Source organism: Falco cherrug, chromosome Z, assembly GCF_023634085.1.
Source record: "Falco cherrug isolate bFalChe1 chromosome Z, bFalChe1.pri, whole genome shotgun sequence".
NCBI lineage: Eukaryota > Metazoa > Chordata > Aves > Falconiformes > Falconidae > Falco > Falco cherrug.
This window is the reverse complement of record NC_073720.1, coordinates 61,014,764-61,303,121: the sequence shown is the minus strand read 5'-3', so window position 1 is coordinate 61,303,121 and position 288,358 is coordinate 61,014,764. Positions and strand designations below refer to the sequence as shown.

At 38.3% G+C, this 288,358-nt stretch overlaps 1 protein-coding gene across 2 annotated transcripts; it reads right to left on the bottom strand.

The window, feature by feature from the left end:
* Positions 1-159,126: 159,126 nt before the first annotated feature.
* Positions 159,127-286,964, bottom strand: MAN2A1 (mannosidase alpha class 2A member 1). Of its 2 annotated transcripts, none has more exons than XM_055698392.1 (22): positions 286,679-286,964; positions 273,688-273,948; positions 262,658-262,802; positions 250,900-251,071; positions 249,093-249,220; positions 247,531-247,704; positions 244,767-244,953; positions 239,941-240,118; positions 235,667-235,869; positions 230,166-230,351; positions 228,672-228,786; positions 225,704-225,771; positions 206,431-206,596; positions 204,329-204,559; positions 204,096-204,218; positions 195,873-195,987; positions 189,953-190,086; positions 188,738-188,879; positions 184,760-184,893; positions 169,121-169,315; positions 163,022-163,132; positions 159,127-162,082 (listed from the first exon to the last, which is right to left on the bottom strand). In XM_055698392.1, exons 1-22 carry the CDS (start codon positions 286,811-286,813, stop codon positions 161,930-161,932), a joined length of 3,456 nt encoding a protein of 1,151 aa, XP_055554367.1. In that variant the 5' UTR covers positions 286,814-286,964; the 3' UTR covers positions 159,127-161,929. The 2 variants fall into 2 exon arrangements, with proteins under 2 accessions (XP_055554367.1, XP_055554368.1); XM_055698393.1 differs by lacking the exon at positions 286,679-286,964 and adding an exon at positions 286,235-286,253.
* Positions 286,965-288,358: the final 1,394 nt, after the last annotated feature.

The window sequence follows — 288,358 nt, the reverse complement described above, 5'->3', positions numbered from 1 at the left end:
AAAATGTAAATATTCACATGGACTGTATTGGTTTTTCAGATGTGAAGTACTTAGGCATTCCTTCCCCCTGTTAGTTAACACTAGAGCTGTATCGTATTTGGATGCTTTCATAATTTGCCAGACCAAAGCAGCACATAACAAGTCATCTGTGGGGCAAAATAACTGTCTACAAAGTTTACACTGAGCAGATATTTTAGTTTCTGTAGCCGACAGGCACATGTTGTCTAATCAGCTGGAATGTGATTCAGTATGTGGCCAACAAATGAAGTCACAGTGGAATCACCCCATCGTACAGGCTGTGATTAATCTTGAACTCTGATAGTTTCCATGAAAGCAGGCTAAGGTTGCTCACCATTTGTAGAAAGAACGTGTATTTTTTATTGATTAAAGCCAGATGAAGAAACTTTATTGATCTCAGAGAGTTTGCCTTCCAGCACAGTGACCCTCATTACCTTTGACTTCAGCTCTACAACTGAGCTAACTGCTCAGGAAACTATTTCCATGTTCATCTTCCAGCTGAATAAAGCTGCACTGTTAAAGGAAGGCTTTCTGACTTTCCTGGAGAAAACAGTTTCCTTTGGGAATTATCTGCCTGCAAATTCCGTAACAGCAAACATTGAAGTTGGCTAATCCTTGTGCTTAGCCTTGCTATTCAGGATCATGCTACTGTAGCCATATTCAATAAAGTCCAGATACCCTGTAAATAATACAAAGGCATTATTGTTGCTCCACTCCAACTGATCACTGTAGATAAGTAAAAATTATCTGAATAAAAATGGTGGACATACAAAGATGGATGGTAGCTTTCATTCCACGATAAACACTGAAAAGTGGATTTGGTATGCTAAACAGAATATGATCTTGACATTTAAAGACAATTGCCCATTAAAATCTCCTCTCAGAAAATTCTGATTCCTAGCCATTTATGTGTTTGAATTTCAATGTGGAGTATTCAGCATGGTAAAACTGACAAAGTTATGCAGGTTTCTTAGAAGAGAGTTATAATATACATGGGGAAAAGAATCTGAATAGTCTCCAGCATGATGCACAAGTTATGCATTTAAGTAAAAAGAAAGAACTGATATCTTAATACAAATTACTCTCTACTGTGTTGTCCTTGCTGATCACTAGAAGATATGACCAGCTGCCAGGATTGTCTTCAGAAAGATGTTACACACAAAGTGAAAAATGGCTTGCAAGGAATATGGACTGAAATTGTCTTAGTAGTGACTCTGCCACTAATATAGTCATGACTCAGCCTTTATGAAATGTTAAGTCTACATTCAACTCATAGAATTAGTTTAGCTGAACAATATGGTTTCTATCACAGACAAAATAGTTTATGTTCTTCACTAAGACTGTTGTCTGCCCAACCCTCATAACAGCAGAAAATAATTGGAAGTATAGTTCTGTATCCAAGTTGCTAGGTATGAAATATTGCTTTGCAATTGGAAAAACATTCTAATACACTGTTAGCCAGACATACCCCCTAATCTGAGTCCAAAGAGTTCAAAGGTGCAGGTTTAGAAGAAACCAGGAGACAGCATTAAGAGAATCACCTGGGACAACATCAGAATGCTCCCTATGAGGAACCACAGACCAGTTTCTGTCTTAGATGATTTGCAGCAGTTAAGAACACACACTTAAAGTCGTCAGCGGTGGGTAAAATAATCCCCTTCTATATGGAGGACCAGCATGAGAGCTATTTATAATGTCAGGCTTCTTTTGGTGAAAATGTAGACATTTTGCTGTGCTTTGGAGTGAGTTGCAACGTTAAGCTGGCTTGCCAATATAAAGACATATACTAGTTTATTTAAAAATATTAATAATAAAAGGACTCTGCTTATAGGCCCTCAGGCTTGTGTTTTTCTTAGTGGTTTTTTAAAAACATACAGAAGGTATTAGCAACCAATTTCTACTTGCTTGGGCATACCGTCATTGTATGTCTGGAGCCACCTTACAAATAGTAGATAATAAGCATGCTGAAACACATCAAGTATTTTAAAACTAATATGTTTACTAAATAAATTATGTAGCTGAAGGGACATTACATGATGTTATCTCCTTTAGAAGGTCCTGGTAGAAAGATCACAAACCTCAGAATAGAAAAAATCAACACAGCTTACCTGATACTTGGAAAAAACTCAGTACTAGATTATATTCTGCAAAATCATGTTTTGGTTCTAAGTAAGTTTCCTGCACTTAGCAGCCACATTCTCACCCTGTGTTTGCCTCCCTTGTTTGTGTGGTGCAATTATTGGTTCTACAGTTATCATCTTCTATTTAATACAGTAAACTAGACTCCTGATTTATTTTTTCAATAAAAAGCAAAAATTTCAAATGGTGATTGAGCCATGACCTGCTACAAAAAGATTCCTTACTCAATGTTCAAGCATTAAAAGCAGGTGCAAGCACAGGCAATGGAACATTTTATTCCCCTCACCTGGGATACCACTCTGTAGCTAGTGATTTGCGAACCTTCTTTGCCTTCTGGACCTGATATTTACCTCCACTGAAAAACTATTACTCTTCACTTGCTTTCTGTCATATTTACGCAAGACAGCGAAATTAAATATGATTATTGTAACCTGCACATATAGTTCAGATTTTATCATTACATTTAGGTTTTACTTCAATGTTGTTAGATACATCTTAACTAGCTTGGAAACAAATAAATTTTCCTTTTTACTTTAGAACAACTGTTCTTTTATGTCTTACAGTGCCTGGTATCTTATTTATACCTTGCAGACAACTTATGTTTCTAAACAGGTGGACACATTTCTTGTAACAAAACCACTTCTAACGCTGGCTGGACTTGTGATATTTTGAGCTCCAGTGTCAGACTATTTACCCACTCCTTAACCACATTCTTCTTTTGTCCTACTAATCAAATTTCATCAGATAGACATTACACCATGCTCCATTTCCAGGGTTTTTTTCTTTTCCTGTGTACACAGGCCTGCTCATGGCATTTGCAGTATTATCATAGAACCATAAATTCATAGAACAGTCCTGGTCAGAAGGCACCTCAAAAGATCATCTGGTGAAAGCTTTCATGGGAATGAGAGCCTAGCACCCTGTCCAATTGCATGTTGAAAACCTCCAGCAATGGGGACTCTACCACATCCCTGGGGAGTTTGTTCCCATGAATAATTGTTCCTACGGTAAGAAATGTCTTTCTTATATCAAGTTGAAACCACTCCCAGTGCAACTTGTACCATTGCCCCTTGTCTTCTGTGTGTGTCTCCTTGTGAAAGGTCTCTGTCCTTTTTGTAGCGGCCCCTTAACTACTCAAATACTGTGATGAGATCCCCTCTGTGATGTCTCTCCTCTGTACAGAAAAGACCTAACTCCTTCAGTCTTTCCTTGCAGAGCAAATTATCCAGCCCTTAATCATGTTTGTGGCCTTCCTTTGGAACCTCTCTAGGCTATCTGCACTTAAATATTGAAAGAGTATTCTTGAATATTTATTTTCTATGGCATCTGATGTGCTTGCTGATACATATAATTTGCTATTATTTAACGTATAGATTGAGTCTGATCTTTAAACTATCATTTTTAATTCTCAGAGGCTTAGTTTGTTAGTTGTTACAGGCTTCGTGACCAGCAGGCTAAGGGAGGTGACTCTCCCCCTCTACTTTGTTCTTGTGAGACCCCACCTGGTGTATTGCATTCAGCTCTGGGGCCCCAATGTAGTAAGGACATGGACCTGCTGAAGTAAGTCCAGAGGAGGGCCACTGAGGTGATCAGGGGGCTGGAGCACCTCTCCCATGAAGACAGGCTGAGAGAGTTGGGGTTGTTCAGCCTGGAGAAGAGAAGTCTTCAGGGAGACCTTATAGCAGCCTGCCAGTAGCTAAAGGGGGCCTCCAAGAAAGCTGGAGGACTTTTTACAGGGGCATGTAGTGATAAGATGAGGGATAATGGCCTTCAGCTGAAAGACCGTAGATTTGCACCATGAGAGTAGTGAAGCACTGGGACAGGTTTCCCAGAGAAGCTGTGGATCCCCCATCCCTGGAAGTGTTGAAGGCCAGGTTGGATGGGGCTTTGAGCAACCTGATCTAGTGGAAGGTGTCCCTGCCTATGCTAGGGGGGTTGGAACCAGGCAATCTTTAAGGCCTCTTCAAACTCAAATCATTCTGTGGTTCTGTGATTAATGAATTTAGTTTTAAGACCAATGAGGCTATGAGTGAAACATACCATCATTTCTGTCTTAGTGCTTCCATGTTCTTACTCCGGATGGTCATCAGTCAGACATCTAAACCATGTTACTACTTTTAACATTTTTAATAATGTTATCAACCATCAACATCTTGCAAAACGGATACTATGTAGCATCTTCAGCCATCCCTGTACCCACCCTGGTGACCAAATGCGTGAAGTAGTGGTTTCCTTACAAAGTAGAAACTGACAGTATCTTCCCTTGAAAGCCATATGGACAACAAGAAGCTCTTAAACTTCAAGCATCTGGCAGTCAGTTGGCTTTGGTGCTTGATTAAGATGCATTCCAAGTTTGTTTGTTTGACATTTAAATGGTCACCAAGTTACTGAACCAACTTTGGTTGTTTGGTTAGTACATGGGTACATCAGAGGAAGAAGCTTGTACTGAAATGAGTGAGTTTGTCTACTTCCATATGCAACCAATTTGAAAGACATTCTACTTCTTAAAAAAGAAATTTTAATAATACGTTGCCATAAGAACTGCAAAACATATTGCTGATATTTTTGGCTTTGTTGTGCTTATATGCAGGGAAGTTTGCAGATGATAAAAAACTGGGAGGAGGAGATGATATGCCAGACAGTTGTGCTGCCATCCAGAGGGACCTGGACTGTCTGGAGAAATGGGTTGACAGGAACCTGACAAAGTTCATGAATGGGAAGTGCAAAGTCCTGCACCTGGGCAGGAACAACCCCAGCCATCCGTACTAGGGACCAACCAGTGAAAAACAGCTTTGCAGAAAAGAACAACCAACTTGAACACGAGCCAGCAACATGTCCTTGTAGCAAAGAAGGTTAATGGTGTCCTGGGCTGCATCAGGGTGAGTGTAGCCAGCAGGTTAAGGTAGGTGATTCTTCCCCTCTACTCAGCACTGGTGAAGCCATACTTGGAGCACTGATGACTAAGCACTGGCACAGAGTGCCAAAAGAGGTTGTGGGGTCTCCACCCCTGGAGATACTCAAAAGTCATCTGAACGTAGTCTTGGGCAACCTGCTGTAGGTGACCTTGCCCATTGCAGAGGAGTTGGGCAAGATAACCTCCAGAGGTCCCTTCCAATCATTCTGTGATTCTTTGATACCATGCATTTTGCCCTATGATTAATGTTACTAGGTTATTGAATCCACATGGTTTAGCTGAAAGTAGTGAAATTTATGTTTCCAGTGCTAATCTAAAATTTTTCCACATATTTTTCTACATTACTGTATAAAAATTACACAATGGCTGTCACACCATGTCATTATAAAGATCTAAGATGGCTCTGCTCGTACAAAAAGAAACTGAAGTTGCAAAGGTCAGATAAAATGTATGTAGCTGATGATAATCTTACACCCTTAGTAGCTACTTACCATTCACATTCTTAAATTCTGTCTATGGATCTAGTCCTCACCTGAGTTTTACAAATCATTTACTTCCACATTTCTGTACTATATTTATGCCACAGACATCCAAATTCTTTTCTTCTGAGTTACTGATTTGATTTCCTTTTTGTTTTAGTATCTTCTCTTTATTTTTCTTGGGATAATTATTGAATACAATGTCATTTGTAGGATTTTTCCAATTACATTTTTCTCCATAGCAGACAAAGGTCATGACCTACTTTACGTTTCAGAGGCAGTTTAGAATGAATATTAGGAAAAATTTCTTCACCCTCAAGGTTGTCAAGCATTGGAACAGGTTGCCCAGGGAAGCGGTTGAGTCACCATCCCTGGAAGTATTTAAAAGATGTGCAGATATGGTGCTTATGTAGGGACATGGCTTATGGGTGGACTTGTCAGTGCTAGGTTAATGTTGGAGTCACTGTTCTTAAGGGTCTTTTCCGATCTAAATAGTTCTGTGATTCTGTGATTGTATTTGCCTCTTTTGTCCTCTGTTTGCACAGTTGCTTTTCCACAGATTTTTGTATGTTTTTTCCCTTTTCCCTTTCACGCTTTTTCTGTTCTATTTGGAAAGTTACTTGTGCCAGCTCTGTACTAACCACTAGTTTTAAAAGCTCTTTAGGTTTTGACAAAGCTACTGTGGGCTAAATGTTCCCAGCCAAGCTTCTACACTCAGTTTCCCAGTCATTTACATACCATATATTAGTTTGCTGCTAAGACTGGAAAACTTCAGGTCAATTACTCTGTATAGTTTGGGCATGTATACCAGTTGATTATTTCACTAGACTCTTCATTACACTGTGGTTTTGAAGCTTTCAAAGTGGCATGCAGATTGTAAAAATCTGCATGTTAAAATACTGCTGGATTCTGTAGTAACCATCATCCATTTTCACTAATAATAAAGTTGTGCATTTTGTCTAACCCTTCTACTATTTCTTTAGTTTACCACGAAAAAACTACAAATGTTTGATTTCTAATTTGTGTCTTAAATTCATATATATCTGCTCAGAGGCAGGAATCTGGCAAACTGTCTATACGTTATTACTTGGGTTTTAAGTGAGGTTTTTTGTTCAGATTTCACAAACTGGCAGAAGGCAACTCATGTCTGACTCCTTGTTCAGCGTTAAAGCATAAAAAGAGTGAGTCCAAAAATTTACGATGCTCCTCTTTGGTCCCTCTGCCGTACAAACTAATTTCTGACCATTAATAAGATCTTCTCCCTTCCTCCTAGGTAAGTTATTCATAGCATGGACAATGTCTGAGAGAATGAGTTTGTTTATTGACATATTTCCTCTGAAGACCCTTCTAATTTTGTCTCTTTACATTTTCTTTCTTCCTTTTGCTTTTCTGCTAGGAAACAAGGCTGGGAGTTGAAGCAGCAACATCCAGCAAGCACATGCTTGAGTTACAAGACAGTTCAGTGTATGAGGAACACTGCATGCTCTAGAAGGCTGTGTGATATGGAGAATCTGGACCTACACCTGCACAGGCAGGCAGCTGCGATCACAGTCCCCAGCTTATTCACAGTACGCCTGCCAGCACACCAACTGCGCTCTTGCACCTGAGGTGCGAGCATCTGTTAAAACCAATTCACACTGCTGCAGCCAGGCACCAGAGTCGGGATGCAGGCAGCAGCTATCTGCAGCTGAGGGCTGGTAGTTTCTTAAATTGCCTCTCAACTGATTCCCCCTGTGAGTGCTGCTCCTTCCCTTTCAGTGCAAATTCAGACGTGTTAACTTCAAATGAGCGGTATTTTGTGCTACAAGTGCACACATCTTTGCCTCAGTTAATCACCACCCCTTAGCAGAGTACAGGACTGAGTACTTCCCCCGTCTCAGTCCAAAACACTGTGACTTTAAGCTGAATTGTTCATCTCTTCACAGAGACCAAGGGGAGAAGGAGCACTTACGTATCATCGTATCATTGGGTCTGAGGGATGCCAGCTTCTCTGCATCTTCTGCAGCAGGAGAGATGTGGAGGTACTGGTCTCACCTGGGATGTGACCCATGCGAAACCGAGGTTACCAGCTTCAGCCAAGACCAGTGCTTGACTGGATGACTAAAATACTTTTCTCCAACACTACTGTAAAGGGGAATAGAGGAGGAGCGCACATGCAGTCAGGTCACTAGTCTTAGGTGGGAGCTGGCTGATCTTGCTGCTCACATTGAAGATACCAGTGTTATCTGCTTAATCTGAAAGAGAGAAATATTCACGCAATCTGTTATTAACCCATTTGGAGATCTACATCTACAAGATAAGAGTCCCTGAATCATTCCCTTTACTTTGAAATGGAAAGAATGAGAAAATCAGTCTTGGGACGTATGCACAGCACTGATTCCTACAGCAGCCTGTGTAACACACTCCATACAGCATCACCCTGTTCTTGAGTATTTCCAGTGCTGGGGTGTTGAACTTCAAATGTGATCTGATGTGGTTAGGCAGACATGCCATGGATACTTGAAAATGTTTGTTTTGGAATATTTTCCAGTATTTCAGTCAAAATGATATTTAGATCACAGTGTAACATCAAAATATTTTCTTGCCCTACCTGCTCTGATCTTGAGAGATAAGTTTCCTCCTAAATTCTGCCCTCCTGTGGTCAAATGAAGATTCTAGTAACTGACTTAAATCTTTCTGCTTTTTCACCTTTGCTCAGTTTTGATATATGTCTTTTTTATCTTCGTGCATGATGCGTTCCCAGGGCTGAAGAGGCATGAACTATGTTTGCAAGCTGAATTAAATAGAAGTAGACATTGATCACACAGAACCAGAAAAAGCACTACAGGGAAAGGGCAAAAATTTGGAAAGAACATTAGTTTCACTTCCCCTTCCATAACTGTCATGGAGATACTATCTTCAAATTCTTACAGTCTGCCCCTCCTAGAACATAAAGGTATTTGGATTCAAGGCTTATTGCTACCAGAAATACTTAAGAACGATATTTGCAACTGTATGGAGCCAAACAACAGCAATTTTTGTAATCATAATTTTCTTGTGGGTGAAAATACTGTGATGGTAAACTCCAATCATGGGTGGTAGGGCCTTCTGCACATATGAATTCATAAAATCCTGATGACTAAGCAAATAAAAGATTAATATATTTCTTTGTGCTGCTACTTAAACGTTAGGCTAATAATGTCTGCTGACAAGAGAATAGACACTCTAGGCTGACTTAACCAATTACTGCAGTCTCACATTCTGTGGCTGAACTTGCTGCCGAGTGTGACAATCACAGCTTCAGAGAAGAAACACAAATTGGTGTCCCTACTGGCTGCAAGAGGCCACAAGGTACATGGAGTAAAAGTGAAATGTCTGACAGCACGGCAGAACTATTAGGAACTATGCTAGGTTTTTCTCAGCAAGAACTCAGTCTCACACAGCAGAAAGAAGCTTTTCATACCCGAAGCTTTTAATAAGCCTTTTATCCTGAGCTGGCTCTGGCTGAATGATTATTATGGCTTTAGAATGAAAAAAAAAATAATATTGTCATTCATATGTTTTCTTCCTTTATGTCAAAGCATAAAAACTGCATTTATGGAAAGTGGGGGAAAATAATAGACCTAATGGAATCATAAAGTCCATCTACTGGACCTTTCCCTTTCTTTGCACCTTGAACATGTGAAAAGCAAACCTTTGAAATGTGCCTGGCAAGAGCCATGGAGCACTTAAAAAATTTTTTTAAAGCATTTTGCAGAATGCATAATCAGTTTCTAATACTCCTTCCCTTAATTAGAGTGTAGGTTATAGAACTCATTTCCAAGCGAAAATATTCATATACACAGAATTAGCTGAATTCTGAAACCCCTTTGTAGGCAAATTTTAAACCACTCTTACAATTGGCTAATCACTTTCAACGAGCTGATAAATGTGCAATTTCTAGCTCAAATCACGTGATGAAATACCACAAACTCAGTCTAGTGCTTCTTAATTAAGGGTGTTAAATTACTGACATGCTTTCTTCATCTGGTCTAATCATTTGAACACGATGGAGGAATTAGCTTACCGAAGCACCAAAAAAGCAAGTAATATAATATGTGAATTCCTAAAAATATATGAGTAGAGCATTCATATTTTTCTTTTGGCTGAATTGTTAGAGATTTATTTTCAAGAACAGACGGCACCCCATACTAATAGATTTTCAGATTTCACTACATAACAAAACTGTCTTCACTCACACATAAATGGCTAATTACCTAATGACTTCTATGGATAACAGCTAGTTAGATGGTTTCCCAACAGACCTAAATGAGGTGCTTAAAGCCAAGAGATTATCTCTTATAGCAGTACACAAAACAAAGGGAAAACCCAGCAACAGGATGTGTGCACGGGCCAAGCTATAAGGGAGCTGCATGATGTAAAAAAGGATTATCATTAAGGAGGAGGAGATACTGAAATTCAAAGGGTATCCCAATCTGGATAAAGAGATATTAAAAGTGGTAGTCAGGGATATTGTGAAAGAACTGTAGTCTATCACTGTTCTAATTATTTTTTCATATCTAGAGACAACAGGGTGTCTGAGTACGTCTGAAACACAAAAATACAAGTCTTAAGGTTTGCTTGCACATTTCCTTGGATTTTAGTGATAACATCAGACAGCATGACTACAGCATGTCTCAGAGATGACACAGTTTCAGATGGGTGCTCAGGTTATTGCCATAAATCACCTGTCTCAGCCTCCATACACAGACTGCTGAGCCACTAATGACTCAGCCAAGGACCTAGGGAGAGTTGCACCTCATCTTTTTAGGATGAAACATGGCTTCAATTTATGTTAAAATACTATCCTGTTAACTATAGTTTTACAGGAACGTATGCACAAGCATCTCAGATGTTTATCACTGTCACCTGCAGGTGGAAAGAACAGGCGGAGGCAATAGTTTCTGAGCTCTACCAGGCTATGCTGTTCTTCCTTGAGTCACAACCAGGGGCGAGATGGTTTTCTCCATTTCTAATATCACACCATGATACCATTCAGTCTGCACATGTGAATACAATGCATATTCACTATTAAAGAAGAGTCATTAAATTATTATGTTGACAATTTACATCTATTTACCTATATCACTAAGTTTTACTTTATTAAAAAATGAAGTTTTTTATCACTGAGCTAGTCAGTATATATGATCACATAAATGATTACAGGGGGCACTGCCATTCCTTTATATAATATTAATTATAACTAGCATATTGCAGAAATGCAAAACTGATAGTTCACAGTACAGATTAAGCAGGAGATGACATCCCACTCTACAGCAAGATACCATTTTTAAAAACCCACCAAAAACTATCAAAAATTCTGAAGGGTTCATTGATGTTTCAGAATGAAGCACAGAAAATGCAGCAGTTAGACATCTTTAGTGCCAGTCAGTTATTAATCAAGATTACCTATCTCTGGCCCAAAAGAAAAAGCAGGAATATTTGTACTTCCACAAAGCTGAAGGAGTCATAAAGCTGTAAAGGCTTCTCCACATTTAATGTAGGGGAATTAGCAAGTGCTGCTTCTGGCCTTTTCAAATCCCCCACTTCATTTGATTATCTCCCCTTCATACCTTGAGGACATTCTCTGCTGTTAAAATTAGAAACTGAAGTGTTCTTGAGAAGAGGAGCCAATGTCTTGCAATTGCATCTTGAAGGGATTGTGTGTTTGCTTATTCTGTGAAATACAATTTAGTTATAAGCAATGCTTCATGCACTTTAGTTAATGGTTTCTATGAGTCCTAAATGACCTTTCTAAGTCTTCCCCTGCTTGTCCTTGTAGCCTCTAGGGGACACTGCTACACATCAGGGAAAAAACATTTCAGAAAATTGTGCTGTTTCAGCTGATCTGTATTAAGTTTCTGATCACATAAGAGAAAAGCAGAGTATTTTCCCCTCAGATCCCGTTGACCTTTGTGTTGTCTAGGTAGACTAATACAGATTCTGTAAAGGAGGACATGGCTTACATAAGCAGCATGAACAGACCAGGCTGAGCGACTGCAACGACAAAGCAATGAACTGCATATATCACGGGCTCTGATGCCAATTTCTTCTATTTCCATGAAGCTGCCTAATGAGATTTTTCATGCATAAAATTAATTTTTGCCCTATTCTATCAGCTTCCAGCACTAAAGGATTTACTTACAATTTTGTCACATTTTATTTATATTTGCAATAAAGGAGATCAGAATCATAATTAATGTTTTCATTGATGATGATGGGAAACACAACAGAACTAAGACAGATGCTGAGCCCAGTTTTAGTTGTGTTTAGAAAGTATGCATGAAATACTACTCAAATAAACACATGGAAGTCCAGCCAGCCGAAGAAGTAATATTTCTAAGATACGGATGTTGAATGCGATCTAGTCAGCCACAGCAACATGAAAACAAAGCTATTAACAACCAGCTTCATTCATGGTGCTGAAATATCACCTTTCTCATCCTCTTTGAAATTTGCACTATTGTCCTTGACATGGCAATGGCAGGTGGCTGCTTTGAGTGTTTAAGCCTTGTCTCCTTTCAGTCTGAAAGAGACCTTTAGGGAACCACTGGTGCTGCAAGCAACTCGCTGTGAGTGGTATCTATCACCTCTCACACTGTAGCTGGCCAGGTCTTTCCTATTTCCAGCCCAAAAGAATCTACAATTGCAGACCATGACTTTTTTTTTTTTCAGGCAAACAATAGATACTGAAAGGGTTGAGGGGCAGGGTAGTATGTGCTTGTCATCATAATGAATGTTTTTGAGTCCTGATAATTGGTGTATAGTTAGAAAAATATTTTTTTCCTTCTCAGTCAAAAAATCCATGAAAAATTAGCACTGAGATATAAGAGTCTGCAAAACCTGAAGCAAGGAAGATAACCTGATGTTTCATAATACTTAGCAGCCTACAAGTCAAGTACTTCCTTGAGATTACAAAACCCAATGGCACTGGAGAGACTGCACACCAGAACAACCTTACCAGAGCATGCAGCAGCAGAAGAGTGCTGTGCTCCCTAACATGTTTTCCTAATATAGCAAACATACCCAGGCTACCTTTGTCAAAACAGCACAATTAGCAATATGAGGGAGCGGGAGGCAGCACAGGCTTCAGGCTGTTTTGTGAAAGGAAATTACTGCATGGCATGAAATATAACTGTACCTTGAGACCCTTCCCAGGTTTCATGGCCTTTAGCCAGGGAGGGACTCTCAGATCATCTTCTGTGTGCAGCCATATAATTTGTTAGTTTGCCTTCTTACCCTCAAAAATCTCCTGCATTGTGGAAGTAATTGGCAGGAAAAAAAATCCCAAACACATTTGGTATTCTTTCAGACAAGGGCACCAAAGGGCTTTGATCAAATAAATTAATCTTTGTTTATTTCAGGCAAAGGAAAACCACACACTTTGGTTGAAATCCAGATGTCATAACTAGAAAGTTTAATTTAGGATCAGTGCATATAATCTGAGGTACTTAAAATTAAGTACAGGCACATGATAAGTTTAGGTTTTTTCCCTCCTCCCTCCCAGTTGCCATTTTAGTATAATTATTCCCATATTGGAGGCAATATGGGAAAAAGTGAAAATGTTAAATGGTCTAAACTTTGAATTAGACTTAGGGAACAGTGGAAGGGCAAGATCAAATTCCACCTTACTTCCTTACAAGTACAGGCAGTGGAATGGCACCTGCACAGCACTGATGCTTCTGCTGCCCTCTCCTTTTTGTGGTGGTGATGGAAGTTGTCCACGTCAAAGAATGCATTATGTCAAATAACAGGGTACACTGCGTACCGCTTCTCATCCTCTTCCTCTCACTCAGAACCCATTGAAAGCCTGAAGCTTTATTCCTGCTGCTCTCACTGGAAGTAGGCAAATATATTTATGAATAAATTTCCTCAGAACTGAGAGACACTAGTACCCAAAAGCATGAACAACACCTGCTTTAAAAGGCTCATTTAGAGAAAATTACAGCACATTATTTCAAAAAGCAGTGGATGATTTAAATAGGATTTTTTGTGCTTATCTTTGTAGTTAGAATAGAAACAATAAAAAAGATCAGTCTCCAAAGAATCTTATTTCTGTGCAAATATGTTCAACAGCCAATCCCCATGAAACAAAATTACTTGATAAACACATCTCCTGATTCACATGGAATGGTAATGATTATAAAATACATCATTAGACTCTTGAAGAATCCTAAAGGGCTACCTGCCCATCTTTATGGTTATACTGTCCCATGGTGCAAGCCAGTTCAAATTACACTGAATCAGGTCAGTGATGGTGGAAGGATCTAATAGCTGTATGAACAAAGTGATGGTTTTTTTAAATATCAAATAAAACAGTTAGCACTTTCTTGACAATCAAAATTCAGAATGAAAAAAAGTATTCTAAACATCTGCTGGACAGAATCATGTGGTTCTTATAAAGATGTTTCCTAAGAAAACCTGAAAAATTAAGACTGAAATAGGTTGTGTTTTTCAAGAGGGAAAAAATTCTTACCCTGAAGCACTGCTTCAACTGCATGTAACTTTCCATGGGGACAGGCAGGTAATAAGCATTAACCTGCTGTACATTCAGAATAAAACAGGCTCGTCTGGAAGTCCAGAACTGTTCATCGCATTGTGCAAGAAGTAACACACTCACACCACAGTATGATGTAAAGTTTATTCTTTTACATATTTCAGCTACTCCCCCTAAAACAGTAAACCAGATTTTGGTCACCAGAGTTCTGATCTGTATAAAACCATTAGTCACAGTTGCCTTACAAAACCATCTCTTAATGACAGATACACCATCAAATATATTGCATTCTACAATATGACTTCAGTGCTATGAGGAGGCTGATGTGCTTTGCAGACAGCATAAATAAGAACCATGAATACAGATAACATCATGATAAAAATGTTTCCAGCTTCACACTGAACATTTCTTTTCTGATTGTAAAACTGTTTGATAAAATTTCATTAAATAAGATCATCAAAACAGAAATTTGATGTGTCTGAATGATATTGTGAATATTTTACGAAGATGGTGATATCCCTTCAGCATGAAAAGCATGAGACATAGGTCAGACACAGGTTGTAAATACAGTAAAGAAGAATGATTTAGAGATGACATAATTGTGTCTTCCTTTAATAGCAAAATGGGTAAGCTGGCATGACATTACCTCCTAGAGAACCATACTATTCTGAAATGCCCAAGATTTTCCATGACTGCTGTGCTGCAGTTGTTCCTCCATTGTTCTTCCTCAAGAAAGTCTCCTTTGCAGGGCATCTTGGTGGGCAAAGAAAAGTTTCCAGTGGATTTCATTCTTATTGGAATTCTCATTCCTAGCAGAGATGATGAAACCTGGAGCAATCTTCCACTTTTGCTTAACATACGTGTATGGAAATGCTGTGATTTACATGAACGTTAAATGTCTTCCCTTTCCTATGTTGACAATGCCTATGGCAGCAGCTTGTATATATCTGTCTCTTACTGATGTTTTACACCCCAAAAGTAAAATGCTTCAGTGTCAAAATCACAGCAGACATCAGTGGTGGCTTCTGCAAAGAGATGTAGTTATTCAGCATGAAGGCATCATAACTACACTGGTGCTTATGAGCTGGAGGGACAAGTCACTAAGGCTAAGGATTTTGGACATACAGCAATGAAACTTAATGGAATGTCATTTTGTTTGGACTAGGACCAAGATAAACACAGTACCCCTCGCTTGAGGGATCGAGACACATGGAAATATACTCTGCATATGAGATTGTTAATATAAGATGGTAAATATCTTGGTAAATATCTGGGAATACCTTTCAGACACAAGGCCAGCTGTATAACCTGGGTCCCTCACTTGCATGAAGGAAATGCTATGTTCTAAATACTAGATCACCAGAGAAGTAAGGAAATTGCTTTCTGAAAAGGTCAATAAAATATATAAATAGATTTCTCCACAATACTGGAGAGTTGATGCTGCTCAGCACCAAAGTCAGCTGAAATGTAGAAAGAGATAAAAAACTGGGAGTTTGGGGCATTTTTCTGTGTTTGTGTGCTTAAGCACATATAGAAGATACATACCAGGTATCCTGGAATCAGATTTAAAGCAGATCAGGTGTAAACCACCCCTTGACATGAACCCACAATAAAACAAGTTTGCTAGTTACACATACAGAGCAGTGTCACCCAAAATCATAGAATTATACACATTTAATAACTTTTTCTAGCCAAAAAGGATTCATACTAAAAAGTTACTCCAAATTTTACATGCTTTAAAAATTAAGCTATTAAATGTAAACCAAGTTAAATACATTTTTCTGTGTCATGCTATTCTATCTAAAATGGACATTTTTTTGGTATTAAGAGTTTGTAACTTAAAAAGACAGTTCTGAACATACACAGTGAAAGGGAATATATTTTCCTGAAAAAACATCTCAAAGTCATGGTACTCAGTACAGTGAATAATATTTCCTTTCAGTTTAGCAAGTTGCAGTCATACAGCTAAAGCTTTTAGATAGATGTACTGGAGCAGAAGGGAAAAGGTAAACATCATCATCTTAATGAATCACACTGAGCATACCTAGCTGCCTGCCTAAACAGATGTTTTTCAAGAAATGGTCAGTCAAGGTTTAAATAAAAATGGAGAGGTGTTAAAAAATATAACTTTAATTTACTTTTAGCTAGGTAGTGAGTACTTTACCTAAAAAAAAGCAAGGCAAAAGAACGAGGTGATCTGAAACAAATAGTCAAAACATGCATTTTTAAATTTTTTTTTCTATTAAGGAAGTTCTACTATGAAGAGAAAGCAATACATCTGATTTTTTAATGCAGTCAAATAATGGAATTTCATTACCCCACTGGCAGCAGAATGCAAGTGAAGTGCAAGAAAATTTGACCAGAATGGAAGTTCTGCCTTTACGTACCTCTTGTGAGTGCTGCAGTGGCTATAGGTAATGTGTGCAGCAAGGGAGAAGTGGAAGGTTTCTGAGAATATGAAACCTTGTAGTAGGAAATACGTAGTACCTGGTTGCAGCAGCCATGAACTGCAGTCCAGGGAACTGGGGGTCCATGTCATAGCAGCTATCAGGATAGTACAGTATGTATTGATATAACACTGCTGGAAGACAGAGATCCTCCTATTAGGAATTTCTACACTGGATGCATGTTGCCCCTCCACAGGGACTGCTAAATATCATGGGCTTTCTGGCCTTTTTCCTTCACACTATCCTAGTAAGTTTGAAAAGCTTATCTTGCTCAAATTCTCAAATTTTAGTTTTTCAAATCTTTTTGCCTTTTTTTTTTTCTTTTCCAGTAGGAGCACAGCCTTTCCAAAATGAAACTACAAAAATTCTCTCTTCCCCCTCTCTATATACAGTTAGTTTTCTGCAGCTTGCTTTCTCATGAGGCAAAAGTCTGGCAAAAACCTGGTAGCTGGTTCTTTGTGATTCTATTTTTAAGGAGTATTATTCTTGAACACAGGATGAAAACTATCTATCTCACACTAATTTTAGCCTTTTTTCAAATACCATAAAACCAAGAAAGGATATTAACTCTGTCCTGTCACCAATGACACAAACACTGCTTATTCTCAGAGCAACACTTTTGCTGTGTAACTCTAGTCCTTAGTACTCAGATCAGCAACACAAAACAACAGCAGTGCCTTTGCTAGAATTGAACAGAATATCTCCCAGCCTTTCTGCCTGTGTCTTATGACAGTGACCCTTTCTCTTTCTTCAACAGTCTATTTCCTTACATGGATATTTATAGATAATATTGCATAACGCCAGCAAATAACTGCACTAGATAAAGCAACTGAAAAACTCACCGAAATGCAAAAATGGAGTCACACAAAATAGCAAGACTGAGTTCAGTTTTACGTTAGTTTCCGTCAGTACAAAAAATGCTTGCAGCCTAGAAATGACAAATTACCTAAGAGGATGTGGAAACTTAAAGGCACAAACACATTCCAGCAAATGGCCTCTGCTCACCAGTAAAACAAGAGGATGCAGTCACACAATATATTTCCCAGAGAATTACAGATTTTAAAAAGTGCCTCTGGTGAGTGCTGCCCAGGTCAAGGTAGCTGGCAATACATTTTTCTAAGATTGGTTCCTCCAGATGGGAAAGCATTATCTGAGGCACTAAACTGAAACTCACTATTTTCACACAAACTTGAGATGAATTTGAATAAAGGGTTGCTGGTTTTGTCTCAGTATCAAAGAACATAATTTCAGTTCTTCCTTGGGGAAATACAGAAAAAGATACCAGCACTGAATTTCTCTCTCCTTACACAGATCAGTCCACCGGATTGCTTAAAGAAAGAAAACAGAGATAGCAGAGTCAACCTCTGGGATTGTCATTCTACATCCTGTTCAAATTTCTCCTGCTTAGATTTTCTTACTTAAATAACAACACATTAGCCAATAGCCAAGGTTCCTATCTCAGATTATACACTTAATTTCTTCCCCATGAAGTGGGGCTTGAAATAGCCACCATGATTCATTAATTTCCAGGCCAGAGCTAGCAGGAATAGACAAGATCCCTCTGAAGAATTCCAGGGACCTGTAGCACAGAGGACAAGCAGAAAAACCTTGGCATCCTATTGCTGATCCTTTCTGAAAGAATATAAAAGAAAACAATGTTATGTGAAATTTAAAAAACAACAGATTATCAGTGGCTGAAGGATGGATGTTGCATGGAAAACAACAGTAATACAGCAGTGAAAGCTTTAACTTTTCAAACTTCTCATTGAATATAGTAGGGTTTCCTAAATCCACTGAATGAGTTCTATTTTTGCCAAAGAACATCTTATTTTTATACTGTTGCCCTTACTGTCAAAACTTCATGAAAACTTACCAATTGATATGAGAAACTGTATTTCCATATCCAAGGTTATTTTTCTGCTGCCACATTTATATAATAAACGGCTTGCAGAAGCAAAACAGCTTTCTCATGCACTCATGGCTACATATCAGGGTCATAACTGACCCTGCGGGCAGCTACTTGGCTTTCACTGCGATGTCTGTCTTAGCTTAGCTCAACTGAATCTCAGTTGCAGAAGGAGACATCAATCCCATCCTGAAGCAGCAGCAGCAATTGCAGACAGCAACAGAGCCTTCCACATTTCATCCTTCTCTACCTCAGCCACCAAGAAATATTTGTGAGGAATGCATCTACAAAGATTTGGATGCTTGGCTTTACAGTTAAAATTTATTTTCACAACCCTTACTTACATCAGAGGCTCAGCCTTGGGGAAAAAAACACCTGTACAGCAGTTAGGCAGGCAAAAAGGCCTGAAGAAAATAGAGAAATGCAGGGGATGGCCACATAGGTTTTTAGAGATGAAAGCTATGTTGTCAGTGAAAAACAGATGATGGAACAGAGCATTAATCAGGTATTAGCAATGAAGCTTCTGTGCTGCTTTTGAGAAAAAATGGAATTCTGCTGACAGTGCAGCAGAAAGGGCCTATGCAGAACTTTCAGTGTGTTCTTCATCATTGTTATCACGGTCCTGTAAAGGTTCACACCCTTCAAAACAACATCAGTGCTACTTCCTCCTCTCACATAAATGTGTGCTTACAACCTACCTTAGCAAATCAGTCTGGATGTTTCAATTACACCCAGCATCACTATATCTCAAAATGCTTTCTAATTTTTAATCCACTAGAGGACTTTGGGGACGGTTGTAACAATATCTGATATTATAACTATATTTGCAAACACAGTACATATCATTGTGCTTAGCAAAAGATAAGAAGTAAGTATGAAGTGTACCAAAAGACTTTAAATATTTATTTATTTATAATTAAATATTACTTTAAAGAAAAATAAAATTTTTGCCTGATTTTGGTCTGGCTGTGCAAATTTTATGACAAGGAAAAATATCCTACTCTACATCCATTTTCCTAAAAACTATGAACAGCCAAGGAATCTGACAAAAAACACAGTTAAGCTTTGATGAGTTCAGACTACAGAAGAGCTCATAGTATCTTCTTTCCAACATGGAAGACATTTACACTGCAGGCAACAGTGGTGATAAGGTGCTTGTAGCTGGCTTTTTTGTTTGTTTGTTTTTGTTGTGTTTATCTTTTTTCTGGCTTTGATCACAGAAATAGAATTTTAAAATCCACTATAGACTTTGGACAGCAATGGTTTAATACAACAGTTAAATGAGCTGGCATATTTATGAGACATTCAGTGCTATTATTGTTGTATGTAAGTTAACATTAGCATTCATACATATACAAAACCTAGAGAGGTTAACATTAGCCTTTCAAATGATGCAGTGATTTTTATATGTAACATCAAGCTTGAATGGGTATTTCTTTTAACTCTCCCAATTGCATTAATAATGTAAATTGTAATCTAACTGTATTTTTGTTTAGAACAGGACTATCTTGTTTATATCAAAATAAAGTATTCCAAACCTCCACATCCAAAATGTCAATGACCATCCACATATACTTAGTATGGTGTAAATGTTCTCAGTTATTTAAAAATATTTGATTGCATACTTTTGTAATGTCCTTATAGCTTAAGGGAATCAGTTATACTGTATTTAAACTACACTTAGTAACTATTTAAACCACTTATTTTTTCCAAACCTGGGTTCATTTCTCATTCTGCTGCCACAAAAATGAAAAGCCTATGAGAGAATGACATTTGCCTGCTTCACTTAAAAATTGAATGTCTATTAAATTAATCTAAATGGAAAACAAAAAATCCAGGCTGTAATACACAATTCAATTTTACATAACTAAAACTGAGTTAAATAATCTCAACTGCATCCTCTGATGTTCTGATGCAATTCTCTACCCCTACTTACTTAATATTTTCAGTGTTCCTAACCACAGGGCTGCAAACATTGCAAGATTTTTCATATTTTACTTCAGACTTCACCAAATCAGCTTGCCTCACATAGTCACTCTCTGGAATTTTCTTCCTGAGGCTACTCAAAGTAGTAACAGCACATTTGCACCCAGTTTAAGCATAAAAGGCATATTCTCAGAGTGCAATGGAGCCTAATCTAGAGAAGCCTGAGTAATTCACTAGGAAAAACAGAGCAATCAGTCATAAAGCAAGCCTGCTTAGGCCAACCTGGGGATCCTAGCAATGCATGTCATTGGTCACAGCTAGCACATCATGAGACCACCAGTTTATTTCATACGACTGTTGGCCATCAGATGATGGCAGTGATTCTGAGTCACCTGTTCATTAAATCTTAATTAAAATTCTGGAAAAGGTGGGTTTTGCAATTGAAATTGATGTTTTAGCATGTTTCTGATATTTATCCAGCAAATATATCCCATATTTACTTCCTGCTGGTGGCCAGTCACAAGTGGTGTTCCCCAGGGCTCAGCATTGGGGCCAGTCCTGTTCCATATCTTTATCAATGATCTGGATGAGGGGATCGAGTGCACCCTCATTGAATTTGCAGATGACACCAAGTTGGGAGTCATGTTGATCTGCTTGAGGGCATCTCAGGCTCTGCAGAGGGATCTGGGTAGGCTGGACCGATGGGCCCAGGTCAGTTGTATGAGGTTCAGCAGGGCTCAGTGCCGGGTCCTGCCCTTGGGTCACACCAGCCCCACGCAGCGCTACAGGCTGGGGCAGAGCGGCTGGAAAGGGCCTGGTGGGAAAGGGCCTGGGGGTGCTGGGTGACGGCCGGCTGGGCAGGAGCCAGCAGTGTGCCCAGGGGGCCCAGGCGGCCAGCAGCACCCTGGCCTGTGTCCCCAGCAGTGTGGCCAGCAGGACCAGGGCAGTGACCGTCCCCCTGCACTGGGCACTGGTGAGGCCGCCCCTCGAACCCTGTGTTCAGGTCTGGGCCCCTCACTGCAAGGGGGACATCGAGGGGCTGGAGCGTGTCCAGAGACGGGCAGCGGGGCTGGGGAAGGGTCTGGAGCACAGGTCTGATGAGGAGCCGCTGAGGGAACTCAGAGTGTTTAGTCTGGGGAAAAGACTCGGGGGGGATCTTACTGCTCTCTCCATCTACCTGAAAGAAGGTTGTAGCGAGGTGGGGATTGGTCTCTTCTGCCAGATAACAAGTGACAGGACAAGAGGTAATGGCTCAAGCTACACCAGGGGAGGTTTAGATTGGATATTAGGGAAAACTTAATCGCTGAAAGGTGGTCAAACATTTGAACAGGCTGCCCAGAGAGGCTATGGAACCACCATCCCTGGTAGTGTTTAAAAAAACCCACATAGATGAAGTCCTTAGGAACATGGCTTACTGATGGACTTGGCAGTCCTGGGTTAACAGTTGGACTTGATCTTGAAAAGGTCTTTTCCAACCTAAATGATTCTATCATTCTATGATCCTGTGCAGAACTGGAGAGAGGCTCAACCCCTTCTAAAAGGTCAGACACAGAATCCAGTTATCGGTGTGTTTGAGCGAGATCAGGAGCAGACTGGAAAACCAATCAACAAAAGAAAGTCTTTAACATTATATGTATTTTTTGCATTGAAACTATGGCATGAAAAACCGCAGATCAGAAACACGTGCTTGCAATTACCTATTACAGAAAAGAGCATACAGTATCATAAACTGAAGGCTTACTGCTCTTCTCTCTGCAGTCATCATGCAGCAGCTATAACAGTTCTGAAACTTTGCCAAGAGTTCTCTCTAATATAACACAATTCACCATTGGCATTGAATTAAATTTTAAAAAAAGATCAGAGGCAAAAAAAATCTTTCGTCTTGAGGACCACACTTTACACTACAAGCTCTCATGTCAAACATCCTAGCATAAAAGTGAGCTGCCTATAGGGATCTTAATTATTTTTTCGTTCTTGTTGTTGTTGAAGCCCCTAAAACCAACATTAACATAACACAGTAACACAGCAATACTAAGTATCATCAGATAAAAATAGACGTCTTTCATTAGCAAATGAAACATACAATGAATGTAATAGTATTCATTTTATTAGATGTTCCATGGAAAACTCCTGTCACAATCTACACTGCCATTAGTTGCGGACTCATGTACCACACCCAGGTATGCTTGCACACTTTTAAAATATCTGCATGCATCAAACCTACAAGCAGTGAACAACAACAAACGGGGACTTCTGGCTAAGGAACTGGATGGAGTTTACATTGAAATGACTTCAATTCCTTTCCTTGCCATAGATTCAGACGTTTAAACTCATTTAATATGCATGTATCTCACTTTGTTGTTTCCCTCTCATATATCCTTGAATCAGTATGCATGTTCCCTCTGTTCTTCTCACAGCAGGGCAGCCTCTGTCTCTACTAGGATCCAACAGCATAGAGAAAGTGAGTCAAAGACCACAGATCCACCAGCCAGCTCAGTTGGTACACATGGACCCAGGACAGGAGGGAAGCTGTGGTACTATGCTGCATCCAGCTGTGTGCATTTTTCACTGGGGCCAGTGCACGTGCAGTAAATATGAGGCCACATCTTTGATGACACAGCTCACACATGTGCCTGCCATACCACTTAACACACCAGAAATTCATTGCCATTACAGAATCCAGCACATGGGGCAAACCTCAAGATACTGACCAATTTACAGATTTTATCTCTGTCTAACAAGGTAGCAATCTCAGATTAAAAAATGGTACTCATAAGGCTTCTTTACAACTCTCATTTTTCAGTATTCTCTGTATTTGCAGCTTTCGGTGAAAGGTAATAACCCCTGGAATCCGTATAGTGCTTGAACCCTATTATTAAAAAAAGGAATGGACTATACTATAATACAAGTAAACAAGAACTGAGATTAGCTCCTATGACGCTTTCTCAGCAAGAAATGTAATTTCTTTCTGTAGATACACTTACTTTGATTTTAAAACATAGTAACAGAATTTTACTTTTTAAAGTAACCCTTCTCGCTTAGTATTTCAACAGCAGAGCAATTATAACAAAACAGCATAACATCACACTACTGATAATAAAATTTTATTCATTACCTCTATTGTCATATGTAGGAGGAATAACTAAATGCATAATGTACAAAAAAGATTTTAAAAATGCAAATCTAGGCAATTCAAAGCTGCTACTAATGGCAACTCTAATTTTACCCACATATAAATACATTAACATAATAAGATGTCATGTGGTACAAGACAGGATGACACCTTGGCATTGTGCTAACAGCCCAGCACAATCATGCTGATCCACACCTGCTTAAAGCTGACATTAGGCAGACAGATGCAATTCTTCTCTCAACCACATTGCTTCAACACCATTCCTCTCTTCTATCTCCACCACTACTTTATGCATACCTAGAAACCTATACGACTGGGAAAATGAAACGTGCTGTTCGGACACCTGCTCAAATAACATTGCCAATCAGCAGAAAAGCATGCCAAAATGTACCCTGGGAAAAAAATGGTAACACACTCAAAGTGCAAGAGAGACACTTTACCATGTCCTAGCACTGTGAGGTACAAATTGCACAGGCAGCTCAAAGAGCTAGCATATGGTATTTAGGGGGTGCCCCCACACTTCCTCAGGACAGCAATATAGCACAAGTAACCCCTTTGGCTCCCAGCACCAGTGACAGCAGCACGAATGATGTGCATTTGAATCACCTGCATGACAGGGGAGGTTTAGTGTGGATATTGGGAAAAATTTCTTCACCTAAAGGGTTGGCAAGCATTCGAACAGGGTGCCCAGGGGTCACCACTCCCTGGACATATTTAAAAGACGTGTAGATGTGGTGCTTACTTAGGGATATGGTTTAATGATGGACTTGGCAGTGTTAGGTTTACAGTTGGACTTGATGATCTTAAGGGTCTTTTCCAACCTAGATGATTCTATGGTTCTACGGCAGCTGTACACAGCAGCTTTCCCCAGCATGACTTAACATAACGTGTTACCACTTCCAAGTCCTTTGAAGGGGAAGATAAGTTTGTGTGATACAGCATCTGAGATTGAATTTTTAATCAGTTAGACAAAAGTAGTGAGAAATAGTCAGATAATACTTACATGAGGCCCGAAACACATTGCTTAGATCATGGGAACACCTCTTAAAGCAAAAATTCAAAGCCAGGTAAACGTGGTAGCACATGTTAGCCCACAGGAAATTTCACTCATTGTTCAAGAATCTTCTAAATAATAATAATAACAACAATGATAAGGAGCATAATAAAAATTAAGGTTTGGTAATTAAATACCTTGTACTTTCTGATTATGAAAAAGAAAAAATAGAAACATCCTGATTTAGAAAACTCTGCCTCAGTCCTCATTTGGCAATTAAAACTTAGGTGACAGCCTCAAGCTATTGTTCATTGTGCAGTTTTCCGTTTCAGTTAATTATAAACAAATCAAGTTACTGTATGAGTCTTTAGAGTCTCAAAGACAAAGATACACTGAAACTGGACTTAAATCCCCTGCAATACAGCTAGTGATAGTTACTATGACTATAGTTATCGAGATGTCAATCTAATTCTGTCCAGGTAACTGCTGTACATTTTAGTGATAAAATGCTTTGTGTTACATGTACAGCACAGGGTGGTATTAAATCACTTGCAACAAAAATAATGAGGAAACCATTTTAAAGAAGGTGGGGAGCATTGCCTCCTGGTGAAAGCTGATAAAGGATGTCCTCCTGATGGAACAAGGAAAACGGTGTTACCAGGCATATTGTGGAGAGGGAGATACAGTACTCTGAAACACATTATTATTAAAGTTATAATATACACAAATATTCCAGTGGTATAAGGTCTGCTGCATGCATCAGTGTTAAATGTTGTAGCAAGTTCATATTAATAACATTTTTGCAAAGGCCAGGGAACTGAGAAGCAGGCTTGTGTTGAACAACTTCCAACATAAGCAGTAATTGAAACATTTGGTATTAAAATTAAATTCAATGTATTCAAATAGACTGAAATTAAATGTTATTCAAATAAAACTGATTACATATATTAAAAACATGAAATGGAATTGTGAAATATTGGAATAAAAATACCACCAACAATGTATAAAACAAAAGCCTCATTAACTGTTAACTGTGAACATTTGTATAGTACTAGTGAAATGGTAACACACTATTAACTTAAGAGAAATTTCAAAAGGTCACATTTCAGATCTTTGGACTTAAGAAATTTTCTAAAGACTTTCTATTCTAAAGTGTTCAGAGAATTATATCTATAGTTTTTACAAAAGGAAACTCCATTGATAACAGAATAAATGTGATGATTTTGAGGTTGTACTTCTTACATGAAAGAGGAGAAGAAGAGCAAGAGCATCCCAGACATGATTTGCTATTTCACCTCTCTCTGTTCTATACACTCCAGTCCAATTCTAATGCCATTTTGAGATGACTTAGGGATTCCAAATACACTATTTGATGCTTTCCTTCAAGTGTCTGTTATCTGCAACACTCTGGGAACTCCCAAAATGCCCCTGAAACACCATGCTAAGCATTTGTTTAGGAGGAGCCTTTCTTCTTAAGAACTGAGACATGACTTTCTATTCAAGGAAGTGCACATTGCTGTGAATAAGTCTCTGAGAAATCAAAAGTCATGGTCTGAAGCAGTATGCTTTTAAATGCTGCTGTCTTTCTTCATACTGTGCAAATTTCTCTGTCATGGTTGTGTATCTTCTTCAGTAGAGCCTATAGAGCCTGCAGTAACCATAAAATGCTACTGACATTTATTGCCTAATGTCATTGAAAAGCACACAGTTTTGGTACTGGCAACCATGCTTCCTTCTATTGAATAATGAAAATGCACCTGAAGCCACTAAAAGCAAGAAACTTACAGTAGGAGAACAAGTAAATACAAAATAAATATTTTTATTTGAACTAGAAAAGGCTGCAGTTTCTATTCCTTTAGTTTTCTCTGTATTTGACATTTTTGCTCTTTCTCTTTTTTCTTCCCTCTTCCTAGGAAATTTAAGCAACTGTTGTGACGCATAAGCAAAGAGAGCAAACAAGATTCCAAAGACTGGTGACAAAGCCTTGCAAATGATCTTTTATCCTGCAAAATTTCATTTGTAGCTTATAAAAGGACTCAGAACTTGAGATGGATGAGACATTTCACCATGGCAGGGAATAACTATATCCTCAGAACTTACTGATATATTAAAACAAGCACTAGCTGTTTAAAATAATTTAACCAGTGCATCTGATTTTGTTTTCTGCCTACTACAAAATTAACAAAATTGCTAGCATACCCTTAAACTATTATTTGCAAAGAGATTTAAGCTCAGTTTTCGAGATGATAAGCAATTGAGAAGCAATAACCAATCCTTGGCATCTTTTGCCTCCCATCTTCATTCTCCAATAGAGAAAAGATGCTCTTTGTAATGAGTTTTTTCCCTCCTACCAGCCCTCAGTGGTATCCAGGGAAAACAGTAAATTAAAGGTTGTTCCTGTGAATTACTGAGCACTTCCAACCTGGCTGAGGCAACAAAGATTTATGCTATGAAACCATGGCTCTTTGCAGCTTGTCTTTACTGTATATATTGTCTGGCACAATAAGATATGTCTCTTAAGCTTTCTCTCTCTGTTAGATAGCCTATAAAGGTCAGAAAACTAAATCCAAACATAATGGCATGGAGAAATGTCTCTATTGCTGAGTGACTACTAGCTGACTATAATAACATCAGTTTAATAATGCAAAATAAAATTGCTCAGACCATAAAGCTGAGCTACTATGTTCAAACATGAAGCAGAGAAATAAGCTTCAAATTAGATTCTGTTTACCCTATGAGATAAACTAGTTTCATTTTGGATTGAGGTAAAGCAGCCAACCTTTGTCTAACTCCTGCCTTTTAATGCAGAAGGAAAATGTCTGACTCCGATGTAATTCCAATAACAAAATCTCCTGTATCAAGCCAAGTGTTTAATTCTGATATGGATTGTATCACTGTGCTGTATCACATGGCATAAGCAGAAACATTAAATGATGAGATTACTTGGGCCTTTGTTTATAGTAATTATAAACTCCCTTGAAATGCATTTTGATAAGGACTTTTGTCTTTTCATAAGACTGAGGCACTATTCATGCTTTTTAATTTTATAAATTTAGAATAATATCGCTCAAGTCCAAAGAGGTAATGCAAGTTGATGTGTGTCAGGACAGGGCCTTGGGTCTGGCTCCCCACTGCTGTATGTCTTACACAGCCAGTCATAACTGGTGCAATTGCACATCATTACATTTGAATGTCAATATGTACTTTCCTCAGATGTGAATGATGACGCAAGGTTCGAGGACATCAGAATTAGATCTTTGCTTTATCACAGAATATGTCACAGAAACTGGTATCTTTTTAAGGAAAAGATTTAAGATTTAAATAAAAAAACTGATTTTCTGTTTAAAGAACCTGAAGTCTCTGAGTTGAAATATACTACCAGTGTGCATAAATTGTGTGCTGAGGCTGTTGGAGATCTCTTACTAAATTTTGGATGTACCACTTGAAATAGAAGAGGCACGAAAGTTGTTGCAAAAGGACATGGTGCGTTTTGAACGACACAGTCGTAACTGGGATGTAATCCTTCTGGCATACAAACTAGTATATTAGGGTTGAACTAGATCATGTTTGTAGGCAGACTAGCACTCACAAGCAGCACAGGTGTCTCCTTGTAACCAAAACTCTGAAGTTCAACTGTGTTGGGATGCATGGAGGGAAAATCTACCAAATTTTTCTTTCTCTTCTCCTAGAAACAGTTTTCATCATCAACACTAAAACTGAGGGTGGGGCATTAAACTCACAAAGATGTTTTAATAGCAAACAAAAGCCCTTTTCTTCTTTTTTTGCTTGCTACTGTTCATAGCCCACAAGCACACCTGATTTAATGGTACTGTAAAGGTTGAATAGTTACATGCTTTACAAATAACACATTAAACTATGGTTCTGGGGGAGAAATAACCTGCCACAAACTTCTCAGCAAAAGCAAGAACATAACCCCTCTTACAATAAATCATTAAACCCTATAGCAAAACAGATATAAAATGGAGACAGAGACAGATTTTGTGTCCTAAAAATCTATACACTATCTTAAATACTTAAATTAGGAATTGTATCACATACTCAACCCAAATTATGACACCTACTCTACTTTTGCTGAATGTCATTAACTCTGTTGTACTCCAGTTCCCAAAGAAGAAATAACAACATCACACTGTGCTGAGGATGTCACAAGTGGAAAGAGAAAACCCTTCAGACTCAAATGACATATTACACAACTTTAAATTTGCTTCATAAATTGAATGTGGAGTGTTTTGTTTTGTGGTTTTTGGTTTGTTGTTTGTTTTGGTTTTTTTATGATGCCCTTATAACAAGGTGTCAGTTGATGTCTCTTCTTTTATTAACAATTTGTGAAGGTTATCCGGGGTGGTATGGTGGGGGTGGTGTTTTTGTATTGTACAGTGATCTAGCTACTTGCCCAGCATGGCTGCCTGCAGAATGAGGGCAAGTGATGAGCACCATTATAGAAACATTCTTACAGGAGAGGGGAAATGCAAAACACTGGGAATGCAGTTTCCTGAAAATGCCATACTCTCAGGCATGAACACAGAGAACTGCAGACATCTGACAAGATTTAACTTGTTGCTTTATTGCATATATTGATATTTGTGGGACTTCTGAAGGGTTTTCAGAGACCTGTATGAGCTATTCAGTCTCTTGTTTACTGTTGAAGATCACAAGCCTGATTTTGAATGAGCAGAGAGAAAAGAAGCCAGAAAAAACTAGACAACAGTTGTTATTATCCATACCTTAATTAACCACTGCTTGCAATATCAGTTCTGATTCCATTTGGTTTGACTTATACTGTGTGGGATCCAATGACTTTACACGGAGTCATGTCTGACACTGGCAACAATGAGAGCAATGATAGGAACAATGTTTTCCTGTATCATTTATAATTATACTGTGAGTGTCCAAACAATTTTTTCAGAATACTGCACAGATACCACAGGATTGTTCTGCTTCTAGATATATGTTTTGGTATATTTTAGCAGAAAATAAGATTCACAGAAATCAAGACCAGAAAGGACACTGGACTGTACTTCCAGACTGACCTTCCAAACACATGTACCTGCAGCATGCCCAAAAACCTTATAAACATTTTATTCCCCAGTAAAAATAAATCCAAAGTGTGTTTCAAGATGAGAACAGGAGAAACCAAGATGTCATTTATCCCCCAGGTACCTCTGCAAAAGTCAAGACTTGATTAGGTGACACAAGCTGACAGGACCTCAGGAGGAAACCCAAAATTTTTTTTATTGTGGAGGCAAAAAGAAACTTTCAAGTGCCTACAACTCATCAAGCAGAAAACTTCAGACTATCCTCTACACTGTGTCAGCAGCCTCCCTGGTTCAGTATCCTATTTCCAGATGCAATGATTTTCAACGCTTTGTAACATTCAAATTTCCTAATGACATAGCACTAGAGAAGACAGATTCTTGCCGCTTGAAAAGTACATCATGGATATGCAATACAAAAGAGGCAATGAACAGAAATATTTTCAAACTGTTCGCATTGTTCCAAACTGGCTTCCTGACTGGAATGAAACTTTTCATCTGCTCACTTTCAAGTAGGTAATAACTGTAGAGTCTGTTTGGTGCTCAGTCACAAAGGCCAACAAGACCAATGGAAGTCATACCATTTTCTGGCTAATAAAAGCCTACTCCAAAATCATCCCAGGGCAGAAACATCACCTCTGCCATAGCCAAGGCAGATTTCTGTACTGTACTGTGATTGAAATTATCTGAAAAAACAACATGGTTAAGTACCCACCAGATTTCCAGCAGGTCATGCTGCTCCCTGAAGCAGAAAGTGCACCCCGTCAGTGCTTGTGATAGAGGTTTGCCTGCTCAGTTCTGTACCCAACCCAAGGCCCAAACTCCATTTGTATGCCTACATAGTTATAAGAATTTCTAAAATTTGTCTTTAGCAAATTGTGAATGGTTGGAGGACTGGACACTTTACCAATAACTTGCTATTTCCTAGCTGCATCTAGAAAGGCAAGTGTTCTCAGATGACTCACTGTATAAGGACATAAATATAAAAAGCAAGTATATATACACGTCAGAAAACTCTGTAGCTATGGCTTCTTCCTGAAGCTAAAAGGTTTAATCTTTCCTATCCCACATTTATATATTTTAGCATTTTCAAGGCAAGGTATAACATATATCTCACAGTAAAACATTTTCTTAGCAAGAGTTGGGGTCTCTGGACTCCACTTAATAGTCAGCATTTTTATTAAAAGACTCTGATATACAGAACAGGTTATAGAACTCTCATGTCATTTTAAGATAAATCCTATATTGGGTAAGTTTGTATATGAAGACATTAGTGATGGTTGCTTTAGAAATGTGTGCTAATAAAACAATAAAAACAAAGCAATTCTGGCAGTGCCTTTTTGGGGAAATTTAATATCAAAACTTGTGTGATAATATAAGGCACGAAGTTGAAAGGCTAGTGATTGTAATCACCTAAGAAGATTAAAAAAACTTACTATTTCACAGAAACGCATTGCTGCTTAGATTGCTATTGCTAATACAAAATTGAATTTTTGAGGAAAACCACTATTGACATGGGTATGAAATTGCTGACAGACATTCAGAAAGCTCAAACAGTATACAGCTTTCTAAAATTATTTCATCGGAAGGGGACAAAAAAAATGATCTAATGAGGTCTTTTTCACCTCTAACTTCTATTATCTTGTATAAAATATATTTGCCTATCTAAGGAAAGCAATTGTTTTCCACACAGAGAAGTCATTTTGCAGTGTAAACATATATTAAATGCTTCCCTGAGCACAGTCCCCATTTCCCACAAGATATTTTCAACTGGAAACCTTCAGAATTTTTAATTCTTCTACCTCTGCCAGGGTTCTAAGTAGCCTCATCAAGGGCAACTTTTTTTCCCAGATTCAGAAACCCTTTGTGGGGTCATTTTTTGTGTTTGACTTTGCCTTCAGAATTGCTCACCAAGACAGGTTTTCAAAATCTTTCCAAGGGAGTTTTCCCCTAGATCCCATCATAAGGCTTCCATTGTCTTTCAATCTCTAAGCCACAAATATTGCTCTAGACTGTCTTTTCAAGCAATATAGATCACAAAAGCAAGGCACTAACATCCTGGATGAGCACAGGTAAATAAAAGTATTGCATGACATTACCTATTCTGTTTATGCTTTTAAAAACAAAATAAAGTTTTTGTTTAAATAAAATACATGAATTCAAAAAATCTTTACATTTTAATGAAGCAGTGGCAAGATTTTGCACCTATATCTGTTTAAATCCTGGAGGTGTCTGCTATTAAAACGCTGGAATAATGAGCATATTTCATATAAAAGCAGTATTAATTTTTACTGCAAATGTCACTGTGAGTAGACCATGCATCAACTACAAAATAAAGACATTCCCATTAATTGACAGATGTGAGCCAAAAATGAAATGGACCATGGGAGGTGGAGACGTTGCTATATATATTTTGATCTGCAGCTGGATTGCTCACTTGGGGTTAATACTAAAAGAAATCTGCAGGTGAAAGCAGCAAAACCTGAAGCGCAATGAATGGAAGGCCCTGACTGCAACGTTTGTAGCGTCACACTGCAATTTTGATAAGCCATTCTTTTCTCCCAGTATACAACCTTTATCAGAGTTCAGACCTTTTGAACAGCAGAGGCCTTAAGGTACATTTCTCTAGTATTGATTTGACTGTACTAATTGTGCTTATGGCAATGCTGTGTACATCAGCTTGCAGTTTTCCTTTTCTTTCATTTGGGATGCTTGAAAATGCCTCCTGGCATCACTGCCTGACATACCTTTAGCGAAGCTGAGTTCTCCTTTTCTCTTCTCAAATGGACTACTGCTGGGCAAACAGTCAGCGCTTTCTCTCTCGCTTTCATGCGGTGATACGCAGTCGTACAAGATGACAGATTTAGTTTTTATGTTCTGCTGAGTGACAATATCAGATTTATAATTAACTTTATTTTTTCCACAGGGAAAAAAATCATCTGATGTCATCTTTTCTTTATAGGGCAAATACAATTAACTTTAATCTAAAATTACAACAGGAAAAGAAAATGGTTTCCCCTTCAATAACGATGAGCTTGAAACAAGTTTGCACTGGGTAATGCAACATGAGTGGCTGTGCATTTTGCTGAATATTCCCAGAACCTCTTCAGTATAGCAGGGAAAACTGAATGAAATGGTAACTTTCCACACTAGGGTGCTTTAAAGGGGAAAAAGATAGAGATACAACTACACACATATTTGTAAAAACATCCACACCTTCTGTCTACAAGGGAGGCTCCTCTAAACTGGCTTCCTTTTATATCTGTATCTGCGTTTCGAGTTCTTTCTATTTCTGCTCTGCATCTGTTCATTTTAATCTTTCTACCCTTTATTTAAATAACAAGAATATGAAGGGCTGTGCATTGCTGGATAACTGAATACCTATTGAAACATTTCAAAGCACAGTATTCAGTAGAAGGACATAGCTTTCTTGAAATAATTTATGATCAACATATCTTACTAGCCAGAAAAGAGGAAAATGCCTGTGAGTTAAAACAGAAAGCAAAGGATATAAGAACACTGCAATAGATGAGATACAGGGTAGGAGAGTTAAATATCTTTCCATACTAATACCACACTCTTCTAAGATGATGTGGTAAGGTAAGAGGTAATAATGGTAAGGCATTTGTCCTAAGTGTCAGCATCAGCTCAGGTCCATTTTAAGAAGCTGTACAAGCAAGGATAATCACCTTCAATATGACACTGTGTTCATATTCTTACTGTGCATCATGCTAAGACTAAGATGGTCAAGCACAGAAAGGAGAGGTATTTTTCACAGGTATTCTATGCGATACTAACCCCAATTTATGTGGGAAAATGCAGTATGGTCTCAAAAAACCCCCCTGGAAATCTCCTGAGAAGCCTCTGGTGAACTTAAGAATCACACTGTGATTACCTTGATTTATTACATCAATTAGATTACCTGTAGAGTAGGATACTACCCACACTCCATATAAAAACATCATGATCTTGCCCTTATAGTCCAAAAGAGTTTGAATATATTTGAAGAGGCTTCAGACAAGTATTTAAGTGTTTCACTAAATTCACAGGAAGCTATGAGCCGTTTGCATATCACTGGTAACTAGTTTTTGTTTTATAACCCACACATCCATCCCTTGTTTCAGACCTGCAGATGCTTCTCATTTTAGCTTAAAACATTTTGTGCAGCATTTTCTAGATGATATGCCAGAGAATCAAGGCCTACAAAAGGTACTCATAACAGCATATTTGTGTCTGAGATTGAACGAAGCAATTTGCACTCAGCATAAAGTGAAAGCATCTCCAAGGTCAAAAGGGACTTCTTACCTTAAACACTTCAGGTAACCTGAAGTAAAGAATGTTGGAGTTTATGCAAAGTTACTGTTTTCCCTAAAAATAGCAGTGTACCTGGGACTGTTTGAAGACAAGACTGGTAAAATTTGGCATTAGTTCTTAACTAGCACTTTTTCATTATAGAAGCATCTATTTCATTACAAATGAAAAAGTGCTTACTATTAAAGAAAGGATTATTCATGAAAAAGCCTTATTTGTACTGTTGATAATACATATCACCTGTGTATCACAATTGTCAAAGTGCTTTTAAGAGGAGGCAAGATCCATTATTCTTGCTTTACACCTGGAAAAAGAATGTGGAGACAAATCTTGGCTTACATTTTCAAAATTTAATGCTAATCCTGGGTTCCTGCAGAGACTTGCTCAGCCAGAAGTCCTGGACCTCTTGATCAGTATTCTCTTACTTGCTCTACCTTTACTTCTGGGTTTGCTGACTGCAGGCTGACAATTACCACACTCTTTAACAGTTTTTCTAATCCATCTGTTTACGTTTGGTCTCAGTGCAGAAAGATGTTGCAACTGCTTCTGTAGTCCTTGGAAGACAAGGGCATTGTTCCTGATTCCACTGATTTCATGCCTCAGGAACCCACTCAAGATGTGTAGGGGCAGACAGCAGTGAAGCTGTGTTATGGCATTATGCCCTAGCTCAGATTTGAGGTTTAATTTCACCGTAACACACAAAAACACTGTTCGTTCAGACTGGATATCTGTCCCTGTGGATTTGAAAAGAAAAAAAAATAAATAAAAGGGCTTACAGTCAAAAGTCACTGTCATATGGTCAGTTGAGTCACAGAGCTCTTATATTTTTTCCTGCCCTGAAAGAAAGAAATGTTCCTCAGGAGTTCATAGAACACTAATGAAACTGCCAGTGGCCACTATGGTGGTATTCACAGCTTTTAAAAATTGCTTTCCTTACAACTGATTCTGTCAAATGCAAGGGGAATAACCAGTGACACAATTGACTGCTATTCCCTATTTTTAATCCCCAATTTTTCCTCCAAACCCAAATACATTTTCTCAAGATTGCATAGCATGAGTGGGTATACTCATTACATGTTCTTGTGTTATCAATGTGAGCAAGTTCTTCCTTGCTTAGGAAGGAAGGCACAATTATTTTAATCAGAAAAATTTTGAAGTCACACAAGGCTGTATAAAACCAGTATACCCTGACTTCTTCAGGCAGCTTCTTGAAAACTGTTGGCCTTGAGGACGTTAAAAAAACCAACAAAACAACAACCACAAAGCAGTGAAAAAATATAGTACAAAATCCTTCGAAGTCAGGTACTAGCTTCCCTCTTACTACACTTGACCCTTGAAATAGACATGACATATGTCCAGTGGTGATTTTTGAGCCTCCTAAAGATGTGACTGTCACAAAGCCATAAAATACACAGAACAGTTTTGTAGCAGAGAAAACAATGCTTGGCTCATGAAGATGCTAAGCATTACCATTGCTCCTATCAAACCCTAGAACACATTTGAACATTTTAAATTATATCATCAGAAACAATACTCTAATGATGAGACGAGTGTCCTCTGATTTTCACTGGTATAAACACAGCTTCACAGAAGATTGGCAGCCAACTTCTTTGGTGGTTTAAACTATCATGACTGCACTAGAGGCCAGAAGGCTAACAGAATTATACAAGCTGACAGTCTGGCCTGAGACATAATTTAACTTTAAAAGGAGAATTGGACATAAAGCTTAGTGAGCTTACAGAAAAGGAACATTCCCAAGAGACATTTAAGGACTTTTGCTCTCCCTGAAAGAAGGAAATGATATTTCTTTTTATAGTGCCAGTCCCTCTCTTGTTCTTTTTTTTTTTTTTTAACAGGCAGATGAATACCAGCAACCATTAATATAATTCAGTAAGAAGCGTGGTGATCTTTTGTACCTCTAGAATAGCTAAAACAAGGGATATAAATACATATATCTATGGATTACCTAAGAACTTAGGTATTGGAAGTGGGATTTTGGATGCTAGGTAGGCCAGAAAAATCTGACTTTCTTGTTAGTTCAAATAATTCAAAACATACTTCTTTCTACTTACCTGGCCAAAAAGACAAATTATAGCAAAACTAACACTTTTTTGATTACTTGTTTGAACAAGGGAACATGTTTATTCTCCTTGGTTTACCCCCAAGCTACCAGTTTTCCTGATATTTACTACAGAGAAAACATAACACTGGCCCTCACAGGCAAAACTGAGCTACACGTTGCAGATTTTCTGTCTCACTTTGTTTGTAAACCTCCATAGATTTATCTTGGACTGACTAGTTCCAGACTTCTTTGTCCCCAAGTGGACTCTTTCCTAACAGTTCTGTGAACTGGGACAAGAAATCTAAGAGTTGCTCAAAAAGGTGTTCCCAAATTCATTTAAAGCCCCTGAAGTCAACAAGCTGGGAACAAGCATATGGTTTTCAAAGCTTCTGGGCTGTAAGAGGGGGTGTTACCCTGACTAGCCTGGATAAAAATGAGTCCTGCTTGTTTCTAGGTTGTAATTTTTTGCCATACAGTCACTGTCTTTCAGCTTCCCAGGTCTTCTTTTGGAGGGATCAGATACGAGATCAGTTTCAAATCAAAACAGAAAAAAATCCAACTCAGTAACACAACGGGTTTTATATCACCAACTTCATGTACATACTTTTCCTTGAGATCACCCTCCTTCAAATGTGGCTGTTAAAAGAGAGCTCACATGGTCAAGGAAAATCTTTGCCTGAGCTCTGCAAAACTGCTTTGACCTGCCTGCCGGGTTAGGCAGGTTCATTCAGACAAACAGGCTCTGCCGGAATCCACCTTTTCCTTGCTCTCTGTGTTTCAAAGCAACTCTCAGCTCCTACATCTGACAGTTTCGTTCTGCTTTCCATCTTCTAACCCATGACAGCTCAACTTTCTGTTTATTGCTTCTCTTTGTTATCATTCATTTTATCACACGCCCATCTCAAATTTACCTCCCCTGTAAAAACATGATCTCCAGCGACACTTTCATACACTTTTCTTTAAAATCTGGGGGGTTCTGAACCCAGAAATGCATTTGGTAGATAACACTCAGGAAACTGGCCTGTAGCTGACGTTTCATGGAGGGTTGTTTGAGTTGTCATAGGAAATTATCCAAAAAGTGAACACTTGCTACAGTTGGAAGAAACACTTGGAAAAAAACTTCCATGAAAAAAGTAATTAAAAAATATTTTCCTTTTGGAAACATCTAAAAGTTTTGACTTGGAATCTTCAAACTAATATAACTTTTAGGTGCCTTGTAACCATTTAATTTTTTTTTCCCTTTCCTTTCTGATTTTTCATCTCAGAAGATTTACATAAGTTTTGAAAGACCAGTATCTGGATCATATCCAGACATCTGGAAATCTTAGAATGTTTCTACCAGTGTTTGTCCCAGTGCCTCTAAGACATATTTTTCTTCTGTGATCTTATTTACAGCAAATTAAATGTTCTATGCAACTTCTCAGTTAAAATGCAAAGCTTCCTTGTTTAAATAAGTATGAGACACCTTTCAAGACAGGTCTGTGTATCAGATCAGCTAGTGAATATAGGTGAACCAGTTTCTTTTTTAATAAGAGAGAAAAACTTTGGCTATTTACCTTATATTTAGGTAGACATGTGGCTATATTCTCAGAATTCCTATGTATCCTACATTCACGAGGAAGATGATGGTAAGAAACAGGACATTTTATACTCCTCTTCTAAAAATCTTGTATTTTTAAAATTGAAACGTTCACTTCTAAAAATTTCACAATTAAGTATGACCCAGAGAAGAGTAAGCAAGCTGTCCGATTACAGTCAGGGAAGGGAGATCTACGGTAAGGATAATCAAAGTCTTTAATTTAACAAGCAGGTCATCATCTTAAAAATGCTGGAAATCTGTATCCCAGCTGTACATCCACTGCTAGGTTATAGTTAGTCTGGCTGAGTACATGGCACAGCGTGGAGATTACCAGGTTAGGTCAGAACAAGCTGCTCTGCATACCAGAGGCATTAAGGTCCCACTAGTTCAGCACTGCACTGTGGTTTCAGAAAAGTTAGTTAGATGCAGGAGAACATTTCACTAATGGGACTATTAATCTTCTGAGATCTCTTTGTTTAGAGCAAAGCTGGGTGTCTCTACAAGGAACCAAATACAGCTGTATGAGTATACTTCTGTGTAAACTTCTACAATGAGCAAAGAATTCCAGTCTCCGGCCTCTACAAAGAATTTAAGGTATGAGGTGAAGCAAGTGACAACAAACTGTCAATTAGATGTAAATTCTTGTGTCTCTGGGCTAGTCTTGCTGAACAACAGAAAATGGTAACTACTTTTTTTTTTTTTTTTCAGAAAATCAGTAGAAACTAAGAGAGAAAAGCAAGCATTATATCAAGGTTAAAACTGAAGGAGAAACAGGAAACAGGCACATACATACATGCATACACACGCTCTGTGAAGCACTTAAGTTGAAAAGTTCCGTGTTTCTCTTTAACAGTGCTAGTACAAATTTGAGACAAGAGATGGTGCATGAACTGCAACACTAGGTGGGCTTGTGTTGCAGTTTTTCTTTTGATATTAATATTTTGAATATGTTTTTTACAGTCCACTTGGTAGGAGGCAGCACAACTTCCCCAGTCACTACTATGAAGGACAGGTGATGTTTGTGATGCACTTCCACTTGTGCAGCACCAGCACCATGACTTGTTTCTGAATAAAGATTTAAAGCAAAATCCAGTTCCTGTGAAAGGCACCAGACTGGCAGCACTGTAGATAAGAGTGCCTAAGTTCTGCTTGGATTGCACACAGACCAGTTACGCCACACTGCCTGTCCTCAATGTGACTCAAATGTCAGGACCACCTCAGTGGAAGCAGAGGAAGCATTGTTCTCAAAGCTATAGCAAAAGCTAGTGGCTACGAGCTACAATCAGAAAAATATGTCTGAAGTAAGACTTAGCTTCAAATACCAGTTAGTGTCATTTACCTCTAGGAGAAATCACTTCCTTGTATTTAAACTTTTAGAGCCAGATAGAATGCTTTCATGGACATGTCTAACATATATTAGCTGATGACAAAATTATTAAAATTGTGCTGTACACTAACTCATACACACACAGGCAGCACATTATAGGGAAAGAAAAGCACAGGCCTCACTGTTTTCTGTATCCATTGTTGTTGCCTTTATTACAATATAGTGACAATGAGGATGACTACCGTATATGTAATATTTTTGTGGCACTATTAGGCAACTAGTAATACTTTCATATATTTTTATTTGGTGTACATTTGAGCTAACAATTTTTAAAACTATGTTTGGAAAAATATCAGTTAGAGAAACAGTTATGTAGTTATGAATTTTCAGATAACCCCATCACTGCACAAAAGATGCTGCCAACTACAAGCCCTTTATAATGGTGCAGAATGCAAATAATGCAGTACAGTAAACCCTTCCAGTATCTGGGGGTAATCCTGACACATAAAAAGTGCTGCATTTTGGGTTTTTGTTTTTCTTGTTGTTTAAAGTCACCCCCCTAAAGAATCATCTACTGAAGAAAAGGCGTTGTTGCTGTCCTCCTTTCCTGAAGGCTCTGCTGGAAAAAAAGCAGGTACAAAGTAAATTGAGCTCTTGCAGGAGCCCTGCCACCAGAGGCTACTGAAGACAGCACTGGTCAGCTTGGGTTATACTTCACTACCAAGGTGAACACCCGATTTAGCACACTGGGCTTTGCAGCCACCATATTTCCATCCACTTTTCTGCTGTAGCTTGAATTCAATGCATATTATACATGTGAATTATGTTGTGCGCAAGAGCTGAACTCAGGGTACATACTAGCCAGCTGGGCTTTTTCTTCCTAGTCTCACCTATACTACAGCTGTCTGGATCATGAGAATTGGAGACCAAGTCTGCATGACAGCTCAATGTCTGCTGCCATTCAGTTTCTTCAGGGTGCTCTGGAGGCTGGGGTAAGCTTACCCTTGCCTGCATACAGACTGTGAAAGTGCCTAGAGCTGTGTATTGCTGAGAAGAGAGGCAGACTCCTCACCTCTCCTCCTTAGGTTGCTCTGCTGATATCCAGGTGTGCCTGCCCCACAGCTGATTAAGCATAGCTGGGAGTCTGTGTCACCGTGGCCATGCCACTGTATCATGGACGAGCAGTAGAACTGGGGCTGATCATACTGCCAGCCATTAACACCTTTAGCAGTCAGCTTTTTTTCCTTTCAGCCCTGAAATCTTTAAAATACATAGGTCAAATGACACCTAGAGATGAAATCATACAGTTCTTTTTTTTAAGCTCAGATAACACTTGGCATGCATGTTATTTGATGGAACTTATCCCTGTTTTATAACTGTGCAGACTGTATTGCAGAAGATTTTATAAACACAGCTAACATGGAAGATTTTGGGGTGAGGGGTGTGGGGTGTGGAATCTAAACCTCTCCTTACTGAAGCAGCCAATCTATATTTCCTATTGCACAGGTGGCATATATATACCGCATAGGTGTCACACAATCCAGAGGAACCCCTGCATGCACTAACGTGTATTCAATCCTTTTGTTTAACAACTCAGCTATTGCTGTATATCATACAGGCTATTTTATAGCCTTTGAGGCATGAAGCACAAAATTACTGAGTGACTGCAGTGCTACTTGCTGAGACACTAGACTGCTGGCTGACTGTAACTGTGTCAGACAGACAGCACCATTTCCTCTGAATTCCTTAAGGGGGTTCTCCCAACAAACGAAAATGGTTTTGAAGTTTTGCTTTTACCTGCTTGCTGCCAAAGAAGCTCAAAACAAAACCCATGCTGTTAACTCACGTTGGAGCTGCAGCCTGCAAGCTGTGAGCCGACAGTGCTTAAAAGCTAGATGAACTCTATGGAGTAAATTAAATATGCCTGAGTATATGCACACCTGCAATAGATTAACCATTTAAAGGTAATTACTCTATCAAATACTCCAAATCTTCTTCAAGTAAGACAGCTTAAAGTTATTTCTCCCTCAAAATTGTTGTAATTAATGTACATGCATTCAGAGACTGAGCTTTTCAGAAGACAACTTACCTAACATCACTAATATTCAAACAGAGGTGTCAAACTAGGCGCGCAGATTCCTCTTTTTTTCCAAGTGTCTGCAATGCCTACCGCAATGTTACAGAAAGCATTCAGGCCAGCTAGTACCAAAACATGCAGGCCCATGTTTTCAGGGGGAATTCTGCCACAAACCTCCACAGGACTTACATGGCCAGTTCTCTAAATAGTCTTCTAAAAATGTTTTCCATGATGTTTTTCGTACTTATGTTTCTACATTTATATAGCAACACCTGATTTCAATTTGGTATTATTTTAGAAATAAGATTTTCTTTAATGAACTTTTTAAAAAACATAAACTGCCAGTAGTCTCCTATAAATATATACTATCCAACCCCAACTCTTGCCTGACTAAAAATAAACCCCTAAATGAGCTGTGATCTATAATATAATTCATGTTGCTTGTCTGCTTTGCAGTACTGATCTATGATTTAGAGCTGCATGCCTGAAAATACAGAAGAGAACATAAACTACAACATCAAAAAACCAAAACACGTAAAACATTATCTGAATTTCTTGTTACAGCTGTTCTCTCAACAGCACTTCTCCCTTCCTCCTTTCACCCCTATGATCTGTTGCAATTTCTCGCAGTACACGTCTAATTCACTCAAATTACAGCCTCCAGAAAAAGCTGGTCAAGAAATTTCCAAGTGAACAGTTTTTCACTGAAAAACGTAGAAACACTGAACCCAGAACACTTCACAGAGACATTTCATTTCCAATAAATTTCCACAAGATGCCTGGCTGTTTTCTGCCAGCTCAGCTGTTGGGCTGCAGGGATGTCTGGGCCCTTAGGGCTGTAAGGAAACCCGACCACGCAGACAAGACCCCGTTGAGATCTCCAGGGAATCCAGCCCTCCAAAGTAAAGAGACCCAGGAGCATTCATCTCTATCTGAAGTGTTTAGTTCAGATGACTAGTTTTGCAGAAGGGCGAAAGGAGTCTGCAGTCCTGAAAGCTCCCATTTAAGATGTCCTCTCAGGGCTTTCTACCATGCCCCACCACATGCTCTGATGGCAATTTTATACTTGTAGAGTCCCTTGGAGCCATGTTCAGTCAAGGGTCTGCCAGTTCCTGAGACTGCTTTTCAGTGCAGGGGCTTCCATGAGCAGTTTTTGTATGTGTTGCTCAGTCTTTGTTTTCTGAAAAATCAAGCCAGAATAGTTACTTTCTGCAGAAAATTTCAAATTGTCTATTGTTTTTCTGAGTCGATATTACAGCTTTCTTATGGAATTAGAATTTCCTTGGAAAGAAAAATGCCAAGGTCTGAAATGTCATCCTCCAGAGTTATTGGGAAGAGCTCTTCCAGAAATCCAGCCTTCATGGAATGAGACATTACATCATGACAGGCACAGGGAGATCTCCTCATCTGAGTTGCAGCAGGAGTAATCTAAGTCACAACAGTCCCCATACCTCTGAAAAAAGATGAATATATCCCTCTAAACAGTCTTTCTCTGTTGGTACTGTCCCTAGGCAGACACACTGCAGCGTTGATAGTGTGACCCCCTTAATCATTCAACAGGCATATCAGAGTAGATGTAATCATAAGGCTTTCTCTTGTACAGCAAAGCTGCATGCAAATGCATTAAATCCATGAATGTGGCAGAGGAGATATTTGTGTCTGCAGCCAAATGTCTGTACCTTCAGATTAGAAACCTGGATGTACAAAGAGATCAGATAACACATAATTCTTCAATTTGTTCATACAAATGCCATTTCCATAAAACAAATATAGGGAGCTTAATCACATTACAGGATTTACTATATCCCAGTAAAATGGTCCTGTAATACCCATAAGCCATAAATCTTGCTCTTAATGTTGTTCAGAATTTGGGAAGCATAAGTTTCCTTTTGATTTTCTTGAAAGTGCGTGCATGCACGTGTGTGCACACACACACATATACATGTTTGATAGGTATGCTAATTTTAGGAAAACTGGGGCATGTCCTTCCCATCTGGTTCACATTTTTCTGCACTGTGAATTCTTACTTTGCTGTTACAGAGGAGTTGACACTGACTGAATCAATGCTTGCTCACAGGAAATAAGCAGTAAGCAGTGATGTTCAAAAACACAACACTGAAAGTATTTCGAGCTAAAAAAGTCAACCAGCCCAGTTTCATTTTAAATTTTCTAGCATTTTAATTAAAATAACATCCCAAAGTCTTTTTCTCATATTTTGAGGAAAATCCCCAAATACTTGTGTCAATAAATAGTAAATATCAGAAAGCTTTCCTTTCAAGAAAGTGCATAGGAATTATACACTATTTTCCAGTCAGCTCTAACTATAAACTCACATGTGGTAGCTGAGTAATCCAAATCTCAATGCCTATTGAAAAGTTATTTTTCCATGTGACTAACAGCACGTGATTTTAAATGTAAAACTGTATTTAATTTTTGTAAAACAGGTAATTATGTGATAATGATTCTACTCATTCTTATTTCTTATACAAGACATAGTGTGCTTCCAGTATTTATGCATTGGTAAGCAGTGCTCTGGGTAAGACATGAATAATGGAGCTGTAGCCAGATAGTAATTCATCAGATCCTTCTGGCAGGTAATCTGGTCATGTATGACAGCTATCGTTTGCACGGATAACTATGATGACTGGGGCATACTCCTTTCTCAACAGCCCCAGTGGATGTCTAATGTGCTCCATTTACTGCTTTAGATAGATAACTGCAGAGTGCATACCACCATGCCTTTAGAAAATTAAAGGGACAGCACGCAAGCAAGCTGCACTGCTACAGCTGCCCTTCCCTGGCTTTCTGGCAACTGGGAAGTTTCTGTTCCTTGCGTAGAAGCTCCCATGAATGCTGTCTGTTTTGTCTTAACATGACATACTCTACAAAGGCCTTTTAAAGGCTTCACCTAGGTCTTGTGCTACTTCTTTTCCCAAGCTTCAAAGGGAATTTCATCTTAAAGGTCTAAAGTTTTACTGGGAGATTATCTGAACAAAAAGACTAATTAACACAGCAGAATGTCATCTACTGGGTGCTCTATTTTTAAATGGCAAGACAAGCAAAACGGGAAAAATTCCTCCAGTAAGTCTTTCTTGATTAAGTTCAATGTCCTGCCACAAAATATTTCCAAAATAAGGTGATTCAGTTCCCCTTCCTATTGTATTTGGGACTGTATTGTTCTGTTACCCTCCAGAACCAAGGAACCCAACAAATCTGAAAATAACATATACTAATCTAATTCAGGATGTTGTCTCCAACAATAGCCAACACATGTCTACAGAAGAGAACAATCACAAATCAGTGTTCCTAGCACCCTAGAAAATCACAGTTAGGACCTTTGTGAATCAGAAGTATGTCCCTCCATTAATAATGAATTATTAATTTATCTTTAACAAACTTGTCCAGTTTTCCCTTGAGCCTACATATACTTTCAACATCTAAAATATTCTGTGGAAATGCTTTCCATTGATTAACTACATAGCCTGTGGAGAACCACCTCTTTCTGTCTAGTTTGAATCTGGTGCATGATAAACTCACCTGATTTTGGCATGTTCTTGTACTAGAGGGGAAAAAAGAATAAAAAAAGAAACTTCCTGAATCATAATGCGTCTCTGTTTATCTCCATTCCACCTATGATTTGATAGGCTTCTTTTAAGACATCTTCAGTTACCCTTTTTCCACAGGGCAAAGGAAGATCCTTACTCAATTTATACCACTTTTTATAGAGAAGCAATTCCTTTGGGAAGGAATTAAGACCTTTGGGTATCTTGTAGTCTGTCTGTGTATCTCTTCTAATTTATTTTACCACTTCTTAGTAGAGTGAACAAATACTGAAGAGGGTTTGTAAGGCACAGATGTGCTACAACTTTATAAAATGATGTGACAATGATCTGCCTATTTTTTTCCAAATAATTCCCTACATAGTGTTTGCCCTCCTCTGTCTTTCACTTGAGAATGTAATCTGCCATTTTATTACCCATTCACTGCACAGATCTTCACGGTCAGCCTTTGCATTTACCCCACTGAATCATTTACCGTTGTCAGTAAACTTTGTCCTCCTCCTGTTCATCCTTTTCCCCTGATCATTTATGGGCAAAGTAGCCCCAATGCATATACTGTGGGGCTTTACTGCCAGCCTTCCCCCTTTGAGAATACTGACCATTTATTACAACTCTCTTCGTTCCATCTTCTAAGTCAGTTATTTAAAAATGTGATGGCCTTTCCCTTTTTGCCACAACAGCTGAATTGTTCAAAGACCCTTTGAGAAGGGACCTTGTCAAATATGTTTTAGAATTCCAAGCAGAACATATCAACTGCATGCCCCCTGTGGATATGTTTACAATCTTCTTCAAAGAACTACAACAGTTTTTCAAAGCAAAATCTGCTTAACTCTTCCTTAGTGTCTACTATTTATTCACATGAGCAATAGCTTATCTTTCAGAAGAGTGCCCAGCAATATTTTTCATACAAGTATTATGTCATTACCATGATGTCTTTGGGAACCTACCTCAAAAACCAGCATTGCATTAACCATTTTCTAATTCTGTGACAGTAAGGCAGCTTTAATCATGACGTTACATATTACAGCTTACTAGCCCAGCTGTTAGGTTCTGAGCTGCCTTAAACTCTTAACAAATCTTCATGATGTTTTGCTATTTATCTTGGTGATTTATTCTATGTTGTCTTTTATATCAATTCAAGCTGAAACATTTTGATCCTCTACTACTATTCTAAAAAAAGTGTTCTGGTGCAGAAACGAAGCTCTTTCAAGATAAGCAGGGGTGTAAAACATTAATTTCACTTTTTTTGCTCTGGCTTGGTCTTTTCCTCTCATATTTTATCTGCCTTTGGCCATACAGAGTGTCTGGCTTGTTTCCCGTTCCTAATGTGTTAAAAAAGAAGGATTTATTAATAGGTTTTGTGATATCTTTTTTTCTTTCCATTTGTCCCCCCAAACCTGTTTTGTTTTGTTGTCTTTTCTTTTTTTTTTCAAGAAGGAGGCAGGCTTTATTGAGACTGCTTCACTGCTTGAGTACAGCTTCCTGATAAAATCCTCTTGAATCCAAGCATTTTCAAGGCTGTGCTTCTAACAAAATCTTTTTGCCATTGGAAACACATAGAAACACAAAAACAAGTTACATGAACTTATCTTGATCAAAGTGTAATTCTGGAATACATTTTGAAAGGTTTTCAAACCAGTCGCACTTTGTCAACACATAAGATGGCACATGCACTTTTCTGGCAGTATCATTTGCATGTGATAGATTTTGTGTGGGCAAAGTCAAACTGCATTGGCCTATCAGCAGCACTGCTCCAGAAATGTGAATGCAAGCAAGGTTTCTAAACACCAGGGAATTACTTTTCAAAACTTTAGCCTACAATGTCCTTTACTATTATATGTCAGATCAAAGACATAAGCAAGGGGTTAGGTATTTCATTCCTTTCACAGTTTGAAATGTCCTAAACAACGGTGTGAGTAAAGCCTTGCCAACTTTCTGGTCATATGGCTTCTTCCATGGGGATATGCCAGTTAATCAACACGAAGAGATATGTAACTGCAGTAGGACATGTATGTTTAGTCAGTGGTCTATAGCTAGCTAATATGTTTGCAACCAGCCAGAAACTACATCAGCCACTTGAACCTTTCAGCCTTCTCTCAACTGTATTGCAAGCTGCACGCACTTTTGAAAACCCCTAACAGTCATTTGTAGTGGGCAGAACACAGATGGTCTGCTTCACCAACTTTCCTTATACAACTTCACACTTCACCTGCTTTACAACACATGGTCTGGATCCCCAAGGTATGATAGCAATTTTCAAATGAAAATAAAAGAACAAGAAAACCTCTCCAATGCTGTAGGTTTGTCAAGCTGCTCAGACAAAACATAAAAGGCAACTTAGGGGTCAGGAACATCAGCTGCAATCAGTACAGGGCACTCACCCAATCTATCAAAATCTTGTGTTTCCCCTTCTTGGCAGCCCGTGTGAATGCATATAACTACCTGTCTGTCAAATCCCTCAGTCCTCACTGGCTTCTATGAAGACCACAGTTATTAGCAGTCCTCACATGCAGAACGTTGATCGCTGTTTGGTATTCAAATAAGTCTCAGAAAGCATGGTTTGTCTCTCCCGACTCGTGTTCCTGCGTATGTTTTCAATAGTCACAACAGTAATCTACATGATCCAGCCATAGCCTGTGAGTCTGCTGAAAATAATATTTCACTCTTATCAGTTATGCCGTCAAGTTGCAGATGTGATGAAAAAATTCTTAAATCATTCATTTCTAATTGTTTTCCATCACTACTTCTGTAGTTCAAATGCTGCCACTGGGAGAAGAACTCAGATGTTCTCATTCCTGCAACACAGCCTTGCTCTGAAATCCTTCCAGCTTTGGCTGGTCACTATAGAGAATAAAGGTGGAGCTAAATTTTCAGAAACTGTTCTTTAATTTGCTGAGAGAGAGGAAGAGAAAGGACAGGAAATAATTTCTAAGCAGAGGTCCATTATATCAGAATTTGCGCAGGAGCTGAGGTTCACATTTGGTCTGCCCACCAGCAGAAATAAGAGTAATTCAGCTTCTTTTGGTAACACTGCAAGTTTTAATAGCTCAGTATTGCTCCTTTCACTTATTATCTACTGACTGTTTAAACCAGGGGTCCTCACACTTTTTAACCAGGGGGGCGGCGTGCGGATGCAGTGGCAGGCAGCCATCTGTGGCTGCTTGGTTTCCCCCCCCAACCCCTGGCGGGGGGACGGGGGGTCTGTAAATACCGGGGGCCGGATTGAGGACCCTGGGGGACCGTATCTGGCCCACGAGCTGTAGTTTGAGGACCCCTGGCTGAAAGCAACAGAAGGAACTACCGAGTGCAATGCATAACAGGTAAATGAAGAAGAATTTTATGCCAAAACAAAAGATGACAAAGCAGTCTATTAGCACTGAGGCCCTGATATTGCAAACCCTCCATGTACAGAAGTTGTCATAGATATTGCACATTTGTGTGGGCAACTTGCAGAACTCATCAGGTAAAAAGCATCAGGGCAACGATACAGCTTCATCTCACTGTTCTAGTAGAGTGGTTACATGGTAGAAATCCCCGGTCAGTATTGAGATGGAAAAATTCTTATGTCCCAGCTCAGAATTATCCTCTATACCTACCACCTCCTTACAGCACCTTCATTTCTTCTAGCTGGAGAAAATTAAAGATAAATCTAGATAATTTAGGACTCATTCAATCTACACACAACCAACCATTAAAATACCACTTCTAGCTAGATTGCAGACTGTCCTCATCTAACACAACCTGTGACATGTAAGTACATTGTCAGTTTTCTCAGGAAACTGTATCACGTTTGTTCTTCTCTGTTAGCAGGGTGACAAGGAAAACACAGTATTGAGAAGGAAGATTTTTTAATACTATTTCCAAACCAAAAATTCCCCTTGAATCTGTAATGTACAATGAAAATTTTTAATGAGGATGTATTTTAAAATTATGAGGTATAATGTTATACAACAGTCCCCCTAATAAAACATTTATGAAATTATAATACAGGAACAACAATGTGAAGTCATCAACAGCTAGGCTTACCTAAAACAGGCTTCTCCAAAACAGCCAAAGAAACATCTCAACTTAATATCATGTAAGGAACAAAAAATTCAAACAATCTTTCTCAGAGGTGAGAAATTTACTGGGACCACAGGATGCAGACTGACAGAAAGAGGTAGTCATGTGAAATAAAAACATCATTGCTTTTCAAGAAGATGAATGTCTGTAACTTGCAAAGCCTTTACTCTTGGAAGTATTGCATATCTTTTTGAATAATCCTATTACAGTCAGCAGCCTGTTCATGTCAGCATTTGGAGGAGCAGGCCGTAAATTAATTTTAAAATAAAACTACTTAGCTCATAGCATGTTGTATGGAAAACTGCTTTTAAAATAGCTCAATCCCCCCAAACATTTTATTTGTAGTGAATTTCCAGTTCACTGTGGTCATCACAGTAGCCCCAAGATTTCTACTCAATTAGTGACTGCTCCATCAATCATTAATTGATATTTGACATTTAATAACTGTTTAATTTCATTTAAATTACATGCTTGTATGAGATGTTTAAGTATTTGACATTAATAGGCTTGCAAATTGTTGATTTTTGCAAATTGTTTGCTATTAAGCCCTTCATCAAACAAATCACCCATAGCAAAATAAGGGGAATTAGCCAACTTCCTAGCACTGCTTCACCCTATTACTCTACCCGAAGCAGACCATGTACATTTGTAAGGCAACTGTGTGCTTGAAAGAAATCCATTTACCCATTCTACCATTGCATTCAGAAACAAAAACACTAAGGAATGTTTAACCACAGGGGCCTCTCACTTTTCACAGTGACAGCTCTGTGGCCCTTACTGAAGCAGTCTCTGCAGAGGTACAGAGGAAATTTCTAAAGGTTCAGTTACTGTGCTGGACCATTAAGCCTCTGAGGCACCAAGGAAAACACAAAAGGATTGTCAGTGTCAGGTCTGAGGCAGAAAAAAGCTTTTAAATATAAGAAGGGATAAAAAGAAAAGCCCGTACAGGTATGTCATCCCTGATCAGATAAAAATACCAGCAGAATGGATGATAAAGCTAGATTTGAAAAGCTGCTATCTCTGGGAGAAACCCAACTAGTTTATTTTTACTGGAAACCTGACACATTAGTTTGTTGCAACTTAAATTCTTAAGTGCCCACTATGGCTACAAGCTCAGCAACAAGGATAAGAAAAAATCCAGAGAAACAGTAGGCTAAATAAGCATGCTGGTTGCTGGTCTTATGCACATTTCACCTACTATATATAAAAGAGTAGGTGATGTTTCATCCAAGTTGTTTTTCAAAAGACAGCAAATTTTAATTTGTCCTAAAGGTGCCACAGAGAATATATAGCCACAAATAAAGTCAATGATGAAGTGGTTTGATGTTTACTAGATACTTAAAGTTGTTTCTGGGGAATATTTGTAATAGAAATGTATTTTTTAAATGACAAAATGTGACACCTTTATGAAAGGAAAACAGTCTATCCAGGCAGACTCTGAATTCAGCTTCATTCCCCCCCAAAAAATTCACCAGTTCCAGCCTTGCTCTGAAAGATGTGAAGATTTAATGCTTTTAGTTTTGTGACCTTTTGATTTATCTGGGGCAATTATATATACATATCCAGAGTTCCACATCTTCTATAAGCATCAGTTTTTCCAAATTATAAACTGGCATGTTTTGGGCTGTCTGTCTCTGTACAGTTAAGATTTATGTTGTAAGTAAGAAAGAGAGCAAAGAAAAATGAAATTATGGTGAAAGGCTTCCTCTTACTTAGCAGTCCTAAGTCTAACCAAACTAATTTTTGATAACAGTCCTTAGGAGGGGTACCAAACTTTGCGTATTTGAGAGACATGACAAACCCAATCGAAAGTTATAGATTGAATGTTGCCCTGCTTGAAGAATTGTCAATGGGGTTTAGTGGTAATTTAAATGTGTTGAAAGGATTATCTACACTGAAGGCAGACTAAGACCAGAAGATGATGTTTTTAAGGTGCACTGCATTATGATAATATGTACCCCACATAAATGTCATTACAGCAAATATGATTAAAAGTAATTCTGAAGTTTCTGTGAGAGCATGGAACATGAACTTTCCCCAAGGTCAAGATAGGCAAAGGAAGAGAAAGAACAGGATAAAATCCCCTTTTATATGGAACTGTAGTAGCTCTTGGCTTAATGGAGATTCACACACAGGGAGAAAGAGATGCGCCTATTGACTAGCTTACTCCATCCTTGTAACTTTCCTCCTACCTTCTATTTACTTCACCACCTCCCCAAACCAGGTCTTTGAAAGCAAGTCCGTATATATCTCCACTGATCTACTGCATGCCCCACTGATACAAAGACCCCAATCTATATTCCAACCTCCTGTACCCTCTTACTTCCCATTTGGAGCCCTGATACCATGCCCTCATAGAACTTTACACATCAAGTCATTGCCACCTAAGGCATATTTTATCTTATAACTCCCATGCTAGCTGCCACGGCTCTCTTTGTGTAGAGTTGAACTAGAAGCATGGGCTGGGAACTGGTTTTGCTTCTGTAGATGCTTCAAGGCATCGCAGAACAACCCAAGGAGCTGAGGACACAAACACTGAGAAAGGGACCTCTAATCTGCTCATTGGTGTCTGTGTCTAGTGAGCCAGGGATGTAACTCCCTGTAGGCAGAGCTAGGAGCTGCTGCCAGGATGTATCCTTGTGAACTTTTTCATTTACAATAAATTTCATCTTCTGTGAATTCAGCCTCTGATTCAACTTGGATTTTATTATGGTGAAGAACTTTTGAAGAATATTTTTTTCTGGAATATTAAATAGGGGAGGACAATTTTTTACTTAATATAACTCTTGATTACTTAGACATCTGTACAGACAAAATTAATCAAACCATGGTATTCTTGCATATGTTATGTGATTCTTACCTGATGTTCAACTACTTTTTTTCATTAGTGAATTTATATGTGTACACTACTGATGCATAGTACCATGAGAGGATTAATAAAGCACCTGTGTAAATCCAAGGTGTTGGTTGCAGGAATATGACAAAACCAACACACAGGATCCATGGACACAATGGATTGCCATCCAAAGCATAAAATATTATCCACAAAAAGAGACTGTTATCTAAAAAAACAGAATAAAGCAAGAGGTTTATAAAGTAGAGACACTCTGGAGTCCTTACTGGCAAAGTGTAGACACGATAAATATGCTGTTAAGATGCACAGAATGGCTGTAGAACACTGTTGCTGAGCTACAATAGGAAAAAAAAAAAAAAGATAAAACCAAACCAAACCCAAAACCAACGACAATGCTCTATTAAATTGGCTTTCTGTAACTGGGCCAAAAAATATCCTCATTGAAAAAAACCCCCTTGTTTTGACAAAAGAGAGCAGGAGTAGGGGAGGAAGAAGGGGAGAGAGAGGAGAGGAGAGGAGAGGAGAGGAGAGGAGAGGAGAGGAGAGGAGAGGAGAGGAGAGGAGAGGAGAGGAGAGGAGAGGAGAGGAGAGGAGAGGAGAGGAGAGGAGAGGAGAGGAGAGGAGAGGAGAGGAGAGGAGAGGAGAGGAGAGGAGAGGAGAGGAGAGGAGAGGAGAGGAGAGGAGAGGAGAGGAGAGGAGAGGAGAGGAGAGGAGAGGAGAGGAGAGGAGAGGAGAGGAGAGGATGGAAGGGGAGGGGAAATTTTCAGTTGGACGGGACCTAAAACAATCAACTAGTTCAACTGCCTGACCACTTCACAGCTGATCAAAAGTTAAAGCATGTTACTCAGGGTATTGTCCAAACACCTCTCAAACACTGACAGGCATGGGGGGCATCCACCACCTCTCCAGGAAACCTCTTCCAGTGCTTGACCACCCTCTTTTCCTCATGTCCAGTCTGAACCTCCCCTGGCACAGCTTTGAGCCCTTCCCAGGTGACCTGTCACTGGGTCCCGGGGGGAAGAGCTCGGCACCTCCCTCTCCCCTTCCCCTCCCCAGGCAGCTGCAGAGAGCAACGGGGTGGCCCCTCGGCCTCCTGGTCTCCAAACCAGACCACCCCAAAGCCCTCAGCCGCTCCTCACAGGACATGCCTTCCAGCCCTCCCACCAGCGATGTCGCTCCCCTCTGGGCACATTCAAGGACCCTCACGCCCTTCTTACATGGTGGGGCCCAGCCCTGCACACAGTGCTCCAGGTGAGGCCGCAGCAGCGCCGGACACAGCGGGACAATCCCCTCTCCTGCCCGGCTGGCCGTGCTGTGCTGGGGGCACCCCAGGGTGCGGGCTGCCCTCCTGGCTGCCAGGGCTCACTGCTGACCCACGCTGAGCCTGCTGCCCACCAGCACCGCCAGCGCCCTCCCTGCAGGGATGCTCTCCAGGCACCCCTCTCCCGGTTTACACTTGTGCCGGTGTTGCTCCATCCCAGGTGCAGAGTCCAGCATTTGTTCTTGTGAAATTTCATGGCACTGATGATTGCCCAGTGCTCCAATCTATCTAGATCCCTCTGCAGGGCCTCTTGTCCCTTGAGAAAGCCAACAGCATCTCCCAGTTTGGTACCATCAGCAAACTTACTAACAGTACATTCAACTTCTGCATCCAGATCATTGATACAAATTATTGAACAGAACTGGCCCTAGGACTGAGCTCTGAGGAGCATTGCTGGTGACTGGTTGCCAGCCAAGAGTCCAAGAGCCAGATGTAGCCCCACTGAGCTCTGCCCTTCAGCCAATTCTTCACCCAGTGCACGGTGTACCTGTTCATCTCACAGTTGGACAACTTGTCCAGAAGGATGCTGTGAAGGACAGTATCAAAAGCCTTACTATAATCCAAAAAGTAATCCACCAAATTTCCTTCCTCCACTAGGCTGGTGACCTTATCATAGAAGAATATCAAATCAGTTAAATAGGGCTTTGTCTTTGTGAACCCATGTTACCTTTGCCTAATGATTGCATCATTCCTTAAATGCCTTTCAATAGCACCTAATATTGTTTCCTCCATATTTTTTCTAGGAACTGAGTTTAGACTAACAAGTGTGTAGTTTCCTGGGTCTTCCCTCTTGTCCTTCTTGTAAACTGGAATAAACACAGGTTAGCTTCCGGAGAGCTTTCTAATAGCAGTTGTGAGGGTCTAACAACACCTTCCTTACCCTTGCTTTCCTTATTTATTTTATTTTGAGAATATTTGACATTTAGCTCTTTTTTCAAGCTGAGTTCTAGTAAGGTAGTGAGAAGATGACTGGAATAATAATCTAATACAATATTTTGCTGAGGATTGAAAGTAAAGAAAATATAAACAATCAGCACTTCTTCCAAAAACTATCTGATATATCTAAATTGTATTACTCCTGTGTCACTAATGGAAGGATTGGGTAATCTGGACGCTAAGCACTTTGGTTAGTGTTTCTGAGTGTCTGACTGTCATTCTGACTTACACAGCTAAAATCTTTCTTAGCAGTAGGTCCACTGTATGTATATCACTGAATGTGTGCATGACTTGAAGCCTCTTCCCTAAACAGCTGTTGCTAATCTGGGATAGTTCTCTCATTCTCTCTCTGTCTTTTCATTCCATTGCTCTCAGCTGACCACTGCAATATAAATTCCTGTATCCTACAGGGAACAGTAGAAGAAAAATATATTGTTATAAAAAAAGTATGTGTACTTACTAACAATGGCTATCATGTAATAAAAGCTAGTGTCTCTGACACTACTCACCTACTGAAACTTTCTCTTCTGTGCTAGTGTATTGAAGCTTGTTGTGTAAAAGATTTTAGGATACCCTTTTCAAGAAAATATTAGTAATTAATAATTTGGCAACCTCTTAACACTGCTGCAGGTATTAATCATGTAATTCTATATGACTTAAAGGTTTCATTAGACCACAGTGGAGTTCTTTTGTCTGTGTGAAGAAATGACTCAGATTTGCACTTAATCTCCTTTATTCTGGTTGACACCCTTGCAAACATCATTTGGAAAGGGTATGGTGTCTTGAAAGATACAGAGAATTATGTTTGAAAGTAACAGAACTTTCCTTTTCTTCCCTAGAAGATTTGTAATAAAAAATCTGTTATGGCAGTTAGAATGTGTGATAAAACTAGCATACTGTCTTCTAAGAAAACAGCTTCTTTTCATACATCATACAACAGGAAATTCCCATGGGGAAACTACTGAACCTCTTGTGGGAGATTTTCGGTATCCACTTCATGGACATGGACCGTGTGAAAAATGAATTTCTGCTTTTGAAAAATGCTAGATCTATAACCCTGGTGACTGACATTTACTTGTGACAAAGCAGGCTGTGTCCTGCTGCATACTGCTTTTTAACACCACCCTGGCAAAACACCTGAGCAGTTACTGGGAAAGCCGGTGTGTGGAGTCAGCAAGTGCTGGTGTTTCCTTACTTTGTCTGCTTACTAGGGATGGTCAAATAGTGTTTGTATCAGTGGTCATTCTGTCAAACAACATCAACCACATCAAAGACTAGATTAAAAGAGTTTCAGTTTTCTTTAAAAACAAATTCCATGGCCAGGGATTTTCGCCCAGATCCATCTGCAGTAACATTAGGTTATAACACTTACTTCTTAATGGTTCCTTTCTTCTGAAGGTTACTGCCCAAAAGGCTTTGTCAACAGGGCAGTTCATGTGAGTTTTTGTCTGATTCAGGTCATATCAATCAAGCCAGGTCAAACCTGTTAGCTCTGCTGATATTGCAGGGCATAGACTAAGAAACAGTGACACAGCCATGCGAGCTAGAGCCGATAGCAGAGAGGTAGTAAAGACAGTAGTAGCTTAAACTGCTACAGATGTTTACAAAATGTTCATCTGTTCACAGTCCAGCAAATAACAAGACTGAGTTCCCAACCACGGTTTCAACCATCAAGATTTTTTCAAATCTTTTGCACTTACCTACACCAAGTCAGAGACCTAGAGAAAATTTCAGTGGCAAAAAGACAGAGAAACTCCTGCTTGGTAAATGTGGCAAGAATTAAACAGTAAATGACAAATAAAACAATCTTCCACAATAACTTTGTTCTCTCTTGATTAACTCTGTTCACAATGTGTCAGTGCAAACAAGTAGCACAGAAATGGTTTTTGCTATGGCTTCAACACCCTCCCCCTCTTTTGTTTCTGTAGACAACAAAATCTCAAGTGTCCCAGGACCAGGCCTCTCTCCAATTCACTCAAAAATCCTAAACAATTTTTTTCTAGGCTGTATTAATTGATCCAAATGTAGTAAATTCATTTTAGAAGGTGTCTGAACACAGTGACCGTTGCCTGAATTCATTTAGCTTTGTTATAGTTATTTACTTCTTCAGTATGGAGCATCCCATGGATCATCTCCTGTTAGAGAATCCCCTATTACAAAGTTGTTTGACAGAGGTAAAGCAGGCATAGGAAAGTCTCTTGAACAGAGTTCTTACAGTGAGGCTATATTCTTGGCTCAAGTCTAAAAATCCTTACCTTCTCGCAGGCAGCTAGGATTTTGTATTTAGTTATGGACTTCCAAAATTAGGCTGGAGGAAGAAAAGTAAAGTCATTTTCCTTTGCTGACCATGCTGATGGCCAAACAGAAGCCATATAAGAGGCAAATGTACCTTCCACACTAGATCTTCTACCTGTGTACTCTAAAGAGAATTTAAGCAGATAAACTTCCTCTGTTCAAACTGCAGGGCATGGTACTGAAGAGTTTTGAGCATGCATCCCAGGGTGGTGAGCTTGCCAAGCCACACTAGAGTTCCTTTTTAACCTCCAAATCCTAATTTCTTTTGCACAGAACTGGGGCATGGAAAGAGGAATTGTAAGACAGGATCAAAGCACAGCATGCACGCACAGGTCAGTTTAGAAGCTGAGGTGACCTTGTCTCCCCATTTCAAATGCAGTGTTAGTGGCCGTTCTTTTCTCTGCTCTCAAACATAATAATACAGATCTCCTTATTTTCTATACCTTCAGTTACATGTATTAAAAATAAACCTGTCAAGATTGCTCTGAATAATAGCAGATCTTAGAGTAAAATGATTTGGTTTTTTGGATGATGTTACTCTTCACATATGAAAGCGCAGGCAGCAGTGGAAGTATCTGAATCCCAGCACAATAAGCATTCATCTGTCTGTTGTGGTCTTATCTCTAAGAATGGAGTAATTTTAAATGAGTATTATTCCAAATAAGATTTTAACTACTTTATTTTTCCTAGTCAGTCAACAAGACACCAGTTCATGACAACGGTCCCATCACAACAGCATTGTTTTGATTACAGTTTTATCCCAGTCAGAAACTCATTTCAGAAATGGAACTTTTGATAATTAAATTAAGGTAAGAACCTGTTCTTCAGGTAGAGTGCAAAACACGTCTTCGTTAGCCAAAGACATATTTCAGCAGAAAAGGGAGATGAGCCCATATTGGCCAGGTACAAATCTGATTTCCTTTATCATATGCATTCCTTTATCATTTATATATAACCTTAAGCAAGCAGCAAAAACATTAGTATGTAATTCTTCTCACTGAATGTCTACTTGGAAGGCATACTGAAAACAAGGTTTATAGTAAAGGGAAAAAATGAAGCCAGGTTTAAAGTTGGCATCAATATGAAAACATAGTAAGAAAGCTTTCATGTAGCCCCAAATTTTTGAGTATTTGTTTATTCAGCTTTTCTTTGCAAACACTTTTGAAAAGCTGCTATAATGTCAGCCTTTTAGCAGACCCAAAAAAAGCCCTCAAAAATATCTTTAAGTTCAGGACACTGACCCAGCATTGCTAAAGTACATGGAGTTGTTCAAAGTAGTGGCTCAAATGGGCCAAAGCTTCCACTTCAAGTTCTGTGTTTCCATAGACTAGGGACCCCTGATGCAATCTGACGTCTATGAACGTATCTGTGACTTTTGCCACATGCTGTTGTTACAAGTGCTTTTTTTGATCACTATGAGTTAAGGCAACTAGGTGTGTTAAGCAGCGTACATTACAGCTGAAGTAAAGTCGGAATGTGATTACTGAATAGTCATAGCTATATCTTAATATCTTGAAACCTCTAGAAAAATGTCAGAGTTCTGCCATTTTAAGTGAGCTCAAGGCATATGAAAAGCACTCACCTGCTTAAAGCAGAGGTACTAGTCTTAAGGTTTTGCCTCTACTGGGGAGGACTGCTCATTTTCTCTAGCCCCACCCCCATCCCAGCTTTGACAATGTTTTTGTTAACTTTTGATGCTGGGGGAGGAACTGTGGTATGTAAAAGTGCCAGAGTGCCCTCCTAACAGACCCTGTGCTCTCCCCAGTGAACTCATTATGCTAAATGAGCATTTAGTTTGGCTTCTCCAGCATTCTTTAGTGACTAAAATGTAGCTTTGACCAGGAAGTTTTCAGGCTGTAACTCCTTTAGACCCTTTTTATTCTTACTTTGCACCAGAAAAAATTCAATGCTCATTTTACTTGCAAAAATTACTACTGCTTGGCCCACGTCTAATAAGGAAATATCTTTGTAGGAATGGTTTTTCTTTTACTCTTAGTAAGACTTTAAAATTAAAACCACTTTATAGAAGGCCTGAAAGAAGACTCCTTTGTGTTCTGCAGTAGGACAATTATATTTCAATAGCAGTCTGAGTAACTATTCATAGAACAAAAAGATTTTGGAAAACATGACTAACACCAAAATGGTTGAGGAAGGTTTCCATGATTGTATTTGGAACAGGGGACAGGAATAAACAAATCAAAAAGGTGTTTGGAACTGGTATTTCATTCCTTAGGATTTACAGAAAAAGGACTAGGTTATAAAAAAAGCTGGGTTGAAATCTGAAATTTGAATTGGAATGTGAAGGAAGCTTGATACCACAGTTTTGTACCACAGAGGCACACACATACACACACACACACACACAAAAAACCAAAACAAAAAAAAACAACAACAAAAAACAAAACAAAACAAAACAAAACAATCAGACTATAGGACTAAAAATATATCGGCTTTGAATATTTTTTCCCCATTCTTATTAGAGTTGAAAGCATACCCATTGATCTAGCAAAAGCAGTTTGCTAATAATTAGACCAGCAAAGGAAGACCTGGGATTTTAACTGGAGCTGGAGGTGGGGAAGCGTTCAAACTTCACAAGTCCCAGTGTAATACAGCTGAAGAAGGAACAATTCATACCCTTCCTTACCTCAAAACACACACAATTATGCTAGTCTCTATATCAAATACCATAAAAAGCCACAAGACCAAGGGTTTATAAATTCATACAGAGATTCAGATAGGAGCTTATAGACAGCAATACTATTTGAGATAACTAAAATATTGAGATAATTAAAATATTTTAATGCTTACTGATATAACATAGAAGATGTCTGGTTATCCCCTCCATCTGCAAGCAAGTTTTTTTGCATTTACCTTAGTGCGCATTACCAATGCTTGTAGCTGGATTGCCCTAAAGTGGTGGGTTTCATTACATAAAGCAGAGAATAAGTCAGAAATACATAATTTTAAATAGTAATTACCTCTGAAAGTTGTTACACTGATGTTTGTGTATTCTAGCTTGATAAAACTTCTTAAAGAAATAAAAATAAGTGTGAAAGAATGTAGCGTGTTATGAATAGTTGAGAAGGTAACTCTTCCTCTCATCGTCCTAGCTGTGAGTGCCTATCAATGAATTTTAAAAAAATGTCAAAGGTATTAGTTTTCTCATAATATATGATTTTTTAAATTTTTTTTTTAAAGAGATAGGAATCAATTTTAGTTTGAAAAGTGCATGCAAAACATAAGCTCGAGAGTATGGGATACAGTTCACAGAAGATTGCAACTCCTAACATTTTTTTTCTCATCTACCAGAAGAAATCAAATGAAACCAGTTTGCCTCTAGGGTTTTAAACATCATTATAATTCATCTTAATAATGAAGTTAAAATGAAATAAAGGAAGAAAAAAAAAATCTCTTCAACAAAAACATTTTCCCCTGCCAACATATGGGTTTATTCAAGAAAAACGTATAAAAGTAATGCCTGCTGTATATATTTGAAGTGAACAGTGAGATATCAAGAGCATAGGTGTATTTGGATCCAGGAAGTACAAGACTGCATATACATTGTACAGAGATATTTTGAAAAGCAGTGTGTTTTCCAAACAAAACATAAAGCATACAAAATACAAGAATAAACGTATGAAGGTCTAGTATAATTATAGTGATAACAACACTCACCCTGAAAATATATGCTTCCAGTACAGCCTTTTCTGTATTTATCTGCAGAAGAATGATAGCATGGTGCAGAGGTGAGTAAGGGCATCTAATCTACCCAGGCCCCCCATAAATGCTTTAATTTAATGAGTCTGGTTGCATTCACTCACCTTCATCTCAAACTGTGCTGAAAGCTTTTCCTTCCAGTGTGTGGAAAGCATCTTATAGTGTTAAGCTTGCTGTCTCCCATCCCCTTGGAGTGTGCAGCAAGCTTATTAGGAATGTTTTATATCACAAATTAAGTCAGTTAGGAAAAAAAAAACCATTGTCACATCCCAGCAATGATGCTGACAATAACAGATAGTGCCGTAAAGCTGAACAAAAGAACACTGGTGGCTTCTACAGCTGTCAGGAAAGATCCCCATCTTACTAGCTTTCTGCCCTGTCTGACTGTCAATTTTAGTAGCATTAAATCACTGTGCAGCCATTTTAAACATTCTGCATGCTTTCAACAGACCTGCAGAAAACCCAAACACATATTCACTCCAGCCTGATGAAGAGTATAAGCAGAAAGTGGTCTGACCCTAGGAGGTATTTCCACTTGCCCTTTTGCCCTTGATGCCTAGAAGACATTCTTTCAATGACAGCAGAAGCAGCATGGATGAAGGAAGGAGGAGGCTGAATTCACCACAGGAAAATCGCCCTCTGTCTGACAAGTGTCTTCACAGATTCTTTCAGCCTTTCAACCGTTCAGCAAAGAGTTGCAGGGTTGGAAACAGCTGAGTCAGCCACAGCTAAATCTGAAATTACAAACTCCAGAGACGCAGGCTTTATAGCCAAGATAACACCAGGGGCAGTCACTTGAACTGCAGTACTCTTCCTACACCTCCTCCTTGGTTTGTAACACTGACATGTACGTACAGAAGCAACAGAAGAAGTTTTTTAACCCCACTGGCAGAACATAGAGATCTAAAAAGCCTTGTGGTCAGTCAGTAAAAGCGTTTGTTTTATTACCACCTTGTCACAGTCTGACTGATCCTGTAAGCTGCTGTTCCCATTAAAGACTGTGGCCAGTCTTCAGCTCTCATCTGCCTGTTCCACACCTCTCTCCAAAACCTCACCCTTCTTCAAGCCTCTGTGAAATACCAGTTCACTATGCAGGATAGTAATGCCTGTGGGGAACTCCTTGCTTCAGAATGGTTTGGACGCTACAAACTGACATGACCCCAGAAAGCAACCTGTCAACTTTATGGAAGAGAAATCCACAACAGACTGTTCTTCAGAACTTCAGAAACCCTCTGAGTTGCTGAAGGCTAGGAGAGTATTCTGGGAAAGTATTTCTACATCTGTCCCTTTGTATTCTTCCCCATTCATAAGTGACCAGCTACTCCAAAACCATGCTACATGGACCCTTGCTTTGATGGGGGCCAGATGATTTTAATTTCACCTGCGATTTTTCAAATGGTTACTTACTACTACTGATAAAGACAGAATTAAGTGAAGCAAAAACTTTAGGTGTAAACTGTGCCCATGACTAATTATTGTTCCATTTGTCTTCTCTGGCTAGCAATTTATTCATAACACTGTCCTGACTTTTGCTAAGACATGGTCCTTCACAACTTTAGGGTTTGCTTTAGTAATACATATGCCCAGGTTTTTTGGGGTTTTTTGTTTGTTTGTTTGTTTGTTTTTTAAATACAACTTTGTTTGGTATTTTGCACTTTACAAAAGTAAACTGGAAATACTTTGTTCTAATTAACTTTTTCAAATTCTTTTTTTCCAACTCACATTGCCTACAGCAAAATATTACCTTGAAGATCTGAAGAGGCATATCAGAGAAGATATTGACTGAGTTGTTAGCCAGAAGAGAAGATCTCAGTGGGCTGAGAGACTGGGCTTTGATGGAGCTAGCATAATTAATGTGGATATTTCCCTACAGCCCAGGTACTCATTCTTCAGTAAACATCCAGTATGCTGGTAAGGTCTTCACAAATGTTTGGCAGTACTGCAAAAGCAGGGTGTCCCATTAAGTAGAGAAAAGAACGGCACATCTGGAATGCAGTGTCAGTAGTGTTCAGGCTAACAGCAGAAAAATGCCACTTCATTTTTGCTAATCCTTGCTAAATGGATCAGCATGATTCTGTCATAAATTCCCACTAATGTCATACTTTTATGTTAAGTACTCTGAAATGAGTAAGAGTGGGAACACCCCATGACTGAAGAGAATTGTCATTTTAAACAAAAGGAGCACTTGCTGATATCATTCAGCTTTTCCCAGGCAGCTGTGTGACAAACATCACGACAGCAGTGCATGGACCTCTTATATGATAAAAATGGTGGAATGGAGCTTCTAAAATTATTATAGGAATTATTAATGACCCTAATGAGAAGTTATGCTGTTGTAGACTTTTCAAAGACTGGTAATGATCTGTTTATTTGCAGCCTATACAGTTCAATAAATAGAAAAGAATGAAACCAAGTAATCAGCTAACCAATACTTTAACTGCTGTGGGGTCTGGGTTTTGTCCCAGGTTCCTAGAAGCGACAAAGATGCTGGTACAGGAAGGAAGCTATTCCCATATCATTACTGAAACCCAAACTCAGTATGAGCCAAGGTTGTTTCAGGATATCTAGTTATGGCTACACTTCTAGGATCAGCTGAGCAAGGTGTTCTGTTTGACTGGTATCTGGCTCAGCATGACCACTTCAGACTTCAGCATGTAATTGCTATCATAATATAATTATCCAATAAAAATAACATTAAAAATAGTTTAGCTTAGATTGTTTACTATGCTACAATATGTAAAATGACCGGTGCTCTCTCTTCACCTTGTCAGAAAAAATCTGTGAATTCATAACAGTAACTGAAGGTCTGCTGAATGAAGCAGTGCTGATTATTCAGTGAAAATTGATTTTGCTTATTAACAAATCCAAAGAAAATACAAGCTCTGCTTTATAAAACAACTATGATCTCAGAAGTTATACATTAAAACATTAGATTTTGTGCAATTTGCCATCTACCAAGAGAAATAGTAATCTTTTAGGTAACAGTAACAGCAAACACTGTAGCAGCAATGATTTCAATTTTTCTGTTTCAAACTTGAAAACGGCTTGTGCACCTGAAATCCTGAACTTTTTCTGGATATATTGTGGATATATTGTATTTTCAAGTAAAAGATTTTTCCCTGTAAATCTTGCCTTCCTTATAAGCCTTTATGACACTAACATAACACTGTTCTTGTGGGTTTTAATCTACTTTTCCAGTGCAAAATATCAGGTCAATCACTATATAGTAAATTGGAAAAAGGAAGGCAAAGAAAGGTAGCAAGAATGGGTTATATGTTATCTGGAGTCCCAAAGATAGCATAGATAGATGTCTACATATTCACGTACATGTACACGAAATAGATGTGATTTAACTCCTGAAATCCGGATCCTATGGTCATGAATGGGAAAACAGAAGCCTTAACAGCTAATGGGATCAAACAATTGAATCCAATGAAGTACGAGATTTCAAAACAGAGGCTTTCCTCTGCTCACGTATATATTTCTGTTATTACAAACTGCTAGCAATTATGAAAAACCTTTAGAGGACAATGTAATGATCATACAGAGGGAATTCTCTTTATTTTCTATTCTGCAGAGGGTAAAGCCGACATCAAAACTGACATCTCGGTCTTCAGTTGTTCAATCCTTTGACTTACATTTAGAAAATATAATAACCTATCAGTACCAAAGAGGAGTAATAATGGTGTTTATTTTGCTATTCACAGATGATTTTTGCATGTGCACAAGTGTCTGATGTGCTTTTTATTTTTCATTCCTTGGTAGGAATTTTAGAGCATTTCATCACACCACTGGTTTCAATCTCAGCAGAAATACACCAATAAATTACCTGCCTTTAAAGTCTGAGGTATTTGCAGGTGGAACACTACTTATGATTAACTTGCATCAACTGAAAACTTAGGGATTTCTTCCCTGAATAAATTAAGGTATGTGATTGCTAGGGAAGTGAGAGAAACACATTCAAATAAGCACAGGAATAGGAAGGAATGTTCCAAAAGTCCCCAGAGTCCCTTCTCAGTCTACTACAAGCATAAATTTTGAAAAAGAAGAAGAAAACTGCATCAATGTACCTAAAAATACCAATTTGAGTGTAATATGGAAAATATTAATTTGAGTGATAATCATATTGCTCTCTGAATTATTTATGCCTTTCAAATAACATTCTTAAAAAAATGAGCAAAGTTACTTTCAGTAAAGGCCCATATTACTTGCTAAACTGGTAATAGTAGTTTGTGACATAATTGAGTTATTTTTCCTACAGGGAAATAAATATGTATCGCTTTATGTACTTTATATGGTTGAAAATAGATAATGTAACTTCAAGTGTGGGTGTTATTTACTGATTCAAATTCAAATTACCTTGTAAGTGAATTCCTTGTCTTTTTAAGTTAGTTAGCAGTTTACTTAATAACTCACCTAAAGGGACCACAATTTTGAAAAATAAACTTGTATGTATATATGTTTTGGACAATTATACAAACTATTTTATGCTGTAAACCAAATTTGTGTGTGGAAAATACCTTGTTTTCATTGATCTAAATAGAGCTTTTTAACCACATTTATTACGTATGATTCTTCCGTTTAACATACATTTTAGAGTTGCATTCATTATTTACTTTGGCTAGTGTTTTCCATTACCCAAAGTAGAAATTTGTGGTATTATATTTAGTAAAAGATGGGATTTTAAAGATTTTATACTGATCTTCAAACTGGCTTGAAACAGGTCTTTTCAGTATAGGCATATTCTTAAACTTCTGTTTGAATTTGCTTACCATCAGCAGGAGGAATATACATGCAGAATATATTCCTGGATGAAATCTGAAGTATTATTCTTTTGGCTTTTATTTTGCTTTGTTTTAAGCTTATAGCAATAAAATCAGTTCATTACCTGAAGCTATTCTTTACAGCTCATTCTTCTGAAACTAAGTAACATGAATAATAAGTATATTCTATATAGAACTTTAAGCAGGTGAGGAGGGGTTTGCTTTGTGACTATTCTATTGGATTATGTCCTCAGGTACGTTGTTGAAAATTAAATAATACATTGAAAGATGGAGAGTACTAAATAATGCAGGTTTGCAGGGTGTAGCTTTTCTTATGTTAAGTGAGGGAACATTCTTTGAGCAGAAAATTTTAACTAGAAGAAAACCATGTTCATGTGATAGATAATTTTTCCATTTTAATTTTAGTCAATAAAAACAATTAATTGTTTCCAAATGAGTTATAAAACATGTATTCTAGATCACAAATTCAGGCAGCTGTTTGAAAACCTGTTCATTATGTGTTATATATCAACATGTGACCAAACCGGAAAAGAGAATATATTCTGTTGTGCCAGAGTCAAGTTAAAAAACACTTCTGGGACAATTTAGCTTCTCTACATTTTCATCAGATGGCATCTGATTGCTTAAACATCATTTGTTTAAGATATTTACATTTGCCTGCACTTTCCTGTGAATGTGCCATAGCTCAGGCCTAGTTTGTAACTCAGGTAAAATACAACATCTAGAGACTTAACTCCAGTAATCATTTCTATATTCTTTATTTTCAGATAAACAAAAATGTTCAGTATGGTACCTAAAATACTTTTCTTTTTTTTCTTCTTTTTTTTTTTCTTTTAGAGACATAGAACCTAGCAGTGGTGGTTTGCTGAACCATTATTATATTATTTCTTTGAAGATAACACCTAGAAACTCATCAGAGTGGACTCTCTGTACCTGAAACTAGAGACTCTGCCCCTGTTTTGGGAGATGCACCCCACAGTCCCAGCCTTTGTGCCTGTAAACTGGCTAGCTCATGTCTGCAGGGCAAGTGTGCTCCATGGGGACCTCTTGGAGATCCCTGTGGCCAAGAAATGGGGAGCAGCACTCACCCAGCTGTTGTCCTGATAGTCACCAAGGATGTGTCCTAGGACCACACAGACAGATTAAGGCTGGTGACCACACCTGCTTCAAAGAGCTACATCAGCTATTTCAATAAGAGCAGCAGCAGCAAACATAAAAGGTGAATTGTGAGACACTAGCCAGCACTGTAAGCAGAATCTCGGAGAAACCATTTCTCTTCTTCTAAGCAGGATTCAGAATAGCCATTTTGATTTTATGCAGGCTTTCATAAAATTGTGATACCTTTTAATACAGATGAAATTAAAACCCAGGAACTAGAGCTGAAACCCAAGAGGTGCTCTGCAGGGTTTGTGACACCCATACCAGTAAATTAAAACAGGGCCAGGGCCTCAAGTGTCGAGCCATGAGTTTTGATGTGTATCCACTACCATGCAATCAGACAGCTCCTGGGCATAGTCAAGGGACTAAAACATGCCAGGGATCCTTTCAACACTGGCATAAGGCTCTGAAGAGGAGGGGGTTGGCTTTTTTTTTTTTTTTTTTGGTGTGAGTAGTGGTTTGCAGACTGATTTTGCTATCATGATTTAGCAGTCCTTGAGCCCTAATGCATGCATTCAGTGATGAGCTCCAGCTGCCTGAAGACCAGAACCAGATTCCTGCAGTACTCTGCTCAATTGCCAGTGTCACACATTAAGCCATTTAACTCTTTAGTCCATGTTACTATGTCCCAGCTAACTACCAATATAATCTGAAGTTCAACATTACTGAAATATTGATTACATTTTCTGCAAATGTTTGACTAACCTGTAAGATGCCTCACTGAAATTCACAGCTGGGCCTCAAATTTTATGTTTAAGCTTCTGATGACATTGACACTTCAGCTAGCCAAGACATCTCTTCCAAGTTCTATCTCCTGTTTATGTTTCACAGTTCACCACTTAATTGTTTTAGGGTAACATCTGATTTTCTGTTATTTTTCTCCTATATTTTCCCATTCATCTGGCACAAACTAATACTAAAGATTTCATTCCCATATGCTTTGCTTTATTACTAGGAGGCAAAGATGTTTTGAAATATGTTTACCCAAATCAAGTGTCATAACTTCTAGTCCAATACATAAAAGTCTTCCCACTAGTAATTCAGCAAGTACACATTGCTAGACTATATGGTGTTGTTTGATAAGACAGCAGGAAATAAGCTATTTCCTGATTTAAAGATAGTTTATCTTCTTTGACAGTTTTCACGCCAGTTAAAAATAATATCTTGGAAGATACTGTATTCTCAAATAGAGTACAGATTGTGGTAGGTAGATAAAGTATCTAAATATTATTGATCTCATAACTTTTTCTATGTTCATCAGGGTCAATTTGCAGAAATTAATTCACATGGTAACACACATCCCAAAGTTAAGCCTTAAAATTAAAAACATTGCTTGTATGGCACTGACATGCTATAGATAATGCCTGCATATGCTGATGATGAATTTTCAAAGTGTCAGAAAACTTTCACCAAAGAAAGGATGGACAAAAATCAGTACAATCTACTGGTCATGGTCATGATCATTATTCCAGGGAATGTCCAGGTGCACAAATGAGCTCATTTATGCAAACTTCCTTTTCAGTCTTCTGTTTCCTACACTCCTCTAAGCACAGTCAAATTAAAAATGACACAGAACTCAAGTATAATGCATTTCTTAGAGCACTAAAAAAGTCCAGTGACTGTTAATACAGTTGAATAAATAGGCCCAAATGAATGATTTTCCCCCTCATAAATGTTGCTCCATTTTTTATTCATTAATTACTCTAGATCAGATTAAAACAGCCAATACCAGCAATGTAACCATGTTTTTTTCAGTTTTTTTCAGATCATGAAGCTTCTGAGAGGTTTGCATTAATATGTGGAACATATATTTTCTGGTTTTCTTATGCTGACTTGTATGTACTTACTTGCATTTCAGATGAATCTCTGAATTATTCTGTGCGTGTCTGGTCACAAAGTAGCCATACCTGGCATTCAGTTACTTCATATTTTAAGATAGGTGGAACCTCTACTGCAAGTGGCTAATATCTCTGAATTTTTTATAAAACTTCTGGCACTGCCTGTTCTGCTGTCTTACACAGCTAGAAGCTGCTGGAGTTCGTTAAAGCTGCACTGCAAGATAAATGCAGCTATGCCTTGCATGCTGGAGCACGCAGTTACTTGGTTTCCAGTACATCTGCATGTGTCTTTCTTACTAATGGTGTTGAGACCAAAAGGCACACCAGGTCCCTGGCTTTGAACAGGATTTCATGGACTGCTTTAACATCACTGATGATGCTGAAAAGCTTCCATGTTTTCTGTTGTGAAGACAGCAAAATGTTTCTAGGGAGAAACACTGCGGTAATGCTGCTATTGTCTCTGGCTAAGCAGGTTAAGCATTCACAAGTAACAGAAAATGCATCTTTGTTATGGAACAACTGATTAATGAAAAGTCACAGTGTTTTTTTAACATTATTAGGTATACCTATTCATTTATTTATTTATTTATTTATTTATTTATTTATTTATTTATTTATTTATTTATTTATTAGGTGTACCTAATTATTTATATATTTATTTATTATCATTAGGTAAACCTAAACAGTTCTTACAGTTTTTTAGGGCTCAGGATTCATAACTTTCATTGCCATTTCAGATCATAGTACATGAAACTTTTTTGCAGGAGTGTCTTCCACGCTGGGACGCATGAGCAAACAAAATGGGTATGAACTGCATGTCATCCTACTGAGCAAGGAGGACTTTCAGATCTGTTTACAGCCAGTACAGCTAGTAACAGACCCCAACCCTGACCGCCTCAACTACAGTACTGTGGTTCTGAACAAACATGAACACAAGGGACCCAGGTGATCAAGCATTAAGTGCATGAGAAACCTCTATGAGGCTGAGTACAGTTTTCAGAGAGCGTAACAGCTAACGGCTCACAGTTTGGTTCTGAGATAAGGAGATTCATAGCAGTTCCCATACTGCACACAGCTGGGAGATCAGTTTTGTTGTGGTTTCATAGAGATGGCAAAACACAGTCAGACTAGATGCATCAGGAGTCCCCTTGCTCCCTGCTCTGATAGCAGTGAAGGACACACAGGTAGCTGTTTTCCCTAAAAAGCTGTTATTCCTGGAGGCAGGCTACAAAGAGCAGAGCAGCTGTTAGGTCACCCTGCCTCACTGCTGCATGGCTTCAGGGCAGGGGCTATAAAATCAGCTCTTCATCCTGCCTATCTACTTCTTCCCTGAGGTAAGCTGATTCCTCTTAGTCACGTATGTAATATAGGCATGTCTTACCCTGCTGTAAAGCAGTTCCTGATAAAGTCCTATGAAAATCCACACAACAGGTACAATTTTTTTTTTTTTTTTTTTTTTTTTTTTTTTTTGTAAATAAGGTATTACACAACAGAGTATGTTATTTATAGGCTTTTACCTGTCTTCAAAATCACACTGAGAACATGCTGTGAATCAGGCCACAAATTTAAAGGAAGATCATAAGCAAATGGTACAAAGCACAGAGATGTTGAGTAGATGTTCAAAGTTAGTGTAGCATTTTTGGCCACTGAGTGATGCTGAACCCAACAGTTATTTTTAAAATAGCAAGTTAATTGCTACAAAATACCCACATTCTCCCATTATTCTTAGCACAAGCCATGTACAGTATCACCCAGAGAGGCATTCAGTTAAAGCAGCTTGAGTTTGTCCTCTAGACTTCACCTGGCATTAAGTATTTTTAATGACACATGTTACCACTTGTTTCACTTATTGTTGGTTTTTGACCTGGAATGTTTCTGGCCTACTCTTTGGTGAATTCCTGCAGTTCTTCAAACCTTCTCAGTTTGTTTTTTTTTCAGTCATTGAGGAGCTGACATACCAGATCACTGACTACACAAAGTGGTTCCCTATTTCCACTTCATAGTAATTTTTGGATACTGTTTTGACATTGGAGCTTTATGGACATGTTTCAAATTAATTTCCATGGCAGTTTTTCTTCAGTCTCATTAGTATTCATTACTGTTTCTATATTGGTTACTTTTGTTGGTTTTCTCATTATTTTTTGTATTGCTCTTTTCCTAAGTGTATTTTGCTTAGATAGATAGATGGGTTTTGGCTGTTCATATTGTATGTCAAGTTATTATGGACAAAACTTTGGTATTTATGACACCTGGCTTTATATAAACGTAAACGTGAATCAACTGGTTTTATTTAATGTGAGGAAAGCCTTCTAGTGCTTTCAGTTTCTTTTCTGAAGTTACACATCCTCAATTTGTCTATTTGTTTCTTTGTAATCTCATGGTTTCTCCTAAATGTTTTTGCATGGACTTGTATCACATTCTTTCTTTCTCAGGCAGGTACAAGTTTGACTAGTAAAGCTGATTCTGAAAATTGCCCAAACTGATATGTTCTTTTCACTATAAACTCTTCCTCAGGTCAATTTTTTTTTTTTCTCTTCATATGAAACTATAATAAAAATTCTGTAGTTAGTCTGTGAAAGAACTTCCCATTAGGAGTAATGAAAATAAAATCTGTCTGGTTTTAAGATGGGTCTTGATTCAACTGCTCTGGGACATATGCACCACTGTTGCCTACACCAGCAGTGGATTCAACTTTATGTCCCATTCTAACCCCCAGCAAGCATTTGATAGCACCTGAATTTTAAATAGTTATTAATTAATTGGTCATGTCCCAGATGTTTGACTCTCTAGTGAAATACATAATCCAAATGCACTGGCAAGCTCTTTGTCTGGGACAATTTCTTACACCACTTTAAGCTAGAAATTTTTTTGGATACTAACCAAGCTATTGGGTTTCTCCACTTACACTCCTAAAGAACTGCCTTTTCTACTTTTTTGTTCCCCTCTTTTTTCCTCTCTCATAGTCAGTTTCAAAATCTGTCCTGACCTCTGTATAGCTTAATTTTATCTATCTAATCTATTTTTCTTATGTATTTTTATTCACATTAAAAAAACCAACCCAGCAACAAAAAACCAAAACCAACACCCAAGCAATCCTACATTCTTAAAAAGAGCACTGGAATCAGATACACTCATCTGTATTTCCTTAATTTCCCTGCTCTTCATCACCCACATGCATTATGACCTTGCTGGTATTTGGTCTGTCAGCTCATTTGGAGAGATGAACTTTTCTGTCTTCTATACAGCAGCTGCTACTTTTTGGCATACTTTTAAATGAGACCCATCAACTGGTGACTATGTAGTTCATAGTTTTCTGAGTTCTCTGCTTTGTGACATCACAGTAATTCTTCGAAAGGTGGGTGGTACTGTTGACTTTTTCTTGAGAAAGGCACAAAGATCTAGAGGTGATCTGTGTAAACTACGGTCGTAACTATTTTTTTCTGTCCAGTTAAGAGTCTTTGATTGTATTATCATCCCTGGCTGTATCTTAATGATAGCCTTTGTCTCCCATGACAAAGCTGGTCCAGGAGACAAGGTGTGTACATTTTATCTGTGTTAGGGCCAAAGAAAAACCCAAACAAACACAAAACCAAACAGCAGGGTAATCAAATCCTTAAACTTCAATCTGTGAAAGGCAGTGCAGAAATACAAATGCTTGAATTTCATTGCTTTTTAGTTAAGCATATGCTTAAATATGTCTGGAACATACTACTGATACATTAGGAAGAATAATAAAAAGAAGGTAAATACTTCCAATATTTTATTGAAGAAGCTAGAGATTTTTCTTAGAAAAAACCTGCAAAGTTTATTTTAAGAAATGATACAACAAGGTATTTTTAAATTGTTACGAGGTTTTCTGGTTTGTTCCATATTCACCATTTCTTTCTAACTTAGTTAAACTTCAGGGCCAATGAAGATATTAATTTCATATGCAGTGATTGTCTTGGCACTGAGTTTATAGATCGTCTTCCTCAAAGGGTCCTCTTCCAAATCAGAATTTCAGATGGTTTCACATTAAAGACAGAATTCAAACTGGTGAGTTTTCCCATAATTAACTGTGATAACACAGGGGATTTGGAATGCCCTTTAAAACATAGCTGTAGGCTTGCAGCTGCCTTTCTGGGATGTATTACAGTTTAGTCATTTTAGTGTCTATTATGACTTGACAGACCAAGAAGCACTTTCAGAACATTGACATGTGATATGGCAAAATTCAGTCAACTGAGCAAACATACAATACAACCAGCTCTTCTCAAGCTTTTTAAAAGCCCCAGAAGTCACATTGCTGTTACTAAAGTTTAGCTAAAAGGTTAAGTATTTGAATTTTTCTAGTCATGAATGAGAATTACAAAGATGTAGAAACAGCCAGTCAGCTTCCACTTAGTATTCACAAACTGATGCGCTAAGGTACAGAACAAAGCAGTCTAATTAGTGATTACAGGAAAATGGTTCCTTTGCCTCCCAGCTTCCACCTCCACTGCTTACAACAGATTGTCCTGAGCTTGTGCTTCGGTCTTATCAAATCCAAAAGCACTACCTTCCTCTCTGACTTGTGTTTCCCAATTCAGAATTAATAATATCGTGCAGGATGAACTTGCAATTAAAATGATAGTTGAACTTGTTTATTCCGTCAAAGAAGCACACAGCTGTAACAGTAAAATCTGCAAATACCATCCACAGGGAGAGCTAGAGTGTAAGTTGAGAATTCATAAGATAACATAAGGAGTTCACACAATGCATTTGGTGCTATTGAAACCAAAGACATCCTGAGCATGAACCTTTCAGAGAATAAAGTGTGTATACTTCCCTGAACTTTGAAGAAGGAACCTCACAAGGTGGTAGCAGGCTGGTAGCAAAACAAAAAACATCAACAATAGAGGGATTAATTGGCCATAACTCACTGCTCCATGAATAGCAGGGGACAGCAACAATGTAGGAATTGCCTTGAGGTTCTTGCTCTAATGATGAACTGTGGAGTAAGTTTCTCTCCTGCATCTTCCTCCCAGGAGTGCTTCATCCTCTCATGCCTCAGGAGGCTGAAAATTCAATGAGTGATAATGCCTGAGTACAGTTTAGAATCACAGGTAACAAAGAGACACATAAACCAAAGCTAACCCTATTTTTTCCGCCTGGTTTTGGTTGCAGTCTTGATCACATGTATTTGGAATTTCTAGGCACAAAACTCTAGGGAGGTCTATGTTTTGTTGCATACACATGTATAGGAATATCAATATTGAGGCAATAATGCCTTCCAGAGTGAGAGGTCAGTCAAACGCATAGAAAAAAGATTCACGAGAATCGGCTGCCTGGGACCTCTAAGGCAGTTTTTCTGACCTGATGTCAGGAGAGGCACTTTCCTCAGTCACTGGGTTAGTGGCTTAAAAGAAGCAATGTCAAGGACTGCTCTGTCCACCTGTCAGTATGACTGTTTTTTTCAAAATCAGGAGGATGTCCTGCATCCTTAAGACCGAAATAGTCTCTGATCTGGAATTAATATTGCTATGTGAAGTGAAAGAAAATAAAATACAGCTAGATACTGTCTCATTCAGGCATTCAATTCTAAACAACATGTAAAATTAATTTTCCTCTTTATTTTATCTATTTTATTCACTTCAGGCCAACAGTCACAAAAATACTTGTAGGTAGGGTTTCTTTTCTCTTTGTTTGTTGGGGTTTTTTTTGTCTTTTGACTCCCATATACCCTTTTTATTCATTGACATATCATCATAGTCATGATTACTTGCAACCATATACATTTTTTTCTCTGTTGCACATTTTTGTTTCATATTAAAAGTAAGGCTCTCAGCAGAAAAAATAAAAAAGTGATTAAATATTTCCAATATTTATTTGAATAGAGTTACACCTTTTAATGAAAATTTTTATAAAAATTGGACATATGTATGAACAAAAATAGTACTTACAGAATAATGTAGTGGAATGAAGCAGTATTCTGCCTTACAATGTTTGGCAAGTTTATTATTCAAAAAATACCGAAGGAAAATTTACATGAAATAAGCTTTCCAAAACATCATAAGTTGTACTTGCGACAGCTTAAACAAACATTTTTAAGGGATCCATAAAAATAGATTTCTGCCTCCTTCCACTTACAAACCTGGCAAAAATAGCAATCCACATTTCTGTAAACCTTTCTTTAGCTTCAATTTATTATGTGACAAGTTTTGCTTTTTTTTTTTTTTTTTTTTTTTTAAAGGAAAAGAAGAGAAATTGACAAAGCAAAGCATAAACAATAGAAAATGTTGTAATTCTGGATGAATAAGCAGACCAGTTTTTCAAAGGGTCAGACAATTCTGAAACACATTATCCTTTATCGTTCTAATATTCCTTATAATCTATCATCATGACAAACACACAAGCTGTCTTCATTTTTCTGAACTGTGGACATTTTCTGCACCTGGTGAATTCTGGGTCACATCTGAGTCTGTGGAAACCGCAAGCACTACAGAACATGAAATAGGATGGTGGTGTCACAGAGAAGACCAGTAAGAACTTACACAAGATTCAATTATATTTAACATCTGAAAAGTGAAAACATCAGTGGCAAAGATTTTAAATGCAGATAAATGGAACCTATACATTTATACAGAGGAGACTTCTTGGCACAGAGGAGCACAGCCGCACATCTGAAAAAAGCCCCGTGACCTTCTTTGGAGGGACAGTGGGAGTCCCTGTGCCATCTCCAGGTGCACCACTGCTTTTGCCTATAAGTACAGCTGCAATATGCACTGACCACTCTTTGGCTTGACTAAAATGTCAGGCACTCTTTCTCCCTTCACTGTTTTTACCCCTTCCAATCTTATTGATCTTCATATTGTCAAGACACTGTAGGAGAGACGGTGAAAAAGCACTGGTGGAAGAAACAGGGAGTCAGCATGATGGACGGGGACTAGAGAAAGGATTTGAGAAAACATGACAATGGGATTTGAGATGGAAAGATTAAAAGGACAGAGAAGGAAAAAAAAGAATCTTTTATCCTTCAGCGTGCCAGACCTTTCATTCAATTCCCCACTCACCCAGACTTCTTAACAGGATGCTAAAATTCATCTTGCATGACACACCCAATTCATCACAATTTCTCCACAAGCAATTTATTGTCTACTTCACACAATCCACATGCACAGTGAAGATAATTTCACCTAATGGTGGGATTGAATATGATATACGTGCATGCACACGTTCACAAAAATCTGTGCATATGCATGCATGCGCACACACACACATTTGCTCCCTACATTGGCAAACGTATCTCCATTATTATTACTACATATCCCAATGTCAATTTGCATTACAAAAACTTTTATAATTTCATAAAATTAAGCCAGTGCTTTTCATAAATTGGTATCTCAAGTTTCAGCCAAGAATTACTGTTAATTAAAAAGGCATTAATGTGCTAAATATTTTGTCATAGTTCATAAATAGAGTTCTAATTTTCCTTGATGATCTATTTTAATGTCTAAGGAGTTATTTGTTCTCCTATTGTTTCATTTTTTAAAATCTTAAATAAAGATTTTCTAAAGCCATAAAAGCCTTATTCATATAAAGTCTGAAATTTCAGCTTGTTGCTTTGAAGTGTCTATGATCCAGGTATTCAGAACTATTTGAATGTCTTAAAGATGTATCACAGTTTTCAAAAGTATCTGGATAAGTAAGTTTCAACTGAAGCATAAGCTGTCAAGTAGGCAGCTAACACGCTTATGCATTTCTGTCAATCTTATTATCATGATGCTACATGGTTTTGAAATCTAGTCTTCTAATGCTAAATTTATTTTTTAGGGAGAAATCTTCTGAAGGGCAAGCACAACTATAGTACCTGTCTAGAAACCATGAAGATATAATTAATGATTGTGTGATACTCATTCCTTGTCTAAAATAGTTCTTTTAAAATTTATTGCTTTTATTGTTTTTAGAAGCAGCAACTTTACAGATTAGGTTGCATTTTCTTTATTTATTACAAAAACACCCATCACCATGGTGTCAGCCTGCTATGCAGTAAATGATTTAGAAGCTACTAGCAGAGCATTGGTATAAACAAGATTATAGGCGTTTGTCCTCTAAGGTAAATTTTTACAGTATTGATCTATTCTGAATAAAATCAGAATACTTTAATTAAACTGTATGACAATAATATCAATGGCTAATTTGCAGCTGTGGTTTACAAAGTTAAAACAAGATTGATACTCTCAAAGCAAGTCTATTTTACACAGACAGAGGGGTAAGATTTGTCTGGGTTTGGCCATTTATTTCAAAGAAAGGGTTTATGGAATAATCTTGTCGTCTCTCTTAATATTTTAAGGTGTCTTACAGTTCTTTCACCAAGAATGTTGGAAGAGAAGATCTGAAATACAGCAGGGCTATCCTTTTGCTTTAATATTGTTTTTGCTTCCCCCTTTCCCTTTCTCTGACAGAGGAAAAAAATCCATGTTAGTGATGTTTAAGAAATCTAGGGTGACAGACCATGGAGACTACTGAGTTTTTTTCAAAGGCTCTGTCAACAAACAGGTGTTCAAGGCCCCTATTTGAGCAGAAGATCTCCTGCTCTCCTCTGCTAAGTCTACTGTGGTCCTGAGAGACTACCTCTTAAAAGCTTTCTATGCCTCCCTATCAACATGCAAGAAGAAAAAAATACATTTAAAATCAGAGAAAATGGGAAGTTTCTGCAGAGAGAAACTGACTTGGGAAGCCAGAGACTGACTCCAGAGTAAGGAGATAAGGATTAAGACCAATAATATTTGGGAACAATAGCATTTTGGGAGCTGGTGAAGGAAAATATCTAAGATGAAAGCAGCAAGCAATGGTAGAAATGGGAGAAAACAGGAAAAGCAGTGAGTTAAAAGGCTTGACTGGCAGGGAAAGAAATTAGTAAAAGAAGTCTCAAAACAAAGAAATGGGATGAGAAGCTGGAAAGGACATGAAAACTAGTGTAGGGAAGAAGCAGATGGAGCAGGAAAGCAGGCTCAGCTGGGATGAGTAATAAGGTCTTGGGCTCGCTGAAGTACACATACCAGCATATGATGTGTATCCTGGAACACACATCCAGATTCCTACAGTTTACTATTGCCATGCTGTCAGTGATACCTGACAAAAACATGGGCAAATTATGAATGAAGACTCAAGTTGTGTTTCCCATAACTCAGCTGCATAATATGACCAAGTTCTCTATGGCCTGCAAGGATGGCTGAACATGCATGCTGCACTCAGTATCCCCCAGCCCTACTGACATGTCCTTTTGGAGACTAAACAAATCCTTATCCTGCTGATGACTTATTTCTGTGTCACTACAAACCCAAGGAATATGTTTCTAGAGGTTTTGTTTCCATTTTAAGGTTCATAAAAAAACCCAAAAGAGAGGTAAAAATATATTTTAAAAAAGACTAGTAAAGAAGTGCCTATCAAGAAATGGAAGTCAGAGGCAGTGTGGTCTGTGCAAACTTAATACATTTTTTTGTACTCTTGCACTACATACCAGTATCCTGCACCGGCACACAGATGGACCAGACCTGTTGCTGAACAGAACTGTATAATGAACAAAACTGACCTGTAGACCACCACTTTCATCTATTACAGAATTCAGATTGTGCTGTAGTGAACGGAAAAGACTGGTCTTACAAAAACAGTGATAAGAAGCACAAAGATTAAAAAAGTGGAAACAAAACCAAAAGATAGTAAATAGAAAATGTATTTATATGAGAAGATAAAGCCATGGGGGTAAAGCAGTGGCTGACATAACTCAATAAAAGAGCAATGAGCTTTTAAAGTATTCAAGAAATAAAGAAATACCATGAATATTTTAACAGAGGACATCATAAAATTGTAAATAATGATGCAGAAAAAAATAGAGCCAATACTTCTGCTCAGAATTTCAAAAGAAGCACAATGCTTTACTAACATCACTTTACAAGGATGCAAATAAATCTATTAATATCTAAGGGGAATGTTAAAGAGAATCTATTAGTATTATGTAGTTTTGCATCAACAGGCCTGTGTAACTTTCACCCACACATTATTAGTAAGTTGGCTGAAGAATTTTCTGGATTTTTCTTAGTATTACATTTAACATATCAAAGACACTCTAGAGGATTCAGAAAACATTAAGAAAGCTCCAATGGAAAATTGAAGGTAATTATGTCATACTAGGAAAAAACAGAAAAACTAGTACAAAATTAATATTAAGTAAACATTACATGAAAATGATATAATCAATTTCAACTGATACCATCTAAGAGAAATAAAAAATGCTCTTGTAAATTAAATCAGAGTCAGTCTTTTGTGAGATTACAATTTTGGTTGGTGAATTTACTGCACAAATATAAATTTTATGAGGCTTTTGACTCAGCATCTATTATCCCTTAATTAACAAATGAATGATAAGCACTACAACAAAGCATATATTAAAAACCCTAATAATTAGATAAGTGACTAGTTGCAAAAACAACTGGCAATAAAGGATTAATATTAAACAGAGGCTGTTTTTAGAGGAGAGTATGATTTAGAAGTATGTATTATATCAACACAGAAGAAGCCGATGATGGTTACACAGAACTAGTAGACAAGGCTAAGGCCAAGGAAACCAGCTCTGGAACTGAAATACAATGCTTTTTGTACAGAGAAACAAAAAATCCCTTCCTTCTTCACTCCCCACACCCAAAATGCAGCATATATCTACACAGTGAGAAACTATTTGCTGATAGCAGAAAGTCTGAAAAAGAAATTCAGGGTCATTACAGGAAAATAAATAAAAATTAGTTCCTAGCAAAATTTAGAGACAATGTGGGTTAATATAAATCTCGAAGGAACAAGCAAGGAGGAAGAATAATGAAAAGCAGTGGTGATGTTAGGCCTCTAGATAGCACTGGTGAGATTTATACTGGCAAACTGCCTGCTGCTCTGCATACTGCACAAGTTCACTTCTAAAATGTCACTGAAAAAACTGGAGACGATATAGAAAAAAAGCTGCAAAATTATTCCAGGCTGAGGAAAATTCAGGTGAGTGAGGACTTAAAAATATCAGTCCGTTGATGTTATCAGAAAAAAAGACTGGCAGGTAGTTTGATTGCAGTGTATAAGCACTCTCACAAGGAACTAGAGAACTCTTTAATCTAGCAGGGAAGGATGGAAACCAACAGATAGAAAAGGAAGCCAGGCAAATTCAAAATAGGAATAAGATAAAAAAATTAATAGGGTAGGTGATTAACAGCTGGAACTAACTCCCAGAAGGAACGTAGATTGTCTGTTATTTGGTGGTCTTAAATTAAAGCCAGGCACCTTTCCAGAATACGTACCTAGTCTGGAGTCACTGGAAGAAATGTAATGCCCTGCAATATATAGGACATGTGTGACTAGATGATCTAATGGCTTCTTCTGGCCTCAAAACCTGTCAATCAAAGGTAAGGCTGTAAAATATTGCCATACAAAACTGGATCTTAACAAGCCTTCTACCACACGGTATGTATAGATAGTGTTTGGCAAATCAAAAAAAAAAAAAAGACATTTGATTCAAAATGTCTATACGCAGTTCCTGGCAGCACGTTACTCCTTGGTCCTTGGATCCTGGTCTTGCAGTCTTTCATACTGACACTTCCCAGCACAACCAGAGTCAGTGAGAACAATGCAGAGAACTTACCAGCATGCCACAGATCACTATCTGAATATCAGCACCTGGGGATTTCAAAGTAATAGATCTTAACTTTTCGTGCCTTTGCTCCTACATGTTAATGTCATGAAGAACATTTTCTCCCATCTAAATACAATGAAAATAAACCAGTCTTCACAAACATTATCGCACTGAATGCCAAAGAAAACCCTTTGAGAAAACTAGTGATTTTTGTACTCACAGAAAAGTTTAGATAGATTTCAGTAAGATATGAACGTGTATGTTAGAGAAAAACAGTTTAATGACTGAAAAGTCTTTCAGTTTGTTTATAGATGACTTCATTCAATGAACAAGGCAAAGAATCTATGGATATCGTACAGTTACAAAAGACTGTATTAAATATATGCCCAAATGCACCCAAAAAAATGATGTTGCATAACTTCACAGTATTTTTTTTATTTGTTAGTAACACAGCCCCGTCTTTGGTAGATTTCACACTGCCCTGGTCATAACTGATGAAGCGGTCTCTTCTCCAATTCTTCACAAGTGATAAGAAAGTCAGAAAGACAGAAATATTAAATGGAACCAATTATGCTGTCTGGGACAAAATGTGGTCTAACTACTCCCAATACAGCAGCATAACTAGATAAAAATTACAGAACTTGGAGTACCAGATGGAACAATAACATAGTACCTAATGACCTATCCAACTGACAGTGTAGTTTGAGAAACCTCTGAGCCTCCCTGCTCTGGGATACACAGCAGTAGATAAGGACAAGGCTCAAGGAGGCACCAGCTAACTCTTATAGTGCTGTAAGCTTCAAAGCAGGGAATAGAAATGCAAGCCCACCATCACTGCTCTGTCTGAACAGTCAGTAAAGTGGCAAGTTACCAGCTGCCTGTCTTTTGGAGTTACTTCCCCTGCAAAACCTCAGTTGATGGGTAAAACATCTATTTCTTGTGCTTCAGTTCTGGCCAGAATATTCTAGCTCAGCCACAGGGAGGTTAATCACCTGGTCTGATATGAAGGTTTAGGGGCAGACACAGGAATACATTTACCGATTGTGCAAGTTTTCATCAGGCAGTAAAGGCAGTTTGACTTTTACAGAATTTTGGGACAAAAAGCAAACTTAATTATTTGCATTTAAGTATTGTGTTTACAGTTAAACCTAACTGTGCAAGGAGTTGCCCATGAAAATTTAGCTTGTATCCTATGTACATGTATCCTACCTGTCATGTCCACTGATATAGATAATTTAAAGTTCATTTGTTTAACTCAGCTCTTACATAAGTGTAAGTAATATAGTACAATTGCATTATTTTCAGTCAGCTATGTTTTCTAAGTCTGCAGGTGGGCAGAGCCTTTATAGCTTTACATGAAGACAGATATTAAAGCTTCCAGCAATGTTCTCTAAAATCAGTTTTGAAGTCCTGATAGTGTACCTTTGTCCATCCTCTTGCAAATGAGTTTCATTACTCTCACCTTGTTTAGAAATCAGGTTATTAAGTACCACCCGGGGGGGGGGGGGTGGGGGGGGTGGGGGTGGGGAATAACTGGTACTTTATCATGCAAAGTTATCCTATTTTTAATGCATATACTTGAACATTTTTGCTGAAATAACAAATCACATTTATGCAGTATTATGACAAAGACTGAGTTTGGTATTCAAATTCAGGTCTTCTAACAATCTTCTCTTAGAAAGGCAATGGTAGACCTGGACAAAGAGCCCAAGGATAGGTAGGAATTGTCCTGTATCCACTTTTCAGAACTATCAGTCAAATTGTGGTGAGTACCCATGTACAAACAACACAGGCTGTTAGCACACGCAGCAGAATTTGAGGGGTGGCACCTACGTGAGTGAGTTAAAGGTGAGAGGGCTGCATCTGTTCTCATGACTAGAGTGGCAAAACCTTTTCACTAGTCCTGAGTCAGGTGCAATCTCAGTGTTCAAACATCATTAGTTGTATCACTAAACTTATTCTAAAGTATAGGGGATTTTTTATTGTTGGGATTTTTTTGTTGTTGTGTTTGGGGTTTTTTTTCATGAACATGCATTACTGTTTTTTATAGCTTGACAGTTTTATCTGTGCTTTGATTGTAAAGTAATGTTTCTGTGAAATGGGCCTGATTGGCTGTAAATATATCTTGACAAATTTTCTACAATCAACAGCATAATATCTTAAAACTTTCTCACATCTTGGTAGGATTTGAGAAAACTGTGCCCACACTGGAGCTGACAACCCACCAGTTGTTTTCCTTGTTAATTTAGGTCTCTTCTAAAAGGTATTTTAACCTCATTTGTTGCAACCAATTAACCCTATTTGTTCATAATGATCATCCCAAGACTCCTGATGACAATCCAGGGGAAAACGTAGTATGAGTGAGGAATTCAGGCACCATGTGAGAGCTTAGAATAATAATCTCTTACACCTTCAGTCTCTAGGAAAAGAAACTCTTGAGACGATTATATGCATGTGTTTGGCTACACATTTCTACTAGCTTTGAAAACATCTAAAATGCCTAAACAATTGTGTGTTTGTAAAGATAAAACTATAAAAAATAAAGATATGTAAAGATAAAATTAGTTTAATTTGTCATTTGGGTACCAGAGAAACTTCCCCTCCACTTCCTTTTACTGATCCCCTCCTCCCACGTTTTATGCCAAATGGATACACATTCTGGTTCATCAATAAAAACTGCCTCAATTTAATAGTTCAGTCTCCTTTCATCTTTCCAGATTCCAACAAGCCAAGGAAGTATCGGCTAATTTCAATCACACTGCAACCTGCTCTCTTCTGTTGTAGCTTTTTCATTATTCCTTCTAAACTGACATTGTTTCCTTTCACACCAGGTGCCTTATGTAAAGGGCTTTAGCTATTGGAGACATAAGCTGCAAGATGACAAGAATGTGATGTTTCAAAACAAAATATTAATGACATTATGTAAGAGACTCACCTAACTATTTTTCCCTAGCAACAGCATGCACACCCTTGAAGTATGCCTTTAACAGCTAAGCCTGGCAAGGAACACTGGTACATACTGTGTTTCCCACCTTTTTTCTAGTGCTTAAGCACTGAGCAATCTAGTTCCCATTTGATATTATTCTTCTGCCTTGTTCATCTATAAAATGACATCATGCAGCAGAGCAAGACAAATGAACCAAAACAGAAGTCCTAATAAAATATGTGTCCCCAGTTTCTGGTATTCGTAACTTTTGTTCTCACAACAGATGCAGTTCAACAGTAAAAGGTGAAATCTCATACAAATAAGTCTTTAATTAAGAACAATGGTCATATTTTATGTTAGACAGCCACCACACACAAAGTGTACTTGCTCAATATAAGTAACAGGTAGCACAAACCTCAAAGGAAATAATGAGCCCTAGTATCCCTTTTGACTTTTTAGGTTCTTACAGTCAAGATGTGGTAAAACATACCCATGTGGGAATTAAACACATAATCTTGTTATAAGACATAACATCTGGTTTGCCTTGTTCGCAGGTCCCAGAGGGATAATTTATTTGCTTTTGTTCAGAAATGGAAGAAAGACTTGCATTTGAAAGGGCAGCTGGAAAATTGTATCCTGGATAGTCACAAAAGTAAGAGCAGTGAGTAATCACTCAAAAATCTGTGTTTCTGAGACCTCACTGTGCCCAGCTATCTTTATCTGCCAACAAGCGCTGACATGCTGCAAATGCACTTGGCTTGAGACCTCCCTCTAGAGAGCACAAGTCATTGTACAGTTCCTTCATATATATCAATCTTCCTTCCTGAGTCCTTGGCATGTTACACTGCATCCCCAGCCCCATAGTAGTAAAGACATGCCCCAGGGAACAGACTGTTCAGTGAAGGATATTGAAAAATCCCCAGCTATTTTGGAGATGCAAATTCTGTGTGTATTACTAAAGCAAAGAAATTCAGTCAAAACAGAAATTTGAGTTCCAAAGACATGCCTGCAAGCACTGCAATGCCAAAACTGATATTGCAGACCTACATATAGGGAGTTGTGAGGAGCAAAAGCAAGGAGAGCTGTCAAATCACTTCCTGTTTTAAAAATAGCACTTTTTGCTATTGTACTATCCAAAGATGCATGAAAATTAACATTAAAAGTCCACCTACTGTTCTGACAATCAGAATCTTAATACAGAGATTAAAAAAACTCAAAATCTAAAGAAACCATTCAGAGAAAGAAATACATTCAGCTATGTTTCAATAAGCTGAAGTTGTAGAACTATTGCAATACTGACTTAACTATGTAGTTTCAAATGGTGCAGCAGCTCTGCCAGTCATATGTGTAAATGTTGACCTGCTCATCATCCACTTACAGAATACTGCAGAATGCAGATTTCTCCTTCCTCTTCTTTACTATGCTTATGAAGCCATTAGTAAGTGAAATGAAGGCTCACAGGTTTTTTGCTGTGTTGGTGGGGTGCACCCATGCATTTCTACCTGCCTGCTCTGTCTGAGGCAACACAAAAAATTACCTGATTGTGAGTGTGACTGGGGATTTTTAAGTTATCTTGCTTAGAGTCAGTGAAGTAATGAAGTAACACTGCAGGAAAAAAACCTGCAGATTTTGGTGATGATAACAACCCTTCAAAATGAAACAATTTAGCTGCTGTTTAGTATTCAGGCTAGTAATTTTTAGAGTCCCAAACTGAAACTCTTCATACCTTTCAGATACCCTAAATAATGCATCTGCTAAAAATGCCACGCTGCACACTGTCAGAACTAAACATCTGACAATTCTGAACTTTGAGATTTGTACCTTCAAGAATTGTTGCATTACCTCTGCACTTTCATGCTCTGAACTTAACAGCTTAAGTGCTGTTTCTCAGTCTATAGCTTGAGACAAAGCTTCAAACCAAAAAAAATGTGGGGGAAAAAAAAAAAAAGGAAAACAACTCCCCCAGAAGCCAAAATACCTTGCTGATCCTTAACAATAAATAACATTGTCTTTGTCCACTGCAATATACATGCTAGGCAGGAACCTACATCTAAGAGCTGCCATGGATGACGCCTTGGAAGGCACTTTATGCTGTCTAGACTATCTTTTGCAGCTAAGTAGTTAATCAGTTGTTGAAGGGCAAAGAGGAAAAAATAGGCAAAGCTAAGCGTAGAAATTGTGAACTATGTGGAGCCAGAGCATAGCCTGGTATGCAATCAGGCTGAACAGGACAGCAGCAGCTCATAGGCTGGGACAATCCTAGCCATTAACACTGTCCTGATCTTCTTTACAGTCACATACGGCACTGGGCTGAAAAATGAAAGCACAGTCACTGCGCCCGGTGTCTTAGTATGGATGATTGCAAGGTGACCGACACCTGTCTATTTAGTCATGGCAGCAGAAGCAAGGAGCATGGCCCCCTACCAAGTTTTTTAAGTGGTGAAAACCAAAAAGCTACAGATGTTATATATTAGCCTGCACCTAATAAAAAACGTAATGAGGCAGCCTTAGGGTGTGCATGACACATGTCTTTCAGGATACCATGAGTTCTTAGAAAGGTGAGAAGCAAGGGCAATTTGTGCACATGGACACCACCTGGCCACAGTGCCATACTGATGTGGCCAGGGCGACAGGCTGAGCTCTCTGTAGTAGAAGCATGTTGCAGACCTAAAGACTACTAGTGTACTGCTAACAAAGACAGAACTGTAAGTGCATTTGTCTAAATTCAACTATGTCAATACAGTTCTATATTGATTTTGCTGTAACATGAGCAAAAACCACAAGCATGAAGTTACACTGACTGGTTTTGTAATAATAGCAGATTAAATGAAGGCTATTCCTGGAATTGTCTGGATGTTGTCTGTGTTGTCTAGTTGTTGTAAAGTAAACAACCACATCATTTGCAAGCAATGCAAGAAAGAGAAAGATGTGTGTAGTGGGGGATGATTGTTTAAGGAAAAGCAGTATTTGCCAAATGGAGAATTGAAGAAGTTGAAAAAGTACATTCTGACTTTTTATTCTGAATAGTAAAAACCCAGGACTTTTAATATTTTGACAAAACTTCCTTTAAACAAAAAAAAGAATAGAAAAAAAAAAGAAGAAAGAAAAAAAAAAGAAAAAAGTAAGCTTGTTCCTGGCATGCATACTCACTTTTTCTGCAGCATTTATTAAAGGATCACTTCTAAAGATACTTTCCCACTTGGATGTCTGCCCCTTCTTTTTCTAGCCCCTTGAACCATTTCCACTTGCAGTTCAGGTTGAATAAACTGCACACATAGGGTCTGACTTTTAGATAAGAACAAAAGCTATCCCCAGGACTATGGAGGAAAGAAAATCACAGCTCTAGATTAATGCAGTGAAATTTCAGATCTTTTAGCATTTCTTTATCAGGAAATAAAAAGCTTGCAAACAAACAGGAAAACTAGTTATCATATCTCTAAAGTATTCTACAGAAAAAATGAAGTGTTCCTGATCTTTTGTGACTCATCTTTATTATGACATTATTCCTGTTTTATTTCAGCTGGACTTGATGCAATATCATATTGCCTGACATATTAGCAATCTCCTTTAGTGCTGTACATGGATTTTTCTCCCCTCCATACAGGGACTAAAACAATGTCATTATGGCTACAATTTTGGGAGCAAGCTAATTAAATAAAAGCATTGTATTTTCAGATACCTATCCATTAAAGGAAAAGAAGAAGACTACTGGTTTTTCTGCTGTGAAAATGTCCCTATAAATGCACATTTCTACAGAAATATGCAGCCCATATTAGGAAAATCATATAAAGGATCAGAAGACCGAAATAAGGTTAACTTCCATAGATGGGAATCAGCACGAAGCGCTATGTCCTGAGTGAGGCCCATCCCATACCTTGTGTGTGGGGTTCCCAGCATCTGAAGGGGGTGTAAGGTTATCTTTACTATACCTTCTTATGTTGTTAACTGCAAAAACTGGCATTCTAAGTAATATTTCACAGAGTCTGAATGCCTTTCTCACTGGGATCACAAAAATCCAGTGTAAAATTGACGCCAAACACCTTCCTCCAAGTTTCCTGGGGAAGTTGCTTTTTCAAAATCTTAACCTTTAAGGAACCAGCTATGAATTGAAGATGCCATTGACTCCAGATGCCACATCTCCAAGGCTGTCTTCCAGCCATGGAAACTACCCCAGCACCAGAAACTTAGGACTTTCATGGATTTCACCAAAAATACTTTTTCCACAGAATTTTTAACCCAAACACACACCCCTCTTACATTTAATACTATTTTTGTTCTTGAAAGCAGCTCAGTAAATTTATTCCATATACCAGCTCAGTAAATTTATTCCAAGGCCATATGTTATGCCTTATAAGAACAGTAGCATCTTTCTCATATAAGCCTTCTAGCTTCCCCTTTACCAAGGTCTCGATAAAACACAAAATTATCAAGATATGAATCTTTTCTCAAACACTGACAATCAAGACACAAATAAAGCTTTGAGGAAATCTTCTTTGTTTTGTTCTTCCCATTTCATGTGCTTAGTTTTTTAACTCATCAGTTTTATCATCTGCAAATATTCTCCAATTCAGAGATTCCTTTGGTTATCTTCTTTTGCATGTTTCTCCAGCTATATGTTCCATGATACATATTTCTAATTCTTTTAAAATTCAAACTGTAGCTAGTGCTACCGGGTGGATAATTTAGAAATTCAGAAACAGTTGAACTCTGACAATTTTTGATATTGTTATAAATGCATTCCTCATGAAAAGCAATACTTTTCTGGGATATTTGCAGTTTCTGAGTTACTCAAAGATACTTAGATGCATATGTATATTGGATGGATTTGAGGCTTTCAGGTCCATATGCTTTGAAGCTTTCAGGTCCATATGCTCAAAGACAAACAGCATATGAGTTGAAGATTCATAGGCAGGTCTTCAAGTTGCTGATTACTTTCCTAAGCCTTTAGAAAAAGTACAGGAAGAGAAGCTTCTGACAGTTTCAGACACTATGTCCTGCTAGATACCTACACTGGCTCACTTTATGGATAGACTTGTGTCTATTTTTCATTGCCATCTTTTATGGTTTCGTGGATAGTTGAGCAAACATTGCATATGTACATAAAACCAGAAAATATGTAATATATGTAAAAATTCCTATTGGAAGAGCTTACTTAGTTCTTTCTTGTTTTGCTCTTCCTCATAGCCCAAAAGTAACATCACAGAATTTTTTAAGTGCACTTATCTGCTGTGTGTGAAAAGAAACATCAGAGGTATTAACAAAACACACAGTTTTATGAAGAAGACATGCTTGCTTGAAAATTTATAAAGACCTTCACACTTCCTGACCAGTAACAATCAAGCATTTGGTTGCAGGAAAGGAAATAAATCAAGTTACCATCCAAAGAACTCAGTCTACCAAAGATGAGGGAAACAGATCAGCAGAATCGTGGTCATCAGCAGCTGTGTAGTGAAATTGTGACATGGAGGGAATGAATAGGTATGCTGCTCAGAAATCCTTCAGACAGTTGCAGTGAACTTGGCCAAATTTTTTGGTTTTGAGAGTCTGGTTTCATTATGTAACTTTTAGGAAAGTTGCTTGCCACTTGTTGAATTATCTGGGTAAATTCAAGTCTTTTTCATGGTGGTGAGATACAGTATTTTATACCAAGTATGATTGTTTCTATGGGTACCTACTCTGTGGTGATAAATTATTCTCAACATTACAGAGATTGTTGGAAAAATACTTCAGGACGTTCTTTTTGGACATCACCTACATTTACCAAGTTGAACAACACTGTAAAGATCTAGCACACTGCATACTCTCATCTAACTTCAGAGAACCAAAGTTAGGAAAGCAAATGCTGTATGTCATTAGTGGAGAAATACAGCACCCTCCAAAAAGACAATTCAATTCAACCAGGTTATAATCTTGAAAGTAGTCAACAATGACTCTCCCGTGTATTCACAGACACAATGCCATTCATAATGCATATTTTGTATGATGAATAAGACAGCCCCACCCCCCCATCCCCAGGCCCCCAATAAAAGTGCCCTCCTACTTGGTGCTTTCTTTAGGGTGCATGTGACAACATGAAATGCATTTATGTATGGAATTCAGTCATCCATTTACAGCAGAGGACAACTGCAGTTTAAGTCTTAATATATATACCTAATATTGCTGTCAAATATCTATGGCTAGCAAGGACCTCCCTCTTTAAGACAATTTACTAGCTTGAAAGCAGCAGGTGGGTAATTGATATGTAAGCACTCTCCAGCTCTCCAGACTCTTCAGTGGAGTAATAATGTTATGAACTAGCCATGCTGATGTTCTGTTAAAGGTGGGTTCTCTGTGGCAAAGATCTAAAGATAATCTGTGTCCACAGTCCTCAAAAAAGGAGTCAGAGCCATAGGTAACTTCTGTATGATGCGTGCAAAGAATTTATTTAAAACTGAAGGGAGGGTTGATCCATACAATAACAGAGGCAACAGGATTAGCTTTGACCCTTTTCCAGAGTCCTCCCCTAACATAAACATACTGTGGTCTTTGATCAGAGAACTGAACTGATCTGTGTGTTGAATTTCTGAAGGAAGGAAAAGGAGATGGATTTTCTAAGAAAGGAAAAACACTTCAGACTTGATGATGAATTTGGTTTTTTGTTGATCAAATGCTGTTTCATAGATATTAATTATTCTCACTCATTAGATAAGTAATTGTTATTTGTTATACAATGTTACAGGTAACAATTGGAAACAAGATAATGCAAGCACAATAGGACTGATTGAGTGCTTAATCATATGCAATTTGTTTCAGTATATTTGTATTGTACTCACATTCATATCAGGCCTAGAGGAAGAAAAATTAAGCCTGAGCAAATTCAAAACAAGATTTCTGCGGGTCATCTCACTTAGTGGCACTGAATAAAGAGAATGAATTTAATCCTTTAATTATAGTTTGAATTCAAATTACCTATTTTGCAATGTTCTGGTATCAACTATTTGTATTTAACATTTCGGCAATAATACAGTGACTGTATTTTTTAAGTCACTCAAAGAATATAGTCTTTTAAAACAATATGAACCTGAGGAAAAGAAACTGTAAGTCTACCTTGTATTGAGTGCAGGTTTGTGTTCTACTTACCTTTGGATTAGCTGGAAAGTTTTAAATCAGTGAGAATTGAGTAGCTTAAGCTTGAAGTCCTTCCTCAAGTGAAATTAGTAACAAAGCAGGTGAAGATGTTCAATTCCTAAACAAAGAAAGTTACAGTATATTACAAATATAACAGAAGCTTGCAGTGCAGCTATGCTCAGTTTTGCCTGGAAGGCAAAGTTTTGATAATTTTGAGAATTAAAAGAATGAAGTATTTAATTCCCTGTATTTAGACTATGTAATGGATGAGTAAACCCAGAATTCTCTGAGAATTGTTATGCATTTTCACTTTTATAATTTGTTATCCAATGTTATTTGAAATAGGCCATTTTCATATTGATTTCTTTAAAAACCAATTTGTTAAAATTTATACTTTCATACAGAATTTGAAATTCACTATAATAAATTCTGTGGAAAAAAGGTGATTTATGTAGAAGTACTTTGTGTTGAAGTTCAATCCAATTTGGATATCTATTTGTTACCTGAATGCAGCAAAATGCCCAGTTCTAAGATAATGACAATCATGTATAACGAGCAACTATTTTACTGGCATGAGAATTCACTCTAGCGATGGCACATTACTGATAAAAAATATCTTTTGGTACAGATTTTCTGTAGAATTTAGACCAAAAATATGCAAAATTAATTATAAATATTTCTTTAGTTCTGATTTTCCTGTTTTCAAAATTATGACCATATCCAGACTTTATAAAACTTTCAAACAATCGATGAATTTATCTTTAATAACAAAGAGGTCCATAGCAGCAAGCAAACAGTTAAATGATGCCATCTCAGTCAAAGCAACTGTCATGGCAAAAGGGGATTATCACAACAGTTTGAACAAGCACATTCTGTATAGTCTGCCAAATGACAAAATACTAGTCTTGTGTGCTGTAAATAATGTAGGTGAGTCTGGCAGATTCAAAAGAGAATTTTAATTAAGCTGTTTAGGAAGTATAATTCCTATCTTACTATTGTAAAAAAAACTGGTTTAGGGATTTAATGATAGGTAGGGTGGACAGCTGTGGTGCCTTCCAAATGTGTTTTCCCTTCTGTGATATGGAGTTGTTCATTATAGACTAGCAGAGCCAAACAATATCTAAATAATGAGTATCTTCACAAACTACTCTAAATCTGGATTTGCATAGAATATATGCTGTACCTTTCATACTGTGATCATGTTTATTTATTTAAATTTTAACATATGGCGGCAGCTGACATATTACAGAAATCCAGCGACTAGAACACAGCTGTTTCTTCCCATCCTTTAAGCTCAATATAAATTATATTTGTAAAAGCCTAGCAATTACATTCATGCTAAAATGTACTAAATTATGTATGGCAAAGAATAAAGACATGCTATAAATAACAAACCACTTTTATTACAACAATTCAGTTAATATTTATAAGGTACCAAATACTTTCTGCTAGTAGGAGCTCAGCAAAAACAAGGGCAGTTCCTTTATGACAGCTGCTTTGCTGCATCCTCACAGAATTAGTCAGTCTGAGCCAGGTATTCAGACAACTAAACCTAAGAGGATCAGCTACAAACAGCCTTAGCAATCTTGTATCCTGTCAAAGGCAAGGGCCCAAAAATTTTAATTGCTTCTTTAAAAAATAAAAGCTGAATATCACCACAATGATGAAATACACTGTATATAAAAGACTGGATTAGTTCAGTCCCTATCTATAAAAAACTGATAAGCTTCAATTATCAAACTTTACATTATAAAATGTCAGAATCCTTTGTATCAGTAATTGCATACTCCATAGAGAAGGAAAACCTCTGGCAATACAATTTCCAATTTTTCATCAAAGTGCTCTTTGTCCTGTTTTACACAATTACAGTCCCAAAGAGCACCACTGAATGAATGTTATTGAAAAGACTTACATTTTTTATAGGTGTGTTGACTGCCCAGAAGATCTACAAAACACAGTTGCCAAGGCTGGACAAAAACTAGCTAAAAACATGGGAAAAGCAATGGCAAGATGCAGCCTTATCAGAGATTCACATCAGAGAGACTTAGAAGAGCTACCACAGTCATTGTGCTAACCTAAGTCTACCAGTCAAGATTCACAGCTCTTGGCAAACTAAGATAGGACAAGAAAACAAGTAGAAATACAGTCATCTGTACATACCTTAGATAAAACAAATTCATTCAAATTATTTCATTTGATAATAAAAAACAAAATTACAGTTAATAGTCTTTGTGAATATGTGTGTCACAGAAAGATACCTGAAAGTCTTCACTGTACATTAGGAATGAATGACTGGAATACACCTCCTGAATCATCCAGTGCAGTCCCCCGCTGTCACAAATATTTAATTTGTCTTCTCCATTTTGTAAAAAAGGGTTTTTTTTTGTCCACAGTAAGGGTGCTCTAGAAATGGAGGCATCTAATTACTGAGCAGCTTCATATAATATCTAAAATGAATTCATGGCTTGCTTGCCCCCTTTTCCTTTTAATAGAAACAATTATTTTTCTGTCTAGGAATACATCTTTGATGTTCTTAGATCCATGCTCAGATATCAGTAGGCTAAACAAAGTGAGGTCTTCTAAACTCAAGAGAAAGGATTCCTACCACTCCAAACATCCAAGGAAGCCTGATCTACACCAGCCTAACTCTTATATCTTTGGGTTTTTTAATAGAAGAAAAAAGAACCGAGCATGAAATCAAGAAAAACCTCTCACCCAAGCCCTGAACAATGTTATTATGCTAATGCAGGGGTCCTCAAACTACGGCCCGCGGGCTGGATACGGCCCCCCAGGGTCCTCAATCCGGCCCCCGGTATTTACAGACACCCCCCCCCCCGCCAACCCCGCCCCCACCGGGGGTTGGGGGGGGAAACCAAGCAGCCGCAGATGGCTGCCTGCCACTGCATCCGCGCCGGCCCCTGGTTAAAAAGTGTGAGGACCCCTGTGCTAACGCTTTCCTGTTTCCTAAGAATTCCTTTCCCCTCATCTTATGATCATACTTGCCTTTTTCAAGGCTACTTCTGCAGATAGTTCACAGTTATTCTGTGGTCAGTCAGAATATCCAGTTGCTTATTCACATCTTTCTCTTTTTTTCCCCCTCAGCTGATTAAACCCTATCATATGGGAAAAGCTTCTGTTATGAACTCCCAACACAGGCATCAATAAAGGGTTTTAGGCACTGTGATGTTCAGCATTGAAAAATCTAATAGATACTTAGATCAGGGATTGGAATATATGAAACTGATGTTGGTAAACAAGAATTATACATGGCACAGGGGTGAATGAGGAGGCTGGTTCAGGAATGCAAACAGCCAGCATGCTGAGCACTGGGACCACAAAGAAATCCAAGAGGAAACGTTTCAGACTGATACACATGTGAAATCTTGTTTCCTGCACGGGCTTATGTACCTGTCTTGAGGCTGCAGTTGAGAGTCCTGGGAAATAGAGATGAAGCCTAAATTCACTCACCTCACTTTGCCAAGGGCATCCACACAGAATTTGAGACCAAAGGAATTCTTCACATTTGCCTTCAAAGGAGAAGAATCTGTGAAGATTCCCATGGTAGGACCTTCTGTTGTGGAGGACTCATCACAATACCTGACACTTTAGCAAAGTAAGAAGCCATGGTACAAAAGAGAAGGTCCTTGCATAGACAAATAAAAACATTTCAAAAGGCAAGCAACAGAAAAACAATAAAAATAGGTTAATTCTGGAAATGGAGGGAGATTACCAGTTCCACAGAAGTATAAGTAGTTGTTCAACATTTTTGTATTTGTCCTGAAAAAGGAGGTGAGCAATGGGGTGGCAACATTTGCTATCAGCCCTGTTATTCAGTGTCATAAGGATGAGGACTGGTTGAAGTAAACTGTGTTTCACATGACCAAGGAATGTAAAATAGTAAATGACATTTAATGTGACTAAATGTAAAATTGGATAGGGAGTGGTGTGGGGGAAGGCTTCCACATGTGGATTGTTCTGAATTGTCCATTCACCCAAAAACCTTGCTCCTGAGTAGTATGATAAGCACTTTGGTTGTCAGTGGAGACAAAATAAGAGAACAAGTAAGCAAATCAAATGTCAAGAAAGGATTAGCAAATAAAGAAGATAATAATTGCTCTGCTACAGAAATCCATGCTGCATATGAACTGTGAATACTATCTGCAGTTCTGGTATCTGTCTCAGAAAGGATATGGCAGAACTGGAAGGTGCTCAAAATTCCTTGTTGCTTTAGCTAGAAGTATAGAACAGTTTCTTTTTAAGCAACACTTAAGCAGTCTAGGCCTTTCTAGAAAAACAGAGGACCTGTGCTGGTTTTGGCTGGCATGGAGTTAATTATCTTTTTAGGAGCTAGCACCTGCTGTATTTTGGCTTGGATGTGAGAAGAACGTTGATTGATTACCCACTGATGTTTTTAGTTGTTGCTGGGTAATATTTATGCTAAGTCAAGGATTTTTCAGTTTCTTGGGCCTTGACAGCAAGAGGGCTGGAGGGACACAGGAGACTGGGAAGGGACACAGCCAGGACAGCTGACCTGAACCAGTTGAATAGATATTCTATAGCATGGGATATCATGCTCGCTATATAAACTTGGGGGCGGGGCATTGCTGCTCGGTGACTGGCTGATCATCTGTCAGCAGGTGGTGAGCAGTTGTACTGTGCATCACTTGTTTTCTCTCTTTCCCTTTGGATTTTATCCTTTTCTCCACCTTTTCATTATAAATGTTGATACTAATTATTATTGTTGGTTTTTTTATTGTTCTTACCTTTTTTTATTCTATTTAAATAATTAGATTTTTCTTATCTCAACCCTTGAGTTTTACAATCCTTTCCGATTGTCGTCCCCATCCCTCCGGGTGGGGGGGCAAGTGAGCAAGCAGCTGCGTGGGGCTTGGTGACCAGCTGGGGTTAAACCACGACAGTACCTTGACAGAATATGACCAAAACCTACAAAATCCTGAGTGGTACAGAGAAGATGCATAGATACTGACAGTAACCCAGTCTGAGGTATCTGAATTTTAATGTGAGAAGGCGGCAGCTGAGGGTTGTGGGTTTTTGTTTGTTTGGTTTTTTTTTCTGTTTATGGTACTTCATTCCTGAAGCAGGCAAGAGCTTGAACAGGTTAGAAGTCTGTTTCCACCAGACGGCTGGCACCATCATGTCACAGGTATCTTCAGCCACAGCAAGTAAAACCCTGTATCTTTCACTTTTTAAAAGTGGTGAAGGGCACAGCACAATGCAATGGTACAGATACTGTGGGGCACAGCGGTAATTCAAAGGGTTTCAGGTTCATTTATATGGATAATAGCCTCTTGCCTTCAAAATATCCCCTTTGTCACCATTCAACTAAGGCATAATCAAGGTATTTTGGTGGGATGCGCTACAGCAGTCACAGTACTTGCAGGTGAATGGAGGCAGGGGGTAACTGATACTACAGCACATTTAAGGTAACAACATCAAGAACCAAGGATTGCAACAGGCCAATCAATAATCAAAGGTGAAAAGAAAGGTGACTACTAGGAGTATAGTCTGTATGCAAACACAGTACATATAGTGTCAGGCTGACAAAACAAATGACAAATGAAATGTGTTATGGATTGTTTTTCCAGGTAACAATGCCTCTATCTCCACAAAACAGCTTGCACAGTTCAGCTCCATAGAAAACTAAAATGCACCCCTGAATTCCATCACCAAAAAAACCCCCCAAAAACCCAAAAAACCAAACAAAATTCAACCAACCTCCCCCCCAAAAAAACAAACCCAAAACTACAGAGATTCTGGGGGTTCTTTGAGCACAAACTACAATACAGTATTTTTCTATGGGGGATAGAGGCCCTGAACTATATATCTAGCAGTGACTGAGCTCTGTGTTCTAAGGCACGATCCAGCAAAGGCCCATTTACATGCTGACATAAAAGGTGCATATTGAAGAGATATATCCTGTAGTGTCTCCATCAGCAAGGAAGGAACGAGTTAGACACAGCCACATCCTGCTTCACAAAAGGCTTTTAAAACCCGCAAAGGCAGTTCAAAGGCAGTTCAAAGCCAGTCTGCCACTCCATTGTCAGCCAAAATAAAACAGGCCAAGCATTATGTGTTCACAGTTGCACAAACCAAGAAGAAAGGTGCTACTGCATTCTGAACGAGCTGTAAGTAGTGTAGACATTGTGCTTGCAAGAAGGAATTACAGAAATGAGTCTCCTAGTCGAGCAACTAGATATTGCTTCACATCTTTTTCATGATATCATTAGGCTAACTGCTTGTACCTATTGAACCAGTGGGAAACTTGCACATGATAAAAGCAAGTCAGAAGGAATACAAATTCTGAATGAGCCTGTAAATCTAAAATCATCTTGAGAGAAAAATAAGACCTTTTCCTGGCTTGCCAAGTTTTCTTATCCCAAAAACAGTCTCCTTGGACTGACTGATGAGGGATAGAAACATGCAAACCAGGTGAAGTGAATCACAAAAGTAAGTAAATTTAAATTAATCCAATAGGATAAGTACTATCTTGGAATGAGTGAGTAGCATTTTGAACTCATTTGTCTGCTACACCACAGATTAATACTTTATAGAAGTCCACAAAAAAAAAAAAAAGAAGCTATAACATGCTTCTCAATAAAAGCACTGTTGAGTGTCCTGAGATGTTCAGGAGAAACACAACTTTTCTCTTTCTGGAAAGTGAGGGTGATATCCACTCTTTTTCTGGAGAGTGGATATCAATGATGCTTTGCACATGAGAAGAGTAGCCATCAAAACATTTGAGAATTAAAATCAGCTTTCCTTTCAGCTTGTTCCCTGGTAATGTGGGAACATGAGAAAATACATTAGGACAAGTACTTGTGTTGTCTTTTCAATTGCACAAGGTATGAGTACACACTGGGAAAAAGAAGGGATATATATACAAAATAAATTATAAGAACAGTAGATGATATGCTGAGGAAAAGCAAGACAAGAAAAAAAGGTACTTGGGATTTTTTAATGCCATAGAATATTACAGCTTTAAAAGGAGAAAAAGAGAAGAGAAAAAAGAAGAAAAGGAAAATTAGAAACATGACCTAGGGCAAAATACTACAAAAATGAAAACAAGGGAGGCATTTGTAATAGAAATGGGTGTGTGTGTGTGTGTGTGTGTGAAATGACTGAAAAGAAAGAAAGAAAAAGAAAAGCAAACTAAAAGGACAAGGACAATGAAGCTACTTTTAAAAGAAGTATTATGGCTAAAGTGCTACAATAAGCAAAAATAGGTATCTCCATTAGCTCAGGCAATTGAGGTTTATACTTTTATTGCTGAACATTCCAGCTTTCATCTCTGTAGACAACTCTGTTATCTGGATTTGTGGCATGACTATATTTGCACCTAATTTGGTCAGAAAATATGCATCCCTGTAGGAAAAAAAAAACAAAGCAAGAATAAAAGACCAACTTAAATGAATAACGCCCCCCCAGACTGGGAAATGTCTGCAATCGAAAAAACCAACCCAAAACAGAGAAAGAGAAAAACAGAGAGAAAAACTAGTGAAAATGTGTAAGAAAGTCATCCCTGGAGTCTACAAAGGTAAGCTGTTTTAAATGGCATATGCTTTGAGTTTTGTATTATAAAAATACATACCAAACATCAAACATTCCCCTGCTACTGCTGTACATGCATATTTATTTTAAAGTATCTCTGCACTCTGAATAGCTATTTTATCTTTTGCTTCCTCTCCTGCAGCAGGAGCATCACCTCTTATTTCCTAATGGACAAAAATACCAGAGGTCAGAAGCAACATGCAGACATATAGACGATCTGACAATTTGTTTAATTAAGGCTTTAAAAATTTCAGATCTTTCTAAGTTGTTTGGCTGCCAGTTTGGACAATGCTAGTAATCTGAGGGTTAAGCAATGCATTTAAAAGTGGCGAGTGCTCAAACACTACTAAATTATAAGAAAAAATATTCTGGACAGCATTGACATGACACAAACACAAGCACTGTCAAACATGACAATAAATCACTTGTCACAGGAAAAGAGCAAAAAATGTTTAATGTAAGTAGATGCTTCTGTGATTGATATGCAGCCCTGATCTTCGTCAAGAAATACTGTGAATAGGAAAAAACCCATGAAGTTTACTGTCACCAAGGAAGAGAATGTATATCCTGCAACTATGAATGAAGCAATTAGGCTATCTATTGCACACACATTTATGGATAGCAGCTTTTTACAAATACTGGCAGGATTAATGCTGTCTTCAGAATGACAGATCTGCTTCTTTTTTTTGCACAGCATGTGCAAACAAGATTTCATTTAAAATGTGAACATTGATTTTTGCCTTTTTTCCTTCATTTTTAAAATGGCACATTAAAAAACACAGACAATAAATAAGATAATTTAAAATTACATTCACATTAGGGAACAAGAGAAAATTCTTTTAAATGATTCAATGCTATCCTCTTTGATGTACATATAGCTTCTTTAGCTGTGGAAATATTTCAGTTATTTCTCTCTTACCCCATCACTTTATCTCATAGTCATTTACAATGTTGCTGGACAGTAGCTTAAGAAATTATTCAAACCAGAAAGCAAGCCTGCAATTTTCAGGCTAAATCTGCAAAGCCATTTGTCTACAGTACAACAACAAAAAAAGTTAAGTGCTGAGATACTGAGTAAAATCCAGGTACCTCAAATCTTTCTTGGCTTTGTCCTTAAATGATTAGTACATTTGGTCAATCTGGAGCACAAAGAGGCTGAAGAAGCCAGGTTTGTTGTCCTAGAGAAGAATAACCTGAAATCGATCTTATCAGCTACCTAGTGGGGTATTACAGATGTAGACTTTCCTCAGAGGTGCACAGACAGGAGGCAAAAGTTGCAAGAATGCAAATAGCAACCAAGGGAAAAATCTTCTGCAGAGGGAACCGGTCAGTGCAGGGACATGTTGCTTAGAGAGGTTGTGGAACCTCAATTCTTGTAAGCTTTTAAAAATTCAATTGGATAAGGCCTTGAACAACACACTCTAATGGGAAGGTCTCCATGTTTTGCATTGGCTAGATGGGACCTACAGATGCTCCTTTTGAACTAAAATGTTTTACAATCCTAAACGAGTTTTGAAAACAGAGCAGATTACTAAATCACATGAGGGCTTTGGGGGTTTTCCACATGTTTGTACGTTGTATGTACGTGAAGGCTCCTGGATCTTTGAATTTAAACAGAAAAGCATTACTAAAATATTGAGAAGCATTTACTTGTAATTCCACTTTCTGACAATCCTAGATTATCAGCATCCAGACTCTAATGAATAGAAAATGAATGAGCCAGAAGACTGGATGTTCTTCATCATCACTTAATTCCACAAATTCAGTTCAACTCAGTAGTAATTCATAGAGTCTTTCTATGAGAAGGCAGCTTAGCAGCCTCGATAGAAATAGCCATGCAGTTGCCACACACCCATGCTACATAAATATACTTCCTTTGGTAGATTCCACAGTCACTTCTAAATCTCAATGAACATAAAATACTCTTACTTAGAGATTGTTATTTCAGCCTTTTGTTTAGTTGTACAAGGAAACCAGCCAAAATTTTAAACTCTTCCTATGTTTTGTTGTGTGTTTTCAGTGAATAAAGAGAACATTCCAGCCTCTGGGGATACTGATCTATTCACAGGCGCTAAATACATATTTTAAAAGACAGTATAAGAGCTTTTCCAAGCTGGATATCTATGCAAAGCTATAGAAGTCAAAGAAAATGAAATTTGAAGAGTAAATTCTCTCTTGATACATGCATGGTGAACTACCAACACGGTCTCATTTATTCAGCAAGAGGTAAATAGGTTATATAATGGGAAAAAATCTGTTATAGAAAAGGTAGAGAAGGCAAGAAAGTAATTGATGTTTATTGATACTAATGACTGAAGGCATGTGTTTTTTGGCAGAAGTCTAAAACATAAAACTATAGCACTAAATCATCACGTCTTCATAAAAAATAAGGTATAAGTGGTCTTCTCAGTTAAACAAATATAAATTCAGAACAATACTACTCAGTGATTTGCTCCACTCTGCCAAATGATTTAACTTAGTGTAACCTTGATGTAAGATCAAAATCTACCCCTTTGTTAAAATCAGATATTCATAAACCCAGATACAATAACTATCTTTCTAAATCTGCTAGAAATGTAAGTGACACCAAGAAATACTGGATTTAAGGTTAAGGCATATAAGAATATTTTAAAGAAAACATGTGAAAATGTGGTAGACAAACTAAGAGTTGTGAGCAATAAAAATACAAGGTATTTAACTTGGGGGTGGGTGTGTGTGTATATGGTTATAGCATAAGCACAACTTCATGAAAAAATCCCAAATGTTTACATTTCATAAATTGTGTGAAAAAAACAACAAAACATCCTTTGATAAATTCTGTGGATTTGCTATGACTGTAATAGAGAACAGGAGTCTACAGGCCAGCACAGGTTCAAATGGAGGTTTATTCATCTTCCTCTTACTAGCAAAGATGTTCAAGATGGAAAACAGCCAATGTGATACAGCATTCACAAACCTGACTGAACCTGCAGTGCTAGCAGTCTGGAAATCAACATCATTTAGTATATAACATAAGCGTTTTCACTACAGAAACTACGAACAAAATAAAACCCCAGATTGCCAATTTCACAGTGCTTTTAGAGTAGAAATTTACAGTATTGTATTACTGCTGAAGCTGAAACAGTAAAATTCTATGACGCACTTCAAGTTTCAATTACTGTCTGGGTTCAGCCAGTATAAAATACCAAGCAACTCTAGGAAAATATTCTAAGGTGCATCTCCTATCAGAACAGGGACATATTTATCAAAGCAAACATTATTTACAGAGGTCACACTTTGAAAATTCATTCCACCTTTGAAGAAGTCATCAGTTCCAGTGTTATCCACATTTTAACTATGTGGATTCTCTCTCAGACCTAGGGAAGAAACTGAAAGAGAATTAACTTTTTAAGTGCAACCACTGTACATCAAATCAGTCACCTTTTAGTAAATTACAATGAGTGTACCAGCTATTGAATCAAAGTTATCACCTCATAAATCATACCAGGATCAAGTCAATGTCAGATACACTGCATGGTTGAGTAGTTACTTCCCTTGGTAAATTAAAATCCCGATATCCTACAGCTGCTAACATTTTCAAAAGCAATTATATTCAGAACTGACCTGGTATAACTTGCTGGGGAAAATACTGCTTTGGTAGTTTTTTATGTAGTTATTATATTTCCTTTAGAGGAAAGACAGCAAAAGCACGGGATTTTTCATATGTCCAGTCTAATACTAATTCTAACATGGTCATCATGCTTTATAGACCAAAGTACTAAGTAACAAATACTGCACTTATATCTGGAAAGTCCTTTTCCTTTATAAGGTCTACTGTAAAATAAGCAGATTAGCAGAAATACTTTTACTGAGTCTTAGAAAAGTGTATTTGAGGTTAGAAATACTAATTTAATATGATATAATGAAGTTGTTCGATCACACACAAGTAATCTCATACAACCATATTGCCATAATAGTTTTTGTAACAACTCCATAACACTTCAAGTTTTATCCCTATGTTTTCCAGATGGACAATTTAAAATATATAATTTGATTTCTAATTGTATAATTAATAATATATATTCATTTAAAGTTGAGGTAATATGAATTTTCAATTAATTGAAAGAATTTGAAAAGATCAAAATATTCCAGTATCAACCTTACTGAGACAGTGTTATACTTCTTTGCTTAGAAATTTTATATTTGTTGCTTTTTTACTGTACACTGTGATTTACCACACAAAAGTTAACTGGCTCATGCCAATCTGTTTTACAAAAACCTGATTCAAAATCAAATGTCTTGTTCCAATTCACAATGAAAACCAGTGATCAAAATTTACTGTATTTTGAGAAGTAAAACCTCTTCTTCCTAATCAACTATTCAAGACAAATCAGTCTGAAATAGTTTTCTCAGTACCTTCATCATCATTGCTTTTGGAATAAATAACTTACACTCATTTATGTTTTATTTACCACAAAGCTTTTTTCTGTAATACTTAGGTTGAATGTTATAAGATACTGCCCTCAGAAACTACAGTTACTATATTATTTCATTCCCCTAAATGCCGGAAACAACAGAATAGGAATCAGTTATTTCCTGCAGCACTATTAAAATGTACTTTCAAAGAAAAGAAAGTGAAATTTCAAAACAAAATTCAATTGACAAAGAAGTGAGATGATTAAAAATCTGCAAGCCTGACCCACAGATTTATTATTCTTTTTTCCTTTTTCTAGACAAAGAAATTTAATGAATGAATGATTCATTATTCATTATTATAAGAATGAAAAATATTGATGTATGTCTTTTGGAGGGAGACATGGGGGAAGGGTTTAATTTCAGGTATAATAAACCAGTATTTTAACCATTGTTTAGAATAAACTGAATCATGAAGTTTCTGGGAACTCTTTAGTCAACTGTCTCCCCTAACATGTATGTGATGTCCATAACAGTGAGAAAGGAACAATACTTCATGTGGATAACTTCCACCAGTACCTTTCATTTATTCATACAGATAGTTTTGAAAGTGAAAGTACACAGTAAGGGGACATTAAGAAAATTACTTCACAAACCATAGTGATGTAATCCCATATCTTTCCAGATCACTAACCTTACAGATTGGGAATAGTTCCTTAAGTGACAAATTTTACATCCTGAGTTGAATTAACAGCATATGTTTCTGTTTAAATCCCATATAAATGCAGCAGAAAAGGTATTCAGGCTTACAGGTAGAAAAAACCACTGAGCCAGCACATGTGATTTCCAGGACATAGACCAAGCTGAAGCCTATATTGCTAGGCATGTCTGCTCAGATGTTAAAACAATCACCTTTCAAACCCTTGCTGGAGGTTTTTCTGGTATGAGCAGTATAGGCCATGGGAAAAACACTCTGACAAAGTTCTAAGCTAACCCTGAAGAGGAAAATAGTGTATGTATATAGAATCATAATATGCAATATATATTTATGTATTAAAGTAATTTTACATATGTTATAATATAAAATTATTATATTTAATTATGTATTATATACTTTGGTAGAACATTTCAACACAGAAGAGTATCAGCTCAAATGAGTGCTTTATGTAAGCCATGAAAAAACATGATTCTATTAAATGTTTTGTAATGTCTAACATCAGAAGAGAAATACTGCTTCTTAGAAAATACCTAAATAATGATTCCACAACATCTGTATACTTACTTTTGTTAGGAGGTGAAACATCCTTCAGTTTTTATAAAACCAGTGCTGAGGAAATGTTAAGCCTGAAGTCTCTGAAGCAATAGTAGACTGTTAGTCTGAAAGAGCTCAGGGATTTTCGAAGGACAGATTTATTGAAGCCAACCTCATATCCAAGGAAAACAGACTATATGATTCATAATGTAGAACGTATTTAACAAATTTTCCTGTTTCTTTGCAAATTGGCCACTAACAAATGGCAATGTTCTTAGCCATTTTTTATTCAAAATTATTGGTGAATACCATGAACTAATAATTTCTGGTTAACACATTGTGTAGAACACTTAATTTGTATTGTTTCCCTCATGAGTATAGCAGATGTTATATTGTCTGTTTCCTAACAGAAATCAATAATCATTACCCGTGTGAACATTTAGTTAAGCATCTGAATGTTATACTCAACATAAACATAAAAGCACTAATTGTATAGACTGAAATTAATTTCATTGTAATATTCAGGCTCATGTTTTAAAGCTTTCCTTGAATATTTGTGCTAGCGAAGCTGTAGTTCTTTAGGAAAAATACAGAAAAGAGCAACAACAAAAAAGTTCTTATACATGCAGGATGACAACTAACATTTAATATTCATCAAATATTGATCAGCAGTTTTGCAGCATGCACCACATTCCATATGCAAGGCTAGAAACAGAAAGACTATTCTTCTCAAATTGGGAATTATTGTCTGAGAAAATGCAGCTTATGTCTCAATTAATACATATGTACACAAAGATATATATTTTCCTCCAAAGGGGCAAACAGACTAACATAAATTATTCCAGAGGTATACTCATGTATTAAAAATTAAAGTTTAATGAACACAAAAAAATTACATCAATATTTCTTTCAAGCATCTGAAGAGAAAATGAAAATATTTTCATTTATTAAGAAAGGAGCATAAGAAAGAACCTTCATTTACCACTGATGTATTTTTTCCTCTTATAAAATAATTTTAGGATTAAAAAAAAAAAAAATCTTAACTTTTTGGGAGATAATCCACTTTTTCTGAAGACTAGTTTCTCAGTAAAGTCCTTTGCATTTTATTTTTCTGAAATTTCTATCCTAAGGACTGCAACACTTTAATCTAGACAAGTGGTTTTATTTACAAATAATTGGGGTTTTTGTTAAAGTACTTCATAGAAGGCTGGTAGGCTGGTATCTCTCATTGTTTCTTAAAAATGGGTGCAGAAACAAATAGAACATGTGCAGATTTGTCTGTTAAAACATGTATTTTTTCCCTTGCAGCTTTTCAAAGACAATTGATATTACAATATTATTACTTCTTTTTAAAATCTTAAAATTAAAACTTCATCAAACATTTAATACCATTTCAATAAGGAAACAAATGTTGACAAACAAGCATCAAACATTCAAATTTTCAGTCAGCTCATACTGAAAAGACCCACATTAGATGGACAGACACTGTGTTATTAAAATGGGCATAGATACAGCAAACTTAAGGTTAAAGTGATTACATAACCCTATTTAAGTGATATACTAAGTAACTCTAAGCAAACCTAATAATGAGGAGACACAGTGCAAAGTGTCTTGAGATCAGTCCAAATGCCTGTTTTGTGTCCAGCTTTTGCATTCATGTATTTTTTACATTCATATATATCATAAACAGAGAAGGATCACTGCCTTCGTGTTTCCCATCATAAACAATTTAAACTAACCTTGTTAGGGTTTTGTATACTTTTGGATAATTTAGAAGAGTGTTTCTGTTCATAACTCAGAATTTCTGAGTGCCTTATAATAAATAATTAATTATAACTGCTATTGAATTTCATTATTTGTATTTTTTCATGCTGAAATAAAGACTGCATCTTCTGTACCCAAGAACCGCATTTCAATTTTCATATTTTCGTACAAATATTACTGGATTCTAGGGACACAGCCAATAAACCCGATTTATAATTACTTTAGTTTTGACAAGATTAACCGCTGAAATCAAAAGTTTTAAAACTGATTGTCTGCCTTCTATCAGTCTGAAAAATTTCAGGTTCCACTCTTGCCCAGAATAAGGTTACCAACTACAGTAGAGAGGACAGCAGAGGGAAAGATGTGCCAGAAAAATGTGGTGCTGGAACTAACTAAACAGAAACACAACCAAAAACAGCAGAAAAGGAGGGGTCAGCACGGGATGAGAAGGTGTGGGTGGACGTGGTAGGGAGCTTGGAGAAAGCTATTGAGGCTGGAAGAGCTACTAGCCAAGTCTTGTCATGTGAAGACCCATGTGGAGAAGCATAAAGGAGATAGGGTCTAGCAGAAAGGAAATTGCTGACTGGAAAAACAGGACATAAGTTGGCCTGAAGAGACAGAAAGGAGTCAAACTGAAGCAGAAACAGGGTTTGTGAGTGTTAGAGAGCCCTCTCCTCCTTTATCAGAGCTTCAGATGCTTGCTGCTCATCACTCTGTAGCTGTCAGCACATACCTGTGACTTCTACTAGAAACAACAAATTTTATCACTCTTCAGCGCCATTCTGCCTGTGGAACAACCACCATTTCCATCACTTACTTGCTTGACAACTGGCAGTAGTACACAACAGCAAATGTGTACGCTCATCTTTGTGCTGCACACGGGCACTTTCATCTCCAGCACATAAGAAAAGTCACAGAGATAAACTCCTCCTTCCCCAGCCAAAAAACCCCATTAAATTAGTTCTCCTCTCCTTATCTCTTCTGCTTCATACAAAAGTGAATTTTTAAAATACATTCAAAATAAAAATTACCTCAAACAAAAGTTGCAGAGGATTATTCCATGTATAGTAGCTGTATATATGTGATATATTTGCTCTCTATCTCGTGCTTTTCTTGCCTACTTTAGAGAGCTGGAACAGGAATTGTCTATCATTTTGCAGAAGAAGGGTTTGGTCTTGGTTAAAGTGTAACAGTAGCAAATAGTTGGCCCTCTACCCATCTACATGCTCGTGTACACACACACACACAAATATTTTGTGTGCATAGTTGTGGCAAACTTCTATGCAGTTGAACCATGTAATTGCATGCATTGTGTGCAAAGCCAGCCCTTATTTTTAAAAGTAGACAGAGTTTCTGGATGTGTGCACATCTGGAGGTGTTCAACATTTACTCTGCCAGAAATAAGTGCACACAGACTGCACTCAGGACCTTTGTGAAGGATCTTCATTTAAAATTAACTGTTCTTGACTGCGCAACTCAGCCACGTTTTCATGTACCATGTGGATGACAGAATCATGTGCTTTAAAAGTTTTGTCATTCTGTGGAACAGCAGGCTCTGCGTGAACGTTTTTGTGGTAGTAAATAACCAGTATTTATGCCTGGCCAAGTCACATGCAGAAGTTTGTTGACAAAAGATTTGTATGAGATAGGATGATATCCCTTCTCCTTCTTCAACACCTGTTAAATCACCAGCACTACCTGAGCCCTCAAATCTTTGATGCTTTTGATCTTTAAGCACAACAGGATAAATACAGCCTAAGATTACTGGTATTTGCTCTATCAATTATGTGCCTTTCCTAAAACTGGCAAAATGGGCTTCACATTCAGCCATTCTCCTATGGTGTTCCTACAGGGTCCTCTAATCTGCCTTCTCACAAAATGGGAAATGCAACCTTTAAACAAAGATTAGATTGGCACTGGATTCATGTCTTAATTGATCTGCATAAGGCAGTATGGGAAAGAACATATTGCCAATAGCTATGTGTTATTTGTATTATTATAATATGTAAGTATGCTATATGTTAAGTGACAATATTGTAAAGTCTAGCAATGCCAATGATCTGTGACTCCCCAGAAAAGCAGAAAAATAATGCATTACTCTTTCATGCTGGTTTTATTCTTCTAACATACTGATAAGGTATGTTTTAATGAGTTAACTAACCTAACCACAAACTAAGCAGGCCCTCCAGGCTGAGCTAGTTCAAGTGCAATGCCCTGTCATTGTGAAAGCCAACTGAGATGCTCTGTGATCTGTATATCCTCTGACTTTCAGCTGCTTAAACCAATCTTCCAGCACTCATCACTTCTCTATGAGTAGCCAAACCACAAAGACAATTTATATCTTTTCCAAACAAGCATCTCACCTTAGCTACCAGTTTAGTCACAATTAGATCTCAGCGGAGATAATCAGGCTTCTTGCTTTCCAAATGAATACATAGCGTGCCATGTGAAGTCCAAGCCTTCCTAACAGCACTTGGCTTCAGTCTATACCGCATTGTTTTGTTCTGTCATTCTTGAAAATTGGGCATTCAGCCCCACAACAAGCCCAGCTGGCCACTATTTGGTAGCAGTTAAACGAGTAAGAAAATGACGCTGTTAACTTGAGTGCAGGCTTTTGTTTGAACAATTATTAATTGAACAGGCTGGTACAATTTTAATAAATACTGAAGTAATTAAACTGTAAGAAAATTGGTATTTATAATGACAAGATCAAATGGCTTAATATGGGTTGCAATAATAAATAAACAAAATTAGCAACTAACCTTATCAAATGGCAGTTTCTCAACTAACTGTAAGAATATTGGCATTTTTCCAGACTGACCTCAAACTGATGTTTAAAGGAATGCATTTGCATAATACCTTACATAGCAGATACACAGAGTTACTAACAGTCTGTTGAAACAATCCTGTTTTCTCTCAGGCAGAATGGCAGCTGCTTACACACTAAAGTCCCTGCTTGGTATTCCCTTATCACAGCTGGGTCCATGTAGGGAACTAATTCGTCTTTCTCTAAAATGCAGAGGTAGGGGTGACCTGTTGATTAATTCAGTTCATTTCCAGGTATATTTGTTTCAGTGAATGTATATAAGCAATGTTGGTTGTCCACTTGATCTATTAAGAGATAATGGTATTGTAACATGCATCTCACTTTATCTTGATTTTTACTGTGATGCAATAGACTGTATTCTGCAACATGAAGTACAAAAATGTTCCTTGCTGGTGCAAAATGTGTAATTTATTGGTTTTTATACCTCCCTGTTTTACCACCGTGTTTTCTTCATATTCCTCAAATATTCTTTCCTTGCTCCTGAAATTTGTCCTTCATGAGTACATTTGACACACCGCTCACTATCGCTGACCTGGGCTGGGCTCAATACTGCAGGCAAGGCTACGCTGGATCTGGGCCATGGCTGTAAGGGTGCTACCCACAGCTCCTCAGGTGCCCATGACCTAGGGACCCAGCACTTCAGAGCCACACTAAGAACAAAAGAAATGTAAAAGGCAAGCTCAGTAGAAACATATTTCTTCTTGAAATGTCAGCGACAAACTCTGTGCCTGTGGTATGAGTGAATGAGGGGTACACACGTGTTTGGAGAAGAGAACAGGTCTTGCCCCACACTGATCTTGGGCTGATGGGTGGGTGGCATGGTGCCTTCCCAGGTTGTCCTCCAAACCATGCACACCTGCTGAGGAAGGATTTCACCCCATTCTGCAGGGAGAGCAGCATCCCAAAATCCCAGGGTTTATCAAAGCTCCAGAGCAGTGCAGCATGCTCAGGGTGGGATGTTCACAGTCTAATGAGCCAAGAGGTGTTGAAAGAAGGACCCCACAACATGGTGGCAGCTCCTTCTAACAACCAAAGCAGGGGCAACTTATTAAAGGAAAAAATGTGTGTGAAAACCAGCAATCACAATTCACACACACATTTCCATTAAGTCACACAACCAAGTACACAAAATATGTTAGATTACAAGTGAAGTTTCTACACAGGGGTAATGCAATGGTACAATGAATATAAAGTAAGACAGAGTTTAAACATACGATCACACACTATTCTTTTCCCAGGGATCCCTGATTTATTCACTGCACAGGATGCATGGTACTTATTTCAAAATCAGTTGTTCAGTATTTTATTTTTCTCCTCATTGTTCTTGTGTACTTACAATGTTATTGAAGCCCTGCCCTGAAGACAGGATTTCCAATTTCCCTTTGGGATCCTTTAGGGAAATCAGCATTAAATACCTAATTTTATAAGTAAATGCATTTATTTATTTATTTTCATGAGACACTTTATAGTGAGAGCCTGGTTATAGCTCTGTTTAGCAGATAAACCAATACCTCAGCTCCACAGGTATTTAACTAGCCCAAGCTGGTGCTGTCATCCCACACTCCCCGTCCCATTCCTGCCGTGTAGCTACCCTGTCCTTCTGCTCCACATGTCCATGCAGAGGTTCTCTTTGATGACATGCAGCTGGCTGCGAAGAATCTGAGTGTAGCAGATCTACAGACTTTCCCAGCAAGCAGCAGAAAACAAATTACCTTAACCTGCTCAAAATCTCCCTTCTTCTGGCAGGAAACCTACACATCTAGGATGCAGTACCAGAACCAGGCTTCTTGTGGGTATGAAAGGCTTCTTGTGGGTATGACAAAGCAGCTTCCCAGTGCTGGAACATTAAACAAAGCTGCTTTGTGGCTAGAAGCACTTAAATGGACTTTCTAATAACCTGGAAGGTATAAACTTATCTATGAAGCAGCTTTTAAAATATAGCAAAATGTCAAAAGGAATGGTCATTTCCAGGCAGACCTGACAGATGCTGGTGCTCTGGCATACTGCAGAAGGTTCAGACCCCTTGTAACAGCTTTGTGGGTTTTCCTGTTCAAGACAGGAAAAGATCTAGATAGGAAATCTGAGAATGCGGTAAGAATTTATTCCTTGTTTGTGAGAAAGTGCCTGTTGTTTCTTACCATTAAGCCACAACTAGATCCTTATTAGTATTTATTGAGAAAAGGTCAGCTTTTGGTTGTCTTTAGTGCATTAAAGTTGTCTCATCCTAGTACTGCTTTAATTTCTGTCTAAGGAGCGCAGAGAGCTGGAATATTCTCGTAGGTATAACCTAGTCAACATTTCTCTCTGGCTTTCTGCAAATATCTCACAGGGCCACAGCACAGATACAGTTTAAACGATGCTCCAGGTCCCATCAGCACACCCCTCTGTAACTATAGGCTTACTGTGATGACTGCTTTTTTTCCTATGAGACATCTGTAAAACCCTTGTTAAGATTCATGTTGAATTTCCCTGTAAGTATTAAATCACAGTGCCTTAAAAACCTCTGTGACTTGAACTTTACACATGGGAAGTCCTCATTAAGTAACTAAGGCCAAGACAGTAATTTTAACTTAAAACTGTACTGGGCAGTTAGGGAGTGTCCATATCCTGTGGCTTTTGAAATTGAGGGGTGCTGTGCCTCCATTTTGATAGATTATTTTAAATTCTTAATTGTTCTTGCTGTCCCTCCTGGCTTGGCACTGCTCACAAGTGTAGTAACTATGCTTTTGCTTCCATCATCTAGATCATCATGAAAATACCAACTAGTACATCACTCAGGACAGTCCCCAGCAGAATCCTACTCAATACATCCTTTCATTTAGGCAACAAAACACTGATAATTCTGGTGAGCTTCTGATCAGACAGGAATCTTTCAAACAAAGAACTATAAACCATTTGAACATATATTCAATGCTTACTACAGTCATTGCTTACTTTGCAGCGTTCTTCACACAACTCACAGTACAAAATAATTTCCATCATTCTAGCAGCTGAAAAGGAGGCTGCAGGTGTGAGGAATCAGTGAAGTAACATTTGACTGGTGCACAGACACTACCAGCCAAAAGTGGTAGTAGTGTTCTACCTTGAGCTAGGCTGTTCCCCAGAGCAGATTTCAATACTGCAGAGTGGGATTCCCCTGTTGCAAAATGTTGACTAATCTGTCACCATAATGTCATCATAATAATGGTACCAGCCTGTCTGGAAAGGTGGACAACACTGATCTGCAACAAAAGTGCTGAACAGCGTGTGGCTTTTCCTGCGATGCTGCTCAGAAGCTGGTGCATAGTGGTTTCATCTACCTTAAATTCTTACTTCCCTGAAACCACAGCTGCCAGAATACTTTAAGTAGCTTATGCTGATGTTTTTGTTGTTTGTTTTTTTTTTAAAACAGCAATTCCCAAACCTAATTTTCAAGATAACAGCATCAGTCCTGGTGAACTAAAGCCACAGGGCCTGGGTATGCTCAGGGCCAGCCAGGAAGAATGAATGTATGTCCATCCAGTTCTCCCTGCTATGTTTCCCCTTTTTTCCCCAGATTCACAATACTGCCTTTCCCCTAACCATCTCCTACACCTACAACAAACTGATGCTAGTCCTATCTCCTTGCTTTCCCACCCCTGCATAAGCTGTTCTGAGCTCTTTGTCTCCTCCTGCTTTGCCAGCCCACCTCTGATGCATATCCTGGAGACCTGAGGGCAGGGGAGCTGACTGCTGCAGGGCTCAGATGAGCACTTACACTCAGGGAAGCAGACAGAAGCTGGTGCAAGGAGCTCCTCAATGCCTCTTTTGAGCTGTTTATCTGTGAGTCATGATTAAGTCAGCAAGGAGTCCATAACCTCATGATTGCTAAACACATGTATAACTGATGATGTACTAGACTGTGGATCCAGGAAACACCTCTGTGCAAATAATTGGGAGCTATTGCCACAAACCAACAAGACCATGGCTTGAGTACATCTGCTGTCCTGTGGTTGTGTTGCATGTGCAGCAGAATGCCACCGGCCCAGCAAGTACAAGGCTGTGCAGATGCTTCCCATTTTTTGCGCTGGTTTGGTTCTGTAAAATCCAATGTAACTTCTCCCAGTGCCTATACTGACCCTCAAACCTGATTTCTCTTGCCTGTTTTGTCTGAAATACCTTTGTGATAAGGACAGGTCCTTCAACATGCTGCTGTGGTGCCTTGCAAAATAGAACCCATGTATTGTTGTGTCCTCAGCAGTTAAATGGAGTAAGTCCAGAACATTTATGCCTGTGGTTTTAATTCACGTTGAGGTTTTCATCAGGAAAAGCAAACAAAAACTGACTTCAAAAGAGCTCTAGGCAATCTGCCAAAACAACAGAGATGAGAATGTGTTTACTCTGGTTTAGCTTTTGGTCCTTTCCTACATATTCCTGGATTGAGTCAAGCAATGCATCTAAAAAGGTGCATGAAAGACTACACTCAAATGTAGTTGCCTTTTTGCAAAACAAAGGCAAAAGATATGATTGAAAGTTTGCCTTCTGGAAAACAATGTTATAACAAACATTATCTCTACATCTTTGCTATAACATCTTTAATGAGAATTGTTCAAATTAATAGTGTTTTGTTTGAGAAACCACCACTGAAATATGTTGTTAAGTGTAATGTTTTTTTATGGCATGTTTTCCACTCTTTTTTTCCTCCACATGAAGAAAATCAAGTTGTCTTGAAATCCTTAGGTTCAAATACCTTAATCTGTAGCGGTTATTCAGTTGCTTTTCCATACTTTTTTACATTTGTGTATGGTTAATCTCTAAACAAAACCCCACAATTCTGTCTTGTTAGTAGTAATAATGATAATGAATCTGTATCAGTAAGCATATTTCCATAAAGATTTGCTACCATGGGGGAGGACAATGGTACTTAGGTCTTGGGGTTTTTTTTTAATTATATCACAAGATACTGAACAGTTGTTCAAGTAAAGGAAGGAGATTACATAGATAGTAAATTGAGTTAAACTTAGCAAAGGACATTAAAATAGAGATTCCTCTCCCATGCCTATAAGTAAAAAGAAGAAAAACAAAAGCAGGGAAGAGAATGCACAGACAGGTATAAAGTTTTTAAGATTTGAGACTGTGAAGGGTCAGTGGCTTCAGAGTAGTCTGTATAGTGTGACTGTCTAAAAGTGATGCTGTAAGCCTTGGAAGCCAGCCAATCAAATTGATATTCTTTCTGGTTTTGTTACTATTAGCAAAAAGACTAAAGTCCAGGTACTTTCCATTCATAGGAAAATACAAGAGAAATTTAGGGGTATAAAGTAGGTATGACTCCAAAGATGAAAATTTCATCTGAAATTTCAAGATACATAATAACTTCTAATGCATAAACAAAACCAAAAAGAAATTATTTGGTTTTCTGCTAGGGAATGGGATATTTTTTATTCCAGAATTCTGAAAGAGTTGGGAAATGAAACCATGTATCCAGCAGTGAGAATTTACAATGAATCTTTGATCCCAAATGCAGGTACCATTAAACTGGAAATCAGAACATGGTTTAATAGGATATTAACAAAGGTTCAAAAAGGAAGAGTTATAAAGGAAACGAGCTGGGAAACCACATGGCCTCTGCAATAATAACGGCTCAAAATAGTTTTAATTTGAAAAATTGCAGGTAAGTTGAAAACGGACTAAATATGTAACAGTGTTAGAAAAGCAGTTTGTGTCACCAAGGATTTTTCACAGATAAAAATAATTAGTATTCTGGACAAAGAAAAAACTCTGGGTCTCTTCTCTTTGGAATTCAGTGTAGGAATTTGACACAATGTTATGTAGGAAATTATTAGTTCAAGTGGAAAAGGTAGGAATTGGTGGACTTGGCAGTGCCTGGTTAATGGTTGGATTTGATGGTTTCAAAGGTCTTTTCCAACCTAAACAATTCCATAAATTATTACAGGAATAAAGGGATGAGAGTTTGCCTGCAGGGAGGGTAACAATACCAAAAAGCATCCTGTAGGGATGTGACTGCTGGATTCCCAAGAAATTTTAGAAGCCACCCTCGAGTGAATGTTTTTCCTCATGATCTTGGTGTAATACGCTGTTATGTACTTCTGAAACAAAGTTCAGAGACTTTGTTAGTACAGAAGGGGAATCAAACGTATCTCAGAAATCAAGGTAAAATACAAATGTCTTTTGTTGTTACACAACTGCCCATAGAATTCCAGACAATATATTCATTACTCTCCACTTCTGAAAACAAAGATCAGCCATGTGATTTTTCTACAGGTTTTAGTGCACATTTAAGATTAGTCCTTGAGGAATAAGAAATGGGCATACCAGAAACATGAACCAATTTAAATTTCTTCACATCTACCACTGGAGATATTTATATACCTCAGGCTAGAACGACAGAATGATCAGCAACATGCCTCTGCAACTGTGATCTGGGAAGGTATTTGGAGTCATGTAAAATTAGGAGCATTACTGTTTACTTCCCTCCTTGTCACTGCAAATGCACTGGTTTAGGTTTTAAATGCACTCTTAATTACTTCTATACACGAAGAAGCAGGGCAGAGATGCCTCTCCTGGTTCTAAAAAAGGTATAAAGACGGGAAGCTATGATTAGATGATCTTTCCTTATACAAATTCCTTTCTAAGTGTTGTCTTGTGCAATTCAACTAGAAATTATGTGTATCATAGTATTATGTGTACATACACACACACATTTGCAGGGTGAAATGGTTCAGAAGAGATTTGGAACTCTTTGATGTGGTCATGTCTTAAAATAGTAGGTTGCATTCAGGAATTGCCTGGCACCTCATTGCAGAGGTAGGATGTATTTCAGTATTTGTACCGATTTGTGATAGCACATTCTGTTAGTAAAGCTGGATCATAGAAACAGCAGTGAAATCTGCAGCTGAAAGTTTTGCCATATGAAACTGACCATATTATAGCTTAGGCTACAGGAATATTGTAGCAAAGATGAAATCAAATTCAGAAGAAAAATAATGACTTACTATCATTGGCCCAGCATGCAATATTACATGAAATTAATTAAAACAGATGCTCAGAATTCTGTTGTTTCTTCTCTCATGCTGAGTATTTGTTGTGAATTATGTTGGATTAAAACTAAAATTTTTCAAGTTACCTAAGACCAAAGATACAAGGGAACATACATTGGTTACTGCAGAAGTTAATAATGCTCCGCTAAACTGATTTCTTTGGAAAATGCTTGTTGAGCCTTAATTGTTTCACATGAAGCATCATAATTTCCATTACTTTTCACCAAGTCCAAGGAGTCTTCTAAGGAAATCTATAGCACCTCCTTTTGGGCTACCTAAATTGGAGATGCCAGGCTCTGACCTTTGGCTGGCAGGTAGCAACAGTGGCAGGTTTGTTCTGAAGCTGAGTGTCTGGTTAGCTCTGATTCACAGGTGGTGGAGAAACCCCTGCCCCACAGGACTCCATCAGGCCTCCAAGCAGACTCCAGCAGCTTAATAGGTGGATTTGTCTTGTAGGTGGCTGCAGGTCAAAGGCTGTGCTGCAAACACGTGAGGGTAACCAAATAACAAAAGCAGCAGGATATTAAGAACCCCAAACAGAGCCAAGGCACTCAAACTCCTATCTGCAAGATAGAAACTCTCAGGCAGAAACAGGAAAAAAGGTAGAAATACTCGAGGAGTTTGTAAGGGACCTTGGCAGAAGCACAGTCTGCACAGAGTGGATGGCTGCAAGCAAAGCTGAGAACTCTGAAAGCTGGCCAGTGAAGCTGATACTCCTTGTGGTGAGGGTGGGCAGGGTGGGAGGGTGTTGCTGCTAGTAAGCAGAGAAAAGTTCAGGGTACTTCTAGTTCACTGGAAATTAAAGGAAAATATTCTACCTTCATTTTATATAGGAACACACAAGGAATAACCACCACACAACCTGGAAGTCTTACTGCCGTGCTTGCTAGCTTTGGTTCAGCTTGCTGCTGTTACAGGTTCAAAGAGACGGATCTGAATTTAACCTGGAACCTTAAAAAAGTACCGTGCCACACTGTGTGCATCTGGACTAATACTCTCAGGACCGTGGCACTAACAACATGCAAAGATCAAGAGAAACTGCGGGTGTCACGTGCCACTATAGTCAGTTACCCAGTATAAAAGTGCAGACTGTACATGAAGAGTTACAGGAATAATTAGGTACCTAACATATTATATAAAGCTTTTAAAAGATGTAAAAATCTTCCGATTTTCTGATATTTGATCCTTATCCACTGCCAAATGATCATTGATCAATAAAGACAAGACTGATTTTTTTAGCAGAATCCAAACACTGAAATGGTTCTATCTTTGGTACAAAATACTTTCATCAAGAAAGAAGCAAGGCAGTTATTGGTGTAGTTCCTTCCTCAACATCACAACTCAAACTTACAGGAAATCAGCAGTGAGAAACACAGGTCACAGTGTTTCTTATGTATCTCTTTAGTTACAGTGAGCAGAAATTTTCCATCCAGTGTACCTAGAGCAGTCTAAGCCCTCACAGTAAGAGAAACCAGTTTATTTGGGTCTTATATTCTCAAAGTATTGGCCTCTGTCAGCAATACAGGAGTTGTATAGTGCTTTTCTGCTGTGGTCTCTGTCACAGAAGGTCTGCTTCATCTCGCTACTTTTTTCCTGTGCATTTCCTTCCTCTATTTTTTAACTCATCACTTCTGCTCCCTGCAGCTTGTACACTCAGATACTCTTTAACTGGAATTTCAACTTTCTTCCAACGCTTACAGAAGAATTTGTGTTGTACAGACAATTGCTTTCAAACTCATGACAAGGAGTTTTGGTCCTCTGGGCCTCTCTTCACACAATTGTGTTTCTGATCCTGCCGTGCTACATTTTTCTTCCTTTGATAAGCCCTTATAACAACATATATCTATATTTTTTAGTATGTCAGCTGCATTTAAAACACAAATCAATAAACACTGCTGTCAAACTACCAAGCAGACCATACTATATAACCTGTATCTTAACAATGCAACAGTCTCTGCCATGATAGCTTGAAAGTTTAACATAATATAACTCTGAAAGCTGGAAGGCATAAACGTGAAATGGTTGCACTATTGCGTCCTAAGCAGTAACGAAACATTGCCATTAACAGGCAGTCAGAAACATGCTTAAACAAGGTGAGGAAAGTAGCCGCGACTTAGCTTGCATTCGCAGTATTACACAGTTTGCATTTGAATTAGTACAAAGAAAAAAGGTCTCCTGGAATTTCTGAGCATACCTGAAAGTTCGCCTGTGAGAGAACACTGGATAAAAAGTCAAACATAAAGAAAAGAGATATTCTTCTCCCTCTCACTTTGTTCTCTGCCACAACAAACATCCTGTATTTGATCTGCAATTTGTAAAGCTCTTTTGACATCTTGTTTGTGAATACTTGCTGTGAGTGTCACAGCTGCACTCAAGATACAAATTAACACCCACAAGGTCAGGCAGCTGTGGGGACAACTCCTATACTATCATTACTTACTTACCTGCAGAGTAGCCCTCTTAAAAATCATTATTCTGCAGATAATGTGTGTAAGCAAGTTGTTTTAATTCCTTTTTCATTCCAACATTTCTAATGCTACTTGCTATGTTACACTGCAGCCTAAAACTGCCTTGATCAGTAAAGGATTTTTCAGTCACTGGCCATGCTTTGAACCAGGTCCCCAGGCTGAACAGCTGCAGAACTTAATCTAGCTTCTCAGTAATGAATTCATTCACCTTATTCATATGCAAGTCATGCATAAGTACCACAACTTTAAAGTAAGACCAAAACCAATCTTTTTAAATGGAGTGAATGTACAGTAGACTTAAACTGAAGAAGCTTGCACAGAATTCACAAAGGATCTGCTGTGTTAGTGAATAAGCTGCACACACTGCAGTCAGAAAAATTCCTTTCAGTGTTGCCATCTAATTCTCTTTCTTGCTTACAAAAGGCTGTCAGTCGCTGCTGGCCCTTGCGCAGAGGGATGAACAGCTGGCTTCCAACAGCGCCCCTTCAGCTGGGGCCCCTTGAGGAGGCCTGTAGTGCTGCCATAGGTATCAGGACATCTTGCTTCTTGCTTGCACACTGCACTCTAACCTGGATGCTAAAGTGGTAAATGAGCCATTTATTGGGAGTCTCCAAAGCAGTTGCCCATGCACCCCAGCAACACCTGTCCAGCACAGCACATTTCCCGTGAGCAACCTGCCTTGTGGGGAACCTGGGTCCAGTGTAGCTCTGCAAGTATTACAGGGAGGATCATTCCAACAAGCCCACATGTCAGCATGCTCCCAAGTATACCTGGAGTGCCTTCAAGTCTAGAGTTTTCCAATTTTTTACTTGTGGGGAAGACAAAGTTGAAGGAATAATGGTTGGAAATAGGTAGGAAAATGATGTTGCTATGGGCATCCCAATGCTGGCGTTATGCATTTTATGTCTGGCCTTTCTGGTGGGGGTTATTTTGCTATATTTGAGTGCTTTGTAAGGGACAGATCCATCGGAGTGTGTTACCAAAGAGTGTGGTAAATATAGTCCTCAAATGGCATTCAGCTCAGTGCTAGAGATGTGGCTATCAGTCTGAAATGTCTCTTTCCTCTTTTTATTGCTGCCAGTGGTTTAGATTCAAAATAAATTAAGTTGGAAAGTTAATTACATAAGTCCCAGATCATTCCTTTAGATCTCTCATAGATCGATATCATGCTGAGTGGTATAGGACACTTCCCTGTTTTGCTTTGCCTTTATATTAGACTACATATGACTATTCTGAAAAGGTTGTACAAAAGTTTTGTGAAGGAAGTTCTGATATCTGTATGCCGTTGTCACTGTAAATGCTAATGCATTAGGTGAGAGCAGTGTTTTTCTTTAAATGTCATTTTTTGCAGAGCAGTAACTTCTTGACCTTGCAAGAATTTCATTCAGCAAATTGGGTTTTGTGCTTTCTGGAAAACTTTTCTCCAGTTTTTATTTCACAGCCAAAGCTACCCACTTGAGCAAACCCTGAATTAAGGTCACCAGCAAGCCATTTTAAAAATTATACTTGTTTAGTTCATTCCACGTGCGTAACTGTTGCTCTGCTGCATGTTCCAAAAAAGTTCTAACATAATACTACCCAGTGGCATTTTTTTTTTTTTTTTTTTTTTTTTGTCTCCACTGTAGTGCTTCACATATTTGAACAACCATTTTAACGAATACTGAAATGGAAAGTCATTGTCATTCTGATGGGATGCAGCAGTGTCTGTGTGGCTTTTGTTTGTCAGAAGTGCCACTGTTGCCAGGATACTCTGAGGGAAGATGTCAAAAGACAACAAACTGAAAGGACAGACTATCTGGACTATCCTGAAACCTGCCCCTTGCATACTAACAAATTTAGGGAGTGCTCTGTTTCTCACTAGCTTCAATGAGAACAAACATGGACTGCTAGTTTCACTTAGAGACAAGCTGGAAATGATCCCATGAGGCATTTTAAAATTTCTGACACCAAAGAGACAGCTAAGATAATATCTCTGCTTCCAATAGGTTTTAGACTTTCTCTGGCTGCAGCTAAATCATCCCCGCAAGAGGCTTATAAAAGTTGTTTGCCTTTTGAATAGATTCTGCAGTATGGTGTTTTTGTGAAGCGAGATCTTTAGAAAGTGTAGTTTTAAAACCTTCTTAATTTGCGCAGATACCCACCAGTTTTGGTTGTTAGTACGGGGCACAGCTCAGGCCCTGATGCTGTACCCTGATGCAATGGGCAGGTACACAAGTGTCAATGGCCCAGTGGCTTAAAAGGGAAATGATCCCAATTTAGATTAGAAAGATGATAGAATTTAAATGACAGCAGCGTAACTCTTACTACAACTTCCATAAGGGTTTTTGTAACCACCTTTGCCTGAAAGAAGACAACTGGATTTCTTTATCAAGGTGATACGCAGAGCTCAGAGGCAGCCAGCTGTTTTTGTCATTAATGTTGGTGAACCATGGTATAAATCAGTGCTCCAGATGGCCTTTCTTGCAGCTGGCACCCAGCCAGGACACAGAGAGGACATGCTCAGCTGTGCTGCCATACCTAGTGATCTATACTCAACCGTCCATACTGCAGATCTTCTTTCATTTTCTCTTTACCTACGACTCATTTCCCCCTTGACGCTAAACCTCTCTGTCTTCATCTGTTGCTCACTCCGCAGATAACCCCTTGCAAGCCACACAACAAACTTCTCCCCGCCCAGGTCTTGACTGCAGACCCCAAACCTGGACCTGCCCCAGTTTCATACGCAGCCCCCCAGCCCAGTCCTCGTGGGGTCCACAGCCACTGCGCTTCCCTTCTCTGCTGGCACAGGCACGTTTCATACTTGCTAAATAAGAAATGTTCACAGTTGCTTCTTCCCCGCCTCAGAAAAGGAGACCCTAACAGCATGCACTGCTTTGTGCACTCTCCCTGCTTGCTGATGAAGGCAGCTGTTAGCAAAGGCAATGAAGAGCTATGTGTGCAGCAGGCTGTTTCTTGACAGGTTGGCTGCCCCTGCAGTCACCAGTGGTTACAGACCTGGTTCGCCATATCACTCCTATGTGCCTGCATTATAAGGCAGTTAGCAGAATAACTTTGACATTTGTGCACCTCAGGATCGGGCTGCAGGCTGAGAGAGCGCGTGGTGAGCATACTGTGCCAGTCCTAGGCTTCCCAAGTGCTCAAGTGTTCTTCTGCAGCTTATTTATGAGTAGTGAGGGGTGGACACCATGCAGTGTTAGTGTTACCAAAACAGATTTTAGAAATAGAATACAGATGTTACTAGATGATGCCCTTGAGAGTGCAGGGTTTGCTTGGTGGGAAAGCACCTTTCCTTTTTTTGATCATAAGAAAGTATTTTTGTTTCAGATGGAATCCATGGGTTTCTTCATCTTCTGTGGGGAAAATACAATCTGAGGTGTAAAAGCTTATCATGGGCTGAGTAAAAACATTTAAGCACACATGAAGTAAGGCAAAATACTGAAACCAGGATAATACCAGGAATACCATGCTTTTATCCTGTGTTTCCCATGGCTGGTATAATAATAAACCCAATTTAACTGAATTCTCTTGAGAGAGACAGAATCCGTTTTAGAGGTGGCAATGATCACCTTTTATTTAAATATAGCACTAGCATTCAAGAGGGGGATTCATTAGTACATATCTCTGATTCATCATAAAGCATAAACAATCACGCCACCAAAACATAATGTCATAAAGCTTCACCTAAACCTCACTGAAAACAGTAGAAAGATCCATGCTGCCCAGTGAACTTTGTGTCAGACTCTTTATAATATAAAACTCAGGCTTTTTAGACTTCCTATTATGTGTTACTCAAACCTTTTTTTACAATTTATTCAATATGAAAACATGACATTCACAATGTAAGAAAATAATGCCATGTTCACACTCAGGCCATCTATTAACATTTTTAATAACTCATTTCCTATATAAACAGGAAAGATTTGGTGTTGCTTAATATATGATTTTGAGACATTCAGAACAGATATGAAAACTTGTAAAGCAAATTTTAAAAGCCCCCTTTTTCTCAGTCTTCAGTAAAATAGTCCAGAGAAATGCAGAAGTGTGTGTGTAAAATACAGACTGGAAGCTGTATAGCAGTGTTTTTAAAGCCAAAATTGGACCATCCTCTCATAAAGATCTCTGGGCTACCATAACACTGGATCACCATACTACCCAGAGTCTTCAGTCAGTATTTGAAATGTGTACTCTGTATGCTCTTCTTGTTCGTGTGTAATGGCTGTACAAAACAAAGGACTTTGACTACTGTGTCAATGAATTCAGTTTCTTCATACAAAACTCCAGTGCTCCAGAGTCCTTATGACTTGCAATTCTTTTCAGTAAGGTACTTCAGTATTAGTGTATGACATGACCAAAATTACATAAGATGCTTTGGAGAGCTGCTGCACTAACCAAAAACTATCTGAAGCCAAAATGTATGTGAAATTTGGCTTACAAAATGTTAGTGTAACTTCCTATAAAAGATGGAGCAGAACTATCCCTTGAGCATCTGGAGTTTAAGGTCCTGTCTTTTACAGGCTTAGCTATTATGATTGCTAGATGATTATTAGCCACTCATAAATGTGAGCATCTTCAGAAACCGTGATTGCAGGAGGCAAGATCTATTATTATCAGAGGCCAAATTACAAAGAAAACTGAGGAAAGAAGAACTTTGACATTAAGAAGTTCAGATTGCTCCAAGGTTGCAAAAACAAATAACTCATAGCCCAGCCACCACCCTGGGGAGTTTTTGTGCTTCATTTCTTGAAGCCCCAGCTATTTTTAGAAATGAAAAATGGAAGGAAAACATTTTGTCTTGATTAACCTAAGGGTATGTCTGTAACATGAAAAGCAGCATGTCACAGAAACTCCTGGGCAAATGTGGCATAAGATAGCTTCAGAAACAACTTGTGTAGTCCCTTCAGATCAAGACTGCGCCAAAGCTCATGAGCACTGTGCTATGCTATGTCAGCAGTCCATCAAGCACTAAGCTGGCAGCTGGAACCCTGTGCTCTGCACTGTCCTTCACAGACACACCCAAAAGGCATCCATTGCCTTGCAGCACCTGAAGTTGGAGATATAAAATCTGACTTTTATCCAAGCATCATTCTGCCAATGCTTTCAAGCCAGTGTTAGTACCATGCTCAACTTGTAGTACATTTATTATACAGTCAATTGATTACAATGACTCATGGCAAATAGTAAATAGGATATTATTGTAAAAGTAGAGTGCAAGGGAAAATGGGCACAATTAACAGAAAACATATTTTATGTAGGTTCATATCTTCATTATTTTATTTTACCTTATCAATTTACAGTATAATGTCACTGTGTCAATCTGAATGTGATGTACAGAACAGACAACTGCAATTTCTTACATGCTCAGGAATGCTGAAACCTATGCAATGGGGGGGGGGGGGGGGGCGGGGGCGGGGGGGGGCAGGGGAAGGCAAAGTAACTCACAAGAAAGGAAAACAGAACTCCTTAATTTAAATACACGTTTTGAAAGTGAAGCTTGGAAGCTTATACTGGGTTCTAGGAAAATGCATTGTATATAAAAAAAAAACAACAGAATTTGCTGACTAAACATGCAAGTTAGTGTCAGATACCATACTATAATGATCAGCTTTCCCTGAATCCCCAAGGATACACATCAGTCTTCTAAATTATCTATTAAAAATACCCCACAAAACCTTAAGCAACAGCTTCTGGAAACAAGAATTAAGCAGAACATGAGAACTTTAGTTTTTTAGTTGTTTATGGTGTGTGACAGATTTTTGCATCCTTAAAATCCAGACCAGGAAGAAACTTTACATTGCATAAATGCATGTCATTGTGCTAGCGTTGTGCTCCAAACTAAACCTGAGAAAGTTTAAAAAGCAATTGCAGAGTACATACTGTCACATTGGAAGAAGAGAGATGACTTCAGCAGCGTGGAACAAGGCATAAGCTGCCTGGATGAGGATAAGGAAAGAGTGTTAAACTTCCACAGATGTTGACTTTATAGCATTTTTTAAACACTACTCAGTGTTTAAAAAATTTAAATACTCTCTGCCATTCACCCTTGCTTCTCACCAGTGTCTCACCATTTGTTCTGTTTTTTCTTTCATTTTTGGTCCTTGCTGTTCTCAAAGCCCACAGTTCCAGACAGCATCTGCACAATCCTTTGCCCCTTCCTCATCACCTGGGGTGGCACTGTCCCCAGACTGCCTTTATTCCATTTGTACTTGCTGCCACCATACTCCTCCTCCATGCAGTCCCCTTCTTCATTTCCTTTCTCCCTTTTACATGCTGCCCTGTGCCCTTCTCTCTGAGGTTCTGGAGTGCATGACCTACTTTTAACATGATTCCTAATTGACATTTCTGAGAAACTGAGACATTCATGACCTTGCAAGTCGCTTCTCTATGCTACTGTCATTCCTAGATCCCTGTGTCACATAAAGTGATATGGAGATGACTTCAATTTTCCTCACACAAAGAATAATTTAGGCACTGATTTCTTTACCTCCTTCCACACCCTGTGACCTCTGGCTTCCTAGCTTCTCTCCTGTTTGTTTTTTTTTTGAGCAGCAACCACAAATGCCATCTCCTCCATTTGTTCTCATACCAAATGTAACTAGCCACCAACCTGTTTTCTGGAGTTAAGCTTTTCTGTTATTTTTGTCTTTTGTAATAGTCTGTTAAACTCATCTATGATGATTTCAGCCTTCATGTCAACGATCAGTCCACCCCCTGCTCTGCACATTACCTCACCAACATATTTTAATATAAGCAGGAGTCTTGGTTCCACATTCACCCAAAAAGCTACTATTCGATTACAGTCTTCACCAGGTGCTACTTTAACTTAGCTGTCTTTTGCTGCAGTTCTTCTTTCTAATCATCCTTCAGTCTTTCCACAGTACCTACCAGTACCAAATTTGTGCCCTGGCCTTTAACATTTCTATGACTTCCTGTCATTCACCATCCATGACTTTTCTGTTCTCAGACCACTCTTCCTTTTTTCTTTTCTTCAATGTGATGACCGAGTCTCTCAGTGCTTCACATTTCCCTGTCTGTAATTCCTATTCATCTCTTGTCCATTGGAAGACCCATGGTACTAGTTACTACCTAAGTGTCTCTTCTTGTGCTCTGTTGTTGCCCTTGCTGTTGCCCCTGCCTCTGCTCTTTCTGTAGAAATCCTTCAGCCAATGTAGCTTCCTCTATGTCACCTTCATTTTCTCCCTAGTTTCTCCTTAGCACTTCTCTTTCTGGATGATGGGCAAGCTTCCTGAACAAGACGGTAATGCATATGGTGACTATAAAATAGTATTTTTGAAAATTATCTTAAGACATAAGGAAATAAGTCAATATAACATAACGTTCTTAAAATTAGTATCTCTCAGTAATATTATTTGCTTTTCAAGGCACATCTTATAATGGTTTTCAACTTCATTATTTAAAAAAAAATGTTTTTTTCCTGTGCAGGACATAGAAACAAGGTTACAGGCAGTTAATAAGCCTGTTGGATATGGGTGAAGGCTTACTAATAGTTGTTGGGTGATTTCTTGCTATTTGCAATAGCATCTAAATCTTGAAATAAATCTGTTGTGAGATTTAGTTATCCCTGAAGAGAACATGGATCATTTTTCTTTTATTAACAACGGAGCTGGAACAGCACTGGTTTTATTTATATGCACATTTCCAGGCCTAAAAGCGTATCCCTTTAAAATTGCAAGTATTAAATTCTGATCAGCCCTTGATGAAGAAAGAATTGTGGGTCAACAGGAACCCTGTTAACATCTGTGTGCAATGCATGTTCAAAAGAAACCTAAAAGTCTAAGAAAGTTTTTCAAAGTTTATCAATCCTTTTTAACTGTACGCTCTAATTATGTTTTGCAATATTGCAGTCTTCATATATATTGTAATGTGCAACTAACCTTCCTAGAATGCTGAATGTGCTTTTGCAACAGATTGCATGATAGTAACCTCTGCTTTGTAAACTGGTAACACTGGATGTGGATTTTATGGGTCTTTTTACATACCTACTTGAATATGTAGTGCACACTGCTTGACCAAGCATTTTTTGTACAGTTAATACGGTCTAAATCTCAAAAGCTGAGACTCTAAAGCATCACAGGAACAGATGATGGTCACTAGATATATTTCTACAACTTCATGAGAGCACAACATTTTGTGTGAGCTTACCTAATCATAGGACTTTAACATGGAATTGTAGCCATATTACTGTATCATTTAACAGGTACCTTGGAATAAACAGGACACAAAACAAGGGTGTTTTGACATGTTTTCAAAACCCTTGACCATGAATTCTGGATTTTACAAACAGAAAATTGTCTCGGTATTTTTACTGGAGAAAATCTAAAGCAACTTAGGTACAGGAGGACCTCCACTCTCTCAATTCTGCATTATCACTGGCTGATGAATCTTCCAAAAAGCTTTGCCAGAATGACCAATGGTTCATTCATTGGTAGACAAGGCAAATGGTTGCAATTCTGTATGAAAGAGCAAAGTAAACCAAAATGCTGCATTTTGCTTGCTTCTGTTTCTCAATTACTGGTATAATAGAAATAGTGGCTGAATCTAGTGTTCAGTCTCCATACATGAGAATGCAAGTGTGTCAATGACTTTTGAAGGAGAATTCTTATAACCCCTACATGTATAAACAGGAGCAAAGTAAGTAAACCAGATGAAAAACATGGAAATGTTGAGTGATCTGGCAAGTCTGCAGAATGTCTGACCGGGTAGAAGAACTAAGTTCAAAACAATAAAGAGAGTCTGTTGTTCTTCTAGAGACAAGTATAAAGGATGTTGTTTCTGCCTTTTTCAAAAGTGTGATGTTGTGAATCTGCTCAGTTTTTTAGAGGAGGTGGATATTCCTATGCACCTAAAACAGTATGTCTTTTTCAGACATAAGGGTCTCGTTGATTCCAATGACTGTCTAGACTCCAGTCATTGCTCGCAAGAACAGATGCTTCAAACACCAGCCAGGTGACAATCTTCAGGTATCTTATTTGGACATTGTTAGCAAAGGCACACGAATTCTCCATGTGTATCTTCTGATATTTATCCTTGCAACTTCAAATGAGTCCTAATGAGTTGTGTTTTGAGATTATTCAAGGATCAGTTTCGCTGACAAACTCACTCTAGGTTCCCATTCAAGTTGCACACTGGCCACGCAGCCCTGTATCTGCTTTAGGTCCTGTCTGTCACTGAGTCTTATGTCACTGGAGGTAAGGCTGTGCCTCATCATTCTTTGCTGAACTTTTTTAACCCTTTGTTAGGACTGCGTTTTACAGCTTGCCAAAACAATTGGAATTAAAGCTCAATTAAAAACTACAAATGCATTAAGGTTTTTGGCACCATATAGTGACTTTTGACAGACAGAATCTTAGAAATTGTTTTTAAACAGGAAGAATGCTGAATCTTACTGAGTGCCTTTTTTTGAAAGTTGTAATTATAACCATATTGCCTGCTGGGTAACTTGCAGTAGTCAAGTTTGTTAATTCCTGCTACTTCTCCTGGAAGCCGAGTCCTTCTGTCATCTCAGAGGGGCACAACATTTTGTATTTTATTACAAATTTAATATGCATTTTGAAATCTCTTCTGAAGACCTTTTATAACAATATGCATTTTTTTGCATACAGAACATTTCCAGTTGGTGTACCTCAAAACACTGATAAACACTAATCATTGGAAACACAAAACTTCATAACTACAAACTTTTTGGTTTTCATTAGGGGACATTGTATAAAAAGAAGTTTAGTGACTTTTATAAGATTTCACAAAAATCCCAAACTTCAGTTCTCAGTCCCATTATTGCCCCTTTAACCGTTCCCCCCAGCTGTGAGCACTATGTCATTTCACATGCTATTCATCTCTTTGATGACATTTCATTTTCATCCTTTTGAAATATTATATTACTAACAGAAAACAAGATACACTTGAGTATGTTGTTTAATACTGGTTGGTTCCTAGGAAGTCAATCCCTTAAAAATTAATATATCAGAGAACAGAAAAGAACACAGAGAAAGAGCAAGATACTAGAAAACCTCCTGAGGCAACTGAAAGGTCACCATTATCATCATCATTTTGGAGACATAAGCCACTCTTTTGGTTTCCTCATGCTCTTCTGCAAGAAATAGCCTCTTTACAGAATACACTGGTTCTCACAGTTCTGCATTCACTCTGCAAAGGTCTCTTCCTCAGTCAAAACATGATCCAGCTGCTCAGTTTTTTTACATCCAAAAAGACTAAGTACCTTATTCGATCTCTGTAAAAGTGTGGAACTTTGCAAACTTATGCTGTCAAGGGTACAGTCAGTCAGTCTATTCCGCAGAAAAGTGTTGTCTTACACGGACAAATTCCCTTCCAGTTCAGTATGGAAAACCATTAATTTCCACATTCATAAGAGATTTAAATTTGATAAGGCATCAGTTAAATTGTGTTAAGAGGTTTAAACAAGACTAGACCATTAGACTTGTTCAGTTTATCAGCTTGCTTTCCCTCATGAATTAGAATAAAAGACCCAAGCTCTACGGATGATGGTAGTGTTTCATTTATTCAGCAATAGAATAGATCACGCTTCCATGTAATTTACATGCAATAAAGCTTTTTCCACACAAGTGAAGTCAGTTTCAGGTCCAATTAGTGATTAACACTGTCTCTGAAAAGAAAAGGAAGACTTTATATACACTTTACAAATCTGCACTGCTGCCCATGAGATGCAGATATCCCTTGTGGTAATTAGTTTACACCCTGAAGAAAGAAGCTTGGTTACCCCTACATAATTAAGTTAACTATGGATACAAATGTAATTAATAGCCTGAATGTTATCCAACCTTAAAAAAAAAAAAAAAAGAAAAAAAAAAAAAAAGAAAAGAAAAAAGACAATATTATAAGCCAGTGGTCTCCCCAGGCTGATTACAGTGTACATAGCATAGAATCACAGAATCATAAAGTCATTTAGGTTGGAAAAGACCCTTCATGTTATCAAGTCCAACTGTTAACCTAGCGATACCAGGTTTACCATTACTATGTCCCTAAGTGCCACATCTACGTGTCTTTTAAATACCTCCAGGGATGCTGACTCAAACACTTCCCTGGTCAGCCTGTTCCAATGCTTGATAACTCTTTGCCTGAAGAAATTTTTCCTGATATCCAGTCAAATCCTCCCCTGGTACAACCTGAGGCTGTTTCTTCTTATCCTATCAATTGTTACTTGGGAGAAGACACTGACACCCACTTTGCTACATCATCCTTTCAGGAAGCTGTAGAGAGTCTCCTCTCAGCCTTCTTTCCTCCAGGCTAAACAGCCTTAGTTGCCTCAGTCACTCCTCATTAAGAATTGTACTCCAGACCCTTCACCAGCTTCATCGCAACTATTTGGAAGCAGAGCATTTTGTTCAAAATCGACTGCCATTTGACATCAGCGAGAGCATCTTTTTACTTAGCATAAACCACCTTTATCACTGTAGGTATATCAATTCCTAACTTAGTGCATAAGAAAAGACAGATTGCACTCTGCTCTCACTGATATTAATGCCTTGTAAACAGAAAGGATTCCTCTGAGTGCTGCTCTTCACATAAAGCTTATTTCAGACCCAGTTTTCAAGTGGTCATTAGAAAAATTTGGATATGTGACAACAGCTAGATAACGAGAATGCTTAGACTATATCTAGATGGGTCTGAAGAAATCCTTTGTCACCTAGTATGTTTAAGTCCAATATGTAGGCACCTGCATGAGATCCAGGCTCTACACATGTAGCAGCTACCAGAACTAGTAGATACCTGAAGTTCTCAGAAGGCTGTTTTATGCCAGTAGGCATCATCTAGATGCTTGTACTAGTAACACAACCAAAATCAAACCTTATCAAACTTGTCAACCAAGACAGGGGTTGTTGATGTATTAGGAACCAACAGGGAAAAACATCTGTGAAATTCTTCAAATTAATTAGCCTGTGCTCCTCTAGAAAGGTGGTATAGACAATACCCAGCTGAAGTGCCTCTGTACCACTGCACGCAGCGTGGGTAACAAGCAGGAGGATCTGGAAGTCACTGTGCAGCTAGAAAGCTATGATCTAATTGCTGTCACTGAAACATGGTGGGATGAATGACAAACTGGAGTGCTGCAGTTGATAGTTTAAAACTCTTCAGAAGGGATAGGCAAGGAAAGAGGGGCAGGGGGTTTTTGCTCTGTGTCAAAAAATGGATTAACTACACAGAGGTATCTTTGAAAAACATCAGTAAATAGGCTGAGAGCCCTGGTGGAATTCACAGTCTTGAGGGTTATGGGCCAAGTGAAGAGTAGAGTCAGGACCCTGAATTTTAGGCAACTAAACTTACCATTATTTAAGGAAGTAGTGGTCAGGACCCTCTGGGAAACTGCCCTCAGACAGAACAGAGCTGGCAGCTCTGTAAGAATATTTTTCTTAGAGAGCAATAGCTCTACTTTCCTATATAGATGAAACCAGGAAAGGAAGGCACGAGACTAACATGGCTGAATAAGAGCAACCAAGCCAAACTAAAGTGTAAAAATGAAATGTGCAAGCAGTGGAACCAGGGATGTGTATGCTGGGAAGAATATAGGGACACTGTCCACATGTGTAGGGATCAGATCAGGAAAGGTAAGGCACAGTTTGAGCTAAATTTGGCTAGGGATACAAAGATTCAAAAGGTCTTCTACAGGTCTGTTGGTCAGAAAAAGAAGATTAAAGAAAATGTACACACACACCCTGATAAATAAGACAGGAGAATGAGTGACAACTGACATGAAGAAGGCTGAGACCCTCAACAATTTTTTTGCCTCAGTTTTCAGTGGTAATCTCTCTTCCCACATCTCTCAGTTCCCTGAAACGCAAGACAGGGAGTAGTCCAGGGGTCCTCACACTTTTTAACCAGGGGCCGGCGCGGATGCAGTGGCAGGCGGCCATCTGCGGCTGCTTGGTTTCCCCCCCAGCCCCCGGCGGGGGGACGGGGGTCTGTAAATACCGGGGGCCAGATTGAGGACCCTGGGGGGGTGTATCCGGCCCGCGGGCCATAGTTTGAGGACCCCTGGAGTAGGGGAATGAAGTCACTCCCATCATAAGAGGAGATCAGGTTCAAGACCATCTGAGGAACCTCAGTGTAACTAAGTTCTTGCGTCCTGATGAAATGCACTCCAGGGTCCTGAGATAATTGGCTGATGTAGTTGCCAAGTCACTCTTCATCATTTTTTAAAAGTGTTGTGGTTTATCCCCAGCCAGCAACTAAGCACCACACAGCTGCTCACTCACTCCCCACCCCCAGCAGGACTGAGGGAAGAGAACTGGAAAGACAAAAGTGAGAAAACTCATGATCTGAGAGGACAGTTACGTAATTGAAATATTAGAGGAGGAGGAAGAAGAAGATAAAAAAAAAAAACTGTAACAAAAAGGAAAAAAAGCAAAGAGTGAGAAATAAAGCTGAAGAAAAACAAGTGATGCAAATGAAAACAATTGCTCACCACCAGCTGAATGATGCCCAGTCAGTTCTCAGGCAGTGGACCCCCTGCCAACTCTCCCCCTTAGTTTTATTGCTGAGCATGATGTCATATGGTATAGAATACTCCTTTGGTCAGCTGGGGTTAACTGTCTTAGCTGTTTCTCCTCCTAACTTCTTGTGCACCCCTAGTGTACCAGCTGGTGGTGTGAGGAGCAGAAAGGGCCTTGATGCTGTGTAAGCACTGCTCAACAGTAATGAAAACTCTGTATTATCAACACTGTTTCCAGCACAAACCCAAAACATAGTCCCATACTAGCTAAAGTGAAGAATATTAACTCTAACCCAGCCAAAACCAGTACAAAAAGTCATGGCAGTCAGACAAAGCCCCTAGGGACTGAAAAAAGGGAAACATCACACCCATATTTAGAAAGGGTAAAAAATAGAACCCTGGGAACTACCAGCCAGTCAGCCTCACTCTGCGCCTGGTAAGAACACAGAACGGATCCACCTGGAAGATGTACCAAAACATGTGGAAGACATGGAGGTGATTAGAGATAGACAGCATGGCATCACCAAGGGCGAATCACGCCTAACTATTCTAGCATCTTTCTATGATGGAGTGACTGCATCAGTGGGCAAGGGAAGAGCTAAGGATGTTGTCTACCTAGACTTCTATAAAGCTTTTGATATGGTTACCCATCACATTCTTGCTGGAAAATTGGAGAGAAATGGGTTTGATAGGTAGACTCCTAGATGGGTAAAGCTGTGTGGCCACATCCAAAAAGTTACAGTCAGTGGCTTGAAGTCTGCATGGAAACCAGTGACGTATGGTATCTCTCTGGTAGCTGATTCTTGCAATTCATGTGTTTGAGGCAAGGAGTGCCATCCAGAGAGATCTTGACAGGTTTGAAGAGTGGACCCATGTGAACCTCCTGAAGTTCAGCAAGATTAAGTGCAAGGTCCTGCACCTGGGTTGGCACAATCTCCAGTATCAATACAGACAGAGGGATGAATGGATTCAGAGCAGCTCTGCAGAGGAGGACTTGGGGATAGTGATGAATTAAAAACGGGATGCAAGATGGCAATGTGCACTTGCAGTACAGAAAGCCAATTGTATCCTGGGCTGCACAAAAAGAAGTATGGCCAGCAGGTTGAGGGAGGTAATTCTCCCCCTCTACCCTGCTCTTAGGAGACCCCACCTGCATCCAGCTCTGGAATTGTCAGCACAGGAAAGACACAGACAGACATGTTGGAATGAGTCCAGAGGAGGGCCACAAATATGACCAGAGAGCTGGAGCACCTCTCCCATGAAGACAGGCTGAGAGAGTTGAAGTTGTTGAGCCTGAAGAAGAGAAGGCTTTGGGAAGACCTTATTAAGGCCTTTCAATACTTAAAGGAGGATCATAACAAAGATGGAGAGAAGCTTTTTACCATGGCCTGTAGTGACAGGACAAGTGGTAACAGTTTTAAACTAAAAGGGATAGATTTGTGTTAGTTATAAGGAAGAAATTTTTTATGTTGAGGGTGGTGAGACATTGGGACAGGTTGCCCAGAGAGGGTTGGATGCCCAGTTGTTGAAATGTTCAAAGTCGGGTTGGACTGATCTTTAAGCACTGATCCATGAAAAATGAGTCTGCCCATGGCAGGGTGTGTGTGATTAGATAATCTTTAAAGGTGCCTTCCAATCAAACTGCTCCGTGATTCTGTGATTTATTACTTTTTTTCTCTTGTGGACCTCAGTTCAAGACATAGCTTCAAAACAAACACTGTGAATTGGTTAAGAAAATTAAACAGCAAGAGATAAAACTTTTCTGGCTGCCTATACTGTATCAAGTACTTCAGTGGCTGGGGCAAGCAAATTAATATGATCATAATAATGACTTGGGTAATGTATATTCACTGGGGAGAAGGCTTAATTTTAAACCAGCAAATCTTCACCAGAACCCTATTAGAGAAATAGCAACTCATTTAATAAGAGCAACTTTAGCCGTGTAAATGCCATGTTGCTTCTGAGGTCACATATACTGATCAAAAATAGTTTAGCAAAACTGTTTTAACTTATCTAACCTTGGATACTGATCAGCCACAGGAGTCTTTTCATAGACTGCTGAAAATGTATGGCATTGCCCTAAGTAGGTCTGACAGCAATAAAATAAGGTAGTGTATGGCTATTTTAACCGGGAAGGAAATGTTGGTTATTTGGCATCAGAAAAATAGTCCTCTGGTGACTCAGTATTTGAAATAGATTTGCTTCTTCTTGTTCTAAAGTTTTTTGCTATATACATTCATTAGTGATAATTCAGTGTAATACAGTATTTTCATAGAAGGACATAAAGTAGCCAAACTTTCCAAGTCTTCATAAAAATAGGATCCAATCAGGATTGTTCTATAATCATGTGGGAAATGGTTGAATCTTGAAGCTTTCTTTCAGGTAGGAACAGTATACTGACTGTAGGTGCAGCTACTTGGTTTGTATTTTCTAACCTGATTTTAGTTTTCAAAGAAGGCAAAAAAAGCCAGAGTAGGAAAGCTGCCTGTTTTAGTTTAGCAAGGCTTCTTCTCTTCATCAGTTTGGTTTAATTCATCAGTCTTGATACTGCACATAAAGGTAATTGATGTCATTAAAGATGTCACATCCCATTGCCCCATCTCCCACTCCCTGCTCCCCCCACCTCCTGCAAAAAAGACACCTCCCCTTGCCTCCAGGGAGGGGGAGTGACTCTACCCCTTCAAAAAGAAATTATTTGTTAATTTTTGATTATAAATTACTGGAAAAAGTCCTCTGACTAAGCACCTTTAAGACAACATTCATCATGAAATGTCATAAAACAACCAAAGCACACTCCTGCAATACAAATAGAAGGTTATTTTACCCTAATATTGATGACAATTCACTTCAATGAGCCACTGTGTAGCATGGAATTTAATGCTTTTTTACACAAATACCTCAAGTAAATACCATTAGATCTAGGATAAACAACGTTGAATTTTAGTCTGCCTATAGCTCCCCAGTATTTAATAGTTTTTGCTTCACTACCCTGAAGTAATTTCCAAAAAATTCAGAGCTTTACAGATATGGTTAACTGCTTATCCTGGGCAAATTAAATTAGCCTCTGGCATATGATGAAAAGTTTGTTTCACCTAATTGAGCATCTAATGAGTATGGATGAATTTAAGCTACTCACAGAAATTTTGTTTTTCAAAGCTTTTCTGATTAACATTCATTCAAATGGAGAAAGAAACACATTGTATTTATATATACATAAGCTTTTGAAAAAAAAACCAAGATTTTGATCCCTCCAGCAGCCTTCACCTCAAATTGTTATGTCCTGTATTGATAACTGTAATTATTACTGAATTACCTTGGTCCGCTTTTCCTCTTGATTCATACAATTACCTCTTCTTATTTCCCTGGGCTTTTCTGTACAATATTGTGTACATTCACTAAGAAGCTGCTCTTTAGAAGCTTTATTATTACTCTGATCAAACTAGCATGTCAGAATTTTTCCCTCTAGAATATACACTTGAAAACTAGACAGAGCTTTTTTACCATCAAAATGTCAAGCAACCAGGGAAAGGGGTGGATAAAATTTTGGTCTTTTTTGAGATTACTGAAGGCTTTATACCTTTGACCTTGCTCCATTTGATAGCATTCCTCTATGAATTCTTCATCTTAACAGTATTGCAAAAGCCCTAGATGGGCACTTTATTCTTTTTTACTCATTATTACACATCAATAAAGCTCTGGACTCTATCTTGTCTTTTGGGTTAGGATATAGGAAGAAATTCTTGTAAAGTAAAAAGTAAAAAAAAATTATCCTAGAAACCTTATCATTTTGAGGTAACCCACAGGCTTTTAGACAAAGGCTTTTAAATGAAGAGATTGTGTCCAAAGAAAGTTCACAGCCAGTTTTTCACACCACACAGCTTGGTCACAGTCCCATTACTAAGAGCTCATGTGGTTATCTACACTTGTTTCCTTCAATTCCACATTTAAAAAAAAAAATAATCTCTTGTACAGCAAAAACCCGATTTGACCATGACTTTTTGAAGCTTGCACTAGCTTTTTTCCTTCAAAACATTTTGTTCTGCCTTCCCCTTCCTTTTAAATCACTACACCTTGTCATCCTGCCTACATCCAGACCCTGATCCATTCTTGCAATCACCCTACTGCTTTTGTTTGTTCAGGCTTTTCTTGCCATTTCCTTTGTCTTGAACTAGGTGCTTTCATTTAATGCCTTTTACCACTATCAATTTATGTTATGTGTAGACTGAACTTGAAGATATGATTGAAGCACGTGGAGTCATGCCCATGCTAACCTTAATCTACCTGGTTCTGTTATGAGGTTACTGCCTTCAGTGCAAACCTGTCAGAAATCTGAGCGACCTACTCATGATGTGATTCTTCACCTTGAAATCTATGTCTCTACTTCCCTATATTGCTTCCAAAACTGCTGGGTTTAGACGTAGCATGGATATTTATCCCAAAGTGTGCCAGTCACCTTAATTCTGGTTGCATAGATTCATGTATGGTATATTTTTAACCCAGAGCAGTGTGTGGCTTATTTTGTTGTGATGGTTGTGTTCCTCACACAGAGAAGGATTTGTCTCTGTGTCCTGCTTCCACATGCTTCCATATTATGGTTTCACTGGTTAAGGTTTCTTCCAGTTCCTACAGACACTTCTGAAAGAGCCCTATGCCATTTGCTGACAAAATAAGCTTTTTTGTATTCTCAGAAGAAAGCAGACATTACACACCAATCACTGATGCCCTATGGTTCTCCGTTTTAAAGCATTTGTCAGCTGAAGCAAGAGAAAGACATAGGTAGGAGCTTAACCACCACTGGGGTGACAGACTGGCTCTTTGTTTTGATGAACTTTATAGACAGTGAGTTGTTTTTCACCTTCTCCCAGTTACTGGTATGGTCTTGGGCATGTGAATATTTTCACACAGAAGTGACAATAATACCCTAGGTGACATATTCTTTTAAACAATCTAAATGAAATTGTATTTGCTTTACTACAGAGAAGTATATCTTTTCCTGGGGTCCTACTGTGGGCTTTCATTTGATCTGGCCTGTTTAGTTATAGCAAAATTCAAAAAATTCAACATTGTTCATCTAAGGCTAGAATAAAACTTTCTCAGACTTTCTCAGGACTTCCTTCCCCTAAAGACCTTAATTTATGCTTTTACACAAAATATTCTATAACACTTTGTGAATCTTTGTCCTTGTATTAAGCAAATAATACGAAAGAATGAAAACACACCTTCTTCTCCTCTTCAGCTTGCAACATAGCCCAGGAATATTCTTTCACAGCTCTCCATGCTAAAAGGTGTAATATTTTTTCGGTGGTCTCTCCCAGAACATTATGTTAGTCTGTGATAATTCAAGCTTATGATTTTGTTTTATTTTACTAAACAAGCTAACCAATGTTGTATTATGCTTTTCTCCACTGTATTGCTTTTAATTACCAGGACTGCAGCTATTCCCAAGTTCCTTGTACCTTTCTGATGTTTTCAGTTAAAATATTTACAATAATGATATACCATGGACTGGGAAGAATTTTCAGAGATGAAAATGGAATCCAAACAGAGTAGCTGGGAACCACTTATGTAAAGAATGTTTTTGCTGTCATTGATTTTAAGAACCCTTGTCAGCCTGCCTGTATAGATGGGGAAAAAATAATTCTCTTCCTTTTCTCTCATGGGAAGGAATAGGGAAGGGTAAGAGTGCCAGTCTCCAAGTCCCCTGCTGGCAATAATAACTTGAAATTTTTGTTCCATTTCAAGTAATGCTTGCCTCCCATAAAGACTTAAAGCCTTTTGTATTCAGAGAGTTCCTCTGCATTTATGATGCCTGATTTCTGTTCGTTTGCCTCACACACAGACCTGTGGTCTTCAGTTTTGAACAGCAATTTTCACACTGCTGAAAAGAGGATTATGCTAATACCCCCTTTGGAGTCATCTGTAGACAACTGAAATTGTTCTTCCTGGTGTTGTTCCTGACCACTGCTGCTTCCTCAATTAACTCCTTCAGCTTCTTTTGCTTTGTGTTCAGGTTTTCATTTATGTCCCCAGGGCATCAGCCCAGAGTAGCATTCTGAGATTACTGTGTTAAGCAGTTAGATTAGGTGCACTTCTTATGAAGCATATTGTTCCAAGAAACCTTTGATGGAGCAACAGTATTATTGATGGCAACAACTGTACTCTGTGCTTCTCCTAGGCTTTCTTCTTTTGGGGGTGATTTTTGCCTTAGGTATACTATTTTATAGAATTACCTCTGTAATACCTAGGATTGTTTTCATTGTTAATATTAATAACCACCACTTCTGGCAACACACTCTTTTGTACATCAGTGTCCAGCTTAAAATAATTTAATAACTCATTTCCTTTCAGACTTTTATTGAGAATCTGACTGTAGTGTCATTGGCACCTTTGCATGTTATGCAAGCTCTTATGAATTCTTGTAAAATTGTATAATTATGTTTCTTGCAACATTTATATGGGTGCTGACCATTGTCTTGGCTTGAATATACTCCTGAGCTGTCTCTAGAGCTCTCAGCTCCTGAATTCTGTCATTCTAATTTAGGTGTATTTGCATGAGATATTTCAGATATATATATATATATATATATATATATATGTATTTAACCATGCTGTTTGCTTTGGAGTGGTCCCCACATTTTATAAACTTCATCTTGGTCTAGAGTATTTCTGATGCCCGCCCAGTTGCTTTGCCTTGCTCGGTCAGACTGAGGTTTTTGGTTGTTCTTTCACTCCCTTTCTCCTACTCCAGTTATTTTGTTCCAGACCTAAACAAAGTCTAGTCCTCTTTCTAAGGTACTGTTCATCTTTTCATTCTTAAAATAAGTCACTGGCTTTTTCTAGCTTCATTCAAAGAGAACACCCTCAAAGATTTTATTTTAACATGAAATGAAAAAATTCTCCTCAAACTTCTTAAGTGATTTCAGCTAGCTTCCTGTTCAATTTAACTTCTGTACCCATCAAGTGTGTCAGAATTAGCCATCTGGTAGAAATATAGGAAGGTTTTTTTCTGTCTTTTCATTCCTGTAGATACAAGGTGCAACACTGTTAAAATTTCTCCACCCTCTCTCCCTCCATCCATACATTTTTTGGTCATTGGCCACTTCAGCCTTTCATTCAGGCAGTTTTCTTAGTTCCTTTTTAATTCATTAGCCTGTGGGATTCAGCAGCTACCCAGTGCTTCTAGTGCTTTATCTTCTGTTGACTAAGCTTCATGTCTGTCCTGGCTTCAGCTGGGACAGAGTTAATTTTCTTCTTAGTAGTTAGTGCAGTGCTGTGTTTTGGCTTTGATGTGAGAGCAATGTTGGCAGGACACTGATGTTTTAGTTGTTGCTGGGTGATGTTTATACTAAATCAAGGACTTTTCAGTTCCTTGGGCCCTGCCAGCCAGAGGGCTGAGGGGGGCAGAAGAAACTGGGAGGGGACACAGCCAGGACAGGTGACCCAAGCTAGCCAAAAGGACATTCCATACCACATGATGTCATGCTGAGTATATAAAGTGGGGGAAGAAGAAGGAAGGGGGGACCAATTGTTGCAGCACTCTCCAAACTAGCCAGCTGCAACAAGGTCTTTTTACCATCTCATACCGGCACACTCTTCATGCCAGTCCCTCTGCTGCCTTCTCCTCATCTCGCCTCATCCACAGCCTGCTCTCTCTTTTCTTGCTTCTTCCTCGGCTGCACTCTCTTCATCGCCTCTCAACCACTTAACTTAACCAGCCACAGCTGCGCATTATCTACATCGGCCAACCCACCACCTCTGAGGCTAACCCACAGCTGTATATTATCAATGATAATTAACCCAGCTTCATTCCTCTACAGGGGACATGTGACATTATGGCATTTGTCTTACCAAGTAACTGTTACACGTGATGGAGCCCGGCTTCCCTGGGGATGGCTGAGCACCTGCCTGCCCATGGGGAGTGGTGAATGAATTCCTTGTTCTGCTTTGCTTGTGTCCGTGGCTTTTGCTTTACCAATTAAATTGTTCTTATCTCAACCCTGGAGTTTTACATTCCCTACCGATCCTCTTTCCCATCCCTCTGAGCTGGGGGGAGGGAGCAAGCGGCTGTGTGGTGCTTGGTTGCTGGCTGGGGCTAAACCACAACGCGTCTGAAGCCAGGATGAAAAATTCTGCACTCAAACTGCACTGAATTACGGATACAGCCAGTTCCCTTGTGTGGTAGAAACTCTGTAACTTTGAAATGGGTGAAGGACAAGCTACCATCTTCAGGCTGTGATTCCTGCCAGGGCTACATCTATCTCAGTGCTGTGCACTGAAAGTTTCAGGAATTTCCCAGGCTTCTGCCCTGCTCGCTGCAGCATAAAAACATCTCTCTTGCAACATCAGCAATGCACATAAGCCCATTCATGTGGAGAAAATATGTCAGGGGAAGGGCCCTGGCAGCACTCTGGAGTTGCCTTTGATGGCTGGCGGTTGTCCCCATAGCTCCTTCACTGTGTCTGATGCTGTCCCAGGATGATTTATGCTTGTAGTCACTAGGATGCCATTGAAGACCCAGAGGGATCTTGGTTTATGGAGTGCTCTCAGAGTAGCAAGTAACTACAGCAGTGCCAGCTTTCTTCCTTGCAGCTGAGTGAGTGCAAGCTTAGGAGGGAGGGGTGAAATACTTGTAAGAGTGGAAGAGTCTTAAAAGAACCAAAACTTCAGACCAAACCCACAAGGTATGTTGCATTGCTTACTGACTCCCTGCATTGGTATACCTTCATCTCTGTCTCCTCTTTCCATCTCCTTCAGCATTACCAGTTATTACATTAACCTCCCCTCAGCCACCAGCACTGCTTTGCAAGCCACATGCAGCCTGCAAATGTCCTAATGAGCCACAACATTTCTAAGATTTCCCTCAGGTGAAGTGGTGAATGCTTGCGCAGCTTCACTGTGCTCAGTAGGTGTAGTCTCTCCAGATGGCTAATTCCCTCCCCCAGGGCAATGCATATGTGACACTGGCATTAGTCTCCTTCTCCTTTGTCAGAAAGACTTAACAGTAAGAAGATTTGATCACTTCAGGATTCTGGATTGCATGGGGCTAGTGCTTTATCATCTGTATTGGTAAATCGTCTTGTATCTCTTCATGTCTTCCAACATGTTTCTCTGTGGATCACAGTTTCTTGTTCTTTGGGTTTGGATACATAATAAAAACAAATAACTTTTTAGAAACAAGCATGCGGTTGTATAAAAATAAAAACAACTTATCCGCTTCACTCCAGACTGGAAGCTGGTAGGTAGGAAAACAATTATATTTTATCTAGATTGCTGAATCTGGGTGAAGAAATATTCTTCCTCAAGAATTCTTGTTAATTCTATTTGTCTCATCATTTCAAATGCTTATGGAAATAAGAAGATAGCTAACATTTCTTCTCTAGAATGAGTCATTGTATTCATATACTAACAGAGATCCAGGGAAGATTATCTCCCTTAAAAGCTATGAGATATGTTCGTCTGTAACTTCCAAGATATTGTTTAAATAGTGTCAAGCTAAAATCAGTGAAATGTGATTAAGTCTACCACAATATCTTTTTAAATCACACTTATTTTTGGAATTAGAAAACTTCTGAAGTTTCTCTGCTAGGGGAACTCCTTTACACAAAACAGCTAAAATTAGATTTAGATGTCCTTAGTGGTCAATATGTCTGGTCTTATAAAATAGTTTAGTCTGTGAAAAGTACTTAGATTTTTCAGCAAATTTGTCTGTAAGAACTTAATAAAGCTTTCTTTGTACAAGCACAGTATTTAATATAAAACATCTCTGCTTTAAAAATAAATTTTCTACCTTCTTGCACAAAATACAAGCAAATTCTTAAGCATTAGGATTCTAATTTTAAAATTAAATTTTATGAATTGAAGCAGAACCTAAACTGCTTTTCAGTTGGAAATGTAGAAGAAATTTTTGAATATGTGAACACGTGGATTATAAATCTTAAAAAAAATAATAATCTTAGATGATTGACTGTTATAATAGTAAGAGCATCTGATATAGCATTTTGATGATCTCTGTATGAAATACAGTTTTGCTAACCCTTTAGTCAAAACTGATCATTCTCTCTGTAAACTAAGACACAATCCATATAGCCTGAAAACCCTCCTACACATTCCTCCTACAAAATGTTCAGTTTAGATTTTGCCTATGACTTGCATTTTAATTTGAAGACCTCCATCTATGCACAGAAGAATCCCCCAGCTTTCAAGGCACTATTTTCAGTGCAAACCACACAACTACCAGCCAAAGCTGAGAAGGCTCTGGCATGGCATTGCTTATAACTACATCTCTATGTATTTATATATATGTGCACACAGAGACAGATTTTTTGTGTTTCATTTCTAACAGAAAGCCATTCATTATTCCATGAATTTCAGACTGGGACTTGCAGTTCTTTATTAAATAAATGACAAAAATGTGAATGATACTGAACAGAAACATCAATATAAAGACTAATCAGTTTCCTTTTTTGTATGACTTCAATTTACAAGGTCTTCCCTTCTTCAGTTAGGCTTCATGAATTGATCGTTTAATGCATAACTAATTTGAACTTGTTCTTCTCTTGCTGATGGGAAAATTGAAGTTAATTTTGTTGAAGTCATGGTGCTTATGTTGCACATTTATCAAATGGTGATATTTTCCAAATTTGTATGGCAGTTGTTCTGTTTCTCCTCAGCAGTACATTGAAGTCAATTTTATTTATAAACATATAGACCTCTACCCTGTTTCCTGCAACTAAAAAAGCCCAAACAAACATTTTATCTATCGATACAGAATTTTTCCCCCATGGTGGTAGGAATCATGTTCCCATATACTGCATTACAATAAGTTAAAACAGTATTGCTTATGTTGGAAGGTCTAAGGTGCTGGCAAAAAGAGATAGAAAACCAGCAGCAAAAGGATTATTTCTCTACAGACAGCACACAAAAAGAATAGATGTGAAGATTTGTGATATGTTTGTTTACTAAAGCAGTTTAAATTTTAACCAAATAAAACAATACCTGTGCCATACAACTAACTTGAAATGAATCTGAACCTCACCTCTGGGCCTCTTGGAAATACATGACCAAATTCAGCCTTTGTTAGACCCCTGTTTCAAGCTTTACATATTTCCAACTGAACTCTGCTTTATAAAGCACTGGTGAGAGCTATATTTTCATTCAGAATATAGTTCTGGCTTTTGCATTTACCTTCCACTGATTTTCAACAGATCTTTTGAAAAAGGGTTATCCAACACAAAACTGCTATAAGTCCCCTGGAGTAGTAAAGAAAAATGAAAGGATAAAGGTGAAAGTAATGATATAAAAAGTATCACATCCTCATTACAAAACCAGCTAAAGAGAAGGTTGCAGATCCTCACCTACGGCACAGATGCAGAATGTTGGCTATTTGTAGAACTGTAACATAGCTGTTAAGACAGCAACTAAGAAACAGCATAAATTCAGACCTATTGCACTAATTTTGAAGTGTTTTGTTGTTTTTTTTTCCCCCAGCAGTGCACTATCCAAATCCTTTCAAGCCTGTTAGAGTCACTTCAGTCATTCGTAACATATTTTTTGCTTGCACAGATGCCATGGGTTTGTTCCACTGGATGAAGTGGAGATGGAGTCCGCCTTTCTCTTCTGTGCCAGCCCTTTTTTGTGCCCGAAGACATAGCAGAGCATCATGTGCCAGCAGGAGGATGGAAGAGATTCAATTCTGTTCACTCAAGTTTACCCACAAAATTATTCAAATTCTGAGCTGTGAGATTTTGAATTCCTAGTTCCTAATCTTGACTATGTTGTGGCAAGCAGATCATTCCATTAACTATAATAAACTATGTTAAGTGAACTTTACTTTTCATAGTTCACTTTTAAGTGAACTATTCATTTAAATAATAGGGGCGTGATATTTTTACTTTCCTGGTTTTTGCTTTACTAGCTAGTTTTTTTTCTTTGCAATTACTATCAGGTCTAGTTTAGCTAACTTTAGCTAAATAAATAAAATAAATAAAGGTTTAGCTAAATCCCCTGACATACATGCTCATGCATCTTAGGGGGTCTTGTGACAGCGTACCACAAAGAGTCATTAATCATCATTTGAAGTCAGAAAAACAAATGTAGGTATCTAAACATATAGAACTGATGAAATTAAACAACCTGAAAGGACAAAACATTAGTGAGCACTGGGAATTAATATATGAACTTAAAACATGGTTGAGGAACTGCCTGAAAGGGAGATGGCATGAAGCTCTGATGAAAGAACTACTGGGCTGGAGAAAAGCAGCTAGGGAGTTTTTCAAGTATTGGTTTTAGAACTCATGGTATTTAAATATTTTCATCAATGTCCTTGGCAAATAGAATAGGAGTATGCTAACACAATGTGCCAGTGCCATGTTTTCCTGTTTTATTGGGTCATGGCTACATTCCAGCTACAATACAAAGAAGGCCATATGGATTTCTTTTCATTACATGATAAGCTGCTGCTGCCAAAGGAGTTTGGCTTTTGGCCCACTCTATGCCACTGTTCTTCCCAAGCCCTCACATATGGAAAGGGAGCAAGACACAAACCTCATGACTTTTGGGCAAGCTGGTGAATATTCTGGGAAGGCTACAGCCTCTTCCCCATCATTTGCTTTCCCAAGGGCATCTTGGTGTCCTCACCTTGCCATGACCTGATACGTGTATTGCATGAACAAGTTCATTTTCTTAGTTATCCCTGGCTACATACTAGACATGCACTGAGTTGGGGTATGTGAGCATGCATGCATTTCAGACCACATGGGAAGGGAGAGCACAGGTGTCTTATCTTATGACCTACAGATAGGTTAGGGTAAGACATTCATGCCAAGGTGAAGAATAGCGAATAAATCCTGTGTTACAGTCTTAACTGCCTCTGTTGCCAAAAGTTACATAAATTAAGCTACCTAATAAGGCTTTTGGGGAAGCAAGACGTGAATTACTCAGATATCCTACTTAGGAATGTTATTGATGTATGAATAATGCCATTGGATCAATATAACTTCTACACTATCTTTTTTGTTGAATATTATTTTACCACAAAGTAAATGTGTAGGATACAGCTGAAGTTTCCATTGGAACAGCTTTTCTTTTGAGTCAGCTTTCTATGTACATCATTTAATAAGGTTTTCTTTTTATTATATGAGTCTGACAATGAGCAAGAACAATGGGTGGGTCTATCTTCAGTGACATGTTCTAAGGCAATGGCACCTTCCCTGAGCATTTAAAGTATTCCAGTCTTACAGAAAATGCAGCTTTCTTTTTTCTGTTTTTAAACTCACAGGAGTTCAGACTTGGATGATCTCTGAAGACCCAAGAGAATTATATTTGCTAGTGTTTCAGATTATTGTTTTCAACAAGCATAAAATTATGAATAGTCAAAAACAGGGTGGAAAAAAAGAGTTACTGTTTTTCCTTTCCCAACACAGTTCTAGAGGAAAGCAAACCTTTCCTTTCAGGCTTTAAAGAATAACAATAAACTTGTTTCTCTGCATTTTGAAGGCATTTCATTTTCTTTATACCAAAAATTCTAAAGTATCTGGAGTTACACATCTGTTCTGGAAACTACTGTCTATACTTATGGCAATAACAGTGGGCAGTTGCATGAGCCTGACAGACATGATATACTCCTAATAAAAAGTCAGTTACCTTATGCAACTTCTCTTAAGCTTTCACCAACACAATCAGACTATGATATCATGCTAGATCATGTATGTAAAAAAGTCTATAACCCTTCATTTCTAAGAAACAGCAGTTTTGTTAATTATTCACCTACTGAGTCATTAAAATGGTGAAAAGGCTACACATACTTCTAATTTTAGTCTGTGCATCTGAATGGCACCTATTTTCCTGCAATCACCATTTCAGTATAATCTTGCCTGAGAATGATCTCACAATTCTGCATAAACAGATGCCATTGATAAGAATAGCCATAAAGCAGTCTAGGGAGAGGAATACATGATTTGTATCTTGCATAAGCCATTTTGCATAATAATTGCTAGTTTGGTCAGATTTGGGGTGTATGTAGCATAACAATGTCAAAGCACAGCAGTGGTCAATACAATATTTTTAAGAAGAGAAGAACATTACTACAGGACCACCATAAAATAATCCTTACCCTGCTTTACTCTCCTGACTTGCAGTAATTAATTGTTTAGGGATTTTCAGAACTTCAGGTTTTACTAGGGCTGCTGTTTTTAGCAGTCACCAGAAGGCCTATCTTTTCTGAATTTGTCTAACCTCTTTTTGAATCTATTTACCCGTTAGGTTTCTAGAAGTTATACTACTTCATTTATTTGGTTAAAATTTGTTACTTAATACCTTCATTCTGTCTTAACTAGTTCTTATGAGGTACTGTATCCACATACATCCATAGTTTCATAATTATATATATGTCTTTTTGTTTTGCTGTGTTAAGTCCTAACTTTTTACTCTTTTGTCATATGGGAGCCACTCTAATCAGCCTTGTCTGGCACCTATTACTTTTTCTAGTTCTACTATATCCTTTAAAAGATGAAATAATTAGAACTGCAGGCAATATTAAAGACAGGAGCATACTGTTGATTTGTGCAAATTAACAACAATATTTTCTGCTGGGGTGGGGTTTTTCCCCCTGTGACTCTCCTTCTAACAATAAATCCTAATATTCTGGTTTTCTCCTTGCCTGCCAATATTTTCAAATAAGTGTACACAGTGCCTCCTGGATCTCTTTCCTCAGTAACAGCTGATTTAGAGTGCACTATTTTGTATATATAGTTTCCCTTATGTACTTACCCGTTCTGCAATTCATGTCCCAGTCCATTTGTCCTGCCTCAGGTATATATATTGCAGTGTCTAATCCTGAATGGTAGGTGTGGTGCCACAAGAATGCAAAACCATAAGAATGATGGAAAAAACTTCAATAGATATGTATGTCCAAGTTGAAAGATATGTTTCTGATTACAGGTATGTACATGCCAATAGAGAATCCATGTTTAAGGGAAGATACGGAAGTCTGCTAACATAGTTGTGAGGTATAGTTAAAAGTCTGGACAAAGTGTTATAAATAATGCAAGAATTATTTCACAGGAAAGACTCTAGTTTCAAAGACATCCAAAGACTATGAAAATATTAAGAGGAATTCAATTTTCATGCAGGCCTGAAGCTACTGAAAGCAGAAAACATTTGAGTCAGAAGGATTTGATAGCAAAGAAGTATCAGCAAATCAGAAAAATGAGGGGTGTTTTCCACTATCCTTCACAACATGTGTTTCCTCTGATAATTTTTTTTCTTCTAGCATCTAGAATGAAAAGAACTGTGAGAAGACATTTTTCTTTCTCTAGTAGATAACACATGCCTATTATACCACATTCATCTCACTATAAATAGGTGCAGAGATCTGGAAGGCCTGAAATAAAATCTATAATTTACAAAACTCCCCCTGTCTTTATGGATAGAAATTTGAGACAACTCAGAGAACTCCTTATATGAGAAAAGCTAGTTGAAATGAAAATTAAAATTTTTCAAACTGATTAGAATTAGAAGAGATCAGTTAAATCAAACTTTTAATTTGCATACACAGAAGTAAGTGTACCATCATAGCAACCAGTATCTTTAAATGTATTCTCTCTGTTGGTCATATCATGCAAATGTTGACATGAATTATGTAGTTAGTAAGCCTTTGGGAAAACTATGTTTTGTACAGTAAATAAGGTATTGCCCTATCTTTCCTTTCAAATCTTTTCCTAAGACTCATTACTATCTGGATGCCTACAAATGCATTAGCAGATATATTTTGCTAGGTTAGGGATCAATCATAGATAAGTACTATTGCTTATTTATGAGTTTAAAAAGATGAACTCAGAAATAACCAGTCACGAATCTAATAAATAAACCTACTCTCCAATAATTTATGAATAGGATTAATCTGGTACTGTGGTGTTTTGTTTTTAACATACAGGTTTAGTCTAATGGCAAATAGGACAGAGACACAGAGATTGGAATAAGGGGGGGAAAAGGAAGAAGAAATAAAACTAACTTCTTCACATATCATTAGCAATAAAGAGTTAAAAGAAAATGCTATGAAAGGACAAAGCTGATCCTATAACAGATCAGAATGAATAAATACTGCAATTCCTTTTTTTTTTTTTTTTTTTTTTTAAAGGAGAAGATGTTAGCCTGTGGTAGCTTTTATAACAGACTAGACAACTGCGCAGGCACCTATTCAAACATCTGAAGGTGACAAGCCTTACAGGAAACAGAAGGATAGATGTATAAACAACAGTCCCTCTTTTAAAGTCTTGATGCTTCACTCTTACCGCTAAAATAAACCATGCATTGTATTTGTATCCATTTATATACATTCATGCTATGGGTACAAGCGTACTGACTTTGTTAAGCAGACTGTTACACTCTTTACATCCTGGAGCAGTCCAAGCCTCCTGCTCTTATTTTCAATTTGTACAGGAGTATAAATGGGTAGATATCTCCCAGTCACTTCCTCTCAGTCCAAGAATTTGGAGTCAGAACTGTGAGGTAGAAAGACAGAAAGGTAGGTTACGAATGTACATATTGGAAACATCTCTAAAGAACAGTTACTCTTAAGTAACCTTTTTTTTTTTTTTTTTTCTCGCTGCGGGGGGCGGGGTTGTGGGGGGACAACGTGTTTTGTTTTGCTTTGTTTTTACTTTGAGTGATTGTTTCTGGATGTACTCACATTAGAGAAGATTCCCAAAATCTCCTGGGTAGCCTAGCAATGACTTACTCTTTTAAACCCATTTGTTAGGAATTATGGGTTGCTCTCAGTCTCCCCCCAAAAAATGTTATGCAGAGTTTTTGTCACAAAAAATAGGGACTTGTTCATGCTATCTAGCACCTCTTTGAAAGCTTGACCTTATTGTTGAGCTTGTCTATTATAAATGGCTGGTGCCAAACATAAAACTGTGGGAAAAAAAAAAAACCAAAACCAAACATATAAAAAAAATAAATGTCAAGAAACAGCATTCAAGAATTAGGAAAACCTGGAAAACCTGAAGAAAGAAAAGAAAGTGTGGCATCAATTTCAATACTGATGACAGGCAGTTTCAAGAAAGCAAGCAGTTACGAAGAACTGAAGGATGTCACAGTGCAAAAGGACATCTTTAAACTATGCAGACCCTGTAGAACGAAGCAGGGTCAGCCATCTAGGCAGGTGATACCAGGCTGATAGATACCAGCTCGCTTTTGGGTGTTGGTCATGCACCAGCAAGTCAGGATCTAATGTGTTCTCTAGCAATGTTAGAGAATGCTACCGGAAGGGGTCATCTGCTTTTAAGTGAGTTAAAAAATTAACTTTTTCACCACAACTTAAGCAGACCATCAAATCAGACAAGAAGAGTAAGTGATAAGCCCTGGTTATTTCTAGGTGAAACCCCTTTGGCACCAAAGATTAGCCATATTCTGTAAATTTTACTGATGGGGGGAAAAAAACAAATCACCAGTCTAGTAGAAGGTAATTCTTGGGTAACTAAGAATTGTCTGTTATATATCTTAATATCACATTATCAGTTTCTGTCATTATCCCAGATGCAAACATTCAAGGAACCTATAACACAAAGGTTTTTTACTCCACTGATTGGCTATTCTATAGCCTTTTGGAACTGGGTAGCTTCCAAATTGTATGATTGGTAAACAAATGCAGAACACAGCATTTCATGACACACCAGCTAAATTTACAGTACATACAAATGATAGCTGAGGGATGCTTGGGCTGCTGAAGAGCAGAATCTCAAGGTAAATGATGTACAATACTTGCATACATTACCATTTTAGCTTCCATTCATTTTCTAATATATATGATATTAACTATACTCTTCCACCACCATCCTGCTGGCCAGCGCAAATTGCCATCCATTGCTGACTTTGTTGCATGCAATTTAAAATTGCTCATGTGCTGACTTTGGCAGCTGTGCTGGAGGTTGCACTGTGGGTTAGGTTGTCATGCAAGTGGCCGGAGGTGAGTATGTCCTTACCCTGAAGATAAGGATAAACCTGTGAGAAGCCTCAGGTCACCTTCCAGAGGGCTCTGCCAGTTTGCTCTTCACATCAGACAGTAATGAGTGTAAATTATAAATGCTCAACTATTTCAACCAGTCCTTTGTGATTCTGGGATTCTCTAGCTGCAGACTGACAAGACTATCTGAACTGGTCTTAAAATACATACGTGGTCTTGAATTTCCTCTCTGGATGCCTGCTGGAATTTCTAGGTATTCTGATGAAGATGTGCCATTCTTAAGTTTAAGGGCTGGAGGGGTAAGAAAGCTGTAAGCGCCCACATATTTTTAATCATATTTCCACATTGAATAAAAACCTTCCTGGAAGTCACATAGCAGGCTCATATTTCCAGTCCAGCTCACATAATTTTTCTTATTTCACCTTTTTTCAACAGCCACAAGAGAGAATGAAGTGAGGGCAACCAGGTATTTGTATATATTTTAAATTTTATATATTTTGAAACTTTGATCCCAGGAAAATATTCATAGACAAATATCTCCTTTGAATATTCATCTAGATGTAGGAAAATTTGGACCTCTGACTTAACCATTTAAACAAAAATGCCTCCCACAGTTGTGCTGCATATGCACATTTGTTCGCAATATTATCCCCATTCCCTTGCAACTCTAGAGCAGCTCTGTGTATTCCCAGCTATGGAACAGATGTGGTTTGTCATCTACAACAGGCAATATTCTGGCCTGCACTGATAAAAAATTACAGCTCCACTGTCTAACAGCTTGATATTAACAGATACTATTCACAAAGGCAATAAGAAAAAATACCAAGGTTCACGATAGGTGTCAATATACTTTTAGTTCTGGAGAGTCTTAAGTTATTCTACTCTTTAAAAGTGGAATATTCTAATAAAGGGAAGAGTAAAATGAGTCATCAAAAGCATCAGTGCTTTTCAAGTTCTGTATAGCTGGCCTTCTGGTACAGACAGGATGACAGAGATGGAAGAGCTTTGTATACTGGAATAGGGGCAGTATTTGTTTGACACATAGAGGAGGAACATTTCTTAAAATTCAAAGTCTTATGTCCTTTTTCCTAACACCACTGTCTGACTGGAAACAAACGTCCTGAAAGTTACCTCTAAGTGTGGCATTCCTGTTACCTTGTTTATCTTACTAGAAATTAACATCCACATAAGAATGTTTATTAGATAACTATTGCTGATTTTATCTAAAATTACTTCTTTGTAACCTCTAAGGTATGTTCTGGATCAACAGAATGATTTGCAAGAAATATATTCTTTTTTGCTAGAAAGTATTCTGTGGGAAAGCCCTACATCACTTTTACAGTGTGATTTCCTCTAGTGTTCATAAGGGAGATTAGCAGAATTAGACTCCCTGAAAAGCACACATTAGAAAAGCTGAATGAATAATGAGAATTAAGTTGATGAGACAGCTAGACTGAATTGTGGGCGCTTACAGCTTTCTTACCCCTCCAGCCCTTAAACTTAAGAATGGCACATCTTCATCAGAATACCTAGAAATTCCAGCAGGCATCCAGAGAGGAAATTCAAGACCACGTATGTATTTTAAGACCAGTTCAGATAGTCTTGTCAGTCTGCAGCTAGAGAATCCCAGAATCACAAAGGACTGGTTGAAATAGTTGAGCATTTATAATTTACACTCATTACTGTCTGATGTGAAGAGCAAACTGGCAGAGCCCTCTGGAAGGTGACCTGAGGCTTCTCACAGGTTTATCCTTATCTTCAGGGTAAGGACATACTCACCTCCGGCCACTTGCATGACAACCTAACCCACAGTGCAACCTCCAGCACAGCTGCCAAAGTCAGCACATGAGCAATTTTAAATTGCATGCAACAAAGTCAGCAATGGATGGCTATGTCATCTTGAAAGAATGGGATCTTTCCATAAAGGGATAACAATATGGTCTGAACCCAGAAAAAGCCAAGAACACCTTCATGCTAAAAGGGCAATACTGTCAGCACCTCGTTTCTTTGAGGGGCCGCGCATTCCCATTCTGCAATTTGTAACATCTCACATCAGACTTAATTTTGGAAAAAAATACAACTAGCCATCCCGACATACCACTTCTCCAACACAGCAAATGACAGAAACGTTTGCAGCACACTGAATGGATGGGCAAAATGTTCCCAACTTTCTTTGAACCAGAACTGACTTTTTATAATGGAAGTGGCTATGATGACAACACGTAAGGTCTTTCTGGCTTTATTACTGCAAACTATGTTTTTCAGCTCTATTTCTACAGCTAGGAAGTCAGATACAGCAATATTAAAGTGGTTTGGAAGCTAGATTGTTCTGTTTTTATCGGATGTGAACAGAAGGTTAATGGTGTTGCATTTATATTATGCATCATCTCTGTGAATCCAGCAACTAACATCCCACTGTGATAGCTGCAAGCACTGATTATTATTCTTAAACTCTGGAACACTTCCCATGATGTTTTATACCTAAATTAGGTGAGAAGTTTTTACATACGTGGTTTACTTTGTGCAACATTCTCAGAAAAGGTGTGCCAAGCGATAATAAAAAGTTGGAAAACCAGGCATACAGCTTCTAGTAGAATGACTGATGAAAAGCAAGATGTTCATGTGGTCCAAGTCTATGAGAATTACTGGTATTTGCTACTGAAAGGACTGTAACAGTGTTACATCTACTGAATGGCGCTATGTAGAAGACTATTTGCCAGAGGAGTGTTACACTACCTGCTAAGAGGTACAGGACACTGAAACAGAAACTTTTAAGCCTGTGACGAAGAAGTGGTGACACTTTCCATCCTAAACTCACAACTGTATTTACAGCCTTGGAGTAACTAGCAGGGGAATGATTGGAGACATGTTTTTTTCAGATTAAGTGAAGATGCTGCCACCCTAGCTGATTGCTTGTGCAGTTGAACACAAATGTTTAAATAGTGAGAGAAAGTGAGCTGGAACACCAAAGTTCTCTGTTGTCTCAAGTGTCAAAACCAGGACACTGACTCATAGGGCTTCAGGAATGTAAATGACATTTTATTTTGTCCTGCTGGCTTCAGACACAAACGTCATTGTGTCCTAAATTACAGTGAAAACAGTATCAAAATTCTTGTATCCTCCACTGAACTGTATTACCCTTGTTAGAAAAGCAGAGATGTATAGTCAGACAAGCTGGGCTGTATGTAGCCTACATTTTAAGAAATTCTGCATTCACAACTTTCCCTCAATTGTATTTGAAGGCATACTTAAAATCAAACATGTTTTCTTATCCTGTTTGTTGTTACTCTTCTATTAACCTTATCTTACCTTCCTTCATGTAAGGAATATGGAGCAGGAAGAGCAAGCTGAGCGTCAGGCTTGGAAAAGAATACAAGCTCTTCCAAGCACAAAAGAGAGACCAAAGCCATTGTCATGGCAACAAGATTCCAATGTGAATGCTCCTGTTGCCTATATTCTAGGAGATAGGTGATAACAATCTGTGTCTAAGCCAGAGGTGCAATATTCCTTGTTAATGATTGCATCTCTAAATTATTGATTCATTCATACGAATTGCTAGGAAAAATATTCAGATAAATGGATTTGTGCATTAATTAATTTAAAGGTATTCTAATTTTTAACAATGTGAAGCACTGTACAAATATTATATAAAAATAAAACCTTTCTTTATTTTCTTTATTAAAAAAATCATCCATTCCAAACAGTTGTCTCTCAGTGTTTATGTTGAGTAACTATTTTGTTTTCCAAATAGTATGTCCTATATAAAACTATTTCTTGAAACTCAAAACACAAACAAAATACATGTATCTGTGGACTATAGTATACAGAACTGTAAATTGAAAAAAGATCATTGTAATCACCTCACTAAATAATCTAACAGCTACATGGTTTTTAACCGTGTATTCATTTCCTTTCTTATTTTAGTAGATTACATGCATTTGAAAAGGCTTCTGGGAGACCGTAGATGCAACAATCCTGTACTATAATCTACCAACATTTGTAGAATACAAAACCTCAGGAAGTATTAAGAAGACTGAAAGTGTTTAATTTAAAAGATGGGACTCTTGAGTCATTTGTTCCTTTCTCATGGGAGTTATACACAGTACCATGTTAGGTTTAAAGGAAAGTACCTTTTCTCCCACTTTTAGTATGACAGAGTCCTACCAGCCTTCCAACCCAACGATGCTAATTCTAACTGCTGGCTAGCACCGAACCTTGGTTCCTTAACAAGTCAGTGGGAAGTAGCTGCCAGCTGAGCTTCCAACTCAGCAATCTCTGCTTTCCAGATCCTGAGTGGCACCTGCCTGTGTGGCACCACTGCTTTGCCCTCTGTGGTGTGCCAAGGGTAGGGGTGCTGGCATCCTCTTCGCTTCCTCTGTAGTGCTGGTCACTGTCGGCCCTGCACCTGTGTGTCACCTGGGTAAACCTTGTGTGTAAGCAGATGTGTTGGGATTCTCTCCTGGAGAAAGAAACCCCACAAAGAGTGATGTGAACCTACACCATGACCTCCTGGCTTTTCAGCCACCAAATCTCAGAGGAGCATTTTACTTGCAGTACCAGCCAACATGGCACCTATAGGGAATCTGGTGTTTTGGTGTAAATCAAAGATCTAGCATTATGCAGGTCATAGTCACTCTACTTACTGCCCTTGGGTGATATTAAATGAAATGCTCCCGTGCTTTAATTAAAACAAGTTCTGAATGAAAAACTATGATTTTTTTCATCTGCAACAGGGAGACTGAGCTCACAGACAAAAAAAAAAAAGCCATTGCAGCAACTTTCAGCCACAACACAACCTGGTGAGATAGAAGGTACATGCATATATTTAGTTAATACAGCCTATATTCTAGCATTGATCTTGGAGTCTTCACTGACACTAAATTGTTATATCATAGCCTTCAAAAAAATCTCTTTTTGCTTTTTGACTTTAAACCCTTTTTTAAATCTTTTTTTTTTATATATATCCTTTTGATTCAAAGACTTCTATGTCCAATCTATTTGATGTCTTGATATGAGATGATACTCCAAAAGATAAAGTTGAGCCCCAGAGGATTAATCTCCCTATAACCACCTGTATACAAGCATGAGAATGAGAGGGGGCTGTGCAGGGAATGCTTCAGTGCACCTAAGAGCAGACTTCTTCTCTGAGTCACTCTGCAGAAGACCTATGTACTGCCTGGAAGCAAAGAACCAAGACAGAAACTGGCTTACTGTGGCTAAAGTTTGCCTTTCCACACTAGTCAGTATGGAATATCCTCCTGCGTGAAACTACTGAACACTTTTCATGCTTCTGCTTTATGACAAAGTCTACCACAAACACATCAAACATGTCCTCTGCCTTATGCACTGGTCCCTTATATCATAGATAGACACGTCCCACGTCTCAGTCCTTATTTTCAATATTCCTTTCTGCCTCCAGCCACTAGTGTAAGACATCTTTCAAAGTAAATCTGAGGAATGCTGTGTTTTTCAAATATCTGCTTTTTCTGTCTTTTCTGTTTTAATTCACAGGCACAAGGCTTTTACAGCATTTCCTTAGCTAAAACATCAAAACTGAGGATTTTAGTAGTGTTGCCTTTATGATAGAAAACTCATTAATCAGACTTTAATGAAGAAATTTAGGTAAACCCTTGAGACCTACATTCAATTTACACTTTAATTTGCTACACCAGTCAGAATAGTCATAGGATCTCTTCCTTTGTCAGATAAGGGCTTGTATTTTTTTTTTCTTCTCATAATGAAACAAATCAAATATCCACTTTTTCTAAAGAGCTTCTTCATTTGGCTTGTCAGAAGTTATCAGATTTTCTCTGCTCAAAGTGAAACTATTATCAGTTTGAGTTGGCAGGATCCGTACACCATCCACATGACAGAATCTATTTGTGCTTTCCAAGACCTCCAAACAAGAGTTTTGTAGGGTTGTCTGTTGATGCCCAGCTATGAGAAATGTTGCTGTGTGCCAGCCAGGTTGCTACTGACTGTTGCTGAGCAACCAGATGCTGTAGACTGATTTCATCTTTATAGCATTAGCTTACAAAAGTTATCGTTGATTGCCACTGTCCCACCCAAATCCAGTAGAAGACTGCAAGTTTACTAAGATAATATGAATTTTTAGACTCCAAATATCTCTACTTGCCAAAACACTATAGGTTCATGTTTCTCTCTTGGTCTGTCATAGATGCAAAGATGTACAGTAACTATAAACTTTTCCTTCTACTTGTTAAGTCTCATACCTCTTATGCAATTCAGAAATATTAACAGCAATGTACTTAGTTGCTCCTCCACTGAGCTAGTCTTGGCTAGAGACTCACTTGGTCCCATTTTCTGTGTGTTTTACACTGCCGAATTTCCTTTTTCCCCAGATAAATTCTCTCTTACTTTAACTGAAGTTTTTAGAACTGCAGACTGCCCAACAATTTAAAATAATGACATAATCTTAAAAGCTTCCTCTTCCCAGCATAAGCACTGGAGTCATGCTCTGATCATCAGTTGGCTTTCCTCTCTCCTGTGGAATTGTTAACATTTGAAATCCAAGCATACTTTCTGCAATCAGGAACAATTTATTGTGGACTTGAAGGTGAACTGTGTTTCTAGGATGGGTGCTTGCCTGTTGATTTGCCAGTTCTATAACTGTGCTTAATTGCCTCTTTACTTTAAAAACCCCCTGCTGTCTTTGAGTGCAATCCTGCTCTCCTATACTCCTTTCCCAACAGTGGAAATGGGAATATTTATTTTTCTTCTAATCATTAGAACATAGACACAAATCTCATTTTCCAGAGCAAACCAAATCTTTTCCACAGTAAACTTATTCCTATTTTCCTGAAGGGCAGTGATTCAACAAAGTCTGAATTCAAAATTTATATAATAGAATTTCAGATATGCTGATTAGCAAGTAGGTACTTGTCCATTCAATTAGACCAAAGATCTCTACAGTAAATACACTTTCTCCCATAGTAATAATGATACAAACAGTAAGGAAAATATCTATATACTCAGTTCTCTCAATGAATTCCTAAAGTAGATTTTAGATTTTTTTGTAATATGGAAATCAGATTTGCAAAACTTCTATGTTCCCAAACTTTTGTCCAGTGTAAAAACAGTAATAGGTAGCTGAGGGCATCAACAGCCACCACAACTTTCCAAACTTTGACCACTAGAACATAAACTGGTGTTTCTCACCTAATCCATAAAAGAGTTCTGAAAAACTGGCAAATCCTCAAGCAGATGATGTATAATAGGATCAAAGTCCAACAAAACTACTTCCATCTATGTCTGCCTGAGAAATTATGCAGTTCTGAGCGTTTTCAGTTCTGATTTTGCCCTTGGAAATTCATTTTTGTTGATTGTGTGGCTAAAATAAAATCTTTTTTGAAATTATGTACATTTCTGCACATTTGTTCATACCGACAGTCTTGTGTTTTCACAGTCCACAAATCCCTTAAACCATATCTTTAAAGATGAACCTCCACAAACTCAATTTGTAAGGCACCTTTCCTAGAAGTGATTAGACATTTATTAGCTATATTAAAACCCAACTCAACCCAACTACTAGCAACTTGCCTCATATTCTGAAGTCCAAGTTTCTGATGAATGAGAATTCACAGCTCATTTTGTCTATTTGGAGAACAATTAGGTCACTAGATTGTGTATTTCTGTGCCAAAACCATTGAATAAGTTTGCCTTGGAGTTATATTTGAGCTTTCACAGTTTCTTCCTCATGCCTACTAGCCAAGCCAGTAGAGTTCATTTACCAAGATATAAGCAAAAGCAATGGGACTTATTTTGGCACTGTCAAAATAGACAATTGCCTTTTGGCGTGCAAACCATAATTCTTTATCTGGGTGAAGGACTTTTATTAGCCTGCTCCATTCAGAATTGACACATTTGTAACAGCTGTATTCAATCTTTTGACACAATTGTTATCTGAATTGCTTCTGTTAAACTCGTATTGTTTAATTTATTTTAGTTTGGAATGGGTTACTGTTATAAATAATTCAAAACATATGGGACAAAATGATACTTTTCACTGTCAGAGGTATTAAACAAAGAGTTTTGTGAACAAAAGTAATTTGTTTGCAAAGCTGTTTCTCAGTACACTGAATTCAGTGATTCAGACAGCATGGCTTACTTAGGATGTATTTTGTCTCCATTAGACATTGTAAACTGCAAGTCCAAATTCACCAAATTTGCCAACTTCTCTTTTTTTTCCTGGAAACGTTCAGTACTGCACAGTGAACCAGGAAAAACATTTCTGATAAAGATTATGCCTTCTCTCAATTTTCAACTATCATCTTTGGCCTCACATCTTCAAACACGCATCTCATGCAAGTTCTGGTTATCTAATGAGGCCTTCCTTCCCCTGCACAGGAATAGGCCACAAAGCAGCACAGAATGACTGAACGGCTGAGGCTGGGTGGGACCTCTGGAGGCCATCTAGTCAAAACCTTTGCTCAGGCAGGGCCATTCTACAGCCAGGTGCCTAGGACCCGTCCAGATGGCTTTTGTGTATTGCCAAAGACAGAGATAACACAATCTCTCTGGGCAGCCTGTTCCAGTGCTTTGTCACCCTCACAGTGAAAAAGTGTTTCCTGATGTATATGAAGAACCTGTGTTTTAGTCTGTGCCCAATGTCTCCTGTGCTGTCAATGGGCACCATGACAAGAGCCTGGCTCTATCCTCTTTGCACCCTGCCTTCACATATTTATATTACATCGATAAGATTCCCCCCTGCTCCGTGAGCCTTCTCTTCTCCAGACTGAACACTGCCAGCTCTTTCAGATCCTCCTCATACGAGAAGCTCCAGTCCCTAGCAGAACTACACAATGTCATTACCAGGCCTATTTTTTTTTCTTCCTTTTCACATCTGTTCCTCTCGCCACCACACTGAATTAAGCCAAGTCAGTCACCAAGGAATTTTCTCAAGGATATAGAACTTTTGCATGAATTGGACTGGGACAATTTGCCTTCTCCTCCTCAAGCTTTTGTGGACCTCGAGAAGAACTGCTATAAATGTACAGTATTGCTGATAGTATTTAACTGGCATCATCAAAAAACTCACCTTCACTGTCATCTAGAACTGCTCATTTTCTTTCATCAGCACATCTTACTGCTGAAGTCTTTGAAGCTCTTTTCTGTTATTAAATTCAAAGTTGGCCAAATCTTTAGTATCTGCCGTTTTCCAGGCAACTTTATGATCTAGCACAATCAGGTTGCTGATTCTCTCTTCAATGTGACTTGACTGTCTGGTTGTTTTATGGCTAGATTTCTCAATATCCCTAAAACTTGTGTTCTAACAAGAGACTTCCTCTGTGATTCCAGGTAATTTTGCTCTCTTTCCTGGAAATCCTCCAGCTGTCCACATTCCGAAACAGCTTTGCTACTCTCACTGTCTTAAAGGATGGCAGAACCTAGCAGTTTCAGGTATTTTGCCTAGAACAATGTAATAGATATAATTGCTCATTTTTTGCAATACTACAAAAGAGTTACTATGCAGAAATCTTTAGTATTGAGTTCAAGTCAGTATTCACTGAAAAATTGCAAACAATTTTGTTTCACTGTTTGCAAGAAATTCTTCCAGTACAAAGCCTATGGTTTAAAGGGATTTCAGTTCTCAAAAGCAAGCTGTAAAAAGGCTAATTTCTTCAGAACGAGTTGGGTTGCATCCCATTCTTGCTGAGATTTGTACGCACAAGTTACACGAACTAGAGATACCTTTTTTCAAACTGGTTACATCTATAGGATTCATGCATACCTGCTTCTGGAAAATAGTTAGGAAACATCTAACAGAACTCAAGAGAAAGCAGCCCAAACCACATAAGAAATTATAGACTTCGTTTCTCATTGATGCAAACAGGTTGATGTGAATAGCTGTAACAGTGGGCATTAACAAAAAGTCTGATTTATTATTGCCCGATGAAGACAGATCAATTAATTCTGAGTATATTCAGGACTTCTAAAAAGGTACGTTACAGATAAGCAGGTAAATTACAGAAATGTTTGGAGACAGAGAAAATTTGTATCAGTAAGAACACTACCTGAAAATCCCAACAGTAGGGGCGGGTGGATATGTGGTGGGGGGATGGGTTTTGGTAGGTAGGGGCGGGCAGTTCGCCAATGAACTGAGCTTATTCTAAATAATGTATTAATTTTTTTCATACATTCCCTCTTTTAGAAGACAATACCTTTGGGCGATTTTTGCTGTTGCAAATTCTTAACATTATGACACAGTAGTTATCCTAAACCAAATAGGACCACTTCTGAATTTTGCAATTTTGAAAAACAGAATCCTTTTTGTATGTTATCATGTATACAACTCAGCACAAGTCAGATAACCTGTTAAATCTGAGCAATGTATTTCAGTGTCAGTATTAGTAAAGATGTGTAGAGAGATCTAGCACCTGTTATTTTACAACATGATGGACAGCTGGTACATCACATAGAGTTAGTTTAATCTCAAAAAGTAAAAGATTACTTTATTGGTAACCAAAATTAGTGGAACATGTTCTGTCCAGATGATTATACGGATTCCAAAGTAGGATGATCTTAAAAAGATGAAGGGGTGCTTTAAACTGGACCCATACCCCTTGGTGCCTGCTGCAGTTAGATGTTACATACTTCTAATCTTGAAACATCAGCTTTAAAATTACAGAGATTTACATAGGATGTGTATATATATTTATGCTTACAGCTAAGACTATTGAGTCCAACATCAAATAGCTTCAGGCACTGAGTGAAATTTATACAATCTTTGCAACTGATTAGGCTCAAGCTCCATCAGCATTTTGGGAAGCAAACCTGTAAAGCCTCTATTTCTGTTCAACATGTCATATGTAATTACAGCACATTATATGAGCATTATATTATTTTCTTAAAAGTGTTCATTCTAATTGCAGTTGAACTGTTATTTTGACTTTATTTTCTAAGGGTGTGTTTGTTAATTTAATTTACAAGAACAGCTTCCATTCCATTACTCTCAAATGCTTAAAAGAGAAATGAGATTAGTTCAAGTCAAAAAAGAATTCTAGAATTTCACAGCTGTTTTCTGCTAAGTCAGGGCAAGGTTCCTTACCTGAGAGAAGTGTTACTCATTCCCTTCCCACACCGTGCAATCACATGTTTATGTCTCTGAAGTTAGCATCTATCATCTTCTGTTTGGTGACTGTGAAATAGATTGCATCTTTCATCTGGAGTTCATCTCACTGCAAGTAATTGTAATTCCCAAAAGCTATTGATCTATCAACCTTCTCAAAGAAGGCATGCTTGTTTCTCTCTGTCTCTCTCTTAAATTTAAATTAGCTGGCTAAGACATTAATGACACTGACCACATTTCACAATAACATTATCTTTTATTAGAGATCTTATTTTACATATCCCCATAAGATATAAAACCTTCCAAGAGAAAGTATCAAAAAACCTTCAGTTGAAATCAGTTTGTTTCAGACAATATGAGGAAGTAAACCAAAGACATTTAAGATAAAGGAATGTAACAACAAATTCAGCACAACTCTGGTATGGAAAATAATCACAAGTTTTTAAAACTATTTCTTACCCAGCATTGCCTTTGAAACCATAGCAGAAGGTAAGAACGATTGGTTCTCTTAACCAGTAGTTACAAACCCAGCGGATACAAAAAAAGAAAATAATATGATTAAATTATAGATGGCCAATGCACAGAACTTAATTGAAATATCCATGTAAGAACTCATTAAAGAGCTCTTGGGGAAAAAAGCAAAAGCAAAAAAATCCAAATCCATTGACAGCCACATTCTGAACCAATTAAAGTAGAATTTATTATTAAAATTTGAGTGGAGTTTTGAAGTAAAGGATCCCAAATTGAAGGCTCTTCTGTTACACAAAAAATGTAAATTAAAGGAACAAAGATTAAATCTGCTGGTTAAAGAAGATTCAGGCATCATGACTGTACAGCTGATGATAAAAGAAAAGATCAAATGCTGTATGAAACATCTTTTGGAAGCAATTCCAACAGGCAAGATACTTTAAAACTTTATTGCATCAAAATTTTACTTTTCTGCCTAACAAAACTGAAATAAGATTTTGAACACTCTTATACAGTCACATAAAAGTCTCTGAAGCATTTTAACGCTGAAGATGCAACAAAATAATGTTGTAAGAAATTTCTGCTGGCAAGTCTACCAAGATTTGAGTTCCAGCAAAAAGTAGTATTTTCAAATACTACAGCTAAGGAAAGTTACAGTACATGTTTATTGCATGAAAACATCCATTTACTGGATCCAACTGATTCTTCCCTTTGTGGTTAGTGGTTCTTACATTCTTGATGTAACTTGCACGAGATCCTACTAAGTATTCCATTAATTACAAAACACACAGTAGATTGAATTAAGTAGCAAAATCTACACAATCTCAACAGAGATCCAACCTGTGACAACGCATGAAATCAAAGTTCCACTTTCATTTTGTTTTAAGATAGCCTGTAGCTACATGATACATAATTTGATACACTGTGGAACAACAACAATGAAATTAAATACGGTAGGCAATATTAGAGTTAGAAAATAGCACATTTTTTTACCAGTTATGATGCCTTTTCATGCATTAGTATTAGAGATAAGCAATGATGTATGGAAAAGTAAAATATAAGCAAGAGATAGAAGAAAGTTATGAAGATAAATGAAGACTAGGAAATGGGACCATATTCAAGTGCATGTTTATATATATTAACTGTAAACAGCAGCTCTACTCAGGGAAGTATTTTTCACACTTGAATGGCTTCAGCACTAAATATGAATTACTTAATATGTGAAAACAAAGCAAAAAGTAAGACTCCATTCTTCAGTCTGTAAAGACTGTAATATGAACACTGGCAATGTAAGTGAGGTTGCAAGTTTGAAAAATGTTTAAAATATAGGCACATGATTCTGAATTAACAGGTCACCACAGTCTGTGACATGCAAGCACATGTTTTGATGGGTTTGCAGACTACGTCTTGCTTACTATCAACTCTCTGCATCAAGTTGCAATTTCCTTGAAAGCAGGTGAATTTAGATTGTACAGTAATTCTTTTTTTGTCTATGTTTCATGTTATGACATCATTTTAATACATTCAAATAGTCAAAATGTTCAGAATAAGATAGCACAAACTTGGTGCAGGAGGAAACAGATCAGAGTGTGGCCAGCATTGTCAAATAGGAGATACACAGCTTAAGTATTATATAAACTACCTTTCCCCCAAAAACATTAACATAGACACCAAAATTGTAACAAGACTTATCAAAAAAATAAGGCACATTAATCTTGATATGGTAATCTTGAAATAGAAAACTCATTTCAGAGAACATCGGTATCTAAATGAGTTTTATAAAAAATCTTGTGTTCATGATGATTATGGACACTTCTCATCAGACATGATAATGGAATAATTGCACATATCCCAGTGTGTCAAGTAACAAAATGGGCGTTTTATTAAACATTTCCATTGCAAAATTATTTTGTAGGTTCATGTTTTCCTATGTACATAACTCAGGTGAATGGTAGAAGTATTAAAATCTACCATCACTTATCACAAGTACTGCAGGCTTTCATTTTACCACAATTAATAATCCCCTTTGTGTTGAATAAATTGAAATTAATTGTGGAATAAATTGAGATTATTGTCATTTATATAAATGATTGTAAATATTTGGACATTAGCTACTTACACAAGAACATTTCATTCCATTTTATTTCCAAGCTGCATCAGGACTTTCTATACTGAATAATTTGTAAATAAATTCATCAAGGATCAGCAAAGAAGGCTGTTTAAAATCCAATCCCCTCTTTATGAAAATTAAAACACCAGAAACGTCATTAGTTAGCATTTAACCTGAGATTTAAGCTGTTGAGAGGTTAACATCCTTAGAAATTTCTTAACTTGTTGCATTAACTTATATTGATGTTGCTACTTTATGGAAAGAAAAAAACCCCAACCAAAACCAAAAAAAAGTTGCTTGCAACATGGCTTTTCACTGTGTTGTCAAAAAATTATAGAATGCGTGTTTTTCTCACAGTATCCAGAAGCTGGAATAATAATAATGTGCTTCTTATTGCACGTGAAACTTAAGAGGACATATAATTGCAGATTCCTCTTCTATCTGAGTATTAAAGCCAGATTTCATCTTAGCCGAATCCGGAACGTATTAATCTCCATAGAACTCATATTTATTTCACTTGTATTTCTGGCATCTGGAGGTGAATGCATCAAAGATAAAGATGCAGGTGTAAGACTTTCCACTCTGAATTTGTTGAAGAGTTTATGCACCTTTATCTAGGGGAAAAAAAAAATAAATTAGAAAATACAGTATATACCTTTTAACATTGACTTCAACCTGATCTCTAACAATGATCCAAACGATACATCTCCTTATAGGTCATTGGCGCAGCCATTCTTACATCAAAGATCACAAATATTTCTAAGTACCACATCTCAGATGCTATATACTAAATTAGATCTTTTTGGGCTGTGTTCACTTGCCATGTTTCAAAGCAAATAAATTAAATAGACATACTAAAAACCTGATCAGAAATATTTGGACTAAAACTCTTCCTGTTTCTAAACAAAACCATACTTACTCTTCTGCTTAAGAAAAATCCCATCCCAAAACTATTTCAAAATTTGATGACAAAATTTCTACAGATTCATAACAATCTACTCCATCTGTACTCCTCAGAATGAAGTGATATAATTTGTATTTGAACATTTTATGTATCACATTAATTCTATAGCAATTGCAGAATGCTCAGGTATTTGCAACGGTGCAGGTCATGTAAGTGATCATGGGGAGACAAAGGACATACTCTAATAAGCAACAGTTTTCAAATAACAGTCACATAATTTGTGAATATGTTAATAATATTCAATACATTTCAGAGTATGTAATTTGACTCTTTTTACTTAGTAAAGTTCTAAAACGCTATTAAAAAATTGAGAAATAGTGATCCATGTTATATGAAAACAACATTTACAGGAAGTTAATGAGATTAAAACTGACCTAGAAGTTTACTTGTTGATGCTTACACGGTCATTCCCACACACCAGCAGATCCATATCTTTATCAAATGGAAAGCAGCTTTCAAGGTAAACTTAACTATTATCCTGAAAGTGTAACTCTTGATAAATAACTACCTAGACTTCACCTATAATTTGACTTAAATATGAGTTTCTGTGATACTTGTCAGGTAAGCTACCCATAAAATGTCAGTATACCTTTCCCTGAGTAGTGGAACAGAGCAGACCCATGTCTCTGTTTGAAAATCTACAGTCAAATCCCTTTCTGTGAAGAATCAGAGCAGCTTCATCAGATGGCTCATTATCTACCTAAAAATAAACAAAATAAAAGATTACTCAGAAAGTAGTGAAGCTAGAAAGATATTTTAGGATCTCATAAAATTACCATTACCATTGCCAGTGAATGGAGCCACTTATGCCTTAAATAATGTTCAGCCTATATTGAACAGTCATGTTTCTTTCAATGTTTGTAACACCAAACAAAGAACTAAAGAGCAGAGAGTTCAAATATAAAATACTACAGAATGTAAATGTAAGTTGTTAAGCAAGGAGTTCAAGGCTCAATAGATGCACCTGTGCACACTCAAAGTGTAGCTATCATAGTTGTATTAATTGGCTTCCCAGAAAAATTACAGGGCAAAAGCAAGATAAAACTAGAAATCATATGCTAATTAAAATAGCTAGTTTTAAATAGTCATTGTTACTCTGTTCTTTCAAGCTTCTACTTTGCAGAGCTGCCCTCTACAATCTAACTCAGCTTAAGGTGTACACAAAACCATACACTAGAACACAAATATCAAATAAGGTTTTTTTACATTTATAGATAAGACTTACAGTGCTTTTGAGCCTCGACAGGCATCAAAGAGTAACCCACAAACTCAGCTTCATAGTTTGGACCAAATCATGGAAATCACTTAGGATGAATGTCACAAGGATAGCATACAAATGCAAATCAGGAACTTCTTTTGATATATACTTCAGAAAACAAAGTCTTAGCTTAGAACTGGCTGGGAAACTTCGATTTACACACAAAATATTTTTTTGTTTGTTTTACGGCAAGCTGTAGAAAACCACTCTTGTACACCAAGAGTAACACAGCAAGCAAGCTACCTTCATACCACAGGAGTGGTACGTGACAAGATACCCTTCATGCTGCAAGCTGCTGTTACCACTACACTCACATTAGTCACTTATTTTCTGTGATGCATTACTTTATGTATTTATTGTCTGCTGTTTTACATTCTTCAGCTCTTCACTTTATTACATATATTATAAAGGCATAAAAAAGCCCGTTCTATAAACAATCATGCCAGCTCCTTGGCCTATTTTTCTCTAATTTATTTCTGTTTGCTTGTTTTTGTACTGGTGCTTTCTCCCAAAATTCTCAGCCATGAGCAGGTTCATTTCTGGCCCAAAGAGTGCTGGTGAATGCAGTTATACCCAATTGGCAGCCAGTCACAAGTGGTGTTCCCCAGGGCTCAGTACTGGGGCCAGGCCTGTTTAGCATCTTTACTGATGATCTGGACAAGGGCATCAAGTGCACCCTCAGTAAGTTTGCAGATGACACCAAGTTGGGTGGGAGTGCTGACCTGCCTGAGGGCAGGAGGCTCTGCAGAGGGACCTGGGCAGGCTGGAGCGATGGGCCCAGGCCAGTTGTATGAGGTTCAGCAGGGCTCAGTGCCGGGTCCTGCCCTTGGGTCACACCAGCCCCACGCAGCGCTACAGGCTGGGGCAGAGCGGCTGGAAAGGGCCTGGTGGGAAAGGGCCTGGGGGTGCTGGGTGACGGCCGGCTGGGCAGGAGCCAGCAGTGTGCCCAGGGGGCCCAGGCGGCCAGCAGCACCCTGGCCTGTGTGCCCAGCAGTGTGGCCAGCAGGACCAGGGCAGTGACCGTCCCCCTGCCCTGGGCACTGGTGAGGCCGCCCCTCGAACCCTGTGTTCAGGTCTGGGCCCCTCACTGCAAGGGGGACATTGAGGGGCTGGAGCGTGTCCAGAGACGGGCAGCGGGGCTGGGGAAGGGGCTGGGGCACAGGTCTGATGAGGAGTGGCTGAGGGGACTGGGGGTGTTTAGCCTGGAGAAAAGGAGGCTGAGGGGAGACCTTACCACTCTCTACAACTCCCTGACAGGAGGCTGTAGTGAGGTAGGGGTTGGTCTCTTCTCCCAGATAACAAGCAATAGGATAAAAGGCCTCAAGTTACACAAGGGGAAGTTTAGATTCGATATTACGAAAAAATTTCATTGCTGAAAGGATGGTCAAGCATTGGAACAGGCTGCCTAGACAGGTGGTGGAATCATCATCCCTGGAGGTATTTAAAAAATATGTAGATGTGGTCCATAGAGGCATGGTTTAGTGGTGAACTTGGCAGTCCTAGGTTAATGGTTGGACTTAATGATCTTAAAGGTCTTTTCCAACCTAAATGATTGTATGATTCTATGATTCACTAATTATCTATTGCCTTGGAGAAACCTATGCCAACAAACATTAAGCTCTTTATGATGTTAAAGCTTTAAGCTGTTGAAGGTGTAACAAACAAGAGAGACCTCAATCTAACAGGCTTCAGACCCAAACCAATTTTCTCCCAATAAAGATGATCTTGGAACAGCTTGAACCAGCTTCTTTGAAACCCAGCATGACACAGCTTCATAGTGCAACAAATTCATAGTATTAAATACTTGCTGAGAAAATAAAAAATGGTGAACTGATAATATTAGTGTTTCTTAACTAAATTTCTAGTTTAAAGTAATAAAAATTTACCAATGGTATTTGCAATTGAAATTAGATACTTTGTAGTAAAATACTGACAGGCAAACACTGCATAGTTTACAAATCATGAATAAAACAGTTTGAGAAGAGTTTAATGAACATTTGCTTATAACCACCTAATATCAGGTTTTTCAAACGAATGGTGTCAACAGTCAGCATATTCAAGTATGCAGTACTTAATATCATTGATGGCTTTTTATCCTGTTTATTGGAACAGTAGCACCTCTTTCTACATTAAGTAAGGTAATAATGATTATGTGATAAAATTACTTTCTGTCTCCAACTATGAAATACCTGACTTGGTTTTCACTTTCACTGATTGATGTGACAGTGTTGCACTTAAAAGCAGACATTTTTATGCACACAAAATAATACTCTGCCTAAACACCAGATTAGTGAAATACTAAAATTCATACTGCAAAAGCCTGACTTCCTATGGGGTAAACTGATGTTAAAAATTACAAGCCAGTAATGGGTATCAACACTTTCTCTATTACACTGGAATTACCTTGTTATAATCTGCATAATGCATCTATGCATTTCAAATGATGACATAAATATTTAGTTTCTTAAGTTTTTAAAATTAAATATTATCTTTGTTAAGAATCAAAAGATTTAACAAAGCAAGGTAATAAGCAATTAATGACATCTTCAGGAAAAGAGCTTTGATAAGTATAAACATCTCCGATACAGCAGTCAAACTTTTAGAATTCCCAGGGCTTTAACATGCATATAGCATCCATGTGTAATAAATTAAGCTATTCTAACCTATTATCAAAGCAGGTGTAAGAATGAGTAAAGTTGCCACAGTCTCCAAATCTACTTTAACTTACCTATTCTTACATCATCTCTAAGTAAACTAGATTAAGTGTATGCAAGCCTAAGGAATGCCTGAGCAAGGAAGAGCCCAATTTACATCAAATACACCTTCTGTAAGTGACCATGATAACTGCATGAAAACCTGTGACAGATTTCTCTATTTTCAACAAACAACAACATCCTTAATCCTGTAACACTTCACAGCATTGTTGTATGACAAAAATTCCCTTACTACTAACAAATCTCTGACTGCCTTTCTTGGAAGGGCTACAAAGTCTAATTTGATTTTTATCTCAGAGAGATAAAATGAGGTTCTTGCATGAGGCTTTGAGATGGAAAAAAATTTTTGCTAGGCATTCACATAGTTGTATCCCAGGGCAACATTGCTAAAATTTAAATGAGAAAGAAAAACCATTTAAACACTTTTTAATCCGATTACTATAATCTAACAAACATGCATTGAAAAGTTCAAGCAACATGACAGAAATATGTATTTACATTTAGTACAAAGGGACAAATATACTCAGTTTTAAAATCTTGAGGTCCAGTCTATTTACAGTAGATAAAATCTGTGTCAATGTAAAAACTGGACCTTTATTAAAAATGTCTTTAGTTTCATATTCCTAAGGCAGTGGACTCTTCCATGACAAGATCACATATCTTACAACACTAGCAATATTCTTCCCACCAAGAGGAGCAGAGTTTAAAGTGAAACTAGGAATTCCCTTAAGTTTTTTCTCATTTATACTTTAATCCATCTTCATGCATTCTGATTTCTACTTTAAATCTTAATAATACTTTATTTTAAATTGGTACCCTTTTATGTGAAATTGTAATGATATAATTTCTTGAAAATCAACTTCAACAGCTAAAGCAATGGAGTAGTAGTCTACGTTTCTGCGAAAATTTGCATTGTGTCAGCCCGAAATATGACACTTGTCATTCACATTCATGGAAGACAGAGAAAGGAAGCAGAAACCGAGGGGAGATTTTTAAAAGGCCATTTTGGCATGCAAGCAATTATTTGCAAGGCATAGCACTGCTTCTGCTGTAGGGAAGAAATGTTCTGTATCTATAACAATGGTGCTCCTATCCTACGACTATTGATAACTTTCACTTTGAAGCATAAAGTAATGCTGCAAGCTCAAGAGCTGTCAATCAAGTAATTATTGAAATACACAGTTGGGGATGGGGAAGAGATCATAGCCTCAAACAATCTTATATCAACTGAGCCAGCAGGACTGGTATAGCCCAAATAAAATCATACAATTCACCTATGAGTAGTAATGTTGAACTCAAAAAAGCAGACACAGAGCCAGCCTTTCATTTCACAGGTGTCATGGGCATATTATACAAAGGGACATTTAGGCCTTGAAAAGGGAGAGGGGACATGTTCATGAAGGTCTGCCACTAAACCTGACATGCTGAAGCAAACAAGTGCTGCTGAGCTGCCTGAGGCAAATGAAAAGATTTTACAGTGATGCGTGGAACATACAATGCTCATGAAGACTTACTTAATTCAGTACAAAGCTTACTCCTAACTCTTCAAAGGCACAAGACCCACAAAAATCAAGAGTTATTACATTTTGAAATTCAAAGTAAGAAATAGTCATGGCTGAAGGAATATATGTGCCATTGAACTACTAACAGAAAATAAAAGTAAACTAATTCTTCTAAGTTTTAAAATAATGATGAAGACTAAAAATGAATAACTATGATAAACTGAATATAATCTGAGGTTATCATAGATGTGCAGTTCTACTTCAGCCACCACAGAGACTAAGGGAGAAGAGACAACTGTAGTTTTTAAGTATGTAAGCATGGCAGAATTAAAAAGGGATTTAATCTATGGTAACAGCACTGATGAGTGATACTGCAATGGAGCATAAAGTAAATATACCCGCATTTTAAAAGGTGTTGAAAACCTGAAAAGAATTTGCACAAGAACTGGTGGAAGAAGGATGCACAAACAGTTCTACTTCTATAGTTTATTAAAAAGAAATTTGAAATATGATGGTTACAGTTGTGTAAGTTATTGAGTACAGAACAGATTTTTTGTTTGAGGTGGGGTTTTTTGGTTGTTTTGTGGGTTTTTTTGTTTGGTTTTTTTTTTTTGTAAACCTACCAGAGAACAATTTCCCAGGAACCAAGAATTGTAAATTGATGTTAGAATAATTACAATAGGTCTTGTATTTAAGCCTTAAAATATTTTAACAATTTATTCCTATGGATGTTAAGATGTGGTAGTTTTTCTTTAAATCTTCCAAATAGAATCAGATGGATTTAAAACTATAGACTTTATTAAAAACACAAGTTACTGTACTCAGAACAAAGCCTAATGACCTTAAATTTCATTCTTAATAAAAAAGAGGCCAAAGTATATGAACCTTTCTGCTCTTAAACTTTGGGAAAACGTTGAAATATGCCCCCTCCAGAGACAGAATATGCACTATGCATATTAGTATTTTGTGAAAAAGCAATTCCCATACTTCACATTTTTCAGACACAAATTTCTAGCGCTTACAGAATTAACAAGAACTAGTCATCACACCGCAATTTATGGTATCATATTAAAAAACCCCCGCAAATTACTTTCTTAGAATAAAATACTTGTTTAGACTATAATAATAAGCTATATCATAATTTATATCATATATATAATAATTCATATATATATAATATAAGCTATATCATAAAAGCAGTGGTTTGGCCTTACCTTTGATTGGATTGTCCTCAGGTTGACTATATGCATGTCACAAGGCATGGATGACGTGAGTGGAGAAAAAGTATTTAGCATTTCTGGGACACCTGAATCTGCATATGTTGTCATTGGAATTACAGGATGATTTAAGAAAGAAGAAGTCATATGGCTAAGAAGCGAAGGGAAACTGACTGATGCCTTCTCTTCGTTCTGCAAAATGCAAAAAACATTTGTAAAATCAAGTTAATACACCATGATGTCTAAATTTTGAAACCCACTTTATATATGATTCCATTAATTTAATAGAAAATTATAATTTACAGAATGTCCATTTAATTACTTTTGGAAACCTCTGATCATCCACTAATTCTCTTCTATTACTAGGTATACTACCTATTTTTATGAATCATTAGTACATCTTCCAAAATTATCATTAGATGACACCTCATTTTACAACATCCCTCAGTTTTCTGTGTTGGCCCTTGACATGTAAACAATGCAGTTTAGAGAAACTAGCTACTACTTTAGCAAGTTACTCCTACATTCAGTACCTACTTGAATACTGACAGCCAGCTAGTCTTTTGCAGTCTTCCTTTTCTGCATAATTTTTCTGTCCTGTATTTTTTTTCTATTTTCTTCAGATTCATTTAACTTCGATTCTACAACCCTCTTTCTCTTAATATCTAGTTTCTTAAAACTGTTAGCTGGAAGAATCTGCAACAAGCATCTTTGGCTTGGTCCGCAATGCAAACAATTTCTTTCAGCAGTTTTATTTCAACATCATGCCAGCAAGAACTGAATGGACTCTCTCCCAAGATTCTGCAAATTTTGTACCTTTCCAGGTTTTCATTTGCAGCTTTTACATGGCTGCAGAAGCTGCATTACAAACCCAAGATGACCAAGTCCTACATATTTACAACAGCTAGTTAAAGCTCTATAGAAGCCAGAAAAGAAAATAAAGGAACTTTATCAAAAGGCAATTTCTGTTTTATAACATCAGCTTGTTTATAGTTAAATAAGTGACTTTCAGTGAAAACTTTGCAGAAAGTTTACCGAAAACATAGTATCTTAAGCACCAATATCTTAAATTTGCATTTTACAATAGGCTTAAAATATGGAACTAAAAAATAAATGGGAGACACTTAAAGCAAAGGGGAGGATTATTTATCAGCTTATAATGGACAACCACAACAGTAATTCCTGTTTTGGGGTGTGTATCTCATGTATGCATAGTTATTTATACCTATGCAGTAGTATTAAATACATCTGACAGTGTAGCAATTGAAAATATGCCAGAGTTGAATTGATGCAAGATGATAATTTCTGGTTTATTCTTGGTGCTTTTCTTAGTAATGACTGTTTGCCTCTTTGGTAGCTACTAAGCACTGAGGCTAGTTTTTTTTATAGATTATTATGACTCCCAGTTTACTTTCCAAAAATGGTAGTTGTTGATAGTTGTAGAGGATTGCTCCTCCATGCGCCCCACTACGCTTCTTTAGATTGAATTCCATCTGCCACTTCACTGCATGCTTAATCTGTCTTAAGTCCTCCAGTTCCTAAGTTTGCCTTCATTTATTTTTAATTATTATTATTGTTATCTTGAATAGTTCAGCATCACCGGCAATCTTCCTTGTCAGGATTTTCTTCTTTTCCAGTTAAAGTATGAGCAAGCTTTCTCTTACAATTAAAGCTAAAAGTCTTCAGTTCAAGTGACTGTACGCACACTCTGCCCACAAGGAAAATGTGCATATACATGTTCTTTCAAAGAAGAATTCACTGTTTCACCTTAAAAAGGAACACCATTAACTCCATTGCCACAGATGTGCTAAAGTCAGTCAAAATGTTTTATTATCAATTCTCTTCTTATTCAGTCATTTTTCTTTTTAAAGTTCACTGCTTGCATCTGAGAACTTAAAAAAGGTGTCCTAGAATATCTTACAAACTACACATGAATCTCTCAAATAATTTATTCATCCTATTATATATTTAAAAGGTATCAAAAAACCCTTGCAACTGCTTCATAGTTCTAGGCATGTTACCTGAGAAGTAACAGAAGACAGAACTACAGTCCAGCAACAACAGTTACTTGAGATCAGTTTTTCACATGCACTTTTAAATAACAGGCATTCACACTCAAAGCATCTGAGATTAGCAATTTTGACTAGCGCATTCACGTTCATCCATTTTCTTCTCTACTTTCAACCACTGCCTAACATGCACCATAAACATGTGCAGAAAGAAGTGCACGCCTCATAGCCAACACAGTTCCCCTCAACTCCAGATTACTCAGATTTAAGGAACTCCAAGGAGCTGGAAAGAGGAAGAAAGGTGAGCCTTCAGAAACAACTATTTTTTTAAAAAAACTTTCCTCTACATGGTAATTCTCACCGTAGGACATCCCAACCCATTACTTGGAGAAGGGATGCAGTTTGCTACGAGATGAGTGACTGAAAAATAACATTTGGAAGAACAGTTACTCTATATGCACAATCACTGTGTGGGTGGTTTTCAGCAGTACCCTGCTGCTGGTAAGTCAGAAGATGCAGTCCCACAGTCTCCATCTAATTAAAGTACTACTCTCTCAAAAGTGGCATTATATCCTCAACTTCAGTGACAGTGTTTAGGACTCAGTGTGAATGGAGCTCCACTGGCAGCCTCACAAACACGATGTACTGGCAAGATTCTGATGAATGCCACTGATAAAGCTGAGCGCCGGCTTAATAAGCTTCAATCAGAGCAAATACTGACTTTTTAAACTACCTTACAGAACATTCGTATACAGTTATCCAATTGGAAACTATGTTGAAATACCACCCTAGTGACTGTGCAATAGATGTAAACAAATCCTCATATAGGATCTTTCCTTGTCACCAAAAGTAAGGTGCATAATTCTAAACTAATTTTGAGGAAAAACAAACCGATCAGCCGCACTCCAGTAGGACCTTAGGTTACCATTTGCAACAAGCTGCAAGAATGGCCTCATCTATAAAAAGTGCTCTTAAATCAGAAATTAGCTATTTTATCAATAGAAGATGGAAAAGATGAAGAAAAGACTCAAGGGGTTTTCTTTTAAGAGTTTAAATTGAGGAACCAAGCTCCCTAATTAGAGGCAAAAAATAGTCATTAGACTCTTCAGAAATCATTCAGTAATTGAATGGACGAAAGAAATGGAAAATACTGTACAGAAGAAAGTACAGCTGAAGCAGTTGATAATTGGACTTCAACTGAGCTAACAGAAACTAGCTTTTCAACACAGGCAAGTAGTCTAAAATCTCCCATGTGAAACTAAGAAAACTGTGGCAGACAGAATATCAAACCATAAATCTTCACTATTTACTCTTCTTCTAGACTGTTATCTGCTATGAAAAACTCTAATTGGGAAAGAACTCTAATTGTAACTCCAGAACCCCACTAGCACACAACTATCTGATCTAACATGTTGAAACATGGATGCTGACTTCAGATGTCAGTACACTGCAACAGAATCTGGAAACAGAATTCTAGCCCTGCTAAATGAAGGGATGCAGATCAAAACAGTCTGATACCAAACCATCTGGATTATTCCTGGAAAGAAAAATTCTGTCACTTTCACATAATCACAGAATGGTTGGGGCTGGAAGGGACCTCTGGAGACCATCTAGCCCAAGCCCCTGCTAAAAGAGGTTCACCCAGAGCAGGATGCAAAGGACCATGTCCAGGCAGATTTACAATGTCTCCAGAGATGGAGATTCCACAACCTCTCTGGGCAGCCTGTTCCAGGGCTCTGGCACCCTCAAGATAAAGTTTTTCCTCACATTCAGAAGGAACTTCTTGTGTTGCAGTTTGTGCCCGTTGCCCCTTGTCCTGTCGCTGGGCTCCACTGAAAAGAGCCTGGCCCCGTCCCCCTGACGCCCACCCTTAAGGTGTTTGTGTGCATTGGTAAGATCCCCTCTCAGTCTGCTCTGCTCCAGGCCAAACAGCCCCAGCTCCCTCAGCCTCTCCTCATCAGGGAGATGCTCCAGTCCCCTCATCACCTTCGTAGCCCTCCGCTGGGCCCTCTCCAGTAGTTCCCTGTCTCTCCTGAACTGGGGAGCCCAGCACTGGGCACAGCACTCCAGATGTGCCCCACCAGGGCAGAGCAGAGGGGGAGGATCACCTCCCTCGGCCTGCTGGCCACGCTTCTCCTGATGCCCCCCAGGATCCCACCGGCCTTCGTGGCCACCAGGGCACACTGCTGGCCCACGGGCACCTTGCTGCCCACCAGCACTCCCAGGTCCTTCTCCGCAGAGCTGCCTTCCAGCAGGTCACCCCAGCCTGTGCTGGTGCCTGGGGCTGTCCCTCCCCAGGGGCAGGACCCTGCACTTGCCTTTGTTGAGCTCCGTGAGGTCCCTCTGCCCCAGCTCTCCTGACCAGGTCTCCCTGAATGGCAGCGCAGCCTCTGGTGCATCAGCCGCTCCTCCCGGTTCTGCACCATCAGCAACGTGCTGAGGGGACACCCTGCCCCTTCACCCAGGTCACTGGTGAACAAGCTGAACAGGACTGGGCCCAGCACTGACCCCTGGGGAGCACCGTGAGCCACAGGCCTCCAGCCAGGCTCTGCAGCGCTGATCACAACCCTCTGAGCTCTGCCACCAGCCAGTTCTCAGTCCACCCCCCATCCACTCACCTGACCCACACTGCCTGAGCTCACCTGTGAGGGAGTCACGGGAGACGGTGTCAAAAGCCTTGCTGAGGTCACGGTAAACAATATATACTTCTCTCCCCTCATCTAGGGGACAGCCAGTCATTCCATCACTCAAGGCTGTTAGGTTGGTCAGCCATGGTTTTCTTTTGGTGAATCCATGTTGACTGCTCCTAATAACCTTCTTTTCCTCCACTGGCCTGTGGTTTCCTGGGTGCTCCCTCTTGCCCTTTGTGAAGAATGGAGTGACATTGGCTTTCCTCTCATCCTTGGGCACCTCTCCTGTCCTGCGGGACCTTTCAAAGATGAGGGAGAGCGGCTCAGCAATAACACCTGCCAGCTCCCTCGGCACTTGGGGGTGCATCCCACCAAGGCCCCTCGATTTGTGGGTATCAGGTTTGCTTAAGTGACCTCTAACATGATCCTCAACCAAGGGAAAATCTTCCTTTCTCCAGACTTCCTTTCTTGCCTCCAGGGCCTGGGAAACCAGAGGGCTGGCCTGGGCAATGAAGGCTGAAGGAAAGAAGGCACTCAGTAACTCCACCTTCTGTGTGTCCTTCCTCACCAGGGCACCCACCCCATTCAGCAGCAGGCCCACATTTTCCCCAGTCATCCTTTTCCTACTGATGTACTTGAAGAAGCCCTTCTTGTCCTTGACATCCCTCACCAGATTTAATTCTGAATAGACCTTAGCCTTCCTCGTTGCCTCCCTACATGTTCTGACAACATCCTTGTATTCCTCCTAAGTGGCCTGTCCCTATTTCCACAATTCATAAACTCCTTTCTTCTGTTTTTTTTTTTTTTTTTTTTTTTTTGTTTTTTTTTTTTTTTTTTTTGCCAGAAGCAAATTGCTCATCCATGCAGGCCTCCTGCCCACCTTGCTTGATTTCATACTCATAGGGATGCACAAATCTTGAGCCTGGAGGAAGAGATGCTTGAATATTAGCCAGTTTTCTTGGACCACCCTACTTTCTAGACCCCTGACCCAAGCAGGTCCTGGAAGAGACCAAAGTTGGCTCTCCTGAAGTCCACAGCTGCAGTCCTACTTATTGCCCTGCTTCCTTCACGCAGGATCCTGAACTCCACCCACTCATGGTCACTGCAGCCAAGGCTGCCCCCAACCTTCACATCCCCAATCAGTCCTTCTGTGTTTGTGAGTACAAGGTCCAGGAGCACACCTTGCCTTCTTGGTTTCTCCACCATCTGCACCACAAAGTTATCATCAATGCCCTGCTGGAACCTCCTGGGCTGTGTGTTCCCAGCTCTGCTGTCTTTCCAGCAGGTATCGGGTGGCTGAAGTCCCCCATGAGAACCAGGGCCTGCGACTGTGAGGCTGCCTGCAACTGTCTGTTGAAGGGCTCATCAAGCTCCTCTCCCTGATCAGGTGGCTTGCAGCAAACACCCACAACGGTGTCCCCCGTGCTGGCCTGCCCCTTAATGCTTTACCCATAAGCTCTCGACTCGCTCTGCATCCACCCCCAGGCAGAGCTCGATACATTCCAGCTGCTCCCTCACATGAGGAGCAATTCCACCACCTCGCCCCGCTGGCCTGTCTTTCCTAAAAGGTACATAGCCACCCATGGCAGAGTTCCAGTCGTGCGAGCTGTCCCAGCGTGTCCCTGTAATTGCAACGAGATCATGGCCCTGCGACCACACACAGATCTCTGATTGTCTCTCATGTGGTGTGATGAAACAGTTTTTATCGGCTTTCTCTGTCAAGACATTCGGAAAACCAACTGGCAATGCTCTTCAAACAAGAATATTTCTGGATTGGAAAATCTAATCTGTGGAGTAAAAAGACTCTTCAGAGCATCTCCAGTCCCAAAGCATCGGCAGACAATATTATTAAATATCTCAGTCATAATCTAGTTACTGATAATAACCGAGATGTGTCAGTCAAAGAATCTAAAGCTTCCGAAAGACAAACAAAAAAACTTGTTTCCTTCTGTACAAAGATTGACAATCCCCTTGCATGTTTGATGAGATGCTGCTTCTACAGGAGAAACTGGCTTGGTAATACTGTACCAGCCTGCTTATAGATGAGAACCAAATGGCAGACAACATATTGACCATGTGAATATTCAGTTTTAAAATGCATGACAAAAATAAGTGACAGGTAGAACAAATGCATTAGCTTTAAAAGTACACATTCTTCCCTGAATGCAAACATTCTGAATACTTAATATGCTTCCCACTTGGGGAAGAAGGTGTCTGTAAACAGGAAGAGAGTGAGAAAATTGCACAACATTATTGTACACACATTGCCCTAAAGTTCCCAACTTGGAAGAGAAATTCAGTTTTTATTTGAGACTGATACTAGTCAAATTCATGAAACTGACATCAAGCAGTAAATGGTTTTAACTTATTTGGAGGCTTTACGCACAAGACAGCCTGGCTGTTACCTCACCAAGTGAAAATCAGATGCACTTATTTCAAATCCATCCGAAGTAGTGCACTGTAAAGAATAATCGAAGTCTGACAAGTTCTGAAAGTCCTCCAGGTATGGATGTATGATCTGCCTGTGGATTCTCACCTGGCACTGAGACTGCAGGTGAGGAAACCTGGGACTGCTACAGGTAACCAAACTGAGGGAAATCTGGATGCACAGGATTAGTTCTTCCCAATCTGCTACAGGCAAATTTGGTAGTCTGTAAGATGACAGGACTCCTCTCATCATAGGTCAAATAGATGGAAGCCTGCTGTGGTTCTGCTCCTCTAAGACCAGGCAAAAGAAAGGCAGTGCATGCCTTCCCCATAAGCATGCACACACACAACCAGCCGTGTAGGTGAGCAGAGAGAAACATCGGCATAAAACAGAGCATTTGTGTAACATGAGAAGAACAGCCAATCTGTGTGTGATTGTGCCCTCCAGCTGATGAGGTCTGAAGTTCACTAGGCAAAGACGCTCAATTTCTTGATTCACAAGTACACTTAACAACCACTGATCCCTCAAAAATCAGTGTGGACTTTAAGTCTGTCTGACAACGAGGCCTGGACTGCAGGCTTTTTAACCATTCACCCATTCAGACCTCACACCCTTCCAGGTGCCAACTTGAAGTTTGCTAGCAGTTTACATGCACACACAGAAAACGTAGGTCTTGCCAGCAACTGGCACCAGTTGCACTGGTCCCTCAGTCCCATGATCTCTCTCTCTCCTCCCCTCCATCCCGCCAACAGCTGACACACAGGCCTCTTATTCTACTTGGTTCCTGCTCTTACCTGAAGTTGGCTAATGACTCACACAGATTCAGAAAAGTTTGTGTGCTCAGACAGAAAACATTTAATAAGAATACAAGATAGCCTGTGGTGATCAAGCACTGGACTTGATCAAACCCTGTATCACATAATCATGGAATCATAGAATGGTTTGGGTTGGAAAGGCCTAGTTCCAACGCCCCTGCCATGGGTAGGGAACACCTTGCACCAGACCAGGTTGCTCAAAGCTCCATCCAACCTGGCCTTCAACATTTCCAGGGATGGGACATCCACAACTTCTCTGGGCAACCTATTCCAGTGTCTCACCACCCTCACCATAAAAAATTTCCTCCTAATATCTAATCCAAATCTGCCCTCTTTTACTTTAAAACCATTCCCCCTTGTCCTATCACTACAGGCCCTTGTGAAACTCTGTCTCAGTATTTCTTACAAGCCCTCTTTAGGTACTGGCAGGCTGCTGTAAGGTCTCCTCGGAACCTTCTCTTCTTCAGGCTAAACAACCCACACTCTCTCAGCCTGTCTTCATAGGACAGGTACTCCAGCCCTCTGATCACCTTAGTGGCCCTCCTCTGGACTCAGCCCAACAGGTTCATGTTCTTCTTACATTGGGGGTCCCAGAGTGGAACACAGTACTCCAGGTGGGGTCTCAGAGAGCAGAGTAAAGGGGCAGAACCACCTCCCTCAACCGGCTGGCCATGCTTCTTTTGATGCAGCTCAGGATTTGGCTGGCTTTCTGGGCTGCCAGTGCACATCGCTGGGCCATGTTGAGCTCTTCATCCACCAACATCCCCAAGTCCTTCTCCTCAGGGCTGCTCTCAATCCATTCTGTGCCCAGCCTGTATTGATACTGAGGGTTGCCCCTACCCAGGTGCAGGACCTTCTACTTGGCCTTGTTGAACTTCACGTGATTCACACAGGCTCACTTCTCCAGCCTTTTAAGGTCTCTCTGGACAGTATCCCTTCCCTCCAGTGTACTGACCACAGCACTCAGCTTAGTGTCGTCGGCAAACTCGCTGAGGGTACACTTGATCCCACTGTCCGTGTGGCCTACAAAGATGTTCAACAGCACTGGTCCAAGCGTGGACCCCTGAGGAACAGCACTCATCACCAGTCTCCAGTCGGATCCTGAGCCGTTCACCTCTCTGACTGCAACCATCCAGCCAATTCCATATCCACTGAGCAGTCCACCTGTCAAAACCATGTCTCTCCAGTTTAGAGACAAGGATGTTGTGTGGGACAGTGTCATAGTGTTAGAAGCTTTACATAAGTCCAGGCAGATGACATCAGTCACTCTTCTCTCATCTATCAATGCTGCCATGAGGCAGCCACCAAATCTGTCAGGCATGATTAGACCTTAGTGAAGCCATGTTGGCTGTCACCAATCACCTGCTTATTTTCTGTTTGCCTTGGTGTAGTTTCCAGGCGGATCTGCTCCACGATCTTGCCAGACACTGAAGTCAGACTGACTGATCTGTGGTTTCCCAGGTCTTCCTTATTTCCCTTTTTAAAAATGGGGGTTATGTTTCCCCATTTCCAGTCCGTGGGACATTTTATGCCCCTGTTACCCCATTCTTCCCACTTGTTCCTCTTCGATCCTTCCTCCCTGTCCTATGTGCCTTCCACTGAGCATCTCATAACAAGCTTCTGGAGAAAAAAAAAAAAAAAAAAAAAAAAAAGGTTCCAAAATTTTCTCCTTCCTCCAAATCCTCTAAGTCCTGAACCCCTTTAGGCACTAAAGCTCTTATAGTCTGCAGAAAGTGATTTCTGGTGAGTTATCTTGTTGAGTTTCACACCAGGAACAATCTAACCTTCTTCGTTTCATGGTCTCAGGAGCAGCCAGTTTGGCATGCTCCACTCCTCCCTAGTTACGTTCTTTAGCTTCCTCCACCTATCACTGTTCCTTCCATGACTGTCAGGTCATCATGTTTAATTTAGTTAGTCTTTAATCAGATGCCATAATAGCAATCGTGTTTTGTAAACCGATCATTTGGAGCACAGTTGCTCGCTGGTCTACAGAAGAGTGCAGATGGCAAAGAAAGTATAGTCACCGTAACCATAAGCACACCACCATAAAGCACAACACTGAGGTTGACAAATATGCAGTCATCAGTATAGCTGGATGAAAGGGATCACAAAAGCAGATAGACAGCATGATATGCTTTTCTCAACAATATAAGTATTTTATACTTCAGTTATAGCCCCTCCTTACATATTGTTCAATAATGGTGCAGAAGGAAGGAGGAAGGACTTAACGCCTAAATAAATAACCCATGCCAAAACTGTGGAAGATACACAGTGCTAGGTTTTTCCTGTTGACTGGGAAGAGCCTATCCTGTTCCCAATGATGGCAGAACACAGTGATAAGAAATTTTCTGGAATGCTGCTCTGATGAGGAAGTCAGTCACCAAACTGATGATAAAGACAGAAACTACATAACTGTATCTTCTAAGTTTTGTCCTCCAGAGAGGCTATCTTCATTGGAAGTCTGCTGCTCAACGTACAAGGAGATTATCCCCTGTGAGTACTTAACTTCCAGAAGAAGCTGGACTTGCAGACCTCCCTTCTTAAGGATTCTGCCCTACCACCAGAGCTTGCAGGAGGAATCAGTAGGCCTTCCTAGAAGTGGTGATACAGAAAGGTTTAAATTTAAGACCTCAAACTTCACTAGCCCAGAGAAGCTGAGAAAAGACTTTGAAGAGGTCTACCCGTCTGCTTTGGTGAATTACATTGGCTAAAAGTTGAGACACCGAGCTTGAATACCATTGAAATAAAATACCTTCTTTCTAAACAGAACTGGCAGACAGGTACGCACAAATGAAGACAAATAAAAACAACCAAAGGAAAGTAATTCACTGTAGGGATTACCTACATAGATGAAAAAAACCCACAAGAGACATAGCTGTAAGACCAGAAATCAGAGAAAGGCAGTCCTCTGTACTGCCTACTTCACCACAAGCCAGCTACACATGGCTGCTGCCCTGCTGTAGGGTGAGAACATTCAGTCGCTACAGCTTTAGGCAGTATCACATGAATGGAGGTTAGAGATAAATCCATCTTTATTTAGAAACTTTCTGCAACATACCTTTGTCAGTGTCAAGGAAAAACAGTATTTCAAAGAAATTAAGCTGTAAGGTGCCCTAGCATAAAAACAAGGACAGTGCTGACCTGAAAAGAGATAGTATTTGTAGGTAAATAAGACATGGAAATGCTGTTCTTGAGCAGCAGACAAAACTTCCAGCAAAAGAAATACAGTATCATCTATATAGTAGTAGCAGTAATAATAATTTAAACGTAGCATTTTAAGCAAAGCTGTAAAGAGCTAACACATACCTGAATCTCTCTCCAAATGAAACGACAAATAAGTGTACCTCCCTTACTAAATATATGTGGCAAGGCTCTGAAGAAAATGCATTGTGTTCTGTGTGAAAGGAAGAGCGGGAAATGTATTTATGTTTTCTTCTGTGGCCACCATAAACCCCCCAAACTTTAAAGTTCAAGAATTTGTATAGATTTGGCAAGTTCACTATGGTAGTCATAACTAGAAATGCTATCAGAATATCTAAGGTTGCCACACTCTGGCTTGAAAATGATTCTGAACGGTAATAGTTAAACCAATGGTGAGTTTTTGCTCTTTTGAAACAGAGTTAATTATGCCTGTTAAGGTGTGGTTACACATAGCAGAGCAATGCACAGTGTAGAATACAGCTACTGTGTGAAATGTACATGTGCATTATAAATACACACACCAAGTAAGTGGCAAATGCAACTCAATAATCAGACATAGCTGTATCACCAAGCTTATATTTTCAGAGAAAGTGAATACTGAGAGATATTTAATAAGAAAAAAAAAGAATAGTTGTATATGGTGGAAGAAGAGGAGTTTGATTACCTGACTGCCACATATTTGTGATTTTATTAACTGCCTGTATCATTGTTTTTCTAAACAAACCTCCACCAAACCATAGCAGCTATTTGAGCCAATGAATCCTTGCTCTCTGCTTGAGACTAGGCTATAAATCCAGTTATATAAATTAAGCAAGCCAAGGCAAGTTATGAAATAGGAATCTCAAGAACAAAGTGTGTGCCTGGCATGGCATCTTTTCTCCAGCTATGTCATTGATGAAATAGTTGTTACCATCTCCTACAAATCTTATTTCATTCATATTCTTGTACTAATATAGCACACTAAGGCCTGGGCATTAAAAAAGCATCAATGCTTATTTTTAACACAACTTATAATAAATGTAAAATAAAGAGCCTGTATTTTCAAAAAGGAAAAAACATTTACTCTTTTGACAAGCAAGTACGTATAACTATACTCAGCTTCATTCTCAGCTAAATAATAATCCCTTCAATTTAAAAAGGCAATGCCTTCAGTTCTTGCTTGATCTCAGAAAAAAGAATAGGTATTAGGGTAGAAGTCAAAAAGATACGCAGACCCCCAAAAATGCTTGCAAGACAGAATGAACATATAAGCAGAATTAGTTACATCTACTAGGAGGGGAAGTAGTTGTATAAAGAAATTGTATCAAAACACAGTAACAACATCAATAGAAGTAGGTCTGCAGAATGTAAGTTGTCAAGAAATCAGGTGAGTATAATGTAAAGTAAAATGAGATTTGCCCAGCTCTTACCATATACATAGCTTACTTAATGAACAATATCATCACTCTGAACATACCTTTTATAGTATCCAGCTTAGGGGGGAAATAAAATACATTTAAAAACTTCAGCAAAACAAAACAAACTGAAGTCTTTTGTACAGAGGCAGTATCAGCATGAGTATTTATTACTGGCTAGATGAGCTAAATTAATGAGCCAAAACCCAGGTAACATCAGGATTAAGGACTTAGTAGAATACAGGCTACCTGAGTATGCTACCAGTTATTAAGAATTCTATCTACCCACTGAACAGGTCAATTTTACACTTCAGGACATTCATGTGGTTTGAGTCTGCCATTAAAATATACTGTTAAGTGTGTGGTTGGGGAAGAAAAAAGTATTTCAGCGATGTAAAATAAAAGAAACTTTTGGTTGATATTGTCACAACCAAATTAACTCCACAAAAGTGATTAACATTTATTTTAATTTTAAAGAATTGCACATCCTACACTTCGTATGCTCGCCTTGTATGGGAAAGTTTCCCAAAGAGCAGAAAAAATCCTGTTCCCCGATCCTCAGAACTGTTTTTGAAAAAACACAGAATGAAATATTTTGGAATACACTTTAGAAAAAGCTTGTACTGGCAATGATGCCAAGTGATCAAAACTCTCTCTCCTCTTGTAGGTTCGATGGTTCCTCAAGTCAATAACAAAATAGGGCTTGACAACAACAAAATTAGGATCACTGTATGAGTCACCCTGCAGCCAATTACATTTATAAACTGCATATAATTTTTTCATAATTTTTCTGACAGAGCTATTTTTAAACTATTATAACAACTACCTTCTAAGTAACAATGCACTAAAAAATGTTTGTACATTTAAAAAAAACAGAAAGAAAGGGGACTACTACCCTTCCTTACTTTAACACATCCGAAAGTTACATGAATCCAAAAATGTTAGCAATGTTCATATAAATTTTGAAAAACAAAATGCTCGAACACTCTTGAAACAGCAAAAGGGAATTCCAGATGTAACACCAGAAAGAGAACGTTTCCTTAAAAGATCTTGCTTGGCTCCTGCGGGTTGTGCACCCTGTATCAGTTGGTATCAGCACCTCTTTGGCTGTTCCCACTCTCCCATAGCTTTGATCCCCCCTCTTTTCAAGTACGTGCAAGAGGGACAGTCCTTGGTCTAAGAACCAATGGCTCTTAAAGGCTTACTCTCCAGCTGTTTAGAATTATTATAAGCTCAGCGGGAAAGGTCAGCCGGAAGGCAGGCAGATGCTGGAACACAAGTACCCCAGAACACCTTAAATGTTTTTGATTTAGCAGGTAACTGTCCATGCTCTTTTGAAAGATTCTCAGTAACTTGCACAGAATCTTTCAAATATGTCAGAAAAATTTCAGTAAGAAAAATGAAATACATTGTTATTCTACTAAGCTGATATCTGACTAGTATCCCAAATAAACTGATGAATGTATGCAAAGACACATGTAAATGTTTCACTAACCAGATAATCTCAGAGCTGTTTAGGCTGCCTTTGTTCTAAGGTAAACTCAAAACTATTTTCCAAAGGAGTGTTTTGGTTTGAAGCAGCAGCGCCATTCTGAAATGAAACTTACAGCTAACTCAACCAGGCACTGAGTGAGTTTGCAGATGAGTCTCAGTGTGCATAGAATAGTTTTCTTTTAGAAGGAAGTAACGAAGAAGCTTCCCTGGACATATGTACCAAATGTGCTCTAACCCTTCACATCTCCATTAACAGTCAATGGATGACTGATCCTTTGGGCAGTTTTTAAAGTCTGTTCTGATCCAAAAATAGACCTGCTTTGAGCAGGGACTGGACTAGAAGTCTTCCAGAGATACCTCTTTGTGAGTTATTTTATGGTTCTATGGAACACGGCAAAATGGCACAGAGCATCAATGCAAGCACCGTGGCACTAACTGATTTGATCTGCTCCTGTTCTTTCAAATTATTTGCTAATGTAAATACAGATTTCCATGTCCAATAATTCTGACTTACCAGCTTCACATTCTAATTTAATAACACACAAATTACCCTGGGTACTAAAGTAGTTTTCTATGACAGTATAGATCTCTGCAGGTTTCTTCTTACAAAGGCAGATTAAGCTGGGTGATGCTCAATGTTATCAAAGCTAGACTGCTACAAAACTCAAGTTGGCTTCTTCTAAGTTAGCTCTGGTATTTGCACACCACAGTGATAAATGTAGTTAATATTCTGCCTGTGTTATACATGATGAACTAGAAAATCATAATAACATGTACAACCTGAAAAAACCACTGTCAATCATTAAGTGGTGGAAATTAGCTTTAAGCCTGATATTATCATCCTCTCGCAGTGGTTAATGATATCCATTACAAACCAGAGTTAATTCCAATTTATCTGCATATTCATTAGCAGCTCAGTATACAACCTCTCATCTTTATCTATGTGATGATTTTAAAATATACTCAGTGCTGTAATCATGATTCTACTGCCTCAGTATGAAGATATACTACTTATTTTGTCCCCCCAAACGGCAGGGAAAAAAATCAAAGAGAGCAAATGCAAAGAACTGAAAGAAAACTGAAGAGTTATTAAAAAGACTAAAGAAAAAGGCAAACTGAGCTGATCTGTGCAAGTAAAAAACCCACCCTTACAAAAAAAATGGGTCTCAACTTTCCCAGAACCATAATGAAGCGATAAGGTTTACATGTCTGGCATCTAAATATTTCCACTTAAATCTTATTTCCTAAGAAAATGAAATTTATGTTTTCTCTTTCCATCTATTCATCCAAAATAATTTGTGAACCTTTTTCCAGATTCAGCTAATTGTGTTAAGAAGCAGAAGACTTGCTAATTAGCATTTTTCAAAGCTTCCTCCATAAAAAAAGAAAAATAAAATTAAAAGAAAAAAGACAACTGCCACAACAGTACATGTGTTGAAGTGTGAGTGAGAAAGCAGACACTGCAGGTGTTTGTGTGAGGAACAGTGAAAGATTAAGTCTTTCCAGTAAGAATATGCAAGCAAGTTGACAAAACTCCCTTGGAAACTATTGTTTCCTTAGTTCTACTGCTCATGGAATAATTTCTTTACTGAGTTCACTGCTGCTGCAACAGAAATAAATATTTGTATCTTGATTAGCCAGAAAAATCCAGACATTGAATCCTACCACATCTGTTCCATGTCTTCTTTCTAGCAGAAGTCGGAAGACATTAGCTGTAATCTTGTTATCTTGGACACCTTGTCCAAGGCCACGGTTGTCATCCTGCATAAGACGACGATCCATGATCACTTCCAACTGACCTGAAAGATCAGTAGAAGAATTACAGTAGTAACAAAAATATGTAAAGCTTCTATTAAGCTTAAGAAAAATACTCTGAAATATAACTATAAAGAATCATCATTTTTCTCTTGAGTATGGAGGAGTATTAGCAGATCAATACTGTTAGGACTGAATATGAAAACAGTTGGGCTTCATCTGTTTAAAACCTTTCAAAAATTTTTCACAAGTCTTTCAGCAGAAGGTCCTACAAATTTTTGACATAGGAGTCTAAATAGAAGTTTAACATGAAGTTGTTACTGTTAACTATTATTTTTAACAAGGAATTTAATAGAAGTTTAACATGAAAAGTTATTACTGTTAACTATTATTTTTAACAAGGATGCTGGGCACATCAAGTGATCAAAGAGAAGAATCACCCTGAGTAGTTGCAGCTGTATAGAGAGACCTTCCATAAAGGAAATTTTCTTCATCTTACACTCCATAAAAGAGGCACCTCTCTTTTTCCTTTTTCTGTTTCACAGTTGGAGGCAGAAGGAGAAACAGGTAGGCAATATGAGTATATAAAACCTCACAATCACTCCTCCCTGTAACGATATTTTCACTTGTGGGAGTAGGAAAGAACTTTGCATTAGATGAATACTGAGTAGAAAGTTGTGAGTTTATACTGAACTGTAGCACTGCCATTCAGAATAGCTCTTTTAGCATGATGTTTAAATCATAAATAGCCTTACGGAAGATGAAATGTGTATCTTTTCAGGATTATACCTCCAGAGGGAAACCAGTTCAGATATGTAATTAAGGCTGTTATGGTTTTTGCACACGGAATCTTCAAACAAGCATACTTGCTTCCTAAATAAAACTGAAGACTGAAGTACTTGTTTCCTAAGTAAGAAATGCACAATTTAAACTAGTAGGAATGGCTGCATAGTGAGACAGTCTCTTTTATACTTCTTCATTCTTCTACAAATACACATCCGATTTTCCTGAATACTTTTTCTTTCCTTCTCTCAAGTAAAAACAGATGTTTTGTATCCAGGACAAAAGTCAGTTGGCAATGAGTAAGAAACAAATTACCATTTTGAAGTAAGGTATAAGGCCAGGACTGTGCCTCAAACTGATGGTCTTTGTACGAACAGTGCACGAACACTGTACGAACCTGGCCTGACAGACAGATACGATGTCTCTGAAAAAAGCTAGAACCACCACAAACCTATAATAAAATTTTGTCATAGTTTTCAAAAAAAAGTTAGAAGCTCTAGATCTAAAACTACCTAACTATCTTTCCAACTTTCTTCAAGAAACTATGATAATGAAGGCCAACAAAGCAAAGCTTTACGATTCTTAAGGTGATTGCGAACAGCAAATACAACAAAAATAATCAGTGCTGCTAAAGTCAGTGATAAAAACCATTTCAAAAGCGCGTCAAAGATTTAAAAGTTTTAGGGAAATTTCTGGGTTACAAATGGTAAAAGTGTATTGCATGAGGCTTCAGGACATAAGTGATCCCCATCTACCCCACTAATGACACATTAGACTGCAGGGAAATCCACCTCTAAATGACAGTGGTGCATCCCATCTATCTGGAGGTCTTCCCTGAGGCATGGAGGATAATCCACTAAGTCATAAACTGGAGCAGAACTAGATGGAATTTACCAGGTGGAAGATGTTCAGCATCTAACATTAAAAAATGATTATGCATCCAAACCCACAAATGGGAAGAGATGGGAAGTAGGAATACAGTTGCGGCATATGTACTTCACAGATTTTAATCAAGTCTCTTAGAAGCTGATGTTGAAGGCTGATGACAATACAGCAAGAAATACTCTCCATACTGCTGAGATCATCTCACAGCATGAGAGTTAACTGCTCCATAGTAAGGAACCAGTCTCTAATCCAAGAATGGGAAGTGAGAAACAATCGGCTGTTCATACAAATCTCAGATGGTGGCTTATGCCTTTAGACACACAGATACACAGCTACTGAAGGCACTTGCCTAATCTGTAATGTTTTGGATTTTCTTACAGGATCTCTTTGAGAACCTGAAGAGCCTTCAAAAGAAGTGTCATGAAGCATATGACTTTCAGCAGCCACAGAACCTTCAGCTTCATATATGTTCTCTCTTAAGGAGTCCAACATAGCCTTAGGACAAAGGTAGTAAACACAGTTGCTTTGTGAAGTACTATCTAATGGTAACAAGTCAGATGAATTCATTCTCCTTTTGTTTAATGGGCATACAGAATAAATATTTGATGTTTCTATCGCTTAACCTTGTGTGACATAATAGAGCTTGCCAAAGAATGATATAGTTAAGAAATTATTGCTATGACCAGATATGGGATACATCTTTTGCTCTTTTATTTAACTGGAGTAGGGGAAAAGCCTCTAATGTCCTCTGACTGGTATGAAACCAATGCTCACAAAAAGCCAGTTTCTCCCTGATACTGAACTGCAATATGGCAAACAGTGCTAGCCTTAACTTTCCGAACTTGAAGACAGACAGTGCAGGTCTCTCTGGACTTACATGTTGCATTCCTCTGTGATGCAGAGACTAGGATTGTTAAAGAGTGAAAACAGACACTATTACAAGGAACGGAGCCTCTGCACACTAATTTAGTCTCCACTACCTATGTTATGAGTGCCTACAAACATTTGATGGTACAACATCATCAGGCCAAAGGTAATTTAGTTTCTAGCAATGGAAGGCATGAAAAAAAGTGTTTTGGATCTTGTATCAGGTGGTCTTGGAACAAAAGGCTGTATTTTCTACTATCGTTTTATTAAAGCATTGGCCTACAGATCAGTGTTAACTCTTCACCCTAAAATTAATTAGGTTTGCTAATACTTCCATCGATCTAGTACTGTATTCACCTTTTGTCAGAATAGACATTAATACGACATTTTTCTGAAAAGAAACTGGGAAGTAGGTTTTGGCGTAATTTCTGATGGGCTTTTTCTCTTCTAAGTATTCACTCCATTGTTTTTTGAAACAGTGTAAATTAACTCACAATATATTACAGCAAGGAATTATATATCTTAAATTATGGATTATATACCTTATTTTGCCCACCACTTGCTAGCTTTATTTGAATGCCTCCTCTGGCATTCTGGTATATACTGGTAGCAGTATAGACTGAATACCTGACCTGCTTTCAGCCTTCCAGGCCGTTCATCATAGCCTTCCCTGCTGTGAGGGCAATACTGCACCTCTCTTCCAGTTCTTAATATGAATTGATTTTTCTTGGCATCTTATTCATAAGCTCTTTGAAAGTACTCCCATTAAATCTGTGAGGTATGATTTTCCTTCAGAAGAAGTATGTTGATTTATACCCAGGGTTATTTTTATCCTTTATTTCACTAATTCTAGTCTTCAAAAAAGCTTCTACTGTTTTCCTTGACAGGGATTTAGGCTATACTGTGTATACCTTAAGACTAGTGCTTTCAACCCTAAAGCAAACAAATGAATAAAAACCCAAACAGATCAGCATCACATTATGCATCTTAAGCTCTCTGCTACCAGAACAGTACAAAAGAGAAAAAAAGCTTAGTTTTGCTGTTTCATCCTTCAGTTCCATCAGAGTTGTTGGGTGAAAAGTACCTGGTTCTGACAATTTATTGCTCCTTTTGTCTTTTTTGTAATCTCCTTCTTCTGGCTTTAGTTTGAGACAGATCTTCCATTGAAGATGACAGGATCTCATGTGGGAACAACCCCTACATCCTCCCTTATGGATATATTCTAAAATTTGTCAGAGCTGGAGAAACCTGTTTCCTTTCTTCAAACGCTAGTAAGTATGGTAATCTCTGAATGAACTATTTCAGACAGCAGTGAAAGGTAGGCCATTATAATATCTAACAACTTATGCTTACCATTTTTCAAGCTTGCAACACCTAGAGACTGAGCTGAATGAAGTGTCAAACGAACGCCAACATCTTGGATATAAGCCATTGTAGTCATTGGATAGATATTTGCTTGAAGAGGCAATTTGCTCATCGTCAGTCTGGGCTGGATCTGCAGTATGAACACAAACTTCAATAAAATACATTCGTTCTATACATTTAAATTTCAAAGACCTTTTCAGACATTTATCCCATGTGCTTTAGAAGCACAAGCGGCACCAAAGCATTCAATCGACTGTATTATTTAGCTTTTTGGAGATCTGTGGCTAAAATTACCACTTTGGAAATGATAACTTCAATGTACTTTTAGATCAAAGGATATTTTAAAAAAACCTGAAAGATTCATCAAGGGAACCTACAAAAAAAAGAATAATCACAGTTATAGAATGACAAATTTTTTTTCTCCCCTAGAAAGCAAGCCGTGAAGTAGCAGAAAGTTGTTGATTTATAAAGGAAGCTTATTAAAGTGCTAGTGGAATTCTTGAATTTTACCTGAAAAATTAGTAGTAGCATTAAAATTATTTTCATGTTTAAGTAATCACTTTACTGTCTCCAGCAAAATGCCGTACAACACACTAACTGGAAAAGCATTTTTTTAGTCAGCAGGTATGGTTTTCAATGTATTTGCAAAACTATTTCTAGCAAGGAAGGAATGCAAAGAAGAGAAAAATCTTCTTTCTTTCATATGTGCTGCAGAGTCCAAGTAAAGAAAATAGTTGGACTATTTTTCAGCAGATGCATTACCAAGAGACCAAGTTATTACACTTGAAAAATACATCACTTATTTCTACCACAGCAGCAAGCAGTTGTTCTCTAGGTCTGAGTTGCTGGACCTTATGGACATCAAGTGTTGTGCTGCCCAAAGGGCTCTAACTAGACAAACCAGAGGGGAAAGAAGGCATGCAAATATACAAGCAACTACACAGTGGCTTGTCATAACTTGCTGTATTACACTTACGTTAAAAAGGATATAAAGGAATATTTAAACTCCTTGAAAGGAAACAGTTGCTACTTCATCTGGTCTAAATCAAATTTTGTAATAGGTACATTTATAAAGCTTTTCTCCTTTTAAATAATTAGTGGAGTTTAACATGAGTTTGATTAGTATGATGCAAACTCCTTACAGTTGGAAGTATTAAGATAGTAAAAAACTGAGACCCTATGTAATTAATGGACAATAATTACCTGATATCCATTAAGATCAGTATAGAATCTATTTTGACTGTTTATGTCAGATGAAATTCTCATTGCAAGCTCGCGATTATATTCTCCTCTAATATCCACAATATTGGAAACTTCAACAGACTGGCCTTCCAAACCTACATGAAAAAGATGCATTTAAATTTTCTCAATTTTTAAAAGTGATTGCCACATATATAAGAATGACTATGGTCCCAGAACACCATGATCTATTTTTCCCCTGCTAGTTTTCCTTTTCTGTTATATCTAACCAGGTATCTGAAGCCAGTTCCGTTACGTACCATATGATATAGCTCATTGAATAGACAGTCTGAAACCTTCCAGTGACGCAGAACACAATCTATTCATGGTAACAAATGTGGGTTCTGGTAAATCAGCAGGAAACAGTACACAACTGTTACGTGTTGTCTTTAGCAGCAGCTAATACGCTGGGAGCAAGACCCAGGCATTTACTTCTCCCACTGACTCTTAATGCAGCTGTTGCCATTCACAGACAAGACGGAAATTACCAGCTTCTTGACAACAATTGTTCCACTAAGCAGGAGACCAGTCAGCTTTTTTAACCAAAACAGGGAGTATCTACCTTAAGGACAGTGAATTAAGAAACTGCACACTGACATGACCACAAACAGGACAGAAGTTTTTGTTGAAAGGAAAAAAGATGCCTATTTATTAAAAGAATGATTAAGTACCTGAAAATGCAGACAGATATTCAGTGTAATTCTTTCTACAGTGTGTTGCATTGAAAATTAAATACCTTTAATAACATGACCTTTTCAAACAGCTCTAGACACAGTTTGGACTGGAATCACACCATCACTCAGCATCACCACTTCTACTCTTTCTGTAGTCTAATGGGATTAACAATTGTGAAAATAATTCCACCAAGCAGAACAGAGATAGGAAATATCTCTTTGTAGTGAGACAAAATTACATTGTGCTTGTCTGACAGACTATGAACAGAAGACAGTAGAAAGCCAAGAACTGATTAAACTACTCAGTCCTTTAAAACTTGAAGACAGTAGTCAAGAATCTTAGATACTAAGTATTATTTATTTTTGTCCCCAACAGTTCACTGTATGTCAACTAGTAAGACCCAGAGGCATGCTCATTGGTTTGGGCTCCTGAACTGCAGAATCTTTTGCAGTAGGACAAAACACCTTCAAATAAAATTCTTAGATTCCTAAGCACATGGATTGAGGTTAGCGGAACTGTTTTTCATTTTACACGTGTAGTATTCAAATATTTTTAGCAGTTCTGTTTTGAGAGTATGTTGGAATAGTTCCCTTAAGAAGGTCTTAGTCAAATTCTAAAACAAATACTCTAAACATTTACACAATGGAATGCTGAAAGTGTCCACCTGCTTCAATGTTTATGCTATTGTTTAGTATGTAAAATGCAGTCAGGCTGTGACTTTGCCACCTGAATGAGGACGATGTCAGGCTCTGTATTTGTTTCCTCATCTTTTTTAAAATCTGAACGCCACCTGCAGCAGTACCCGCAACTGTTAAAACTTTAAATTTACCAACAGCTACTATATAACAGTGCTAAACAACAACAACAACAAAATGTTCAGGTAATTACTTCTATGTTTCCAGACTTAGTCCTAAAAAAGTGGATGGCTCCACTTTTGACACTTCTAGTCATAGATTTTCCAACTCTTTTAAAGTAGGACTAGTAAAGTATGAGGTCACTGAACAATACAATATTTTAGTCTTCAATTTTAAAATGACCAGACCATGCAAGACCCTCAGCTATTTTCTACTACATAATGTGAGTTAATACAAAAATACCATGAAACATAAGAAGCTTCTGATAAAAAAAGTAACAAAATCATGCTGATACCAAAATCACATGATAAAGGAAGCAGAAAAAGTTAAAAATCACTCATTTGTCTGTTACTGAACAGAGCTGTCAAGCCAGAGTATTATCTGCTCAAAATCAACAGAATTCTGAAGTCAAAAGTGGAAAAAGCAGTGTTTTACCAAAACTGCTGAAAATGCTGTAGGCCTCAGAAGCATTGTCCAACAGCTGGATTGGCCACATGATCAGGCTTTCCACCCCCTGGCAAGCAGGCAGGTTACAACAGGAGTATCAGGTCTTTAGTCAAAAATGAAATATATGTATATATATAGACATATTTATTTCTCTCCACACTCTTTGTTACTGTACGTATGTTGTACGAATTCAAGATACCTTCTTTTAAATGAAGTAATGCTATATAAATAACTTCCCTTACAACACCCAGGATGAAGACCTAGCAAAACGACGATGCAAAGCCATCAATTTTTAAACTTTGAAAAAGGCCATTTCATATGAAAAAAATAAAATAAAAAACACACCATAAAAGTGAACAGAAAATATATTACATAATTGCATATTTTTTCCTTGTAAAAGCTGGGAGCATGGTACAGGACTTCACCATGATGACTGGATAGGTAATGGTCTAAGTACTGAAACAGTGTGATGAAATAAAAGTTAGCAAAAAAGAAAAAAAAAAAAAAGAGAAAAAACTAGATAGTTGTGGCAGTGTGTTCCCCCTGGCCCCATCCTGACTGAATAATGAACAACTGTATTCAGCTCTAAGCGGAGCAGGGAGCTTGCCTTGAGTGGTGTGTCTACCTCACAAAATAGGTAAGGGATGCAGTCCAACACACAAACCAACTGACTGATGCTCAGAGTGAGGCGGGGATCTCACAGCCTGCTGTTGCTCCAGCGAAGGCCAAGACATCTCTGGTACATGTAACCATAAATCCGTATCTGTACTGAATCCTCCCTGCTCCATGCTGAACCACTGGGTCCAACTAACCTTCCTAACTGACACCCTGTTAAGAGCCAACTGGCACACAATAATTTACTATAGTGCCACTTTACCACAAGCATAAAATCTGGCATTTTACAATCTTCCCCAACACCTTCCCCAAGGATGAGAACTCTAAGTACTGGGACAGGTCAATGGGGCCGGACTTCTCTCCTTCCCAAGCAGGGACGCCTCTTTGGTAAGATTTGCACCTCCGACTATGTGGGATATTACCCAGGTCAACATCCTCTTAACTTGAGCTTGATTTTTGCAGTAAGTTGTTTTTTTTTTTTTTTTTACCAATGCCAATTCCAAACTCATTATATCTGCCACCTTAATAAATCATTTATTTTTTTCAACTTTGTGAAACTGTTTCAGTGGAAGCCCTTGACTGGACTGGCAGGCAAATGTTAATTCTGATAAGTGGCTGTACATACAATCCTTTAGACAAATCTGTTGACGAAGTCTGAGACCAGGACTGGATCCAGCTGCACCTAGACTCCTCTCCGAGAAGGAGTTTAGAAAGCAAGGGGGTCTTTTCTGAACCTCATGACTCAGCCCAAGGGGTGCAGTCTCCATCCCTGTTCTGGCCACTTGTCAGACTCTTAACACAACAATAGCGTACTGTAAAAGAAAGATAAATGTATGTGCTAGAAACTGGCAAGCAAGTGATTTTCACTGACAACCCATTTTCTGAGAACTGTGAAATGGAAGTATAATACTTCTGGTAACTAATTAAAGAAAAGGAAGTATTACAAAGAAATGTATTTTAAAGAAAAAAAACCAACCCCACCCTAACCAAAAGACACTCTTCAGGCTTTTTCCCTCCCTTTCAATACAATACACAGTCTTCATATGTAAGCTCCCTCCTTGCTACGAAGATCAATTTACTGAAACCCATGCAGAAAAGTAACTTTCTTTTCACATTTTTGACAATCTAGTACATCTTGACCTCAAGATAACTTTTTTCATCTAAGCACATTTTACTGATTGATCACATAAACCCCCCAAAAATTAATATTGAAATAAACATGTTTCCTCAGGATCGTCACAAAAAATTACTACATAACATTTTGGTTTGTACTTAAAAGGAATGTGGTCTAGAGTTTGATCTACAATTACTGCATGAGACAAGCTGGCAACTGAACTCTGATCTGTATATGTCATATGGGTAAACTCAATCAAGTTCAAAGTAAGTATGTCATAAAAAATGAGGCATCTGAATTTTAGTTCTAAAGAGAAATACATTACAACTAAAAAAAATTTTAAAAAAAGATCAGTTCTGTGCAACTGATGTACATATTGCTCACAATACTATTTTTGAAACCTAAAAGGAATAAGGGCAAGAGCAAGGGAGACTTTGAAAGTACTTATAGCTCCATTATTTGATTTTTAAGGTGTTTAGAAAGAAAATTATAATATTTTAAAAACCACGCAGACAATTTTGACACCTATAGTAAAAGTAATGCTAATACAAAACATGTTTAAGTTCCTTCAAGTGTTGAATGTATTAGGCAATGCTTCTGTATTTCAAAAAAATCTCACAAGAGTATCCTGGTTCCAGCTGGGACAGAGCTAATTTTCTTCTTAGTAGCTAGTGCAGTACTATGTTTTGGATTTGGTGTGTGAACAATGTTGACAGCACACTGATGTTGTTAGCTGTTGCTATTTGTTGCATGTTGTTGTTGTTTAACAATTATACTCAGTCAAGGACTTTTTGGTTTCCTGGGCCCTGCTAGCGAGAGCGCTGTAGGGGCAGATGAAATGGGGAGGGGACACAGCCGGGACGGCTGGCCTGGGCTGCCCAAAGGGATATTCCACACCATGGGGTGTCGTGCTGAGTATATAACCTGGGGGAAGAAGGAGGTAGGGGGGGACATGTGGCACTATGGCGTTTGTCTTCCCAAGTAACCGTTACGCGTGATGGAGCCCGGCTGTCCTGGGGATGGCTGAGCACCTGCCTGCCCGTGGGAAGTGGTGAATTAACTCCCTGTTCTGCTTTGCTTGTGTGCGCGGCTTTTGCTTTGCTTGCATGTGCGGCTTTTGCTTTACCTATTACTGTCTTAGTTTCAACCCATGAGTTCTCTCACTTCTATCCTTCCAATCCCCTCCCCCATCTCAATACAGGGGGAGGGAGGGAGGGAGGGAGTGGCTGTGTAGGGCTTACCTGCTGGCTGGGGTTAAACCACAACAGAGTAAATACAAAAAGAACAACTGAAAAATGTATGTTTCCTACTTCAACTACAAAGAAATACACTTACGTATTTTAAGTCAAGTTTCTAGAAGAAAGTAAGTTTATACAATTGCACCACCATTTCCTCCCTCTTTTACATTTTTTACTGGCCAATTTAATCATCAAGTTTGGAAGGGCAAAGAGTTTCCAAAGTTACTGTTTTCCAAGAATTTTCTTGCAAATTGGGAGTTGAACAGTAGAGAAACAAAAAATAGAAGCTTTACTGAAGGAAAAGCAAGCAAAACTGTTGTTATGTCCTAAGAGACAATAAAGACTGTATTCAGTGCTGGTGCCTCTCAACAGCCAGCCAATTCTGTCAAAAGCTCTTCCAAGCAAATAAAGAACATAAAGACAAAGCTCACAGATAACTAAAGCATGCCCACAGTTGTGGAGTAAACTAGACCTCACTATTAATGCCACTAACAAAGAACTTTACATTCTTGGCGACTTTAAAGAAGTTACTGTACCTCCATCAGTAAGTTTAAAGCTATGAAAGAAACTATGTTTTTACATAATCTCCAATACATTTCTAAATTTTTTCCCCCTCATTTTCACCATTTACAGCTACCTACAACATTGAGATGACCCAGTAAAGTTTGGGACTTCCTTGTAGGTAATTTATACCATAAAATTTCCTAATACTGAGATGTATCTCCAACAAACCTGTTGAATTTAAGCATGCCTGCTTAATGACTAGCATGATGCTCAGAAAGGGAGCATGGTGCTCTGGACCCATGGCTTCATAAAGGCTTCAGTCTAACAAATCCTGCACTGGTTCAGATGTGCATTTAAACATTAGAAAGACAGATAGGATCCAAGACTCTAGTAACAAAAAATAACTGCTGAGAGAGACAGAATTTCCTAACTCTTACCCTGCACTTTATAGAGTCGCATGGTATGTGTCACATGGTGGAAAAAACATACAACTTCTGAGAAAATCCTTCCATAAGCAACTCTTACGGTAGGTGGATCTGTAAAAATATAAGGCTAAAAAAGGAAAATAGAAAGTCAGAATAATTATTTTGAAGGTTTTGCATAAAAGTAGTGTCAATAAATCAAAGTATTTAATAAAGTCTTTGATTTTTTTAAACTGTTCTATATCTGAGTCTAGTCTAAAAGCTGGGAATTAAAAAATTACTCCTAATCTGAAATTCAGCAGTTTCTCTTCCCAGCACCACTTTTCCTTTAGCTAAAATTAACAAAAACCTCATTACATATCTCACAGGTATTTTATGAGGATTAATGGACACAAGGCCTACAGACAAACACAGCAATGTATTAAATATTGCAAACATCTGGACTGAGCTTTTTTGCATGTGAAATTACACTTGCTAACCTGTAATCATTCTGTAGTTTCATAATCTGTGGCAGACTGTTTGCTCAGTTTACTGTATCAGTGGTACATACTGCATGAGGAAAGCTGCCCCTACACTGTCTTCTGGACCAGTCTAGCATATCCTTCTGAAGCTAAAGAGGAAGTTTTTCTTCATCAAAAGCAGCTACAGTTGCCAGGGGAGCCCCTGGAATGCAGAGTAGAATTGGCAACCATTACGAAATCTCCAGAGGCACATTGGGTTCTTAATGATACTTATCAAAGACTAGCAGAAATTTTCTCATATCCAAAAAGACGAAAAAAAAAATATTTTTCCATGTAGTCACAGTCCTTCCAGGTTTTGGCTAAGCAAATGATTGATGCCTTCTTTTTTACAAGAGTTGATGCCAAACTGACCTGTATACACTATATAGAAATACATGGATGGTTGCAAGGGTAAAAACGGGTTAAATATTAAGCATGCAACTACTACTATAGGACAACAGCAATAAATAAAGACTTCATTTAACCCCCCCCCCCCCCCCCCCCAACAAAATGCTTGAAAAACATGCTATTCAGAGCGATCTAAGCAGAAAGCTCTTAGAGGGTGGCTGTCCTCCTGTATGTACCAATGTCATAAGGAGAGAGAGCATGCTCTTTTCTCAAGGAAGAAAACCAAAGATCAAATTTATCTTGTGGAAGACATGAAATCAAGATTAGATACATAAAGACAAAACATGGCAGAAAGGAACAAGTACAGGCATGTATCATCCAACCTTCTTTGAACATATAACTATACATACATTCACAAAGAAGATTTCAAGAAGTATTGCATAAAAGAAGAAACTGAAGGAGACTTTTAAACACTAAAAGCCTGCCTTTCTATTCACATATTTACTCTTAAAGCTTCAGGCACAATGCTGTTTAATAAAAGCTTTGCCAGAGCTCCAAGAGGCAACTCTGTAGCTATCAACTGCAGGAATACTTTGTACAGGACGAGGAACCATAGTTGCTTACACTTTGTAAGATGGGTTGTTTTAGGGAAAGGGGGATTTTTCTACTGATCATCTTACAGCAATGTTGAATTCAGTTAACTAGTACAAAAACCCAAATGAGGAAAGAGTCTTTTGGACTTCCTGACTTGTTGACATGAAAAAATGATGGGATACTGGGGTACTTCCAAGATGTCTCATCTTGTCAGTAAGAGAAACACGTATTACCTATTATGCAAAATCCATTTGCTAACAGAAATATAGCAGTAGTATTGTATTAGGAGGACATGAAGCCAGGTGAATTAATATCATGGGATAAAGGAAATTTGAAGGCCAGATCTTAGGTTAGAATTTGAGCAGACTTTTGGGTTCTCTTATTTCCATGAAAAACGTCAAAGATGCATAAATGTAGACTGAATCTTACCCTTTCTTCTGACAGAAGAGATTGCTATCTATCTGCTTATCTATTGGACATAGGCAGCGAAGACAAACTCATTCAACTAGACTACATGCTCCTAGAAGTATATGTTTAGATTAAAATCCCATGGAGGAACTGGATTACTGACAGGAAGGTAGAATAATTCATTCTTCTTCAAAATCATACCTACAAGATAGCACAATGTGAAGATCCTCAGGTTAGCAATGAAGGACTGAAACAGCAGCTAAAGGAACTCTCAGAAAATGATCTGAGAAATCTGAAGCCAACAGGCCTCAAAAGATTATCAGAGCAAATACCCTCACCAATTATTACCTGGAAGAATACTACTTACATGAACAGCAGCCTGCCAAATACATTCTGTTAGCAAAGTAACACCTATTTCATGACCTTATCTCTGTTGTTTTTTAAGGACATTCTTCATTAGGGCTCTCACTGGAGCTATCCAGGACCAAACTACCAAAACAGAGATACTAGATGAGGGACAAAGCAATGCAAAAGGCTGTGCAATTACTAAAAAAAATTACCTGAACTTTTTATTTGATTTTTTTTTTAGAACAAAAAGTAAAAAAAAAAATAAATACTTGAAGGAACTTTGTTACATTGAGCTTGTTAGTATAAAACATGATGGTGACGTTGACAACAGCTACCAAAATACATTATTCCCATAATGGTAGAAAGCCAAAATGAGATGCATTTAACAGCTCCCTGATTCTGGGATATTGTCACAAACACCAAATTCACACACCAGATTCTCCAAGGTGGACATGTTGCCACATCAGCTCCCCAGCTGAAGATAAGAAGCAACCATACTCATTGCTCTGAACTGTATGGAAAGACGAGGTGATACTGAAGAAAAGGAATTACACATTATTTTGCAGATATTGTCTGAAACAACAGAATTTTTTAAAATCACAATTTGTGATTCCATTAGCACATGCATTGAGAGAAATGCATCAAAACCAGTTTGCAAGCCTCTAATTCAGACACAGCACAGGGAGAATATACAAATGGGGAAGGGGAGTTACAAAGGCACATGGTATCATGTGATTTTGGGGGTTAGACAAGTTTTCTGACACAAAGAGTGGAGATATGATGTACACTCAAGTTCACACGGATGCCTATTGCTTCCTGACTGTTGGGCGAACAGGAAAAATGAAGAAAAAATATGGTACTATAAGAACAGGGAAGTCTCCTAATTAATTTTTCATGTCTAGAAAAGAACTGATGCTAGAATGTGATTTCTTAATAGTTAGCTGGAGACATATGGAGTTCAGAACCTATAAAGAGATAACTGACCAGGTCTGCCACACTGAAAACAATTTGGTGAATCAGGCTTTTAAGCAGGAAAACATCTTCACACACTGAATATGCAGTTATTCTAGCATCTTTGTAAAGATCCTTGGTGAGATGCACAGAGGCCTGTGAAATAATCTTGGTCCTGGATCTGAAATATAAAGATACTTTCGATGTGGAAGTCTGACCAAGGGGCAGAAATAGGCCTCTTACTACTGAGACACAAACCACTTTCTAGTTGGAAGGAACAATGATAGAGATATATTTGCAAAACTGACTGTACAAAGCCCCAGTCTGAGTTCAGTATTTACTCTGGTTTGAGTGGGAGCCTAGACTAAACGACCTTCTAGCATGAAGGATTCTGTGATTACTCAGACCTTAAAATAGGAATAAAAATACTTGGGTCTCATATCCAGTGGTCGTCTCAAGACTCCACTTCCTAAATAGCTACAATGGATAGTGACTGTAAAATCTGTTCCCCTCTGCTCCACTGGAAAGGGGTTCCATTTTACAAGGTTCAGCAGCCTGCTGTGGCAGGTTTTTTTGAGCTTGGAAAGCAGTATTTTCAAAAACAGGATAACAGAACTATGGGTCAAAGGGTCCAGAAACCATTTTTCAGTACTCATATTCAAGAGAAATATGACAACTTCCCCTTGAAGGAAATAAAAAAAAAATAACCAAAAAAAAAAAGTAAGCTAGACATTTAAGGGAGAACATGTGGAGCAAAATAATATCCCATAACTCCCCACGATATCTTAAAATACTTGTCATCGAATCAGGTGCCAAAGTACCAAGAGGCAGAGTTAACAGGAGAGATACCTTCACTTAAAGGTTTGCTGGCTGGCATAGAAGCTGGCATGGCATATTGCAGCCTGAAGGCATGAAGCATGGGCAATAAGCCTTTCCTGTTTAGTCAAGTGAAGCACTACTAACCATCTTACTGTGGCCTAGAAATTTCTGGCAGTGCAGCACACTGTTGGTGTGGAAGTCAAATAAGCTGTGCTCAGAAACAAGTTTTACAATGCTGAATTGCTCTTGATATGCCTGAGATTTTAAAAAAGAATTCAAGACAAAAGTCTTCAAGAACAGTTGCTTCTCAATAGCAGATTTCCCTTCATTTGACACAGTTTGAGATCAGACTGGGCTGGGGCAGGGGGGTGTGATTTCAAAAAACCCAAAAAACAAATACTATGAGTTCTTGAGAACTGTTTGAAGAATTATGTGGCAGAAAAGAGATGGCTGTCATTTGAACACTTCTGTCTCCAAAACCAACCCCACCAATATGTGGGACAGAGTTTTAGATGATGGATACGATACTTGAGGAAAATGCATAGCACCGAGGAAAGAACAGACATTTCAAAGACAGCCGATTTCTGAATATTGTGAGCACCCTCCAGGTAGTGGTGCCTACATATTTGTCTCTCCCCGTTATCAGGCATACAAAACCAGGGGAAGTATTAAAAGTAAGGACACTTATGCTTGAATGAGGATCCTCTGCCCTTTTGAGAGGGAATATTTGAAGATGTATAGATACTGCAGGATACTCTACATGGCTAGTCTCTCTCCTTTTGGGCAGTGGAACACCCTAACCTCGTCCACAAAAATGTGGAAAGATATCAGTATCTTTTCCTTAGGCTTGAAGGCCAAGCATTTAGGTAACTCAGATGTGTGTTCTTCTCTGAGAAGTAGAGGTAACGGGTAACCCTGACAGATTAAAAAAGGACCTGTCAAAGTTTCTTGAAGCTAGTAGCAGCAGCTACAGCTATACAAGTCAGAGACCATCACCAGTAAAGGAAGTCTAACCATGGACACAAAGTGTGAAGGGGAAAAAACCAGGAGAAAAGCTCTAACAGTAGAAATGCTGCAGGATACTTTTTTAAAAAAATAATGTATCTTTTCTTATATATTCTGTTAGCACATAAGTACCTACAGCAACTAGTATATACATGTGTGCACAGACACAGCTGCCTGAAGGAGAATCACAACTTCCCAATCTGAGTCTACCAAAAAAGTCCTCTTAGATTCTGAAAAACTCATTTGTAAAACAAGAAAATGAACCGCTCACATTGATCCCACAAACACTTAGCATCTGACTCTTTGGAAAAAAAGGGCTTTGTTCTATTCCCTATTGATACTGAACATGGCTAGTAAGTAGGTCATCACGTATTGACTTCGTCTTGAATATACAGAAGAAAAACAGACATTTAACTATTTCAAAGTTTACTGAATACTGGGGTTTTTTTCCTCCACATCTAAGAGATTTATGGAGTCAGCCACCCTTCACAAAATCACAAGAGATAAAAACATGTTTTCCCTCCACAGGCAGGATGCTTTTGTTTGTATTTATTGTAAGGTTCAAAGACGTCCCTTCGTTCCAAACCATGATAACACTGGTATGTAGTTAAGCAGCACTAACGCTTAAAAAAATTAAAATACTGTCTGTCTTTTTCCCTGGTACCTTGCTTTTTTTCTGTTTTGCACAAAATACAAAGACATGGTAGGAGCACTGTCTTATCTCTAGGCAGCATGGAGCCTCTGTTCTGTGTCACTGTCCTGGACTTCACACTGGTGTCCTGACCTGAGACTGCCACTGAACTACTTTCACACTTCAGAGACAGCAGAAATAGAATCATCCACGGTCAAGACCTTATGCCACAACCCAGAGAGAGTTTTATGGGGAGCTGTCTAGCTGCATCATGGCAACATTTGCCATGGTGTCGTACAGCCTTAAGTCCAGCTATTCCTTCCAGAGCAGTGACAAAGAGTTACTGGTGTACCTTCTATTTGATGCTATGTAAATTGCTGCCATTAACCCAGGTCTCTGCTGATGGCCAGTTTAGTGCTGGCACTAGAGGCTTACCACTTCTTAGCAAGAATGCACTCTGCAGTGCTCTAGACTGATTTTAGGTCAGCCATAAAGACGATTAATTCAAGGGACCTTTTGAAAGATGCAGATCTGTGTACACTCTAGTAGACAGATTACCATTTGCAAAATACATAACATCTACTCGTGACAGCCTACTGATGACCAGAGCTACATGGTATGTGTCAAGTGTTCTTACGTGGTTTTAAGCCACAGTCTGCAAAGGTAGCATGTTACAGCGCCAAGTTTCCAAAAATAAACTGGCAGAAGAATCCAAGACCAAAAAGGTTGTGTAAGTACTACAGTAAGACAGAAAATTAAACTAGATGAAGAAAACATTTTCTGAATATTGCAGAACTGAAAAGAAAGGAATCAAAACACTTACCAGATGATAAAACAACCAGTTAATAAAGGCAAAGAAAACATAACTGTACTCATACCAGAGGAAAATGACCCAACATCAAATGCAATTATTCTCTGCAAAGTTTGCAGTAACAGGGGGACAGGAAAAAAAAAAAACACCTAGCCAAAAATCAAGAAAACTGCCAGTAATCTATCCTATTGCGACTCTGCACAATGACTTAGAAAATGTCAATCCACCTCACACTGAGAACCCTGAACAGATGGCATTTCTTCTGACAGAAATCTTCAGTTCAAAATGTCTTAGAAACTACTAAAGGATTACACAGTTTTTCCCAATGGGAAAATCTAATTAATGTTATTAAAATGCAAGTCAAATGAGCCTTAATATTAATGAAGCAGAATTTTTAGAAATATAATTATTTCATTTTTCTTGTATAAAAAGTTACAAAAGCTGAACACACCACCCTTTTTAATGTTAACTAAAAATGCACTTTAATTTCATTTTTCATAAAAGTTCAATATGTACCCTATTTTCTAACTGTGCTTGAGGACAGGGGAAAGACTTTTTCTGATTAAACCACAGCATTTCGCTACGTAGCTTTGTCAATATTTTTATTAAGCAAATTCAGATGTGTATTTAGAATTAGATGTTAATTAGCAATTATTGTTTACATAAGCAAAAGACTAAGTAGCATCCAAAATAAAATTAGCTAAAGTGTGACCATGCAGCTGATGAAAGGTAAAAATAATAAAAAAATGCCCTAAGTGATATTGTTCAGGTAGTCACAGATTAAAACACTGACAGGTAAAAATTAACAGTAAGTGAAGCCTATTGAACATTACTAATGGAAACAACTATGGGACTAAATAATACTAAATAGTTTAAAACTGCCAACTCACACTCAAACCATGTGCTTCTAAAAGAAAGGAAACTGTTCTGTCCACTTGCAGACTGATTTACACATGTAACAAACAAACAAAAAAAGATTACCCCTCCTTTTTTCCAGATGTGGTAAACATAGAACTCCTAGTTTGTTTTATACATGCAACTTAAGTTTCCCCAGGAGAAACTGGGCAGAAGAAAAATGCTGTAAAGTAGCTAGCTTCTTAAAAGTGTTCATTATTTCATCGTTTGCTTTCTGAATTACCACCTTCCCAGTTCCACCAGTGGTAGAGTCTGCACGGTAATTAAGTCAGTGTAAGAACATTGTCACTTCTGAATTTCCAATTTGAAAACTAACAGGAGTATGCTATTACCCTCCAATAATTATGCAGCTAAAAATATTGATAACCTTAGATAAGTAAATCAGAACAGTTGCTTGTTACAGCGTCTTTACATTCATCAGTTTGACTCAGTATCTTATTTACCACATTAAACTAAATATGCCAGTATCAGCTAAAAAGGTACTACACTCTGAACTGAAAGTTCCTAATTCCCAATCAAGAAATCTTAAAGATCAGAAAAGTGAAGAAATGAAGAAATTAAACAGTATGTCCTACACCTTTTCAGCATAAGTGAGTGAAATTATTTTATTGATAATGAATGGTCACATCTCACCTGATTTCTTGCAAGGGTAGCAGCTTGGTCCTAGAAAGTTTTTTGGTGAATCATAAATATTCTGAAAATTTTTACACTTTCAAATTAATGCTATGTTTTTACCCAAATGTACAGTTAAGTAATAAGTTCTGCCAATAATTTCAAAAACTGATGCCATTATTTCTAGTCACACAGTTGTATTTCAGGGTTGGAGAAAACTAGCTCTTCCAATCAGTATTTCCAGAACACTTCAAGTTACTTAGAGATTAGAATCTCTTTGCAAACGGAAGATTTACCTTGGCATCTCCATCTGGTAAGAAGAGATAAGCTCCACTTTTATCACGGTTACTTGTAGTTCCATACCAAGCAAACTCCACTTTCATTTGATGATTTTTACCGTCTTCTTTGGTATTTATTTTCTAAGGACAGAGAATTATGTTTAAAATGGTTAACACATTTGAACTTCCACAAATAAGAACAGAAGTTCTTAAAAAGGTAAAACAGTGCTTCAAAATATAATGCAACACACCTCCAGTAATCCAGACATTCCAGAAAACCACAGTTTCATGTAAGAATTTTCTAAGATTATATTATCCACAGAATTCTGCATCTCTTTTATCTTGAAAAGTCTGTCTGGCTTCTCCTGCCTATTATTTCTCATGTATATATTATAGTCTGCTAAAACTGCTTCTGAACTCTGAACCTCCAAAAGCTGATAAACTCCAATCCCCAGAGGCGGTAGATGTGCCACAAAAGAGATCTGTTGGGAGCAAAGAAGAAACTGTTATTAAAAACACTAAAGTATCAACTTTTCATACTGAATATGCGCTCAGACTAACTCCTTTTGCTTCAGTAATTTTAGAATGGCTTAATTTTCCCCACATTCCATAAATGAGTATAATACTGCAAATGACATTCCAAAATTAATAGCTGAAGCACATTAAGAAGACTTAGCAAAGAAAAATGTCTGCATTGCTAATTTGTATAGCATCAAGATCACTGTTACATTAGTGCAATAATGATTTTGAATCTTGTTAAAAAAAAGAATGGTAGCTGCGATGTGCAGTTCTGAGCATCTTTCCTGTGTATTAAAGATGCGTGTTGAGCACATCAAGTGCACACAGATCCTATTTATCACTTAAGTTGCATTTAAAAATCCACCAATTTAAATAGCAAAATAAGGCAACTGTCTCATTGTTAGTCTCTGGTTATTTAGGAGCTACAAAGTAACCTGCACAGAAGAACAATATACAAGGTAGATTTCCAAAGCAATATGCTCAGAATTTGAGGTACTAATACGTGATTTTAGTTCTTCTTCCTCAGGCAATTAACAGTGTATTATTTAGTATAATTATTGTACTGGTTTTGGCTGTGATAGAGTTACACATTTATTCACAGTAGCTCATATGGTGCTAGGTGTTGGCATCAGCAGTGTTGGTCACATAGGGATGCTTTACCCATGGCTGAGCACTGCCTCTTCTGCTTTTCACGCTGCCCTGCCAGCGCGCAGGAAGCTGGGAGCTGACCAAAGGGATGGATCATAGTTGGAACTGACCAAAGAGATACCCCAGGCCACACAGCATTGTGCTCAGCAATAAAAACCGGGTGAAGAAGAGGGGCACGTTGGGAGTTACAGCCTTTGTCTTCCCAAGCAACAGTTACAGCTAAGCCCCACCTTCCTACGGATGGCTGAACACCTGCCTGCCAGTGGAAAGCAGCGAATGCATTCTTTATCTCACTTTGCTCACATGCAGTTTTTGCGCTACCTATTAAACTGTCGCCTCAGTCCACAAGTTTTCTCACTGTTACCCTTCCAGTTCTTTCCATCTCACTGCGGGCAGTAAGTGAGCAGCTGTGTGGGACTGCGCTGCTGGCTGGAGTTAACCCACAACAGTTATCAATAATTATCCATTTGGAGGACAACTGAGACACACTTAACTGAATTTTCTTCACAGAAACACTATCCTGAAACAAGTCCAACTTGGCTCCCAAGTCAAAAGGAATCAGACTAAGAATGTAAGCCTGAAAGTAACACAGTACTATTATATTACTACAAATACAACAAAATACAGTTTCTGATGGGTGATCATTGAGGACAATCTTCTATAACGATGTATGACTCGGACATTCTAGGAAACTTTGTTTAAAACCAAAACCAACAGGTGGACTCGAAGTCCTCTGACTAGCTTGAGTACAAGAGTACAGCCTCTATATCTGGAAGATAAAAATCAGATTCTAACTGCCTAAGCCATTGTACTTAAAAAAACTTCCACCTGGAGTACTTGAGCACATACAGACTGTCTGACTGTGTGTATAGACCACCACTTGAAGGAAAGACAGCTTTGGAAAGTTGGAGTAAAATACACACATCCAGTATTTTCTGTTCATGCAGCTGAAACAGACCTTTTAAATGTAATATACTATCACAAAAGTTTAATAATTTATCAGATTAAGAAACATTAATGCTAAATACATATGTGTGGGGGTTTTCCCCTTAAAATGACTTAATGAATTAATGGCATTATCTGCAGAAGACAGAACTGCGAGTATTTACAGTACGCCTTCTGTTTCTTCAACTGTGAAGGTACAATACCTATCAAAAGTACTTTAACGCTTTTTAAAGCGGCATACCTGATATGCTTCATGTGATACTGTAGTTGCTCCATCCCAAACAGCATTAACCTGGACAGTAACAGGTTTTCCCAAAGGAGATAATATTTTAACCCTAGGTGAATTCACATTGACTGAAACCACTGAAAATCGCTCTTGTTCTGTAGGATTATATATCAAAAGGTACCTGCAAAAAACATATTTGCCAAATTATCTTTTGGCAAAAAACCTTCCTCCTTCAGGTTTAATATTATTGCACATAAATTTTATGTACAGAGCGTTAAAACAGTGTTAGAACAACAGGTACATACCACAACAAATAAATATGCAAAACATAACCAGGAAACAATGGATATTTAACATCAACTCTGGCAGACCTCATCTTCTTAATGCTATTATTTTTCCAAGAAATTTTAAAAATAACTTAGAATAGAAATACTTCAATTTCCCATCTTAACTACTAAATTATTGATAATAACAGTTGCAAGCACAATCAAGACATTTAAGGGCATTTAAAATTTATTTTTCAGACTGAACTATTAAATTCTTATCCACAGTTGCTCTCCGTTTAACATAACTTAGAAACAATGAAGCAATGAATAAAACCTGCTGTACATACATATATATCTGATACATTTTCTTTAAAGCAACTAGTTTCTCTCTGCTATAAGGGAAATTTTTAAGTAATTATAATTTACCAAATTCCCTATGGCAATTGTCTGTGTATACATTGAAATCTTTCTATTAGGTACATATGGAATAACTATTTTTTATGTAACCTTATGCCTGTTCTTCCATTTGAACACAGATTATGTTACTACCAAAAGAATCGGCTCTGAGACTGAATACAGCAACTTCGTTAGCCTATACATTTTTTATTACAGGTTTCTATGTTTTAAGATATAGAAAAATAAATATACTAGAACATTTGTGACTCGTGCATCTGTAGGACTATCATTATACTTGTCTTTTCATTGTCAAGCTCAAAGAATGCACTATTTACAACTGTCCCCTGAAGTTTCCCTCTGCTCATTTCATCCTTCAAAAAAATTTATATTTCACAGTGAGAAATGTTCTCGCCGAAATTTCTAATAACTTCTTAGATACACAGTAGAACCAATATTCTATCTTCAACCTCTTTGACCCTTCCTGATGTAAAACAGTTTACTTCATTAAATCTTATGTTTCACCAGTTTTCAAGATATCCACTTCTTACTCATCAAATCACTCCAACATTTCTTCTAAGTAGATTCTCCTTATTGTCTGCTCTGTTTTCTACACAGATTGCTCAGCATTTTGTGCATGATTTTACTTCTCCTCCTTTCATATCTTCACCTTCAAATGCAATTACCACCTTCACAAATGAAACTGCTTCATCTAGAATTGTCTCCTTCCACCCAAACTAGTAATCTCATTGTCACTTAGATCTTTCAAGTTAGACATCACCTGTAGCTTGAACCTCCTTCCATAATCTCACCTTCTGCTTCTAAGTCTTCCAAATTCCTTACTCACACATGTAGACGCTCTGTGCTCCATTATTTGCTAGCCTGGCACTACAGTACAGCTAAGGTCCTGCTAATAAGTCACATAGCTAAACCCTTTATTCTCTTCTCTTTTCCAACATTAGCTCTAAACAGGGTAGCCCTCATATATAGACCTGCCAGAGGAGAGTGAGGTCCCATAAAGTCTGACAGGCAGTGGACAACACTACTGAGATGATACTTTGGAAATAGTGTAACAGCAAAATTCAGGGCTGAGAGGCAGCGGCAAACTGCTCAGAGTTAATTAGGAGGTACAAATTTAACTCTTCCTTCTTCTGGGACAGAGGACTTTACACAATTACAGTGTAAAGTCAGAGACACAAAGTTAATCCACTACTAAACTATCAATGCAATACAGACGCGCAAGGAAAATCTCCATGATGCTGGAAAACCTCACCTACTCTCTTCCAACCTGCTCTTTGGTTGTGGTTTGGTTTTGTGTTTGGGTTTTTTTTGTTTGTTTTTGGTTTTTTTTTTCAACACTACTACTAATTTTAACAAAAGCCATTTTGCACCATGGATACTCAAATTCTTATAAACACCAGCCAGTCTACCATTTCCCCCTTATCTTTTCACTGGCTCCCTCTTTTTCCCTGCACTGAACTTAGGCTGTTTATCTTCAATTTCATAGCTTTTCACCGCTACTCTGTTACCTCACAATCATTAGGAATGGTCAACTCCAACTTCTCATTAGCTGAATAAACTAAAATCGGAGCGATGTTAGCTTTTTCTATCAAGAACCTTTGGATCACCTGCCATGCATAGAATGAACTTCCCATAAAAAATTATTTTCCTTTTAAATCCTTAGATGAAGATTCCTGTATGTTGTTACATCACAACTTCTGTGCATAACAACTGTTATCCTTGCATATTTCCACATCTAACTGTGGTCAGCTGCCTTCTAGCACAACCAAAAGCACTCTGGGATGCCCTTTTTTAAAGCCCTGTTTCATGTTGAGGACTTACAGATCACTAGGCAACACAATAGTTAACCATATTCTTGGTCAGCTTTCGGAGTCTTTAAGAACTTACGCAAGGCTTTGTGAAAGCTTCCTCTAGACATGGGTAGGTCATTTTACACACCTGCTTAAGTGAAGATGTCTTCTTTTTTGGATAAGATTTTAATTTAAATGTTAATGTAATTTTTTATAACAGCTGTGGAATCAAAACCAAACTAAACCAACGTTCTCAGTCTAGACCCCTTAGATAGTAGGAAGACAAAAAAAAAGTTAAATACTTTAAGAAGTCATATACTGTGAAAGAAGAGTGTAAGAACTATGTCAGAAACAATACACACCTATGAGATGATCCTACACCAAAGATCAGAACAGATTATCATTCCCATCCCTCAACAGAACATTACAAAAATCTTTTACTTATTCTTTCTGTACTGTATAATTCCTCAATTCTTATGCCTTCAAGTAAAATGCTAGCTTATGTATACAATTTCTACTAATGCTACACATACTCATTGAATTTATCTGCCAAACAAAGAACATAAATATGTAACAATGCTTCGAGAAACTTTATTCACCTTCCCATTGTTATAAATGTGTTACACAACTTTAATTAGTCACATGAAAAATTTACCCTTGACAAAAGACCCTAGGAACTGCCACATTATCATGACATTTCACCACACTTTTTTTTTTAATATATATATATATAGATACAATAAAGCCCTTGTTGTACCAAGGTACGTATGTTTTATACCTTCTTGATTCTATGTATTGTAAGTGCATTATGTGTATTGTTAAGTAATAAGGCAGATGAAGCTAGTAACAACAGGGCAGATTTTCAGCAGTCAAAATGCAGGAATTTTGCCTAGATGGCAGTATTTTGTTTTCAAATTTTATTTCAACAGGACTTAAGCATTTATACTAAGATCTAATTCTGGTGCATATACAAAAGCACTGACTAATTAATTAAATCACAGTACTTCTGAAGTACCATTCAACTCCCATCCTTAAATAACAACCCACCATAACTATTTTAAATTCTATATGAAACAAAAGAGCCATATTTCACTTAACCTTTATCACTGCAAAGAATGTCAACCACAAATGCAGAGTACAACTGCGTAATGTATTGTGGTTTCATTACACAGAGAAGCAACTTGCTAATATTAAAAGGTTTTTCTATTTCAGATTTTAAGGCAAAAACATGACTATTACTGTCTTTCAGAAGCAGCAAGATATTATTCTGCTTTCATTATTCATATTACCAGTTTTTGGCAACAGCATTAAGCAAACTACAAAAGCTCACATCTTTTGTCCAAATAAAGGGGGAGGAGTTTTAATGCCTACTGGTAAAATTCAAATTAAGACTTTTATTCAAAATATTTTACTTAATAAACACCGTTATGGCCAAGTGTCATCCATAATTTCTTTCATTTATGCAAGAAATTAAAGAAATCTGAAGCTATTTCAAAGAAACCTGAACCTATTTTAATATAAAGTGTATTGAAACAAAAGGAAATCATATAACTTTCTACAGATAAAGCAACCGCCAATTTACTCATATTTACGCGTATTCTATCTGTGCACTGGGAGCAGGAGTAAACTATTCTCAGCCTCTCAAAAAACGAGAAACAGGTGCAGATTTGAGCTCTTAATCCTAAATTGAATGTACCTCTGATAAGCAAATACTTGCAATTTCACAAAAGCAAACCCTGACACCTGTTTTTCAGTCATTTTTTAAAGATATACCTTGAATTTTTTTTACCCCATACTTTTCTGGGTCTCTGAAACCCAGAATGAGTATCTGTTTTTCATACAAGCATGCTATTTCCCCTATATAACCTACCATATGCCATTAATAAACCCTTCCATTAAACATGTACATTCAAGCATCAAAGAATGTTTTGACTAGTCTTTCCTGTAGTAAAGATTTAACTTGCTGTGAAACATCTTCAGTCAGAGCTGAAAAAAGCCAGCCCCCACTCTCATTTCGAATACTTTCTTTATTAAATCACCAAGAAAACTACATTAGCTACATTCACAGGCAAAATGTGAATAAAGCTAATTCAGATCTCTAACAACTTTAATCTTGGTCTCCTAGAGGAATGCTATTGCAAGTTTTGTACTTGAAACCCAACAGTTAATCGTATTTTAGACCACTATTCTTTTTTTTTCACTGATATGCACCAATATATGGGCATACATATATGTTGATACATACACACATTTACTGATAAGATCTACAATACAATTAACACTTCCTTACAAAGTTCAGTCTATGCTTCCTTCACAAGCCATGAATTCAACTAATGTGAGAAGCCAGAAATCATATACTAGTAGCATACGTCAGCAGATCATCAGTTAACAAAGGATTATTCAGAAGACCACCTCTTCAAGACACTTGGACTCACGACAGCTAAGGACTACAGCTTTTATTGCTTGGTGGAGAATCTTTATTCAAGTTCCCTTTGACAACTAATTCCTTGAGGCACTTGTAAGCTCAGACTGATGAATTTTAGAAGAATCTCTCTGACAAACCTTCACAGACAGATTAAAGCATTTCCCATTGTAACTCACTGGAATTGGTTCTCTGAGCACATATACACAATTTCAATGCAAAGTTACACAAACAGCACCTTTGACGCTGGTTAGTTTCTTTTCCTTAGAGGCTAAACGAGGAAACATGGAAGTGGTTAAAAAGAAAAACTGTTACAAGCACAACCAAAACTACGAAAAAGACACAAGCCATGAAGCCAATACACTATAGCAATGGTCTTCCCTGAAGAATGAAAAACAACAAACACAAGCACATAAGTTCTCCTGAATCATCAAAGTGTGGGGGTGGGGAAGAGGAGTGAAAGGGAGGGAAAAAACATCACTACATATTAAAATGCTTTAAGTCCTAAAGAAAATGAACTGGAGTAACTACATATATGTAAAATCACCAGAAGGACTAGTGGGTTAGAAAACCATGGTTCAACAGGAGAGGTGTTCTGAGATCTTGGCAGCCAACAGACTAAGATTTTAAGAGTTCTAACAAAACTGATATTATCTAAACGAAGTCATCTCACTGGGATGATAAACAATAAAAACTCTCCTGACATCAAATGATGGGGAGGGGGGGGGGGGAGAGAAATCTGAACATTTCCAGATCTGAAAACATGCAAAAAAAAATTACTTTGAAAGATGTGAGTCAGTATAGTAACACTGTTTAATTAGTAAACGCTAATGTGTATGAGGTGTAAATGAACTGGGGATTAGTACTGAAACTGTGTAAATCACTGCTTGCTACAGTAGTTGCCAAAAGTACCATAAAAAACAAATAAATCTGAATTGTGTGACTTCTGCCATATGTTGGAAACCTAAAAACAAACAAACAAAAAAACCCACACCACCACCACCAAGAAAGCTAGAATCCTAAAAAATTCCGTGAATTGATATTACACCAGCCTAGGGTTGTCCATGTCTTTGAGGATGGTGGCAAAGGGAACAAAGAGAACCACAACCATCTCCTTAAAACAGATTTATCAGTACGTCGCAAATGTATACAACCTCCCCTGAAGAAAAGACTTCCATAATTCTTGCATTGAAGCCCAAGAAAACATGTAATAGATACACATTTTCCTCAGTTTTTAAATACAGAATAAAAGTAAAAAGAACTGGACCACAAAAATTACTCTTGTGTTATTGAAAAAGCTCTCTCCTTGCTTTAGAGGTTTGTGGTAAATAACTTGAAACAGAACCTGACAATAACAACTCCTTTTTCTTAACAAGAAAAACTTTACTGAATATTTACTCACAATGATAGGCAGAAAAAAAGTTGTATCACATTACTTAGTTCTGCTCAACACTCTTATGGTCTTTCATAAAAAAGCTAAGGCCTCCTTAATCAAAAGTATGATTAAAGTGACATTTTAAGTACAGGTCCCATCACACATTTTTTTCTGTATTTGGCCATGTTTCCATGCATTTCTGCTACTGATTAGTAAAGATGGAAAGAGTCTGCAAAACAACTGTTCTGAAAATAAATGCCATGTAAATTTCATACATACAACTTGAAGTGTCCTTTAATCAACTCCATTTTTTTTTAAAAAAAAAGTTATTCAGGGTATTATCTGAGATCATCTGGTCACGCTGTTCCTCTGGTTCTACAAAAATTAGACATGTTTTAGTATCTCAAGCCATGTTCTTAATAATCCTTTAGGAACAAAAGCCAGCTGTGCAGGCTCATGATCGTGACACTCTCCTTGACAGCAGATTAATGCTTTTTTCTACAACTCTTCTACCAGTTACTAAATTGAGCTTTAGAAATTACATGTTTCACAGCATTTCAAGACACCTTTCAGCCCTATTCAAAATTCATTTATCAAGAAAGTTAGGTAACAGAGAAAGTTTTGGACAAAGTCATTCAAAATCTCATGTATAAAAGTCATGTGACCAATCCAGTTTCTGAAGATATTAAAGTCTGATTCATGCTCGTTTTAAAGAAAATTTAACTCTGCATGTATTTTTTTCAAAACCATCCTCATCTCCCCCCTCTTTATTTAGTTATTTCTGAAGTGTAAAAAGTTATCCTGATTTCTTTCAAATTATACTTTTTCTAATACATGCTATTAAAACACCGAACTTGGCCTCTGTGTGTCTTGAACTATTATCAATGAGATTTGGTTTACAACTTCCTTTTAACCACAGCAAACCACACCAAAACATAAGGAAACAAAGAATGTGGAAATAATTTGTAACTTCATTTTCAGACAAAAAGTTAATAAGCCCCTGAGGAATTATTTAATATGTATTTGAAAACATATGCATTAGTAGTTGTCCAAGAATCTAGTAATAATTTTCTTTGTAGTTCATTTCCAGAAAGGAAGCAAAACCAGTAATGACCATAAGATGGGTTTCCAGAAGGGAAAATACACTTCCATGTCAAACCATACCAACTAGTTTACAGACTAGTTAGTAAGTCTAAGTTAGGGATTTAGGATATTTCTTGCATAAATGTAACTTCATACATACACATAAAGAGGGGTAGGGGGCAAGGAAGAGGCAGAGGGAAAATCTAAGATTTTCCAGTATTAGGAAAAAGCTTGACCTTTGTATTCCTATAGAGAACTACCTGCTGCTACTAATGTAAGTAGTTATTAATCTACTCAACACTTCTCACCCCATCAGAAACCTACCCAGATTTAAAAAAAATAAATAAATTCATTACTCAGCAAACATTTAATGTGTAAAAAAGTTAAAATACCCAGTAGTCAGGCAGATCTTTCACAAAAACAATACATAAACACACTTCCTTTTGCAGCACATCTGCCAAGTGCCAGAATGACATTTGTCAGAGGGGAAAAAAAACAACCAGAACTTTCTGTCCTAATTAGGGAATTCATTTTGCCTGTATGACTGAGCATAAATTGATGTGCTCGTGCATTAGGGACAGTTGTAAGTGTTGTAATCTGCAGTTGTAAGCAGAGCTGTTCTCTCATTACCCAACTAGTTCTCTTACAAACATCAGGTGACATTTCAGGTTGCTGGAAGGTGTTACATGCTTTAAACCAGTCTACTTTTATTCCATCCAATTGGTCAACTGAAAGACAGCAGGTACAAAACAGACTAGCCCATAACCTTAGGCCATGATGAGTACTGCAAAATATGCTGGTTTGCTATGGCTCCTCAATACTAAATTCAAGAAACAAAAGGCAAATTGAGATTAATAAAAAAAAAACCAAAACAACAGTGGGCTAGAAGGTTGCTGTAGTTGGGCCTCTTAATCAGAATAAGAATTCAGTAGGACAGCTTTTGACAAAGGCTGCAATCACTGTTCTTGAAAACATCCATATCTGTCTATACTGTTCTGCAGCTCAAGCACCTATTCTGCTAATATACAACTAAATTTTGTATTACTTCATATTAAACGTTTCTTCCAATTTTGTCTTCCTCTTTTCCACTGCAAGTATAATGCAACTTACTCTCTTTGTAACAAACTTGTATGAATTTATACATTTATGTTCCTTGTTATCAGTCTTTTCAAACTAAATAGATGATACTCTTTCAACACCTCTGGTAACTTTCTTCACCTTAGTACTCATTTTCCTGTTAAGCCTTCTGAAAGTCTCACCTCTCAAAGTATGCTTTCTAAAACTAGATACCGTATTTTTTATAAGGCCTACACCACTCCAAGTATAGCACACTATTTCAGCTGTATCTTACACAGAACATTTACATCATCCAAAAGCAAAATTCCCTCTAACACCGTACAAGTAACTCTCTCAATCTGATCTTCTGTAATGCTCAGTCTTTTTCTGCTTCACTAAAATCTGTAGTCCCCAGATTATTTTTCCATGTGGTGTGCAATACTTCCACTTGCCTGCTTTATTCCAACCTTTGACTATAAAATACTGGCTCCATTTTACCATGATAGTTTAAAATATGACTTCCAATTTTATAATCTATTCACATTCTACTTTATTAGCATGATCAATACAAACAGAAAATAATTTGTGGTTTTAAAATCTGGACTAAAGAAATTCTTACTTGGTTTTGGCCTCATTTTGCACAGAAAATTCCATCCTGCTCAGATGTATACCCAAGGATGTAAGTTGAATAATATGTGCTACCCAACATTTATTTAGCAAACATTTAAGTAATAGCTAGGCAACCAGCATGTCTATTAGCAGAGTGAAGGTAGCAATGGGCAAAATGCATTCACAGCAGACTAGAAATTAAATGAAAGTGTGGAACTGAAACATGATGCCAAGTCTGCTTTTTTGCTTTTCAAAGAAAGGGAAACAGATCTACTTCAATATTCCTGTTTGAGTTAGTGTTTGGTTTTTGAAAATTTAGTCTGCACATTATGAGAATGAACTTTCACAAAAAGCTATACAGTTAAGCTCAGAGCACCAAATGAAACTACACCGAATGTGTGCTTTAAACTGCATCAACACATCTAATTGTATTACACCACTTAGTTTCAATAATCACTACAGCTTTAATGTACACCCCCTCTGAGGTACAGTTGATGCTGAAACCATTAGCATTCGTAACTATACAAGCCTAGACACTTAATTAAAATAGAGAAGTCCTTTGTGAGGAAAACCTTATGATTAAATAGCTGCACTCTCAAATACACTGTCATGGAAAAATGAAATCTGGGGCAGTGGGAATATGGGTGGTTTAATAAAAATTCGAGTTAGGCAAATAGTTCTCCTCTATACAGTCAGAGAAAAGCAAGTTCTCCCAAAAGGAGATTCCAATAGGGGCTTTTCACTGACTGGATAAAATCTAATGAAGACTTTTTAGCTCACTTAACTGAACATGATAAATAATGCTAGTATGATCTTCTGTACGACATGCAGCTAAGCTTCTCGTAAATTTACCAATACTGCCACAGATGTAAAAACCAATAAAATCAATTTACTTCTAAAAATCAATTTACATCTGAGCAGCAACTCATAATCCAATTAAAGTGTTTATTATAGAGTAGAATATTAATCTTGAATATACAGAATCAAATATTATCATATAGGAACAAATATTAAGATTTTTGCCTCTTCCTGTCTTTGCAAAAGACATTTTTTCCAGATTATGAAAAAAATCCTGCAGAAGAATTAGTAGGAATTTGATCTTAACTCGAAACTACAAGCACACAACATAAATTTGTGTGTGTTGCTTCGTAAGGTGTAAAACCAAAGGTGGAAACAGCATTTATTATCCATAGATCAGCTTTTAGTTATAAAAATCAAACTGATGACATCAGGAAATAAAAAAGAGTTGCTATCAATAAATAAGTAAATTGACAAGAATTCAGTAGAGTTTAAACCAACACAGAACAGAATTATGCTACAATTTCAACAGCATTTGAAAATTAAGTTAAATGTGCAGTTTAGAAATAGAGCTATAATGTTAAAATTACACATTATTTCTAAAAGCAGCAACGGCTAACAGTTCTGATTAATGTGCAGATAATTAAAACCAATTATACTTTCCTTAAAAAAAAGTTCCATTATCTTAGCTTGACATTTCCAAATTCTGAATCCCTCTAGGAATGCCCTTCCTAATGACAGACCCAAAGTGAAACTTCAGATTCGCTAATAAAGGTGAGAGAACTCACACACATGCATTCCTATCAATTTTGTAACTCTGCAGATATATCTTTATAATACTCATTGCTCGTGCAAAAGGCAGATAATGAGGCAGATGATAGGCATGTATTCCATCCCTCTGCTCTCACAAGAAACAGGACCTTTGTGTGGCTTTCTCAAAACAAACCATGGAACACCCTCAAGAAAAAATTCACAACAAACACAGACAACAGCACAGCAAGAACTATAAATTTTGAGAACACAAAAAACCAACATCAACCTAAGACAACACTTTTAAATGTTATGTACCTACTACATATGCCAGATACACATACTTCCTATGATTTGGATGGACTGTAGTGGAACGCATATCCTAATCTGGAGCACATAACTACTCTCCAATTAAGGATAAAAGGATTAAGTCCAACGGCGCTATTTTAAATTTTTCTTTTACCACAAAGTTGTGAGGTGTTCTGAAGTCCAAGATGGGCTTGAAGCCCCCTGACTTTTTCAGGATCAGGAAGTACCTTCACTAAAATCCTTTCCTTGTTCCTCTTGTAGTGCAGGCTTTAAAAATCTGCATTTAGAAGGGAAAAAAAATCTGGTTCAGAAGAGCAGAAAGACTTTAAGTATGCCATATCACTTCAGTCTGTGCCTTGAGAGCCTTGGACTAATTACAGTATTGGCTCAAAGCAAATCCAGTAAAAAAGGGGCCAGTGCCTGGAAAAAAGAAGAAATAATACACAAATACACTAGTATACTGAAAATGTGTATCTTCTACTTCCAAAACTGCTTCAACAAGTACATGCATATAATGCCGATCTTTCAGTTGCATTCATTTCTTTACTAGCGTATTTCTTCATAATGATCACTTTCTGTTTTTTGAAAAACAAACCAGGTTGTTTTTCCTCCCCGCAAAGTATGTTTAGTTATTCTATTCTTTCTGCATTTCATAAGATCATACAACACTTCCATTACAAACAGTGTTTTTAGAGGAACCCATACATTTCTTGTAACAACTAATTGTGGGATTTTTCATTTTAGTGTTATCATTCTTTTATAGCAACTGAAGCATCAAACACCTTCACAACTTCATTGCACTGGTACTGCAAACCCCAAGAAAAATTTGAAATTCTCTTCATTAACTAAAAATCCTAAATTTTTGCAATTTGAGAATCTGCAAAGATTCTACAAACACTACAAACATTATCAATTTATTTACTAGTTTAATTTTGTAACAGCAATTTCAAAGACAGTCAGTAAACAAAAATGTTTAGAACAGACCGTCACTGGCTTATCAACAATAGGACAGACCAAAAATTGAAAACAGTTTAATTTATAAGATTTTTTTATGCAATAAAAAAGTTTCAAATTCAATGGATTTTAGAACAACTTGAATTCAGAAGCATGATAGTGAAAACTTGAGTTTTGAAATAAAAAAAAGATTAATTCCACAGAAAGTTTTGGAGTGCAAGTAATTGCAAATCAAAGCTGCTTTTTTCTTCTTAATAATGAAAATTTACAATAACTCAAAACAACCACTGTTCAGTTTTAAAGAGCTCTCTCTTACATCAGAAAATACATTCATCCCTTAGCTTATCTGTTGTTTTGTTTTCAGAGTTCCCAGATAAACTTTTAGCAAAACGTCAACTGTCAGTGCAGGGAGCCAGTTCCAAGATGTAATTAGTGTAATTAACACAAGAAGTAGAAAACTCGCACAGTAAAAACAGAAATCTCTGAAAAACTGCTGTGACCTTACAGAAAGAGTATTAAGAGATCAAGGTGCTGTGAACTCTTCCATGCCCCTCACTCCATTTCCCATTAGACATTGTCAATGCAAAATTTGATGGTTTTGGTAATAAAAGACAGTTACACAGCCACCCTCCACCTATAAAGAATAAAGAATGTATCCTGCTTTTGCTTCTGTTCATTTTGAATTCACCACTTTTGGCAGAATGACTTTACTGAAATATTTATTTCAAATTCACATTAACTGATGTTTCAGGATTCAGATGCCTGAGTTGCCCTGTGTCAGCCAAGCATTTAATTGCCTTTGCACAGTTCTTCAATGAAAATCAAGAGGGAGAATGCTTTTTAAATATCCATTCAATTCAGTCAAAATGACCTGGAGTTTACAACAAACTGAACATGTTCATGGCAGTTACAGGTCATCTGAAATCTAGTAAATTGACCAGGCAGCTGGTCACTAAGATTAACACTTTAAAGTAATTTGTTTTAAAAATCATTAGGCTGTATTCAGCCTAAGCAGCCAGGGTACTGGAAACTATAAGTGCAGTTCTTCACATATAATTTCAAATGTTTTTCTATTTTTTTAAATATTTGCACAACTGTGCTGAGAATACAAATGCTTAATTAAGTCTTGTTTCTTAATAGAAGAAGAGAGACTTAAGGCTTGACTGAATGACCTCTAGTCCTGCTCACCTCCCTTAAAAGTTACTAATACAGAGGTTTCACTTTAACAGAAACATAACAAGGTTGTGCATATTGCTAGCTCTATTTCATCCAATAAAAAACTAAAACTGTTGTTTTGGGGCTTTTGTTGTTGGTTGGTTGGTTTTTTTCCCTGGGGAACATGGCTTATTAACAATGTATGAACTGCCACAAATACTTCTGGTTTCATTTTAAGTGTTTCTGTATTCTTTCCTGTTTTCTTTAAATATTTTTCCCCTCACTGACATTTTAAATACTCATTTCAACTGTCTTTTTTAACACTATTTCAGTATATAACTAGGAATGCATATGCCTCAGAACTCATGAAAGCACAAAAGGTAATTAAATTGTGTATTACTAAAATGTCAAACGCTGTCAGAACATCCTCTCCTTTTAACTACACTGGACAACTGTTTAGATTAATTATACAACATGGGTGACACAGGTCAAAAAAAACAACAAAAAAACCACCACCAAAGTTCAAGTTGCTAAATGAGAATATTAAAACATTACCCCAATCCAGTTACCTTCTAAGCTCAGAAAGACACACTTTCCTTTGGTGTGAAGCTTTAATCAATTGCTTCACATCATCGGGACAGCTCTCAGTTCTGGCATATCACACCAACAAATGTCCTTCTCAGGCAAGTTATCATTGCTGTCATCTTCCAACCAAATAAGTAACGTTGCTCTGCCAAGAGTTTTTGACCACTGTACATTATTCTTTATCATATATTAAATTCAGTATAAATAAAATAAAATAGTATTAAATTTTGCATTACAGTGCTGTGTTGAGGAAGCAGTGGGTACACCGGCCAAGTGATTTCTTGCAAAGGTAACCAACCTGCAAAATCTTAAAGGTAAATCAGAATTTTCTTTCTAAAAAAAACCCCAAACTAAACCAAAAAAACCCAATAAAAAACATCCCACAAATTTTGGACCTAACAGAATAAACAGAACTTATGTCAAAATTTTGTTAATTACAACCTTATGCCAAAACTTGTTCATAGATATTGAAATAAGAATAATAGTCCAGATTATTTTGTATCCCCTATCTGGAAAAATGAAACTTTCTTTTATAAGGTGGATGTCACTAAACTGCTTAGTGCTTTGACAGCTCTTTGAAGACATCATTGATTATAGCATATACTACTCGGAATTTATCTCCTAGGCAACCTGAATATTTCAACCAGCGCAAAACATATCTGCTAAGTTATTAAACTAGCCTGATAAGAAGGGTATCATACCATTGCTCTGTGATTAGCTGACAAAAATAATTTCTGGGCATATTATAAGTACTGCTGGTCTACCACTAAAAATAATGCTAAATCAACGATTTGTAAAAAATCTTTCAGTATCACAGTATCTTCAGTTCATATGGGATGTCTTACACCACACTTGTAGAGTGCAATGGAGCTCAGTGCTTGTCCTGGTTTCAGCTGGGATGGAGTTAATTATCTTCTTAGGAACTAGTACCTGCTGTGTTTTGGCTCTGATGCGAGAACAATGTTGATAACACAATGATGTTTTTAGTTGCTGCTAGATAATGCTTATACTAAGTCAAGGACTTTTCAGTTTCTCTGGCCTTGCTAGCAAAAAGGCTGGGGGGGCACAAGGAACTGGGAGTGGACACAGCCAGGACAGCTGACCTGAACCAGCCAAAAGATATTCTATAGCATGGGATGTCATGCTGAGTATTTATTCCTGGGGGGTGTCCTGGTTTCAGCTGAGACAGGGTTAACTTCCTTCTCGGCAGCGGGTGCAGCTGTGCTGTTCGAGCAATGCTGACAGCACACGGGTGGGTTTGGCTGCGCCCGGGTGGTGTCTATCCTCAGTCAGGGACTTCTCAGTGTCTCAGGCCCGGCCAGCGAGAGGGCTGGGGGGGCACGGGGAGCTGGGAGGGGACACAGCCGGGACACCTGGCCTGGGCTGCCCAAAGGGATATTCCACACCATGGGGCGTCACGGTGAGTATATAAACTGGGGGAAGAAGGAGGAAGGGGGGGACATGTGGCACTATGGCGTTTGTCTTCCCAAGTAACCGTTACACGTGATGGAGCCCTGTTCCCTGGGGATGGCTGAGCACCTGCCTGCCCGTGGGAAGCGGTGAATTAATTCCCCATTCTGCTTTGCTTGCATGTGTGGCTTTTGCTTTACTTACTAAATTGTTCTTATCTCAGCCCTCGAGTTTTACACTTCTATCTGATTCTCCTCCCCAGCCCTCTGGGTGAGGGGGAGGGACTGAGCAGCTGCCTGGGGCTTGGTTGCTGGCCGGGGTTAAACCACCACAGGGGCTGGCCAGGGCAGGCAGGTCATTGCTCGGGGACTGGCTGGGCAGTGAGCAGTTGCATTGTGCACCCTGTGTTTTCTTTCTTCCTTTCCCTCTGGATTTCATTCTTTCCCCCTCCTCCCTTTTCATTATAACTGTTATTGTCATCACTGTTATTATTGTTCTTTCATTTTTATCCTGTTTCAATTATTAGATTGTTCTTATCCCAACTCTTGAGTTTTGCATTCCTTTCTGATTCTCCTCCCACCCCTGTGTGAGGGGGGAGTGAGTGGCTGTGTGGCACTTAATTACCAGCTGGGGTTAAACCACAACAACTCCCCAGTCAGGTACATGAAGGCTCAGAAGTAATTAAAAAAAAACAAACGGGGGGTGGGGGGAGTTGGGGGGGGGGGAGAGCAGAGCATGACTGATACTGGATACTGTTAGATCTCATTCACTCCTAGGTTCAACATGTTGTGTCAAACAATACTACAACATCCAAGCCCGTACGGACAGCCAATTCAGTTATTCCATCATGTATCACATTCCCCTGCAATGCTGTCTCCAGGAAACACCACACATTAAAAAAAGCTAAGAAATCTTGCCACGCACACTGTCGACATACCCTGTATCAACAGGTCACAGCTTAAACTGGATGGCAAGATGTTCAAACCCACCCAACACCACTGTCCAAGTCCAGTGAGTGCAAGCCTTTTGACATTCAGGAAGAATGACCTCTGTCAGACTACTCCCAAGTAGCAACGACACTATCAAAGGACAGGGCTGTCATGAAAGTATGATGCAGCATCCAATTTATCAGTATACTCGTGGGCTTTGTCTTCAAGACAAGCTGTATTATTTGTTAATTTCAGAACAAGACAAAAGCAGTTCCATTTCTAGTTGGATATTTTCTTGCAAAAGCTTTGTTTTCAGATGAAAGTAACAATTTTGTAAAAAGCATGCTACTTTATTAATTAAAGGGGTTTACTATAATTAAATACACCATATTTTCAGTACTCAAAAGCCTAATCATAAGACCACTTAGTTGTTCTAAGGTGGCAGAGTCACAGTAAGATTTAAAGTACTCTATTTCATTGAAATTAACACCTCACTTTTTTTATATAATTACAGATTCATAAAAATACGGCAACAGAGCCCTACAGAGATGAGATGCACAGGTCGAGAGGAAACAATACCAAATATATTAAAAGTGGTACCTGCTTAGAAGCAGCTTGAAAGGCATTTCTTAAACACACAACAATCTGGACCTACTTCATAGTAGAACACTGACTGCTGAAACAGCAGGTTTTTTCCTCTTTTTTTGCATGTAATCAAGCTGTACTAGCTCTCCTGTACAGTCTGTCTGATCAGTTTTTACTACTGACTACAAACTTTCATAAGCAGTGAAGAGAACACAACTCAAAATCATCAAAAGGAAGGGTGGATGAGAGAGACAAAAGCATACCATCAACTACTCTCCCATTGAAAAGCAGGTTAGATTTGAAATTGACAGCATCAACTCAGTAAAATAAGAAAAAACAATAGGAAAATTACTAACTAATCACATTAAAAATCTTATGAGCTTCCTGTCAGTAGTTTTCCTCTAAATTTATAGGTGATATGAACAAAACTTTTATAAGAATAATCAATTTACAATATAGCTATTTTTCAAAATCTTGAAATGGAAAGCTACAAAAAGGTAAATATTCAGCCAATTAAAGAAAAGTAACACCTTGCCAATTACATTGACTTAATTCTATCCCACATAATGGTATATTAAAACACATTATCAGAAATAAATCTAGAGATTTCACGCTACAAACAAAGGACTTATGCACAGAGGATAACCAAATAATTAAGTTTTGGCGAGAATCAGTATTTTCAATCTGCTGATGCCTCAAAATTCGAAAGGAAAAATCAGTTTCTGTTTTAGAAGCTTCTTACTGAAGTTTAAGCACAGTAATCTTTAATGGTAAATTTATCAAGGCAAGTTTAAGATTCAGCTGAAATTAACATTTCACATCTTTACTGGTAACCTAGAAAAATCAGACACACAGTCATAATATTCACGTACTAGACTTAAGCAGAAGTTACTGTCTGAGCTTACATACCACTTTTCACAACGGTAATAATGTTAGTGGAAATTCAGATTACAACCAGGGATAAAGTCAGAAGCCTAGAAAGACTAAATCCGTTTTTATAAGACAAAATAATTGAACATATTCAAATTAAAGTTTTAACAATAAAGGAAGTATGTAGTGTGTACTTCAACATTACTTTGAAAATGTTTCCAAACAGGAAGTCATTACAAAACAACAGGTTTTCAGGCAGCAGTATCAACATTCCTTTGTAATTCTTCTCCTCCCCTTCTACCTCACACTTTTTTCATCTTTATTCTATCTCCCATAACTCTGATTACACAGCCTTTGGAACATGAATTGCATCTCAAAATGACTGTATAATATCTTCACACAGGCAAATTAAAATAAGCAATTATCTACCAATGTTACCGTCTTAGTAACTTCACACAACTTTAGAGAACAGCAGCAAAAGACTGCTAGGATAATATTAATTTTAAAATAAAAAGGCTTGGCATGTGTATCTACTTCATATGCATAAATGCACAAACACCAAAAAGGGAAAAAACTTACTTAGCATACTATGCAGAGAGATAAGCGGGATGCAAACAAAAGGAGTATCACAGGGGATGGAAAGGGCATGGAAATGCTATGGGGGAAATTTCAGCAACTAACCTAGGCAAGGAAAGCAAAAGAATTAAAAGCTATCCTGAAATGGCAAAAAGTCTACTTTATAACTTGCCTCCATCCAACTGTTTATATACAATATATACAGTCTCTCCCATTGAAGATATCTGAGAGCACATTTTTAAAAAGTTAAAACCTTTTTAGTTACATATCTAGGCACCTGATCATTTTGGACAAGTTTAATATAATTTATTAGCACCTATCTAGAACTGCAATAAGAGAACAGAAGTTCTATTTTAAAAAAAGAACAGTATGTATGTCAACATGACCACTAGAAACAAGCTTCTATTAAAACTATATATACACATATATTATACATATTTAACTTTAGAAGACTCAAGACCGCTTCCCCCAGAAGCTCACAAGGACCAAACTGCTTGTTTTCTTGAAGAATCTGATTAGAATTTTTAACAGTAGCCGTTAGTCTGCTGAATAGTGTGATACCTTTGTGAATTAGTCAAGTAGGTTTTATTAGCTTGCCACTTGCTAGAACTAGAAAAAATAAATACTAACATCAGCAAAAATAGTACACTACTTTTAAAATTAATCTTAAATCATCTGTTCTGTTAGCAAAAACATTGTATAATTTGATTTACACCCATAGCAGCTCTCATATTCATAAGTCTTATTATTCACTTTATTTGGATTAGTAGACTTTTATGAATGTTTAAGTTATTTCAGGTTGGATACTGAATGTTCGTGGGCATAGCAGGATGTCAGTTTCAACTGAATACTCTAAACCTAAATATAATTAAAATAGTAAGCTCTCTTAATACAATGGAAAGTTGCAATTAAGAGAAAACAGTGTCCTAATTTATCTTCTACTTGAATTGTAAAGAAAATCCAGCTTTTATATATTGTGATTTTTAGGCCTTATAAAAACTAAGATTTTGCTCACACTGCTAATTATGTTTTAATTATGTCTAATTAGAATTTTCTACTGCTCCTTTCAAGTATAATTTATTAAGGATTTCAATGCTATAAAAGCACATAGTAAACCTACTACCTGCTGCAGCTGAATTAGTGCCACGTGAGAAACTTCTATAGTTTTAAAACTGCTGTGTTGTTTTTCAACTACACATAATATTAGCATAATATGCCAGACTACATTTTATTTATTTTTTTTTTATGAGTGAAAGTTAAAAAAATGAAATGGCATAAAAACCTACTAGGTAGTGAAAACACAAACATTGGTAGAAGAATCTCATACACTAATTAATACATAAATTATTTACCTTGGTTGCAATGTCAGCTTTATAACTGTCTTGTGTGGCAAAGAATCTTGGGAAGACTGAACATCATCCTACAAGAGAACATCTTTGAATTTGCTTTTGAATACAATTAAATGTATGATATATGAGCTTTGTCTGTGATATGAACCTTATGAATTACAAAACCACGCTAGCCGTATCATAAACAGAAGCCTATTTTAGCATGCTACATAGGACGATGAACAACAAAAGTTTATAAACTAAGTACTTGAGACTGACAAAAGAAAAAGGCTTACTTTCACCAATTCATTGGGGAACATTTGCTTTCACTAGATGTCTCTTATTAGATACCATTATCAGATTGCCACCCCCGTGTTTTCCTTTCTGCATACATCATAATTGCCATCTTCCTTCAAATTTCACAAATACTTACCATATATTTTTATTCACTTTCTTTCGATTTAAATTTATTCTGAAACCCTACAACTCGTGTGTATTTATCAGACAGATTTTGAGTTTAGTTGTCTGGATTTTCAAAAAACATAATTTGGGGTGTTGGTATGATTTTTATGTGATATAAACTACTTGAAGTATTGTTTCACAATATTGAATTCTTATTTTTCATGAGTTTCTCTCTTTTCTTAAATAAAATACAAACCAGGGCTCACTACCAGTGACAAAAGGTAGTGACAAGCCATTGCTGTCACTATGGCATTAGCCTTTTAAGACAACAGCCAAGCTGTTGATGTACTGTTATATACCTTTGATAGTTCCTATAATGCTGACAATTACAGACTTTGCAACTGAAGCGCAAAGCCCTCAGTTACTCAAAATATTCCAAAACATCCTAAAAATTATGTTTTTGAAATCCAACTATTGACATTTACATGAAAGTTTTCTTCCTGCACTCAAAGAAACAAGCCTAATATACAGGAATGCTGCAATGGCTGCATTGTTTTATAGGTTGAATCTCATCCTATTGGTTGGACCATGCAGGGATCTCCAAGTTTCTTCTGATTTTCAGTGTATTGTCTTCCAAGCTATCTAGTGTTTGTTTGTTTACTGATGCAGAGTCCATAAAACTTAAGACATGATATGCAAGGTATTCAGTTACCAGCTGAGAAAACCATGATGATTTTGCATGTAACTAATAATTAAGAATAGCAGAAACACAGTACTAGTAGTGTCATTATGAAATCCTTCCACCATGTCTCATTTCCAACTGCCTTTTTCCTGGCCTCAAGAAGGGCCAGTTTATTCTGGTTGTAACCTACTATCTACTGGAATGCTGCTACAGTCTCTTGCTCTGTTCCTTTGACCACGTGTTTTTTCCTTCTTCACCCTTCAAAGACAAAGCCATTTTCAATCTTAAGGTCTTCATCATTTGTCTTTCTCAAGTCTCAGCATTCATTCTGAATGCCCATATCTGAGCAATTCTTGATGTCAGCTTCCATCAGCCACCAAAATACCATGATGGTATTTGAAAGCAAGTGCCTTTGAACTTTCTACTTACTCAAGTTTTGCAAAAGAATTTTTGTAAATAACCTGAAGTTCTTGCATTATCCCATTTTACAAATCCCAAATTATACACTTTTTGTTGTGGCAAAGTACTGTGTGAATATTAGATTTATGGTATGCTGCAGTTACTGTATATCATACAGATAAATCATAATCTACTTCTGCAATCACTTTTTTCTGGTTTATATAGCTATAATAAATTTATTGAAATAAGAACTTTCTTTTTGTTTCTGCTTTCACAGTGGGGAGGGAGAGTTTGACTTAGTATGCTTCTAGGCAATATGCAGTTTAAACAGCAGTTAGCACTTCTACAATCCAGTGGTATTAATCCAGACTTATAAAGAACAGGAACAATGCAAGTTTTGCAAAAAGTAGTAACACATCATCTTCCAATATAATTCAGAGCACAAGTGAAAATTTCATTCCACAAATTACTTTGAAACATTCTTACTTTATGAAGGTGCACATTCATTTTGTTACCTTTTCCAACCAGGAGAAAAATGACATATTCATGGCACACACGCATGTAGCACACACCCACAGGCACATATGCTTCATGGACGTATATATTAATATCAAAGTAATAAACCGTAAAAAAAAAAACAACAATTTTAACTATTTATTTATTTAATTAATGTATGTGACTGGAAGGGTAATTCAAAGTATGACACATTTGGCACACCTAAGCCAGCAGAATATGTGTCATATTAGTTATGTTAGTGTAAGGTAACCATATAATAAAGACTGTCTTAATCCTGCTATGTTTATGCACAAAGAAATTAAAGCATCTTGTTTCCTCTTTATACCAGGTATATGGACTTCCAAAGACTACCTATCACAGCAAAGAGCTTCTGCTCAAATAGAAAAGAAACCAAGAAATCTGAAAGGAAACAATATTAGTAAGTGTAATCCTTCAAGGTACTCTTCACTGTAAAATGGGTCTCAAGATGTGTGTGGATCTGTTGTTTATTTTATCATTGGTAGATTCTCGTTTCAAGTGATTTCGGCTAAGGAGAAAAGCAGGCCTTGCCTAGACTTGCTCTTGCAAATTCAACTTAGGCTTACGTTCAGGACGGAACATTTCCTGTTCCTACATTTGTTAAGTATTAAGTAAAGCCAAATTACAGGACTGCAGATCATCATATACATTTACTTATCATATGCATGTCACTAAAGTCAACAAATTATGCCCACAAAAGTACCGTAACACCTCAGTTTACTATGTGATTCACCAGTGGAACAAAATAAGCCCATTTACTTTAGATGTGTGTAGGGGGTTCAGCATTAACTGCTGAAGTTTTCCCTTTTTACTTCCCAATATCTTCATTTAATAGGAAGAGTGGTAAGCAGCAGATTTTTGAGCAGGTATTAAGCAGCAAATTTCATTCTAACTTTCTTTCCAGACCACTCAAACTGTATTGAAAAGACATAGTTCACATTTCATTTTTGGAAAAAATCAAGAAAGATAGCTCACCATCTTCAGAAATGGAGTTGATGTGTCATAATTGTAAGTACCTTTGTCCTTCAGGATAAGAATATGAGCAGAGTCAATTATCACTTTCTTCAAGTTCATTATTGAATGGAAAAGCCTGTTCAAAATTTTAATGTCTTAGTTAGTTTTCAGTTGTTTTTATTCAATGTGATAGCATGAACATTTTAAAAGATCAAAGAACTCAAAAGTATGTTACAGAAAAACAAATGTAATTTGTAATATCAATATAACATGACAGTAAGAACAGCTAATTGCAGCAGGTGACCAGAGTGCAAAATGCAAAAGAATTCTGAATTTCATTATGTTTCTACCTTGCATACTGAAAATGAGGTACATCTCTACCCCACTGCTATGCTACAAAATGTATATCCTCAAAATACCAAGGACTTTTTCAAAATGCTTATCTTAGGAAAGTCTGTGGTTTGTATGTTTTATTTCCAGTATCTACAGCAAAGACAAGCCTGAAATGCTCGTCACAAAGTCAGGGTTATGTTTAAACAGGATTAGAAAAAGAATCAGAAACACAAAAATTTAAATTACCACTATTTCCACTGCTTCCACTGACACAAGATTTACAAATTCTCAAATACTGAGTGCTGTGTAACTTTTTTGTAAAGTGAAAAAAAGCCTTTTACTGCCTCATATCCAAGTGCACTGCATGTGTTTATAACTTGATCGCACCTATGTTTTTAATAGATAAGCATTTAACAGATTTATGGAATTTAAAAATCCTTGTCATGAATGCAGTAGTTTAAACTGAGAGAGACTATTTTAGGGGCATTTAAAACCATAACTTATTTAATGGACATGCTCTACTATGAACCATCTACTATCATCTACCTCAATTAATCACATTTACTAGCGCCTAACATTAAAAATTTTCTGAAAAAAACACTTAAAGCATATGTTGACATACATAACAATATAAAATACACTATTCAAAAAAGAGTCCACAAAGTAGTTAGCAGAATAATTTGTAAATACTGAGAAAGCAACTAACCACCAGATCTAACAGAACAAACAGACAAAATAAGTAGAAGATTGGAAACATAAAAAAAATTTCCCACACTGAAGGTACATTACAGAGGGTGTGGATTTTCCAAGGAATATATGCTTAAATTAGCATGTGTCTTGATGATTATTTAGCACAGGCAGATTTAAAATGTTCACCTATACACTAGTTAACTGCAGAAAATAACAGCCCTGTTATTAAGGAACTCTTGGTATCATGCCTACCTAGCTTCTTTAGAAATCTTGGAAATTTTGTTTTGACATCAAATTCTTACTTCAGAGGATTAAAAAATATTTCATAAATTAAGAGCATGTGTAACCAAGTTAACTTCTTTTGTAAAGCACCAGTAGACTTTCAGTACTATTTTGCGAGCTACAGCAAATCTGTATCTCTGAAATAAATACTTCTGTTTTCAAAAAGCAAAGGAAATCAAGATTTAAGTTTACATATTTACAATAACCTACCTAGTGCCATAATCCACAACTACCCAATCTTTAGCTGTTCCTGTAATAGCATCATGGTGCTGAAAGAGTCCAAGGTTCCTCCTAGCTTCTGTCAGCAATTTATAGTTATTCACTGAAGGAAATACACTCATCTTCTCAGATTTACTGGACTGTACCAAAGCCAAGGAGTAGAGGATTTCAGCTGACCTGGAATTGCAGAGAAGAATCAAATATTTATATATGTTTAAAAAGCAAAATGCAACACACATTTTACTTGAAAAATAAACAGATATTTTTGTATTTTTCCACACGCCTAGTTCCACATGTTCTTTAAACATTAATCTTGTACTTTTTAGCCTATCTCTAGATTCAAACAGTTGAAAACCACTGCGGCACTTCACCATCAGCTAATTTCACACCTTGTAAGCTTCTTACAAGCCTTCAGTGATGAAAATAGAGCTTATAAAATAAAAATACAACATTACAAAGATACAGTTTTCACAAACGTGTGAGGTATATAGATCTGATCTTAAAGTGATACAGTAAGGATAGACTGCCTTACAGGAGATATACAATTCCTATTTCAAAAAGCGATTTATTAACCAAAAAAAACTGTTTTAAAGAAATACATTGACCTGTACATGCCATATAGTATCTATTCTGCCATTTGTACTTTAAGCAAACTAAATTCTCTTGAAGATAGGCAGTTCATGCACCTGCTCACTATATATTCACTTAACACTGAGAATGGTGCACTCAAAAACCCTCAGACTAAAGACAATGCAGAGTCCTTCTCCTTAAGCAAAAGCCTAGCACTAAGATACTACCACTGGGTTGTCACTTGCTTTATGAGAATCTATATTTATTTTACAAAAAGTAAAAACCTGTAATTGCCAGTTATTATGAGTACTTGACTAACAAAGATGCCTGTAGAAATTCTGAAAAACCATCTGTTAATGTTCTTCCCCTACCTCCATTTACTAAAATGTTACAGTTCTGGTTGTGTAAGTCTGAAAAGTGTCAGATTCCTATTCAAACTTTATTTGAACTTAATGAATGTTTCTCAGGTGTTTGGAGAAACCAAGAAGATGCAGTTTAATGTTACAAAGAGGAAAGAAAGTAAAATAATATATGCTCCTGAAACAAATATAAAACTAACTTCTTAGGCTGTAAATAAAAAAAATAAAAGGGAAAATGCATCAACGTTCACATTTACCTAGGCTGTAGTGAGTACATGTGTTCCAATTTAAACTAAGTACAACAACAAATTGTAAAATCACTCTCAGCTTGGGTTTTCAGACTGTGCATTTATATTAACTATTAACATGAAAAATATATTTGGAATCAGTTTAGTCTCTTTGTCTTCATGCATCACATAGGTGACAACTATGTAAAAACTGCAAATAATGTCAAACTGAACTGAAAGGTACCTTGCAAATATACAGCTCAATTTATTTTCATACTGTCAAGATTTGAGGAAAAGGATGAGATTCTGGTCTTACAGGTAAAATAACTGTTCAGAAGTTACACGCAAAATCAAGGTGTTAAAAGGTGTCATTCCTTTTCTTATTACTAGTGCACTTAAACTCAATAGTTGTGATTTTAACATTGATTAGTGCAAATGCCTACATCTACATATTCCTCCACCTTTGTTCTATTATAGCTTAACTTGAAAGGAAAACTAGTACATTGTAGTTAAAAAGGCATGAGATGCACATTCATCTAGTGGATAAACACTGACTTAGCTAGTAAACACTGACCCAACTGTAGCTATGAAGTAAAGATTTATAAAATGTTAGTCCCCACAATACCAGGTACATTTTACTTCCCACAATCCCACCTCTTTTTTCCTTTTTTTTTTTTTTTTTTTTTAATAGGGAAGTCCGTTATTAATAAACAAGGTCACAACCTTAAAACTAGAAAAAGTAACATTACAATGAAGTTGTATAGTAAATGTATTTTCAGTTCAAACTACTCCCAGGACTTCACTTTAAATCCATTTTGTCTATAAGGAACACTTGGAACCCTTTTGCCTTTCAGAAAAATAACTGATGCTGTTTTACACATTCATTCAGTACACCAGTCTCTTAGAAGTAAATTTTTCAAGTCTCAATATTATTCTAAACATTAGAATGGTTCAATGGTGAAAGGTGAAAGGCACTCAGAAGTGAAACTACAAGAAACATTAGAGAATGCTCCAACTTAGAAGCATTTACTCCTCTTGAATATCCTTCTATAAAAGCTGTATAAAGCCTTTGTTTTCTCACCTCTCTTTCAAACTACTGCAGATTACCTTAAGTAGTTACCACAGATTTTCCACTTTGTTGTAATTTGTCACTGTATCTCTGCCTGATGGGACATTACAAATAGATCAAAATTTGCTTCACTGATTGCACAAAGCCTACTCTAGCTTACCTTTAGGTCCACTTTGTATCTAAGCTAAATAAATAATAAATAAATTTCCCAAAGAGTTTCTGACCTCTCAAGATGTGATCTTTTCTGTCTATCTGTACCATTAGAAGTATCACTGCTCTTGTCCTGCTTCCAAATTCCAGTATTTTTTGCAGACTTGCTGTAATTTTTCCCTAACCTATCTGTTAACAATGAAACCAGAATGCACTCTTGTTCCCAACTATGCTGCTGTTCTTCACATCCTTCCACTAGTATGTTAAGCAAACTTCTGGTCACTGATCTCATCACCCTTCAAACTACTTCAATCCATCCATCTCACACTTATGATTAAAAAAAAAAATATCACAAGTCAACACTGATGTCAATCTCCACCACAAAATCAAAACTATCATGCACTCACTTTCTTTAATGCACAACACCTGTTTTTAAAAAAGTTTTGGAAAAACGCACCCAACCAACTCTGTTCTTGCTTAAATGGCCACCCACCATAGCATGTCCTGAGACTGAAAACTGTTTGCTGGCTATTATGTAGCAGTGAAGTTCTTCTTAGTCTTGGTACTGCTAGAACTTAATAATTCATTCTTGATAAAGAACACATACACATACATTTTTAATTCCTGTTCATGGTTCATTCCCCCTCTCATATATATATGTACACATACATATGCACACTAGACAGATACATCTGTTAGCTCAGAAAGAACTACGGAAAATTTAATCATAGAGATTGGGTCAAGTGTGTTATTAATTAAACATGACCATAACATATTTCCTCTGACTTTTAAGAAAATAAAAAAATAAAAGACAAAACCCCCAGTTCTGCTGTTCTCACAGCTAACAAACCATCTTTGAAGATTCTCCAGATGTCTGAAAGCAAAGTTGCCAAAAACTCCCAATACTACACTGACAAGAGTATATATGCATTTTGTTCTGACCTGTTCTCCACAGTGGATAATGAACGATGAAGAATTTCCTAGAAATTTTTAGAAACATGCTTTGTTTTAATTAACAAGATTGAAGGTTTAGTTTTCTTCCAGAGATTCTTTACCTATAAGTCTAGCATCATTTTCACAAGTTAAAGGTAACTCAAGTTCTTAGAAGAAGACACCTTTTAACAGTGTAAAGTTGTAAATACTACAAATAAACCTGAAAGCAATTTATATTAAGTTTTCTGCATCATAAGTAATAAAAAACCCCAGGAAAATGGCAATGAAGCAAACACTTTAAATCTTTGAGAAAATGGGCTATGATAAAACTTAGAGAAAATTAAATCCTTGGTGCAATTTAACAGAAAGGAATTCATGCAGAAGTATGAAAAGCAATTCAGTAGGGAATTCAATTTATATGGACATCATCTGTCCTGTTTTCTATATAGCTTGTCTTTTCCAATAGCAACATTAAACAAGGCTGGTTCTGCTGAAAATCAAAGATTATGATAAACAAGCTAATGAGAACAGAGCTAATTAGTATTTATAGTGTTGATACAGTAAGTAAAAAATAAAATGCTTCTAATAAAATCATATTCTTAGTGATGATAGTCTATTGATAAACTCTTTCTGAATAGTTGTTGAACTTCCTAATTACTGTTAGCCTTGTAAGTGCCTTTTTTGTAATCTTCTAACATTTTCAGGTATATATATTAAGCATAACACTTGTAGCGTTCAAAACTCTGATTAAAACACTGCAGAAGTCACTCTGAAAACTTCTCCTTACTATATTATTTTTACATTCTTCTGTCAAAGGTATCCTAGACTTACTTTTTCTCACTCCTTTCAGCTTTGGTCTTATTTTTCTTCTTCCTCACAGCCTGTCACTTCTTTCCTCCCTGCTTTCCCATCTGTGAAACTTCCCCTTGATGGTCAATGCAATGCCTTCAAAGTTATGTCGCATTGTCTCTTCCCTAACATCCTTCTATTCTCAGGCCTGTGATCTCACTTCTCTTACAAATTTCTTATTCTCTACTGCTTTCATTTCTTCATTGATTTTCTTGATCTCCTCAGGTCTCTTACTCTGTATTCTCAAGAGTATAGAATGAAGGCTAGAAAAAGCCACTCTCATTGCAAGAAAAAACAGATCACAGAGTAGCTGTGTCCCAGGTTTGCAAAGCTTTACCAAAGACTTTATTGCCTGGAAGAAGGAAAATAAATTCTGCTAGATACGGATGTTTCTCTTCTAAAAGGTACTTGTATCTGCCTCCAAAAACAATTCTTTCCACACCTCTTTTGCCACCACCACCCATTAAAACACATACACAACATATTTCTCAGCATTACAGAAGTTCTTCTCCAGCACCAAAAGGTCTTAAGAGCATATAGGAGCACTACAGGTAGATGTAGTTTTGAAGGGTCCTTCTAGAAAATAATATCCTTTGACTAAGGATCCCTGGAAGAAGCATCTTTCAGACACAGTTTCCAGGTTTTGGCCTTAGATGAAATGGCCCAGTTTTATCTCATCTACATCTGTCTCAGTTCTTTCTAGAGCCTTAAAATACAATTAAACCATTTTACAATGTGTCTTATCTACAGCTGCTACAAGGGAGAACCACTTAAATACTCTATTACCAAAATTCAGCAATAATTTTTTCTTTAAAGAAGATGGAAACACTTTCCTGCAGAGCAGTACCTTACAATCTGAGGACACTCGGTGCACAATATTCCTGACTATTTCTCAGCTGCCTCTAACAACCCTTGTAAAATTTGCACCTTCATATTTTTCTCTAGAAGAGTATACAGTATAGCCATAATGACAGACTGATCTGACTGCTGCCCAAATCTGATACAGAAATAAAAAGCATACTAAATACTATTTTTCATGGAATCAGGATTTGCTGATCACTTGGATAGTATTTTAGAACTTGCTTGTTTAGATTGAAAAAAAAAAATCATTGCATTTATGTGCATTTACTAAAAAAATACCAACCAGATACAACAACTAATCCTTGTAACAGAAACTAAATTTGGAGGCCACTTAGGCTATCCTTATTGCAAGCAAACTTAAACTGTGCATTTCAAAATCACTTTTCTGTCTGTCCAACAAATTTAGAGTACTTAAATGCTGATCTCTCCCCTGCACCAAGGCATGTTATGAATTTACTGGATGGCAGTATTTACCGTAAGTAGGATTCCAGGACTCTATCCAGTCGTTTATAGAAAGGTCGCGATGTAAAGTACCCACTCCAGTAATGATGATCTCTGTCTGCATAGGTGAAGAAGTCTCCACTTAAAACAGGGAAAAATGAATTGCTGCTCTTTTCACCCAAATTGCTTTCTTTGCGCAGAGCTTCAAAGTAGTCTGATAAAGTTCCAAACTGGGCCTGAATGAAAATTAAAATTAAAATGTAACATAGTTCCATTTTCTTTAATTAGACATATGAAGAAAATTAATATGCTTGGTTTCATACACATTTCAAAAATATGCCAGTCTTCCACCAGAATCATAGCAGAAAACCTATCCTAAAGAGCTTTAAAGTTTCCCTGCACACTTTTCACACAAGCTGAATAGCTTGTTCAAAACCATTTCAACTTCCTTTCAATTCAGAACAAGGAAGACATGGACCTGTTGGAGTAGGTCCACAGGTGGGCCACAAAAATGACCAAAGGGCTGGAGCACTCCTGCTATGCAGAAAGGCTGAGAGAGAGGGGTTGTTCAGCCTGGAGCAGAGAAGGTTCTGGGGAGATCTTATTGCAGCCTTCTAATACTTGCAAGAGGCTTTAAAAGAAAGATGGGGACAGGCTTTTTAGTAGGGCCTGTAGCGATACGACAAGGGGTGATGGTTTTGAACTAAAAGATGGTAGATTTAGACCAGGTATAAGGAAGAAAGTTTTTAAGATGAGGGTGGCAAAACACTGGCAGGTTGTCCAACGAGGTGGTAGAAGCCCCATCCTCAGAAACTTTCAAGGTCAGGCTGGACAGGCCTCTGAGCAACCTGATCTAGTTGAAAATGTCCCCGATCATTGCAGGTAGGTTGAACTAGATGGCCTTTAAAGGTCCCTTCCAACCCAAACCATTCTATGATTCATGAAATAGTGATTTATACTATAGAAATAAAAGCTATCTAAAAATATAAGCTAAATCTCAACAAATAAGCAAAGCATTCTTCCATGTTTTATGACCAAGTCTCTAATAAATGAGCTAAGTAGTACCTCAATATCACGTAAGTAAATGTCTGAACTAAGTAAGAAACTTAATGTAATACAACAAAAGCATTATTGTCTTCATCCCATGTTTTCAAAATTAACTTTCTTGTGCTCTAGAACCCTAACATATGCTTAACACAAGATGACTGTTGATTAAAAAGTAAGTATTTGCTTTCAAAAGCTCTTTCTTAAAACTACATACAAATAAATTATGTTTAGAGGTGTAACTCGGGAGTACAACAAATACATATCTTCTGGTCATTTTTTAAAAGTTCAGACAAGTAACAGAATAACAGCCCCTTACAGGGTAGGTCAAGAAAAGATAACCTCAAGCTTGCGGGTACAGAAAAAGGGAGAAAATAAAAAGGGAGATGAATTGACATCAATGTTGCCAACATTGAGAGATGTCGTTAAAGGCATACGTGTGCAAACTGGATTTTGAATGACTGGAAAAACAATTAATGGAAATGGGAACAGCACAGAGAATCACACTACCCCAAGTATCCTCATCAGAAATATTAATGATAATTGCTCAAATTTAAATTGTCACTTTGGGGAGAGGGTGGGTGGGTGTTTTTAGCAACAAGCATAAAAAGTAGCATGCCACAATTTACAACACCACAAAACAAGCTTTTTATACAATTCTTTTAAAAGTGACTTGGACTATAAGGACTATCACTGTGAGAACAAGGATATGCTGTTTCAACACTTAAAAACAAACAAAACAAAGAGTATTCACTCTTCAAAATCATTCAGAAGATGGCAGAATCTTTTAGGTGTTTACAGTATGGTAACTTACCACTTTGAATGGCAGTAAAGCAGACAAAGAAACACTGCCACAGAAATGCCAATATTAGCGATCCTTGCCTTATCAGGCACCTCTAGGACACCTGGCCTTTTCCCTCGCTATCACTGACACCCACAAACCAGAATTGAGAAGATAAAAAAGTATCAGTGGACCAAGAGAAATGAGGTACAGGTGACCTCCCTTCAGTATGCTGGATTACATCAGAGAAAGAAAACCCCACCAGAGGAACCAGCAAAGTCAAAGAAAACTTAGTCTAATGTCAGGTAAGTGGAAACGGTGAAACAACCACGTAGACTCTTCTATTGGCATATAAAAAAGCCTCAGCTTAATTTGTGCGTAATTGATGTGAAAGACATCTCCAAATGGGAGATTAAACTCCCTGAAAGCAAAATTGGTATTTTTTACAGTAATCTACCACATACTTTTAGGACCATAAAATAGTTGCTGGCATGAGAATCTCAATGCTAACAGACATATGCACCAGATAAACATCTCAGATTTGTCTGAAAGGGTAAATCTCTCCAAAGATCAGAAAGGAAGAGTAGGCAGTGCCTTGTGTAAGTAGTAATATCCTAAGCATTCTTAGCACTTGAAGAGTTCACGTTTCTTCCTCCTTTATATAATCTATGTTCTCAGGAAGCTGAGCATGGAGTTACAGTCCACTGGGGGAAATGCAGCAGAATGTGAAATTCTCCACCTGAACTTGTATTTCCAAGGATAAATGACATCAGTTTTAACAAACAAAGCAACACAAAAAAACCTCCCACAACTAACAAAAACCCAAAAACAAACAAGCAAACGCCCACCCCCAAAAACACACACCAAAGAGAGACAGAAAAAACTCAGCTAAATAAATAAAACTTAAGAGACACACTCCAGTGCCAACAGCGCTCCAGCTGAGCCAAGTGCCCTAGGTATGAAGTGGCTGAATCAGAGGACTCAGTATTTTTTTGTCTGGGTATTAATTACCAGAAAAAGGATTGGATACTTTTATGAGGGCCCAAAGGACTGGTGTGATTCCCAAGACATTAATCCAAGTGGGCAAGCCAGACAATGAAATAGACTTCTAGCTCCTTGACAATGGGCTAAGCAGAACCTTTCAGTTAAGGATCTTTCAGCTGCCTCAGGACAGAAGTGGCCCTTGAAGAATGACCTCAGAGCTAGAGCCTGGAGTTTTCACCCTGAAGAAGAAATCATCCACCCCAGGTTAGTAGGAACCGAGACTACAGCAAGTATGGTGCTATTCATATCCAAAGAGTAACTCCCTGCACACTACATCCATTTTTGAGTGGAGTAAAGCTGGTGATAGCAGCAAGCTTTTAAATCACGATTTAAGAGTACTCTCCAGGTCCACCTCACTCCACTAAGACAGAGCAGGCATTCACATACATCCTGTCGCTCATATCTCATAGGAAACATGCAAAATCCAGCTCTCAAACAAGCTGTGATCCCAAAAGATTATCTTTCTTATGGTTTTATACCATAAAAGTATGAATTGTGCAGAATACGAGTCCATTGTGCAGAATACAAGTCCAGCAGTCTGCAGGAGGAGCTAATACACTACAGGCACTATTCAAATCTGCAGTTAGAGGAACAGTGGAGGTCTCAGAAAAAGTGAGGAAAAAAGATGCACATTCAAACAATATATGAAAGAGACCAGGCTAGGTTTCAAAAGCTTTAATGTGAAAGCAGCAATAGAGCTCCCTCATGATACTCAAGAAAAACCAAGGTTCTGGTCCCCCTATTTTGTATTCCCATGCTGAGAGGTGATGAAAAGGTGCCTAAGCACAGAGAACATCTAATAGTGCAAGAAGTCTCTGAAGTACTCAGATTATACATTAGAATGTATGAACGTGTATATTAATACTCAAACATAATTAATGATTTAAAGTGATATCTCATCTGATAATTCTGTTAGTATATTCACCCCTTTTGTAGCCAGGTCAATCTCTTAGATTTTGTTGTATTCAACATGTGACAGCCACAGCGCCTCTTAGGACTTTTTCCTTGGTTTTGGACATAAAACCAAGACTCAAAGCAAGCAACAAAAGTTGCTTGAACTTCTAACAACAAAATACAATAATTTTAAGTAACAAAGCCTTCGAGCCTTAAATAACAGTGCCTGAAGCCTGTGAAAACAAGAGTACTAAGAAAATAATCAAGCCTAATAGCTGTTATCTGAAATAATTTGGTTTGCATACCATTTATAGTTTTCAAGTAGACAGTATTAATAGCAAGATTTTGTTTTCAAGAGAGAGGAGGTGGTAAAGGTAAAAAAAAAATCTGCCAAGACAAACCAATTTGCTATTAATATACAAAGCGCCAGTTAACAAAACAACCAAAAAAAAGAACAAGAATAAACCATTTTTTTTTTTCCATGAAGAATCTCAAAATAATAAGAAACAGGGTTTTCTCCACAAACCAGAAAAAGTGTATTTACCTTAACATGCCACTCAGGTTGAGAATTCATATAATCAAACAGCTTTTGATAATTCTGGTACTGCTGATCCCATTCTGAGCTCTCAGCATAGCGAAAATCATCCCCTAGTGGAGCCAACAGGACTTTAGTACGGAAGAGCTTTGACTTCTTTCTGTATTGATCTAAAATAATCCAAGCCCTTGGAGGGGTGAGGCGGGGGCAGGGAGGGGAAGCAATTTAGAAAACAAAAGAATAAAAGGTCAGCATTTGACAAAACAATTCTTAGACATCAAATTGTGCATTAGGGTGACTCTAAACAAGACATATGAAACTCTGCTACTTCATTTTGTAACAAAAAGTTGGATGCAATTCCCCCCACTGGGACACCACATTCAATCTACTGTTGTTGCAAACACTATGCTAATTAAATCCTTCAATACATTTATCAAGCTCCATCCCAAATAGTAGGGCAGTCTGCGTCAATTTGTTTCTGTGCCAAAACTAACCTTCAGTTTAAATCATGTTTACCTGCTTTATATTTAGATAACAATCCTAATCCTCTGCAGCCCTTATTTACACTAATAAGCAAGTTCTTCTTATCCCCTCTGGTAATTCCCTTGGATACTTTGCTTCATATCTTCATGTCCTTGACAGAAACACTGCCCATAAATTAATCGCTGAAGAACTCCAGTCTCGCAAATTTTTAATAAATGTTCTACCAAAATCTACTTTCAACTCATACTCTTTAAGATCTGTTACATAAACATTTATTTGAGAATTGAAACTAGTCCAATATATTTGAAACCAGTATTTCTTTTAGCAGCAAGTCAGGGTTTATTTGTTTATCAGATCATAAAAGTATTGAGCAAACACAAGGTCTGACTGTATTCTGGAGGGAGATAAGGGCACAACAACATCTTTAGTTAAGGATTCCAGTGGCTTACCCTCCTCTCTTAGTCTCAGTTTGATTTATAGTTCAGATTACCAAGTATTTATGATTGAGTCAACATTTCCCATGACTTTCAACAGGTTGCCCATTCAAACATAAAGACTTCCTCTCCATACAACAGAACAATTGGCACAACACAAGACTGAGTTAAGGCTGGCTTCTCAGAAGGTAAAATTGCAAATTTTCCACGCACAGCCTATGGTTGGAAACATACTTTATTTTAGAGCTTCTTGAAAAATACAGGACTTCAAAAAAGGTTACAGTTAACAGGGTAATTGATTTCGACATCTCTCTTCGAAGTCCTCCTCTAGTTTCTTTCCATAGCTACACAAAATTAATCAGTGTTGCTGTTCCCCCTTTCTTCACATATTCATAACTGTAGGATTGTTAGTGTTTTTAAGGGGACAGCAAGATCTCCCTCCATTGCTAACCAGTTTCAATTGTAAAAACACCAAAGAAAAATTAGATGCCTGAAGTAAGGTATATCCTTTTAGGTTTCTGTCGAATAACTTCCTAAATCACTATTTCATAAAGGAGCAACAAAGAGTCAGCATTAAAGCCCCAGACAGAATTTGCTAAAGGTTAAAAATACTTCTGGAGGAAACAAAAACCCAGAGTCCACTGAATCTCACCAACACTTTCCCCTTCTGGTCACCAAGCAAGACACTATTAGATAAATTTTGATATATGTTATTATGCCTACCTGAACAAAAATTTTAAAAAAACCAAAGAGATCAGTCATGCCAAACTTTCTGTAGCACCACAATTATGGATATAGCCTATCAGCAGCAACTCCACTTTATTGGTTTAAAAAAATGAGGTTTGTTACTTACAATCAAAAGTTCTTGCAATTGTACACAAGATGCATTATGTAGTTCTCAATGTTAAAAGACACCCTAACTCCACTCTCAGTGGGCAACAATGAAGTGTATCAACATTCTCTGTAACAGCATCAAGAATGTTTTTCACCTTTCTTTGGGAAGCTTTCAGATTATCACTGAACGCTTAAGGCCTTTCACAAATGATGAAAACCCCAAGAGGGTGAAATTAGATTCTTGAGGTAGCAAACACAAACATCAGCCACCAATGTCACATCAGCAATGTAATTCTAAACATCAGCTGCATGTTGTGCAACCTGACCAACCAAAAAGAGAAAAGCTGGAGGGTAAAATTGGGCTCTTGTAACAGTAGGGCGCGAAAGGAAAAGTCCATTTTTTACTCCTCTGAAGCACATAACTTGCAGTATAGATTCTTGCCTATTTCCATGCACGGCAGAGAGATATACCACCAAAAAAAAGCTATGCTTTCTCTAGCAATTCATTCCCATTCAAGGAAAATAAATAAGCTGTTTTTTCTTGCTAGCGTGAAAAGCTAGAACTTCAGCATTTGAATGTATGGACAAGGATGCAGCTGCAAAACAGGGCAAGCACAACAGCAAACTTTATAACCTAAGCTGTTATGAAGTACAGGCTTTCAGTTAGGGTGCTGTCCTGGTTTCAGCTGGGACAGAGTTAACCTTCTTCGCAGCAGCAGGTGCCACTGGGGGGGCACGGGGAGCTGGGAGGGGACACAGCCGGGACAGCTGGCCTGGGCTGCCCAAAGGGATATTCCACACCACGGGACATCACGCTCAACAGATAAAGCTGAGGGAAGAAGAAGGAAGGGAAGAATGTTTGGCATTATGGCATTCGTTTTCCCAAGTAACTGTTACACGTGATGGAGCCCAGCTGTCCTGGTGATGGCTGAGCACCTGCCTGCCCATGGGGAGTGGTGAATGAATTCCTTGGTCTGCTTTGCTTGTGTGCACGGCTTTTGCTTTACCTGTTAAACTGTCTCTATCTCAACCCACAAGTTTTCTCACTTTTACTCTTCCAGTCCTCTCCCCCATCCCACTGTGCGGGCAGTGAGTGAGTGGCTGCCCAGGGCTTAGTTGCTGACCGGGGTTAAACCACGACAGCTGCTTTTTCACTCCTGCCTCCCAAGTCACAACTAAAATGGCAGGGCAATGATAAATCCAACAGCTAGTAGTCTATTTTACTTGTTTTTCTATTTACTAGTTTTCAATTGAGTATCTCTTCAGTATTACAACCGTAACAGTATTGAAACAAAAAGCAACAGTCCTGTCTGACTATTCAAGATCTGTTAATCAATAATTAACCAAAAATAATCAAGATTTTATTAATTTTATTGCAGCTTTAGCATTGAAAAAAGGTCAGTGATCTAAACCTTGCCTCTAAATTTATCAAGTGTATATTAAAAACTTTTCTCATACCCATGTAGTATAGATCTCCTGTATTTTTCCAGTCTTAAAAAACAAAACAATCAGATATGAGACACAGATTAGTGTGCTAGAAAACTTTAATCTTGGAAAGCTCATGATCAGAAGCCAGATTTTCCAACTACATCTGCATCTCACACATCTCATCACAACAACTGTAAAACTTCTGTTGTTACAGAAACTAGATTGGAGAAGTTTTTGATTGCCTACCATATTCCAACTTTTTCTTTTTTCGTAAAATGGACTTTTTAGCATTCTCCAGCAAAACACTACTATGTTTTAGTGGATTTATTCGAAACTACATAGTACAGTTATGTTCTTCCCAGTGTTCCAAATGTGATAATCCAGGCTTCCAACTTAATGAGCATGTCCGAGTTTTACTTTTCCCTTAGGTATTATCTACTACACTGTAGTTTCAGCTCCCTGTTAAAACACTAAAACTGGTTTTATCTAGCAAAAGTTGATGCAAAAGATTAAGTTTCAGAGACCATATTGGCATGATGATCTCTTCAACCTGATCATACATTCAGCGTACCTGTCCATTTATTTTACTATTTTTTTTATTTCCTACGACATAGTGAAAGATCCATTTCTTTCACAAGATCTAATTTAGATTGTTATGCAACGGTTACATCTTGGAAGTGCAGGGATAAATTAAAATCTAACTAAAACCCAAAAACCTTACAAAATATTATGAGCGGGCTCTTTACATTAGCCTGTGTGTTCCAGGTATTTGTTAAACAAGCTGTAACTCTTCTACAAGTATTTGTCTCAGCTAACTGGAATAGATACTCAAAATTTTTCTTTTTATAACTTTGATTTAAAGATGTGAGCTTTCCTTCACATTTGATAAGCACTGGGTGTGTCAAAGATTCTTCTATTAGCTCTACTCTTTTGTCACCTTCAACTTTCATTGTTCTACTTCCAAAGAAAATTATTGTTTCCTAGCATCATTCCAATTTCTACCTTAAAACATGACAATGGAGATGTATTCTGTTTTATTTTGGATTTATCTTCAATAAAATTTTGTAACTGAATTTTACTGACAAAGTGATATTTTCAAGATGCTTAGCAAATTCAAACACAGTAAAAGGACATGCAGATGATATGTAGATAACAAATGCATTATCATCACATCACTTCAAAACTTTAGCAAAGGAAAAAACAAAGGAAACCTAGGCCACAAAATGCCAAGTGTTGAAGGATAGCCATGCAAAGCATCTCACTGTTTACTGTTGCAGCATACTACAGCATGATGTCCCTGAAGTCTTCCACTTGCAGAAGACAGCTCACCTTCTATTCATAAAATTTGCAAAAACTACAGCAAACCAATAAAATGATTATAACCAAACAGATGACTATGTTCTGCCTAGCTTTCAGAGAGAATAATAGACTCATGTATCATGAAAAGAAAAAAAATTAATGCATCTTCATTAAAACCTATCTTCAAATTATCTTCTGAACTTAAAAGCAAACATGAGATTAAGTAATAGGTATTATTTTCCTACAATGAGTTTATTTTAAGTACTATATAAATTCATAAAGCTATCCTAGGTGTCATCTTTGACCAGCATTTTTTTTTTTTAAGTTCTCCCCTTGCAGAACGTGTCAAATCTGTACCTGTGTTGAACATTTCCAGCATGAATGGCTTCTGGTGGAACTCTCCAGGGACAGCTTACTCTTCCTCCAGGAAGACGTTTGAAATCAAACTGGCAGCAGATTTTCGGGTCAGGACCACAAGTATGAGGAACATCATAGCTATAGAAAGGCATCATATGACAAAGGATATCTGTACTGGATCCCAAATCTGGAAGTAAATACACAGAGCAGAGCTTTAAAATAAACCCTCTTGTGATTTGCCAAAACTAAATCATTTCCATGTTCTGAATGCCAGAATTGAACTAAAAACATCAGACCAGGACAATTCCTTGACTAGCCATACTTCAAGTCTACCTTTATATGTACCTTACACATAAAGAGATTACCTTACATAAACAGAGATACAGCCAAGATGGGAATGTTCCAGTCAAGCACTAGCTGATTGGGAAAGACAGGAACCAAGTATTAGGGTTTTTTTTTTACCAGATAAATCTCATTATTTCCAGAATTTGGGAGTGAACAAAACATGTCTTCTATACTTTGAGTGAAACAGTAACAAACAAATAATGCCCCCCCCAAAACAAACCAAATATCCCCCCAAAAAACTCACCCCAAACCAAAACCCAACCACCTAGCTGTCATTACTTAATTAGCACATTTGAGAATCAGTAGGCTTTAACAATACTTCAATTTCTTGAACATGTAACTTCAGTACATTAAGAGTACAATTCTACATGCTTGTAGATAGATTCAATGTGCTTGTATATAGAATTACATAGAATTCTACACACTTCTGAGACTATCTTTGCCATCTTAACTTTTCCACCTAGTGAGTCCAGTCCCTAAACTTTAACTCACCAGGAACAGAGATCTACACACTTTTTGTCAAGTGTCAAAAGGTCTTTCAATATTTATCTTTAAAGAGAACCTGGAGTTCTCAGAACTTAAGAGAAGTTTACTTATCTGGTAAGTAAAATTACTTTTACCTAAGTTTACCCATCTGGTAAAACAGGGGTCTTCAAACTTTTTAACCAGGGGCCGGCGCGGATGCAGTGGCAGGCAGCCATCTGCGGCTGCTTGGTTTCCCCCCCCAACCCCCGACGGGGGGGAAGGGGGGTCTGTAAATACCGGGGGCCGGATTGAGGACCCTGGGGGCCGTATCCAGCCTGTGGGCCGTAGTTTGAGGAGCCCTGTGGTAAAACCTCAAAATGCTGATCACTTATTTCTGGCACTAACAACCTCAAGTAATTTTATGTTGAAAAAAGGGGATGAATGTTGTAGATGTGCCACAGAACCTGGCTCATAAGTATGTCAACAATACGCATAAAAATACTCTTCAAAACCCTAACAGCACAAGTCTTCACAGTTCAAATACAGGCCTTTTGTTTAAAACCTCCTATTTTACTACTACTTAATTATTACCAGAAAAGGTGATATTCCATAAATACATGCATTTACTTTTCAAGTACACTTCTCTATCTCAGGTACCACATGTAAGTATTATAGAGTGTACAGTGATTTCTGATGTGATCCATTTTGAAAAGCCTTCTTTTGAAGCCCAAACACTAGACCATATCATACGTGTAATTCACATATGCAATATTCAGGAAAAAGGCCTGTCAGGTAAGTGTTTTGTACACTGAGTGGCATACACCAATGTTCAAGGAAAAATCTCTGAAGTGTCAGTACTGGACAGGTTCTTTCACAGTGGCATGTCTTCCTCAAGTCCAGTTCACTTGCACAGTAGATTGGTTTCTCTGAATACCCTCCTTCCTACAATTTCCAATTAAAAACACAGAGGAACTGAAAAGCTTCAAAATCACCACCACCTTTCAATATTAAGTATTAAATAGGTTTGTTTGACCCTGTATTGATAAAGCAGTGACACATTAGCTTACTTTAAAAAACAGAAAGGCCAAAACCTCAGCTACATACATTCATCATACAGTTTCCTGGAATGCTGCTACAGTACAAATCAAAACACAGTATTCATATAGAGAAGTACATTCATTGATAAACACATCAGTATAGTCACGACATTACCCGAGAAAACTTTCAGACACTACAGTCTATAAAGAATATAAAAAAGCAGTTATATTTATTGTAAGAACATGGTTTTAGATGAGAATTTCATAGAAAATTTAAATGGTGAAAATTTTTCATCTCGCTACTGCAACTAATGACACTAACTTGTCACACCCACTGAGGAAAACCAAGTGCTTGAAAGTTTTTTTCCTTAGAAGGACATGAGAGATCTCTCCATTTTCAAATATTCACTTTTGGCCTTTTTTTTTTAATCTCCAAGAGAAACGTTCCTTTTCTCCATATTATTGACGCATAGGAGAAGCAGGAGGAAGAAAACAAAGAAGTGAAAAAAGGAAAAAGAATATTCCACCCCATTTACTTTTTTTATATGTAATTTTAAGGAACATGGGAGAGGAAAGTAAGAGAAAGTAAAAGCACATCTGAAAGTGTAGAAAGATCAGATGAACAACGGCAGTAATACAGATTTTACACTTAACCGCTTTGCTAACACACAGGTACTCATGACCCCTTTCTGTTACTAAAAAGAAAATAAATTTAAAAAAATCATCCCCAAAATTTAACATAGATGAAAAATGTTTGGGTTTTCTTTAAACAGAACTGCAATTCTAAAGTTCTCAATCTAGGCTAACTTCTCTAAACAACTTGTTATGTAAAGATTTCCATAGTACTTAAATAAGTTCTCTCCATCTCTTACCTATGTAAATTAACAAATAAATGGACATAAAGGAAAAACACATACCCCAGTTCTGTCTCCAAAAAAATTCTAGAGTCTTCTGTGTTGCAAAATGTTTTTTAACTGAGTAATGAACTCTCTGTACCAGCATATTAAAAAATCCTGCGCGTTTCAGAAGGTATGCCATTGTTGGTGAATGCCCAAAAGGATCAATTGCCCAACCAGACTTTGGTTTTACTCCTGTTGACAAGAAGTGAAAAGGGAAGAAAGTCTTAAGTTTCACTCAAAGAAAACAAGACCAATGTATTTAAATCAGAGCTTTAAAGATAAAATTTCCAATAAGATAAATTAAAATATACAGCTGAATATTAAGCATCCTGCAAAACACACTGTGAAATTAACAAACTAGAATTAAACAATTAAAAAACCCAACAACAAAATAAAAATCAAATGTCTTAGAGGCAAGCCATTCTAACGACATGAAAAACCTGAGATTAGTATTATATATTGTTCCACTATTTCAATTGTGCCTCAAACATCTTTATATGCAATCATAATGAAATACATCTTTTTCACTTTATGTAGTTTACAGATGTTACAATTGGAAAGGAAAGCTAAAAGAAAGTGAAGATAGAGATGGATTGAAGTAGCTTGTTGAATTTTCATTGTCATTTAAATAATGTGAACTTCTGTTAGCTCTGGAACTAACTTTTCTTTTGATTTATTTGGTCAGCAGTCATTAGATTCATGTTGATTAATACGGTCTTCTCACTGAACTTATTAACAAATAAAGGTGGTGTACCTAACTTGTTTAACCGATTCTTCAATATACTTCCTTAGGCACACACTTACTGTCTTACCAAAAAAACAGTAAGGAATGCATTACCCTTTTATTAGGCCTTCCCTAACCCCATGTCTTAATTATGTTAAGCTGTGTTTATGGATATTGCCATCTAAGAAAAACAGAGTGAAATAGCTTTTCAAAATAATTTCAGTTAATTGGATGAAGTTATTATGTTAACTTACTATTAAATCTCTGTACAAGTCAGTTTCAAAAACAAATTAGTCTGCCTTTTTTCTTTTTCTTTTTTAATATGAACAATTCTAACATTACAACGTGTTCAAGTTTTGTATCTACTACTACTACTACTGATACAACTACTACTAAATCTCATATTTAATTTTTTGAAAGCCTTGCATAAGAGAACCTAATGAATAAATAGCCTGCAGAACAGATGCAAACACATGGAAGGAATATAAATTTTGAAGTCATTTTAAGGCTTTTGTAATGGTTTTCAGAAGACAGAAATGGCAACCTGAAACTGTAATACCACATGTGATGTACAATTTAGCCCGATCTAATGTTACATGTTATTACATTAATATTATGCACATTTGTAATCAAGACAAAAATATATGTAAAATTGTTTAAATACACTTTGTCCAGGAACTTCTATCTGCAAACATTAATTGCAAATACTAGACTCCATCCTATAGTACATGGTCTGACTTAACATTTCAGGAAAGCAGAGTAAGAGAACCGTCTAAGCACCTCAGAAACATAAAAAAAGCATTTTCTAATTGACTTTCTACATTAACACATTTAGATTTTAGATCAAACTACATACCCAGGTTCTTTTCTAGCCATTGATGTCCTTCTATCAGTTGGTCAATTAAAGCAAAATAATGAGGAGAGGCTTCATCAGGCATGACCCATCCTCCTGTTACTATTTCAAACTGTCCATCTTTTATTAGCCTGAAAAATATGTCAATTGTGTTCAGAGTCCTGCATATGAAAATACAGTCTTAAAAATCTATTCTGGAATATCCAATAGGTATTCACCAGGGACACGATGCCAAAATCTAAATTGCTTGTGTTACTTCCATCACCAGACTACTTTTCTTTAATCAAACAGAGAAAGAGTGAATAGATGAACACTGAAATTTTTAATGCCTCTTGTGCAATGAAAACTACAGCTCTACTGCATGTGCTACAACATCTGATTTTTTTTAAATCAGGAAGAAGGTTGTTTCCTGCATAGATTACAAAAATAAAAAGTGTATGTGCTGCAGTACTAAAGGTCAATTGAGCGAGATGCCTACACATTGCACATTTCAAGCACTACTACTGTCTCCCCATCTTTGATCTACTGTTCTTCTTTTTATTGTTATTATAGGGAGCAGATAGAGTTTCAAAGTTTATTCTATCTATAAAAGCTTCAGACCATTAAAACGCCTACTTAAAACAGATCACTGGGTGATCCAGTCTTTCAAAGTTGTGAGTGAACATAATAATCATGCTTCCAGCATCAAGTGGTCCCTACAGCTGAGTAATGTGATTTCAGGACTTATACAGTACATTAACATATAAATGTTTAATGAATTTAAGAAACACAGTAAACTTCCCAAAACTTAAGTCCCATTTTAGATAATACCTGTAAGAGTAATGAAAAACATACAGCAAAAAATCTCCAGTGAAGCTTCTAGAAGTCTTATAGCAGTTTAACCAATAGCCGATTCCTCTGAAGAAAATACAGGGTTTCCTAGTGACTAGCATTTATTGTGTTCCAAGGAATCTTTCTGATATAATAAAACAGCTGTGCTGTAATACTCATGCACTGCACACAAATTTTTAGATCATTTTCTATATCATTACCAAGATGCATTACCTAACCTTTGCAGCTGTGAGGCTCTCATAGCCTTAATGCATACTGCAACCCATGCATCTTGAAGGTGGGCATGAGGAGGGCATCACAGAGATGAGCTAAGGACTCTTGGATCCTGCCTTAAAGCAAATAAAGAAACCAAAACAAAATAAAAAGTCTTTTTGAACACTCCAGACTAGATCCTTCCTTCAAGTTTATCCAAGCAGTATGCTTTCTTGTCTCAAGGCAAACCTTTTACTTCTGTATTACATTAACTTGTGATTTCAAAAAGAACCAAGAGCAGCAAGGGAGTAGACTATGTACTGCTTCACTATTTAAGTAGCTGCATGTTTACAAAAAATTACCATATATAACAACAACAACAAAAAAATCTCATTTCATAATTGTGTCAAAACTAAAGAAATTACCATATATGAATAGCTGATATGAAAGATTATTTGTATTCCATTGCCAATACTTCTTTGTGACTTCAAATAAAAGTTTAAAATAACAACTCCATTACAATTTGAATGACATCTTCCTGGTTGTACATGGAAACTTTTAGTCAAATTTTTCAGCAAGTCAGTAATTTGGCTTCACTTCTCTACATGGATCATTACTTTGTAACTGGGGAAAAAAAACGAACCAAGCCAAAGAAATGGTAACTTGAGTATCTGATTATTCTTGCAAATCTGCATCACAAGTACAATCTCAAGTTTACAGTACAATCAAATACACAAAGTTTCAGCTTATGTCACATGGAAAATTAGAAGTAATTCAGCGTTCAAACCTTTTAACAGCATCCTTTTTTTGGCTATCTATTCCATCCCACCATTTCGAAAAGTAAGAAATCTCAGACCACATAAATTTCCTTCGGTTGTCTTCTTGCAGTTTTATAACCATATTATTTAAGATATGCTGTGTCTGATCTCTGAAGTAATCATCAAAAGTCTTCAGCCAACCTAAGAAAAAGAAAGTATGAAATTTAAGTTGCTTTCAACAGTCTTACAGACCTGCTGCCTTCCCACTCCACACAAAAAGTTAAGTGAAGCATTTTCTTAAAAAGATGAACTTTGCATGCTGTGGACAGTTTGAAGTGCTAAGCTCTCCGTGAATTTCTTTTTATAAAGTTTAGATGTTTTATTTCTTCAATGTGTTCATATATGGACTACTAGGCTTTCTACTTTGATCAACCAAACACACAGATTTAAAACACTGAAGATTTTTGTAATCTTTTTTAATTTAGGCACAAAGTAGTTGAAAAGGAAGATGTGCATATCCGCAAATTGATCTTCCTTGATAACTTCCATTAGGTTTCCTCACCTCTCACATTAGGAGGACTGCAGAATCTTGTAACAGATCATCTTCCCAGCCCAAGCCCTATTCCCAACACGCATACACCCAACATCCCTAATCCTGCCCTCAATGTCTTACCTCCTCTTTTAAGTCACAAAGCAGCCCACCACCCTCCTTAACGTAAAAAAACTGAATGAAAAATCCTTACTAGCGGCATATTACACCTGTACCCTGAGCAGACAATTAACAGCCACTAATGGTATCTCACTGACCTTGAGGGTAGAGAAATAAAATTGGGGCAAATGAAGCAGCAGTTAGCCCTGCAGCTGATGTTCAGCATCAGATATGAACAAGGGGTTTGTTCGCAATGAATGAGATAAATTTTTTGTAGCTGCATCCCTCGTTAGAAAAGATACCAGTGAGACACAGAGTAAAGGAAAAGCCAACTTCAGCCACATATTCAGCTCTCACAGCACAGAGCTTTCCATGAAATTCTTTAAGCTCTTCCTAAAACCTTACAGGAGGAAGTTCATGCATCTTCCTTCCCAGAACCTGTAAGGGATATGTTCTTCCTGTAACTGTAAGAAAGAAGCAGACAGGGCTGCCTACTTAATACACAAGTGGGATATTCCTACTCTTCATACCAGCTCTTGTCATGTATGAGCATTGTCACTCAAGTGCTTCCAAAAGGGACTCAGCAGCTGGGTGTAAGGAAGTATCATATACAACAGAGTAACTACTGAAGAACACAAGTGATGTTATAAATTGGTCCTACAGCATGCATCCACATTTTGAGATTTTGTGAAAGCTTCCAAAAAATGTGAGGACTGTACTCCAAACAAATACGATACTTGGGATTCCCTTCTGAGAGGTACTGCTACTCCAGCACAATGCCACTCTGTTTATAAGAAGATACAGGATTAGGCTGTTCTGGAATGAGATAATACTGTTTCAAGGTAATTAAAGAAATACAGAATTATATATAAATGCATTATTAAAAACAAATCATTTTTTAGTCTAATAAAAGAAAACCATTTTATTATTGAATAAAGTCTCAGTATTCATTCAGAAAGGATATATTATACTCCAAGGATAAAAAATAAATTGCATTCATCTTAGCTAGAAATGCAGAGCTAATGTAATTTGACAATATGCACATTCTTTTCCAGTTCACATCAAACTGTTAATTATAAGTCAAATAAAGAATCTTGTAATTAGGAATAATCACTAGACACTTGCACACTTATTTGCACTACTTTCAGATTGCGCTCTCACTTTGTAAAGGTCAAATTTTAATAAAGTATTCAGAAACAAAAACACCACAGATTTCCAAAACTGTCCTTTTTTTACTTTGCAAATGGGTAAATAAAACTATAACACTCCAGAGGAAAAGTGCTAGCTCAATATTAACAGTAGTTGAGCATCTAAAAGAATCATCACATCTGATCTAAGTTTCTGCGCAGATAGAACACTAGGGTGTAATCTGATCTGTCTTAAAGGGGAAAAATACATTTTGTCAAGACAACATGAGGACTTAAAATCTAAACTGAAAACATACTTTCTTTAGAGACATGGAAATAGCTCAATACAAAAGAGTTGTGAGTAAATTACTATGACACGATAGTTTCATGAAGACTGAAACCAGAAAGGCAACAAATAAGCTGAATTTATTTTCCTTTTGTACTGTTTTTAATCAAAATTTGTTGTGATCTCTGCCTATTTCCTTAACTGTCTGATTGCATTTTTTTTTCTCTAATGGAAGCTTTTATTTGAAGAATTGAGATCATATAACCAATTTTTCTTTTTCAATTCCCACTTACTTTGCAACAAATCAAAGAAATATCTTACTGACATTTACATGAAAAGATCCACATGTAGCAGACTACAAATTTATAGCTTTTTACTAGGAATTTCTTCTGCAAGAGACAATAGCATGCTAGCATGCAACTAACAGGTTTAACTAAAACCATCCTCTGTTTCTCCTATACAGAAATATAAACCATTTTACTGTATTTTTATATTGCAATAAAAGCAAACTTACACTGAATTAGTGTCCTTAATAAACCAACCTAAATAAAGAAGCACAGAGCTAAATGACAAAGGAGCTGTCATGACAATAGATTGTGATGTAGGAAGAGCAGAGTTAGATTATAGATTGTTTTAATATATTAATTTTATTAAGCTACAGAGGAAGGGTATAACATAGTTAATAAACTGAACTTAACACACTTCTGAAAGTTCTAGGAAAAAAATTACAAGTATTCACAGAATTAGTTGCAAGCCAAAAGAAAGTCCTATGAAATTTAATTACCGTGTGTTGGCCATCTTGCACTTAAATTCATTTATTTCCGAATAGCGTATTTTCAGTTGGAAGGGTCCTAAAACAATCACCTAGTCCAAATGCCTGACCAAAGCTGACAAAAGTTAAATCATGTTATTCGGGGCATTGTCCAAACGCCTCTCAAACACTGACAGGCATGGGGGGCATCCACCACCTCTCCAGGAAGCCTCTTCCAGTGCTTGACCACCCTCTTTTCCTCATGTCCAGTCTGAACCTCCCCTGGCGCAGCTTTGAGCCCTTCCCAGGTGACCTGTCACTGGGTCCCGGGGGAAGAGCTCGGCACCTCCCTCTCCCCTTCCCCTCCCCAGGCAGCTGCAGAGAGCAACGGGGTGGCCCCTCAGCCTCCTGGTCTCCAAACCAGACCACCCCAAAGCCCTCAGCCGCTCCTCACAGGACATGCCTTCCAGCCCTCCCCCCAGCGACGTTTCCCCTCTCTGGGCACATTCAAGGACCCTCACGCCCTTCTTACATGGTGGGGCCCAGCCCTGCACACAGTGCTCCAGGTGAGGCCGCAGCAGCGCCGGACACAGCGGGACAATCCCCTCTCCTGCCCGGCTGGCCGTGCTGTGCTGGGGGCACCCCAGGGTGCGGGCTGCCCTCCTGGCTGCCAGGGCTCACTGCTGACCCACGCTGAGCCTGCTGCCCACCAGCACCGCCAGCGCCCTCCCTGCAGGGATGCTCTCCAGGCACCCCTCTCCCGGTTTACACTTGTGCCGGTGTTGCTCCATCCCAGGTGAAGAATCTGGCATTTCCTGTCAATAAATTTCATACCACTGATAGCTCTTAATCCCACAACTTACAAAAACTGTCCAATATTGCATGGATCCATAAAGATTAAAAAAAACATATCAAAAGTTGAACAGAACAATGAATACGTTAATTTGAAGTTGCTAGTTATGTCTGTTACTAAAGACCACCACATGAATTATTTCACACCTCAGTTCCCAATATCACTTAAGAATCTAGTACAACTCAAGTTCATTCTTGTGCATATCCAGAAACTTAGAATTCATTCCCATGTTGAAAGAAAAGGTTTACCAGTGTATTTGGATCAGGAAACTTTCAATACAAGTACAGTTTAGACATACAAAAAGTGCAATAGCTTAAAAACTGCAATTAATAAAACTAAATATGCCAATATAAGCAAAATAAAACTTGTTGGTTTAAAATTACATAAGGACCTTTGTCAATATAAAAATGTAAGAGAAAAAATAATACTGTCTAATGTCAGTATGCTAGTCCTGACTTTGTAAGTATTCAGGACTTTACCTTACTACTTTCATTTTCTGCCAGCACAGGAGAAAGCAATAGAGGGTACACACTGTTAGGCTGCTTGCCTTTTGATTGCATTTTGCTTGTCCTCAGAAGTGTGGAAACTTGATCCCCCCCATCCACAGAGATTTATCATCACCAATCAGTTGTCCGTTTTTTCGCTTTTTTAATGTAAATTTTCTCACATCAACAGCAGAATCCAAAATATGTCCAAATGTCAATGCAATCCATTGCTATGCTATACTATTCCTGTCTACACCTTCCACTCCAACTTCCTTCTTGAAGTTCTACCAGCTCTTTGCACTACAGAAAGTTGTTCTTGTGTCTTAGCACAGTTAAGAGATACAGGCAAAGTTTCAGGACAAAATCAGAACAGAAGCTGACAAGTTAGCATTATTCAAAAAGAAAGCTTTGATTGTGACAACAATCACAAATCAAGTTTGAAAACAAAATCATTATAACCAACAGTGTTTGAGCACTGCTTACATGTATCAGCAAGGCTGCTGGGTGTTTTTTTTAACATTTGTATTTCTTTTGTCTTTTGGTTTAAAACTAACTGTAGAAATTACACAAAAAAGATATTTCAATTGCTTACTACCATGAGTTACCCTCCAACATTCAAGAGGAAACATATCCTTAAAAAAATTTTCTAGTTTCTCATTAAATCTGTCTTACTGAAGAAGCAGATCTAGTATATGTTTGGAATACGACCCATTTTTAGATTAACGCATTTTTGAGGGCAGTTTGCATCTCTCATTTACTTTACAGTAGATCATAATTAATTTCACTGAGTCTGAAAATCACACACCACTGCTGCTTCTTGCAACCTAAGAAACTTGAGAAATTTATTAATTTTATGGCAGAATTAAATAAAACCATAAATTTCAGCTAGCATTATGCAGCTTTCCAGAAAATAAAAGCAAACTCTTTGCAACAATATTAGTGGAACTTCAGTTCTTGGATTTTTAAAATGCACATTAGTAAAAAACTTAGGGTTTGGGGTTTTTTTACAGTTATGCTTAATTCTCAACTAACTAGTTCCTGGAAGAAGACACTATTAAGTGTCATAAACTTAAAGAGGATGTCTTAATTACATGCATACCCGACATAACATGTGAAGCTACTGCAATACTAAAAATTTTTCTCAAAAATAATTAAAAACAATTAATGGACATGTAGCTGTGAGTTCTTGTCAGTGCTTTGAAGAACTTAAGCACGGTATATGTGTTTAACTGATCATACGTAGGCACACAATAATGACAATAATTCAAATACTAGAAGTAAATCCAAAAGCTAAGTTTCAGCTTACATTTTAGTAAGTATGATTACACATGGAGTTTAGCATTAGGCCTTTTGTAGATTCAGCAATAAAAAACAAACCCTTAAGATACAGGCTATACATACCCATCTTTTAATTTAGAAATCTTGCATCATTATTCTATGATGTCAGAACAAAAGAGAGCAAATATGCAAGTTAAGATTTTTTTTTACAGATGTTTCTGACACAAAACTTCAGTGTTGTATCTTTTCAATGAAGATGAATGGGGTCATTGGCCAAGATTGAAAGAACACTTGAGAAACATGGTATCTCTTAGGTTAGGCTACCTCAAAATGAAAACTAAAAGCAGTCTAAGATTGGTTTCCATTTTTCTATTTGGCACAGTACAAGCCAGGGTAAAGAAAGCCACCTGGCACATCCCTGTGTTAAAGCATTCATTGTGATTCAGAAGATAAAAAGAAATTGTTCCCCCAAAATACTCCCTGAAATCAAGTCATTTAGGTAGAAGCAGAGACACCAGTATTAAAAAGGTACAACACCGTATTTACTTTTCCAATGGCATACTTTAACTTCTAAAAGATCTCTGCTTAATGGACCATAACAATCATTCTGTATTTATCATCTTTGATTTCATAACCATAGCCAAAAACTATCAATTTTCCATGGAACTGCCCTGAATTTTCTTTTGCTTGTTTGTTTGGGTTTTTTTTCCCCAAAGGGAAAAAACTCAAACACCTCTCACTCCAAGTCCCCTACCACCTCATATGCAACCACAGAAATACTGAGAAGTGAGCCAGGAATACCACTTAAGATTCCTGTAATTCAGCATGTCAAGAAGATCTTGTGAGCTGCCCAGTTTCCCATATTATTCCTAGATCTCATTTTCCTCTACAACAGAAAAATCAGGTGTCCACCATTGAATGTATATGTTATACTCTTTACAGCCTTCACAGGTTGGTGGTTTGTTTTTTGGGGTTTTGTTTGTTTGTTTTAGAAAATACTATATACTGTTGCTGCTTACAAAAGGAAAACAAGTTCTAGACAAGCAGTGGTGACTGATTTTTTTTTTTTCTATCTTCCTATTAAAACATAGCATGAACATTATCAATCAGTGAACTTTCAATTTACAGTCTAAAACTTTCAGTTTTCAGATGTCATTCAACTAGCATTTTTTCTTTCCTGCTTCAGCTTTATACTAACATGTTCTTATGTTTTTGTGGGTCAGACAACAATCTAAATCTGTGTTCCAAACGTGCCAGGAAAACTAAGAAGTCACCTAAAAACCATATCTAGACCCCATCAACAGAAAACAAACCTGAAATTCCACAGTGTACTATTAAAAACATCAAACTTTTATGCTTAAGTTTTCTTTTATCTTAATACTACAGTTAACTGCATAGAGCTATAGAGATTTCCTCCTGAGAAATGGAGACTTCCTTAAATAATAAGAAGGGGTTAATGTGAGTACTAGTATGGTAAAGTTACCAATGTCATAGATAATCAACTTAGTGATAAAAAGCAGTATTTAGACCTGACATATATGCACATACACTTCTATATACATTTTTGCTTAGATAGAAATTGGAGATGGGTGGGTAGAGGGGGGGAGGAAGAATCTGTTTCATCTCCTCCAATTCCACTAAAATGCTGTTTGTACTAGATCTGTTAACAACCACATTCAGCAATAAAATACTGTGATCTGATACACACATATATTACAAAGCTCACACACATCTCAATTCTTAAATAATTTAATGAAAAGACATTACCAAAATCATCCCTGCTAACAGAACAATAAATGCTAGAGGTGTCTTTCGACCCCTCTGGTTATCTGAACATCATCTTTCAAGTCCAGTTGTGCTGTTGACAATATCACTGTCCCTGAGCAGGGTTCTCCCCTCTGGAGTTCAGCTCCTAATCCACTTCAGGCAGTCACATGAAACTACTGTTGAAGCACCCGCTGGGCTTTGCCAGCACAGCAGGTTATACGATCGCTCGTTAATCTGCTCCAGAAAGAAATGCCACCCATCTGCAATAGCTATAACCTCACAGAACTCAGCTATTTGTAAATTGAACATCTCTCCATGGCTTGAGATTAATCCGCACTGGGTGAGCATCCCGCACCCACCCCACCCCCACACACCCCCCCCCACACACAGACCCCGATCAGACATGCTGCCAAGGTGCTCAAATCTTCACCAACTACCAGAAACTACAAGACAATCATGCCTGCCACTGATCAAAAGTGTGAAAAGGACTCATTCTCATACCTAATTTCCCAATAATGGGGAAATATAATAGCTACTGAAAGGAGAAGCATAGAGACCCCAAGTTTGTAGGTCCTGACTGAATTCACATGGAAGCAGTTAACTCGGATTTAGCAGAATTTAGCAACAGAAAGTGTTTCAGATCATCAGCACAAAACAGAACTTGGAACTTAAGACCGCCCCACTCCCTACGGATTCTCTTTCAAGGCAGTTCCTTGTCTTTGAGATAGATTCTCACTAGTGTAACAGCCTATATGAAAAATTAAAATAGCCTCAGATGAGAAAACTTAACACATAATGAGAATTAAAAGCTTCTGCACCTAATATAGTTACATCTTTACTGACCCTATTACTTGTAAATATTGTTCATGTATATTGTTACACTATAGCTTCATTATGCCTTAAGCTTTTTTGCCAGAAGGCATTTCCTTTGGATCATGCCTTTTAATCCTCTGTGGGAAAGCAATAATGTAACCACTAGCTATACAAGAGTTTTCAGATCTCTGTTAATTTTCCTTCTTTCAAGTGCTTAATAATACAGTCTCATACTGCAGACAATTCCACAGAAATGTCCTTACCAAAAGCACTACCAAGTAAGGAAATTTCTACGATAACACTCTTTGTTAAAGCAAACAATAACCAGTCTCTCAATCACTTTTGGTGATGGAACCATTTACATTTACTTTTTTTTTTTTTACAATTACAAGGATTATATCTCAGTTTAATTCTCTTTGACATCAACTGAGGATTCTGAACAAGCTGGGAGATAATCGATTGTATGCATGAGGAGAGGCAGATTTCCTGATTTTAGTTGCTGATAATGTAAGGACCAATACAATTTTATGGTAAAGGCATGAAGAACTTAGGTATTAAGAAGGAAGACTTTAGGAACCAAAACTAATCACCAGTAAGAAAGTCAGCTATCAAAAGTGAATGACAACAGCCATGACTTCAGGCAAGTCCTTGGGAATAACCTATGCAGGAAAAAAGTTGCAAGAGAAAGATGAGAGCTCTCACAACTGCACTGAATTCTTCAAACCTTATTATTGAATTGGCAGCCACAAAGAACTTCTTTCAGAGATCTGGAAGAACAAGTACCTTACTATATATTTAATGAGTGACTCCCTCCAAGATAGATATCTAAGTGCTCCTAAAAATTTACCTCTGAAGCCAAGTTCATTATGGCCCACACCTCTATATTTGGAAGAAGGCCAGAGTAGTGCTGGAGTGATCAAAATAGAATCAGATCAAACTTCATTAAATGGAGCTCTCAAGTGCACCAAGAGACATCAATCAGATGTAAAATTAAAGAACAAGACATCGTAAGCATATTTCCTCAGTAAGTAGAAAACTCCCACTGGGCAAGTACAGGAAAATCCATGACTGAGAACACAAACAGAAAAACGTGTTGGTGAGGCTACCACTGGTGGTAGAGCACTATCTATGCTTTAACTGTCCTAGAAGTTTAAGAATTCTGGTAACTCAGAAACTTTTTTTTGGAGAGGGAAGGAGGGTAGGGTTTTTTCAGGTTGTTTGGGGTTTTGTTTGGGGTTTGGTTGTTTGGGTTGGGTTTTTTTTGGTGGTGTGGTTGTTTTTCATCTGGGGCTTCTGGTTTTTGTTTTATTTGTGGTTAGGGGGGCATTTGGGGCATGTTTATTTGATTATTTGGGGTTTTTTAGGGTGGGGTTTTTTGTGGTTTGTTTCACTGTTTGGTTGGCTTTTTTAAATACAGACCAAGAACCCAAACATGACAAAGGAATGCCATACATAAATAGGATCTCTGAACGTGGAGAACACCCTTGCTATCCTCTGACCTTCCAAAAGAAGGTATAATATTTCAAGTGTCATGGCAAACATATAGTGAAGCTGAAGGCATTCCTCACTGAGTGAGGTTAGTAACTTGCCATCTTAATTGGGAGGCTAGTAAGAGATGTGTCCATCTTCCCAACAGTTCCACTATTTTTGGGACCCTTCTCATAGGAGCAATACAGTGCTATTCAGTTTGCTAGCCCCAGAAGACATATATAAAAATGTGAAGGCTCTGCTGAAGCCTCCTCTAGCATAACCTGATATTAATAGCCTTTGCTATTGGCTAGCTGAGCCAACAGCACCCTCAAGACTGTATGCCTTGCTTGGTATACAGCGAGGGAGAATGTAATTAGTAGTGGCAGATGTTAGTATCTACCAAAATAACCCTGATGCTAAAAGAGGTCCAGTAACTTCAACACTCAAAATTCTTACAGTATGAGTGCTCAGTGGGCCCTTTTTGGTAAGCAGAACTGCTGCCACTGGATAAACCAATTTTATTTATTTTAATTTTAGATTAAGGCACCCAATACCAAAGCTTGTCAGACACAAAAGGTGTGGACTGTGAATATCTACCACAGCTGATGACAGGAGGCAAGGCAGGAATCTAGATGTGAAGAAGAAAGCAGAAGACTGCAAGTCAGAAAGCTAAAGGTTAGCTCCACAGAGTCCTTCCAGAATGGCAACAGAAACTGGTCAATTCTGCATGGCACACTGGTGAGACAGGCCAGGCACCATGGAGGAAAACAGTCCAATATATTCTGTTTTGGAAGACAATAACAGAAGGAATGAAAATAAATTAAAAAATAAAAATAAAACCAAAATTACTAGAACCTGGCAGAGGTGATGGAAATCAGCACCAGAACACTAAGCCCCAAACAAACCTCATGCCTTGAATGGACACTGGTGAAGTTTTCTACAAAGCTCTTCCCAACTTTCCTCCAGACATTCTCCTGCAGTTCCTAAGCTTCATGCCCCTGTCAAGCTACCTCAGGCTGCACAGTGCCAAAGGTCTTTGTTCAATCCAGCTAAAATCATCTGAGGACAGGTGTGACACTAGGCAATTGGCCTCTAGTAGGTTGCCAACCATCCTCCCCCAGTTAAGATATGATCCTAATAGCTTCAGGAGAAAGAAGGGAGAGAGGTAGACTCATACCCCTTTCTAGTAAGAACCAAGAGATCTAAAGTTCTGTACTATCCTTTAGGATGGTTTCAGATTCATTAAATGACTGTACAGTGTGGCTTCCTTCTAGGGAAGCTTTCAGGAGAAAACTAGAAAGGAAATAAATGTACACAGCTTTAAAGACAGTTCTATCAAAAGGGCAGATTAAAATTTAATGTGATTATTTTCTCTAAGTATTTTTACTATATCCAGACTTCGTAATTTTAGCTGTCATAACTGGACAATAGAGTGCCTCCAAATCCCAGAGTTAGTTTTCTTTGAAAATGCCAGATACATGCAAATAAAATTCACCTATGTTCAAACTACTGTATCTTACTTTGCTCACATCCACAGTACCTTCAACCAACAAATTAAATTATTAGAGCAAAATACACAGTAGTAAAGTTTAAAATCACTGAAATTGTGGCTTTCCACAATAACAAGCAGCTTCACCAGCTTCTCATGGTCAGTGTACATGTACCAGGAGTATATTATAGCAGTATAATTCACTGCTTTTTGGTCTATTTTACTGCCATTTCAAAATAAAAATGATGCTTCTCCATTTTGTTACACAGTAACCATCCACTTGGGAGAAAGACATTAAATTATGCAAGCATATCTAGGTTTCAGTTTAAATCTAGACTTTGCATTATCCCACTCCAGGATGGGGGCAGTGTGCACAAAACCTTAAACTGCTACAGTCAAAAACCTCAGATTTGCCACTGTCGTGCCTTCCAAAAAACACATCTCTTTAATACAGGCTGAGGGTTAAATATCTATGACAGTCCAAAAAGTCAAAATAAGAACAGGCCATACTTAATGCAGCAATGAATGAACTGACTGGGTTATCAGCAGAATCAATACAGAAAATCCATATTACACTCCAATACTAACACTGGAGTTCTACTGCAGTTTATAAGTAAGTACATGCAAAACTTTTATCATAACAGTTGTCACCTGAAGTCAATGGCACTTGAATTATACATTTGCTTAACTGCCTTCCTAGACTTAAATCTAACATATCAAGTGATACGCTTCGAAACCCCCAAATCTCAACAGAAATGGCAATATATTTCTTAATTCAAAAGCCTATAGATGCGCAAATTAATTCAGTTAAAATACTACCTGGGTCGTTATGCGAGTGAGGCACAACAAAAACTTGAAGCGGTTCACTGTCCCATTCATTTTCATTGTATGTGATATCAAATCCTTGTTTCCACACGCCACCATCTGGATTATCGAAAGGAAGAATATCATAGACATCCAACATCTGAAAAAGAGTAAAAGGAATATAAAACATGAATTCACAGAAACAGTTCTGCTATTAAAAACCAAAGCTGTTTTCATCAAAAATGGATCAGCTTGCTTATTACACAGGGAGAGATGCAGTGTCAAATGAATAGAAAACTGACAATAGGACCAAGTTTCAAGTCACTCTAGGACACCCAAGACACTGCTGGCAGGAATACGAGTACTTGGCAAGCTCTGTTCTGGGGAAACTGAAATTGGTTAGATAAACTGTAGGAATAAGAGCCTTAAATCTTATGACTTAAATTATGACAGTTCGCAATGGCACTGGGGCAGAAGTGTACAGAGAGGATTATGCAGAATAGCGCAACACACTACATAGGGGAATGCAGATGATGAAAAGGACAAACTAAGCATGCAGTAAGAAGTGATGACAACATCAGAGAGACTGAAGAAAAAGTCAAACTCATAAAAGGGAACTGAAAGGAACTATCAACAAAAAACATTCAGAACTGTAGCAGACTGCTGTAACAAAGCTCCTTATGTATTTTCCATTGCCCAGTACACTAATTATACAAAGAAGGAAATATTTCACTTGTCAATACAAATAAGGTTACAGGTAAAAAAAGCAACTCTAGTTACTTTAACAGGTTCTCATGAAGTTCAGATTCCACCAGACAGCTTCAAAAAGAATCTTTTAACATGGGTTTAGACAAGAATTACCATACCCAGATTTTTGATTTATTTTTTTTTTAGTGCTCTGGTCTGCTTTCAGGAAAGGCAGCAAACTTTATGAACATAAACTATCACTGGACAAGCCTTTTGCTGGCACCACAGCTTAGAAAACAAACTAAACTTCAGTTTAGTTCTAACCCCATGTTAGAATGCAATTATACACCTAATAAGCTTTCTTCAACAAACATTTCACTTCCACAAAAAAAGCCTGCTGGAGTAATTGCCTACATGAACACCACAAGAGTTAAAATTTCCAGTGGTAAGCTGTTTTCTGCCCTGCTAAGAAACTTCAGAAAAACAGACATCTGAAACAAACACCTGACTAAAGAAGTTAAGGCCTTGTTTTGTGATGGGTTGACCTTGGCTGGCTACCAAACCTCCACCCAGCTGCTCTCTCACTCTCCATCCTCAATAGGACAGGGAAGAAATAAGATCAGAAGCTCATGGGTCAAGACAAAAGACAGGGAGATCATTTACCAGTTACCATCACAGACAAAACAGACACAGCTTAGGGAACATAATATTAATTTATTGCCAATTAAAACAGAGTTGGACAGTGAGAAAGAAAGACAAAACTAAAACACCTCCTCCCCACCCCTCTTCTAGCCTAGTTCAACTTCACTCCTTCATTCCCTGCTCCTTTTATGTTCTCCTGCCCCAAGTGGTGCAGGTGTATAGATAGGGGTTGCAGTCAGTCTGTAATGGTTCCTCCTCACACTTCTTGCCTGCTCCAGCACTGAGTCCCTTCCACAAGCAACAGACCTTCAAGAGCTGTTCCAGCATAAGACCCTTTCCACAGGCTGCAGTCCTTCAGGGACTCCTCCAGTGTGAAGCCACAGTTACTTCAAAAATATCTACCTGCTCTGGCAGGAGGTCCTCCACAGGCTTCCAGGAAATACTTGCTCCGCCACGGTCTCCCCAACTTGCTCCAGTAGCTAAAGCACTTTCTCCCCTTCTTTCTTCAACGACCTTGGTGTTCACAGGGTTATTTCTCCCTTTTTTTCCCCTTTATACCTCACTGCCCTGTAGTGTTTCCCCCCTTTTTACAAACATATTCTCCCCAAGGTGTCACGACCATTGCTGAAGGAGGGCCCAGCTGTATCCTGTGGTGGGTCTGTTTTGGAGCTGGCTGGAACAGCTGTGTCTGGCACAGGGCACCACTGGCCTCTTCTCACAGACACCACCCCTGGAGCCCCCTGCTGCCAGCACCTGGGCTACCTGCACCCAGTACATTCCACCCTCACCTCTGTGAAATTTATATGTAAGAACAGTCAACAAAATACATATTCATCACACACTCTTCACAAACTTCACTTACATCTACAAAAAAAAAACCAACACATCAAAATCAAAATGACATAACACTGAAAAAGTGGAAATTTCAGACACACAATAAATCTCCACCCCTTCTTCCTTCACCTCATTACAAGAGAAGAATCCCCACAGTTATTTTGCTCTGGCAATGTCCAATCCAAGTTTTGGCCATTACCACTGCCAATTACTGTCCTTATCTCTCATTTCCCAGGCCGGGTGCCAAAAAGGACTGCAGTTGGCTGAACTTGGCTGGGCTAGCATCTGGCAACCAGCCAAGGTCCAACCCACCACAGACCTTTAGCTTAAGATACAAAGAGAAGTAAGTAATGTTAGATGGGAATACAAGCCACTGCAATCCTAGAACCAGCAGAACCTACAGCGTCCATGCTGTAGATGCCTATGGCCTGTACGAGTATCTTGTCACGTCACTGCTCCACTATGATTGCTTCTAGATTTGAAGAATTTTGCTTAATGGAAAATACAGGTGGAATATTTACAGGTATATGCATTCTGTAATGCCAGCTTGAAGGGACAAAATATGTTTTACATTTAAATTAGCTTAATACCGTATTTTCTTGCTTTTTGAACATATGATTTTGAGGAACCATAATTTTTCTGTGAAATGCAACCTTCTGAAGAAAATTAAATGTATACTCTGTAATTTTGCCCGTTAGCAAGTGATTTTAGGACTGCTAAACTCTTTTGATATTTCCACCATGAAAACGTATTTGTTTAAAAGCAACAATTCATGAAATTGTCCACATTCCTGTGAGTTTTTCTCATAGATGGAGCCTGAATTTCACAAGCAACTTCCAGCAGTCTGCAATTTTTACAGTCCATAACATACATAATTTCTTCGTTAACGTCTATTACCTTACAGTTATCTCAAACCATGCTCCCATTATGCAATTCAGGAACTAGATCTTGGAACCTTAATCAACAGTTTGTCTGAAACAACTGGCTCAAGGACCTGACTCACCATCGAGAGAGGTTTGCTGCCTGCCAGGGACCCAGATCTGGGATGATTTAGAAGAACCGACAAAGGTTTTCCAACTTGCTGACTACCACCCCTTATTGTTCTTCCATGTGGGTACCAATGATACTGCTAGGGGCAGCCTAAACTGCATCAAAAGCGACTACAGAGCTCTGGAGGGTAGTAATCAAGGTCATGGAGGCCCAGGTGGTATCCCCTTCAGTCCCACCAGTGAGGGGTAGGGGTGTGAGAGGAGAACACCGATAGTACAGGTCTCAGAGCTGGCGCTGGCAACAGGTTTTGAGGTTCTATGACCATGGGACCCTGTTTGCTGACCAGTGCCTGCTTAGGAGAGACAAGATCTAACTCACGAAGTTGGGCAAAGGCATCTTTGCCAGGAGGATGGCTGACCTGTTATGGAGAGCTTTTAGGTAGGAATAAAGTGGGAGGGAGAGTGTGTTACCAGCAGCCCTGTGAAGGAGTGATGGGCAGGAGTGATGTGACATGAAAGCATAAAATAGTATTTTTTTTTTTTTTTTTAAATCAACAAAACAGGACTTAAGCAGGGTCACCCAGCATCTGCATGTAAGCAAGGAAGTGCCTACAAGGCACAATTACCCTTCCTGGGAAATCAACATGCCTGGAAACCTCTCTAAAGTACACTAATGCACACACTATGGGAAATAAACATGATGTGTTAGAAGATCTACGTGCAGCTGCAAGCCTTTGATCTTGTCGGGATCATGCAGACATAGTGGAATGATGCTAACAACTGTAAAGCTGCAATGGAGTGATACAAAATCTTGAGGAAAGACGGGCCAGGAAGACAAGGAGGAAAATCTGGCCTTTACTTGAGAGAGCAGCTGGTGTGCATGGAGCTCAGCCTGCAGATTTGAAGCAGGAAAGGGATAAAACAAAGCTCGGTAGAGATAATCCCAGGGGTAGCACACCAGTGTTTGAGGGATGGTGTGCCAGCACAGTCCTCCTCAGTCTGCCCTCTCAGCAGAGGCAGGGGATGTAGATCCATGCGGCAGCAGATACAAGGGTTATTGATGTGTTAGAAATTACGGAAGCACTTGAGAATGGTCATGTAGGAATTAGGCTTCTCCCCAAAAAAGGTGGTGTGATCAACAGCCTAACTGAAGTGTATCCACACCAATGCATGCAGCATTGGCAACAAACAGGAGAAACTAGAAGCCACTGCACAGCAGAAGATCTGTGACATAGTTACCATCACAGAAACATGGTGGGATGACCTGCATGACTGGAGTGCTGCAAGGGATGGCTATAAAGTCTTCAGAAGGGATAGACAAGGAAGGAGAGGCAGTGGGGTAGCTCTGTATGTCAGGGAGTGTTTTGACTGCCTAGAGCCGAATGATGGAGGCAATAGGGTTTATGGGTAAGAATTCAGGGGAAGGCCAACAAGGCACATATCATGGTAGGAGTCTGTTATAAGACCACTCAACCAGGATGAAGAGGCAGACGAAATATTCTATAAGCAGTTAGGAGAAGTCTCACAATCACTAGCCCTTGTTCTTGTGGGGGACTTCAACTTACTGGATGTCTGCTGGAAATACAACACAGCAGAGAGGAAAGTCTAGAGCGCTCCTGGACTGTGTGGAAGGTCCTGATGTAGCTAGTGAGTCAACTAGGGAAGGTGACCCACTGGACCTGTTGTTTGCAAACAGAGAAGGACTTGTGGGTGACGTGATGGCTGAAGGACAAATTGAGCATAGCAAACACAAAATGAATTTTTGATTCTCACAGAAGTAAGGAGGGGTCTCAGCAGAACTGCTACCTTGGACTTCCAGAGGGGCAGACTCTGGCTTCTTTAGGAGCCTGGGACAGAGTCCCTTGGCAGACAGTACTGAAGGGTCAAGGGGCCCAGGAAGGCTGGACATTGCTCAAGAAGGAAATTTTAAAGGCACAGGAGCAGGCCGTCCCCATGTGCAGAAAGACAAGTCAGCAAGGAAGAAGACTGGCCTGGCTAAACAGATATCTTTGGCTGGAACTCAAAGTAAAAAGGGAGAGTTTATGACCTTTGGAAGAACAGGCAGGCAACTCAGGAGGACTACAAAGATGTCATGCAGTTATGCACGAAGAAAATTAGAAGGGCCAAAGCCCAACTAGAACTTCATCTGGCTACTGCCATAAAAGACAACAAAAATGGTTTCTATAAAAACATTAGCAACAAAAGGAAGGCTAAGGAAAATCTCTATTCTTTATTGGATACTGGGGGAGACAGTGACAAAGGGTGAGCAAAAGGCTGAGGTACTTAATGCTTTCTTTGCCTCAGTCTTTAGCAAGACCAGTTGTTCCCTGGGGACCAAGCCCCTAAGCTGGAAAACAGGGACAAGGAAGAGAATGAAGCCTATATAATCCAAGGGGAAAATGGTCAGCAACCTGCTATACCACTTACACACACACAAGACTAGGAGACTGGATGGGATCAACTCAATAGTACTGAGGGAGCTAGTGGATGCACTTGTCAAGCCACTTCCAACCATTTATGAGCAGTCCTGGCTAACCAGAGAGGTCCCAGTTGCCCAGAGATTAACAAATTGATGCCCATCTACAAGAAGGACAGGAAGGAGGAACTGGGAAACTACAGGCCTGCCAGCCTGACTTCACTGCTGGAGAAAGTTATGCAGCAGATCATCTCAAGTGCTACCATGTGGCATGTAAAGGACAACCATGTGATCAGGACCAGCCAGTATGGGTTTATGAAAGGCAGGTCCTGCTTGACTAACCTGATCTTCCCTTATGACAAGGTGACTCATTTACGGGATGAGGGAAAGGCTATGGATGTTGTCTACCTAGACCTTAGCAAAGCCTTTTGACACTGCACGTCCCACAGCATTCTCCCGGAGAAACTGGCTACTCATTGCTCAGACAGGTGCCTAATATCTTCTTCACCTCAATCTTTACTAGTAAGGCTGGCCTTCATGAATCCCAGGTCCCAGAGACCAGCAGTAAAGTCTGGAGTGACAAAGATGTGCCCTTCATGGAAAAGGGCCAGGGCAGGGAATATTTAAACTAACTGGACATACACAAGTCCATAAGCCCTGGTGCGATGCATCCACAAAGTAGTGAGGAAGATGCCTGCTGTTACTGCAAGGCCACTCTCAAGAACCTTTGAACAATCATGGTGATTGGGAGAACACCCAAGAACTGGAGGAAAGCAATGTTACTCCTATCATCAAAACTGCAAGAAGGAGGACCCAGGGAGCTATTGGCTGGTCAGCCTCACCTTGATCCCTGGGAAGGTGATGGAGCAGCTAATCCTGGAAACCATTTCCAGGCACACAAAAGACACGAAAGTCAACAGCAGTAGTAGCATGGATTCACCAAGAAGAAGTCATGCTTCAGCAACTTGAGAAACTTCTACAATGAAATGACTGGTCTGGCAGATGAGGGGAACGCAGTGGCTATTGTCTACCTCAGCTTCTGTGAGGCTTTCAGCACTGTCTCCTGTAACATCCTCATAGAGAAGCTGCTAATGTGTGGGCTGGATGAGCAGACAGTGAGACAGAACAAAAAGCAGCTGAACAGCCAGACCCAGAGGGTGGTGATCAGTGGCATGAAATCTAGTTGGAGGTCAGTAACCAGTGGTTTACTCAGGGGTCACTACTGGGTTTGATCCTGTTTAACATGTTCATTAATGATCTGGATGGCAGGGCAGAGTGCACCCTCAGCAAATTTGTAATGACAACTGGGAGGAGGGGCTGATACACCAGAGGGTTTGTGCTGCCCTCCAGAGGGATCTTGACAGGCTGAAGAAATGGGCTGACAGGAACATCAACCTGTTTGACTAGTGAATTGCAAAGTCCTGCACCTGGGGAGGAACAACCCCAAGCACACACACATGCTGCAGATAGCCCGGCTGAAGAGCAGCTTTGCAGAATGTGACATATGAATCCTGTGGATGCCAAATTGAATGCAAGACAGCAATGTGCCCTTGCAGCAAAGAAGGCCAATAACATTCTGGGCTGCATGAAAGAGGAGTGCAGCCAGCAGGTCACGGCAAACCTTCCCTCTGCTCAGCACTGGTGAGGTCACACCTGGAGTATTTTGTACAGTTCCAAGCTCCCCAATGCACTGGGGAGTCCAGCAAAGGGACACTAAGGTGAGGGGACTGAAGCAGCTCTCGTATGAGGAAAGGCTGAGACAGATTGAATTGTTTAGCCTAGAGAACTTGCTTGGGGAGACCTTACCAATGTGTACAAATACCTGAACAAAGACTGCAGAGTAGGAGGAACCAGGCTCATTTCCAGTGACAAGGCAAGAAGCACAAACTAAACCACAGGACATTCCTCTTGAACATAGGAAACACTTTTTCCCTATGAGGATGACTAAGCACAGACACAGGTTGTCCACAGAATTTGTACAACCTCCATCCTTGGAGATATTCAAAAGCCATCTGGACATGGTCCTGGGCAGCTGGCTGTAGGTAACCCTCCTTGAGCAGTGGATTGGACCAGATGACCTCCAGAGGTTGCTCCCAACCTCAACCATTCCATCATTCATTGATTTGAATGTTAATCAGAAACAGTTTAAAAAAGCCATGAAAAAAATTAGGACTTAAAAACTTCCACTGGAATAAATCAGGCTGAAATCACTGCACTTAGGCCAAGACATCCAGAAGACAGATGTTAAGTAATATTTATCTTTCATAGAACAACATCCTTAGTAAGAGTTGTGCAAATGATTAATTACAAGTTACATTATCACTTGACCAGGTTACACTCAAGTGAAGACTAAGTTCCAAGTACCTAGTCGGTATGAAGCACAAAAGGTAGAAGTATTTCCTGGATGTACTTTGATTTTATTTCTAAGTATAAAACACTGATAGAGTAAGCAAGGACTTCATAACAAAAAGTAGACAAAAATTCGAAAAGGATGCTGCCTGTCTTTATTATGGCTGCTTCAGAAGACAGTCACGTTGTTACAAGTTTTTTTAATTAAAACATTCAAAAACTTACCAGTTGTCTTTTTTTCTTTATGGGCTTATTCCTTCTCTGTACTGAGGGACTCTTAACTGCTGAACTAATGCAAGTATTGGGCAAACATCCCATTTACCTCCATGAACACTAAACTAGTGCAAAAAAAAAAAAAAAATAAAAGCATAGTCTGTGCCTTTTCAGGCCACCTTTCTAAAAACTGATTCATGCCTCATTTTTAGAAGGAGCAACACTACCAAGCTCAATGTTAGATGCTTCAGTAGTTGAAAGGGACAAGAGCCCAGACATCTCTTTGTATTAGTTAAATAACCTTCCAGCTCAGCATGACGACTCTTGAGAATTCTGTCTTCATTGAGCACAAATTCCATATACTTCTTGAACTACTAACCTAAAAAAAGGTGTCAGGTCATAACTGTACTTAATCTGGAGTTCTTAATTTTGTTGGGTTTATTACCTAGTCCCATTTTTATCTTTTAAATAAAGTACACATTAGTCTTCTATTTAATTTGAGTTATATCAATTCTCAATTTAGTGTTATTTTCAGCGGCCGGCTCTGTTACAATTTCCTACCTACTTACAAACACAACAAGTAACAAAGTATGTAATTTCTTGATTTACAGTTCCTCCATTAAAAAGATCCTTTAGCTATCTGTCCAAGAATCTTTAGGCCCTCATGTTATTATTAACTTGTTTTTTCCAATTTATGCAAAGAACATCATCTCTTCAAGTACCAAGTCCCGGTAATATTTCTCACTGAAATGTCACAAAGATTTTTAATCCATATCTGAATGCATTCTCACAATAGTTCCTCCATTATGGGAGACTATAATGGTCTCCCATAATTTTTTCAGGGAAGCCTCTTCTGCCTCCACTCTCTAAAGTGATATTTATTCAGACATTATGTCTCACCTATATTAGCCCTTACTTCTTTCTAGTCTCTCATTTCATTCTCATACATCCACTTAAAAGACCAACATGGAAAAAGTAAGGTCCAAATCTGTATGAACCACAGGGAATTAACACTTACAAGCTGTTTTAGAATTTAAAGTATAATTTCTTTAAAAAGCAATGATCTTAATAATCTACTCTGAATTTCTCAGTCTTTATAAAAAAATCTACAAGAAACTAAGTTAAGTGAGCTTGCAGAATACATCAGACTTGGCAAAGTATTACTTAGTTAAAACTGTATTCAAATACAGTAATTTAGATCAGCTCTTTAACATGTTGTTACAGGAATTCTGCTGAAGTCAAGGTCTTAGATTCCATAACTGAAATGCAGGTTAGACTCACAGGATGAGAAAGAGTTAACACCGAAGCAGTATTAAAATGACTTAATGACAATGGTGGATAACCTGCTGAGTACAAGGTACTAATGCAATGAGGCAAAGAGTATTAGAGCCCTCCCTCCCTGTGCAAAGCAAGGAAAGAAAAGAGTCAAGAACAGTATTAAGCATATTCCCTGCTGTATTTGTTTCTTAAGCACATGCATATAACCTTAAATGTAAGGAAAATTATCAAAAAGCAGTTTAGCTACTACAGCCTACCATTAGGTACATAGGTAACACTAGCTGATTGTAGGTACATGTTCTGACATTCTGCAAACGTGAAGCAAAACATGAGAACAGTTTAAGCAAACGTGTTTTACTTTCCACAGGTTAACATGTCCAAGACATTAAGCCAACATATTTCACCTCTAAATTCACAATTCACATTTACTATAATTTATTTCTAATGCACCTAAAAAAGAAGCACTTCATTTAATACAGTAACAGACTGTATGACAAATAACCTGTTAACAATTCAGTAACTTCAAAACATACAATCACAGGTCCACATGCTTTACTTTCCTGCACAGAAGCCTTAAGGTATATTAGAAACATGAAAAGTCAATACTGCCTTTAAAAAAAGAAAAAAGCAACTATTTTCTCTGCAGAAGACATATTAAGGTGTGCCTGTCCCTGATGAGCTTAAAGGTGTTATGAATGATACATCATAGGTTACAATTGTTCTAATATGTGACTTACTCACCTTAAGTCCACTGTCTTTCTCCTGCAATAGAAATACTTTCACTTCTAGAATGAGAAAGATGGACTTCAAAATCTAATCTTTGCTTTAGAGTACTATGAATATTTATAGTACTCCCACAAGACTCCCAAAAACAGCACAGATCACAAACTTCACACAGTATTCTCAGCGCTCCTGAAACACTCCATTAAAACTGAATATATAAGAGTCCATGAACTCACAAGCATCACCAGAAAGCAAAATAATTCAACCTGAAGTGTCTGACTTTAAAAACTTCAGCCTCCCCAGTTCATGCCAACCAGTCAACATCACGTACATTCCTCCTTTTTGATCAAAGTACCTATACAAACTGGAGACACACAAGAATGCTGAGATACAGAAATGGCTTTCAAAACGGAACACAGTACCCGAGATATTTTGAAAATATTAGTTCTTGAACATTCTCTGTCTTGCCATCAAAACCCATTTACACATATATCCCTAAAATGTAAAACCTATTTAAAACAAGACTATCCACCATTTCCAGTTTATTTGTCACCAATTTTAGAACAATCTGGGGAAACTGGAAGGGGAAATTCTTTCCAAAGAACTGGTGATATATGGCACAATAACCTAAGTATAATCAGTAGTTCTTGTTTGGGGCTGTTCTGAGAAGTTTTTAAGATTTCTGAAATATTGGCTCTTCATAACCACTATCAGATTTCTAGACATTTTTCAAAAAAGGTAAAAAGGAACAGTTTCATAACATCTGTTAAACACAACAGTCACTTGAACAATTCCATTATGTCTTAGACTAGGAGCTCAGCACCAATCTTTCACCAGTGATTAGATGTTTTCAGAATTAAAAGGTAATGACAGCTAGGACTCCAGCAGAAAGACAGAAAAGACATACTGCTTACCTGTACTCCTGAACCATGACTTCCACTTTTTGAAGCAAACAAACAATCCTCAGAATCAACTGCAAGCAAAACGGAAGCAGAAGGAAAGAGCTCTGAGACAGATCCTTGACTGAAGTTTATAGCATCTGGATTTTTTTGACCATCCTTTACTGATTCACTCAGATTGATCACAGAATCTCGTATGTTTGAAATAATCTCATTATTTTCTGCCAACAGGCGTTCTAAATGATCTATTTTTTCTTGCAATATTGAAAGTTGGCCCTGCAAAAGAAAAAAAAGGTAAAGTTTAATTATTTCTCAGATGAATTCTTCACAGAGTTTTAAAATTATCAATTTCACAATAGTATATGACCACACACACACAAAAAAAAATAAATCAAATAAATCTTTATTCTATATTTTATGTAAAGACACACCAGCAAGAAATTGAACCAACATATGAAGTCTTCTCCTTTCAGAATAAGGGAAAAGAGCTAGTTACACTTTCCACCACAAACTTGAATTTGCAGCACAAAATTTAATCAGTGATACAAAGACATTCTTAAAAGGTCACGCTGTTTTGTTATGCTGACTTCAACTCTTCATGTCTTTCATACATTTGCAAAAACGTTATCTCTTCATTTACCATTACATCATAACAAAGAGAAAGCCATTTTTTACAAGGCAGTCACATCACGATGAGATTACCAGGATGTATATATTTTAGGTTTTTCCTGTACAGGTAAAAGAGCGTTTCAATAAATATGAAGTTTCTTATTATCAGTGGAGTTTAGACAGAAATGAACAAAAGCACTTAATGGGGGTAACAGATCCCTTAACAGCCTGATCATCATAATAATCTGTATAATTGGCCCACTACAAATACCAAGATAATCCTGTAAAAAACAGCACAATCTGACAGCACTTTCAGTCAGAAGGTCATATTCAGTTGCCAAACAACAGGATTTTGTGGATGATTCTAGTGTGCACTGCGAGAGGAAGGATATAGAATAACATCAACGTGAACTGAAAGAAGTCAAGGCATCTCACAAAGCAGTCAGGAAGCAGACAGAGATACCACAAAGCCATTTAGTAGCATTTAATCACTGCATTGTTGGAATACAGGAGGAAGCAAAGTACCTGGAAACGCTACTGCCATCTCATGTACTAGCCACTCCTTTTAAATGAGAGGTATGCTTTTTTTCCAGACATGAGTGTGTTAGCCGTTACAGAATCACAGAAGGCCAAATTATTTAACAGGGGTCTAGGGATATTTAATCTTAACAGTAATTTCTTTCTTTCCTCAGACTGACTTCAACCAAATAATAATAAGAAAAGGTAGAGAACAAAAAAACAGTCACTTCCTATTATTAAAGTTGTGGCCAGACTCCAAAACATGCAATATACAAATAAGTTTTTTTTCAGAGAAGCTGTCATTACAACAAAACCCACTGCAGATTCAGCCATTTACATTTTACCTATGACATTCAACACAAATAACATTGACTCAGTAAACAGCTACTCTGTGACCTATGATTTAAGTGATGAATTAAAACTTCTTCCTAGCACCAATGCCTTATTTTCTAAATAATACAGAATAGTATTAGCAACAACATCTGTACATGACACCTTTTTCCCCATTGACAACAGTTCACCTGAAGTCTTCACATTTCCCTTTTAAAGGACAAACTGCTTTCCTCAAATGCCAAGTTAATACCAATTTCTCTAGTTAGGCAGAAGTTTGCAAAGAATTAAGCCTCCTTTCTAAATTGTGGTGTGCACTTTCCTTTAAATTCTGTTCACTTTGAGAAGCCTGCAGGATAAAAAAAATGACACCCCTTACCAAGAGATACTGATCAGCCTTTTGGGTTCTACTAAATCCTCATTCCTGTAATTTTATCGTTACAGAAGTTTTCTGTAATTCTGCGGAAGATACATTTTAGTATTTTTCAACCTGTTGGTAAATTCATCCCCTCATTTTCTGAGCTGTGTAAAGTAGTGACCCCTGCTTTTTTTTCTTAAATTGATACATCCTGAAAACAACAACAGGTTTTAAAATGCCACACAAGCAAACAGTTATTGCTTCCCAAAAGGCAAAAATGTATTTTAACAGATCCAGGTTAAGCTAACATACATGTAGGTCCAACATCCTAGAACCTCAACAATTAAAAAAAAATAAAAATCTAGAAACTTAAAAAACAGATGAACTTTAAACAACAGGAAATTGGGATACTGGAAAGAAAAAAAAACAAACTGTAGTCCCATGCCCCCTGGTGGCACAAAAGAAACAACTAGACTGAAATCTTTCAAATACTACATTAAAGATAGCTGTGTATACATTTCTGTTTAAAATTAGTATTCTCCCTTTCAACATCTGTAACGTTTTAAAAGAAAGAATGCTTCACCTACTCAGAAAATTAACAGCCTATTAGGCCACTCACTCTAAAAATAATGTAAAGTCCCTGAAATTACTGGGGCTTTACAGACTGCACAACATAGGCTCTGATCTTTAGATTCCTAAGAAGCTCGAGTATAGCTGCCATCTATACACATTTTTACCAGTTTCACTGCATGTGGCAATAGTTCATAAACGTTACCAAGTACATAAGCAGTTAAAATACTGTTGATATCTATCCCACCTCTATATACACTCCCTCTACAACCGTAACATCAGACAACTGTTCAAAATTTATATTCTTATTCACCTATGTTCTAGAAATATTTTACCTCTTCCTCCAAGAAAAGTGTTCTATATTGCTTAGCAATAGCCTGGTCATAGATTACACCACCCATCTGCCTTATGTCATCTAACCAATTACAGTCTCTCCAGTACTGGCTAGTAACAGACATAGGGAAAAAAAAAAAAAGAAAAAAGAAAAAAACACCAAGCAGCAACATTAAAAAAACCACCAAGTATGTGTTTAGGCTGGTTCTTCAATTGGTATATACTGCCAGTCTCTAGCAGTTAGATATAAACTTCCAATTTGGAAGTCATGTTATATTTCATATTTCTAAGATGCACCTTTCATTTAAATTATACTTTAAACCTTCAAATATCTACAATAACAAGTTCTGCCATTTTACTGTTCATTATGTGACAAAACACTTTTCTTTGTAAACCAATTTACCTACTTCCTGTGTCATAAGAAATATTTTGTTCCCTGATCATCTTCAAATGATGATTTCGTATGTTGCAATACACTTCCAGCAACTATTTATTTTTAAGCTGGAGGGTTTGAGCCTAGGACTCTGAGGAGCAGCGATTTTTACAGTCTGTTAAAGTATGTTACTTTAACTTTGAAGGTAGATACTCTGTAATTTGGAGAAATAAATCTTTAGAGAGACCTCCCATTGTGGAATTTAACAGGAATTAATAAAGACAAACCTGCTTTCTTTTCCGAAGACTATGAGATGCATCATGCCTGTCTTTAAAGCATTTAAACATGCCATGTACTAACTCAACTTGAATGCAAAACATGAAATAAAAAGCTACAGTTAGGAACATGCAACTATGACTCCATGCAGTACTCAAATTAACACTGACAGGCAACCAAATATTCTGAGATTTTAAAGATATTTTCAGTTTCTGTTGTGAGATTCATCAGCCATGAGACTTAACTTTAAGAAACAAGTGTCACAACTAGAAATGTACTTCAGTTTTCAGTCAGTATGAAAGTAGGTGTTAGGAACCCATTATAAGTAGAACATTTCACATGGATCCCAATTATGCAAAAGCTAGATCTATTTTCATTGCATATTCACCTTTTCTCCTTACTCATTTTAAGTAGACAATGCTGGGAACACAGTATTCAATAATAAAAATATTTTAAAATATGAGCTAAATAAGGAGAATATTGCAACTCTTCAAGACAGTTAACATACAAAAATAAACTGAGTTTCAACATTTTTAGAAGACTACCAACTTAACACAGCCCAACTTCAAACAAAAATGCCAAACAGTACAAAACAGCAAAGTTATGCTAATACTGTTTCATCTTATTGATTGCTAGTAACAGATGTTGACTAGTAAAACAGATTTGTAGCTTGTTACAGGCAGCATTAAATAGGTCTAATTAAAACACACAGGTCCTCCTCATTACTAGAAACTACTCAAAACAGTATTTTGTGTTAAAATAGGTTTGAAAATTGTCCACAGATTTGGGAGTGAGGAGGGCTTTTGTTTTTTTTTTCTTCAGTCTGAGCAGAGATACACCAATTTTACCTTAACCAATGATGTCTGAAATTTTGTAATCTAAATAGCTTTGTAGATACTGGATAGTGCAATTTGGCTAGCTGCACAATTCATAAATGTCAGCAGACCTCCCCCTGGCTTTAGACCATCAAGTCTCATCAGCAATCCTGACCAAAGACTTTGAGCCCTGCCTAACTGCACAGCAAACTGTAGGTACGCCATCTGGATAAGTATGTCTTAGTCCAAGTGAATATCATTAAAGGATGCTTTGTCAATCTACCTACTTGTTTTAATGCAGGAAAATGCAATGTAAAGTTACATGACTCACCTGGTCTATACAACCAGTGAATAAGTTTATAACAACTTTGGTATAAACATCTTTCATTTCTCTTTGCTTTTATGTATTGATAAGTGTGTGCAAATCAAGATTTTAATAAAAAGCAAGAAAGGTAACCCTGCTACCCTGCTGTTACTGTACAGCAAATCAACTATTTCTACAAGAAGTGCAAAGTATCAACAAATCCAACAGTATCAAAAGTAGCTACAGCTGCACCAGTAGAAGAATGTCATGAGCAGTGCATGTGGTCACCATCCCCATAGTTATATAGGGTTGAACTTCACCAACAAAACCTGAGGCCAGCACAGATCAGCACACCATCTTCCCATATGGAACAAAAATTGTCCATACCTGCTAGCTGCACTGAGCAACCTGCCTACTACCAGCACATGAACCAGCTACATAAAAAGTTCCTTATGCTTCAGTCAGCCTGGACCCTTGAGCAGTTTTCATGCCCCAGATACTCCAAAACAGTTTGCTTTCCCACTGCCCTCTGCTTGTCCTTCTCTGCTTGTCCTTCTCTGCTTCTGACGCTGATGTGATCTGTAGCAAGGACTCTCTCCAGAAAGGAGCATACTGCCACTCGGCACATGGAGGGAAGTCCAGTAACACAATGAAAGATCAAGCTGCTTTATTCAGTGGAAGTGGAGAATGGGCAGCTTCTCCCATCTAAGCAGTGTACATTGCAGAAAAAATAACAGTTGCGACCTTCATTTCCTCAGCAAACGCTCATGCTTTTCTAAACACAGTTGCTTTCAACAGGCCACTAAAGATCATTTCTTCAGGAAAAGGACAGCTAGCTCAAATAATTGAAGTGGAAGCATGACAGGCCCACAGACGAGGAAGTCTCATGGAAGCAGGCATGCAGAGAAATCCACATAAGAGACTTCTGAGGCTAGGTCAGCTGGAACTTGATTATTTGTATCCAGACTCAGCCAGCAGCCACCAAGTGCTTGGTTCAAAACCAGCCAAAGCCCATTCTCCTTCTCACCCACATGAAAAAACAGAAGACCACAAAGCAGCTGGCAGTGTCCTGCATAAGAGTCTCTGGTACACCGATGAGCTGCGGTGAAGAAAGCAGAGTACCACAACGAACAGAGGGATCCCCACCTCTCCACAGGATGTGGAATTCAAGCCAAGATTGCTGCCTATACAGATTTACTACAGTAAGCTAAAGCTTTGAGGAAACTGGACTCAAATCTTGTTTTCAGGCTGCACTGAATAGCAGGCATCTTAATTTTCTGCACCAGTCTTGTTGCAACTATTTCCAGGTACAACTTCACAAATCACTTACCAACTTCACTAAAATCTTCATATAACCCTCTGATTGGATGCCAGCATACTAAGATGGTAAGACCAGAAAGCATTCTCTGTACACTGTTAAGATTATTGTAAAGGTGAACAGAACATATTAAATGTAGAATTAAATGGTCACCTCCTGTACTGAAAAAGCAAGCAGGTAAAAGTTAGAAATGCAACTTCATGTAGCATCTAATATCCAAACACACTGTTTCAGCATGTACTCACATTTCAAGGCAGGACACAGAACAAACCACCAAGCATACAACGTATTGGTCAAAAGGACAAGTTAAGGTTTCAAGTCTTTATTAATCTGGGCAGAAGGCTTATGGGCATTTGTGATGATGAAAAGTATATAAGTAACCTTGTTGATTTCCTAATTTTGAAGTACCATTCAAAACGGGCTCATTTTACTGACACACTGGAATTCTTCTGAATTAACTGAGCTACCAAACAAAAGTCTGTTTTCTAAAAAATAAGAAAGTTCTATTCCAAAGATGCAGCAGCCTGACAAATAGATTCTAAAAATCTGATGGATTTCCACATTCTGTTTTACTAGAGGCAGCAGTAACAGGAGTGTTTAATGTACTATTATCCTAGACTTAAGTTTCATGTAATTTAAGAAGAAAAATACAAGACATGCTGTTAGGAACCAATCTGACACCATCATCAGCGATCTGAAGGCAAGGAGAAAGGAAAGGGAGATTGAGACAAATCTAGAAGTATTCCCTGTTTAAAGTCAATCAATCTGAAAAATGGTCACTACTAGTTTGGTTGGTATGTTTCAGGTTCATTTCATTTTTGATTCCCCTCCCTGCCCTATACTGAATCTTTACTTAAATGGCTAGCAGTGCAAAACTGAGGCACTGCTTACATGGTATTAAGAGTATGAGCATTTCAATAATACTTATTTTTATTTGAACAAATCAAAAGTCAAAATAACAAAACTCTGTCTCAGACAAAAAAAAGGTCACCTAAGAGAAAACTAGGAAACTTACTTTGTTTAGTTCATAGAGTTTAAGCTAGGCATTGACTCTAGGTAGCAGAAGGAATTACTCGTTTATAGGTGGCGTTACTACGTTTCTGAAAAACACATTTCACTCAACATTTTTCACCATATTTAAAGACTGTAATTGAAGGAGGCTATCAGCTTCTACTTGACTGCTGCTTAGCCAAAACTTTATTGCTTGCACATCTTGTGTAAAGACAAATAACACTCTGAAAATCAGCAAGTACAAAGAATTGTTACTGACCTGTAATTATGTTCACAAACAGCCCCTCCTTCTTTACAAGGTACTAGAAGCTTAGCAGAAGAATTCCTAAGTTTTCATTATCTTAAGCTCATAATTATTTCCACAACACTCAAGGGCTTTTAGAGTGAACTTAGTAAGCGTTGTTAATAGGGGTTTGTTTGTTTAAATAAGTCAATGTTTCAAATCCAGGAAAATGATGTTTCCTTCTGTGGATTTCTTCACTCAACAGTCATTCTTCTCTGATGTCATTGCCTACACTCTCGAATTACCAAATTCTGATTTAGTCAAACAAGAATGTCCACTAAATTTAGGTCAAGCTGACCCACACTCCCAAGTACCCACCATCTCAAGTCCTCAAAACTGATGAATGAAAGGACTGCTAATCAAGGGAGTCAATCTTGGGAAACAAAGAACAGATAATGATAAGAACACCACTAAGTAAATTATGCAGAAAGAAGTCTCCAAGTTAGAAAGTTCTGGCCACTAGAGGAGACAAGCCAATATTGCATTCCTCAGAAAACTAGTTGAAAGTAGGACAAAGGTAATTGTGGTAATGACAGATCGAAACCTCCAACTCAAACAGCTTCCCCTATCCTCCCCTCCCCACACACCCCCAACCCACCCCTGGCTGAAGGAGGGCAAAGCCCCGCTTGGGGAGCATGGGGAGCATATGCAGTCGGTAAAAGGCTTCAGCAGCGCTGTCTGAGGTGCACGCTGATCTGCATGGGAAGTGGGAAACTAGTACCAGCCCTGAGCATGACAACGCACACGCCATGTACTATGGATATGCCGGTGCTCTATGGTATATAATGCGTGCCCTCGAGCAGCTTGGTGTGCACGCTGGGAGGAAAGATCCCCGGTGCACCCAGCGCTGCGATACACCCGTGTCAGCTTTCTAAACTGCCATTTGATTTCAAGAGTTTTCCTGGCTACACTTTTTGGCAACAATGTGATACTCATTAAAAGTCACTGTGCCCACAATGTTTCAGTGCTCAGATGTCAGAAAATTACAACTTCAAAGTTCTGTACAACCTTAACTGCCACTATTTACATTTGGAGTAAAGCAAATAAATACCTGATTGTGCTGCTTCCAATACTTCCGCACACAGAAGTCCCGTTCCTTGTTATACAACATAGGTCTAAAACTCCTTAATGAGCTCATAAAAATACACCGAACATGCAGCAGCAAAACGTGTGTATTTATAATCCATGTAAGCCATTGATTTCAACTATTTTACCATGGCAAGACACCTAGCAAAACTCTGGCTGGAAAAGGTGTGTATAGCGTATCAGGAGCTTTTTCAAAACAGGAAGCGTACATGTCGACGCTGGAGGGAGCTGAGGTTTGCACGGCACAGAACTGGGGCACAGTAACTACCAAGCATGGGCTGATATGCTGCAGTTACAGCCAGTCAATGGAGACTCCGAGGTCACTGACAGTAGTGCTTCCTTACAGCAGGGGAAGTACTGCTTCAGCAGTACCAGAGTAAAGTTCACAAGGCACCTTTGTTCAACATACAGATTCAAAGAACTGCTGGTGTTTCTGCCATGTATTTGGTCCCAATTTCCTGCTGTTACCACTCCACCCCACCATGATTCATATTTTGGCCAGGTAGTACTATTATTAAATTATTGGCAAGCTCAGATCAAGTAACACTCCATACTGCAATAATCACTGCTTGTGCCATTTGTGCAGAAGTATTTGATGTATTGTGTAGATGCCTTGAAAACACGAATCCAGTAAAGGAGTTTTAGCAGTACCACCAACAGCCAGGCCAAGAAATGCTTTGCAGGAAGAACACTGGAAACAAAAGAACAAGCTAGCTGCTTCTAGAGAAACTGTACTTGATCACCTACCTCTGTTCAATGCAATGCAACCTGTGAGCCCATAAAAGCAGTTAACACACATGAGAAGATCAGAGTAAGCTTCAAATAATGGTGGGCAAGGGCTGGGGCGGGGGGGAACCAAGCTATGTGGAAGTAGTTAAGAGGAAAAAGCTCATCCAAAGCACTGCCTATCAGGTACTGACAGAGGATGCCACATTGTGTTGATGTTTTCCCTTGCTCAGGCATAAAATTAACTCAAAATAAACTTATATATGAAGCCTACAAAAGGCCATATATTTCTGAAGCAAGATACTCTTACAAACAAATCCTCCACTTAATTTTTTTTAAACTGGATTTTTAATGTGTGCCATGCATGCTTAGGCGTGAATCTACCAAGATTCAGATGCAGAAGAAATATTCCACAAGCTTCTGTAAATGAACAAATTTTATGAGTACATCCTAACTCAAGGTAAAGTTAGTTGAGAAAACAAGCCATGTTAGGCTGTTTATTTTCTTCTCTTTGGGTCCAAAACACAGAATAGATTCATATAGGCTCATCAGTATTTGGTATTCACCTGTATACAGTAGCACAGGTTCTTCAAGATAAGCTGCTTATGGACTTATTCTACTTCAGACTGCATTTCAATGTAGTTTTCATTTAGTAGTTATCATTTAGTTCGCAAATCGCTTGTACCTGACACTCGCTGCATGGGAGTGGCAGAGGACTAACCAGCACTCTGCACCTCTCTCCGCTGTACAATAACACAAGATGTCTCAGAGAATTCTGTGTTATTACAGACAAAAACAATACACTCAACCATTTTTCCACCATACTCTACTAGAAGACTCTTATACAATGATTTTTACTGACAAGTGGTATAATAATAATATCAAAATGCACCTAAGTCTATTCCTCCACCTTGAGCTCATCTCTGCACAATGTTGTAATATTGTTCCTAGCCTAAGACATGATGCTAGGGCACACCATGTCCCAAGACATGTTCTGAGACAGGAGCATCCTATGGCTAGGAACTGGCTCAGAGAGAAAGGTAGAGCTTGTGTTAAGGCCATTGTAAGAATAATATACACCTCACAAACAGGCAGGATCCATAAAGATATATGCAGGAATTACAGAGGAGAGGTTAGTAAGTACTGATCTCCATGTATTATAGGTACCTAACCTTCCCAAAATTAATAGGGAGTTCAGTTCTACGGCAACATACACATCTTCTGATATTATGATTTAAATGCACCACCAATGATGACAAGGCTATAAATCACTTCAGCTCAGGTTCTACTAGCTGCCATGATGCCACCTTACCATGGATAGGTGTGGATAACATTCACCGTAAAACTGACTACTGATGCCAGCTTTTGCAAACCCAACACCTAAAAAGACACAATGCCACTAACTGCCTCCCAAGCCTGACCACATAGGCATGTGCCTATGGATATTCACCCACCTTCGGAGATCTTGTCCAAAAATTATTTCTGCAAGACACTTCTGTTGGCATTCTTGAACAACTATCTGCCTGAACTATCAAACTAGAAAGCAAGCTCCAGAAGGACAACTCCTGACTACACCTGAAATAAGCTTGAAAGAAAGCAGGTGCACAAGACCGAGTCTGATGCAAAGTACCTCAAGACCACGCAAAGAGAAGGGGCCTTGTCTGGAAGAGAAAGTGGAAATGAAAGTGGAACAGCAATCCTAAAAATTTATTTTTTTACTGGTATTAGGTACCATGACACTTTAGGTGAATGCAGACCGAAAGGCACTGACAGCTGAAAAACTCCAGTTCTAACACTGGCAGAAATTAAACAAAAGCCCAGATAAATGCTCACAAGCTAAACAGGAGACTGCTTCCAGAGGTACCCACTTCTCTCCTCTGAGCTTAGTGTAAGCCACATAGGTCAGGAAAAAGCAGGTGATCAACATGCAGCTTCTGGGACACAAAAGGGGGTGCTTGTTAACAGAACCACAAAGCTGAGAAATTAGCACACTGTCAGAAAGAGGCACAAAGTGAATCATTCCAATAATTTGTGAAAAAGTTTAAATTCCATTTTCTAAGCAAAAAAAGTTCTGACTTTTGTCATCAGGAAAGAGAATGGCTTCTTAAATCTACAGGCAGATGGTGCTGCCATAGTTTTTCTCAAGAACACCTTGAAGTTTCTACATCTGTGGCTAGTTTCACTTACAGTACACTGAGTTCTGGCAACAGGGCCCAGACACAATTCATTGTCAGCTGAGGAGGATTAAAGCTGTTCCTTTCGAGTATTTCTGGTGGCTTCTACTCCACTCTTAATCTTTCACATTTACTTTAAACTAGTGTTATAGGCTCTGAAAGCATCTGCTAGGTTGTCAGAGGTTTCCCAGTTCTAACAAAGTGAAAAATTTCTACCCTATGGGCAGCAAGAGGAAATGACAAGATCAAACCAATTTAATCTGTAACTTCCTCAAAGAATAAAGTAGTAAGAAAGAAGGTAACTGTTCACCCAAAGGAAGGGCCAAAACGTTGACAGGCAGAGGATTCTCCAGTGACAGTCAGCAGCCTCAAAGAAACTGACATATGGACAAGACGAGTGAATACTGACAGACTGTTCTAGAAGACCAAGGGGAGGGAGGAGGACGGAAGGAGAAGTGTTTGCCTCTAGCTGACTATATCACATAGAAGGAAGAGGTGTAACAACTGATTAAGGTACTAAACCCTTGGTTACAAGGGAGAAGTTACATCGCACACCAGTGTTACACTGTAGGACAGACAAGAATTTCAACCGCATGATACTGACAACACAAGACAAAACATGCCTAATAGATCTTCCCTGTTCGGTCTAGTATTTTGAACCAAAACGTTAACATTTAAAAAAAAAAAAAAAAAAAAAAGAAAAACAACCCCTCATGTATGAGCTTTCCTGTTCTAGACTTTACCTGGATTAAACTCAACTGGTGCTATAAAGACACATGAAGTGATCTCATATAAGATATCACCATATCACCAAAGCAGCACTTTTTACAAGTATCACACATGGCATTATTCTCCTGCTGGAGTTACATATTGAACAGATACAGCTGCTTTAGCCAGCTTTGTGATGTTTTCTCCTCTTAAGCTTTCCCACTCTCTTAGTTCCTACAAAAACTAGTGGCTGACCTCTGAACTGTAACTTGAAGGAACAAAGGCTGAACAGATCTGCACTCTTTCTCTGCCTTATATAGTCGAGGTTTTTATCTTTACCGTTTACAAAACACTATCAGCTATTACTTTTACATTACACGAAAAATTAGTTATTCTGTCAAAGGTAACTGTTCCTTTCTAAATAAGCCTTTTGAGCTCTTCTGTTTCCTCGAAGCCTCTAAACACTTTTGGGTCCACTATTTTAAGAAAGCTATTTATACACAGCAGTATTCTGCCATTCTGCACTGCATGCCATGTGGTCTCTGAAATACTTTTTTCTTCTCATGGTTAAACAATTCTTATTAGAACACGACCACGACACACAGCTTTTGAATTTCTCTCCCATACGTACAACAAGGGAAAGGGAGGAACTACATAGCTGCTTACTTCAACCATGCGGTGCAGTTAGTTATCAGGCCGTTACGGCTGCAAAGCGAGGTTTAGCGGAAAGGAAAGCTGTAACATGAAGTCAGTATTTCTCTAAACCTACCTGTTGATGCCATAGCCGAGGTCTACCCTCGAGCTGCCACCTCTTCTCCCTCCCCAGTCCCGGTCCCACGGTGCAAAGTGAGCCCCGCACTCCCCCGGCCACTGCGCGGAGGGCGGCCGCTCAGCGGAGCCCCCAGCCCGTCCCGCCCGCCGCCGCTCCGTGCCGCCCCCGGCCGGGCGGGCGAGCTGCGCCCGGCTCCCCGGTCCCGCGCCGCGCCGAGCCGGCAGCAGCGCCGCCCAGAGGCGGCACCGCTGTCCCCCGCCCCAACGGCCCGGCAGCCGCGGCACCTCACCGGCGCCCCGGGGGGGGCAGCCGCACCGCCGCGCTCCGGCACCCCCCCGGGCAGGGGGCGCGGGGGCCTCCGGCGGCACTGCCGCCGTCCCCGCCACCTCCGCCACCGCCCCGACGGCCTGGGCGCTCGCCCACCCGCCGCGCCCCGCTCACCTTGGGGAAGGTGCCCTCCCGCCGCGGGCTCTTCGGGTGGTCGAAGTGGCCGCGGTCCAGCATCAGGTAGAGGGAGAAGATCACCACGCAGAAGACCGCGCTACCGAACACCGTGAACTGCCGGCTCAGCTTCATCTCCGCGGCCGCCCGGCCGGCCCCGCCGCCGCCGCGCTCCTCCCGCCGCGGCCGGCGCTCCCGGGCCCCGCTCGCCGCCCCGCGCCCGCAGGTGAAAGTTCTCCCGCCGCGGCGGGCGGCGAGGACCCCCGGCGGCGGCGCCCCCGGCGCGGGGCAGCCCCAAGTCTTCTCCGGAGAAGTGCGAGAAGTTGCCCCCCGCCGCCCGCCGCGCCGGGGCGAGGAGCCCTGCCGAGACCCCGCCGCCGCGCCGAGAGCCGGGCCGAGAGTTTCCGGGAGCGGATCGGGTTCCCGGGCAGGCTGGCGCCCCGCGGGGAAGTGGCGGCGGCAGCGCTGCGGGGCCGACCGAGCGCCGCTGCTCTCCCCCCCCCGCCCCTTCCTCCCCCTCCGGCCGCCTCACGAGCCGCTCCGCTCCTCCGCGTTGCCTGCCAGCGGCGCCGGAGTCTGGCACCTCCTCCCCCGCCCGGCGGCCAGAGCGCTGCCGCCGCCGCTGCCGCCGCCACCGGAGCGCCGCGGGCCGCCGCGCACACGCTCCGCGCCGAAGGAGCCCCCGCCCGCCCGCGCCGGCCGCCGCCGGAGAGCCGCGCTCCACCCCCGCGCGCCCGGGCGGTGCCGCGCGCGAGTCACGGGCGCGGCGCCGCCCCCACCGGCCCGCGCGCCGCCCCAGCGCCGCTGAGGGAGCGCGCGCGGCGGCCGTGGGGGTCGCCGCCGCCTCCGGGCGCCCGGCGGCAGGGGGAGCCGCGCGCCGCCCCCGCCCCCCCGAGGGGCCGCCGCCGGGGGAGGGGGCAGGGGGGAGGGGGGAGGGGGCAGGGCCCGCGCTGCCGCCCGCTCGGCGCGGCGGGGCCGGCCTGCGGCTGCCTCCCAGCGGGCGGCGGCGGCTCGGAGGCGCTGCTCACGGGTCCCGCCGCCGCCGCCTCGGCCGGCAGGCGGTGTGTGGCGGCCGCCGCCGTGGGAAGCGAGGCGACGGGGGGGTGGGGGCGAGGCGAGCGGGCTGCCTCGGGCCTCCGCCGTCCTTCCCGGGCGTTGCCGTGCCCCGCCGCGGAGCGGGGCGCCGCGGAGCGGGGAGCGTGGGGCGGCCTCGGCGCCCGGCGAGCCTCGGGCTCCGGCGCTGTGCGGTGCGGACCTGCCGCTCGTGGCCGTGGGAGCCCCGCCGCTCCGCTCACGGCATCGGGACGCGTTCCGGGGCCGCTGTCACGCCCCAGCCCGGGTCAGGCGTTTCCTACTTCTGAATAAGCACCGAGCTTCGTGAAAGGCAGCGGATGCGCTCGGGGGGACAGGCCACAGCCCGGGGGGCTGGCAGGGGGGCTGCCTCTCTCCTCCGCTGCGGCCTTTAGCACCTGATTTTCGCAGATTTAATCCGAACAGGTTTGAAAATTTGCATGGCTGTTGTCTGATTCTGACCGGTATTTTGGGGAAGTACTGACAGATAGATGCATTGACTGCCATTGACAACTCGGCAAACGCTGAAAACATCTGTGCGTGTCCTTTTTTAAGGACTGTCACTGAGACGTACCCCTGCCACTGGAAGTCAGGATGTGTGCGTTAGCA

Excerpts from the sequence above, each read along its gene's own strand:
- MAN2A1 (XM_055698392.1), bottom strand. The coding sequence starts at position 286,813 with ATGAAGCTGAGCCGGCAGTTCACGGTGTTCGGTAGCGCGGTCTTCTGC. Across the intron at positions 204,219-204,328 it reads GAATGTCTGGATTACTGGAG|AAAATAAATACCAAAGAAGA; the intron begins GTGTGTTGCATT and ends CTCTGTCCTTAG. Across the intron at positions 184,894-188,737 it reads TGTTGCAAGCTTGAAAAATG|GTCAGTTGGAAGTGATCATG; the intron begins GTAAGCATAAGT and ends CTGATCTTTCAG.